Source organism: Aythya fuligula, chromosome 10 (genome assembly GCF_009819795.1).
Source record: "Aythya fuligula isolate bAytFul2 chromosome 10, bAytFul2.pri, whole genome shotgun sequence".
NCBI lineage: Eukaryota > Metazoa > Chordata > Aves > Anseriformes > Anatidae > Aythya > Aythya fuligula.
In genome coordinates this window covers 4,567,086-4,841,973 of record NC_045568.1, presented here as the reverse complement: position 1 = coordinate 4,841,973, position 274,888 = coordinate 4,567,086, and the positions used below count along the sequence as shown (strand labels likewise).

The window sequence follows — 274,888 nt, the reverse complement described above, 5'->3', positions numbered from 1 at the left end:
TGTAGTTTGCTGTAGTACAGTAAAGTTCCTCCAACACACTTTGTACCAATTTGAATTCAAGTATGTTTAACTAACTTATTATTACTACTATACTAATATTTTGAATCTGTTTATAAGTAAGGCCGTTGTAGTTTCAATACAGGAGATTATTTATTAGCCTAATAACTGTAGCCAGTCCAAGTTGCACATTCTCATTATCATCTATTGCTAAAGCAGCATTGAAATTCTGTGCACTAGAAAAAGTTGAAAGGATCATTAAGCTGAATAAACAGCAAGTGACACTGAAAAATACATTACAGTGATATTTTAAGCTAATGCTTGTGTGGGCTGCGTGAAAGCACAACGAGCTCATCTCCCACAATCCTTTTTGCAATTCTGTCACTAAACAAGTAGTTTACTGCTGCTTTCCTTTACCTGGCCAGGCAAGTTAAGCGATGAGGGAAGAAAGCAAAGTGCCAGATGTGCAAAAGGGGATAAAAATGGGTGAAGGTGTAGACCTAGACAATGACTGCCACACAGTTAATGATTTTCAAAATGTCATTTTAAAGCAACTTATTTTGTTTTTTACAAATAGTTTTCCCTTAATCAAGAAGATTCTTTTGTCCTTCATAATCTTGATTACAGCACTTTTTCCTTTCTGGGTTCTAATCCAAATGAGGCTCTAGATTTTAATTTATTGTTTCTGAGAACACTCACTTGTATTATAGATTATATAGCATGGTTTGGGTTGGACAGGACCTAAAGCCCATGCAGTTGCCCCTGAGGTGAAATTTAGTTTACTTTTAGTTCTTAAACCTCCATTTTGTATTACTATAATACTGTGCTCCAAGGGCTGACAACTACATGATGAAATGTAGTAAAAAAAACAGTGAATTGTGGATAAGTGATTCATTTCAAATGCTAAATAAAAGGTTATTCTCTCTTTTTTTTTTTTTTTTTTTTTTTTTTTTTTTCTTAGCTTTTGAGCTTGATCATTTGAATTTGAGAAATGTTTGCATTTGGACATGCTGACCTACTTGCCCTGGTGCTTAGGATTAGCAGGAGACTATATTTCTACTTGTTTTCAAAGGATCAAAAATTGAAAACTATGTGTGAAGGGTCAGGATGCATATCACTCAGCTCTATTTGGATCTACATAAAACCACTTTCTAACATTTTTAATAATCCTGTGTATAAGTAAGTATTACAGAAAAACTTATATTTTTTAAAAAAGAATAGAGCGGATTACTTCGGCTTATTTTAATGTCCTAAAAATATTGGGTTATACTTTGTTTGTACTCTGTTTTTCTTCTGATTATGATGACTATTATTAGCTAACAAATAATAATTTAGAAGCAAATTGTTCCCAAGACTATTAGGCACTTTTTCCTACTGAAGAGGTACTTTGCTTCACTTTACAAGTTACTAGGAAAAAATATTTAATTCTCTACTTCTAATGGTTCTCTGGTTTAACTACATATCTGAGTATCTGAAAACTATTCAGCAAGTTGGTATGTTCTTCTCATTCCCTTCTTTTATTCACTAATAAAAAATGTACAAAAAGTATGATACCCTTCTACCAAACTCACTTGTTTTCGGCAATGAGAAAGGTTAGCTTACTTGTAGTATATTTAGATTCCTCCAAAATTTTCTTCTTGTTGGAGATTTTTAGCTGTTGCCTAAGAGTGTAGGTAGACGTAAAACAAGAGAAATCAGAAGAGTAACTTACTACTAGCATATGAATCTTGTGTCCAGGAAATACCTTGTAAATATTGAGATCGTATTTCAGTTTAATCTGAAGTAACAACAGTATTGAAGTGTGGTATGATGCACAGACCAAAAAGTTCTGTTCTTTCTGACTTAGTAGTGTTCTAGAAAATTTCTGTACCTTTTAGATTTACTTCTTGAACTATTGTTTTTCATTTTCTGTTTTGTCAAAGCCGAAGGAAAGTCTTTTACCAGAAGCCTAAAAGAAAAAAAAAAAAAAAAAACGAAAAAAAAAAAAAGGAAAATTTTTGATTAAATAAATAAAAATCATTTGCATTGATAAACCTTGAATACAGATCAGAATAGCTGTTTCTCAGCTACTAAAAATTACTGATTTCTGAGTATATTAACTTTTGGACACGTTCTGTTCACTGAATTCTTGAATGACCTCAGCAATTTGTTTTCAGGAGAAGAAAATTTTTTAACTCCGTTATCCATCTTATTTTGGAAAAAATAGTTCTTGTACGTGACTGTTCATGGCAAAGCATACACTGAAAGCACTTGTGTTAGTCACTGCTTCTAAGTTAGCACAGAAGGTTCTGAAGTTGGATCAGGAAGATGTCAGCTGCATGTCTGGGTATTTTTAGTGCCTTTCTTAGGTTCTAATTAGCAGTGTCTTAAAACACAGTTAAAATTCAGATGATTCCTGGACTAGTTGTTTATCTTATGTCTTTGTAGTAAATGAGAATAACAAATGTTTCTAAGTAGAAAAAATCAAGCATTTCACTTCCATATTAGACTTTTGTAAAGCTAAAAAGGTTTGTGGAGGCAGCTCTAGAAAGGGTTGCTGTGTGCAGTAATAATGTCAGGATTTAAATGTGTATTGATTGTTGAGGAAACTGAGGCTTAGGCAGGGTTGTACAGCTCTGCTAACTCTTTACCAAAGAAATCGATTGTATGGGGCTTCATTAACGCTGTGTGAACTAATTATTCTATGCATACATGGGTCAGAAATCTTTGATATGTTATTTTGAGATCTTCCTACAGTAAGTTGCTGTTAACCCTTTTTCAGTGTAAGTCATGATATAGGTCGTGAAAGCCCAAATTTGATGTGTTACTCTGATAGTCTTGAATATTGGAGAGTATTTTTTTAAAGATTTGGGCAGCACTATATTCATTTGTATATATTTATATATTTTAGGTTTTTTACGTGGTAAGTACTCTAAGGTTTCCATTTCAATATGCTGCTAAGAGGTCAAAAGTGACTACCTACAGGCAGACTTATTTATGTATTACTAAGGAGAAAAATATTCCTGTATCAAGTGAAAGATGGCTTTAATCTCTGTAGAGGTACCCTGTATTTAAATGTAGAATCCTGTACATATAGATATATATATACTGGATCATTATTGCTTGGGGACAAGATTAAAGTCCATCTGTGTTTGGACCAAGCTTGGCTATGTGAAATCTGTCCATCTTATAACTAGGTTTTAGTGCGCGCTTTTGTGTGTGTATGTGTGTGTGTTATATATATCTCTCCACAGAAATGGCATTCCTATAAAATGTGTACATTTTTACTGTTAAAAGCAATCTGAATAGTTAACTGTCTGATAACAAAGCATCTTGTGAGTTTTTCAAGGTAAAATGTTCCCTGGCAGAAGTGCAGAAGCAGTTAGCACAGCTCCTTCGTGCGTTCTGCTGCTGGTCTCTGGCCATGTAGGAGGATCACTTCTCAGATCTATCTTTCTGCTGTCTTCCAAGAGAATTGAAATGCCAGCACTCAAAATTCATGTTTTCAGAACAAAATGCACAGTCTCCCAAAATACTGTATTGACTGAGTAGTTCACCCACTTTAAGCCAAATTTGTGAAGAATTCAAGCCAATTAAGCTAGCTTAGATCTCGCTTCTTTAGGACTGCTCCATTCCAGAGCTAGAATCAATGTCAAGTGTTTCTATTGACATCCTGGGAACTATATTTAAAATTAAAAAAGAAAAGAAAAGAAACTTCCTTCATTAATAGCATAGCCAATATTTATGAATATCTTAGGGTTGGACTTTAAAACCCTCTATGACTTGCAGACATATAATTCTCAGGTTTAAAAAACAGGTTTCTAGTTTAAGTAATCAAATAATGAAAGTCAGTGGCAATGTGGGATACTCCACAGCTTGGCACCGAGCACTTTTTTTTACATGGTGACATGTGCAAAGATCTCAGACAAAAATGAATCATGAAGCAAACGTTCTTTTTCATCTACAAAGAGCACTGGGGGAAAAAACAGAGCTACAAAATACCAAAAGATGTTTTCCACAGAACAAACAGAGGAAAATATATTGGAGTCATCTTCAGCAGAAGACTCTTACTGTGTTATAAAACTTTCTGCCGGCCTACAGCACAGCTTCTTCTGAGGTCTGATCCGAGCGGATGCATGCCATCAGTTCCGTGAGTTTGTTTTGCCTGTAGTAACGCCTGCTGTGGAGCAGAGTGTAAGAGTTGGTGTTTATCTGGCCTCTGGCTATGCAAAAAAAAAAAACATTTTTTTTTCTGCTGGCTACAGTAATACTGTGAGCAAAGGCTCTTTCTCAATGTAGTCATATCCTTAATACAGCTCAAGGATGAAGAATATTAAAATAAAGTGTAAGAAAGAATAATTGTGCTATCCTGAAGGGAAGGTGAGCTAGCGAAAACGCCAGAGAAGATCCTGACTTTCTGCAGCATAGCCATAATTTAAAATGCAGTCACAGATTCACTTTCTATTCAGGCATCGAAAATTCAGGTCTTGTGTATTCTGCAGGTAGCAAAAACTGATTTGAGATTCAGACAGACATAAACACCGCTCCCATCTAAAATTTACCCACAGAGGAATGTCCATCTTTAATTCAATCAAATGTCCAAAATTGTTCATGTATATATCTTTCTTGGGGGTACTTTTCATACTGTAAGTGTGCCAGCAATTATTTCATCACTTTACTTTACATTTTTCCCCCTTTCTTTCTCATCCACTTCCCTCACCCACCCCCCTTCATTTCTCCAACTCACTGCATGCTTCTGTTTTTTCCTTCAGAATAAAACAGCCCATATTATTATTATTATTATTTTTCCATTTTATCCAAGCTCTGATAAATCCAGCCTGACCTCCAGCTCCCACATCTTGCACTGTAGATTTTGGCAATGTTCACCTTGAGCTGCTCCTGTTGCCTGCAGGTCTTGTGCACCCAGAGATTCCATGGAGAACGTGGACAGGTAAGTCTGGCTTTCCCCAGAAAGAAGCATCACTGCTCTGTCTGTCAGCCCCATGCTTTCTTGGTCCTGTCCCCACTCATCAGTTTGTTAATGCAGAAGGGAAGGCCTGTGTTATATTACAGAAACATAGCTTTCTTATTTATGGGTGCTGTTTTTATTTCAGTAACAGGCTTTAGTCTTGATTTTGTAGGTCTTGTCCATGAAACAATGTCTATAATATTTAGTGTCACAAAACTTCAGAAAGTGATTTGCTCATGGACTGTGAAGTCTTCCATCAAATTCCAAATTGCTGTAATTTTCTGGCCATGGAATAATGAGTGTTTTTTATTATACTTGAACAGTAACAGAAAATTTGTAGTGATCAAACATACTGAGCATTAAAAAACTGTAAGAGATGAACATTCGACTGGCCTACATTTATACAAGTCCTAGCCTTAAAAAAAAAAGTTCAAATTCAGAATCTGATGTTTTTCTCAATCTTTTTTTTTTTTAATTATTATTATTTATTCAGAAACAAATTGTATAACTTCATTAAAATTTTCTTTCCCTGCCTCTGAATATATTCTCCACTGATATGTGTAACCCGTATTGAAGTGGTTTTATGGGTTCAGTGTGAGTTAATGATGGGATCTGTGGTGCTGTGCTTACACTGCAAGAAACCTTCATGACTTAAATACATACATTCATTTCACTGTATCTTGGCTGACAGGAAAACAGGCTGTTTCTTCTGCTTATGTATTGTATATTACTGAAACATTGTGACTTTTTCTTCAAGTGCAAAATAGAACCTTGTTCTGTAAGGCTCTTTTCTAGTGAGAAATCACTTCAGAAATGGTAGTATACTGAGTAACAAGGAGATTTCAATAGCCAGTGAGTGTATTACATGGTTTATTTAAAGATATTATTTCAGATGCCCATTGAATTTGTATTCAGACAGCTGCCAAATGTCTGGCTGATTCATTTCTCTTAAAACTTGGTCTGCTCAAAAATGAACTTGAAAAGAGTAATCAGTTTTGCAGTTGTTGATTTGTGCATTTACTCAATTTCTCTGTTTGAGAGAGCTGTGTAAGTGAAATAAGCTGTTCCTATAGCAACATGTACAGTCTAGAAGAGTTTCCATGGTGTACAGATTGTTGTATCCTTAAAATCAAACAGAACAAATTAAAAAAAGGAACTCTCTCTCTCCCCCCCCCCCCCCCCAAAGCTTACCTCTTTGTTGTTTTTTTTTTTGAAAGTGATGTGAAGACAGACAGCTCATGTATAAGTGATAAGAGGATGCATCTCCTGTTAGGTGCCCTTGCTTGATTTTCTTGGCAAAAGTCCAGAATCGCAGAACCTGCCTCACCTCGCTGCAGAGTTTGCCAAGCAGACGAGGTTATGGCAGTGTGTCTGACTCAGCAAGGCTGCAGGATGCACCATGTACCTAAATATGTCCTCCTGCCAGCACTTTGTTATAGAGAATTAGAAGAAGACTGCTTTTCTTCCAATAGGTCAGACTTGTCCTTTCCATTTATTTGCTGGAGACTGAGCGTGGAAGTCCAAAGGAAGACCAAGGTGGTTGTTTTTTGATTTCTGTTTATACTCATGCTTTTTTTTTTTTTTTTTTTTTTTTTTTTTTAAATGAGAGAGAAAACTAGTCTTTGTTGAAAGATGAACTAGATGAACTCTAGCATGCTTACTAGAGTAGTAAGTAGTAGACTTTTCTGGCAGCAGAAAAAAAGTTTTGTGTCTGCCAGTGTTGTAAAACAAGCCATGGAAGGAAAATCTTGGTTCTTTCTCATGTGCGATGTGGTAGAACAGCATCAATGGGGAATGAACCTGATGAAGTCAAAAGGCTTATTTGAAAAGAGCACCAAGTCAGAACTTCAAATACAAATAATAAAATTAGAAATGCAGACATTTCAGATTAAAACAAAGGAAATCTTTCTTCATTTATACTGTTTCCAAATTTTAATGTAAATGCTGCAGTACAGTTGAGAGTTACTAGCTTCTGTTGAAAATCTATATTAAGAACTTCAGAAGTACAGAACATGTAAGAAGGGAAACATAATGTGTGGCTAACTCTTCAACAACTGGGAACAGACAAGGCTTTTAGAATTTTTTAATCTCCATTTTGATACATATTATGTATTTTTGCGTATAAGCCTTATAGGCAAATATCAGGCCATATTTAAATGATATGAGTTTCAACAGTTTGTAAGTGGAAAAAGTAGAACTTTAATATTAAACAAGGTTGTAACTTCATGGACTTGCACTGGATTGACAGTTCTGGTACCAAAGCAGAAAGGTCTCGCACTTTGCTCATTCCTGTTCATTCCTCGCCATCATCCCGAGTCTCCCTTCACCCTCTCTGGACAGAAGGCTCTGGCCATTGCCTGCAGGCAAAGTAGGCTGAGGCAGTTCAATCACCTGGAAAACGCTGTGATCTGAATTCAGCTGTCAAGGCTCCCATCAGCAGACAAGCACCAGATGGGCCTCAGGCAAGCAATGGTTGAACGTGTTTGGGAGTTAGAGAAGCAACAGAGATCAAAAAGAAAATCAAGGTCCTCCTCTTTCACAGCAGCAAGTAGTTTTTTGGCTTGCTCTAGAAGAGAATTTCAGCTCAGTCTGGCATTTCATTTATGTCTGTAACAATCTTGATTTTAACAAGATGCTGATGGGTGGTTTATAAATAAATGTATAGATAACTTATTTATAGCTTTGACAAGGAAATGTATAAATTAGTATAACTAGATAAAAATGTGCTATTTTTTTGTTGAGCTCTTGCATAGTTGTATAATAGTCTTAAGTCTTTAACTTGCCATATAGAAACTCAGAATTTCTGATACACGTTCCTGACTGCTTTTGACATGGTCTTGACAGTTAAAATCTTTGCTTGTAATATATGATTTTATAAGGGCCATAATTTAAGACTGCCTGCAGTAGCTGAATAACAGGTTAATGCTAAAACTGACTTTATTTTGACTCTCCTTGCCATTTATGAGTGTTGAGGGTAAAGTGCGTTAGTACAATAGAAGTACAAAATCCTATTTGTTATAGTACTTCTTATTCTTGTCTCAAATTTTCTGTTACCCTGTACATCTTGCTTACCTGTGCAGAGAGACTGAATATTTCTATGTGAAATAGCTGCACTTTTTTATGTGCAAAATGTCTTGTACTTGACTGCTTGCGTGTGCATTTAGTGTTGAGGAATTAAAGTGTGTTGTAGAACTTCTGAAGAAAACTTGTAATTAAACAGTTTAATTTTAAAACACAGTGTGCTGGGCATAGTAACCAGCACTCATTATTTCTGTGTGTTTAAAAACACACAGTATAAGACAAAGCCAAGTATTTTGAATGCTTCTTTTAGTATTGAATCACCTGATTTGGAGAACTGAAGAAGTATTGGCTTTTGCCTTTATGACTGATCTGTGCTAGAGACATGGCTTTAAACATTTGCAGCCCTGTAGCTATGTCCTGTAGCAACACACAGCATGCTGCAGAACAGCCAAACTAGCAGTTTCTTCTAACAGCTCTTTATTGAAGGAGATTTGAAAGAAATCGGTGTATCTTTATGCCCAAGTGGTGGATGTAACCGGGTCAAGAAGCAGAGGAAGAGGCAATCAATATGATCATAAAAAGTTATGCTTTTTTGCTACACTTTCCAAAGAAAATGAAGTAGGAGTAATGCTATGAGTTAGTTGTCTGGGGTACAAATAGAAGTACTAAATAGCAAAATAAATAAATAAATCTTGGTCTAGATATTTAAGATCAATTTATCAAAAAAGTAGTGGTGGAGGGCTGGCTGGACTTCTTGTCTATCTTTGCCTGACCAGCATATTCTGTAGGTTAGTACCCAAACCTCAGTGCTCATTCAATGAACAGTAAACATGAGCTTCATTTGCTCTTAGTAGATCCTTCCTGTACAAATCCCTTTTGCTTACTTACTGGGCTATTCAGGGACACTGTTAACATCGAGCCAGTGAGAAGCATCTGATTCAGTAGATATGACCCAAATATCCCTGTGTTTTCAGAGACAGCCCTAATACCTGGCTGCGTGCTACTACTTTTTTTTTTTTTTCCTTCAGGACATAAATTGATTACTGCTGAAATCAGAAAGGAGTGTTCTCTTCTGAATCTCTGCCCACTGCTGTACGGAAATGAGCTGGACAGATATAATATGGCAGACGAATTCCCTATTCTAATTTTGCTGTTAATGTAAAGTTTGTTCTGAATGTAATTACAAATTGACAAGTACGCATTCATTCTAATTGCATTTCATGAGACTACTTAATCTTCATGAAGACACTAAGTCTGCACAATGTCTTTGTGTCATAAGCCGTGACTCATCAGAAGGAGCAAAATACAGAACTCTGTGTCTTTCTAGTGCTCTGTGAAAAAGTAAATGGGTCTAATGGTGTTGGATCTTTGATTTTACACTTGGTCACATTTGGAGGCTACTTTAAAAACATGCTGCTTCATTCTGGCATTAGATTTGAAAATAATTAATGATAACATATATCAAAGTATATGGAAAGCTTTTGTTGTTTGATAGCTGAACATCACTTTTATTTCCAGCAGTCCTACAGTATTGCTTGCTTTTCCTACAACTAAAGATATTTTAGAGAGAAAAGGATGTGTGTGTAAGGGGCGAAGAATAAAGGATTTAGTGCAGCTAACATAGCAGGGTTTATAACAAAGCAGTTTTTACTGTTTCATTGTTACTTCTGAAGGGGTTTCTTTCCACTAAGATGCCACAACAGAAATTTCATTCTGATTGAAAATGATCTTCTGATATTCATGGAGCAATCACGTATTAGCTCTGATAAGATAAAAGGATTTTGAAACGATATTGTAGATTCTAAGAAAGAAAATGCAGCTGTGTGAAGTGGTGAAGTGGATAACTTGCTAAAGCTCTGTTGAAGGTAGTAATACCACGGGCAGTGGAAAGAGGCGATGTGCAGTGCTAAGCCAGCATTCCCATGGCTGCTTCCTGGGAAGTTCTTTGCATCCTGCAGGTATCCTGCCTGGGGGCAACTAGTCCAGTCACCTCAGGGAGCAGGGTAATGAACAGGAGCAAGAAAGCTGAGAAAACTGTAAAAAAAAAAAAAAAAAAAAAAAAAAAAAAAAAAATAAAAAATACTTCCAAACATGCTTGTAACTGGTTCCGTTGAGTCTGCTTGTTATGCGAACTTGCTACGAGCCTTTTTATTCTTCTGGACCTGACTTTTAAGGATGTGCTTATCAGCTGCTAGCACCTGGAGCAGGAACAGTGAAAGGTGCACACTCACATGCTGAACCAGAGGACATATACTCCTTTTCACCAAAAGTGTATGGGCCCTTTAGACGAAAAATAATTTGACCCACTCTGTGATGAATTAATACAGCATTTTTCATAAGCCCTTAGTCCACAAACTGATGTTTTCTAACCAAGAATAAGGAAAACAAGCATGCTTTACAAGAGGGACTCTCTTTAAAAAAGGCAATTCCTAAAATGTTAGAATGATTGAGGAGCTCTACTGCCTGGCCAGATGGTAATTAGAGGCTTTAAGGAAAATATTTCATTGAGCTAACTTGCACTGGCCCAACCTTCCCACACAAAGCCTAAGAAATATTCCCCCAGTAGCTGTGTTTCCCCCTCTGGACTGGCAGAAGGCAGGGCTGTTGCTCACCTGAGTTTAGAAAAGCTTGCTGTCTTGGGCTTGGCCTGATGCAAAGCCCGATTTCACAGCTTCTGCCAACTTGAGTGCAGGCAGAGGTCACCACTTAGCCATAATGCTAAGGTATTTGGGCAAAAGATTAAACTGGAGTCAGAAAGGTAGGCTTTCCTACTCCACAATGCCCATGAGTAGTGCAGGAATGACAAAGTGGTGTGTTAAGTCACAGCTCTTCTCCAAATCTGTAACAGTGAAAAAATCTGAAATGTTCCCATAGGGTGCTTCTGGAAAGTGCTGGATAAACACAGTGAATCACAAGGCTGTGTGACATTTTCCAGAAATCACAGCAGTTCAAATCAGAGCAGTTAAATTTAAAAAATCCTTTTAAATATTAAAATTCTATAATGGAAGTGCTAACACTAATTCATTAGGCATAACTTTTTTTTTTTTTTTCTTTTTTCTGTAACTCCACTTAAAAAGACAAACAAACAAAAAACCTTGGGTTTGTAAATTGTAACCCTACTTCTTGATGATTTATTTCTGAAATTAGGAAGATTCTCACTTGGAACCTGAGTCACTAGCCTGACTTCACCAAGGTAATGATTTGTCTGAAATATATGGAAGATTCTGTTCATAGTACATATTCAGCACTCATCTGTTCTGTGATTTGAATAATCTTCTATCCATCAATCATCTGCAGTACTTGCACAGTTTAGTTCCAGTTTACAGGCGCAAGAAGTAACTCTAGAACATTTTTTTCCCAAACTGCTCTATTAAGGAATATGATGGAAAGCTAAATGGCAGCCTTTTGCAAGGGACTGGGTGAGATGGGATAGAGACAATATTCTCACCTTCATCTGACAAGGCGCATGATGGACAGTTCCAAAAGCTGACTCTGAAGACCAAGCCAATACTACCTGTGGGGCTGAGATGTTTGCATTAGTTTTGCAGAATTGTTCACAACTGTTAAACCTTAGAAGACAAATCCCTGTTGGTTTTGATTTGAAGGAATCATCCATGTTCCTGAAAGAAGTATTACAATTTATTTTTGCCAAGTTCTGATGTAGATGTGCTGACTTTCTGCAAAGTTTGTAGGCATACAGAGAAATCATGTATTTGGATTCTAAGTATTTAAGACACTAGAATCAAGCAAACAATTAACTTTTCACCCGCTGGATATAATCAAATTAAATGATGTCAAAATTTCAAGCAAAACAAACTAGCGTGGCATAAGCAGCTATGACTCTGTATGCCATGTTTTGAAATGTGCTTGGAGACGGGGCTGTGAGAAAATGCAGGAGGAGTATTTTGCTTGCAAAGTGCTACAATTTTTTTTCCTTTGTGTATTTCCTTTCCCAATTAGAATGTCAGCACACAGTTCTGATCTTTGAACACAGAAAGCAGCACTTAACACTGGGGATTTAAGATCTTAATTCAGCTCCCTGTTGTGTATACTTGGGAATGCAGTCTGCAGTGATCATGTTTGCTTTCCCTTGTGCTCGTGCTCTTCCCCTTTCCTCCTCCTCCTGCTTTCTCCAGGATGCCTCCACCTCGCTGGCAGCACAGACAGCTTGGGCAGGATGAGTCAGAGCTATTCAGTAAACAAACACAGACTATTCAATTCCCCCTTCCTATGCTTAAAAATAAATAAATAAAAATGGTAGCACCTATGTCTAAGCGGACACCTTTTGGAATTTGTGAAAATGGTTTTCAAAAGGATCTTTAGCCTGTTATATTAGACCAGTTACTGGAAAATACTGAGAGCTTAAAAAAATGACTGCCCGGAGAGCCTGATTAAAAACATTAGTAAAATGGTGAGTCATACAGGCAATTAATTAAAAAAAATAAAATAAGAAAGATGAGAATACTAAGACACAATTGTCTTTGGATAGAAAAAACAAGTCAGGCTAAAATTAGTTTAAAATGTAGTGACTGAAGTGAACAGTGACAGGGAGAAAAGCACCTTTTTAATATCATAGGTGTTTTGATTTAAAATGAGATGAAAATATTTGTTTAGCTTAATCTAAACACGTAGATGACATGTTTATCTTGAAAAATGCCTGAGTCTTTTTGGCATGCCTTTACAGTGGCATATGGAGTGATAAATGTGCCACAGTTTCTCAATTCTGCCCTTTACTTTCTAATTAAAGGAGAAGAAACCCACTTATCTGACTGTTTTCCAGAAGGAGGGATGATGAAGTTTGTGATGGTTTGTGAGTTGGAGCCTTCTCCCACTTCCCCTGCACAAGACCTCAGAGAACAGAATCTATTTCATAACTATCTGGTAGGGGTAGGAATCTTTACATGAGAAAATCTTGACAGAAAAACATCACAGTTTACTTCTTATCCTAAGGCAGGGCAAACAATGACAGATCTCGTACATTCCCTAGTAATGGTGACATTTTGGAGGAGCAAAAACCAGAATTTTTCTCACATGGGGCTCATTTGACACCTGGGTAGTCATTCTAATTGAAATAAAGTTAACTGTCCAGTTTTGTTAAAGATTTCTGTATATAAGTAAAATATTTTAAAGCAAAATACTCCCAAAAGAATTTCTTTATATATCCATATATATCTTGAATATATATGGATATATATATATATCCATATATATCTTCAGTTTATCATAGTCACAGCATCTCAGAGTGGAAGTGATCTCTTGGTGTTTCCATTGTAATGCTTTTGCTATCTAGTAACTGTAATGTGATTACAGTTTAAATGTCTGTAGCCTCCATTCTAAGTGGTGTTTTTTTTATATGAACTTTAGGTAAATACAAAAACCTTAGGTACAGCAGAGTGCACAGATCCCTAAACTAGCATTAAATAAAATATAGTACCAGAACTAAAAGCAGTGTGGCAGCTCTCAACCTTCTCCCTAGAGAAAGGGACTGACACAAGGAAATTCAAACCAAACTTAATTTGTTGAAAGGTAGATAGATTTTAATTTCATTATTATTAAACCCCTCCCCAACACCTCCGGTTAAAAAAGAACATGAGAACACCCACCAAATCTTTTCAAAAATGCTCTGTTTCAGAAAAAGACCTAGTCTTTGCCTAGACTTTCACTACAGCAGGAAAAGGATATTTCTAGAGTGAATCCTCCCCAAAATGTTGGTTGGAAGGGTTTTCTGAAGATCACCCATCGGTGCAAAGCATGAGCATTCCTGTTGATACTGTGCTGCTGAGCCAGGGGTGGAGACCCCAGAGAGCCTGTCACCCTTCTGGGTGCCTGTTCCACTGCTGCACTAGTGAAGGCATTTCTGTTGAGATTCAAGATAGAGGTCCCAAGCCTGAAGTTGTGGCTACTGCCCCTTGTTTTGTTTCCTTCCAGGTTTTGGCCCTCTGTGGTTTTCATGGCTCAACGGGTAGTTGTAAGCCTGTATCAGATGCTACCTTAGCCTGCCACTTGCCAGGCAAATCAGTGTTCCAGTGGCTTAGTTTCTATTAAGGCATTTAATTAAAAACAACAAAAAAAGGTTTTAAACTCTATCTTCCACAACAAGTAGTTCCTTCTTGGTTTTGAATGTAACTTTTTTTCTTGCTTTATGAACCTCTTTAAAGCTTCCCATCCCTCACCACTGCTGGTCCTGGTTGAAGAATCTCTGGCTTCTCAGTATGACCCACACAAGTTTTCTGTATTCCCCTTTTTTGCCCTTCCCTTTATCATTTCCAGTCCAGTTTGTGGTGAGACAGTGGAAAGCTGCAGTTCCACAAAGGCCTCATGATGTGCTGTGCTATAACATCTTCACAGTTTCTTCCCTGTTCTTTCTGTAATACTTCCATACATTTGTATTCCCTTTTCATGTTGACCTTGCATTCTTAGAGAACTATCAGAATATCTTCCATGTGTTACCTTAGAGGTAACACCTAATTTTAAAGATGCAATTAGATCAGGAAAGTCATTTTTTCCTGGGCATGTATTGCTTTGCACTTGTTGACATTGTCTTCCATTTCATTCTCCAGCCACACAAGGAGATTCTTGAGGTCTGCTTGAGACCTTATAAACACTGAAAAACTTGCAGTGATTTCAATCCTATCCCAGAATATTTCTGCAAGCATTGAACAGTACTAGTTCCACAAAGCATGCTTGGTGACCTCATTATTATTATTCCTTCTTTATGATAAATGTCTGCCAACCCTTTACTTTTTTATTTATTCATTATGCTAGTTTGTTAGAAGACTTCTTTGTGTTGATTTTTTTCTTAATGCACCTAGGTGAGGCATGAGAGGTTTGAAAAATCCTGTTGATTTCTGTATGTAAGTAAAAACATTTTAAAGTAAAATATTCCTCAAAGAAATTCTCTACATATCACTTTGTAATATAAGGGCTTTGTTAATTTTCTTTAAGAAAGGCGATGATCAATTTCTTTAAAGAACTCTAGAAAATTTTACTTAGCTTTTCTCCAATGACTGCATCTTCCCTGAGTAAATAAAAGGAGTGTGAGAATATTTAAATTTACCAATTGTGTTAATACTTGTGTAAGTAGCCCAGCTATTTCTTTGCATCCTGAACAACTGTATTACTCAGGAGCTTTCTGCTTTAACTTAGTAATGTGTTCCAGAGAGCTTTGTGCTCTCCTGAGGTGTGTGTCCTTATCTGTTTTTTGCTTGCTTTGGGTCTTGTGTACCTACTGGTGTGGCCTAGATTGTATGAATAAAATAGGAAATGCACAGGATGAGCAAAATGGTTGAAATGAAAGACTTGTAACTGTAGTTTTTGAAGAAAAATGAATTAAAATTTTAAGCTCCCCAAACAGTTCTTAAATTAATACAGAAAGTGAAGTGCTGATGAAAGGAACAGAATTACATATGTACATATGTAATCTTACATACGTGGTAGTGATTTTTCCTAGTTGCATCTGTTCTCTTGTAGCTGCTTGCTATTACTCAGATTGAGTTTTAACTGTTGGAAGACATTGTTACATAACCAAGTTTGTCACTGGAAGGATGGGGTTTTTGTGCAAGGGCAATGAAAGGGCAGTCACTGTGCAGAGTGTTCCCATCTTGTTTCAAGTGCATTGTGTTCTCAGCCAGCTGTCCCAAAGGTATTGCCTTGCCATTTGTTGGAGGGACAATCGTGACTGCAGGTTTGCTACAGCTGGAGCTGTGAAAATGAAAATATATCTCTTTAGTGGCTGCCAGGAGGAAAGACCTGAATCCCTGAGTTGGGGAGAAACACAAATACCTGTATATGAAGGAGAGTGGGAACTACGAAATGAAGGACATTATTTCGAGTTTTAACCTCCTGTTTGTTTTTTTTTTTTTTTTCCTCAAAACTGGAGAGATGAGGATTGGGTTTCCCATGACAAATCCAGCATTTGCCTGACCATTTTAAATAACCACAGTCGTGGAGGTAGGCGTTTCTGCCAAGCATTGACTTTTACTTACAAACAATTACAATTCTCAAAACACTGACCAATACAGAAAAATATCATTGCTGTCCAATTTCACATACAAAATCTCTGATTTTATTTTTTTCTCCAAAAACATTAAATACTGTGCAGTAGAAATGTGTATTACAAGGGGAAATGTAATAAACGGTGGATGTGAAGGGCAAGAGAGAACTCACGCTGGTAACCCAGGCACACAGGGAGGCAAGCTGTTGTACTGCACAGCAGATGTTTGTTTCCAGCAGTAATGCAGGACTGTACATCCCAGTCAATGCAGTGTTTTTAAAACTGAAGAAAAACCTCTTCACTAAACATAGATGCTGTAATTGTGACTGTACATAATCACTTTTTTATTATTTTATTTTCAAGTGCATATTTTTAAATAAAAGATTTGGATAAACAGCCTCTAAATTAGCAATCCCTGATGGATTTAACAGATGTAGGCAGCAGAAATCTGATTTATAAATAGGTAGCACTTCTAATGCATAATCTCTCTAACTAAAAGGTTCCTAAATATTGTTTTTACTAGGCTTTGTTCTTACAAATCACCATCTCTTCAAGTGGCATGCAGCGTGGGAGGGAAGCTAGCAGTGTAATGTGAATCAGAATGTGACTGATGGCAAAATATTCCAAAAACATTAATATCAGTGGAGTCCTATAGATTTCAGATTTCTGCCATGATGTTTCTCACCTTTTGCAGTAGAGCTACATGCTATTCTTTAAGTTATTCTTTAAGTTAAAAAAAAAAAAAAAAAAAAAAAAAAGGAAAAAAGTCTAGTACTCATATTTATCAAGAAAAGCTTAGAAATGAAAACAGTTAACTAAGGCTGTCTTCATGGCAACAGGTTACGTTTTGAAAAATAGGCAGTATGTATAAAGTAATGAGATGATGCATTACATTGGAGCATGTGGAGCTTTTAATCTTAAAATATAACTAAACCTCTAGCTAACCTGCTTTTTCCACAGTTTGAAGTAAGCATCCCTTTTATCCTACCTGCAAATCCTCTCCCCAGTTATTTATACCTTAGCCAAAGTGACTCAGATCATTTACACTGCTAGCATGGTATAGCCATTGATCTCTTAATTGTTCTAAAATTCAGGGTCTGTTCCTTTCTTTGAATACCAGCAATCCCAATTCAATTCCAGCTTATAGTTCCATGAAGATATAGGGCTTGCTGATGTTGTTCCAGAGGTTAGAAAGTCAGTCTTCATACACCTGAAAAGCCCTCTGCAAAGTGATGTGCTGTACCAGTTTTCAGTCTCTGCCCTGGAGGGTATTTGGCAGATATGTGAAAAGAGCCCTTGTTCTAGGAGGAATTGCAGAATCTGACTTTGCCTCATCTTTGCTAGGCTGAATGAATTCAGCTTCTCAGCCAGCCCTTGGGGACCCCTGGGTCCCCAGCCATGTCGGTTGCCCTGCACCAGCCTCTCAACATCCTCTTACTTGAGACAATTTTCAAGTAAGGTACAGGGCTCATGGTAGTCTCACCGTGTTCTCAGCAGTGCTGAGTATTGGTGATGATAATTTCTCTTGATCTGCTGGACCCACTTCTCCTAAGGAACTGTAGCACGCTCTTGCTCAGGTAACAAAATGGCTTCCGTTCCACTGTACTTGTTTCTGTTTGGTTTTAGTCACAAGAGAGTACAGGTTTGTTCTGTGGATTTTTTATTTTATTTTATTTTATTTTATTTTATTTTATTTTATTTTATTTTATTTTATTTTATTTTATTTTATTTTATTTTATTTTATTTTATTTTATTTTATTTTATTTTATTTTATTTTATTTTATTTTAATTTTTTAGCATGCGTTATTTTCCTGTAGAATCAGCCTGAAAAGGTAACTGTCTACAAGGTTGGTTCTGTCTCCCATTAATATCTATGCAGTACTGTTACGTAGGTGCTCTACATGACAGCAGTTATGTACAAGGCATGGACATACTGGAAAGAGGCCATGAATATGATCAAAGGGCTGTAACACCTTTGGAAAGCACCTCTGGAAAGGAGGGGAGGCTGAGAGCTGGGACTGTTCAACCTGGGGAAGAGGAGGCTCTAGGGGGTCTCACCGGTGTCTATAAGTACCTGAAGGGAGAGGCCAAGGAGGATGGAGCCAGGCTCTCGTCAGTGGTGCCCAGTGCCAGGGCAGGAGGCAGTGGGCACAAACTGGAGGCTCTATTGAAATGTCAGGAAGCACTTCTTCACTCCATTGGTGACAGAGCACTGGCACAGGTTGCCCAGATGTGGTGGAGTCTGCTCAGAAGCTGCCTGGATATGGGCCTGGGCCAGCAGCTCTGGGTGGCCCTGTTTCAGCAGGGGATTGGAGTCTCTTCCTACCTCAGCCATTTTGTGATTCTGTGAAATTGGTTTGCAGGCTGGTATATAACTTCCATTAGGAAGGTTTAAGAGGAGTTTAGGTTTGATTTTTTTTAGAAAACAAAGCCAAAAATATCCCAAAGCAAAATTAATAGAGCCATAGATACAGATACAGCCATAGAAGATTCCGAACTTGTCACTGGAAAAAATCTGAAACTGATGAGTATTGATTTTGGTTGAATGCCAATTTTTTCAAACCAAGCCACCTCTTAAAAGACTGAGTAGTTTCTCCTAAATATAAAGAAAAATTATATTTTCAGTTGCCTTTTTGCCCATGCTCCCCCTGATGTCCTCCTGCCATCCTTCTGTCCCACAACTCTCCCCTGGTTCCTCCTGTTGGAGGTGCTGTGACTGGGCCCATCTAAAACCTCTTTTTTTTTTTTTTTTCTTTTTCAAACCCTTGTTTTACAGCCAAAATGAGGTAGTTCACGGGGGGTTATTAGTGACAGCCCTTCACACAGATAGGTGGTAATGCGAGCCCACTCAGGTCACAACATCCTGGAAACGCTGGCTTTTCGCTGTGCAGTGCATCTTGTCAGAAAATGTCCCCCCTTTTTTATTTATTTTTTTTTTTATTTTTTCCATGCTGTATTGGGTTTATTGTTGCTGTACTGTTGTACTGGGTCTGCAGATTGCTGTATCTTTCTGGTCAGCAAATTGCAAATGGAGATGTGTTGGCCTTTGCCATGTGAATTGTCCCTCGTTATGGCTCTTTAATATTAGAAATGTTGTCCTTCAGATCTTGTGAATGTTTTTATGTTTTTGTCTGAGGAATTGAATAGAGTGTTTAAACAAAAGCACAAGCTGCTGCCTTTCCTTACCTAACCAAGAAAGTTAAAAATACTTTTTAAATGTCAGATCCAGGCTAAAATACAAAATTGCATCTTGAGATTCATATGTAGAAAAGCTCAGATGTTTTTGTTGCTGTGTTTGTGCATTGTAAAGCGAAAGCAGGACGTGAAAGACAACAAATCCCAGTAGTCTAAAATTACCCAGACACTCTGCTTGCATGGTCTGGCTTCTGTACCTCAGGTTATGGACAAAACACAGAGCAGCTGAAACACCTGCTGATCTCTTCCATGTTTACCATCTCTGAAATGAGCCTAATTGAAGAATAAGTGAGTTTCCATAGCATTTAGCTAAATACTGGGTTTCTCTTGGCTAGCATTTCTGTGTATGTGGTACTGAAATAGCTCCAACTCTGTAAAATAAGTAGTGGTAGCTGCATGATGCTTTAATAAGAACTGAATCAGTATCCAAGTTTTGTTGTATCTTGCTGTGTGCCTAATTTCAGTTGGGAAGAAAGAATATATTTCTCCTTTTTTTTTTTTTTTAAAAAAAAAAAAAAAAAAAAAGGAAGCAGTCTTCGTTTTTAATTTCATCTATTTTATTTTGCATCAAAAGTGAACTACTTTGTTCAAAACTGTTTTTGTTTGAAAATGCTTTAAGTGCTAAGATTTTTATTTTTTTTGTCCTCAGTGACATTGTGTCAGAGAAGGTGGAATCGGTAGGTCTGGCCTTTTGCAAATCAAGCTGTCTTTCAGTTAAGGTTTTGCTGGGGAAGAAACTGTTCTACACACACGCCTGGTATTGGCATCAATTTACAAGATCTCATTGAGTATATGCTACATTAATTTGGCTAATATGCAGTTTGGCATCTAGATGGCAGTCTGCAATTATGGTGGTTAAATAAACAAGAAAATGTGCCATCTAGCTAGCAGAAGACCGTGGAGAGAATTAGAGGAATGGTTGGTACAAATAGGCATGGCTGGTACAAACAGTCTCCTTTGCTATGTGGTATGCATATAAGTAAGTACATGTGAAATGTCCCAGGGCATGTGGAGCATATGAATATCTGATGGGGCTTTTATTTTATTTTATTTTATATTATTTTATTTTATTTTATTTTATTTTATTTTATTTTATTTTATTTTATTTTATTTTGCTTTGGTCTGCTCACAACAGAATGTCATGCATGGCTTGAATGCACAATCTGATAAATGCTCTCAGTTTCAGGGACTATCAGATATGTGAATCCTATAGCCTCATTTTCTTGGTGTAGGAAACAAGTAAGCTAGTTACTTAAAAAGAACCTGTAGGTAACTTAAAAAGAACCTGTTAATGTATACACTTCTCATGGACTTCAGTTTTTCTCACTGACCCACTTTTGCTGCCCTTCACAAATTATGCAATTCGTTTCATGTTCAACTACAACAATGAAAGTAAATTTGTAGAATGTTTTATGGTAAATGATGTTATATGTCCCTTTTCTTCAAAAATAAATTAAAAATAAAATCCTTCTATAAAATCTGTTACTAAATGCATAATTTCTGTCATCTTTCTCCAGTTTTCACTGACATCAAGAGCTATAAACTGTGGTTTAAGGACTTAACCTGCTGAGATAAACTATTAAATGTAGCCCCTAAACTTTTAGGAAAACATGCAAAATATTTTCCTAGATTTTTAAAATTTCATTGGATTTGTTATTGTAGTATTTGTTAACTAGATTAGTTATTTGTGAAAGTTCTTCCAGTGTGATCTCTGGACTGAATATTTAATTTCCAAGCATAATTTTGAGGATATTATTACTGCAAACGTAGCCCTATAATGCTTTTGGAACCTGTGTAATGCAGAGAGTACGAAATAGAAAGTGATTAACTTTGTTCCTCTTTCTTTCAGACAGTTCCTTGAAACATATTTATGCAATGTGCATATTATTATCCCTGTAGCCCAAATTGTATAGAGCACCCTAGCTGCGAACAACCAGTCCTCATTCCGTCGTCTTCTATTTTGTGGTGACCATGGTACCCATGCAGTCTTATGCCAAAGCAGTGTTTGTATGCTTGGGTTTCAGAGAAAAGCAAACACAAATATATTTTTACAGTATAGATTTGAGCTAAAATATTGTTTGCAAGAGTCTATAAGTTTTGAAAGCAATTTATGTAGCATTTGATTTTTTAAATAATCTACTAATTCACTGCTAGTCAGTAGGAGATGCTTTCTGTAGCAAAGCATTTCTGATCATGAATAAGTCTAAAATAATTTTCTATATCAGTTAAAAAAAAAAAAAAAGGAAAAAAAAAAAAAAGGAACACATTTCATTGCTAGTTTCTTAGAGGGGCAGGAAATCTTGTTATCGAACTACCTGGAATTCTGAAAGTCCGTTCAATAATGACTGCCCCTGCAAAATTCATTTGCTGCTTATTCTTTCCCTTCTTATTCAAAAAGGAAAGTACTGACTTTTTTCTCTACCTTTTAACCATCTGATTGCAGGTCAGAACATTATTTTGTTTTTAATTCTGTTTTGGACTATGCCTAGTACTTAGTTCCAGCTGAACTCAATACGCACAGTACAAGCAATCCATTTTAAAAGACCTGCTTATTCAATTGGCAGTTCTTGAGACAGGAATTGATATACAGTCTTTTTGCAGTTGTCATTAGGAACAGACATACCGATATGGATCTGGAGACTCTCCTTTGCTAATTTGGGCAGTAGATTAGAGTTGCAAGTGCTGTCAGGCTTGCAGTGGTAGGGAGAGCAGACAGTATAGTGCGTAAAGTTGGACTTCGTTACTGTTCATAGAATCACAGAGTGGTTTGGGTTGGAAGGGACCCCAAAGCCCACCCAGTCCCAACCCCCTGCCTTGAACAGGGACACTTCCCACCAGCCCAGGCTGCCCCCAGCCCCATCCAGCCTGGCCTTGGGCACTGCCAGGGATGGGGCACCCACAGCTTCTCTGGGCAGCCTGGGCCAGTGCCTCACTGCCCTCAGAGTAAAGAATTTCTTCCTTGTTCAACTACAAATGTTACAGGTGTCCAGAAACATTCTCTTTGATTTAGAGGCACCAGCTGACAGATCACAGAATCATAGAATGGCTTGGGTTGGAAGGGACCTCAAAGATCCCTTAGTTCCAACTCCCTGCCCTAGGCAGGGACGCCACCCACTAGACCAGGTTGCTCAGGGCCTCATCTAACCTGATCTTCATCACCTCCAGGGATGGGAAGTAATAGTCCTCTTCCTATTGCCTTGCTTTCAGGTTTTGGTGTATCTAGTTTAGCACTATTCTGCACAGCAATAGATGTTCTGAGATAACTCGTGTTGCTTTAAATCCTGGTGTTGCTTGTCTTTCACTAGTTTTCATCATGGGAAGAATTCTTCTTGTTAAGATCAAGCTATTTATCTTTTGCTTATCAGATTCTGTAGTTTTTCACTGAGTTATTCAACTTAGATCTATTCTGGCATTATAGGGGAGAATGAAAAGAACAACTTTAATATACTTAATTAAATACATATTTCTCTATAACATTATCAGTAATATTTACGTGGAACTTCTCAAAACAGAAAAGGTCAAATATTTAGGATATTCAGTCTGAGATTCTTAGCCTGTGTTTTTTGAAATGAGTTCCATTACATCGGCTGTTTGGATGACCATATGGGATTAATCTATAGAAAGTAAAATTTGCCACTTGTGATATTTTATTTTATTTTATTTTTAACAAAATTTTCCCTGCAAAACATTGTATCTTTTCCACACTTATTTAAGTGTTCTACTTGGAGACCATAAAGAATTCCTGTAAAAAGATTATTACAAACACTATAACCTTCTGCTTTGTGTATGAGGTACAACTCTTCCACGTATTTGTGCCTCATATGAGCACATAGCAGTGTTATCACTCAGCAGTTTTAAGTCTGCTGTACTGCATGTTATGTGATTGTGGATAGAAGATGAGAGAGGTTAATTGCACTGTTTAATACAGACACTTGAGGGTGTTTAAATATATTTTACTTCCTTCCTCACTGAACTATTGAAAATAAAGCAAAACAATGAGGAGATGGGTTTGGATGAATAAATCTCACTGGTATTATTTAAACAGTGTCCATCTTCTAGTTTTGTAGCATTGACAAAAAATTAAAGGTTATTCTATTTCCTACTCCTATCATTGTTTAGAGTTTCCTGTAATGATAGAGTGCTTATTCTCACCCAGCACTGATAAACTGGCATATCCTTCATCTTTTTAGAGACTTATTGTTGCAGTGTAATCTGGGGTGAGAACCCCAGGATGACAGGGTAATAGGCACTGTGGGCAAAAATGAAAGTGATACCATGTAACAGAGGCATTTTTATGACTATTGAAATTAAATGAATTATATGTATGTATTACATGTATGAATAGTTTTTGGACATATCTGATTTTATAGGTTCACATTCAGAGTAAAAGGTGCCAGCTACCAAGGTACCAGCATTGTTTATAGTTTGGATTCTCTAATTTTACTGGCTAAACTCCAGATATTCTAGAGTTTTTTTTCCTGCTGAGTAAAAGAAATGCACCTGCACAACATGCTTCATACTAGTGTTTAATGGCTGTTACACTCTTCTGAGCTTCTTTGTAAATCCTGTCATGACTCAGTCTTTCTAATTCCATACAAAGCAATATTCTGCTTGGTCATCTTTTACTAATGAATGTGAGAAATATTCAAATTAATAAATGTAGTCTGTGATTGTTAAAGTGAAATACTAAACTGAATGAGACATAGCAAATGGCAATGAGCAGTGGGCACAGATCATGCCTACAAGGGAAAACAGAACAGCATTAGTGAGATTTTTGCTTGGTACACCACCTACTAAAGTCAAATTATGCCTGGTTTACAGAAAATGCAAGTACAACTATTAGCCTTCAAGAAATGCTAGGACACTGTGTGCTGTTCCTTTTGAGAAATTTGCTTCCTGTCTGACACGCATATTAAGAACTAAGAGTAAATATTCAGATACCGTAATCATCTTGCCATCTTGGATTTGGGCTGCTTTACTATGCTGTGCTTGTTTTTCCATCCTAGGAAGCCATATGCGAAAGGCTCACAGAATCAGTCAGACAGAACGTCTGTTTTTTCTTCCTAGAAATGAAATAGCATTCACTTCTTAGAATCTAGATTGACCAGAAGGGTGATTCTTATGTGGTTAGCCTTTGATAATACCGTTACTGTGCAGCATTAATTAGTGGTACTCAGAGCATTTATTTATAGCTAGGTAAATATGTGCCTCTTAAAGAGGTTCATCTACCCTTCGAGAATAGGTTAAAATTAGAAGGCACTGGTAGAGAGCTCATATTTAAAAACAAAATTAATCTGCTTTTGTATTTCACAAATTCCATTTGTGTTAATAATGACATATTTAATATAGTAAAGTTTAAAACAACAACAAATGACAATAACAGCAAAAACAATTAAAGCTCCCACAGAAAACATGAAGCAGGTTGCAAAGTAACAAAAAGGAAATCTGGAAAACAATGTGCACAGATTAGTAAACTGAATACCTAGGCAGAGAGTTGAATCCTAGCAAAAGCCAGTAAGCAAGTTTCACTTCTGATAATTTGACATCTTTTGAGTGAAAGATTCATTTTATATATATATATATATATGACACATCATATTTTAGAGATGTCCTACATAGGTAAAAAAATAAAAGAGAATGGTGTAATAAAGAGTTACAGAGAGTCTTTCCTTGGTGATTCCTAAATGATTTCTGCATCTCTGAGCCTTCCTTACCCTGCTGTATCTGAACTTTCACTTTATCTGCTGTCATACAGCCTTTCAAGACAAAAATAAAATAAAAATCTCTAAGCCTATGTTAAGACTCACTCATATGGTATTCCATTGAGAAGCTACTAATTTCTGAAAATTTCACTAATGAGCTGAAAAAGCTGTCAATTTAAAAGAACTATTACGAATAAAAAAATATGGTGTTCGTGTTTTACAGATTTCATTTGATATAGTTCCTAAAATTAGCTGGATTTTTACTTTTATTTTGATTGAACTTTATTTTACTTGTAGCAAAATACAGTAAATCTTCCTTTATATAGGAACCAATGTCTCAGACTTCAGAAGAAAGCTACCAACTGGAATATAATACCCTCTGTAATTTTATGACACTATTCAGGCTGAATGTATGTTCAACTTGGAATATGTAGTATCTCCAAAATTAGGATTGTAATGAATCTCAAGAGGTCATGTGGGCAAGTAAAATCCTCTTCACTTCTTGTTTTTAAAAGCTACAGATTCTACTTGAATGAAAAATATTTTATGGTATTCCATCATGGCGATGTTACATATAGCAGAACAACCTTTTTTGGTCCTTGTTAGCCCTTTGTTTCTTCTTCAAAGACAGGAATTTTAAAAAGATGATGCTCAAGGTAAAAGAGAAAAAGTAAACGAGATGACACTATAAAGGTATTCCAAACAGGTTTTATGTTGGTCTGGAATTATATTGGTATCTAGCAGGAAGAATACCAAATTTCTAAATCAGTTCATTGGTCCTTGCCATTATCTTCCCTCAATACCCATGTGATTCCTTGCATTTAATGATAAAGATATAAAACAGATGTCTGGTTTGTGTACAGAACTTCTAAATTTATAATTAAGCAGCCATTTAGTTTTCAGTATGATTGACTTGGGTTACCAGGAAAGACAAAGTGGGAGACTTGATTGTTAATGACACACCTCTGTGTTTTTGTTTTGCTTTTCTTGTTTTATTTTCTTAATAGCCAACAAAGTTTCTGAGAGGAAATTGCTCCTGGTTCCTTTGGGATCAGATACACCTAACTCTTTGCATTTTAATCTATTTTATGTTTACTGAAGGGACCAAAGAATTTTCTGAGGTTTCGTAGTCTTTTCTATTGCTAGCATGTTTTGTTGTACCATTTACATCTAGAACGTTTTCAGACCATCTGGAGCAAAGCTGTGTGCAAAAGAAAGTCATAACAAAATTCACATTCTTTATGTAAATCTATTCACTGAGCCCCTCCTATCACTAAGGCAAGTTTTTATCGTGTTCCCTCCCCCCCCTTCCCCCCCCAGGATGGATGTGATACTGCTGCTTATATAACAATGCAATAAGTTTCTCTGTTGGAGGAAAAAGTAAGGTAACCAAGCAACAAAAATCATTCTTGCCCTTAATGAAATTGCTTTCCCATAGTTAGGATACTAACACCAATGCTTTTAAGAATTGAACAGTGAAAGCTTCAGTGTGAATAAGTGTGTTTTAGCCTTCTCATTCTTCTTACATGTTTTTTAGTAATGCTCAAAATGTTTTGAAACCCCCTATTTGTAAAGAGAAGCTATGGTGCAGTGCTGTACTCAAACCCATGTGACTACAGCAAAATGCAGTTTTCTTCATCAGGATCCTGCCTTGGTATGCTTATTTGCACATGTAGATTGGAATACAGGATCAAGGCACTTTATTCTCTGATTCAGTAGATTTTTTTCATTAATTCAGATTTGACTATAATATAGAAGTGCTCGCATTTAAGAACTTAATGTGAAGTTTAACATGGTGTTTGCTGATACCTCAATTAAATTAGAAGATGTTTAAGCTAGTGATTATCCCTACTCTTTCTTTGTACACAGTGTTGTACTCAACACAATGTGACCTTCATTTTTGGTTGAGGCCATTAGGTTCTAATGCAATAGAAATAATTGTGCATCTTATAATTTATAAACACTCAAATATTAGTAATACAATTAGATCACACAAACTTGGAAAAGTATCTTTGCAGACAAGAATACTCATGTCTGAGTACATAGTCTGAAGTTTTCAAGTCACCAAATCATGTTGGTACAGATTTATTGTACATATAAATGCCTTATTTTGTTCTGAGAATTCAGTACTAGAATATTTTTGGTGAATGTCACTTTTTTGAGCAACATTTTATATAAGAACATATGTTATTGGGTTTTGAAACATCTGGGCTTGGGAATGTTTTAGTCTGTATCAAACTCAACAGAACCTCCAGTGCACTGTTTTTTTTTTCAGGGATCCATGTGTTATTTGAGAATCTCAATTCAATGAATTAAGAAAGAGACATATCCACAGCTATGGTCAAGTCAGTGCTTGTTAGGTAAGATACTAATTTATTTTGTGTGTTCAGGGGGCCATATAAAATGCCTGAGATTCAATTACCTCAGCCTGCTGTGTTTTTTTTTTTTGTTCCTCCCCCCAAGTAGCAGGAAGCAAAGTCTGGAATACGGCTTTCTGAGAAAGAGAAGAGTAAAAATAGGCACCTGTATTTGTGGAGATGGATTGCAAACTGCACGGAGCTGAAATGACATTAAGAAATGGGGTTTCTACCTATGTTGATGAAATTAACTTGAGAAGATATATTTTAGAAATATATGGATGGCGCCACCAGCCAGGCTGACTTGCAGGCTTTCCGCAGCTCCCCAGCACTCAAGAGCAGTGGCACCACCATGGTCATTGAAAAACAAGCAAGTGTTTGGTGGTTGGATTTTGAATTACAGGCATGTTAGGGGATGTGAATGGTGAAAGGGTCTTTATCAACTGTGGAGGATGAAAATTTTTCAGTGTTACTTTAATACAGATTTCTTGAGTTCATTCATTAATTCATTTCAATTTCTGTTCATGTACTTCAGATGAAAAAGACACAAAATTCTGTTTCATAGAGGTTTGGGGAATAAGCTTAAGGGGATGGTTGAACGTGGCAAGAAAATTAAGTACTAGATTTCAGATTAGGACCTAGTTAGTTTGACTGCAAGAGAGATTTAGGTTCAAATGCCCTAACCCTTCCTGTTTCTGACCCCACTTGTATGTAGGATTGTTGCTGAGAATGGGCAATGGTAAATACTAGCACAAAAGCCATATACGAAGGAGGAGGTAACCAGTAACATTTGGAAAATGTTGTACAACATATTTAGTATTATGTAGTGAGAGGTAGGATTAACAGCATAAAAGTGGAAGGAAGCATTGTCATGTGCCATCTCCTTAAAGAATCTAGATGAGAAGAATGTTTTATGAGGCAATGTGTGGTGCAGGACGCAGATGTGTGGTTTAAATAGGAGGGAGGACTAATATGCTCATAGAAAGGCAGTGGCAGGTTGAACAGAAAGCAAGCAAGTTCATGATGAATTTTGATATAGCCTTGTTTTCTCTGGGGACTAGGAGCATGGATGCAAAATTTGGCAATGTGTTGGTTTCTGTGCTTCAGAATGTGCACTTTCAGGTGTGGGTTGTCCTACTTTTTTGCATGTTTGAGTATCGCAGGGTGAGGAAAAGATGTTGAGAATATGGCTGTACACCCCTTTTGAAAGGACAGGGTGAAATAGCTGTATGATTTGTAATGGAGGGAAGTTTGTCAAATAGGTAGACACTAATTGTTCTGGAAATCACCACTGAAGAAATCAAACAATATTATGAATGGATGAGAGGATGACCAAAGAAAACCAAACTGCATGAGGATATGTTTAACAAAGAATAACATGGCAGATAGCTGGAGAAACATCGGGTTTAAAAGAAATAATTAAAAATGAGTAGAGCAATGGGATGCAGAGGTAACCATTAATATGAAACGAGAGTTTTTCACAGTGTCTTGGGGATTGGGATGGAGAAGTTGAACAGCAAATGACAAATGAGGAAAATACTAGATGCAAGGAACAGGAGGAGGTCTGTCACATTAACACAAGTGAGTGGTGAGCTGCATCATGGACTGAAGAGAGTATGTTTTGTGTGTTTGTTAAACAAGCATAATAGGATTTGCAGAAATTTTGCATAAGATGATATCGCAACCAAAATAGTTGTGACTGTGCCATTTACTGTGTTGCACTGCACCACACTGCCATGTTGCTAGCAGGGGAAAAGGAGGAAGGAGCATTTTAGTGCAGTGAAGAAAACAGTGTCTGGGACACTGAGCAAGGGTCTGAGAGCAGAGAATGGGGGTAGGGCAATTTGTAGTCTCAAATCAGTGGAGACTTGAAAGACAAAGGAAGTTGTAATCCCAAATAATGGGAAATTATGAGGAGAAAAAGCAGAATGAGGGAGTGACCAGAAGGGAACCACCTCACTGTAACAACATCTATACCCCTTCTTTCTCCCCAACATCTCTAATCTTCTGATCCCAAAGATGCAGGCCCAGCAGAGCTAAGTTAGGCCAGTCAGAACAACAAACCAGAGGCAGTCAAGGGAATAGTTCTGCAAGCAGCCATCTGTAAATGACCGCGCTTCTAATTGAGAGAGTGTGAGTGCTCTGTGATTTATTGCCAAGCACCTCATTTTGGGCAGAATTAAAATCGAGACCTTTCTGTGGATTCTGGCTCTGTACTTTGTGGCTAGGTGAACCAGGCATGATCCTGTTCCTTATTAGGGATAACAAATGGACAACAGACACTGAGTTGTATGTAAAAGAGAAAGAGGTTAACTGAATTAACCTGATCTCTCCTGTTAAATCTAATAGCATTGTGATTTTATAGCTTCCTTCAAAATCTTGGCAAAACTGGAAGGAAGCTTTATCAAATGCTCTCTCTTTCAAGAAGCTGTATGAGAAAAGTACTTAAAAAGGTAACATGATGTGGGATACAATCTTGGGAAAATGGATAAGAAATTGAATTTGACAGATGATGGAAGAAAATAGTTAAATTTAGCTGCATTACTACGTCAATAATCCACTGCATTTGTAGTGCACTGTTTTAAAATTAGTCTCTATCAATGTTGAACAAGTCTGTGCAAAGCCATCAGTGGTTATTTACATACAATTTCCCAGACTACCAGGAAGACAGAAAAATAACAATCCAGAGTATAATCACGCTTTAACCTCTTGGTGCTTCAGTGAAATGGATATCAATTTCTTCTCCCAAGGATGTTGTATTGCTTAATTAATACTTGAAGCCCTGAGTGATTTGGGTAGAATGCTTGTTATGCAATTATAAAAGTATGAATTTATTATTAATGTTGGCCATGGAATTTTAATACTAGTTCATTTTTTTTACCACTCTTTAACTATACTCTGCACTACACACTGATTTTCCTAGTTAAGCTGTAGTTTTCTATGTTGTGCAACTGAAGAACTAGTCAAGCTCTTTTTCTTTTCACTGAGATATCAGTCGTTTTACTGAGACTTACTTAAAAACATACTTTCTAGTAAGTTAACATTTCATAGCTGTCAAATCTGAGAATTTTTGAGAGGAAAGGCAATATTTATTGTTTCCCTCTGACAGAAATTCCATAGTTCTTCTTCAATTTCACAAGTCATTATGTAAGGGTGTTAGGGAATGGCACAGAAGAACATTTAACACAGCTCTCAAGTACTTTCCATCTTCCTCTCAGGAAAAAAACAAACAAACAAAACACATGCACACACAAGAATATTCTTGAGGGCTTCCTTTCGCATGCAGAGAGCTCATTATTATAGTTCGCGTTTTCTAAGAGGATTGATTTACTTTTAATTGTAGTGTGTTGTAAATATGGCAAAGCTGTCACCTCAAGGCACCCAGAGGAGGCAGGGCCCTGCGGCAGCAGGCGTGGGGAGGTGCTGTGCCCCTGTTCTGGTAGCAGCCCGCACCTGCATTTACTCATCTGTCAGAGCAGAAACAGAAAAGTGCAACAACTTCCAAGAGCCTGGAAGTGTTTTATGGCTTTTCTGTTACTTCCTGAATAATCACCTTTTGGTGTCTCTTTCCCTCTCCAACCTGCCCAGCCCTTCCAGCCCTCCCAGCTGAGGTGTGCTCTGCTGAGCGCTCCAGGCCGCATGAGGCCTGGCCGCCTGCACCCAGAGCACTGCCTTTGGAAATGAGGGAGACACAGCTGGTATTTCTAAATTCCTGCAGAGTCATGTTTTCTTTGACTGTCCCTAAACAAATATGAAGTACAATGAATATGAATACGAGTTAGAACTGGGGTAGGACTCCTTTGATTTGTTAATGCTTTTGTTGCTTCCAGTCTTCCCCAGGCCATGTATTAATGTGCAAATTCCCCTTGTTCAGCTTCTCCTTTGGCTCTTCAGTCGATCATTGTTTTTGCAGCTGTCCAGGACAGAGGCCAACTCACCTCTCCATGCACCCTTCCTGAGTTATACCAGTCCGCTGTATTTTTTAGAGTATTTTCTTTCTCCATCTTTCTACTTAAAAACAACAACAAAAACCAGCAACAAAGAAAATACCACAAACAAAACAACAACAAACAGAAACACTTTAAATGTTAAACACTTGAGAAGAAAACTGTTACAAAATACATTGGGAGTGAAACTGGTAGGTACTGAATAGAATTTAATGGAAATGAAATATTTACAGAGTAGGGACTCAAAAGCGGTACAGGATTTTTTATGGAGAGAAACCATATTCTAGATGGCCTTGATCCAGCAAAGTGCTTAAGGCCCAGGGCAGTTTCATTGAGTTAATTGGGAATATGTATGTGTGTTTAAGTGCTTTGCTGGACCTCAGCCTTGGAAACACTAGGCTTCCGTTTGAATTCCATTTTTAGTTTTTATTTTTACGTGAGGGTACAAATCTCAGCTGGTTCATTACCTCATTATTGTGACACCAGCAAGAGGCAATATCAATCTGTACAAACTGAAATCAAGGGTGATTTAAAAAAAATGAGTATTTAATAATTATCCTTAAGAAGCACTAAATCTGTCCCGTTTGCAGTAAATGACTTTAAAAATCAAATTTACTTTTGAACTGAAGTGAACTAATATGTTTTGTTCTGTGATGATCAGCTTTAGGAAGAAAACATTTTATAAAATTTTCTTCAGTTCCTTTCAACTATTTAAATTCATAGATCTGTTTCATGGAGAAAATATTTCTGAGATTTCTATTTTATTTAAATGAATCTGCTTAGAAGAAAAAGGGTACAGGATATGAAATAAGGATGTATATATCATTCACTGTTGAAGATGATAATTCAGTGTTTCGAAATACTGATTAAAATGAAGTCATTCCCTGTTCAAATCTGATTGGATCAACATAATCAACATAATTATCCTTAGTAAAAGTGTCATTAACTTTTGATTTATATTATACGACCAAAATATAAATGATTAATTTATGCAATTGAAAGCTGAAAATGTTAATTTGATATGAAACCATGAGTAAGAAAATCAATGTTTTACAAAAGACTCAGTTAGCATGAGATCGTGAGAGTGTTCAGAAGGGTAACATTTACAGACATAAAATCTTGATGATAATGATTAATAATGTAAAAAGTCCATTTGGTGAGACTCAACACATGCCTGTCAATAAGTGGCTGTTTCCATGTTCCTGAGCTAAACTTGCATAAAATTGTTTTTAACTTAAAAGGGGAAAAAAAAACAAAACACAACAGTGGAATCAATCCAGAATGATTTTGCCTTGCAGACGGCATTTGGTATTTCACAACTGGTGTTCTGTCAAGAATAACTTGTCTGTTACAATTGTTCAAATTTAAGTATTTATTTTTACAACATGATTATTATGGGGAGTATTGTATGACAGTCTAGCAAGAAAACCCCAGTGGCACCTGCTGACATTAAGATTTTCCTGAGCTGCTTGTGTGCTGAATATAGGATGTTTCAATTTTCAGTGGTTTTAGAGAAATATAACTTGCCCTTCACAATATATTTCCTAGGCAATATTTTTGTTATGCTATATAATTCATCTGCAGACTCTGATAAGTATTGTCATTTGGAGAAAGAGTGGTGGTTTGTTTGTATATTTATTTTTGATTTTATTTTCCGTGAGGCAGGACAGACTTCTCATTATACAAGACTTATTGGATCACCATCATATTGGAAAACAACCTGTCCGGAATATATTAGTATTATTAAATATAAACTGAAGGCATTGCTCTTCCTCCAGGCAGATGTCTTTTCTGAAGTGCAGAACTTGAAGCTCCTTCCTATGTTAGGAATAAAATCTGAACAGTTGTTCTGAACAATTTCAACTTGGTTACATGCCCCTAAATTCCTTTTATTTATTTATTTATTTAAATTTAACTGCATATACTTATTACATTTATTTTTCAATGCTATATAGTACCCATCTTTGAGGAAAGTGTTCAAGTGTATTTTTAAATATTTTCTTACATGCATCTGTTACAAGGTCCTGTTTTTGCATATTCCTAACACTGAACAATGTAAATGTCAGTAACCACCCTAGGCTTTTCTGCCCTGGTAGTCCCCCTGTCTTATGAGGAATAAGGATGCTGACAAACAAAACTTTTCAAACTGTTTAAGTTTTGCTTTAATTCTACAGATCCTCAATGGAGCAAAACCTTTCTTCATTTCTGAATAAATGTCCTAAATAAATCTTTTACCCCTTCTTTAGACCACCTATGTCAAAATCAGTTTGTTTAATGAAGCAGTCATATTAAGAGTTCTGGCAGAAAAGTCATAAAAAGAAAGTGGAATAATGTAATTGGACTAGAATCTCCCTTAGGGGAGTTATAAGAATTCATGGAAAGACAGAATTAATCCATTTTTGGGAGTAAACTGACCAGGGAAAAAAAAAAAAAGTGTGACTACTGAGGTCACAATTTTTTTATGCTTCAGTGGATAGCATGATGCTATATCCCAGGTTTATTAAAGAGGTGGCAGATAATACAATCTGCTGAACCACTGAGTACAGAGACATAGCATCAAGTGGTATCTGTATGATATCAACTCTTAATGTCTTTCTTCCTCTTTGTCTGGAAATAAATTAGGGCTTGGATTTTTTTCTTTTATGGCTGTTTGAGGATATATCTTATGTGCCTGCTTTTCATAAATATTAGTATTCAGTTTGTGTAAGAAAGACATTATGACTATTTTTCAGCAGAACCTATTAATCTCGATACTCAGACTCTTGTTTGCTTGTTTTAAAGTTTGCTTGTTTTAATGGTTAAGCTGTTTTGTTTTTGTTTTTGTTTTTGTTTTTTCCCTTTCCTTTGCATTACCTGTGTAGTATGAGGAGTTCTATTTCAGAATTAGAGAGCTTATTGCTTTATGTAGCAACTTTCACAATCACATCTTGGGTTTCCCTTCAGTCATCTAGTCTGCCTTCTCAGTAAGGTGACCGTATTTTGCTTTCTCTTTCACTGAAATAAGTATCCTGAAACCTCCTCACTATCCAGTTTTATTTGTGTCTAAATATCAGACTGACATGGAATTTCACATTTTGTCTGTGCAATGATATATGAGTATTAAATGCATTATGATGTGCGGTTGAGCTTAAGTAACATGTAGGCTATAACTTCATGGCACACAGTTTTCTGACTTATGGGTTGTTTATACCAATCTATTTTGACAAGCAAACAAATCAGGCAGCAGCATGCAAATTGTGCAGATCTTGTTCAATGGGCTTAAGCTTGCTGATGTACCAACAATCTTGAAAGAATAAGGTTAAAAGTACATCTGCACAGACTTCCAGCAAAAGCCAGGGGTTGGTAGGTTTATTTTACAGCTACAGATGTTTCATGAATAAAAGTAGTTTAACATTTTTCTGGTTCTTAATCCTTTGTTCTTTATTTTATTTTATGGCTCTTGTTATCAGGGTTTCTTACTGAAAATAGACCATATACAGCTTCTTGGTACACTCACTACTTTTGATTCATACAGCCTTTGGAATAATAACCCAGTAGCATCAGCTGACAATTATGAACCTGCAGCTGTGGCCTTCTTAAAAAAAAATCATTCATAATCACAAGAGAACTGTTATCACACACATTTCTGATAAATGTTGTAGCAGCTGTAAAGAAGGGTATGAAAGATAACTAAACAAAGCCACTGACTCTTTCAGAATTTCTTTGACCTAAGCACAAAAAATTTAGGATGAATCATATCCAGTGTTGTGTCAGGTGAAATCGCTTCAGTATTTTCTCTGAAAAATATTTTGCCTCTATGTGCCAATTAAAGGCATTAGAAGACAAATTTTTAACCCCAAAACGTGCAGACTTTATATGTAAGCGTGCAGAAATAGTATTTTTAATACAGAAATATACAAAGTAACACAGAAAATATAAAGTAATATGGAAATGCAGTGTGCTATATGGAGACATTTGGAGACTGGAGACATTTGTAGGTGATTTTATTTGTTTTTTCTTAATCTTTCTGGCTATCCTATATTCACATAAGCATGCTACTGGAAACTTAAGGGAGTCTAAATGTGTAGGAGGGCAGGAACTGAACTGCACTTGCCTCAGCATTTATCATGGCACCAGCTCTGTCTGTGAGCGAGGGGCAGACTTACACATCAGTAACCAGGTAGCACAAATACTGTGTACCTATTCCTCCTCCAGCACATGGCACAATTCTACACATTGTAAAAGTCTTGCAATTTTCTGATCTTGTACGTTGTTTAGAAAAGTTAAATCATCATATTAACTAAGTAGTCAAATACAACTGAAACACTTTATTCTTTGGGGGAACAGGTGTAATTCCATTGACCTCATGAAAGTATTGTTTAATTTACTCTCATGTTCAGAAGCACTCCGGTTCTGCTAAATAAAATGAGTATGTTGTGATGGCAAGCATTGGGAATACCCTGAGCACATCTGTAGGCTCTCTTACCTTGCCTGAATGCCAGAGGGCAGGAAAAAGGCTTTTAGAAATCACTGACTAAAAAGCAACTGCAATGCATTAGGAACCTCAACAGCATGCAGTTCCTGCTGCCTATATAAAAGTGTGTGTATGTGGATGTATATGTACAGACTGTCTTAGGAGATGTTTCTCTCATGGATACTTTTCCTGTGCTGTGGATAGTATGGCAAGGCACACAGGCCAAGCAGATGTTTTGTTCATTTCTTTATATTTCAATGTCTAAGGATTGCTGGAATTTTTGTTTGTTTGTTTGTTTGTCTGAAAAGGCATAGATCTCAGCAAGAATTTCTTTTGCAAAAATTGGAGATTTACTTTTTTTACTCCTATGTTTATGAAATTAAATGTCCCTGGAAAGCAAGCAGATGCTTGTTTGCCAGAATACTGTTTTAAATGGAAATATTTCAACAAATCAAAGCTAACAGTCAACCATGAAAGCAAATGACTGAATGTGGATCCCAAAAGCTTAGCTAAAACACTTTTTCTCTCTGAGTTGCTACATGGATGTTGTAAAGGACAAATGTCTGCTTGGTTTGGGAGCTTTAAGTCCAAGCACATGTGGGGCTGCCTTGTTCACTAAATGCAGCAATCTTCACTTTATGTAAGTGTTAAAGCAGGTGCTGAGTTTTTTAAATTATTATTTTAAATTGCATTTACCTAAGGTATGCACCCTTAAACAAGGAGGTTTTGGGCAGGAGGGAGGCACAACTTCTGTAGGGAAAAGAACAAGGGGGAGCTTTAGCAAAACTCTCCCTGTCCCTTGCAACTTCTCCCACATCTCTGTGTCTTTCTGGACCCTGCAGTAACTGATGTCTGCTTTAAAGCAAGCAAGAATGAAATAAAAAGGGAGCTTTGTTTCTGTCAACCTTTAATTGCATACAGCTTCTGAGAAAATTGGACTCTTGAGTCTCTTGTTCATACCTTGGCAGTATCACACAGTGAGAAACTGTAAGTAGTATTCTCTCCCCTGGTCCCCTGACACTAATTTATTATGTCTTGGTGGCAGATTTTACTCTTGGTCTTTCACTGTGATCAGTGTAGGTATAATGTTTTGCGGACAGTGAATACCATACTTCTCTGGAGCAATCAGCATTGTTTAACACGCTTGTGCTTTCAAATATAAATAACCCCCTCCCTCCAATTAATCACAAAACAAGAAAGAAGTGATGCATAGATGTAATTAAAACCAATTTCTTAGTGGACGCATACAAAATACATTCACCGAATATTCCTTGGTTACTGGGTCTCTCTCTCTCTCTCTCTCTTTTTTTTTTTTTTTTTTCTTAAAATAGACCTACATTCTAGCATAAACTTTAGCCTTTCTACATGCAAAACAGGAATTCTTAGATTTTTGCTTGTACATCACTTTTTAATCTTTGAGATGTTAAAATAAAGCTAGATTTATTTATAGTAATATTTAATCTTGCTACATATAGAATCAATTCATCGAAAACAAAATCAGATCTCAATTTCTTTTACAATCTTATGAAAATACTTGAGACGTGCCCAACTACCTGGCCTGCTAAGTCAAATCCTACATATTCAAGGATCTGCATTGGCCAGTAAAGTATCAAGACATGTCTACTGACAGAAACAAATATATGTATATGTATATTTTATTTAGCTCACAGGAAAGTAAAACATGGATCTGCTTTTCTCATTGAAGGCCCAGGAACCTGAAGCTGTCTGGGGAAACATGAAGGCCCTATTTATGGCAACATAGGTAGAGGACCGGTTCTTTTGATACTTTGGTGAAACCACCATAGAGTTCCTCCTTTTATCACTTTTTTGGAAAAGCATTGCTGTTAGTGGATAGAGTGGCAATTCTGAAAGAAGTGCTATGATTGAGATGCTGTGTACACAGCTCACTTCGTTTGATCTTTTGGAACAAGAAATGTCCCCAGTGATTCTCAGGAAAGACTTTTTATGCAACACTAATGCGGTCTACATGCTTTTTCAGTGTGTTCCTGCACTGCCTCTGATAGCATCATTCTCATCCAGTTCCAACCTAATAATAATTAAAAAGAAATAAACCAGAGGAAATTATTTTTTGCAGTCTTGATAGTAATATATACTGTCAAAGTTGCAATTTGATCTCTGGGTTCTGTGCACTAATTTTTGTTATTGTTGTTTGATCATGTTAGTGCCATTTAATTAAGTAATGCCAGAAACAAACAATTTATTTTTACACATGTAGAAGAAAGCCAGCAAATATTCCAGATTTGGGACTGCTTGTGTATTTTATAAAACTTTTAATAATACTGTTTTGTAAAAGTATATTGTACCTGATTTAAATCTTCATAACATGATTAGCGATTGCTGAGTTGAGGAAACATTAGAATATCTCATACTGCCATTTGTGCTTTGGAAATGTGTAGCCAAAATGTACAATACTTTTACACTTATTTCAAGATTGTGCATTGATTTACAGCAAGAATTAGGTAAGAATTAAGAATTAATTTGTTGGAATGTCATCACCTGTACTGGAATTTTTTCAGTATTGTCTATATACTTGCCAATGTTCATGTAACAGTCTGTTTATAGAGATTAATTTGTCTTCATAGCAGTTGCTAATTAAGATTGTTACATCAAGAGATTTTTAGATAAGAGTACTGAAGCTCATTTTGAAGCAAAGCTCAAGTAGAAAAAAAAAAAGAAGCTGACTGTAAGACCATAAGAACAGAATGTCAGCCTGAATTGTTTATTGCTTTAAATGAAGTTGTTGTCTCAAGTTTTCTAATTCAATTCTGTGTTCTTTTAATTTCTTCCTATAGTAGCAGAGTTTCATGTTTTAGAGAGATGTAATTTTACCTCATTTGTCTTGATGGCAGGGAAAGGACATGACCAGAGTTAGCACGCAGGTTTCCTCAGTTGCTATCACAAAAGTTTCAGTTTGTCACTAGAGTTTAATAGGTTGCTTTAAACAATCCTCAGGTAAGCGTCAATCCTCAGGGGTGTCGAGAGGCAGGAGACCTTTTCTCCATTAACACTAGTGACAGGACCCGCGGGAACGGGGTTAAGCTGAGGCAGGGGAAATTTAGGCTGGACGTCAGGAGGGGGTTCTTCACAGAGAGGGTGGTTGCACGCTGGAACAGGCTCCCCAGGGAAGTGGTCACTGCACCGAGCCTGTCTGAATTTAAGAAGAGATTGGACTGTGAACTTAGGCACATGGTCTGAACTTTTGGGTAGACCTGTGCGGTGTCAAGAGTTGGACTTGATGATCCTTAAGGGTCCCTTCCAACTCAGGATATTCTATGATTCTATGATTCTAAGTGACTCTGGTGACTGTGGTATATAGCTGAGTTTCTGCCTTAAGAATGGGTTACTTTCATTATGCTTGCAATTAAAATTGATGGCACTTTATTGATTGATTGATTGGCAGAGATAATTTCTATAGCCATAAAATATTTTAAATAGAGATGGGAAAAATGTAACACAAATAAACAGGATAGATATTACAGTGTTAGTTGATAACATTTCAGAACTCTATTTATTTGTGATAATAAGAAAAAATCAGAAAGATAAACTCTGAAAGGATAGAATTAATTTACTTGACATGGAGGAATACAGGGGCATACGAGAATTAAAACAATGCTTCCTGAATGATCAAATGAAATAAATGAAAATGAGCTTGCAACTGTTTCCCGATATTAGAAACCTCTGTTTACCTGAAGACAATTTCCATGACCTTTTTTTTTTTACAAAGATCACATAACAAAAGTGAATGTTAACTTACAGCATGTATCCTTAGTTGATTATGCCTCATTTCTTTCAGTGACTTTTTTGTTTGTTTGTTTGTTTGTTTCAGAGTAGGATATATCCATCAGAAATAGGACTGTTTCGTTGTCTTGTACCTGTTGTGGAAGATGGTGAATGGAATGGCTGAAGTGATGGGGCAAAGAGAAGGCCCCATTTTCTTATGACCTGCTGGGAAGTTTATTGCAGAGCTGTTTTTTCCTCCTTTTCAACCACTTTGAGATTGTGTTTGCCTGCGATGTGTACAATATCCACAGCTTAAAATTAAATGGATGAGGTTTCAAGACTGCCTCTGACACAAACATTTTCAGCAGGAATTCTTTTCATTGTGTTCATTTTTTAACTGCTGTGCAATGCAAATTATGCCTCTTACCTATCTCATTATCTTGTAAATAATGCATAGACTTAATTACATGCCTATACAAACCCATCGTTTTCTAAAAGGTTTTCCCATATAGGAGCTGATACAAAATTCTGCAAGAACTGAAAACGAGACAGAAAGTAGATTTTCCAGGATTTTTACTGTGTAGCTCTTTCAGTCTTTCAGAGAATAAACAGACTAGGTGATGACCACACAGCTAAAAATTCAGCTGAGAGAGAAAGTACCGTTCTCCTATTGCCTCACTGGAGCAGGCGTACTTTGAGCATGTTGCAGCTTTTAGCAGTGTTGCTGGGATGCTGTTCCTTTATTTCAGCTAGTGACTCATACTGCAGTGCAACCAGAGGCATCACATTCACATCACCTATCAGCTTATTATTCAGGGCAAAGTAATTGTTGATAGCACATTAAAATCTTCTGCTGAATACTTCATTTATGAAAGATTAGAATTTTCCTTTTAACCAAATCTCTTCAACATAAGCCAGCTTAATATTTCTATGATCTTCCCCCTCTCCCCCCCACCCCAGCTCTCTCACTAGTATGTTATTTCTAATAATACCTTTTTTGTTCTGTTTTTGTAACAGCTAACAGTGTGTGTTTGCAATCACAAATTTTATCTCAAGCCCTTCTACAAAGTCTGAAGATAAACACCTTTGAAATGTTGCATAACTTCTCAGTCTGAAGGCAGACTGAGACTTGCTAATGGGAGATATTGCTGGAAGAAGAAAAAGGTTTTCAGTGAGGGCTAGGAGGTTAAAAACAGAAGCTAAGATATTTGCACCAAGTATAACAGGGAGTTTCATAGGAAAACCCAAAGTGCCATTTTTCCGTCTTGATTAGTATTTGTGTAAAAATCATTATTTATATTTAAATTGAAGTGTTTTTGTTGTTGTTGTTGTTGTTGTTTCTATTTTCCCTTGAAAACCAAGTTTCTGGGATCTTCTGGACTCCACAAGTACTGAAATATAATTCTCTTACATGTATTTATTTATTTATTTATATTGGCTTATTTTAATTAATTAATTTATTTTTATTTTTAAGGGTTAGTGTAACTATACCAATAGGCTGATGATTTTTATTATGCTAGTATCTGTAGGCTATAAAGGGATTTCAAAACTAATCGTTTTCCTAAGTATTTTGCTTCCCTAAAGATAACCTGTAACAGGAGAGCAAGGCAAGCAAACAGAAGCAAGTAAGATACAGAGCAGACACAGCAGCAAATCTCATGATATGTTCACACAAATGGTAATGTCCAGCATGTTTATACATTTCAGAAATGTTCTCCTTTCAAATATTCATCAATATTCATCAGTACCCAATTAAGTTAAATCCATCTCTCAGGACATGCTACTGTTTTGCAGGTATTCCTTTTTAATAATATGCAGCTTAATTACAGTAAGATTATGCTGCAAAACTGAGGTATCTTTATTTTTTTTCATTAACTGCCACTAAACCACTGTGACTGGCCTAATAAGATTCTGCCAGTCTGCATGTTTCTACCAAGCACATTTTATTTCATTATCTCTTAAATCCTCTTTAATTCTTATGGAACTATTGCCACAGGACCCGTTCATGCTTTCATTTTAATGAAGTAAATTGGAGCAGGTTTTAATGTCTGTCTTCCATAAATTAAGCTCTGTGGCTAGGGAGACATGTAAAGGCTTCAGTTTAAATTCAGTAAGCTAGCTTGTTTAACATGTCAGTAGCAGTGAAAAAAAAAATCAGGAAAAATCAGGAAAAACTTTTTCATGCTCTTTTTTGGACTTGGCCTCTTCATGCACAAGATGTGTAGGTGAGAAGCTTGATTTAACTGTGAATGAAGGACGAGAGGTTTTTCTGTGAATCGCCTTCCCACATTCATTAACTTTAAGAAACGAACTTGGAACAAGGCAAAATTATGATTTAAATGAAAGCTTCCATTAAATTGTATTGATGTTTCTGGCGTTTTAGGCTTGAGACATCTGTGAAAGCATTCTGAAGCAGAAGAAGAGTTTTCAGTTCTCCAAGAAAGGACAGAACAAGCAGAGAGAATGGAGTAGTAGGATTTGTGTATTCTTTGCAAGTGTTGAATGTTTTGTTTTTCCCCATCTTTCTCCTTCAACTTTATAATAGCCTTTTAATTCAGCAATGCATGACTTAGAGCAATTTTATTCTTTTAGCTTTTAATATGCTTATTTTATTAAAGCAGTTTAAGAGACAGTATTCTCCTACATTCTGTCTTGAATGAATTGTTTCCTCTACTTGACTTAGTTTAACTGCTGCCATTAAAAAAGCCTGCAGAAGTAAACTGGAAGTTAGATACAGTTCTTCAAGGAGGGGGCTGGGGGGTTGGGGGTTGGGGGTTGAGGGATGGAGGAGGATGGACGACTGTCTTGGCTGTGTATTCATCAGCTCAGTTAATAAGAAGTCAGTTTTTTTCAGCATGAAGATTTGAGCTACAAATTTAGAAATTAAACCCAACTTTTTGAGTGCAAAGTGAAAAAGAGGTGGCAGGTGTTTCTTTTAGGTTACAGACAATCACCAAGAAATGGTCTCTTACTACTTAAGAACAAGAGTACTTCTGGAAAGGAGGGCACAATTTTGGCGGTGGTTGTTGTTAGGATTTGCATTTTTGAACAGAACTAAAATGACTGAAGTCATTCTCTTGCTTCCAAGTGTACAGCTCACACTTTAATGGTCACTTTATAATGACCATTAGTTCTGTTCAGAAATCTGTTCAGAAACTAGAGAAGTCTTTACTTCCTTTTTTTTTTTTTTTTTTTTTTTTTTTTTTTTTACCCAAAGGTATCGGAGTGTAATCCAAAAATAGTAAGGATTAATATTCACATTTTATGTATGTAGATGCAAAGCCACATGACCACCAGGGAAGCAGTGACAGAGTGAGCAAGAGAGCCCATCCCCTCTCTGATAACTCCATTACTCTGGATTTTCTTTGAGAGTGCCAGTAATATTACTTTTCTGTTTTTTCTGGTGATTGTCATCCTCCTTTTTCCCTCACCCCCCAAACAAAATGCAATAAATCTTTGCAAAGCTTTGATTCAAGCACAATTGGAAATATATTTGCTTATTTATTGAGCATGTGCAGTAGCATACCAATGTGGTGCTAACCCAGACTGATGCACACATGTGATGTCTGTCAGTATAACAGGCAGCAAAGAAAATAAAAAAAATAATAAATTTTCTATCTAGATACCTTTCTCCCCAAAGGCCCTACACAACCTGACCTTCTTAACACTTTTAGATAACTGCCTAAAATTTTTATTCTCTTCACTGGTGTTTATTGTGTAGCTCTGAAAACATAACCCCGAAAATGAAATTCAGGGAAACCCAGCTTTTAGTGGCATGAGTAAAGGAAAAACACTTCACTGTAGGATGACTCAGGACATGATCTGTTTCTCCTACCAATCTACCAGAGAAAAATTTGCTAAAATTCTGAAACTGTGAACATTGTTTAAGAGGCACTTTTGTGAATTTGTCATCCATTTACTATAATAGAGAGCTACTTGACTGGGAGATATTGCAGGTGTTATGTATTATATTGCATTCAAAGCACTTCCTACATGTTGCAGCTGATACACAAAAAATCATTTCAGCCTTACAAATGATGCAGTACTACAGTAATGTGACCGTCTAAATGCATGTGAAAAGACAATAAATTGTCAGAGATCCAATTCTCTGCTACAAAATGTGAAGAAAGCATCGAAAAGCAGCTGCTAAAGACAACAAATACAGTTTAGTACCACTAGTGAGTGGTATTCCTGTAATAGCCACATATTTAAAATCTTAGACTGTATGCTGCAAGACACTGTCACTCAAAACAGGCAACTCAAGACCAAGTTCATTCTATTTTCATTTCAATTTTTTTCCCTCTAAGGACCAAAATCTGAGTTATTTTGTGAGCTGTCAGCCTCATTACTGGACAAAATACAAGGCTGTGCTGTTTCATTAATGAACTGAGGACTATGAAGAATATCCTAGTAAAGGATTCCTAGAGGTAGAGACATCAAATTTAATGGTTAATTTACTGTATAAACACGGCATTGACTGAAACCCTTACACTGTGCAGTAAACTGTTTAGCCTATTTTTGTGACTTAACCTTTACTGATTTGCATCTGTTAATCAGCTCTGCTTTTATGCAGTTTCTATTTATGTTTATAATGATATAACCGTATGTCCTTGGTACTAACGATGCAAGATCTTTGGATTCTGTTTTTAACCGTATCCCTTGATGACGATGTCTTCATCTCTTGGATAAGGCCAGCTAATTTATTTGCTTCCTACTAAGAGAGGTCTGACTGTTGCTGCAATACAGTGACTCAGCTAATCTAAATTGTTGTCTGTTCAGCCTGAGTTTGAATCTTTTCCCTGTATATGGAACCAAAATGTAAGACTTTCTGTGAAAATGCGCAGTTTCAAGAGAAAATTCATATTGATTACGTATAAAAATAGGTAATTGATTTCAATTACGTTGTCAGAATCTGTGATAAAGCTAAATTTCTTGCAAAATGTAAGCATCTGACTTTTTCTGGTGCTTTCAATGCTTTATATTTAACATTAATATTTATGCCTGGATTTTGGTTTGTGAAAAAGAAGCTTACAGAAAGCATTATGAGTCCTTGGCAGAAAGTTAAAATTACTGTGCCAATAGGACAACTACTAGATACTAAATATTTTTTCTATAAATTAAACGGTACACATTGAAATTAGAACCTCCCTAGTAGCTGGCAAAAATGGTACTGTCTTGGAACTAATTATCATTTCCTACTGTAGAGGAGCCCACCCATGTTTGCACAGCAAGTTTGCTTGTATGCTATAGAGCAAAACAGCTGTTGTGGGTGGAGGCAGTTCCCATACTGTGATGTTCACTTGGAAAATGTCCTGCCAGCTGTCAAAATTACTTATTTACTTATTTATTGGGGGAGGGAAGTGAGTATAACTTGGGGTTTTCTCCTTGTCATAACAGATGGCACAGAAAGGGGTACACCCTTGGAGTGATGCCTACATTTCTAGATTTGAGCGAACAATGGTGAAGTAAGTCAAGCCAAATGTGTTTTGAAAAGGACCTAACATCTTGTTTTAAGGGGAAGGTTTCTCTAGGAATTCTTAATCTGAGCTCTAGCTTCCCACCTGTCACACTTTTCTTCCATGCTGTTTGGATTTTCACTCACAGGCTGAAGTAATATCCTGCTAAGGGTTGGAGGTTCTGTGTTTTTCATCCCAGACCATTGCTTATTGTTCAAATCAATGACAAAATGCTTATTGTTCAAATCTAAATGCAAGGCATTAAAGCCTTATCCAACCAAGCAAAGGTCAGTGGCTGATTCTGTAGCTTCATGTTATATAAGGTGTAGGGAGCTCTGTAATCTCTTATATTACTAAAAGAACACCCTCTAATATCATCCCTGTTAAGCAGAGAAATATTATGTAAGCACAAACAATATAACTCAGGTTTTGTAGTTTATACAGAAATAAAATTATTTTAGCATAGCGATTTAGTGAGGGATAGGAAAAGGGATTCTTACATAACTTCTCATTGTTAAGTCTTGTAGCATCTCTGAGTGTCAAACATCACAGATTACAGAACTGAAACAGAGGTGGAGATAAATGAGACAAAACTAATCTCTCAAATAACCCTGCAGTCGTTCTAAGAAATCAAATGCTTAAAGCACAATTACCTTTAGAGTGATTTAAAGCATACGATTAGTGTAATGCAACTGCATCACAGAATAGCTATTAAGAATCAAAACTTAGAAACTCTTCCTGATTTGTTAAGACATTCACATTCTGTTAGTGACCTAAATCTGTTGTTCTGCCTTCTGCCTTTCTCTCTTAGTTCTATTCATTGCAAAGAGCATACTGGAAAGTTTTCTTTCACTGTTTCACTTGTTTGTGGTCTCTGGAAAGAGTATTGCTCTTAATGAAACATCTGCATTTAAAAATTGATGTGGTAGTTTTAAAAGCATTTATAGTGCATTTACAACCATTACCTCATACGTTTAATTCACAATGTGACATAAACCTTGTCACTGCGATGCACTACCCTTCTTGACAGTAATATATATATATATATTATATATAGGTAGGCAGGTTGGGACTCATATTTTGTGTAGCTGTTTTCAGATATTCTTAATTATGGATATCATAAAGGTTTATTTTTAGAAAGTATTCAGACATCCATTTGAAGTCCAATTGATTCTTGGTGGGTTGTGCCTCCAAGACCAGAGTAGAACATATGTTTAAGATTGGTAATAGGTTCAGCAAATAGGACCAGAACACAGGTCTTTTTCAACTGTCTTGGGAAATTACGGACCTCTGTAATCATCTGTGGGTTTTCAGCAGTGGACAACTAAAGCAGCTGCATTTCTTTAAATGGTCAAATTATGTATAGTGATGTATACCATGAGAATATTTCAGGGCATAAATGATCATTATGTAAATGATGAAAGAGTGTTTCCTTCAATACATCAGGGTTTTGCAGTATTGAATTTCCCTAGCTAGTCCTAAAATTACTCTGGTTAAATGTAAAATCAAAATTAGCTGATAACAGCAAAAGCATTGGACCACTGTTTATTGTACACTATATTGGGTGGATATAATCAAGAATTTAGCACAAAGTTATCTGCAGACACAGAGTCAATTTCAGTGCAAGAGATGTATCCTTGTTCACTCAGCCTTCTTCTGTGGTTATGTTTAGGCTTTTAAATCTGCTGTAAAGGAGAACTGAAGTTTTATATATTTCTAGGAAGAGAAGAGGATCCTTTTTTCGTTATTCATTGTACAATAATTTGTCCAAGTCATACAATTTTAAAAAGCAACAAGGCAAACTGTTTCACAGTCCAATACATTATAGTAAACAGTTATTCTTTGGATTCTTCAGGTCACTTGCTCTCTTTAGTTATTACTAGGTTAAAAGCTCTAAGGTTGACTATTCATTACACAATAAGTGGATGATATTAAATTCAGTACAAACAACAAAATGGAAGTAACTTTCTCAGGAACATCATTAACAGAGACATGACAAAACTTATTGTTGAAGATAAAACTACAAAGACTGAAATACAAATGTTTGTCTTCCTGTATTAGTCTTACCAAAACCCTTGAATTATCCTCTGAATACAGTTATCTACAGACTGTTTCTTTCTTTAAGGTTAGAATTAATAGGTTTGTATTTCCACACTTTTTCTATGAAGGGGAAAAAAAAATCACAACTCTGATTCTGAGTAACTCTGAGTTAAAGCCCTATTTTTACCATGTATTGTCAGTAAATTATATTTTGTCCTTTTGTACTACACAGAAATTTACCCTTCATGTTTTAAAAAATAATTTTTAAAATAGGCAAGTGCAAGTTGATGACAAGTGAATAATAATATTATGAATATATGAATAAAGTTTTCTTTATAGAAGATAGAGAATTCATATTCCTCAATTTCATAATTAAAAAGTTTTTAATGATAGTGATAAAACTTCATAGGAGAAATGAGCCTGAAAACATCCTGAAGTTGCTTGTAGTAATTTAAATTTGCTTATAGATAGTACAGTGTGAATGCAGCCCATTGTGATAATTCCTTCTAATCCACATATAATAGAATTCCATCAAATAACTTTCTCGTCGACACCGTAAATTCTGTTTTGAATTTAAAATACCTTCTTGGAAGATATTTTATTTTGATGTAAAAGCTTCTGCTGACAGAAAATCATCCATATCCATAGTTACTTTTTTCTGGTAGACCTTACTTCTGGACCACCTTTGACTACCTCTGAGATAAAGGCATAACATGTTACTATACTACTACCAGATTTTTTTCTTCTATTATGGATTTTCTATACTGTGACTTGCACTTTTTTCACATGATACTATGACTGTTTAATTTCTTTTCTTTCACAAGAAACTGTAGCATTATAAACACTGTGAGAGGAAGCCCAATCTGAGAGAGTTAATAATGACATTTATCAAAAGTATTAATTTCTTTTGGTGATGAAGATATAGTGAAAGGGGTGGCTATATGGAATATTTAGAGAAAATTTTGCTAAGTAGTGTTTGAAGAAGCATTTTTCCAAAGGCTGTTTTCCTATTAGATAGCTTTCTGCTTGGATTTTTAGTGTTCTTTTTATTTGCTAGTGCATGACTTGATGACTTGAGACCAAGAATGTTTACGTTCTGAAATATTTTTAAAGTGCTAGCTGAGCAGAAAAGGTGGCTGCATTCTTGATGCTCTGGGCTTTCAGCAGGCTTCCACTCTGCCAAAGGAGGGTTGATTGGATTTTGCCAGCAAAATATAGCCAACTGATTTCTCATCACAAGTTCCATATAAAAGTGAAAAGTACTGAAGGGTTTGTGAACCTCTCTCTCTCTCTCTCTCACACACACACACACTCACATATTATTTGACAGATGTTTCAGCCTTAGCTTTTAGGACATGGCTATCTGAAGGATGCTGGATGCATGCATTTGCATAGGACTGCATGATGAATTTTACATCTTCACTTGAACTTTATTAGAGAACTGAATTATATGGTCTTGTATTCAGTTTGTCAGGAAATGTTTGGGAAAGGCCAGTTGGAAGGCAGGGTTTAAGTAACTTGGTAACCTTGCCTGATTTTACTGCTTACTGGACTGAAGCATAGGGCTTTGATGTTGCAGTATAGAAAACTATACAGTGTAGTCAAACTTCTAAACTAATGAATGCTGCTTTTGAAATGGTTGAAGATGTGCTTGTTTGCAAATGGTTGCTTAACTGTTATTTTCTGCTAGTATAAAAGAGGTCTGTTAAGAGTATCTTTGAACTTTGTTGCATGAGCAACATAGTAGAGAAGATGAATTGCAAGCAAAACCAAAAGACAAATCAAGCTTTCTCAAGGACCTTGTTAAATTCATAGTCTAATCAAAGCATAGCACTCCTATGGAGTGAAACTACTTCAGGTTTTGGTACTAAGGAACTAGCTTCTGAGAAAATAAAAGGTATTAAATTTTAATGAGACCATAGAATAAACAGTGTACTATTGCCCTCAGCCAATCATGGACACTGTACATAGGATTAAAGTTGTAAAACAGAAATGACTGGCCAAAAAACATCTTAGATAACTGTCTTAAAAAGAAAAAAAAATATTTTTAGAAAAGGATATAAGATATATTGCAGGTTGTGTATTTCAGCCTGTATATCCCTTCCCTGTGTTTAGCTAATTATCTCGAAGAAAGCATTGGGAATATGTGTAATTATATCTAGACATCTGTAATATCATACATGTGTATGCATACATGTGTCTAAAAATATATGATTTCAATATAATATAACTCATCTTTCACCTATGAAGCTGTTCTTTTAATTCTTTATTTTAAAACAGACATGTTAATGTTTTACTTTATAGAATAGATCTGCATTCATTGACAATGGTGAGATGAAAGGTAATTTTTGAATGTCATGCATGTTGCATAATATTTGCTTTGAATTCATCTGAGAAAAAAAAATCAATAACAAAACATAATTATATTGTTTAGCTTGCGTGTTGCCATCCTTTCAATTTTTGGCTCATCTTGCATGCTGCACGTTAATGGCTTATCAGGTTTTCACATACATGGTATTCAAAATGAATTTGTGGTGACTAAAGCAGCCAATTAGTTAAATGCACATTCATCTTAATCATTTTGTAAGTCATGTAAAAAGAAAAATACAGTTTTATTGTGAAGGCCAGGTTGGATGTAAGTGCGACATAGTTTCTGTTTGCTGTATTTCATCTAACATTGTGGTTTACAGTTTTTATTAATAGCCAGTCCTGTGTTTATTTTTCACTGTATCACTGTGTTTCAGTTGACCTCAAATTTACATATTCAATCAAACAGAATATATGCACCAAGTAAGGGTAACAAATTTTCACACTAATTTTCATAACTCATAAATTTCATTTAAAAATATTTAAAAAAATAAATCCTTAAAACACAGGATACAGTGAGCAAAAATCAGGTAACCTATTTATTATTAGGAAATGAAAAGATATGACTTACTACCATTATAGATTCAGATTTTGAAATAAATCATGAGACAAACTATTTTAACAGATGTTATCTTCTGTAGTCAGTTATTTCTCTTATAGTTATTATCACTCATATAGACTGCAGCCTGCCTTTTTCTATTACAGGTTATTCTCGCATCAGAGTTTTTTGAGATCCCTCTTACATCTCAGCATTATTCATGAGACTACAAAGCTCTTGTCTGCCATGTGCATTCATTCATGTTCAAAGCTTGCTAAGGTAAAAATATGACTCTAATAAATCATGATTTATAAAACAAATAGTCATGGGTTTTCCTACATAGAATTTACTGCACTGCAGAGCACAGTGAGTGTATACTACAGTACATATATAGAGATACAGATGTATATTTTATATATATATATATATATATATATATATATATATATATATATATATATATATATATATATATATATATATTTTTTTTTTCCCCCAGGAATGCTACTTGGTTTCATGTTCAAGAAAATACTACTGTAGGATCATTTGCTTTTTGTACTGACAAAGAGACAAAACGTACCCTGTGACATCAGGTCAGTTCAGTCGTTGGAGCTCTTGGAGATTACAGCATCTTCTTCCATGCTCTTGGTGCCCTCCCTTTGGAGTTGCTATGAGTGGGGAACAACCTACTGTTTTGGGAGCACAGAGGCTGAGAGGTTCTTAACTGCTCTCTCAATTATTAATTGGCTCTCTTGCCAATGTAGAACTCCGTTTAAATTGGTGTGTTTATAAAATATGAGATTACTTTAGGCCAGGTAAATATTTACTAAGCTGACATAAATAAATAAATAAAAACACTCTGTATAATTTATCCTCTCTGCTGCTGTTAATAAGTCAAAGCGTAAGAGCTGAGAAATGAATATGAAGTTGATTTTGTGTCCTTTCTAAAGCAATAACTGAGAAAGTTACTCATGCTGTGCCTATTTTTGTCACATCTTCATATGGCTCAACTGTACTTCTGCCACCTTGGACAACAAAATACAAGGAAGATCAGAAATAGAAAACTGACATGTTTTTGCTTCAGGGGCCTCATAGCAGCAGGTGTTCTGGGAGAATTCAGTGAATCTGTTTAATGAAACTAAGTGAAATTGGGACTGCTGGATTAGGAGGTCAGACATGTCTGGTGAGCGAAGTTGCCATGATGCATTTGGAAAACTGGGTATATGTTTGATGGAAATAATACAGGTGTTAGAATATAAAAAAAAAAATAATGGTCCAGCTTCTTAACAAATGCATCACAGGTGAAAAAAATGTAATTTGAAATTTGAGCTTAAAATGAGTAATATTTCAAATTCGGCAAATCCATTCTCATACAAACAGTGCTCTCATACTAACAATCAGCATCGACACAAGTGACTCAATTTGTGCTCATGAATAATACTGTATAACTATCCTGCTAGTTGGTACATGCTTTTAAGAGAGAAAAATATTTAAAGACAAATCGGTTATAAATAAAATATTGGAAAGGATATAGAATAGCACTATCAACATTTTTTAACAACTCAGATATGTAACTAGACATTGGGATCCTGTATGTCACATTTTTGCACAGCATAACAACCTTGGCATACAGTGTATATCCACTTCAGCCCATATTTTCCGTTGTATTTTCTTTACATGCATGTTTGTATGTTGCAGCTGTCATATTTGTATGGAGGTGGGAAGAAAATTTTTGTTTTGTTGGCATGAGTTTAAGAGGGTTTCAAAAAGCTTCATAATCCTGATCTCTGTGAGGATTGGCAGGATATGCTACAGTCCAGAGGAATACATACCTTGGGTGCCTTATTTTCAACACAGTTTCTGTTTAACATTTATCATGAAAATGGGCCTGCTATGCCAGAGTTAGCTGCACTGGCAGCTACCAGCAATGTTCCTTTACCTCAGCTGTGGCTTGTTCCTGCTTTGGGCAGGTGAGGGGTTGGAAAATGTCACTTCCCTAATGCAAGTGGACCCATGCTGACAGTAGCCCTGATGCCCCCACTGGTACAGGCAGCCCTCATCTTTCCCTCTTTGTACGGGCTGAACTCTATCTGCACACCTGGACACAACATTCAACTGAAAGCATGCCATAAATTGGTACACAGGAAACACAATTCACTCCAATAGGGTAATGTTTTTTTTTCCTAACGATGCAGTGCACAGAAGTCCACATGGCACAGAACTTGTATTAGCAAATAACCGTAAAAAAAAAAAAAAAAGCTTCCCTGGATTCCTTACATTCCTGTTTTCCATTACCATATGCATAGTGTAATGTACAGAGTAGTGGTTAAGATTAGTCATTTTTCTCCATTAAATGTAATTATAATTCAGTAGACTTGCATATTTTTATAGAAGAATAACTGGTAACATGAGGTGTTAAGTAGTTTTCGTTTAAAACGTATTTAAATTCAATCTGCTCAAGTGGTAAGAATCCCTGATTTCTGGTATGTATGACTTGACTGACTCTTTCATTTCCACTACATACAGTTACCTGAAAGTCACTTCTCCCTAAAATGCTAATAAAATTTTAGGCTTTTGAGCAACCTAGAGTTTAGTTTTGCATTATATTAGCAAAAGAATATGAAATCACATCATACTGGCCCTAACCTGCCTGTACTTTTTTTTTTTTTTTACTACTCTTCTGTAAAACATGAACTTGTAAAAGTTATTTCTGTATTAATACTTGTGTTATAGATGTGATAAGTCATTATAAAATGTACTAGTTGGGGTGTTTTTGGGGTGTTTTGCCAACTCAATCCCGAGTCATTAGATTTTTATTTTCTTTTTTACATTGCGATGTCCATGTTAGGAAACAAGACTGGATCAAAAATTTTCTATTGTACTGTCTGCTTTGATATCAACTCAATTTGTGATATTTGTTGTTCAACAAACCTGCAATTCAATATTCTCACTTCTTAATAGACATAAATAATAGTGAAATGTCTCACAATGTGAGGTGATGAAGTATATAACGGTAGGTTGGGCAAAAGGTATTGGTACTAATTCTTTTGGGCACAGTTTTGCCTAATATATTTATCAAGCTCTCTGTCATCCTTCAGATATTCTTTGAACATTTTTTTCCTCTTGTAGTTACAGTAATGCTACAGGAAAAACTCTTTTTGTTTTGTCCTGCCCTAGGGACCATGCTCTTTGAGATTTTGACTGAGTGCAGTTACCAGTTACCCTTGTGCAGTTTTGTGTTTATCAGGTCATTGCAATACTCTGAGGGGTGGTCTAAATGGCAATATGCTAAGGGATGTTTTTTTAGAAACAAACAAAACTCTGAAGTCTAGCATTGGAAAATGCTTCTAAATTTTTAACATTTTAGTCATCATAGTGGTAATGTAAGGAAGTAAAAAAATATGCATCCTAATTTCTGAAGAGATGCTTATAGAGTAGAGATAGTGCATTCAGAGTGAATTACATAAACTATGAACTATCTAGTGCACAGGGTGTGAGCAAGGCTTCTGCTGCTTATCTCGACATCTGGTGCAACCATGAAGGGCAACCCTATCAGAGACTGCTGGCCATGATTACAATTAGGGTCAGGCTGTGTAATCTTAAAGTAATTACTTTGCTGGACTGATAATATACAGGAAAGTACTGCAGATGAGAATCAGATTTTATCAATTAGAAAACAAGTTTTCCACGCAAATGTTAATAAGGATGGATCTTCCATCACACAAATTGTGCTGCCTAACCACTTGATGTTTAATCATTTGTTATTTCATTTTACAGTAATGGATCCTGACATTTAAATTGCTCCTTATCATTTCCACTTGGTACATGTATCTTGCCTTCATACAAAAGAGTATGGCTGACACTAAAGATGGATTTTTGCCCTGTAACAGAGCCCTGCTTAATACTTTTGTTAATGTGCAAAGTGGAGTGGACTGCAGTTCATTCTGCTGTACTTAATTTGGCTCTGCAAGATGTCTGATTGTTGTCAGTAAAATAAGCAGCTTCTGAGTTTCCATAGGAAGCCGTCTGTCCAAAGGGGCTGTTTTATACAGTCACTCTTCAATGTAGAACAGTAATTTCAAAAATATCTAAGTACCATTTTTCAGGATCAGACTGATTTAAAATTTTTCAGAAATACCTTCACGGGGCAGTGAAACTGCTCATACTTTATAAAAAGTCTCTTGAAAAGTACATGTATAAGCAGACCCTCTTTTCTTTACTTATGCCTCCAGCTTTTCAGAAGAGAAGGCAGGGGGATTGCTGCAACTGTTGCAGCAAGGATGAATGAAACAATTCTTAAGTCTTGTGGTTTTATCAGCTTTGCAGATGTGATACCAGTGGAAATGAGACATGCACTTGCCACAGCAAAGCGCAGCATCCCACCTCTGTCTGCAGACAACTTGCTTCTGTGTCGCACTGTAGGTGAGTCAGCTTGCATAACTGGGTTTACATACACAGTTTTCAGAAGCACAAATGGCCCCAAGATATCAAAATGCTATGGAGAGTAACAGATTCTCTGAAGATCACACTAGCTGTCCATGGCTTTAGGTACAGGAGTAGCTCCATGGCTCCTTTAGAAGCACGAGCCACAGCTGAGGGAAATGCCGGGAGCACTCAAACTGCAGCAGTAGCCTCAGCTTGTTCCACTTGTTAAACTTTTGTGCCCTTAAAAGCTGTAACATGGCCTGTGTTGTGGCTCAGCAGCACGAATCCCCCACTCCCTCCCCCAGTTTCTGTGGTGTTTAAAAGGTATTTTTAATAGCCTTGATACTGTATTTTGTTATCAACGTTCCTAAATTCAATGATTATTGAAAGAATCCCAGGCTGTTATACTTTTGAACACATAAACTTTAAACTGTGAAAGTGTTACTGGGAAAGCTTTATCAAATGTCTGACCTGAATAGACCTTTACTGCATGAATTTGCTGTGTATAGTGCTGGAGCACCTGTTACATTCAGTAGGGCACCTAAAGATCAGTTGCAAAATATTTTGCAGTTATGTACCTGGGATAAAGGTGTATGTTACACTGAAGGCGTCTGTCAGCCTTTTGCGTTTAAATGCATGACTGAGGTGAAACAGACTTTAGAGTAGGCAAGGCCCAGCCTGCACCTTCAGGCTGTGACCATGCCCGTCCTTCTCCCTGACAACGCAGCATTGCCTCGCACACGCACTGCGTCGCCTTCCTTTAACTTTTTTCCTTCAAGTATCATCACGAGGCCCGGCGTGAAGGAGGCGGAGTGCCGCCCGGGGCTGCGGCGGCCGCTCCCGGGGCCGGAGCGTTTCGGAGACGTGTCGGGAGCGGCTGCAGCGCCCGGCCTTGCGCTGTCTCCATCCCCGCAGCGCGACCCTCCCGCAGCCGCTGTGCCCGGCGCTGAGGCGGCCGCGCGGCCCCGCTCCTCTCGCGGCTGCCGCCTGGAGGCGGGCGGGAGCGGCGGGCGCGCGCCAGCCGCTGCAGCCGTCGGCCGCGGCGCTGTGGTGAGGGAAGGGACGGGAAGGGAAGGGAAGGGACGCGAAGGCAGCGCCGCCCCCGCCCTGGCCGGCAGTGAGGCTGCGACCGAGCCCGGCTGCGGATCGCACAGCCCCGCCGCGGCGCCCGGCTGCCAGCCAGCCCGCCCGCCCTCGCTCCCTCCCTCCCTCCAGCTCCTCGCTCCTCGCCGCAGCTTCGCCCTCTCTGTCTCCCGGCCAGATGATGAACTTTCTGCGGCGCAGGCTCTCGGACAGCAGCTTCATCGCCAACCTGCCCAATGGCTACATGACCGACCTGCAGCGGCCCGAGCCGCAGCAGCCGCCGCCGCCGCCGCCTCCCTCGGCCTCCTCGGCCCCTGCCTCGGGCTCCCCGGCCGCGGAGCGCCGGCAGCCGCCGCAGTCGGCGCCCCCCCAGCAGCAGCAGCCGCCGCCGCAGCAGCAGTCGGCGGGCAGCAGCTTCTTCAGCTCGCTCTCCAACGCCGTGAAGCAGACGGCGGCCTCGGCCGGGCTGGTGGACCCGTCCTCCGCCGGCTCCTCGGCCGCCGGCAGAAAGTTCAAGCTGCTGCTGGTCATCGACGAGCCGCACACGGACTGGTAGGTGCCCCCCCCCCTCCCCGCTGCGGCCCCTGCCCCTCACAGCCCAGCCCCGTCCGCGGGGGCTGCGGGACCCCCGGGGGGCGCCAGGTGCGGCGCGGACCCCGCCGGGGCAGCCGAGCGTGGAGGCTCCTTCTCCGACAGCAGCCTCGGTAAAACGCGTGCACCGCGCTGCCTAGCGAGATAAACAGCTCGTGTCAGCAGCGGAGGGGGGTCGGGGTCTCTCTGTCGGGGGTTCTGTGCGGATTCACGCTGCTGAGCGGGCTTGTTTTGGTGCGCAGCGCACCGCTGCTGCTGCGGCTCCCGAAATGCGTCTCGGGGTGAAGGTCCTTCGGGAGGCTGCCGACGAGCCCTCAGCCTGTGAATGTCTGCGGCGGGGTTAATTAACTCCGCGGGTTTGGTGCGGGGTGGGTGTTTTGCTTCCACTACAGTCACACGATACGTGCCATTTACAACGCCAGAACTTGTATGTCAACTCATCCCTTCCCGTGCCTGAGTGCTACCAGCAAGAGAGGCTATAGCTTTTCCAGACCCGCTGGTCACGTATGACATCCCTGAACGCTGTGGTTATAGGAAGGGTGCACGTTTAGTAATCATACGCTATCTTATTTCCCGATAACCAGTGTTTACACATCAAGCTGTGAATCATCCTGTTCGGGGTTGCCAATTACAGTATATCGTGTCTTAAAGGTGCCTAAAAATAATACTGAGTAAAACAAGTATGTTGTTACAGCACTGACATCATCCGTAATGGATTGTGGGTCTCTGATTTTATTGTCAGCTTCACAAATTTGTAACCTTACTGTCTAGGCGGACTTAAGCATCTCTGATTTTATACAATTTGCTTTAAAATGGCACTTCAATAAAATACTTGAAACAGAAATTAAAGCCTAATAAAAACAGTATTGCCTATAGCAAATGTTATTGTTAGCAATGTTACCTGTTATGTTTCTTGTTTGTTTTGGGGTTTTTGTTTGTTTTTGGAGAAGAAAAACAAAAACATACAAGGTTGTTGTATCTGCCAGACTAAAGAAAGCCTCTGTACCTACGTCATGGAGATGCATCCATGGACACTGCTCACTGCCTTGCAGATACATTTATTTAATATTCTACAGTGAAAATGTTTTTGCTTGGTAAATTAAATAACTCTGTATGTTTGTAACGTCTGTTTCTGGTAACATCTTTCTATAAATACTGAAGCCAGCCTGTGTATTATAATCGTGGCATGTTCTACGTACCTCATAAATGCATCTGATATAAACACTATTTATCAGCAATAGCAAAGCTTTTAAAGGTCTGTTTTGTGAATGTCACCAACTGCACTTCAGAAAGGAGACTAGATGCATTCACAAATATATACAAGGTTACTCCTTGTCCCTGTTTCTTCATTTTTATTTTTTTCCTTTTTCTTAGTATGTGATGTGGATATGTAGTAGTTCTAGAAAGAACAGTTTATTGTTATTGTGCTGGTACTGGCTCTTTCCCCTCCAAAAAGCTAATCACTTTTTAATGGGGGATTTTAAAATCAGTATTGTAATATAGATGTATGTACTCTAGAAATATATGCAGAAAAGTTTATTCCATATCTTTGGAATTAGGGACATCCAGATTGACGTGTACTGAACTGCAGTAGATTTTGTCTATATCATATTTATGAGCAGGCTTGGAAAGTGATTATTAGTGACAATTTGAAAAAAAATATTGAAAAATTGGAACTGGCAATAGATAAACTACAATGATCAGATGGCTATCACACCAGCTACCCTGCCTGGCATGATGCATTGACGTACGGTTTAGCAAGATGAGGTATAGAGATCTGCTGTCATGTGATACACTAAAAAAATCCCGTAAATAACAACAACAACAGCAAAAATTACCAAGTACTCTGGAGTCAAGGTAGATTCATGAGAAACGACTGCAGCTGCTTTGCATTAATCCTGAGAAGAGGATTATATGGTGGGAGTTTTGAGCTGTGTTGTGTTTGTCTTCAATTCAAAATGTCCTTTTGGGCAATTGCCTTTGGGTTGCAGTTTAGATAGAAAGAAGAGAATTTCAATCTGGATCGTAATGAAATCCTACTAATTCAGTATCCTCTTTTTAGCAAGCTCCAGAGGATGTATTATGCACCTTATTTTGTGAGCAAAGGATATAACCCCTTACTTCTAGCATCAAAAGTGCATTTTGCTTCTAGTATATTTTAATTTCTATTAGAGACTCATGCTTGAGGTCTGAGTTTTAATAACCTTTCTAATATCGTTGTTGTTGCTATTGGATGCATATGGGATATTTTACAAATAAATAAATATCTGGTTGTTGCTTGCATTTTTTAATCTTGATCTAGGTGACTTCTTTTATAATTTTCTTGTCTTAACAAGTTTGTCCTTTCACAGGTTTTGAAATTCTCCTTTTTCAGTTTCTTTACTTTTATGGTATAGGATGGGGAAAAAATTGGAAACGTATATGGTACTAATTTGCATGTTTTTACCACACTAGATTGTCTTACTCTTTAAGGAAAGAGAGCAAATGCAGTCATCCTGTCAAACCATTCTCTTTTCTCCAGTGGCACTCAATCAATGGCATGTGAGAGCTGTGAAAAAAGCTTATTTTCTTACAGGTTCTTTGGAAACTTGCAGCTACGTAGATGAGAAAGACCGTTATGGACTTCTAATAAAGACAGCACTGCAAAATAAGCTAAAAGTCTTTGTATCTTTTAGTACCACTACACCTGCCTCAATGACAAGTGAAGGGGAAAAAATGAAAACAGGCTAAAGCTTTCAGTCAACTACCAGAGACAAATCCAAGACAAGCTATCTTCATTGGTTCTGGTTCTCATGGAGTACTTTTTTCTAGTCCCCTTCTACAATAAATGATCCTTTGGTCCAAAGGTGAAAGAAAAAACCAATCAATTCCATCAATTATCTCTGAAGTTTTCTCTCATTCTAGACTATCACCATGAAGAAGGGGTGACTTGTAATGCCAACGCTCCTTCAAATGAAACAGCACTATTCATTCATATGAATGCATTGGAAAGCTCATCTTATTTTGTGGCCCGTTCTTATGCATTTTAATGTCACGTTCTTTTCATCTGCAGCTGTGTATTGAACAGACATTTTTAATACCTTCATTGATGTCCAGAACCCATTCCTGAGTTACCACATCTAGTTGAGAACCTTGCAAAGTAATTAAAATGTAGAAGTAAGTCATTTTGATGGAAAAAACGTATGATTCACAAGCACTCAATGGATCTCTTGGGGAAGGGAAAGCTTCAAGAACCAATTTGATGTTTAATAATCATTTTATATAATAGACTTCAACCTGATCATTTTATAGATTTAGGTATGTGTTGATATTTTTATAAATGGAAGAGACTGAGAAGTAAAATCATTTGCTCAAGGTCATCCAAGAGCCTAGTGACAGAGCTGATACAAAATTTCGGTATTTTGCTTAGCCTGTTCTTTTAATTCTTCTTTTCTAGCTGTTGGTCTGCAGTAAGTGCCCCAAGCTCCCAGCTAGCTACATTTATTTAAAAATGCGTATAATTTTCTCAGGAGATAACCATTTTGTTCTGTATACGAAATGTACTGAATATTTAGTGCTGTACAAGCAATTGATTAGCGGGTGTACATCAGTGGCGAGGTGCCAAAATGTGCACATAGAGTATTCTCCTTATTGAAAGCTTATGTGTAATATTTAGAAAGCTGTTTCAATATTGAAAAGAAAGTACTGGTTGGTTGCTCTCATGCTTTAAAGATTAAATGTAAGACTCATTGGCTGTTAACGATGAAACTATAAAAAGAATCAGATGGAAAAAATGTGTTCCTATTTTTTTAAGCACAAATCTCATTGGAAGTATCAGTACTGCCACCCCTGATAATTGTGCATTTCCTATAATGTTTACTGCTTTCGTAGTTACTTATCTTTAGATAGGTGCAGAAGATCATTTCCAAATGGCTGGTACAAATCTTGTGTGAACAGAAAGCTTTCTATTTTAAAACTACTGAATTATTTATGGGCAAACATTGCTCATCATAATGTTTTTAGTTTGAAAGCATTGTCTTAGTGCAGAAAGTCACTTGTTTATGGTACAAAAATTTACTCAAGTGAGTAGAATGAGGTTTTTGTTTGTTTGTTTTTCCTATTTTCCAGGCAACTAGAAGGAGGAAAATAGTTGTACTCAATTATATGTACAGAGTTGTTGTGTAAAAGGGTAATTGCCAAATAACTTACATGCTACAATGAAGTTTTATTTATTTATTTAATTCCTGTGGGGTTGGTTCAATTGTGCATAACCAATTAGGTTATGAATATTTCCTGAATGAACTTGAACTAGAATTAGAATTCATTTTACTTGGTAGTAACATGTTGATTTAGTAACTGCACTATTTCTTGCATTCAGTGCAAGTCTTCTGTTAGCAAGTTTTCTAGTTTGGGAAGGTGTCACTTAGATTTTAGCAACAAGGGCAACTGCTTTGCCAGAGGTCTAGGTTATCTTCTGGGTAGCAGCAGGATGATACTCTGTAGAAGGAGCTTTTGCTAGCCTCCTGGCATTGCAAGGCACAGTGCTACTCGTATAACATATAAAGACACCATATGAAGTGGGGAGGAAAGCCCGGGACATGGACAAACTGTGTAAGCAGTAGTGATTACGCAGAGGGAGAGTCTCTTAAAACTCATCTAGGGGCTGAAGGTGAGAAGCTTTTGAAAGCTGGCCAAGGAAGGGACTACTGTGTTGCAGAGGTATAGGGAGACTGATTTTTAGAAAGGTGTGAGAATCGCTAAATGTAGATATGTGCCTTCGGGCAATGAGTATACAGTGAAGGTAATCTTACCAGTATATGTATTTTATATAGGAAGAAAGACAATAGAATAGAAGTTACTTTTATTACTTTAAAATATTAATTAAGAACTGCTGTGCTTTTTGCAACAAGAAACTCTTAATACTAAAGGAAAAGCAACTTTTCTTTGACGTAGTGCTCTAACTGTCTTGCAAGGAGGAAACAGGTTCCTTCATCCCCTGAAATTTAGCAACATTGATAAAGATTTTACCTTTTGTTTTTCTCTTTAATTGTTGCTTCATATGACTTTGTGTTTTGAAGTGATCTTTGTGAGGAGGTTCATCTGAATCTTAAAAAGTTGGTCATGTGGCAATCTAATTACAGTTATGGCCTTTGGACTAAATTCCTAGTCCTCTAAAAAGGGGATGGCAACCAGATGTTAAGTGAAGTCAATACGTGCTTAGGCAGCTTTCTACAACCGGGTAATAAGACCAGTACTACTTCCCACTACATTCTGAAGTTTTTAGGTTGGATATTAGGAAAACTTCTTTACTGAAAGGGTTGTTAGGCATTGGAAGGGGCTGCCCAGGGAAGTGCTTGAGTCACCATCCCTGGAGGTCTTTAAAGATGTTTAGATGTAGAACTTAGTGATATGGTTTAGTGGAGGACTTGTAAGTGTTAGGTCAGAGGTTGGACTCGGTGATCTTGGAGGTCTCTTCCAACTAGACAATTCTGTGATTTTTAACTCTACATTAAGGCTCTGCATTTTGCAATCAAAATAGCATCATTAATAACAAAAAGATGGAGGCATAAGCAAGGGTTACTGTGAGCACAAGCAGCACACCTCTGCTGGCTGGGAGGACAGATGGGCACAGATTATACAACTTAAGTTGTTTCAAAAAATTTTATTTTGAACTCTCTCTCCTCATTAGATGTGAACAACTGAATCTGTTCGTCTGTTTGTTTTTACCGAAGGGGTAAAAGTATAGCCCAATGAGCATTGTTAATTGGTCTTTGTCCTCCCCCCACTCCCCTATATATATATATAGGGGAGTTATATATTTATTATATATATATATATATATATATATATATATATATATATAATATATATAATGTGTGCTGGGCAAGAACATGAGAACAAGGATATGCACCTGCACTAACTGAAGTGCATCATGTAATATGTTAACAAATCTGAATTTGTAGTATACAGCAATCCCATGCAAGTTGTATTTCAGCTCTATACTCTGAAATGGCCACTGATACCATTCTCCACCAGACAACGTGTGTACTAGTATTTGAAGATAATGTAAGAAAAGATTCCAGAGGGTTTTCAGTTTATCTACAGTTCTGTCATGTGTAATACTTGGATGCTTTGCTTTAGTATAAATAGTAAAACACAGTACATAATGGAGATTGCCTTGTTGACAAGATATTAAAAAAAAAAAAAAAAAAAAAGACCAAAAAAACCCCAAAACAAAGCTCTTACTGGGAAATGCTTTTGTCTTCCAAAATGTGTGTTTCTCTGTCTAAACAAGCTCTTTAATGTTGTAATGTTATTTCTTAATGTGCATGAGATGCTGATTAGAAATTTAGACATTTTTCTCCCTATGTGCTCAGAATCTTAGTGAACCTATTTTTAGTCTCTAAAGAGACCACCAAACATTTCTGAAACTTAATGAAACCTACAATGATGTGTTTAGCTCCATAAGTGATTTTCAAAAAAAAAAATCTATTTGCTGATGTTTCCTTCTAACGTTTCTGTTAATGGAAAAGAAATGGAAAAACTGGCAAGTAAGTAACTAATTGTTTTCAGGTAGGTATAATTCAAAGCTACAAGATTGAAGTGGGAGATAATAGCTTTTAGGACTTTACACTTAAGTCAAATAATAAATTCTGCTATGATTCAGAACTTTAAAATTTACCAGTGGCAAATAAAGATCATTTATTGAAACAGGAACAGCATGAAAGAAAAATTATTCAAAAACATTATTAGATTTCTTACTGATCCTCTTGAAAAGTGAAATGTGTCTAGAGGACTCTATATTTTGAGTTGTTTCTGTTTTAAACAAATATTATTCTGTAAACAATGTAGGACACCATGACTGTACACATTTTTGTTGAAATCATGTTTCTCCAAAAGACTGATGCTAAATATTCTAATTATCAATATATTCTTCATGTAATTACTTCAGTGTCTGCATTTTTAGTACTCAATTCTTAATAGGACAATGAGACAGTTACTTACAGATCAGTTACTCTGATCATCCTCTTCAAGTTTATCAACTTTAGTTCTTCAGCCAGCCTGCCCACTGTGAATGCTCTAAACTACAGAAATGGGTTTTTAATATAATTTAAGTAGATGATTTAGATTTTTATGTTTGTATATAAGATATACCACAACCTGAATTAAAAAAAAAAAAAAAAAAGGAAAAAAAAAAGGTAAGACTTTAGTGAAAAGTTGTGTTTGAGTACAAAGTTGTGCCTGAAGAGGAAAACTACAAATATAGAAGGTTGTATTTGGTTACAGAACCTCTGAAGAAGTTTTCTAGACTTGGCTGGATGAAAACTGCTGGATGAAAGGGTAAATACAAGTAGGTAAAGTAGTTATAAAGAACTGAAAATAGTAAAATGGCAAGGAGAACCATATTGTAGATTTCAAAAAGAGAGGTAATAAATTATGAAGTAAATATTACCTGAAATAATGATATTGCTTCCAACGATGAGAGGCTGTGATATGACTTTACAAATGTTGTAAGCTGGAGGTCAACGTTATAGCATGGTCTAGAATGTAAAATATTTGCTTGATAGCACTGCTTCATTTGCTAATTAAGCAGCTTTATCTGCGCTGAGTCAAACTCACTTCTCAGAAGAAAGCAGTGCACTTTTAGACAGCCAGCTGGAGCAGAGGGAGGGTGGGTATTCATGATAACATGAACTGTAGACTAATTTGAGATTTTGCAAAAAATGGAAAGACTGTTTTCTTTTCTCTATTTTACAATACCCACTTTCACCACAAGTGTGTCCCTGCCTGGCTGACACAGAAATATTCATAAGCTGTGTTGATGAATTCTCTGATTCCTAACAAAAAATTGGTGACTAATGTCACTGGTGTTCATATATTTGCAAGCAAAAGCTATATGAATGATAATTCAGAAGATGCAGTCTTATAAAGAACCTTCTTATTCAGAAGATGCAGTCTTATAAAGAACAAGACGAAGCTGGTGAGGGGCCTGAAGAACAAGGCTTACGAGGAGCGGCTGAGGGAGCTGGGCTTGTTCAGCCTGCAGAAAAGGAGGCTCAGGGGTGACCTTATTGCTCTCTACAGGTACCTTAAAGGAGGCTGTAGCGAGTGGGGGTTGGTCTGTTCTCCCATGTGCCTGGTGACAGGACGAGGGGGAATGGGCTAAAGTTGTGCCAGGGGAGTTTTAGGTTGGATCTTAGGAAGAACATCTTTACCAAAAGGGTTGTTAGACATTGGAAGAGGCTGCCCAGGGAAGTGGTGGAGTCACCATCCCTGGAAGTCTTTAAAAGACGTTTAGATGTAGAGCTTAGGGATATGGTTTAGTGGGGACTGCTAGCGTTAGGTCAGAGGTTGGGCTTGATGATCTTGAGGTCTCTTGCAACCTAGAAATTCTGTGATTCTGTGAAATTTAAAGTGGGTCTTCCTGGTTTTCCTACAGACCAACCTGGGACCTTTTTCATCTGATTTTACTGCTGCTAGAGCATGTTTTGTAAAGATAGGAGTATTAGATTTGCTAACTTGTTGCTTTTAGTAATGAGCTACTGCTTTTACAAATCTGCTACTGTTAGCTCCTTTGAACACTTTTGGTAATTTTGCAGCAGTGGAACTTGCAGCAGTTCCATTTGATATTGCTCTGGGGGGGTCTCTTTAATGTGCACAGGAGGATCTTGGAAGAGGGTGCTGATTTTCAGGGCAGAACAACATCTGAAGCAGAACAGGATTGGCCCTCAAGCTGTACCTAAGGCTGGGTATTTTGGTGTGAGCAGTGTCAGGCAGTAATGTGAGATATCCAGGGCTTGCGTTGTGATTGTGGTTGCCTGTCAGCAAGGGGGCTGGCAGGGCGGGTTAGCTGATCAAGGCTATCAGAGGGTATCTGCTTACTCTATTCCTTCTTGAATTAAAAACATTGGCAGAAGTGGGATTCATTTTATGGAAGGATCCAGTGGATAGCGCTGAAGAAGATGGAACTTCCATTTTTGAAGACTGTTCCTTTGCCCCCCCCCCAAATTGTCTTCATCTTTCTTCCAGTGTGCCAGTGACTGAAGAAGATGATCCATGGGGTGTCACTTAAATTGCTTAAGGTTGTTACTTAAGTGCAGCTGGGAATGGGTGAGAATGATGTTCTCTTTACTATTTTCACCTCTGAACATGTGCATTTGGACTCAGCTCTTTTTTTTTTTTTTTTTTTTTTTTGTAAATTGCTGCATTCTCCTGCTGCTATGAGAGTGGCAGAATTCAGGCTCTTTCTTCCCTCTGTGGACATTAGGACTTAGTCCCAGCCTGTGCAGAGAGAGGTGTAAGCATACTTTCCCTGTTTTCGTAAAACAAACAAATACTGTGTAGTGCTTGATGCCTAATGGGGTGTGATCACCCCTTTTTCACCTCTAATGAAATAGATAGGAAGAATAAAAATGTTGTGTGCCACCATCAGCCAGTCTGGTGCCAGAAATTGCAACAAAAGACAGTTTGGGTACAGTCCCTGCAATGCACCAACCCCCCCCACTATCGATCCTCAGAACATGACTTTTTTTTTGAGGTGTGAAGAGATTCTGTCCTGGAAGGAAGTGGATTTTTATGTTCTCCTTCTCGTTGCAGGAACACACTGGCAAGTTCAATGGGTCCCATTTCTTCTCCGAAATCTCAAGAATGTAGACTCCTGCATTCGTGTTTTCTTATTTTTGTTTTTCTTACCAGTCATATTTCAGTCTTATAATTGACTCAGTGTTTTGAAAGGCATAGTTTATGTTTGTACATTGCACTCCTCACCCCTCACCTCCCTCCTATGTAATGTGTCGGGAAATCTTTTTTTTTTTTTTTTTTTTTTTTTTTTGTGTGTGTGTATGTGTTATGTATCTGTTCTAAGGGAGGGAAGAAGATGGTCTAACCATTAAAATGAATTTCTGAAATGACTGTTCCATTTTGATGCTGCCTGAGTTACCATTAGATCTATGATCTTATATCCCAACTGGATTGATTGATAAAAGGAGTTAAAAAAAAATAATAATAATAAAATAAATAAATAAATTTGAAAGTGCACACACTACTTTGAATTTTTATAAGGTGATGAAAGTAATTTTAAAAATATTTTAATCTGTACTTCAGATGAAGTGTTTTAAATAGCTTAATTTTGTTCTAAAGGATCCACATGCAATGATTTGAAATAAAATAATAGATTTTTAAATTAAGTATGCCAATTTACAGATTCTGGTCCTTAAAAACAAGTTTTAAGATCTTGCCTTTACAGAAATGGAGCAAATGTAAGTAAGCAAGCATTAGGGAATCTGTCAGTGAACAGATATGATTTTTTTTTTTCTTTAAAATAGGTACAGTTTCCTAATGAGTACTTAAAACTGTAATAGGAAGTTGTTTCCACTGCTCGTAGTGAAGAAAACTCATTACATCCATTAAGAACTGTAGTAACAAAATGTTGTGTAATGCATTTTTAAAAAGTGAATCGACATGATCTGAACAGCAACAGAACAGGGACACAGTAAAGGCTAAGTAGAGACTTGGTTTTATTTTATTAGGCATGGCAGTAGTCGTCCTTTATAGCTGATTTATGCTTTGTTTTCAGAGTGGGGCACTCACTTTCTGACAGGCTACTGATAAATCTTTATTGCTAGACTAACCTTTAGGCTTCTGGATTTCTGAGTTAAGCCAATTTGTCTCATTTTGTATGCAGCTCTTGTTTATTTGTTAAATAGGCATGATTAGAATAGGGGAGCATGCTTTTATGTAATTTCAAATTGAATATAAACAATCATTAAGTAAATATCAGCAATGTGCGCTGTTTCTTGGAAAACTGTTGCAGATAATTAGTTTAGTTTTTGCTGAGAGTGTGAGTGCAGAAAAGACATGAGTAAAACTTGTGGCACAGGTAGTAATAAAATCCAAGTTACACTTGCGTGTAGATGTGTCCAGGAACCAAAGTGTTTGTATCCCTGTAACTTTCTGAGTAGGTGTTTGAGAATGGAGCACAAGTTGAGATGCTCTTTCACAGAATCACAGAATTTCTAGGTTGGAAGAGACCTCAAGATCATCAAGTCCAACTTCTGACCTAACGCTAACAGTCCCCACTAAACCATATCCCTAAGCTCTACATCTAAACATCTTTTGAAGACTTCCAGGGATGGTGACTCCACCACTTCCCTGGGCAGCCTGTTCCAATGCCTAACAACCCTTTCAGTAAAGAAGTTCTTCCTAACATCTAACCTAAAACTCCCCTGCGATAAGGTCGCCCCTGAGCCTCCTCTTCTCCAGGCTGAACAAGCCCAGCTCCCTCAGCCGCTCCTCGTAGGACTTGTTCTCCAGGCCCCTCACCAGCTTCGTCGCCCTTCTCTGCACCCGCTCAAGCACCTCGATGTCCTTCTTGTAGCGAGGGGCCCAAAACTGAACACAGTACTCGAGGTGCGGCCTCACCAGAGCCAAGTACAGGGGGACGATCACCTCCCTAGCCGTGCTGGTCACACTGTTCCTGATACAAGCCAGGATGCCGTTGGCCTTCTTGGCCACCTGAGCACACTGCTGGCTCATATTCAGCCGACTATCCACCATCACTCCCAGGTCCTTCTCTGCCTGGCAGCTCTCCAACCATTCCTCTCCCAGCCTGTAGCTCTGCTTGGGGTTATTGCGCCCCAGGTGCAGGACCTGGCACTTGGCCTTGTTGAACTTCATGCAGTTGACCTCAGCCCATCGGTGCAGCCTATCCAGATCCTCCTGCAGAGCTTTCCTACCCTCAAGCAGATCGACACACGCACCTAACTTGATGTCATCTGCGAACTTACTGAGGGTGCACTCGATGCCCTCGTCCAGATCATCGATGAAGATATTAAAGAGGACCGGCCCCAGCACCGAGCCCTGGGGGACGCCACTAGTGACTGGCCTCCAACTGGACTTGGCTCCATTCACCACGACTCTTTGGGCCCGGCTATCCAGCCAGTTTCTAACCCAACGAAGCGTGCGCCAGTCCAAGCCAAGAGCAGCCAGTTTCTTGAGGAGAATGCTGTGGGAGACGGTGTCAAAAGCCTTGCTGAAGTCAAGGTAGACCACATCCACAGCCTTTCCTTCGTCCACCCAGTGCGTCACTTTGTCATAGAAGGAGATCAGGTTTGTCAAGCAGGATCTGCCTTTCATAAACCCATGCTGACTGGGCCTGATCGCCTGCTTGCCCTGCAAGTGCTGCGTGATGACTCTCAGGAGGATCTGCTCCATGAGCTTCCCTGGCAGTGAGGTCAAACTGACAGGCCTGTAGTTTCCCGGGTCTGCCCTCCGGCCCTTCTTGTAGATGGGCGTCACATCTTTCCATGCACATCTGAAAATACAGCGGTTCCCTGGTCCAAGAAGTGCCCTGTCATTCTTTCTGTGTTATGGCTTCCAATTAAGGTGATTATAAGTCATCAAAATTGCTTTAAGAGTATTGTGCGAGCATTATGAAGTGTGTGTGTGCACAAATAGATATGTGTATAGATAGGTATGCACACTTCAAAAAAAAAAAATTAATTTTCACTAGCAGATAGTATTTCTGTAGTCATAATTCTGTCATTCTGGTACTATTGGGGTGCACTGGAATAAATAGAGGCTCTTCCATTATGCAACTGGTTAGAAAGGTTATCTGCGAAATCTCTTCTATTGGTTGTAATGATAGAAAGCATGAGTATTAGAGATTTGGTATTTTGTGTGAGGTTACACTCTACTTAAATTCTTTCAGTTGATCCCTATTCTAGAATTTCCATGCTGGCTTGTTTCCCTACTAAGGAAGATATGTCCAAGTATAAACTACCAACAGCTCAACATACAAGAGGGTCAGATTAGTATTCTTGGCAGTAGTAATATTTTAGAGAAGTTTAGAGCAAGACTAATATTAATTACAATTAATGTATATTGAGATTTACATTATCTTTGTTAAAATAAATTCCACTAGGTTGGTCTTTGTTCTTGAAATGGGTAGGTAGGAGGACAGACTGCAGGTCTGTTCTTGGATTGGTGAGGATCTTACAACTGTCTTTTTCAACATAAGTCCTATGGTGCTTGTCTAGGCTTTTTTGTTAGAAGTCCTTTCCAGAAAGTTAGGCAGCTTATTAAAGTGGTTGATTTTTTGTTGTTGTTGTTTGTTTGCACTTTTTTTTTTTTTCTCTTCAGAGTAGCACGACCCATTAGAAAGTACACATTTGAAGTCTCCAAATCCTTGGCTGTTAGGTGGCATATTGAATACATATCAGGTACCAAGTAGCTTTCAGAGTAAAATGCTACTACAGAGCAAAATGGGATATTCCTGTGTGATTGATTTTGAAGCTGAGTTGTCCAAGTCCCTTGGTTGTAGTGCCCATATATTTCAATTACAGTAGCCTGGAAGGCTGATGATATAGAATAAACACATTAGAGACTGTTATTCTGAAATGCAGGCGGTGTGTAATTTTATGTTGTAATTACAGTTAAATCTCTGTTTTCTGGTATGCCATCTTTGAGGTGGGTTGATAATCAGGAGGCTTATTCTAGAGCTTTTGTTAGGCATTTCTCATTTGGATGATTTAGAACAATACACTTACGATGTTTTCTGTGGAGTAGAATTCCAGTATTGGTTTCAGACTTTGAAAAAAACATATGGCAAACTGCTGTCTGTCAGTCAAGATGGCATGAAGACTTCATGCATATAGCTGCTTAACAAACACCAGTGTGAAATTTAAAGCATATCACTTCATTTAAATGCTCCTTTACAGTTTCTTAATTTTGAAATGAAATTTGAAGGGAAGTGAATCTGATTTGTACTGAGAAAATATTTTCAAAGAACAGAACAATAATTCTAAAAGACACAATCATAACTTTTCAAATAAGTTACCAGGACTGTTTGCACCTAGACCTCCTATCTCAGGCAACAGTGTTTATAAGTGTTATGTAAAACTTTACATTGCTTTGACTGGCCTTTTTTTCCCCCTAATTCTTTGATAAAAGACTTGAAATAATTCTAAGAATCTTAGCGATAATGTATTTGTCATGTTCTTAGTGCTAGGGTTTTTGTTCAGAATAGCTGAGATAATCTAACATCATATATTAGGTCATCTGCAGTATCCAATTTTTGTGAACACAAAATTATTTTTATAATTAATAAGTATATTTATTTGCATAAAATGTTATGTAAATATGTATGTCCATGCATGAGGAGTCATAAAGTGGTCTTATTGCAGAGAGTAATAAATGTAGAGCCACCTCTCAGGAAGTGAGAGGTACTCACTGTCACCTTGTTTGGCAGTTTGTCTAGATGTTAAATTGACAACCAATACTTGAATCCTGTTCAGTGGCATAGAAAAGATCTGCGTTGGTGTTTTGTTTGTTTGTATGTTTTTTAGGTATGTCATCGTAGCACTTTTGCAAATACATAAATAGTGGAATCCTTATATAGAATTTTATCATATTATTAAAACAAGTAAACATTTACTAACTTTTCATGCTGTGTCATTGATAAGACTGTTGGTTTTTAAAATCTGGAGCTTGGACAGTCAGTGAATTAGATACTGTCATCATCCTATTAATATAACTGGCGGTATTAGAATGTATGATGGCAACAGAAAATTATTTAAAAAAAAATATAGAAGCAAAAACGAAAATTTGAGTAAGCAAAAGAGATCTTTAAAAGAGTCAGTATTCTTACCACGTGTTAGAATATGTGCGCTGCAGAATTTTTGATTTATTAATAAGCTCTCTATTTTGACAAAGTATTATGATAGAATGCATATTTTTGTGTTTCTTGAATTAATATGTTTTTTTTTCAAATAGTTTGTTAATAAATGATTTGGAAGTTATTAAACTCTAGACACCCTACTTCTAGAAGAGAAAATTTTCAGTTTGAGAACTTTAGCAAGTAACTTTCATGGTGGAAAATAGGATTATGTGCAATAGATACATCAAAGTAAAAGATGTTAATCAGCAAAACCAATTTGTTTTAATGTCTAACTGTTTAAAGTTAACATCTTTGCTGCATCTGCATTTAGATGTTGTAACAGATAATAAAGTTATCTATAAAGTGGATTTCATTTTATTTACCACGAAGAGAGGGCTTAAAGTGCACCCATGTAAACATGTACATATGTATGTCTCTTTCTGCAGTAAATCAGGGTTAATTTTTCTGAAAGAGCTGTCCAGGTTATAAAACTGTTCTTCATTTCAAGGACAAAGTCTTTTGATTTGTCTGAAATGTACCCTGAAAACTCAGGGTAAATATCCATGCATGTGAAACTAGTAGCAGTTCAAGTATGCAAATGGGAAAAAAGATTAGAAAGAGCTTGGATCAGATGGTTAAAATTATAAAAATGCATCCATCATCCATATACTTTAAGAAAAAAAAAAAAAAAAGGTACCAATAGCCAGGACCAGCCCATATAGATCTTTTTATTCTACTCAAATGGAACAGTGTGTTTTGTTTTGTTGTTTCCATTCACACTCAAATTAAACCAAGTTAGTGATGCACATTTGCTGTCTTTTACAATCCTCTTTGTCAGCTGTCTCCATTAATAATGCTAAATATATTTTGAGGTCATTGTGTAGTTGGTTAGCTTAACTATGTTGAGAAAAATTACAGCAAACTTCTAGAACTATTTAAAATCTGAAAATGTTATTTAATAATGTGTTGGAGTTTGCTTTGGTTTCACTTGAACGCTATTGAAATTGTTTAGAAAGGGTGAAGAGGAAAACTCAAGGTACCTGTATATTTCATGTTGTCTTTTTTTATTAACCAGTTCTTATTTGACCTTTGTGTTGAAACCTAAATGGAACATTTAGCATAAAATTACCGTGGAGGTTTGCAACTGACAATGAAAGGTATAAATTACTAATTAGGTATGGAACAACATAACAAATCCTATGTTTATTTGTTCTTGTAATTTTTCCATGTGAGCAGCTAAGTATCTGCAAATGTCACCAATGACAATGGCTTTTTGGAAAAATAGTATGAGTAGTCATAAAATTTTTACTAGTTGCTACTACTCAAAAGTTCTATTTCAAAGCACTTCTTAGGGATCAGTTGATTTTTCTGGAAAGCTCATGACTTTAATTTGTCTTTTTTTTTTTTAATTTTTTAATAGGAGAATTTAATGACATGTTTGTTATAAATTTCTACATTAAATGAAGATGAAGGTAAATGTGCAAAAAATATAAATAAATTCAGATATCTTTCAAGAAAAAATAAATATTTACTAGACTAAATTTATAGAAGTCAATATTGTGGTGTTGCATGTTCAGTGTACCTCTGTGGCTAAGGAGAGCTCTGTTCAGATGATTATGTTGACATTTAATCAATCAATTCAAGCAATCAACTGTGGTGTCTTATGTTGCAAAACATTACATTTTTTTTTCCTTGAGTTCTCAGATGGAAAATTTAGAAGTTAGTGTAAATTTCTATATGAATATTTCATGTCAGAATGTACAGTGACACAATTCTTAGTGTACATTTAAAATAGTTACCTACAAATAAAATATTTGCCATTATTCAAACATATTTTCTCAGAAGTACCTTTCTGATGCCTAAATAAAGCATCCATATAGCTAATGTAGGTATTGCTTAGTTTTTTTTTTTTTGTTGTTGGTTTTTTTTTGAACTCTTCTCTCCATTATTTTGGTGGGGTAAATATGTGTTTGACTTGTGCCTTTTTCTCTTTGAGAAGTTGTACATCTCTATATATAGTAGTAACAACAAAAAAAAAGGGAAAATGTATATGCATCAGATGTATATTGTTGCATATGTACATCAAATGATGGAGACTTCCAATCTGATTGTTCCTTAGCCATTGATAGATGGTTTCTTTGCCAGAATTTCTCTCTACTAGAATAATGGTCATTACATTTTCTTAATTTTTGTTGTCTGCTAAAAGCTTATTATGAATAGCATTATAAATATGATGGTTAGACCAAAAAAATCAAATAAAATGGAAATTAAAAACTATTTGAACAGCTGTAAGCTGTTTCCTCTGCTTACTTGTGGTTCTCCCATTTATTTTGATACGCACACTTATGACAAAGCAAAGTTTGCCCCATTACACATTTCTTGAGGGCTTATTTTTACTTCCTCCACTCCCAGTCTTATATGGAGTGTTTGGTTTTGATCAATCAACTCTTAGTTATTAGATGTACTCAGCTTGTTGAAAAGGCATATAGCTAACTTGCTTCATGAAATAGAATTAATTGTCCTTTGTCCATTTGTAATAACTGATTTAAAAATTCTCAGAACTGCCTGCTGATGTACTCTGTATTATTGACATGTTGAAATAAGTTCGGTACCGGAGTAATTTATTTTTTTGACATATATTTAAACTACAATATCGCTTGCATTTAGGTTGTCATAATGCAGAGTGCTTGCTGTTTGTGTGAAATTACTTTTTCCTTGCTTAAGAAATGTTATCAAAGCAAGTTAGAAGTACTAGAGCTTTTACTTCATTAGAATATTCATTCATAAGAATGTATTTTTAACTCACAGTTGGGTTTCCCTCTATCCCAGCATCCAATACCACTGTAAGGCTGAAATTACTTGCTAGATTTCCTATGATCTTCTTAGTGTTTAAAAAAATAATAATTTTATTTGTGTATTATTTGCATGTGAAGCAAAGTTTAAATTAAGTACTAAGAAGCATCTTATAGTTTCGGTAATAAAGAAGACCTTTAGTGCTCTAATTGCTAATGTAGGAGCAAACTACTGTAGGAGCAAACATTCTACATTCTGATCAACTGACTTACAAATGCAGTTTGAAGGATATTGGAACCATACTTTCATAACAACTCTTTATACATTTTATACCCTTTTTATCTGTACATTTTTAGCATCTCAGCATTTTACATAGAATAAGCAAGTACTAATTTTTTAAAGTGTACTGCAGGATACTCATGAAGAAGTAACATAAATCAGTTGTCTCAAATTCTTCATCTGACTCCTGATTTTGTTTAAAGACAGAATAATATGCAAGATGTAATTACACTCGTATAAGTTGCTTATTATATTTTGCAACTAAGAACATGAATTAGAGCAGAAGCTCTGCTGGCAGACAGGGAAGAATGTATTGTACACGCTATTCACCTTTGAAAAATTTTTATTTTTATTTTTTTTTAAATCAAAAAAAAACAGTTGTTACTGGAGTTTGATTTGTAAGACAGTGTTAGAAATTACAAAACAATTCAGGAACAGGATGAATTTATCAGCTTTGAGGTAAGGCTTCCCTACTACAAGGATGAGCAGAATAGAGATATGGTAATTATTGCCATTGATCATGCATTGGCCTAGAAAATGGCTGAAAAATAGCTGCAGTGTTTCAAATAGTTACAGAAGCTGCAGGTAACCCCATATTCTCCTTTTTATTTTCTTACAAGTCAGGAATGCTTGTGGTGATTAGATGTAGAAAACTCTGAAATTTCAGAATTCTTAAAATTTTGTAGTAAAGAAATACCCTGCTCGGGCAAGAAAATTAATCAAATGAAGCATGTGGACTTAAATCCAAGTCAGAACTACCTGCATCATTGAGCCATGTTGCCCAAGAAGTACATACAGAATGAAGAATAGCACAGATAACCATATGTATGCTAAACATATTATATATGTAAAATAAGCATAGGTATGCAATTTTGCTAATGAAAATAAAAGCCATAGTGAATTACCAAGACTGGAAATTAGAAACTGGAACATAGACCACAGTAAAGATGAGTCCTTTTTGCAAACCTGCGCTGAATTCTGCTCAGTTGTTGCCTGGCCAGATATAAAGCCAGCGTGTGTGTACTTCCCTGTGCCGTAATGGCATTTTATTTTTGCGTGTGTGTGTTCTGGGGCTCTGTCTTTTATAATAGTCTATTGTAGGTCATGTACAATAGGCTGTTTGAGGGAAAGAAGGCTGGTAAATTTCACTCAGTAATAAAGTAGAAAAAAATGCAGTCTACTTTAAAACACAGTAATACCTGGGAATGTAAGAAAATGAAGAAATTGCAGTCTACATTCATTCAAAAACTCTCAGTGGAATTCTGTTTATTCCAAGAACTAGGTATACGTGTTTTATATTTCATTGTGAAAATAAAGTAGCGAGTATTTTTTAAATGCTTCTTTAACTTCCTGTTTATGTACTTAGGTTGATTTTTAGTAGATTATTTTTCATAAATTAAATATTTGTGGAATAAAGCGGCCCAATACAAAACAGAGGAACTTAAAATGAACCAAAAAATTCAGTTTCTGCATTGAATTATTGTTTACCATTATTTCTTTACTGCTTTTCAAACACTTCTATAACGAGTAGTAAAGCATATTTATCCCAATGGGAGTCTTGCAAACTTAGAATTAAATTCGTAAATACTAACAGAGTTTTCAGCTAAGCAATGAGGTTTGTCTGGCATTCCGCATGCTGACTGTCTTGAAATATTGAGAGTCTTTGGGTAACAGAGTATACTTTACTAATTTGATTTTTTTCTTTAAATAATATTGCCCTTTTTTTTTTTTTTTTTTTTGGTAATAATGATATAATATATGCTGTTCTGAACCTGCCTTTGGAGTTTTTTCATTCAATTTCATTGTCATTTGACAGTGGTTGCAGGAAAGGTGACACTGACCTTCTGCCAGCTGATGGACAGCAAAGACTAAAAATTTTCATTTGTATCAAATAAATGGATCAAATTTCCTACATTTCTGAAGTACATACTACTGCAAGCAATTATGTCATAAGAAATTTGGTGTTTGAATCTCTCTTCTGAATTTCCAGGACTGCTTAAGACTTTGATGTAATATATATATATGTGTGTGTGTATGTATATATATATATATTTATGTATTATATACAATATATATTATGTATATTATATATACATATAATATTGTGCATATTTGTACCTTATCAAAAACTAACTTGAGTACAATAGAAATGGCTTATATTTTTAAAAATATATGTAATTTTTTGTATGAAATTAATGGACCTCGAAGTTTCCACCAAATTTTAATGGAGGCGTATTTTGTTTCACCTTAAGATTTCAGTGAAATTTTTACTAGATATTGGGAGGAAAAGGGGAGCATAGCACTAACCCTTCAAATGAGAATAAGGATATGTTTTTATTAATTCCTTGAGTAGACATTGAAATGCTGGAAATTCAGCCCTCTGAATATGAAAATTAATCGTGACTGAAAAGTATCTCAGCTTAGAGAAAATCCCTCTTCTGGGCAGAAGTCAGCACCATGACTCAGCTGCTGCTCTTTTCTGATAAAATGTATGTGGGTGGTTACGCTGCAGTAATCTCTGTAGCCTTCCCTTCTGTTAGTGCCTACAGACATTTTTCTTACACCCACTCATGTTCTCTGGTTCCATACAGCAGATTAATAGTACCTTTATGACACTAGAAAGATGTATATAGCAGATTCTCTTCTGTATGTGTACAAGAGATGTAAACTTGTTGTTTTAAAGAAAGCACATTTCTTGAGTAAAACAGATTTAGTCAGAAATGTAGGAAAATGTTTAAATAAAAGATAAATCTTAAATGTGAACACTGGGATATCTCTATTCTCTGTAAACATTAGGAATTTATGATATTTCCAGGGTGAAGTGTATCTGTATTTTTCAACAGAGATTTTTTTTTCTATTCATAAGAAATCAGTGAACAAAAATTACACAATTTTTCATGCTAAAATACATCTTACAATACCTTAAAAAGCTATTAGACATTTTGCTGAAATTATTTTTCTCTAAAAAAGCCAAAGGTATTGGACAACTGTCAGAATCTTTAGCATGTGGAAGTGGAGAACTTAGAAAGATCAGGATTGCTTGTGTTATTGGGAAGACGAGACATATTCTCTGGAAGCCACTATCCACATTCTGTGTTGCTGTGTCATTCCAAAAGAAAGGAAGAGAAAAAATGTGTGTTACTTGTATTACATCGTATGGCACCTATTAGCTTTTGTTGAATTGTTTCATGGTTTTCTTTTCTAATGTTTTTTTGAAAATTTAGAACTAAATTATATCACATACCATATATAGATAAGATGACAAAAATTGAAATTATTTACTAACTTATAGAACTGTTTAGAAATCACTGAGGATGTGTGTTCATGCATTCATTCTCATTCATTCAGAGTATTCTGGGGGGTTCTATTACCATTGTACACATATTTCAGCTTTACCTTACAAGTCTAAACTTGCCAATCTTGTATTTTTATCAATATATTTTATCAGGTAGAACTGAACATTGTGGAAGAAAATCATAAATCAAGTGCCACTGACCAAATATGTACTTTAGAAAGGATCAATCTGGAAAAGTGATGTACAGCCAAAGTCCCAATGTTCTGTTTTATTTTTATGCAGTATGTTAGGTAGCTATAGATCAAGTTGTCTCGATGCTCCTGCCTGAAGCTATATCCATGCTTAGCAGATTACATTGAGACCTTTTTGATTTACAAGTTGTCTAATACCTGATCAAATGTTACTTTTATAAAAATTCCCCACCTGGTTACATTCACTTCACCATTTTGTGCCTTTTTTTAAAACAAACAAACAAACAACAACAACAACAAAAAACTTAAAACTTCATTGAATTCCAGTGAATTATGGGAATAATGATAACGGTTTGAAGATATCTTGGTGTTATTTTTATGATAAACAATGTTCTGTAGACATCAGCAATGATGCAGGCCTGCAGCATAGATCTTCATTTTCAAAAATATTGCTAATCTGGTGGCCTTTATTTAAGAAAAAAATAAAAAAATTGTGTCAGTTGGCAAGATGTTTTGGGTTGCCTAGAATGAGATCCTGAAAGACTTAGAGGCTCACAGCTTTCATTTGTTTTCTTTACAAGTGTTTAAATGTTATTTAGCAGATTATTCAAGACTGTTTTTATAAGCTTCCCAGACAAAACAATTTTTTTCATGCTTCATATCCTTTTCTAATTTAAGTAATTAATCAATTGGATCTGAGATGGTTGTAAAATACAGTTGATTATTGTTAGAAAATCTTTTCATACATTAAGATGTAACTATGAAATAATTGACCACTGTATAAAATATAAAATAAATTTAATTTCAGAATTTATTCAGACAGTGCTCCTGATTGGTAAATTGATGCTTTGTATTTCTAAATCCATTTTAGATAGAGGAGTGGCAGTAGAGATTTTTAGAGTATATTATTTTTGCAATTAATAGCATTTTAGATTTAGGTATTACCATTAACAATGGTAATATTAAAGTACGGGTTTTAGAGAGTAAGTTTGGGTTGAATAACCACAGATTTAATTAGTTTTATTTTACAAATGCAAGCATTAAAGATTTCCCATTGGTTTACTGATAGAGTCTTGTATCATGACTTATAGTTTCACATTTTGACTTTCTATGAATTTTCTTCAGATTTAGTAATTTTATGGATTTTTACTTTTCCAAGTGACTTTTTTTTTTTTTTTTTTTTTTTTTTTTTGCAAGATTTGGCAAGAAACAGTTTTCTGTTTTTTTGTTTTTGTTTTTGTTTTTTTTTTTTTTTTCTTGGAACTTTACATTTCAAATGCAAATTTAAAATTTTAGTATTTAGTTTTATGCTTTCCAAAATGAGCATCGAGAGAAGTTAAGTTACCATCACGTGGTATCCACTAGATTGCATCTTGTAACAGTATTTCAAAGTCTATACTGGTATTGAAAGTATGTAATTGAGCTAATTTATTTTATTTTGAAAAATTATCTTCATATTTTATATATAAATATATATATATATACATACACATATATTCTGTACCACAGTCTTAAATTACAGGCTATATTATCTGCATCAAACATAATTTTGAAAAATAATTCCAGTACCTAAAGTGTTTTATAGGAAGAAAGTATAAGAAACTGACTGAAAAATGGAAGAATCTTCACTGTTGTTCTTATGACTTCTTTTTGGAGGTGGTGACATAAGGATGATCCTTTATGTCTGTGTGGGAGATGTGACTGATGGAATTTTTAAACTTAAATAAAATAAAAAAATACTTTTTCAGTAGTTATCCGCTGACCTTTGCTCACTGTAGCATCTCTAATGTCAAAAGAAAATTCTGTTACCAAAGTAAAATTTACAATATTGCTAATACTAAAGTTTAATTGAATTATGGGTTTCCCTTAAATCCTTCACTAAATGGAATATCTTTAAAAGACATAACATTTTATTTATGTTTTAAATTGCCCATTAAACGGGCAATGAAAATCTTTAGGCAGAAGTACTCATCTATAAATGAGACAAAATCTGATGTACTGGTGGAAATCTCATTAAAGCTCAAGTAATTATGAAAACTTGTTGAATGTTCTGTTTTGATTAATTTGTCTCTGTCCCTGTAAAGAAACTATCTACCTCCACAGACCATATCTTTCAACATTGCAGATTCTGTATGGTAGGGGAAAATGACATTTCCACCATTTGTACCATTTACACTAGGAAAGGTGTCCCACCCCTTGGCTCTAAGACTTCAAACAGTATTTGGTGACTCAATATGGGGCTCTCCATGGTGTGATGCTTCTTTGTTGTTGTTTAACTCTGCAGTTACAAGTAGTACAATTTAGTGTCTGTCAGGAAGTGAGGTGGTTTGTTGTTATTGTTTGGTTGGCTGTTTTGTTATTATGTTTTAGTTATTTAATGTCTACTGTTCAGTTAAAAAGGTTGTGTGTTTGTGTGTGTCTGTGAGATAGGGCTGTATTTGAGATAGAGTTGTGCTCTTTTGGGGCTGCTGTTGTTCTGAAGGTTCTGAAAAACAGGAAAGCTAGAATCCTGTATGGGCCACAATTGTAAGGAAAAGGAAATATAGAAAGAAGTGTGAATATATATATATATATATATTTTTTTTTTTTTTGCATGGATTAAAAAACTGAAAGTAGTAAAGCAACATTTTTTTTTCCCTCTCAGAACAAATATGTTGTGCATACCTCTATCAGTCTACTCAAAACTATTTATTTCAAAGAACACGTTTTTCTCTTTTTTTTTTTTTAAGGAGGAGAAAATGATATCACAGACACTGGAAGTATAATAGTTTACATATAGATATAACAGCAATTATAAGAATAAATGAATAAGCAATGTATAAAGTGTTCTTACTGTTTTCTGTAACCTGTATCAGTGACTCTGAGTGACTTCAGTCTCTTTAAATAAGTAAGATTTTGCAGTACTGAATGGAAAATACTACTTTATGTGTGCATACAGGAAACTTCTTCAAATAGAGTATGTTATGTGTAAGATCATTATTAGAAACGTAACTAAATAATGAAAGGTTGTGACGAATTTATTGAAAACCAGAACTAGAAGAAACAATTCAGTTTTATTTATTTATTTATTTATTTATTTATTTATTTTAAGCTCTGTCCATTTAGACAACTCAAATGATTGGGAAATGGGAAAATTTTCATGATTATCTCATACAAACAGAATGTCATCAGCACAAAATACCAAAGATGGACTGCTTGCTTGTGTGCACATACATAATCCCAGCTGATCAGCTGAGGTTGTGTTATGAAGAGATTGAAACTGTTTTTACTGGGGGAGCTCACTTCTGTGTAGAGAAGCTAGTGTTTCTTCCTGTACTTTAAAATAAGGCTGGAGAGATGTTACTTCTTGTTTCCCCTAGGAAACTACTACTTCACAAAAACTGACTGAAACTAAATTTTCATCTCATAACTCTGTTCCAGTCTTTCAATTATGGATAAAAAAATATTTTAACAATACGGTTTGCAAAATACATCTCAAATTTTATTTTAAAATTAAAGCTTCCAGTTATGTTTTTGTTCAGGTAGATTTACAGAAAATAGATATCTTTTTAAACCATTTACAAACAACTTTCATGACAATACCTTAACTGACTGAAGATAGGTTTCTAAAATGCTAATCATTGTCGAGAGGCACTAAAATGCTGGTAATTTGACTGAATAAACCTTTTTTTTTTTTTTCTTTTTTTTTTTTTTTTTTTCCCACTATTCATAACGTAACGTACTGTAGAAAGTGTTGCTTCAGACTCTGAAGACAATATATTCACACTGTATATACTTCCCTCAACTCTGATTATGTCTTGGTTTGTCTAAGTAACTCATACTTCAGGCTCTATAAAAGCCAATGTAAAGGTTATCTAAAATAAGCAAGCTTCATGTGTTGACCTACATAACACATACACGACTCTCACCAGCCTTGTAGGCAGTTTGTTTAGGACTTACTGTCTGGATGAAATTTACGTTGTCTGCTTTTAGTGACATGCTTAATTCTAAGTTGCTTTTTACAGTGTTAGAATGTATGAAATAAAAGATTACTAAATATGTAGGGGAAATTATTAAGTAAAAGACAGTGTAAAACGAAGAAATACTCCTAAATGGTTTTGATTTTAAGTCTAAAATCAGAAAAGAGTTTCTTCTGGTAAAAGTAATGTTATTCCAGAACAGGTGTGCAAAGAAAGAAAGGAGGCATAATTACATTCACTTTGAAACAAGCTATGATACAGCTTCATGTATAGTAGGAACACATCCCTAAACACTAGCAATAGCCATGAGAAGATCATAATAAGCTGTTTGAAATGAGTGTTTGAGAAAGAAAAATAACTGTGTTTTTTTTTTTTTCTTTTTTTTTTTTTTTTCCCCTGGCCTCTAGTAGACTAGCTTGTTTCTGCATTAGCCAGGACACTAGTACATTACTTGTTTGTTTTTTTTCAGAAGATGGTTTTTGATGGCAAATTTTTGCTTCCAGTGTCAGAGGGCTGTACTTGCCTTTTTTCACTCCTTGTTCTTCTAACTAAAATCAATATTTGATTGAGAATGTATTTATATTTATTGATAAACAATTCATTTATTTTGCTTCCTAAGTATAATTGCCTAATTGTGTGTTCTATTTAGGTATTTTCCTCCCTATCACACTCTTTCAGTACATTTATGTTGACAAGGTTTATGTACATGCTTTCTGGAAAACATATAAATAATTACCACAAAGTGTTATTTTCTAGAATGCTGATAAGATAGCATAAGTTCTGAAAGCTTGCTATGATAAATAACAACAGAACAACATTGGTGATGCAAAACATTTCATGAGAACCAGACTTGCATAATTTGCCTTTACAGGAAATACATGGAGTGTTGTCCATTTCTTGAAGTGTTGTGATTTATCAGGTCTAATTTGGCATGATATGGCATCTTAACTTGATCAGATTTCAGTTCCCAGAGCAATATGAACACTATCTAGGAACCTTAATGTTCCAAACTGACTGGAATTAGTTCTCCAATCCTGCAATATGCTTTTGATTTATTTTTTATGATAATTATTTAACACTTGGGTACTCTAAAGAAATGTAAACTCTGCTCTCTCTACTAATTGTGGGACCAGAATCATGTTCCTTACAGTGCTTGGCCAAACAGTCCTATGTTTTCTGTAGGTTTACGATTAAACATAGTTAATTTGACCTGAAATGATATTACATGAATGTGGCTATCTGAGTACATTGTGTGGTTTGGGTTGGTTCCTCTACCAGTAAAATCCAGGGAAAGTTGAGGATGATTAAGCATATTGGTTGAGAATTTCTTGAGTAAGACTGTTAGATGGTTTATCTCTGGTATGCTGCTACTAAAGCCACAAATTGACTGAGCATGTTTTGAAGAAGATGACTTACATGTAGTGCATGAACACATGGAAGGCTACATACAATTCTAGTCTTTACTGTTGTTAGTGATACATGCAATCCTATTTGTACTTTGTTGTTATTGCTGCATTTCCAGACACAGTGTTGTATTGTTCTTCTGTCCAAAGTCATAGGAAGTTTAATACATTGTCTGATTCTTCATAAGCTAGTAACTTAAAAAAATGTAAGATTTTACATATCCATACAGAAGGGAAGGAGTTACCTAAGAAGAAACTGGCCTCTGATCAGCTCTCTTCCCCCACTGCTATTTGCTATAATTAATGGCTGTGGAATTCAAGGAGTCGTTTTAATAATGTGAGCAATAGTTGGAAATAAGGAGCTTTGTCAGTGTTTGTACTTGATAACAGGCTTGGACAAAACAAAAATGAATCTCCAGCTATGACAATTATGTCAATGTTGATAAAGTTGTCTCTCTTTTATGCAAGGGCTATACTTTGCTACAATATAATCACCCTACAACAGTTTTTTTTTTGTTTTTTTTTTTTTTTTTTTTTTTTTTTTTTTTGCTTTGTGTTGGATTTATCTGGCACAGCTAAATCTGCTCTACATCATCTGTAGTATTTTTCATCTTTTCACTTACTTTCCTAATAAAATGGGACATGGACAGCAACCTTCAGTACTGTCAAATAAAGATTAATTCTGTATGATGCAAAATAGGTAGGATTTAGGCAATTATAAATCATGCAGATACTTCCAATCCTATAAGATAGTAGAAATTATTACTATAAAATAGTAGAAATTATTCATCTTTGGAGAATGAGCTGTATGTCAACCAGTACCTGATAGTCTGTATCATGATTTCCTTTTGTTGTATAGCAAAATGTTGTGATACTGACACAATATGACTTTGATAACTACTTTGGTCATATCATTTCCCAAATGTCTCTTATCAGTAAAATGCAAGGACACTTAGATTGGAAAATCAGCAAATTCAGATGTGTTTTAGTGCATATACAAGAATAAGAATATTATGTTTTAGATGATTACAAATGATGCAAAAATTCTTCTACTAGTCATGATTCTGAAATCAGGAAATACAGATCAGTTTAATGTGTATCATGTGTACTCGATACATTTATTTATGCACTTAGATTCTTTAGGCTGTGTCTTTCAGTTTTGAAAGTCATTTGAGGTATGTGATTTTCAAGCTATACAAACCTTACTTGCAGTCAACCAACACTGATTTTAAGCATCATTTATTCACCTCAGACTCAGGGAAGCATCAATAGTAAAAATTTGGCATTCAGCACTCCACATCAGCAAGCTCTGTTGGACTTTTGTCAATAATAAGCTTATACTTCTCCTGCTGAGGATTTTCAAAATCAGAAGATAAAACACAACTATAACAGTGGTGCTATAGTTTCCATGTTTGCAGGTGTAAGTGCTTTTAGAAATAGTATTTAGATACCAATGTTTAAAGCATTGTAGAATGGGAAATAAAGCTATTGTAGAAAGGAAAATATGAGAGATTTTTGGTTTTCTACCTCTGTAATTTTCATCTTATATTGCTATTTATTAGGGACTAACACTGTCTAAGAGGCAGTCCTCTGCAATAGAATTAGTTCTGTTTAGTAGTTGTGGAAAGCAAGAAGGAAGTAAAACAAAAAGGGACTTGCGAAAGTTGGTGTTACTAGGGGGGGAGAAAGCACCTGTAGGACTGAGAGAAAACAACTGCAGGCAGGGACAAAAAATGTTAAAGGAGGTTGCTTTTTTTTTTTTTTTAAAGTGAGGAATGATTTTACGTTTATTTATTTATTTATTTATTTTTATTTTTTGCAATTTTTTTTGTTTTTAACCAGAATGTTTGTAAAATTCTGGCTAGTTTCATAAATGTTTCAGAATTGTTTTGTTCTTAAATGCTTCAAAGCTGTTTCATGTTTTTAAGACAGTGGTTTTATAGCAGTTCTGGTAAAGCGACTACTAGCTTTATTCACCATGCCTATTGCTCAAAGAGGAGGGAATGTGCTTTCTGACCTCATTCATAAATATGAACTTTAAATTGCCTTACTAAATGTCAGGTGAAATGCAATAAAGCTTTACTCTTCCATGACAGTCATAAGGGACAGATAATGTGAAAATAATGCCATAGATAACTGTTTGGATTGCTTTTCTGTTGTACATGGGCTATTTCAATAGTCTCTGCTATTGACGTATGTTATTGTAGAGGCAAGCTCTTCAGTTCTCTGCTGTGTTTATCACGCATAGCTTCATCTTTGAGTGCTTAGCCTAAGCTTATCTTGAAGACAGATACACTGTTTTTATGTTTTATCATGTTTAAACATACACAGGGTTTGCATACATAATTTAACTATGTACATAATTTAAAATAGTTTTAATATTGATTTTATTGATATTGCAGAGAAACTGTAAATTTCTGGTCATATTAAAATAAGTAGTCTCAACTCCAATATCTTAATGTGTTATATCCTAAAATAACATAATATGTGGTGATACTATGATGTGTATGATACTAGTCTATCGGGAAAAATAGATTCAATATCAATTCAGTTATTTATGTTAGTTTATCCCACTAATCATATATATTTAGAAATTTCTCAGATATTTCTCAAGTTGCAGTGAATAAAGAAAAATAAATTGCCTTTTTAGTATGCACTGTCCACCAGTTCAGGGTGGGGGGAAAAAATCAAATGAGGAAGCAGCAGACCTGCTAATAAACTTGGATGATTTCAGCATAAGCTCTATGTTACAGGAGCTGTATGCATGCATAAATAGAAAAGCAGGAAACCAATGTCTGAATGATGACTTTAACATGTCTAAGCCTTGTTTAAGCAGAACCTAATATGCTGGTGGTTGGATCTGCCATTTAAAAATCTAAAAGAAATATTGGTCCAGATAGTGCAAAGATAAACCATAGTAGTGACAAAGGGCATGTTATTAAACTATAGGACAGGAACACATGAAAGAAATGAAAGTTAGAGCTCTCGGAGAATCTGTGCAAGTACACCAAATGAAATACAGTGACTTCTATTTACAAGTCTGTTGATAAGAACTGAGGTCAGGAAGGGAAACAAATTCTCCATACCAGTTACTGTCCACCTGCTTAAAGCATTTTCTTTTTTTCTGCATGTACAAATTGCTTGTTCTGTTACCTCTGACTGAGTAGAATGGGGATTGAGCTTTCTCAGATATACAGGAAATTGCATTTGGAGGAAGAGGATTTGCTAAGGATATGCTAGGTATGTTTCTGCTTCTCCTTGTTGAAAAATGGGTTCATAGCAAGAATGTTTACTATGCTATCAACAACTTATTTCTTGAAACTACAGTACGTAAAAGAAGAAATTCAAAAAAAAAAAAAAAAAAAAGAAATTCAAAGTAAATACATTCTCTTCAAAAAGAGGATTTTAATTTATGCATTAATTTATAGAAATCATTAGTGTGGGTATGACTCCAGCATGTAGTTGCAGTGAAACACATTTTGTATTTTTGGCTGTGCTATATCTACATAAATTAATTGGTTTGATTAACAAAAAGTGATTAAAATAGCAGCAAGTTTGTGTCAGAATGGTCTGATACTAACAGGAGATTTAAAACTGTTTGACACTATAGAAAGGGGTCTGCTTACACTCAAGCACTTCATTCACTCTGCCAGACTCCTTACTGCTCTGAGGCCTTTTGATAGAGATGATAATAATGTTGTGCTCTTAGTGTTCTTTTTCTGTTGTGACTGGTTTGTACTATAGTTATATGTAAGAGGTTTATTTTTGGACCAGAAACGTGTGGTGTGTGCTAGATGCTATAAAAACATGGAATAAATGGTCTTTACCCTCACAAAGGGAACACTGATTTCAAAATGCATCGTCATATCAGTAGACAGAGGTGATTTAAGGAATATTTTAAACTAATTGTTAGCCAAATAGTCATCTGTCACGTGCAAAACAGCATCATACATGCTTAATGAAACTTTATATTTGCCCTTTCATTGGGCTGCACTGAGGAAAAGTCTAACTCTGTCTTCTCTATTGCCTCCCATCAGGTGTTTATATACATGGATAAGATGCCCCTGAACCTTCTCTTCTCCAGGCTGAACAGTCCCAGCTCTCTCACTCTCTCATTGTATGTCAGATGCTCTTGTCCTTTAATCATCTTTATGCCTCTTCATTGGACTCACTCCAATAAGTCCATGTACTTCTCCCTTCCCCTGCCTCCAAAGAAGTTATTCCCGGGTTTTGTAACAGTAACAAAAAAGGCTGACAGCAGTAAAAAATATAGTGAAACTTTTTAATAGTATGTCCTGAAATAGTTGTGGGTTTTCTCTTGAGGACTCCTTGATTTTTCTAATATATATGATGATTTGTACTAAAAAAAAACAAACAAACACAACAATAAATGTCTCCTTAGCACTATGTTGCAAATTATTTTAAGATTGTTAAACATAAATGATGGGGAAAAAATCTGGAACTTTATTACTTGAGATTTTCAAAATCACATTTCTTTGTTACAGCGCGTGGTTAGACTGGCAGGCACTTTTCATTTACTGAACTTTATTCCCTATAGTGTAAATAAAACTTACACTGGATGTTGCTTCCAAGTTAATTAAATCAATATCTTGAATGCTCTTGTTCCTTTCCAGTATAAATGATGTTGGCTGACATTATTAAATAAGTCAGAGTCCCCAAAATAAAACATAAATATTTCCTGTTAATCTTGTTTGCTTGGAGAAGGGAGACAGGACTACTTAAAAATAAGCGTTCTAAATAGGAAAATGTGTTTTACTTCTACTCTCCAATTCCCTTTCCTGATTTCTTTGTCTGTTGAAAGCAGGTGTTTCTGACAAGGCTTAGATAATCATCATGTAGTTAAGTGACAATTATTTCTTTCAGATGTGAGATGTGATAACACTGGCATATATTCAAGTACACAATTACTTGTTGTGGTACAAATCATACCAATATAGCCCTAGGATGTTACTTGCAGAATCTTTATGGAGTTGTTACATTGGTTTATAGACAGTGGGATCGAGTGCGCCCTCAGCAAATTTGCAGATGGCACCAAGCTGAGTGATGGAGTTGTTACAATAGAAAGAAGGGAGGCCATCCAAAGGGACCTGGACAGGCTGGAGAAGCGGGCCCACATGAACCTAATGAGGTTCAACGAGTCCAAGTGCAGGGTGCTGCACCTGGGCTGGAGCAAGTACAAGCTCAACATGAGTACAGACTGGGTGAAGAACTCATTGAGAGCAGCCCTGCAGAGGACTTGAGGGTTCTGATGGGTGAAAAGCTCGACTTAATCCACAGCCAGAGTTCTAGGTTGAAAACGGGTCCACCTTGAATGGCAGCCAACTTTTTGGCAAAGGACTTCCCATTGAATAAATCAACTCTGAGATCCAATTACTTTGTTATGACAGGCATGCATTAGAAGGGGGCCTATCATGTTTGTTTTTTCTTAAAAAAAAAAAAAAAAAAAAAGGAATCTAACAGTCACTGTGCTCAAAATGGAACTTGATGTCTGATCTAGGTGCTTTTAGAGTCTTAACTGTCAAACAGTGATCATATATTATACACAAATGGATTTCCCAGGTGGGCATATACAGATGACATTTAAATTAGTTTCACTCATACAATATACTGTGTCTTCTGACATGCAGATTGTGTCTAAGCTTGAAGAGATAATAGACTTACTCGTGTCTTATCTACATAATCTTTCGGACAGAATTTCTAATACTGAGTTTGTTTAATGTAAAAAAAGGGGGGGGGGGAGGGGGCTGGGGAGAGAGGTGCTCTTTTGGAAAGCAAATGGAAAGATTAAGGGAAATGGAGGAGAACAGATCTGCAAACTTGACCCTAGATTTTACCTAAAGGCTTCATGTAAGCCATGTAAAGAAAATTAAAACTAAAATCATATCTTTTTAATGAATGATATGATTTGCAAAGAAATATTGGGCCGTCCCAACTGGTGGAAAGTTTCAGCTTCTGAATTTCTCAGTTGTGGTGACAGGATAAATGTCACTTTTATAGATGACAGGGACATAACCCAACAGGTATGTGTTAATAGTCTATCAAATTTGCAAACATCTATTATCAGGATTCATAAATGCTGTTGAAAGTGCATTGTTTAATCAATCATATACCTAGAATACCTTCTTTATGAGTAATGATCAGTTGTTTCAATACTGTATGAAAGCTAGAACGTTTGTGTGGAAAGTCAGTATATAAACAGCCTTGATATGCCAACAGTTTTATTAGACTTGTTTTCTTGCATGCTTTGTGTATTCCATTGTAAAATTCCTAAACAGCATTGTTTTTACTTAGTCAAGTTTCATTACAGATTTTTTTTTCATATACATCTGAAGAATTCTGGAATAATAGGGAGTATTATGAATAAACATTAGAGAAATTTATATTTTACTTAAAAATGCTTACATCCTCAGATAAAATAGTAGTGCTTGAGTGTCTGATAATTACTTACGATTAGAAGAGGGAAGTCTAGAAAGTATATCTGCATAGGGATGAGGAAGGGAGCTCAGAATGAAACCCTGGAAAGCAGAGCTATCTTGTTGGGGACAGGTCTGACTGCAGGGCTGATGTAGAGTACATGGCCTTGGCTTTTCACCATGACAATTCATATCTGAAAATGATGGTTCTGCTGAACAGTTAGAGGCAGAAAAATCTCATCAAAATGCTATTTAACTCTACTGGTGAAGCAAAGTGTAGAACTTTATGTTGTGGGGTTTTGATTTTGTTTGTTTTAAGGCCAGATAAGGCACCGTCTTCCTCCAATTATTTGGTTTACATAGCATGTGTTTGCAAATACTTATGGACTGATAAAATTACTTCATCTATCTAGAGGGGATACAATTCTGTCCAATGCATGGGCTGTTTCTTTGCAGTTATATACACTCTGTAAATAGAATTTACTAATTCCGTATATCTGTAACCAAGGAGCATGAGTCTTGAAACAGGCTGGAAAGTATTCTAAAGGAAAGGTTTTAAAGAGGTTTTTAAACCCCGGTTGTCTCAGTGGTCATTCCTTCAGCAGAAAAAGATTTTAATGTTAATAAAGCTCAGGAAGAGATCTGAAATAGTGGGTTACATCTGTTGATGAATCAGAACAAAACTAAAAGTGACAGGGAGCTTTACAAAATTGTAAAGATTGCAAGTGCCAGGATGGATAAATCCTGACAGAATGAAAAGAGGGTCTGCTTAGAAACATGGCTTCCATTGTACTTTTCTAAACCTAATGCATGCTGTTGATTATCTTACTATAGTGAATAAATACTTTATTATATACTAACTTGTTTGCTTTTTTGAAGGATGATTACATTGCAAACTCAAGTTAGAGGAACAGATTAAAAATCATGTAGTTTTTTTCTTTTTAATTTGATTAAGGATAAATTTATCAAAACTCACTGATATTATCTAGATGTGATGTAGGAAGGTAAATGTTTAATTTCTATTCTATGTGACTCCTAAATATCTTTTAGTAAATGCCTTTCCTGGATTCTGTAGCACAATTTATTCCATGGGCTGGAAATCTAGTTTCAATAATGGGCAGTTGAGTGCTTACAGGTACCTTCCAATATAGGAAGGACAATTTGATATTTGATTTTCTTCAGCATATGGTTTTACTTGGAGCAGGATATTGCTAATACTAGGTAGTCCAATAATGCTCTATTCATTTATTTCAAATGAGAATGTGTAATTAGGTCAGCTGGAATTTACATGCGTTATGCTCAACTTGTAAGACATTTTTCCACCTACTGTGTGGAAGTTCAAGTCCTACGTTACCTTCAAATGAGAGGAGGTTTTTGCATCTGGCCGCTAGGCAACAACACCTGTAACTGAGAAGGGAGTATGAAGTGTTCCAGTTTCTAGTAATTTCTATCTTTGTTGTATTCCTCAAGCACAGAAAAGTGGCTCAGAAGCATAAATAAAAGGGCCTACTAATTCTAGCTTTAAATCTGGTAATTGCATCAATACTAAGAATTGGATTTACTGATGTTTCCATGAAAAAAAAAAATATTTCAGACAAGTTTATTGCAGGATCTACTTTTGCTGCACAAAATATATTTGCATATATTTTCCACATACAACATATGGCAATTATTCAGATTGCAACAGCCAAGTGTTAGCAGCTTATGTGTTACTTATGTCCAAGTATATCTCAAATATAGATTGCTGTTCCAATCAGATTTATAAAGGTTTTCATTTTGTCATGCCTCAACATTCGTTATTCAAAATCTTGCCCATTTCAGTTTTGGAAAGTTGAGTCCTTCAGTTGCACTTAATCTGTATGGTTCCAGTTAGTGCCTACATACTAAAAAAAAAGCACAAAAAAAATACCAGGAAATTGCATCGTATCTGTACATTGCTAAATGAATCTGTATTGCTAAGATGTAGCAGTAGGATGTTTGTTTTTAGATCTTCAATTATACTATACTTTTATTTACATTTTTTTTTTTTTTGAAACGCTATACTTTGTCAAAGTGCTTAAAATAACTACTTAAAACTTTGAGAGCTGACTTAACAAAGTAAAATAATTTATAATTCTTCTATTTCTAGAAATGGAATGGTATATAAAAATGGAACTTCACAACCACATTACAAATTAATGAAATATTTTATTGTGGTAGTCTATGGAGTTTAAAAAGTCTGAGTCAACATTCAGCTACTAACTTCAAAGAAAGAATATTCAATTTAAATTTAAATAGAGTGTATGAGTCAGCTCACCAGCTTTCTGTAGTTTGCTTTTTATCAAGGGAGAGCAATGTTGAAGTTTAGGATATTTTTCAAAATATAGATAGTATGGATAAATTAACTATGAACAAATTAAGGCCATGTTAGAGTCTACATTTTTTTTTAGGGTAATGCAGATTTTCAGTTTCCTGTGGTGATGGATTGTTAAAATCTTAGACTTATAACAAAAACTTTTATCCAGTTTGTTTAAAACCAATTAACTGAATAAGTTAGAGTCCTGTGAAGAAAGTTTGCAGGCATTGAGAGAAATTATTGTGTATGTAACAGAGAAAGATAGCTATTTCATGGTAACAAACTCAATCTACATGTGGACATACTAAGTCAAAGTTACATGCAGTATGAATAACAGAATCTTTAGGATTCATTTTGCTTGTCAAGAAGTATTTCATACCTAATTAATGTTAAACACTTATTATCAAACTAGATTTACATTTGAAGATAATCATTATAGTACTCACAACAAAATATTCCTGAAAAGACTTCAGGCATCTAATGCCTGTTTAAAAAAAATGTTAAAATCAAAAGATTTTAATATAATATTTATAAATGTGCAGTACTTTGGGAGCAAGTAAAACTTTGACAGCAGAGGTGGTTTGAATTTAGTGTAGTTCATCTGTTCTTCCTTGACAACGGCACATATGAGTTTCAAGACATTTATCATTTGTTTCTTCATATTTCTGGTTTTCCATTTTCTTATTTTTTATTTTTCAAGCATCTGTGTCTTTAATTTGTGCATAAAGCTAAGAGATAAGATATGAAATAAAAAAATGTGCTACATGGAATTTTACTTGTCTGTGTTGTTATGCAACTCTAGAGCAGAAAAGGAGAAAGGATGAAAAATGTCAACTATGAACTGTCCAACATGCTAAATGGGATTGTTTTAAAATGCTTCATTTGTTTGCAAATTTTAAGTAACCTGTTTAGAAGCTTTATTAGGTAGAAATTCTAGTATTTTTTTCAGAGCAGTTTTGACTGGAAATCTTAATTCTTTTCAACAAATCTCTGAGCCAAGCATATGCTTAAGAACCTTTGCAAGGATGCTTGAATACAATAAGCTTTAGTTAGGCAGTTAAAATATTTTCTCATTTTTCTTCTGTTGGGTCAGTAGAAAGCAATGCATAAGGGAAACCATTTCTAATGAACAATGTTAAAATCATAGCTGAAATTGCACATAGGAAAACTATGATAACAGATGTGAAAAAGGGATTTTGCAAGCAGAGATCAATTTATTCCTTAGAATAGATCCAGACTTTATTTCACATAAACAAAAAGTACTAGTTCAAAAAAGCCTTATCCAGACTTGTAGAAAGACTAGTGATCTTTTCCCCATGTACTTAGAGACTCTGGTTCATTCTACATCGGTTCATATACTGTATCGCTATGCAGAGATGGATCCTCCTCCTGTTTGGAGGATCCTGCTAGAAAGTTTTCACTTTGAATATAACCACAGCCAGCTCATACTAGCAATTTAGACCAGTAAAATGTTATCTAGAGTTTCTTATAATGAATGTTTAAATATGGCTAAATCTGCCTTATTCCTTTATATGCCATTGAGAGTTGCTTATTCAAAGTAAAATTATTTTTTTTTCCTGATTAAAATATAAATGGTTACAAAAATACTTGGTCACAACAGAGGAATGAAGTTAACTATTGTTCAGAAGCATTTGTAGCTTTAGTTTATTTTTTTTCAGAAGTAAGTAAGGTTTTCAGAGAAAAGCAAGTAAAAATATGACTAAATATGACGTAATTTTTTTGCCGTAAAATGTCTCCTAAGGATGGTTCAATACAATTTTTGCAGTAATTCCTTTCCCATCACGTATTTTTGCACTCTTTTCTGGTAATGTCCTGTCTTATAACTCTGCCTTTCCATAGCTAAAATGTAAAGCTGAAAAACTTGCATACTTTCCGGAGGAGAAAACAACAACAACTTTGCTGCCTGCTTCATTTCTCTTCTACCAAATAATTTTGTTTTCTCTTTCCCTGCATAATTTTTATTAGTCATGCATTCCTTAATAGTCCACCTGATAGAATTTATTATAGGAGAAGGAAAAAGAAGACAATACAAAAATTGTTATAATGAAAATAGCTAAGTATAGTCTATTTTAACAGGGTAAATGTACATTCTAGAGAGGAGTTCAAAAAAAAAAAAAAAAGAAAAAGTTTCATATGTTTCCCTTTTACACTCAAACCATTTTCCTGTGGAATACATGTGTATACAGAGCTTGTGGTAGTGTTCTTTTGTCCTGTCCTGTCCTGTACTATCCTATGTTGGTGCTTTGGGAATAGAGCCTGTTGTATCTAGCAGGAGCTGTTTCTGTGTATGATTTCTTGGTGTCACATAATGTGAAGTTGACTAAAGATGTGATGCAGAATAATTTTAATCTGTGAAGTAGTTTAATACAGCACAGCTGACTGACTACACTGTACTAATTTATTTAGATCAGATAATTTCAGAAGTACCTGTGAAAAGTTTGCCATAATTTCCATTTTTATTAGAAACTTGCAAATTTTAAGAAGCAATGCAAAGATTGCACATTCTTCAACAGGTTATGCCTGCATACCCGTCAGTATTTTTTCAGCAGGATGGTGTGTCAGATGATACACTAACTTCATGAGTAGAGTGAATCACATCTGTCATGTCTCTGTGCTGAAAAAACACGAATTTCTAAAAGTCACAGATTAATATCTGAAAAAAAAAAATTATTTGTTTTATGCCGTAATAAAATCTTTGTTAAACATTAGTGGCTATATGTTGCAGATACTTTCAATTTAAGGTTTAATTGTCAGCAATGTGAAGAGTTCCAAAATACTGCTGATGTTTATGTCTGTCTTTACCTGTTTCAAAATAATCCTCTGAAAGCAATATATTCTGTTAAAATACAAGATCAACATAATATCTTAGAAAATATAGTTAGCAAATGTAGCTAGCTTACTTAGTGAAAAATAAAAATAGTAAATATTTTTTCTGAGAGACAGATCATGCTATGGGTGTGGGCTATAGGATAGAAATCATATTCTCAAGTGTTGACTAAGTGTGAAAGGTATTGTTTTGACATACCGTTTTGGTGCTGCAGATGATCAAATGTTTTCAGTTATGATTTTGGATTATTGATGTCATGTGTACTCTGGAGCATCATCTACAAAGTTGCTTTTTATTTTTTCATAACAGTTAATGATGATTACACTTATTTTAAAGAAAGATACTGCTTGTACATGACAGGCCTCTTAAATTTATCTGCTCAAGTCAGGCAAATTTAGGACTTTTGCTGGAAAATACACATTTATCTTTTTTTTCCTAAATAAATTCCTTATAGAATACTTGTTCAGTTTTCTTCAAAAATCTTTTTTTTTTTTTTTTTTTTTTTTTCCAATAATAAACATACTTCCGTAATAGAAAAGGACTGTTTGAATTTGGATATAACAGCAGATTTTACAGGTTGGGCTAATAATTTCTTTTTGTTAGTGCTAAAAATGGCGTTGGAGTGTTAAACACAAACTACAAGGCACAGCCAGTTTTCAGATATATTCAGAATGTTCTGTTACAAATGACGTGGCTTGCTAATTGCTTTTAAATTAGGGTATTTGTGCCTATGATGATAATTGCAAAGCATCATTAGCATCTAATAACTGGAGTAGTGTCCTAATTGGGATTTGATTTTTCAAAAAGTACTTGAGAATTTGGGGCTGTGGATTTGTAGTCATATTTTATAATATCCAAACATCCTTGTCAAATGTACATCACTGTGCCATCCTCCCAGCAGTTATTAAGTAGTGGATGACTACAATGCATAAAATAAGTAAGGTCAGTGTTGGAGGGAATGGTTAAGTAATTTCTTAATCTGCCCTTTTCTATTATCATTTCTGAGACTCTGCTTTAAGACTTTTGTAAATTTTTGCTTAGCCATTTAATAATTTGCCTTTGGGTTCAGCCTTAACAGTTAAATTTCAAAAAGGCAAAATAGTGATACAAATAAATAAATAAATAAATTGATTTGCAAGCAGGCCTTTCATGCAATCTAAGGAGTATTCAAACTGGGGAGGAAAAAAAAAAAGAGAGAGAAAGATGAGAGAGTACATATTCTATTTCTGTACATCAGAAAACTATTATTACCCCCAAAGATTTTATCATCTCTAAAAATTCAGAAAAAGTATTGATAATTAGGTATAATTTATTGGTGAGCTGTGTATCTAAGGCATCCATTTCAGACTAAAAATGCTGTACTACATTTGTATACCTTAAAAGTAGTAAGTGTACTGATACAGGTGCTAGTGTGTGCAAATAGATGGCATTTAGTATCACATTCAGATGCACTTATATACTTTTTTAATTCAGCATGCTTTTCTATGCTTAGGTAATTTTCAGCAATAATCTACATATATACATATATAAGAACCTGTAGCATAATCCCACTGTGTTTTCATCCCTTGAAGAAATCTTGTAGCTATAAAAACAAATCTTCTAATATTAGTACTTTCTCCATTTATTTTTTTCCTATACTATACATCCAGTAATGCCTCTGTGTTACCACAGTCAGAACTGGTTCAAAGCTTACCAAAGTCATGTAAGAATATTAGAATATTGTGCCTGTATTTGTGATGTAATTTGTGCTTCCCTGTCATGTAACTTTAGTTACACCTCCCTTGGCTCCCTTGTGCATCTTCATCTTTTTCCCTTGAGTTGTCACAAGCTTCTGGTGGCCATCCAGGCCTGAGCCCCCAGCTGGAAAACAGAAGCCAAAATAATTGAATGAATATAGTTGCTGAGAAAGTAGGTATTTGTGTGGGGGAAACAAACAAAATTTAATTTACAATTCAATTTACAAATAATTTAACAGTGGAGGAGAGGAGGAGTCATTTTCCGACTTATATTTGCCCAGAAATAAAAATCTGGATAGGGAGCTATGAAATATGTTAATCGACACAGATCCTCTTGAACATCTGCAGCTGGTAGGTGAGGTAGTTTTTTTCTTTTGTGTGTGTTTTTCATTATCTGCTGATTACATGCGCAGTTTCTTTCCCTGGGGGTGGAACTACTTGCTATTTTGAATTTGAACAGAGTGGCTATATGTAACTTTTTACAAGCCATAATATAAATTAGTCAAATTAACACTGTGTATGGAGATGACTGGCATCTCTTTGTATTTTCATCCCAATATTGCTGCCATTAAGATTACAGAATCACAGAATTTCTAGGTTGGGAGAGACCTCAAGATCATCGAGTCCAACCTTTGACCTAACACTAACAAGTCTTCTGCTAAACCATATCCCTAAGCTCTACATCTAAATGTCTTTTAAAGACCTCCAGGGATGGTGACTCCACCACTTCCCTGGGCAGCCTGTTCCAATGCCTCACAACCCTCTCAGTAAAGAAGTTCTTCCTAACATCCAACCTAAAACTCCCCTGGTGCAACTTCAGACCATTCCCCCTCGTCCTGTCACCAGGCACATGGGAGAACAGACCAACCCCCACTCCCTACAGCCTCCTTTGAGGTACCTATAGAGAGCGATTAGGCTGCCCCTGAGCCTCCTCTTCTCCAGGCTGAACAAGCCCAGCTCTCTCAGCCGCTCCTCGTAGGACTTGTTCTCCAGGCCCCTCACCAGCTTCGTCGCCCTTCTCTGCACCCGCTCAAGCACCTTGATGTCCTTCTTGTAGTGAGGGGCCCAAAACTGAACACAGTACTCGAGGTACGGCCTCACCAGAGCCAAGTACAGGGGGACGATCACTTCCCTAGCCCTGCTGGCCACACTGCTTCTTATACAAGCCAGGATGCCGTTGGCCTTCTTGGCCACCTGAGCACACTGCTGGCTCATATTCAGCCGACTATCAATGTCATCCAACAATGTCATAGCCGACTATCAAATGTAAGCTTAAGAAAGCTTACATTTTAACTTTCTGTCCTAGATAATACTGATTGTTTATTTAGTCCAGGAGCATCAAATACTGCTGAAATAAAACATGTCAGAAGCTTATTTGCAAAAGATGAAAAGGGGCAAATCTTCCTGCTTCCTTTTTGTATAAGCTACAATACATTCTCCTTGCGAGGTTGATCAGAGCCCTGACTTTAAAATTTAATGTTGCTTGTATTATCAGTTGCTGTAAATTATATAAGCTTTGGATGTTTTTAATATGTATGTTTAATCTCTTTTTAATTTTGTTAAGATCTTGACACATCCTGTGGCAATGAGATCTGCTATTTAATAATGTTCTACTGATTCTGACGTTTTGCCCCTTCAATTTGGATTAATTTGGGGTTGTTAAAGTACCACTTGTACTTTTGTTATGCACTTGGAAGGAAGAAAGAGGCTCGGGTTGGAAATTAGGAGAAATTTCTTAGAAAGAGTGGTCAGACATCGGAACAGGTTGCCCAGGGAGGTGGTGGAGTCATTGTCCCCGAAAGTGTTTAAGAAAAGGTTGGACCTGGTGCTTAAGGACATGGTTTAGTGGAGCATAGGGTGGTGTGGGTGGGTGGGGACCAGATGAACTTGGAGGGCTTTTCCAACCATGATGATTCTATGTTTCTATGATTGTAATCTGAATGTCACAAACAGGAGAGCACAAGTTTTAAGGTTGATAGAGGACAATCACATAAACAGTTGGTGTCTCATGGCTTCTTGGTCCATGGATGAATTTAAAGGAGTCTGTGGAAGGTGACTAAGAAAGCCAAGTTCATGTAAATTGTACCTCTGAAAGGTGTGAACTTTCTAAATGGCTGGAAAATTAAGACATCTTAGGAGGTGGACAACTGCCTTTCAATGAGATGTACCACTCACAGAGTTTTTCTTTACACCAGCCATCATTGCATACTTCTCTGGCTGTTGCTGTGCAGCAGCATTCTACAAAGACCAGTTGGTAAACTGTTAAATGTTTCTCCACTGAACAACCTAGCATGTGATGTAGTAGGATGTAACATTGCCAGCAGCAGTGGGACTGCAGGGCAGCAGGTGCGCACAGCTGAACACTTGGACAGAAGATGGGAACGGCTCAGCATGTAGCTGGCAGAAGGACTTTAGGATGTACCATATGTGTGCAGAGATGCTAGCAAGGAAATAGCAGAGCAAATTTGGATTCACACCACACCAAATATATGTTTGTTTGACTGTCCTGTGCTTGGTGGATGAGGGAAAGGCTGTGGATGTGGTCTACCTTGACTTCAGCAAGGCTTTTGACACTATTCCCCACAGCATTCTCCTCAAGAATGTGGCTGCTCATGGCTTGGACTGGCATACACTTTGTTGGGTTAAAAACTGGCTGGGTAGCCAGGCCCAAAGAGTCGTGGTGAATGGAGTCAAATCCAGCTGGAGGCCGGTCACTAATGACGTCCCCCAGGGCTTGGCACTGGGGCCAGTTCTCTTTAATATCTTCATCGATGATCTGGATGAGGGCATTGAGTGCACCCTCAGTAAGTTCGCAGATGACACCAAGTTAGGTGCGTGTGTCGATCTGCTCGAGGGTAGGAAGGCTCTGCAGGAGGGTCTGGATAGGCTGCACCGATGGGCTGAGGCCAACTGCATGAGGTTCAACAAGGCCAAGTGCCAGGTCCTGCACCTGGGGCACAACAACCCCAAGCAGAGCTACAGGCTGGGAGATGAATGGTTGGAAAGCTACCTGGCAGAGAAGGACCTGGGAGTATTGGTGGATAGTCAGCTGAATATGAGCCAGCAGTGTGCTCAGGTGGCCAAGAAGGCCAACGGCATCCTGGCTTGTATAAGAAGCAGTGTGACCAGCAGGGCTAGGGAGGTGATCGTCCCCCTGTACTTGGCTCTGGTGAGGCTGCACCTCGAGTACTGTGTTCAGTTTTGGGCCCCTCGCTACAAGAAGGACATCGAGGTGCTTGAGCGGGTGCAGAGAAGGGCGACGAAGCTGGTGAGGGGTCTGGAGAACAAGTCCTACGAGGAGCGGCTGAGGGAGCTGGGCTTGTTCAGCCTGGAGAAGAGGAGGCTCAGGGGCGACCTAATCGCTCTCTATGGGTACCTCAAAGGAGGCTGTAGGGAGTGGGGGTTGGTCTGTTCTCCCATGTGCCTGGTGACAGTACAAGGGGGAATGGGCTAAAGTTGTGCCAGGGGAGGTTTAGGTTGGATGTTAAGAAGAACATTATGGAAAGTGTTGTGAGGCATTGGAACAGGCTGCCCAGGGAAGTGGTGGAGTCACCATCCCTGGAGGTCTTTAAAAGACGTTTAGATGTAGAACTTAGGGATATGGCTTAGTAGAGGGCTTGTTAGTGTTAGGTCAGAGGTTGGACTCGATGATCTTGGAGGTCTCTTCCAACCTAGATGATTCTGTAATACTGTCAATTGCTGTTCAATAGGAAGTAAAGAACCAACTGGACTCCATCCAAACACAATGTGTCTTCATGAAGAAATGTAGGGACTTCTGTACAGAATCATTTTTGTCTCTTAAAACACTTCAAGATAAACATACAAACATGAAGAATTTAAAGTATCCGAAGTGTTACAGAAAAAGCTTAACATGGTTGAAAAATGTTTGGATGAAATAACCAGTATGTGTTTCCCTTTGAAAAAACACTGTTCCTAAGTAATATTCTGTGGGGTTTTTGTTGTCGTTTATTTGTTTGTTTATTTATTTATTTATTTTTACTTATTATTATTTTCATTAGGCTAAATGGATTGTAAGATTCCATTTATCCTTCAAATTGGATTGGAATTGCCCAGGAGGTTCAAAGTTTGCTAAGTGTACAGGATGACAGCATAAGCATTGCTTTACTGGGAAGATGAACTGTTTTCCAGTAAAAACTATATGTAGTTGTATGAGACTCATTGGACTAATTTTATCTGTCATTTGTAATCTCATGTGATATTTGGTTTTATATCATTAAGAAAAGCATATGACTAGTAGTTTTGGGGGCACAGAATAGGTATTGTCATGTATTAGGTGCCTGATGTAATTAATGATACTGGGACATGATCACTTTAACAACCGTTAACAAATGGCTTCACATTTTGTCATGCAACAGTTTTGATTCTGTGAACTAGGTGAAACATACTAATAGGGCTGTTGCCTTACTTTAACAAAATAAGTCACCATTGTTTCTACATACCAGTGTGAGCATATGTGTAAGATATTTTCAACTATTTATGATGAATATCACTCAGTGGTGCTCCTTATACATCTTTTGATAGCTTTCCTTGACTTTAATAGCATTAGCTGCTAATAGACAAATGGTGTTTTGTGAACAGGTGAACGGGTGCTGGCAATAGCTATTAACACAATTCTGAGCAGGTGTTATCAACATAACCCATCAGGTGGGGCTGACTTTTGATGTAAAAGTCTGTTGTGTGAAGTACTAAACAACATGTCCAAAAGCATTAATATCAATTTTGGAAATTCTGTTCAACTCAGTAGCCACTAAGTTTCAAAAAGAAATGTAGGAGCAAAATTCTCTCAGTTGCAATCTACATGTTTGTCTTCTCATAAGTGAAATTTTAGTTAGTTCATGAATATAGGATTTTGATTATTTAGGTTTAATTTTGCTGTTATGATTTCTTATTTGTTGTGTTGGCTTTTTTTTTTTTATCAACTATTTATGTTTTTGCAATAATCAAATTCACCAGTACACATTTTGCCCGATCATACTCTTGCTGATCTGAGGAAGACTGAAGTGAGGTAACTTGAGTACCACAAGCAGGTGGAAAGATTTGATTCTGCTCTACTAAGCATAATTTAAATGTGAAGCTTGATTGTCTAAGCTGCTAAATTCTGCTGCTAATGGAAATACTTGCTTTGTGTTTAAGCACTTCTATTCCTAAGTGCCTTAAATCATGGAAATTCAGGCATGATTGCAGTGGAAATTCTGCTGTAAAACTGAAGTACAGCTTCAAGGAGAGAGCAAAAACACTGCAACTCTTTACTAAATACGTGCAGCATAGAAAAAGCACACATAACAACCTTTTAGTGATTGATAGCTTATACTATATTTAAAATAGAATTAAGTATTTGTATTGATATTCAATATACCTGCTTGATGAATCAGCTGAATCTGATTACATCACTGACCATCTGTCCTTGTCCTTCAGGTGAGAATTGGAATCTTGAAGATCAAGGTGTCCCTGTCTCTTCTAGCTGAGATTTATATTCTGCAGGTTTCTTGGCATGTGTCACTGATCCCTGTAGTTTTCCAATCATTATTGCTACTTCACTTTTTGTACCAGCCAGGCTTGATGTTTTTGTGCGTGAAGCTATACAGTATTCAATTATGTAAGCATTATTTCAGATATACATGATAAAAAGTTAATGTCTGTGATAACATTACTTATAACATTGGGTGGTGTTGCACCATGCTGGAATAATGCTGTGAAGCAGTGGAGCACTTGCACTCTTTTCAGCAATTTGACTCAGATCATAACAGTGTAATGAGGAGAGCATGCATGCAATTACTCTTTGCTGTGCTGTGATACTTTTCTGGTTACTACACCAGTAACCAGCATGGGTCTTGTGACTTATTTTGCTTGGATGAACGGTCACAGGGCCTTGGCAGCAATATTTATGTGTAGCTAAACTGTGACAGTTGTGAGGTACAGCAATGCTACTTTGATCAGTTATTTTCTGAAGCAGTCATACTTTTGAATGTGGATGATAGATTTATGATTCCAGTTTTCAGACATAAGTTGTTTGCAGAAAAAAAATACGTTATAAAATCTTTGTTTTTGGTGTGATGTTTGAGCAAAAAGAATCTTAATCAGGTGCCAGCATCTTGAGTCAGCTGGACACCAGGAAAGTCCATTCTTCTGTTAGCTGGTTGCTAGAGGGAAATTCCATGGTTGGTGATAGTCACTTTGCCATCTGTTATAAAATGAGCCTGAGTGAGAGGTAATAAAGTTGACGTGCTTTTTATATTGAACTCAGTCCAGAGAGTCTTATGATGACAATCATAGGGGAGTATTTTGAATATAAATTCATAATCTGTGTCTGAATGCAATGTATATTTAGTTATGATCCTTCCTTTTCATGTAAGAATGCACAGCTAGGACTGCTCCTCTAGGGAGGATTTAATTTCTTAGTAACTTATGAGTCAGTCTGTTCACAGATAACTGATGTTAGATCTCCCTGCCTCTACCATGTAGGAATTTTGGGAGAAGACTAAGTGGGATAAAACGCTTTTCATCTTCATATGCATCTCCATATAAAGTGTGTGTATGCATAGGCTGTCTGTTTAAGTGCGTGTCTGAAATAATCCATCCCCAGAAGAACTTAAGTTGGTTTTGTCAATTTGTAACTGTGGCTAGATGGCTTCCAGTTGGCTCAGAGTATATTAGAGTGAGTTCATTACTGCTGCTAGAAGAACATACATTTCTAGAATGTGTATGTATTTATACCAGCAACTGAAAGAAATATTATCTTGTAGTGCTTCCAAAAGTACAAGAAAGAAATGTAATTTTACTCCTTAGATTAATAATGTTAGTATTAGTATATTCTAATTAACAGATGAAAGAAAATAACCAATCAGTTCTGTGCAAATCATGTAGGAAGGACATGTATGTATTTTTTTACTTAATATGCACATGTGCTGTAAAGTGCTAGTTTTGGAAATACTGAAAAAACATGGCTTTTTTTTTTTTTGAGTAGCCTACAGCAGATTTATTTTTTTTTTCATAGTGCTTCTTAAAAAATAATAACAATTTTACATTGATTGAACAAAGCTTTTGAAGAAATTGCAGCATTTGTTTTAAATGGAAGGTTTCTAAATAACAATGCATCTCGAGTTGCAGTATTTGTAAGTATTTTGTGTAATTATAGATTCACAAAACTGACTGGCACTCATGCAAAGAATGCTTTGGTGGTATTACAAAATATTTAAGTCAAGAATCCGAAAAGCAATAAAGCTTTTTTTTTTAAAAAAAAGTCTAGAAATTAAGTGTGGAGCACTACAATGAGAGGAAGGAAAGAGAAGGGATACAAAGTGCAAGCACAAAAATCCTATTTATAATTCAGTTATATAACAGTGTGGAAAATTTCATAATTTGGTATCAGCAATTATTTCAGGTATTGCTGAATTCAAGCTAAAAATATTGTAAATTACTTGTAAACCCCCGTACCACCAGATGTTAGTTTATTAAACCACATCTTAGTGGTTTAATTCTTCTGTGATTTCTAATATGAACCTTTTGTTACATAACAGGCAGTAGTGGATTCTGAATATGTTTATGGGTTTTTATTTTTATTTTATTTTTTTCCTGTGGAAAGCCCAATGTCACCAGATTCTTAAATGTAAAAATTTACAAATTAATTCCTTCAGCTGTGCTCAACATAGACACTGGTAAGTAAAAATGCTTGGAGAGAAAGGATAAAGTATACCAATCATTTTCAGATAAAATTCTGGCAATACACATATGTTAGTGTAATTAATAATATCAAGTGTATCAGTATGTGAACTTCAAGCCATCTTTTTGATAAATGATGAGTATTCTACTATATAAAGTCCCTCTTCTAAAAAGTTCCAAAACATCTACAGTGGAGATCTGCCATATCATTAGGTTGGAACATATGACCATACACTGTGTACTGGGCAATGTGTTTGCATGTGTCTTACTTATGCATTAGCCATATTTTTTGTCAGTCCTACTGTCTTGCTAACAAATAAATAATATATTGCAGCTATTAGAAAATATAAACAGATCCTGTTTGGAAACAGGAAAGCCATTATTTAGCAACCTTTTTCTATATATTTTTCTAACAGCCTTTGAAAATATCTCGTAATATGTAACAATTCTTTGGTTTAGAAAGTTCATTCCTCTGCTACAAAGAACAGTTAAAGATATTTTAAAGATTTATTGGCATAAATGAAGTTTTCTGAAAGGTAAGATTCTTTCTTGTAATTCTGTATGTGAAATATCTTTATTAAGATTGGCTGTAAAAGAAACAAAAGTGGTGTCACATGCAATTGGATTATTTATGTTCACAGAGGAAAGAAAAACAGTTATTCTTTCTCAAAATGCAATAAATGTCTTACTTCAAGCACAGCAGCAAGATACTGTGGGAAAAAAAAAAAAAAAAGCCCTCAGTTTTTAGTGCTGTTGTAAAAAAAAAAAAAAAAAAAAAAAAAAATTTGATGTGTTTCATTGCAGTAGACCTTTGAGTATGTCCTTGCTTTTATCAGGTTTCTTAATTTCTTAATCAACTTGTACTATATTCATCATAAGAGTAACAGGAATGTTAAAATGTAGCAACAATAATAAAAATGAACAAAGGTTGAGAAGCATCACAAGGGATAGAACAGAAAGAGAGAAGGTATGAGTCATCCCATTTTGCAGAATCACTGACAATCTTTTATGTTTATATTCTAAATGAATTGGCACTGTCCTGAACTCCTTTCATTAGTCTCTCTTTTAACTCCCCTTTCAATACAATGCACTTTGTCACTCAATTCACGTTTTTCTCTATTTTTTTTTTATATTCCTTTGAGCTTTTTTCTCTGCAGGCTTTCTTATAGTGCTACCTGTACTGACTTGTTCCTAATTAACTGTCAAATTTAGGTATGACCATGAGCATTAAATGACATACAAATGGATTTATCTAAAAACAAGGAGACCTTTGTAATTGAGTGGATTTTGGAAGCTTTTAAATTGTTATGAATGTCTTGCTATGAAATTTTATAGAGCAGAGGAGATTTTGCTACTGATAATTTTCACGTCAAACATTCTTCAGGGACTTCTTCATGTTTTCAAACACACTAAGACACTTTTGTATTTGTGAAAGAAGATTGAGTAATAATACTTCTATATTTAAAAGTAATCCAAGAGCTGATGAAATTTAGAAAAAGAAATATTGCACTCATATTTCTTTAGAAAAGAAATATGCACTCTGGCATTAGAGCAGAATGAGAAATGATAGCTAAATGCTCATTTAATAATCTAGTTTTAAGGCCAGTTGGTATCTAAAGTACACTTGCAATTTGCAAGGAATAAACTATGGTTATATTCCGTTTGTTTGTTTGTTTTGTTTTGATTTTTAGTGAGCATGCTTTTAAGAAAGGAACCAGCCTCCTCTCACACAAAATGAATGATATAAAATCAGTGTGACAGATAAGAATAGCATCTGTGGTTATATGGGATAGAGGAGGAATAATTAGCTCCCTGTCTACTACTCTTTTAGGGTAGAATAATATACAAATGCATGTGTGCTCTTTGGGACAGAGTTTTTGTTTTTCGCTGAGAAAGGCTGGAAGCCATATGTAGGCAGATAAGGAAGTCAGCACATTTTTAGTAACTGTGGAGGAAGGGATAGACATCTGCTGATTTGCCTTCAGCTGTAGAATCTCTATAACGAGTCTGTCTTTGAAGCCATAATAGAAATTTTGGTGGGGAAAACAAGTAGAACGATATGGCCTATTTAATGTGGTAGTTCTTTCTATTCTTGTGAAGATAACAACCTCCTAAGAGTAATAAAAATAATAAGAAAATATAGGTATTGTTATGTTTCTAAATCAGCAGTGGAAAACCAGCAGCATTGCCAATTCTAAGTGTTCATATAATAAATTCTCACTCCCAAAAATACTACTTCATCAAAGCATTTGAGGCTTTAAAATATGTTAGTTTTGAGAAAGAAAGCAGATGAAGCCTTTTTTTTTTTTCATTTTCTTCTGTTTTCAATTTTCTTCTCGAAATGCTCAAGTACAATAATTTTTTCTTTCCTATTTTCATCCAGTGCAAATTAGATTCTCATCTAATAATAAATATTATATTGAGATTTAATATTGTCAAAGCCCATATAATTAACTAGGAAGTCTGTTAAAAGCATTAATGAGTCCATAGGTAAATTAACAATATCCAGTTTGGTACCTGATTTTCATGGATCATTATGCCCAGATCATCTTGAGCCATAAGGCATATATTTTGTATGGAAAACATACCAGCTTTGTTAACGTTTTTCCAGTTATTTTGAAGTTACATGTAATTTGTTTTTGAGGAAAGAACTTACAAATCTTTTACCTGGACTGACATTTTGCATTTGCTTATTAAATCTGCCAAGCGTAAGCTGGTGCTTGATATGTAAGTATTTATACCTTGCTCTTACGAAACTGGCTAAGCAAATTGCACAGATAAAAGGTACAGCAGACAAAAATGAACAATGCTTACAGTGCCCATACGTTTTTCTTTTATGTATGGGTCATAATCCATGGGAGCTCTGAGAGCTTTTTGTCTTCAGCTGAAGTACAAAATCTTCCTCTAATCAACGTCATCAGTACTGAAACTGACTGTGCTGTTGGTCCATAGAAAAAAAGAACCTACCCTCTAAAATGTTTCTATGATCTGAACTCCTTTGGTATAATGGGAGTTCAGAAATCAGTGACCTCAGAAGACACAGGTCGATAGCCTACAAATACTAAGTAGAATTTCTGAAATATTTGTAGGGGAGGAGTCCGTATGTCTGTCTCATTATTCAGAATAGCACATAAGTGTATTCCATTCAAATTAATGGAGCATTAACATTTGTTAGAAAATGGCATATTCGTGAGCTGCCATAAATTATTCTGTACTCAAATGTTTGAGTACAGATACTCAAATACTCAAATGTTTGTTGGAACTGGGTAGTAGTGATCTACTATGTATTTTAAAACTCTGAATAATTTATCTTTGTGGAATGCATCCTTCTTTAAGGTACAGGTAGTGTGCCAGTGACTCAGGGAAGTGGTATTAACTTTTGCAGTGAGTCACGAAATGAAATGAGTAGAATAATTTTGTTTTAGGATTTTACATAATCAAAACCTTGCATTGATTTTTTTTTTTTTTTCATTTGAGAAATCCTTTCTGAAATAATTTCATCTTTTTGAGAGAGAGATTTTATGTAGAGGAAAGTAAATTGTTTTGCCTACTGTGTGTTAGGGAGTTATTCTTTCAGTTTTCTTACATGCATCATATTCTTCTGTGCCTATAAAACTGTGACTTTTTTTCTTTGTTCTATTAATTGACCTGTATTTTTGCAATGATTCTCTTGCCCTTTGTAGTTTTAATCCATGAATTCATATTACAATAAGTGCAAAAAATTAAATGAGAAAATGTTAGCATATGTTTTCTGTAGTCTAATATTTTTCAAAGAAAGAAGCATGTATATCATGTAATGACAGGTTATGTAGTTGTTCTTTTATCTGCCCTAAGAATTGACTTACTTGGAGGAAATTCCTTGAAGACATAAAAGTCTCAGTTGTTTCCATGAGCTTCTTAAAGACTTTACCAATGCAAATGAAGAACGCTATAATGATTCTCCTCATCTGTTTTCAGCAGATAACAGGTTTATTTAAACTGGTCTATATAACTGTATTGGGGATTTCATATTGCCAAAGTTTACATGGCAACAATGCTACTGATAATTCAGAACTGGTCCTCATCCTTCTTACCTTATGGCATTTAAAAAAATGTAGTGACGTCATTCTGCCCTCCAATGAGATTTATTGAGCTTTTCTTTTCCAGTTTTGTTTGAGTCTCTTATCACCACATTGGAAAAACTGACTAGGCATTGAAATTCAGGTGATAAAGATCTTAAGAGAGTTGGTGAGTCATACTCTAGGGAGAATACTGGATTCAACTGGCCTAGCAAAAATTTTATTCTAAGAAATGGTTTTCCAATAATATATATATGTGTGTATATATATATATATATATATATATATATATACACAATTGCATGTAATAACTAATATTGAGTTTGGTTAATATAATTAAATTCTCAGTAAAAGAAGGCACTTGTAAAAAGCCATTCTGACTGTTTGCTATAGGTGTCTTTTATACAGCAAGTTAATGAAATCAGTTTCCCTCAGTTCCTTAAACAATAAAAATAGTAATTGTTAGGTGTTAACAACTCTACCTATAGAGCCGTGCGAGTTCTTGAGGACTGCAGATTGCATGAAGTTTAATTTTGTGGATCCATGTCTTTTGATCCTTTAACATCATCTGCTTTTGCTGTCCCCCCCCCCCCCCTCCAACCAGACCCATTCCCCTCCTGCTGTTTCACTGTCAGTACAAATGTTCTTAGGACAACAAAAATAATCACTAGCATTCAGCCAAGCCTTCCTCACCTGGTTGACTGTGCAGGTATGTGAGTGCTAGACCAGGATGGCAAGTGGCTCTGCAGCCCCAGGGAGGGTTAAGAAAAATTGATTTTTACAGCACTGGGCTCAAGTCAGCTTTAAGTGGTTGTGAAGCTTTTCTGTCTCTCTGGACTGCTCCTCTGGGGCTTCTTTCTCCTCTTCCACATGAAGAGTGGCTGAAGGAACTGGGGCTTTTTTAGTCCAGTGAAAAAGGAGGCTGAGTGGAGACCTCATCACTTTCTACAACTACCTAATAGGAGGTTGCAGCAAGGAGGGCGTCAATCTCTTCTCAGGTGACAAGTGATAGGACATGAGGAAATGGCCTCAAGTTGCTCCGGGGAGGTTTGGGTTGGATATCAGGAAGAATGTCTTCATGGAGAATGTTCTTAGGAATTAGAATGGGCTGCCAGTGGAGTCCCCATCCCTGAAGATATTTAAGAGATGTATGGATGTGGCATTAAGGATGGATGACATGTGACATGGATGAGCAGTGGACTTGGCACTTTGAGGTTGATGGTTGGTCTTGATGATCTTAAGGGACTCTTCCAACCTAGATGATTCTATGATTCTTCCAAGTCAGCTTTTCCAGTACTGTTTCCCTTTGTCTCCTTTCTTTGAAGAAGGGTTATATTGATGTGAATTCATTGGTGGTTTGATTTGGGGAATAGGCTCTGTTGCTAAACTGGTATTTTCATTCTAAACTCACTTTCTCAGCTTACTATAGATGTACCTACATCTTCATTTTCATACCTGTCACTATCAAAATCATGGGCTTCCACTTCATATGTATGTGAACAGTGCAACAATTTTTCACTGACTGCCTTGGCAGCACATGCCTGTGCATTCTGGGCTGAATTTGACTGTGTGTATAATGGCAGAAATGTGCAGCCCAGGAAAAATACAATTAAGCTTTGTGCAGAAAGCCATAAATCATTGGCACTGTCTGTTTAGGGGGAAAAAAAAAAAAAAAAAGAAAAAAAAAAAAGAGAGAAGAAAAAAAAAGCTTGGTTATATTGAGCATATTTTTTTGCTGTGCCTTCATTAAGAGGTTAGGCAACAGATGACAGGATGGTTGTTAATGCAGATTTCACTCTGTAAATTTACCTTCTGTCATCTTGGTGATGGTTTGCAAAATACCACATAATTAGTGATTCTTGACTCTGGTACATACTTGCACTCTTGAGAAGAAAGCCACGGTTTTATAGAATTAATAAAGGAAATGTGACATGCTGGTGTTCTGGAGACCTCTAAACACATGTGTATGTATGTATATACATATACATGTGTATGTATATATGTACATGTAGGCATACACAAACATAACATCCATGGCTTCAAATTTAGACTAGACATCTCTTGTCAAAACAGTTTAATATGAAAGAGAAGTGCTACAAATAAAGTTGAAATTCCACAAATCTATCACAAAATTGCTGACAATTTTTTTTTTTTAATTGATATAAAGTATAGTTCTGCCCATGAGTCCCTCCAATCAACTTGAAAAAATAAAGCAGGGGAAAGGGGAGAAGGGAGAGGAAACAGAAAAAGAAGCTGCTAATGACTTTACTGACATACTGTTAAATTATGGCCTGCGGAGAAGGGTGGAAAACCTATTCTTAAGTAACTAGGAAGACAACAGAAAGCATGTAGGAAACCCTGTTTTAGTCAGTCTGTATTTCACATTATTAAGAAATGCTTAGCTATTCATCTGGAGGGTGAAATTAAAGAAATAGTGGTACAACTTCTGTACAGAATTGCTGATTTTGTCATTAGGAGGCTCATCTCTTCAGTACCACTCTTAGCAAATCATTCTAAATGGTTGTCTCTCCTGAGGAAAAAAGAGATACCCATTCAAAGAATAGCAATGATAGATTTTTACCTTTCTTGCTGGTTTTGTGAATTTCATGTCTTTCTTAGTTTTCAAAATGTAACTACTAACTTTCAATTCATCAGATAATTTTGTCACTCAAAGCTGCTTACTTCTTCAAGTCTGAAGATGGAAGCAAACATTCCCAAATTGTAGAGGAGACTTAACAGTTAATGAATGTAACCATGCGTTCTTTGGGTCTGGTTTGCATCCTTGGTGTTTTTAAATGAGGTAGCACTGAGATTTAATTAGAGCCGAACAGTAGTCCTGGCATAGCACCTGTTCAAGTCACAGCCAAGTCCGTCTGACAATTGCTTTTCCACACCTTCAGAGAAACCAACACAGTTTGCTAACTGTCCTAATATTTTGAGCAATCATAAATTTCTTCTGAGCATTTTCTTTTTTTAATCTTTTTTATTTAAAACAAACAGAAAAAAAAGTTATAGCTTTTGCAATTTAGTAAGAATCTCAGCTATATTTACAAATAAATAAAAAGGTTGCACTTCATTCAAAGGGAATCAAGAGAAAACAAAACAAAATCATAGAGCAAATGAAAAAAAAAAAAAAGTGTATGCTTTTAAAGATACACGTTTCTCTTAAAATGTAGAGTTCTCTAATTCCAGTCTTGTGATTTTATCAGGCCTGTGACTCAGAGATTTATTTATTTATTTATTCATATTCTAAGTTCTCGTACTGACAGATTTTGCCTTCCCACAGACTACCTCCCATCTGTTCAGGGTAATGGGTTTTCTGCCTATACTCAGAAAGGAGCATATTGTGGGATTTGAGTGAGAAATTTTACCCAAAGAAACCATTAGTTCTTGGAGTCTACTTAAACTTGGTTGCCAGGACTACTCCATGCTAGGTAAACAGGATAAAAATTTTTATGTCCTCATGTAGAAAATTGAGAACTATCGCCTGCCTACAGAAAGAGAAGAAAACGTGTATGATAATGAAATATAAACTTTGTATAAACACTGTGTTTGTGAAATGTTCAGGCTCTCTAGTTTTAAATATGTGGGTGGAAAGAAGGAAAAAGGAATAACAAAAGGGAGTGAATCTAGGAAAGAAACAAAAAGTTATATTACATTTTCTAGGGGATACTACAAAAGTAAAAGACTCAGAAAAGTCTAAATCAAGCGATGTGTACAATATTATCTCATAATAGAATGGACAATTTGTCAAAATACTGTAAATTTATGTGATTTTGGATTAAGCCCTTAAAAAGTACTTTCTTCACACTGACAAATCTGATAAAGATGCTCAAAACACAATGACTTGCATGTATATCAAAAGCATTGTTTTAAGACATGATCATTACTTTTGAAAACTTTAAATAAAAAAAAAAAGAAAGTAGTTTAGTAGCATTCATCCTTGCTGTTTCTGTTGCTACTTTAATCCTTCTCATTATCTATGTAGCACTCAGTGCTTGCTGTTTTCCGACTAGGAAATTAAGATTCAGAGGTTAGCAGGTGGTCCTTTCAGTCTCTCTGTGGTATCTTGAATGGTGCTGGTCTGTGCACTGATGAGAATGTTACACTAAACCATGTTCCTTCAAGATTTTAAGATTTCTGGGAATAGGTGCATAGCAGGGCTCTGCTATTCAGTGTTTCTGTTCTTTTGCCTTTAGTTATTGAAATAGTATCTCTTTGGCTTGTGTTTTAGTAAACATGCTATATTTACTAGTGAGGAGGAAAGTGAAATGTGTTCTGTGACAGGGAAGGGGAAATGAGTGCACTGTGTCTTACCCCGAAGCATTAATTCTGTAGAAGTTATGCACTGTACTTACAGATGAGCTGCAGTACCTTGCAAGTGTAAGTATAAGTACAGCCTTGTATGGAATATCTCCGAGGGAAAGAACAGTATTAACCCCTACCAATCAAAAGCATCTTCAACAGAAAAGTGCAAAATAGAGTCTAATTTGGACAAAACTGTGGAATAGTTTTCAATACTTCTCTATTGTGTGTTTGAATGCACAATAATAAACTTTTGTACAATTTTCCCTTCTTCTGTACATGGCATAAATTTAATCATGAGGTTTTCCATACTGGGAGAGAGAATCTAATTTTGGGGAATCTAATCTAGTTGTTATTCTTTTCATACTTTTCATAAATAAATATGCTTTTTTTTTTTTTTTTTTTTTTTTTAAGTTTTCATTTTTTCTGCCTCTCAGACTTAGGTAAACTGTAAAACCAAAGTGAGCTGGGACTTTTTTCCAGCACTTTAGTCTTGTTTCTGTTTAATTTGTGAAAAACTGCACTGTGGCCTGGGCTGTGATAGGTTCATTTTTTTATTTTATTTTTTTAGTCTAATGTACTTTTTCCCCTGAAGTTGTTTTTTTTTCTGGTTTCATCAGTTCACAGAGAAGTCTACCCAGCAGATGGCAGTGTTTAACCAACATGTCGGTGGAAACCTGCTCTGGATTTGTTCTGTATAGATAGCAGTTTGTGCAGAAGCTCAGGTTCATTTACAGAAATTCGTTATTATACAAACATAGGCATTGTAGAAATTCGTTTTGGTTTGTTATGCTTTCCTTTTCCAGAAAAGTAGTGAAATTGGGCATACCATTACATTTAATGAAATTACCGAAGATACAAAATAATGTAAAGTGCAGAATTTCTGACTGAAGTAATTCTTCTTGAGTGGACAGATTTTGCAAGGCATTTGGAAGAAACATCCATAATCATTACAGCCTTTATGAAAAGTTTTTAATAATGTTTTTGGTTGCTCTTAAATCTTGATGAAAGCATCTGTCCTTATTCACTGCATACCATTAGTGCATATTATGCCAGTGTATATTAAAAAAAAATAATCCACTAATAAGTCTTTACCAAAAATAACATGCAGTATTCTGTTCATAACTCAACAGTCTGAATGAATTTCTTTTGAATTTACTTCTGGGCAATGGAACGTAGTGAGCAGTGTGTGAGAAAGGAGAAACTCAGGCTACAGGAGCTTAAAATGGAATTTCTGAGCATAATGCTCATCAGGTTTGTTGCTGATTGTTACAGAAAACAGCTGTTGAAGATACAAATGGGCTTCTGAAGTGGCATATACAGGAAAAAAAGATAGAAAATGCTGACCTTAAAAGTAGTCACTTTTTTTTTTTTCTTTTTTTTTTTTTTTTTCTGATTTTCTTCTAAAGTGCTAATTGCCATATCTGCAAATCCCGGTGACTTTGTTTTCACTGAGCCATTAGGAATTTAGTGATTGCTTGCTCACTTTGTTCCTTTTTGTTTGTTTTGTTTTCCTATTTCATAACTAGAAAAAAGAAGGATTTTAGGAAAAAGAGTGGCAGTCTGCCATTATGTGTGAGTTTAATATGAGAACTGTCTCAAAGCAATCAGTGATATAACTACAGACTAATTTGTTTTGATATGGTAGCAAACTAGAATGAGTGTAGCAGCATTTCTTTCTTTAGCTAACTTAACTTTCAGTATGAATATAGCGGGTCGCAGAGTCTGAAAGGTTTTCAACACATCCTGATTTTTTGTCCCAACAGACCTTATTGTAGAATAACCAAGAAAACATTCATACTCTGAGTAGTGTTATTTGTTCATGTTTTGTTTACTCACCGGGATGATCATCCCTGCCCAGAGTCATAAATTCACTAGCAAAAATATTTACCAGTAACTAGTTGCAGATTTTGGATATTACGTAACAAGGACTTGCACATGCCTGCTATTTAGCTCTTTGCCAAATGGCAGTATCTTCATGGGAAAAGTACTCCTGTCTTTTTCTCTAACGACTCCCCATCCAAATGAATCAGTGCCATGGACTGCAGACTTGTGGTTGCCCAAGGATCTATTAGTGGAGAGGTGACTAGTAGCATAAGTGAGCCACTTCCCATTAGGGACTGAAGTGGGTGGGTGTAGCCCACAAAATGATGTAGGGCTGGATTCAGTTCATCTCTTGGGCATCCTTGACTAATGTGCTCTACGTTGCCAACTACATTTAGAGTGCTCTTTCCACAGTACGGCTCCTAGAGGGAAGATCTCTTCAAATCTCCGAGAACTTGGAACAACCTTTGCTATTGTGTGCAAAAGAGAGCAGGTCCTGTTCTCACCCCTATAGACCCTGGAGGAATTAATCCCATCGATGCGAATTGTTCAGTTGTGAAATTATTACAATAATGCTATGTTTTAATATATGTCAAAAGAGAATGCTTATTTGTGTCCTAGTTATTTCAAGTCTGCCAAAAAATGGCAGTGACCCTCACAATTACATGATAATTAACAGCATTTAGTTGTGAAGAAAAAAAAAAAAAAAAAAAAGAAAGAAAAAAAGAAAAAAAGAGATGAACAGTATTCAGCTGTGAAGGGGAAGAGAAGTTGGAATACAGTTCTGTGTTCAGCAGATGCTTCTGCTCCTCGCAGCTGTAATGTACTGCCAGTCAGCTAGGCTCTGGACTGCAGGGGGGCTTGCAACGGAGCCTCATCAGATTTCTGCTCAAGAGGTTGGCACACTGCTGAATTTCAAAATCTGAAATTTGAGGTTCAGCATGCTATTGTGTATGGCTCCACTTTCAGAGCTGAATACAGCCTGGGTGCAGTACAGACCGTGCTCAGAGTAGCCTGTGCAGCTGTACAGCACACATTGCAGCAGTGTAGGACTTGCCTGATTCCAGTCTTCATTAAGCACTGAAAATTCAGATCAGTTTTGTTTTGCAAATAAATGAGGAGGGTGTGAACAATTGTGGGATTTAGTATTAAAGCAATGTGCAATATGACCAAAATTAATATATCACTCAGGAATATTTTTTATTTATTAATCAATTTGGCTTCTAATTAGATATACTGTAAGCAAATGGGTTCACACAGCTGCTTACAAAACCCCCAACATGTCAGAGAATACTTTCATGAAACTTATTATCATATATTTTGGTTATGCTTCTCATCTTTAATAGCTTCCCCTTTGTCACAACATCCTTGAGGCTTGTGGTATGTTTTGTGTTACAGATTGCACTAGACTTTACCTGTCTTTTAGTTTTTCAGACTGTTCCTGGACGGGAATTGTTAAAGCCCATACTTCCAAGGCTGCCTTCATTTAGGGAAGGGGTGGATGATGTTTTCAGGCTAGTGTACTAGCTGTGGTGCTAATTTATTGTAGAGAACAGATTCATTCACTAACTTCGGCAGTGCTTTCTCTGCGTTTCTCAGCAGACAAAATTCTATTATTCTCTAATCTATAGTGGAAAACTGAGAGTCCTAAGGAACACAGGCTCTTAATTATTTGACTTCCTTGATGATTTTAATATCAGTAAAACAGATGTTGATATTTTAAGTACAGGCAAAATTATGTGTGATTATACTTGTAAATACACCATTAAAATTAGTTTAGTTTTATAGCATACTTGGAAAGCTTAATTCTGAGCAGAAGAGACAGTTCCTTTTAATGAAAGGGTTGGAATATTGCTAAAATGTATTCCTTGCTGTATTTTCAGAACAACTCATTTGTGAATATTATGTAGGAGTTAATTAAAAAGTGTTATTCTTTCAGGTCTTACTAATGTTATAGTATCCAGTTTGGAACTTTTTCTAGTGGTCATTCGTTAGGAAAAAAAAGTCCTAGTGTGTTTAAAACTATGACCAAAGAATATAGGAAGGTACATGAAACTGGCAAATAAATAAAAAATATCATCCACCTAGTTATTGGCTCAGTCAGAATAGTATATATTCTGTATTACACAGCATTGCATTACCATCTCCAACCAGCAGGGACTTTTGCCTCATTTTTCCATCCCAGATGCTGCACGTAGAGCAATAGAGCCAACGATAAGAGGGGTTCTGGTAACCTGCTGCACCGTTCTGTGTATTTCCCTGCAGAATCAGGCATAAAATGTGATTTAGAAACAAATAAAAAAAAATAAAAAATAATAAAAAAAAACGGAAACTGATACTGGCAAAATTTTCTATTTTCGTGGTAACCCTTATTGTCCTGAGAATTTTCAGTAGAATGTGTTTCTGATGGCTACTGGAGCTTCAATATCCTGAAGTAATTGTTTTTTCATGGAAACATGCTGGACCTTCCTCCATAGCTAGTGGGTATATAAAATGTGTGTTTCATTCTTCCATAATAACTGGTAAATTAATAGTTTTGTTCTATTGAGCACAGTGCATGAAATTCTTTTCTTTGTGGGGGGCGATTGGACTGGAGTGTACCACCCAGCTTCTAGTGCACTGGGAATCTTAGCTTCACTTAGAAGAGACTCTCAGGAAGCCAGTGGAGACTCAGTGTGTGTATTCTCCCTCACGGACATGCATGTGCAAAAAGTACCTTAATGTTATTCACTAATTCAAATGAATAACAAGGGAGGAAAATAGAAAGCATCAACAGTTACTAGTAATTTAATCCATTTAGACATCAGTGATAATTTATTTCCTTTTTTTTTTTTTTTGCTAACCCTGTGTTAAATACATAGAGACTGTTCATATTGTTGCTGTTAATATGCTTTCTTTAGCAGATCTAAAACTAAGTACAGGTAAGCTTTATACTATCTATCATGCATAACATCCATAATTCAGCACAAATATCTATGTAACTGTAATGATAATGAAGCATTTCCTGTGTTCTCAGCTCCTGCCTTTGACTCCTACCTGGCTTGGTTGATACCACAGTAGAAACCTTAAAAGACACAAAAACAATGAGATGACCATGGTTCTATATTTTTCCTTGATTGGTAACACTTTTTTTTTTTCACCAATCTGATATATATTTATTTCTACAGAAGAGGGCAGCAAAAGCCATATACTTTCTTTACTGCATCAATGACTATGAGCTGTAAAGACTAGGGTTTCTAACTGATCTGTTTGAAGAAACAGGGCAGCGCACAGCTGTCTTAAATCTAAAGATAAGTTATGCTTACATTAAAAAAAAAAAAAAAAAAAAAAAGATTAAAAAATCGAAGACATTTCCACTGACTGTTTGGAATCTTGATGTAAAGTATTCCTGTAACATCAACTAAATAATAGAATTGTAATGTCCAGCTCTACATGATGGAAGTGAAAGGATCTCTGAGCCAATGATTAAAGCAGCTGCCAGTCTGTGAAAAATCATTTAATCTGTTGCTCATTTAAATCCAATTCAGAGCTGGTGAGGCCACAACATTGTTGAATGGGTATTAAATGCTTGTTGATGTCCAGCTGGAAAAAAAAAACACAAACTGTCTTGCCTGTACCATCACTGTCATTCTCTGCAGAGGCCACGTTGTGATTGTGTTGTGAGTGTTTGTGTGTGTGTGTATTGTGTGTGTGTGTATAAGTACATGTATATCTGCAACAGGATATTCTGGCTCTTATCTCTTCTCCTCCCATTGCCCACTGCTTCCCCTGAGTCTTGTCCCTGCGTGTAGGGCTGAAGATTTAAGGTATGATGTTACGGTTGAAGGTTTGATGTTGCAGTTAATCTCGTTTAACTACGAGCTGTGGCTGAAAGGTGTGCATCTCTTTATCAGTTTCTCTCCAGACATATACGTATCTTGCATGCTTTCCTCTCTCTCTCACCTCATGTTGACTTAAAAATAAATAAATAAATAAATAAATAAATAAACCCACTCAGAATCTCATCTATGGGTTGAGCACAGGAGCGAAACTAGCTGGAGAGGTTTTTAAGGTACATATTCTGTACTAAGTGCAGGATTCCCGAAGATGAAATTTCAAACATGATAGCCCAGCATGTTATATATGACTATCACTTGGTAATGTCTGCAAGCATAAAAGATTCATATATTCTCATATCACATACAGTCATGCATCTTGCTGAGAGGCATTTAAAACTTAGAGCCTTAGAGATTTCAGTGTAAATAGAAAATAATGAAAGGCAGATAAATTTCTGCTGAAGATTTTATCAGTAGTATGGATTCAGTCTCAAAAATTCTTTCACTCCAGACTGTTTTTTATGGCATTTCAAATATTGTCAGGAATTACTTTCTATTAGTGTATCAGTTTACTTTCTTTACTTCAATGGGAAAGAGCAAAGAAAAGTATCACTAGATGTTATTTCTATTTTTTCTTCTATGGAACAATCAACTGTGGCTTCCTTGTGTGACATTTTTGCCATTTATTCAAGACAGAATGCATTACCTTCTGAATAGTAAAGTTGTTTGTTATCTGTTTGTCCTCATTTATCTTTGTTGTCAGCAGAGTGAGAAGTTGGAAAGAGTGGACTTTTAGTTGTTAGGCAAATCTAACTTTATTGGCAAATCTAACTTTATTAGTCTAGCCTGCAATATTTTCATACTGACTTACATTTACATAGATAAGTTTAAGGAACTTATCATAACTGCTGCAGATATGCAGTTTGTCTTATAGTCCTAGGAACCATTAAAACATCCAGCAGTATTTAGAACAATAATAATTTGTAGAGCTTAGGGATATAGTTTAGTGGGGACTGTTAGCATTAGGTCAGAGGTTGGACTTGATGATCTTGAGGTCTCTTCCAACCTAGAAATTCTGTGATTCTGTGATAATATTTCTTAATATGGCTAATGATGGTTTTCTATATGAACGTTTGGACTTTTTCTTCAGAATACAAAGTATTCTTATGAATCTATACTTGGGAATGTGTAGTAATTGTTTGTTCCAATGAGTCTAACAGATTTGGAAAAGCTTATATGTTGCATCAAGTATGAGGTCTTCTAGTGATTATTCTTTAAAGTATTTAAAAATACTTTCATTTGTCATCTAATTTACAAAATAAACCCACAGAAATTACATCGTGACTATAAATCTTCCACAGTATAGGGCTAATGGTAAGTATTACATAATCTGAGGTGTGGGATTTTGAGACAAACAGAAAGGCAGTCTAGCATTTGGTCATGAAAAAGTACTTGTTTAACCTTGAGTGGGCAGAAAATTAGGCATTTTCAGTAAAGCATGCTGTTCTGAAAAACCAGCAAATTTAAGCTCAAATTAGAGATTCAAGAGTAGGAGGTATGTTCTTCTTGATTAGAGTTCTAGCAAAATACTGTATTCAGGCACAGAACAGAGTGACAAATAGAAGGGCTCCTGTTTAAAGCAACAGAGAGGTGGTTCTTGGGCTTGTAGGTCTGCACTGTGAAAGAAGAAAAATAGTTCTGTTTTGTTTATATCATCAGAGTAAAAAAGATGAATATTCTGATATATGACAAGGAGATAGGATAATTTGTTTAAAAAAAGAAAAAGAAACAAAGACTAGTAATAAATTATGAGGGGAAAAAAAAACAAACAAACACACACAACCAACTGAAAACAAACAAACAAAAACACACCACTTTCCAGCAAGGGGGATACACAGCACAGGAAGGGAAGTGGAATATTTGCCACTTAATAGGCTTGGATTCTATATTTCTATATATATATATATTTTTTTTAACACTTTTAGAGTTGAATTTCTTTGGGCAGCTTCTCTATTGTTTGGGCAGGAAAATCCTCTGCTGAAAAATTCCTTTTCATGAGCTTTGCCATCACTCATAAAGGGAATGAGGAATGGTATGACAGTTGAGTGCCTCTGCATGGAGGAGTGAGGAGATCTGGTTTTTAGGATATATTTAACAGAAAGTTCTTTGGTTCAAATTACAGAAGTCAAGGAAGGAAAGTCCTGCACCAGAGCAGGATTGTTTCCTACAGATGTTTTGTACTACCCTGTTAAGTTTGAATTGCGCAAGTAACTGTGCTTCCATGCTCCCCAGTAACTGGGCAGATCAGCAATGAAGAATCCTATTAGCTTGACAGAACTACCTATGTGAAATATTCTAACATTGCTAGGCCATCTGAGATGACTTCATCATGTCCTAATATACAGTAGGACCACAAGTGCTTGGCTTTATTTCTAGTAATTCTCTTTTCAGGTATTTTGATTGACTAGGGTGGCAAAAATCTTTGTTGCTAACCAGACTTGAACTTGAAGACTGGGTTTGTTTTCCCTTCAGTATTTTCTATTCCGTGTCTGAGGCTAGTGATCCAGACGCTAAGTTCTTGGAAATCTGTCTGCTTTTGTCACAGTCTGCCAAAATCTTTACATGCATTTGTTAATTCCAGTGAACCAGTTATTTGAGACTGCGGTGTATGTATGCGTAAGTTACCGTGCTCAAAGTTAATTAAGCTGTTTATGCACATTGACAGTCTGCAATTTCTGTACTCTAGAGGGTGCTACTGTTCTAATTGGTGAATAAACTTTTGCCCAGTTGTAGTAAGCTGGCAATATTAATTGTTTTTTGAGCATACAAAGCTCTTATCGATGGGAACAGAAATTAGTTCCCACTGTTCAGGCATGCCCAGAAATCAGTGCTTAAGCTGATCTGAATCCTGTGTACATTGTACAGAAATTAGACTACCAGCACTGTGCTAATTGTCTAGAAGGGCAAATTGCTGTGTTTAGGAATATGCAGAGCTGTGTAAATAAGAGATTTACATACATGAGCAGTAGTCTGTAGGACTGGAACCCATTCTTTTGCCGGATGCATGCTTTTGACTTTAATAAGGCTGTTGCTGGTGAACTCTATTGTGGTATTTAAGAATGCAAACTAAATTGGTCTAAATCTATTGCATGTTAGCAAATGATTTTCCTGTTGATTTTGTTGCCAGCTGATGTAGCACCTGTGTTAATGCTTTGTTCATTTACGTCATTGGTTTCATGGCACAGTAAGATATTGTGGAAATTTATGTAGATGCTGCGTAGTTTGAGAGAAACGTTTCAGGCCTTTTTTAATATGTTTGAAACATTTTTATTGCTCACTACTTTATTCATTGTCCTTGCCAAAGTTAAGTAGCATCAGTTCATATATTTATGTACTTATGTATTTATGGTAACTATATATTCTATAGTTGGTTAATTTTAAATGTTCAAGATTTTATCCAGAAAATGAATTGTGAAGCAATAAATATATAAATATTTCACTTATTTTGAAAAGATCCTGACTGCAAGAGTTCATGCTAATACCTCTAGTAAGGAGCATTCATAGTAGTACCTGGTCGTTTTCTTTACATGTAGGCTTTGGAAAGCAACTGTTTACACAGGGACTTCCATATGAATAACAGTACTGCTTTCTTCCCTTCTCTTCCTTACAAACAATTCACAAATCATCAGCAACGGGCAGCCAAATGTTACTTGACTTGGGGCACATTTGTTATATTATCTTTACTCATACTGACAGCTAACCTTGTACTCTTCTCAAACACCTTGACTAGAGATTCTGAGCATGAAAGCATTATGTTCTTTCTACTGAGGTGCTCCCAGGGTTGATACACAGGCATTCCATGCTTGATACTGAGAGTAATAATGTTTAACTGGAATTTCAAACTATGTTTAAGTGATTTTTTTTTTTTTTGGTAAAAGAATAATGCCATATCATTTTGTTTCCCATCTTCTCTTAAAAAAGTAAGGTAATTAATAAGGTAATAAATGTCTTTCTGATAAGACTATAAATAGGAAAAAAACTCAAGCAGGGTATGACTATATTTCCTAAGCACCGTAAGTAAAATGCAAACTAGGTTCTATTTCACAGCACACTCCTACTAAGAATATCTCGGAGTTTCTTCTGAAATTAGATGCATGACTTTTTATTGTAATGTATTTTTAGAGAGATCTAGATAAATTCTTGCAGTTTGCGGCTCAACATTTGGAGAATATTATTGAATATTACACATTTTTATCAAATGTGGGTTAATGCTCATTTGAAATTAGGTCTCTCTGAATGTTTAAATGTCACATTTGTTTTCAAGCCCCAGATGGCATAACTTCAGTACTTACTATTGCTGTTTATTTTCAAAGCTGAAGTCATTTGTTGAAATGTGAATCATGCCAGAATTTAGTTTTTTTAAAGGTTGTTTCATCTCTAAAGGATGTTGAAGTAGGAAAAGTGAATTTAAAGGGATAACATTTCACTTTAACTAATGTTTGGAGCATATTCCAATAAATGCTTAGTGCTAAAGAACAGAGGAGCCTCTCTTTGGCTCTTTGTGGTTTCTCAGTTCCATTTCCTGTCATGAAGAAGAAATTAATTGCTGATATTTGTTAGGGTAAGCACTGTAGGAGGTTTAGTCTCTCTATATGGTCAAATTACCATTCAGAACAAACTGGGAAAAAAAAAATGAATACTATTTCTTTAAGTTAGACTTGTTATACAGTGTATTTAACTTCTACTTTTTTTTTTTTTACAGGCAAAAATATGTGATAATGTTATCCTCAGTAGGCACCTTCTGTAATAAAACAGTGGATTTAAAACTTAGTATCTCATCTGTATTAATTAAAAGAAAACAGTATAAACCAATAATGCAAATATTTTCTTCATTTTTATCTTAGCAATTGCATATACATACAGAATTAATTGCTGAACAATATTTCTGTATGCCATTTCATTATAAACAATTTCTTTGTTTTTTACCATCAGTTATCCAAAATATATAAAATATCGTTAAGAAATATGTTGCCTAAGGCAGTGTTTTCTGTTGATTATCATGGAATTTAGTTCCTCCAGTGCTGAAACCAATGGTGAAACTCTTCTCAATCTCAGTGGGAAAAGGATTTTTGAAAAGTAACAGTGATTTTTTTTATTATAGAGTATATGCTACTTTCACTGATGAGGTAGATTTAATTGAATATAATATATAAATAAAATAAAATTGAATATAAATATATAAAATAAAGTTGAATAAATAGCATTTTGTCAAATGTTGAAATGGACAAAATAGGTTTTTGTTTTGTTTTTTTTTTTTGTTTTTTTTTTTAAGTACTTGCAGATGTTCTGTTTTGTTTTATTTTGTAGAGTAGAGTATTATGTAGAGTAGATTTTTGCTTGTTATTAATAAAAGTGGGAAAGGTACTTTAAACTTTGGCTTGAATAAAGAAGTTACAGAGACTGATACCCTTTTCCAGCTTCAGAGTGTTAGAGTAATTCCCTTTTATCAACAGGTTTTTATTTCATTTCTGTTTTCTCCAAAACAAATAAATGCTAGATAAGACATAAAACACAAAATACATTGCTTGTGAGGCCTGAGGTTTGGACCATTTAATTCAGTTCTGTTTTATCAAAGCAATCACAGTGCTTAACAGTTGGTAATCTCTCTTTCAGGTTAATTACACTGCCACAAGTTACAATCTAGAAAAAGCAAAACTATTTAGTAAATTGATCACTTGCAAATTTAGTGACAACAGTCTCCAGTACCTATGATACTTCCTTTAAAAACAGTTGAAAATTTTTAGGCATAATGTTTCCAATAAACCATTTTTTCTAAATAAATTAAGTGAACAAAGATTAGTGTGAGTGGTGTTGCTTAGGATCTTGTTCACACTGAAGTGAATTTCCATTGATGTTGTCGGTTTTAACGCAAGCAGGATTGCATCTTGTTAATGGTACTCATATTAGTAACTGTGAAATATGTATTTAGGTACACCTTAGTATGTACTTCATATTGGGTGATTGCAGGAATCACAAAATAGTTTGTAACAGGATATTAAGGACAAAAGGATGATAAAGGGGATAAAATGTGTATTCTTTTAGTATATACGTGTATTTTCAAGACACAGAAGGCCATAAAGGAAGCTTTATGCAGCTATTGATTACGGATATACATATCCTTGATTTTCTGTCTTTCTTCTTTCTTGCAGGGCCAAGGCTTTCCGTGGAAAAAAGGTTCAGGGAGAATATGACATAAAGGTTGAACAGGTAATTAAATGACTTAATCTGAATGTTATTTTTATGTGCTCGTGTGTATATATACACGTACATGCATATATGCATAAATAGGTATGTAGTCCTTTGTAATTCAGTAAAAAAGAAAAAAAAATTCAAATTGGGTAGAAAACTAAAAGGTTGAATTTTATTTGGAATTTCAAGGAGTGAGGCAAAAATATCACTGGCACTGTGGATCCAGCTTATCTAAATCACTTTAATGCTGTACTATCTAGCTCTGCACTGTTCTCAACTTGGAACTGCTTTGCAGGGATTTTCAGGAGTATTGAGAGAGGGGAAGAAGGAGGCAAGCTATTTTGTTCCAAAATACCACTCACATCTAAATCAGAATGTGCAGTTGACATCACATACACTTTAATGCTAGCACTGTGTAAGCCTAGAGTTTCCTTCATAAGGTCTTTGTAGGACCAAAACCACCTTTAATCAGCAATAGATTGAAGGCTTCTGAACCCTATTAAACACTTTGTAAAGCATTGACACCTTTACTGTTTGTGTACAAATAATTTGAGTTAGTAACTTCAGTGTTCTTTTCCTAATACTGAAGGGCATTATTTTGTTTGTATACTGCTTACAGCAACCTACCTATAATCTATAATATTTTCTATCACATATTAAGTTTTTAAAGTATGAAATCTATACTGTGAATCCGTGTAATTTTTTAATGTAATAAATGAATGGGAGAGACTAGTTGTCAATCTTAATTTTTAAATGATTTATTAATGTTTTGTCAGCATTTATACAAATATTTTAATCTCTCATCATTTGCACTGATTTTACAAAGTCTTAAATCTGCTCTTTGTGTTTAAAACATTGATCCAAGAAAGTATATAAATGTATAAGATTTAATGAAGAATCATCCATGCTTGAAATCAAGCACATACTTAAACTGTTGAGTTGGAATGGTGGATAGAGGAGTCAACACTTGCCTTAAATGAACACTAATTCTGAAAGCCTTACACAGATTTTACTTAGGAAGGCCTTCAGTGACACCATTTTTCAAGAGGAGACTAATGAGAATTCTGACAGTCTCTACTCTGTACTAGTGTCTAGGATAGCAAAGACACTTTTATTTATCCACTAGAAGACAGTTGGCTGCATTTCAATTATTCTGCTGTGTAATGTTATTGTAAAGTGCTTTGAGAGTCTAAGCTGATGAAAGACTGTGGATAAATGAAAAACATCCTGTTCTTTTATTTCAAATAACTGTAGATTCAGAGTATGGAATTGGTTCCTTGTAAATGCCACATTTCCAGTGTGAGAAGATACTTTGAAAAAATCCTTTATTTGTGAATTTTGCATGTCAATTGTTTAGGAGCAACTGATCTTTTAGGAAGAAGACTAAATGCACATAAAATAAATAGAAAGGAGTAAAATATGTGAAGGAAAGGGAAGAAAAAACAAAACATACTAAGTGTGATAAGAAAATATTCTGTTTCTCATATTTACCTTAACACTGCTTTTGTGCTATTTGCTTCAGCATGTTTGGTAAATGTTTGTTGTGCCTTGATTAATTTCTATAGCACACCATACAAAGGAAATAAGTCTCTACCACCCCACAGTCTTTGTTTATGCATTTTTTTTTCTTTCTTTATATTTTCTAATTTGTTCGATTGCTTCATATATGATGCATGCCATTGGATTAAGATCCAATTAAGAAGATCCTCTTAGTGCACATTGTGGTCCAATTATATATTGTCAGCTGTTCAGATATTAATACTTAACAGAAGGGATTTAGGAAAATAAAGGTAAAATAAAACAGACCGACTAATGCGAGTCCTCTTTTCACAGGCAGAATTTTCAGAAATCAACTTGATAGCCCATGCTGATGGCAATTATGCGGTGGATATCCAAGTATTTCGGAATGGCACTAAAGTCGTCAGGTAAGAAAACTAAATACAATAAGAGCAAGAAGCAATAGGTTTTGCATGTAATTTTACATGCATAATGTAAATGTACATGTAAAATATACTGAATGTTGTTTTTGTTTTTTTGTTTTTTTTTTTTTTTTTTTTTTTTTGTATACGGTAATAGGGATTTTTGCCATGAAAAGTATCTGATCAGTGGAGTAAGTCATGTGACAAGGCCTCCCATGGGCAGCAGCTCTTCATGTGGGTCCATACCATGGGTTCCATCTGTCAGGAGCAAACTGCTCCAATGCAGGTCCCTCACAGGTGGCAGCTCCCCCCACACCACCCGCTCCTGCGTGGGCTCTTCTCCATGGGCTGCAGCTCCCACCCAGGGCCTGCTGTTTTCTATTGACATGGACCAAGTCATATGAATTCTTTCCGGATAGTTACTGTAATATCACAGTTTAGATAATTTCCTATTAGGTTATTTTGTCCATAAAAGAATTATTCCAATGGAAGTCAGGGGTCTTTTCACCATTTTATTTATTTATTTATTTATTTTCCTCCAGAGAGAACATGTTCAGCTTTGTAAATGTAGGGAGGGAAACAGGAGTAAATCAGGGCAAAGTAAAAGCTTAATTTACATTAGGAAAATTATTTCAGACAGTTCTATAACTGGGGAATTACTCTGATTTTGGTCAGTGCAGTTAATGGCTTAAGTGTAACAGTTTGGCTGAATGCATATAGAAAGGTAGATCACACTGCTGACAGTGATCTGGTGGTTTCCTACTTAGGTTTATCTCCAGGAAAGAGTTCAGGGAGCTGGACTGCATATAGCATGTCTAGTAACTTTGTGTTTTTGCTCAACATCTGTCCAAATAAAAGACTTGAAGATTTTTACTTTTTCATGTTAAAAAAAAAAAATCAAGAAGAAAAATATTGAAAATAAGCATACTTTATGCTTTAAAACTCATAGCTGTTTAATTTCTTATGTGCTTTAAAAATACTGCAGCTTAATGTAACAACCACTTATGCCAAATCCACAAGATTATTTCCTTAGAAGAGTAACAGATCTGATTTCCCCCTCTCCCCCTGCCCCCCCCCCCCAATGAATGAAGTTTGGAGCCAAGAAATCTTGCTCCTTAATGGCTTTGCTGTAGAGAATTTTCCAAACAGAACATAAGTATCGATGCCCAGTTAGGATCTCAATATGTCAATATTTAACGAGAGCTGGGAACCTCAAGGAAACAGCATCTGAAATGATGTATATTTGTTTAAGAGAGAGAGAGAAAAATAAAAAATAAAACTTCTGTTTAAAATTACTGCTGTTAAAAAAACAGAGAAATCTTACCACGTCATCAGGCAACTCTAATAGTGAGGTAATGCAGGATTTTATAGTATTATCACTTTTATTTATAATCAAATTTATTTAACCAAATAGAGCTACCTGAAGTTGATATTGCACTCATCTTTGTGTGGGATATTTGCATATATGTGTGTGCTTTCTGGTGTAAGAGGGGTAAGCCGGCATGATGGGAGCGGTTCTACATTTGCATGACAAATAACTTTTCTGGAGATACAGAACATGTTGGGGGGGGGGGGGAGTTTTTTCATAAAAGTTCTAAGTTCTGTTTCTTCAGGTATCTGCAAGTCTTTACCTTGCGTTAAGCCTTGTTGGTTTGGGAAATTTGTTGCCTGAAGCTTGTTGTATGGTTCTTGTGTTTCTAAGGAATGCAGAGATACTGAAGGATATTCAGTTAAGGAAGTTCTTTGAGAGTCAACATTAACTATGGGTCAGCCAATAGCATATACAGCACATTCCTTTTTTTCTGTCTCAATTGTCAAGAGAAATAGGAGAAATTTCTGGTCCCACTCGTGTGAAAATTTATATTGAGTACAGACTGTAAACATATTACTAAAAAGGTTTATCTGAATACTGTGATTAAAATTCTTATGTTCTATTGATATGATGTCCAAAATGACTTTCTATATGAGCAAAATATTAGTTAATTAAATCATAGAAATTCCTGTGACAGAATTTTGCTGAATGGGATTAAGAGGAAAAAAAAAAAAAAAGTGACAGGCACTTGCTCCACAGTTATACTTTTTCAAGACATTGATATCTTTAAGCTAGTTAGTGTTTTTTCCACCTATAAAATCTGAATACAGAGGAGAATCTTTCAAGTTCAAGTTTGAGTGAATTCCACCTGTTGTGTTATGTCTTCTATTTTCTGTAACCTTTTTAAACTAGATGTCAATTCTTAAACTGGATGTCAGATGTCATCTTACTTAAACTAGATGTCAGAGTTTAAGTAAGGTGAAGGTGGTGCCAGACTATTTTCAAAGGTGCATAGTCAGAGGACAAGAATTAATGAATTTTGCAACACAAGAAAAAATGATTAAATCTCAGATGGGGGGTGGTATCTTGATCAAAAGTTGAACTCTGATTATCTCCAATTCTGATGATTTCTTTTGCAGGCATTAGGATTGATCAATCTCTTTCTTATTGTCCTTAAAACACTGACAATAGCTGTGAAAGTAAAAATATTCCCTAAAAGGAAAGCATTAGAACTTGCTTAAGCTTCTGGCAGAGGTGTTTGCCTGCTTTATCTTTTTCATTGCTCAGGAATCAGTATACATAGAAATAAACTAAGAAATACTAAGAAATACTTAGAAATAAACTAAGAAATAAACTAAGAAACTGGCTGCTCTTGGCTTGGACTGGCGCACGCTTTGTTGGGTTGGAAACTGGCTGGATAGCCGGGCCCAAAGAGTTGTGGTGAATGGAGCCAAGTCCAGTTGGAGGCCAGTCACTAGTGGCGTCCCCCAGGGCTCGGTGCTGGGGCCGGTCCTCTTTAATATCTTCATTGATGATCTGGACAAGGGCATTGAGTGCACCCTCAGTAAGTTTGCAGATGACACCAAGCTATGCGCATGTGTCCATCTGCTCAAGGGTAGGAAAGCTCTGCAGGAGGATCTTGATAGGCTGCACCGATGGGCTGAGGCCAACTGCATGAAGTTCAACAAGGCCAAGTACCGGGTCCTGCACCTGGGGCGCAATAACCCCAAGCAGAGCTACAGGCTGGGAGATGAGTGGTTGGAGAGCTGCCAGGCAGAGAAGGACCTGGGAGTATTGGTGGATAGTCAGCTGAATATGAGCCAGCAGTGTGCTCAGGTGGCCAAGAAGGCCAACGGCATCCTGGCTTGTATCAGAAACAGTGTGACCAGCAGGGCTAGGGAGGTGATCGTCCCCCTGTACTTGGCTCTGGTGAGGCCGCACCTCGAGTACTGTGTTCAGTTTTGGGCCCCTCGCTACAAGAAGGACATCGAGGTGCTTGAGCGGGTGCAGAGAAGGGCGACAAAGCTGATGAGGGGCCTGGAGAACAAGTCCTACGAGGAGCGGCTGAGGGAGCTGGGCTTGTTCAGCCTGGAGAAGAGGAGGCTCAGGGGCGACCTTATCGCTCTCTACAGATACCTTAAAGGAGGCTGTAGCGAGGTGGGGGTTGGTCTGTTCTCCCACGTGCCTGGTGACAGGACGAGGGGGAATGGGCTAAAGTTGCGCCAGGGGAGTTTTAGGTTGGATGTTAGGAAGAACTTCTTTACCGAAAGGGTTGTTAGACACTGGAACAGGCTGCCCAGGGAAGTGGTGGAGTCACCATCCCTGGAAGTCTTTAAAAGATGTTTAGACGTAGAGCTTAGGGATATGGTTTAGTGGGGATTGTTAGTGTTAGGTCAGAGGTTGGACTTGATGATCTTGAGGTCTCTTCCAACCTAGAAATTCTGTGATTCTGTGATACTCAGAATTGATGTTTCTTTCGGTGGCAGAACAACCTGAAAAGCCATGTTAATTTGTCTCTCTACTTACTGGAGTCACAGTATTTATTAGATGCTGTTTTCAGAAACAATTTGGGTATTAATTATTATCAATTTTCCTTGCTAGGTCATTCAGACCTGATTTTGTCCTTGTTCGACAACATTCATTCAGTATGGCAGAAAATGAAGATTTCCGAAACTTGATCATTGGGCTGCAGTATGCAGGCATCCCTAGCGTCAACTCCCTGGAATCCATCTATAACTTCTGTGATAAACCATGGGTGGTAAGTCTTGTACTGAAAAGTTCTGGTGCAGGCTTAGTGACTTCTGTTATTTGCTTGTTTAATTCATGCTTGTGTGACAAAATGCAAAGTCACAGAACAGTGAAACAATAGTGAAAGAAATAAAAAGGAAACTAATGTATTTTATTTTATTTATTTATTTATTTATTTTCCAAAGAGGCAGTGTTGGCAGTGTGGAGATGGAGAGAAAAATATGCACAGTACAAATAATGAAATAAGCGAGGAAACTAACGGAAAGCCTATTCGTTGCTAACATCCTTCCTCAAGTGATGAACATGTATTTATTCATAATTTGTGTGGGAAAAGCAAGCTGAGAATATTTTTCATATTTGTGGCTTTGAACATAATTTAAACAGACTTTTAGCCAGTATTTTCCTCCTGCCTGTGAAATTTTTGGGGATATGCTTCAGCAAGGAAATCTGAAGCTATTAGTTTCCTCATCTGAAAGCTCTTTTCATAACCTTGTGCATATGAGGTAGAAGTTAGTCTTTTTTCAGTTACACATAGAGTAACGAGGCACATTTGAGAATCACTGATATTTGCCACTTTTAGTGTAGATGCTATTTCAGCTTTTCAGTACATACTTTGTAGTGATGAAAGTAGAATTTGATGATCTTTTTAATTCATACTGGACTAGAGCTTAGTAGCAACAAGTTAAAATGCAGTGCTGTGAAAGATGATTATGGATGGTGCAATCACTTTGTTTAATAGATGTATTCAGTTGCCCAAGAGCTAATGAAACTTTAAAGAATACCACTTGTTATAAATAGCCAGTGATTCATAATTTTTTTCTTTTGATGTTTGGGTAAGAAAATAAGACTTTTCAGTATTTTTCACACCAAAATAAACTTTTACTATAATGATTTAATACTTTTTATTGCCTTGAAGATGTTTATTTTCTCAGATTAAATTTGAAAACCCGTATTAAAAAATTGTCAGCAGGTTTTCATATATATCTCTTGCAGCTAATTTTATCACATTTTTATGTTTCAGTAATGTACAGTGGGGAATAAATAATTAATAAAGCATTTATAAGTTTTCAGAATACATATTGTACATTGCTGAATCCATTATATTAGTACGTCATATTTTATATGCTGTGTGGCATTTCTTAATGCTTTGATTCATTGCATGCAGTAAAGTTGGGCAATGAAACAGTAACAGTAGCATATATATGCAATAACGATGCAGTAGAGAGAAACTGAATAATTTTTAATAGTCTTCTGGTAGCATTAGCGTCATAGCTGTTCTTTCACCAAACCAATATATGTTTCTTACAAATGGTCTCATTTCACAGAAAATCACTGTGCTGATTTTTTAGACCAGTAATAACTGGGATTGATTGGGTGTTATTGAAATATTTGCTATAATAATTGCTACAACTGCTTATCTTTGATTTTTTTTCAAATATTTTCTTTCTGTGCTTAAATTTCTGTACTTTAGCCAAGCCTCAATATGAATGACATTAAACTATTTTTTCAGCTAAGCTTATTTTATTCAAACATACAGAAGAATGATATTTTTTCCATTGAGATTTTCCTACCTTGCTGTTTCTGCATCTGACAGCCAAAATTTTTCATTTGAAATAGATTTTGCAGTCTCAGCAAAAGTCCATTTCACATCTCTTGGATACTTCCTCCCTAATAACTATCCTAGAGAAATTTTAAAGTATCAGACAGGTGACATGCTTCAAACTAGCGTTTCATGTTTTAATTTACTGCAACAGTTCCCTTCACAGAAGTTGTTTAATTTAAGGTATGTAATACAAAGAGGGCCTTAATTCCACGTTTTAACTACATGTAATGATAAGGTAAGCATGCAATCATGCAAGTGATTCCTATTACAAATTTATATCAGAATTATACATCAACTGGATCCTACTTTAAAAGAATGCAGACTTTTGATTTTGAGGACAAAAATAGTTTCTGTACAAACACAAGGTGGCTTGTTTAGGCTTTTAACTTGGACTTTACTGACTTCTGTTCTCACTGGTATAGACACCAGTATGTACGGGCATATTAATCCTAGACTATTGTGAAACCTTTATCAGGTTTGGGGATGGTAACCAATGCAAGAAGTCATGTAAACAGGTTTCAATTCATGTTCGGAGTAAATAGCTAATGGTTAAAAATCTGTTGATCCTTTGATTCAGCCAGTTTTGCTAATGTTCAAATAATGCAGCATAACGCAGGGACTGTTAGTTTTGCTAGTATTATCTTCTAGCTTGTTAGATTACATCCAACTCAAACATGCTACCTTGCCTATGTAAAATCCCTGCAGCAAACTGTAGTCTAGTTTTAGATGCTTTTCATCTCAGTGTGTGCTCCTCAATCATGCATAATGCTGACATTATGCATAAAAACCACTGATGCCTATAGCATGCTTCTAGATGTACTTCAGGCAGGTAGATCAATAAGTGTTCCGTAGTGTTAAAATGGCATGTATTTAAGCTGAACTAGAAAACATAGTTAAATTGTAACTAGAGGGGAAAAAACAAAGCAAACCAAAAACTAGCAGAATTATTCTGTTATTTCCTTGCTCAGAAGTGAGTTCAACATATGCAGCACTGTTTAAAGCTTTTGAACCACCTACTATTCTAATATCTTATTATACACCGAACTTCATGCTTGGGTGAAACTGAATTTGTACGTTTGCAGATAAATACGTTTTCTTATTTAAATCCTTGTCTTACTCATCATGGTTTAAATATCAGAATAGATAGTGATTCTGATTGCATTTTATGTTACTCAGTCTTAACATTGATATGAAAAGAAAAGTAGTTTCCACTTCATACATATATGTACTTTTTGTAAAGTACATCCTACTGTCAGAAAGTATTTCAGAAAGCATATTCAGCAGTCATGAGTGTCCATGTCAATTTTGCAGTAGTGTGAATAAGCAAACGAGCTTAGACTGACCATAGATTAGGCCCATCCTCTTCATACCACATAAAGGATGCCTTTCTGGATGATTCCCTTGTTAGAAAGGTTGATTTGTTGTTTTTATGAAAGGTATTTCTATAAAAATATAGAAATAAAAATTCAAAAATGTTAAAAAGAAAAGTAGAACTCTAGATAAAGCCATAAATCACCATCTTTATTAATTGATGAGAACTACATTAACCCTCCAAGTAAAATTTCAGTGGCAGAAGTAAATCACAATTTCTATAATAGCAGAAAGAGACAGGGCAACGGTGTCCGATGCAATGGGACTTTAAAGGTAGATTTTTTTTTTTTTTTTTTGAATTAGCCAGGGCCACCAATTGCACATATTTAAATAAGTGTAAAATGAGGAGTAGTATAGAATTGGTGGAAGGGAAAGTCAGTATGGGTAGGCTACAATTATAAAAGGACTGTGGGATAAAATAAGGGTTAGAATCCAAAATACAATATCTTGTTTGTTTTTTTTTTTTTTTTTTCCTTAATTTGCTGTACTTCACAGTATCAGGTCTTTGCTTTTATTAGAACCTATAGCACAGCATTTTTTTTCTACTCTGAGGACAGATTCACAACCTACATTAAAAACTGAAGCACCTGCCCAAAATTTTTAGGTAGAACTCTTTTCACATTGTGTCTGCAGACATAGTTTTCTATGTCATTGCCAGTAGGCAGGCAGTATTTAATCTAAGATATATTATCAAAAGATGGGGATGTGAGAAGGTTGCTAGAAACATGGTAAAAATATTTTTAAAATAAAGTCTTAAAGCCCGTGTTTTCTAGTGTTGGGACATATATTATTCCTTCAAATGCAAGTCAAAAGTTCAAAGCACCATATAACTCTCTAAAAATTTAGGATGCTAGCAACTGTGGCAAAGAAAATATTGAATTGAATGTTTGTGGTGAAATGTTTGCATACTGAAATATGTTAATGATTTGGAATTATCACAGTACTCCTGTTATATCACTTCTGTTATAATACTTACCACCTACCTCATGAAAAAATCATGATCCTGGCTTTTGAGATGTATTCTACTTAAATGTTAGTAAGAATTTCAGAAAGATACTTACCTAGTATGGAAGCAAGGCTTTTATAAATAGACACTATTGGTTGCTACTAAGCAAATGCAGAGCTGTGGAAGAAATTTTTAAAGGTCTTTATCTACTTCATTGGAATGTTTCCTTGCATTGTCATGTTGCAAAATCATAGTCATCCCATACTTATGATTAGTGCTGGGGAAATGTTATTTTAAAAAATAGATCCAGTGTATTGGGTTGATTTTTTAAAAAATACTTTTCTTCTGTCCTGCATGCATCCTTTTGCATGTTTCCTGTTAGGATTTCTGTGAAGTATTCTTGCTTAAATGTTTGCATTAAGCGAACCCTGCTCTTGGTTTTTACTTTCAATTGTAAGTATTGGTAGGAGTATAGTAATTCCACAAATTCACTCATACTGTAAAAAATTGGCCAATAAATGGGCTCATACAGTGAGATGGAATTAACTGGTGACGTCAGTAAAGACTCTAACTCTGACATTCTTGTCAGGGACTGTAAGGTTCAATGTCCATATCTGCTATAAAGAGAACATTTTATTACAGTTCAACCTTGACTATGATATACTAATTATGTGCATTACAGTAGCTGGATTGCTGTCTATAGGTTCAGATAGTGGTAAGTGTTTTAACAGTGCAGAGATAACAGAATTGCAGCAATTCTACCGACCACAGTTATATGTTCCAAGTCCAATCTCATTATAGCAGTTCTGTTTCCTTTGCTGCAGAGGAAAAATGTAGTATCATTTGTGGCTGGCTGCAAATCTGTTCTTTTGTTAGCATGCCTTGGGAGGCTACTTAGAAACTGTTGGTTTAGACAGCTTCCAGGATCCACTGATATGTTAATTACTCACTTCTGGTGAAGGAGATGGTACAACCTACAACTTGATAATGGGTCTACAATAAGCTCATTTGTGAGCTTCATGACCTTAGCTTGCTGCCAGGTTGGTGGAAGTCTGTGTTTAACTTGAAATGCTGACTTGATATAATCACAGAGGGGATGTAGAAGCTCACGTTAGCATGCCAAGCTACTGTGTAGTCATAACAGCTTGTGAAGAGAGATCTGTCACTTCATGGATGAGAAACCTGGGTGTTGAGCAGGTTTAGCCTCTAAAGAAGAAAACTTCGTCACATAGTGACAAAGTGCTACATCATTCTCTGGTTCAGCAATGTAGGACATAAAGAAAAACAAAAAAAGTGTTTTTTGGTCAATAGCTGGCAGAGTAGAATTAAGACTCAGAAGACAGACTTGTCTGTATTTTAAAGATATCTGAAAGATTCTGGCATTTTTTATGTAGAGTTCCAGATGTGAACCCATCTTGTACTGAAACACCTTCAAAAGATCACTGGGACTTTGCTTCATTGTAGGAATTTTTTGCTATTAAGGATTTCAAATGCCAGAGAAGTATGATAGAACACTCTGTTATGCCAAAAGTGATTTCCTCACTCATCTGCACTCAGTCTGAGGGAAGGCTGATCATGGCTTTTCCACTTATAAAGATCACAATTCTTTTCCACTATTATAAAGATCACAATTCTTCTGTGTGTCTTTTCCTACAGTTTGTGAGTGGATATCTAAGTAGGTTTTTTGCAAGTTAGTTGATTTTTTTTTTTTATCATGCTCCATTTGCCAAGCTTACGTAATGCTGTGCCTACATGTATTGTGTTTTACTTTGTTTCTTTTGCAGATGATTTTCCCCTTATCTGTCTTCCTCTTTCTTGTATTGAACACTTTCTCTGTCCTCACCTTCCTATTTTTTTTTTTTGTTTGTTGGAAGGTCTGTTTTGACTGTCCTTTGCTGCTTTCTGATGGTATTATAGCGTGCTAACTTGCCAACTCCCCTAACTTGTTTTCTCCTTCATGTGTTCTGTAAGAAGTTGTCCCCTTGTGCCTTTCCAGCCTTCGAGATATACTTTTATAATCTGAGCAACAGACTGGGGCACTGGCAGGAAAGTTGTAGACACTCTGCAGGGAGGAGCATATAAAAGAAATGAGCTCTGTTCATTCCAGCTTCCTGTTGACAGAAATTATTGAAACTATGCCAATAGGCAGACACAGCCACATAGATGAGTTTCAATATTGTGTCAAAGTATCTTCTGGAGAACGAATAACAGATAAAAATGAATGTGCATAAGAATAAAAGCCTTGAATATCTATTTACTGTAAATCTACTTCTATGAGTGACCCTTAAGTGCTATTTTACATCTGTTTTAGTGAAAGAACATAAAAATTTCCCCAAAAATTGTTGCACTGTAAGAAAATTCTGTGCTCACTAACAAGAGTAAGATATGTACAGTAATGCTGAACAATGGTTTAGAATCTGGTTGTTGTATTTCTCTATATCCCAGAGGGATTTTTTAATTGAAGGTCAGAGCTAAAAAATGTGTCCCTAAAATTGGGTTCAACACAAATTTGGGAAGAAGTTTAGGGATATTAAAATTTAATATCTCTTATACATTATAAATCTTAGAAATGTTCAGACCTGTGCTATACTTAATTTTATATATTTCATGAAATGAAACCCGGAACCAGCACTAAACTTTCTTGTTTCAACCATTCTGGCAAGATTGATCTACCTGATAGAAAATGTTGGGGACAGTGGACAGCCAGAATATGGAAATACGTAGATCCCACCCACACTTTTCCTACCTTTACACTTTAGGAAGCTAATACAGCAAAAAAAAACCAGCTCCTTTCTTTCACTTCAGGACTGCAAGTCAGGTGCTGCCCTTCTCTTTCCCAGGCATTGAAGAATTGTTTTTTCAGGCACTAGGCACAATCGTATGACTGGCAAAGTCTGAAGAGCTTCATGTCATAATGTGTGACATCTCCTCAGCAAATTCAATTTACCTATTTGCAAACATTTACACAAAGGGAGGAGGTGTTTTAAAACCATTTTCTGTGTCTCTTATTCATATAAAGGGTATTCCATAGGACAGCCAGAGAACAAACTGTCCACATGTGGTATTCTTCCAGCCCTGATCCAAGCAGAACATTAAATGTAAAAACTGTAGTTTAATTCTCCGTCAGCCAATGAAGATTTTGGCCTCTTTGCTCAGTCTGCCAGTTAAAGCAAAACATGTTGATGGATTTGTAGTGCAAGAGCTGAAAGTAAATTCACAAAACTGTGTCAGAAGGAAAGTAAAAGCATTTTAAACTCTTTGGTCAAAAGTAATTTACTAGCAACTTTGAACACTACATTGAAGCAAAGTACATAATTATTTATTTAAATATGTAACAGAAATCTACATACATACACAACAGTGTGATTTCCTCTAGGTACCTACTTATAGAGATATTTAAGTTTATTCCTGCAATAAAAATGGAATATTATGGTCTTGCTTAATTTTGCTTTCCTAAAATAAGTAAGCTCCCTTGAAATTCCTTGAAAACAGCAGAGACCCTTAAATAATGAATATAGTAAAGTGTAGTGGTGATTTGACTTCTGTTCCAAACAGCACGTAACTCTTACAGTTCTGTATTCATCGATCCTTGCCTGAACTATGAAGTACTTTATATATAAACTGAGTATATACTTTTCCCTTTGAGAAGCATTTACTCTCATGAAGTACTATTTTAATGCAGGAGTAGGTTCAGATTTTTTACTTCATTGCTGAATTTTTATGGTAGGTTGTTGTCACTTTGCCCTGCTCTTCTCTGCACTAAAGAGCAGCAGTGGGAGGTCTTGACATCCATTGCAGACTTTCATTGCCTTGAACATTTCCAGTGGCAGAAAATTGAAACAGACTTTTAATCATTTCTTAGCTTATTCTGAAAGAAGCTATGTTTAAATAAAGGTTTTAAAATTAATCTGAAAACCAGGACTGTGAAGCTGGTGTTTGTATCCCTTGTATATCTGCTGTTCCTTGTATAGAGTTGAAATTCAAAAACCCGCTTTTGTTCTTGCTTAAGTCAAATACCAATAATTGAAGACCAGTCTTAATATTTATTTGAAAAGCAAACCTGTGTGATATATTCCCAATTAAAGTACCTTAGATGATAAACTAGCCAAAAACTAGGCAGAGATTATATCTGTTTTTCATATATGGACATGGTCACTCAGGCATGGGGAAAATCTGGGGGCTAGAAGCCCGTTCTTGCAAGGAATTTGTGAGCCATCTGGGAAACTCCCTTCCATTGTGCTGCCTCCCTTGCCACAATCCCCACTCCTTCCTGTTCCCTCCCTCCCTCTACACAAGCATAACTGTCCCACATTATCTTCAAATATTCCACCAGTGCTACTATTGCTATCTGATTTCCTCGTGGTCATTCCTTTATGTTGAGTTTCTATTCTTAGCTCCAGTTCACATCTGAAAGGGATGCAAAGTGGACTTGTTCTCATTGGTTTTACAAAGTCTAGTAACTATGAAACTATTTATAAATTTTTGTGAAGTCTAGAAACTATGAAATAGTTTCTTCTCTAGTTTACTGTTCAAACTGCAACAGAGCATAGCATAGTTTGGATGCTGGCCACCTCAGAGAAGTCCTGTGACTTTATGTGCTGTACTTGAAAGAGATCATGTTTGCCAGTCCTGCCTGGGGGATGGCATTCTATCATTGAGCTTTGTCAAGGGATAATTTGAAAAAAAAGTTTATTGATTTTCCTCATCTTGCTGAGATGCAACAGGAAGCATCTCAGGTCAGGAAAGTCCATGTAAGAAGCCCAATTTGACTGAGTTTGAATTCTGTAAACAAAGTTGTATAACACATGCTTGTGTTTCTCATCTTGAGAAAGAGAAGAAAAAAAAAAAAAAAGTAATTTATATATTTAGGCAGTTTTAAAATGAGGTTTACTTTTTCAACAGTTGCACACATAAATAATGCATTATTTCTGAAAATATCTTCATATCAAGACACCTGAAGACCTGCACAAAATTTAACTACATGAATCCTTATCAATGACATGGGAAAGCTATATATGCAAAACTGAGTTTGCATTACAGAATAGATTTCTTCATATTCTACTGTGAAGTTTCAGTGAATTCAATATTTTATTTTTTTTTTTAAAGTAACTATTTTAACTGGAAAATCTCAGGATCTTAGCATCTTAGGGAAGAAAAACAATCATCATCAACAAAAAAACAACCATACTACACAATAAAACCTTTATTGTAGCAAGACTCAACCCCTTCTGAAAAGTGTTTAAGCATACGCCCAAGTCCTATTAAAATAAACAGGTGCACAAATGTTTCCTTGAACAGGACACTGAACTCGATGTTCCCATTATAGTGGAATCTACTACACATTCTTATTGCTGCCAAGTGCACCCAAGAAAGAGTTCTCATAGCTTTTATTTGAATGACTTAGTTCAATAAAATCTTGTTTATCTCTGTAAATTTTCATTTTAAAATAAAAAGTTCCAGAATGGCTCTTGATCTAGACCTTATGGTATGACTTTTTGCTAATTCTTTTCTAACAAACATGCCTAGATCTGTTTCTGTTTTATGCTCATAGCTATTATTCTTTCTTTTTAATCCTCAAGTCTCCTTTAATTCTCACTTTCCTCACTGTTTACACATTTTGTCACCTCTTCTTTCATCAGCCAAGGTGGTTCTTATTGCCAGATGCCTTGCTACCCAACTTTGCAAGCCAAGATGAAATATTTTTCTGTCTGTCAGTGATCCTTTTTCTTTTTTTCTTTCCTTTTTTTTTTTTTTTTTTTTTTTTTTGGTAACATCCTGCTTTTCTAATCGTTGGATAATTTATTTTTTTTCGTCTCGTGGGTGCACTGATAGTTCGTACGTGAGAGCTCTGAAGTTTTTCTAAGGGTGTGAGTTTCTTGTGTGTGTGTCTTGTAGAAATTCCTAATAACTTGTACATCTTGTCAGATGTGAAACTATTCCTGCAGTTATTTGCAGCCATGATTACAACTGGAGAGATGTACTGCTCAGAAGAGAGGTACTCAAACTGTAGAAGAGGTGCAGAAGCCAAATAAATGCCTTCAGAAATTCTGGGTAATGTAGAGTGGAGACACCCAAATGTTTCAGGGAAGGGTCAACACAAACCACGCAGCCTTAACAGCTTCATCTCAGTAGATGCAGACAGACACCCCAGAGGGTAAGGAGGGAGCTGGAGATAAAGGAGCTGAGGAAGTATCAGCTACAGTCAAGGGGGGAGGGAAGGAAGGAAGGAAGTGATACCATTAGTCCCAGAGTGATGGGTCAAGCACCAGGACTCGAAGACAAGATAGTGGGGGAGGGCACCTCAACTTGGTGAGGCAGAGATCATCACCAATGTTTACATGTGAGGCTCGGCTACAAAAGGGTTGGGAAACAACTCATCTGTGTTATAAAATTACTGCTTGAATTGTGATGCGGGTTCCCTATAACTTATCTTTCCATTCATAGTCCAACTGTATTCTTTGGCTTTGAATAGTAATAATGGAAAACTACTGGAGGAACATCAAGTTCTTTTGTCAGTTCCCATCTTTTATGTATTCTGTTAATATGCCCAAACTGATTTGTAGGCAATGTTTCATTGTTACGTTGCCATGTCAAACTTTGAATTCACTTTGAAAGTTTGAATACTTTCATTAAGTTGTCTGTCAGATCCTGCTGACAGAAAGAAGTACTTAAGTTACCGTCAGCAGACTCTTCTCCTTGATTCTTATGTTAAGTATCAAATAGCAAATCAAATGTGGATATACCCGGCCTTCTGGAAAAGTATTCAATGTTTGCTAAATCATAATAGAAGAAATGTTGGCCAGTCATAACAAAGAACCAATATTATGAAGAGCATAAAGAAACGCAGATACTACTTAGGTAATAATTTAAAAAATCAGTACAAGAAAGTATCAACACGAAACTGTAAAAATAAAGCATGGTGAAAAATCTTTGTTAAATTCACTCCCACAGAGTGCATGTGTCAGATATACCCTTCCAGGCACTTCCACACAGTTACTTAATTTATTTTCCCTCTGAAGTGTTTACAAGTGTTTGTTTCTCAGTCTGCTGGCCAACAAGGACCCTGATATGTTTGTACTAGTGATGCTGAGCCTTTTAACTTTTGAATGTCTCTTATGAGGCAATATTTTTTTCCTGGAATGACCAGCCATGTTTCTAAGCCTCAGCCTAAAAATGGTTTTAGAACATTTTTCAAAGTGCTGTGTGAAGGAGGATTAAAAAACAAAGAAAAACCTTCCATGTGTCATTTTCTCTAATAACTTCCTCTAATAGAAATGTAATGTAAATCAGCCTATAATGTAAACCAGCTTGTATTCAAGATTCAAACCCCGCAAGAGATATCTGCATGTCATTATAGGGAAAATGGAGCTTTTCTGTACTGAAAGGGAAAATCCAATTGCAGCAGTCCCATCCATGCTCACATGTAGTGGTGTGTATGTTCAGGCATCGCTTACTCAGGTGTGCAGTTCATAGAGAAATACTAGCAACCTCTACAGCATTTCCTTGGGAAGCTATTTTTCATCAATGCTTAGTCTTACAACAGAATGAGTTAAGATTTTTTGCTCAGGTGGCCAAGAAGGCCAACAGTATCCTGGCTTATAACAGAAATAGTGTGGGAGGGAACTGATTCTCCCTCTGTACTCAGCTCTGGTGAAGATGTTGCTCAAATACTGTGTTAAGTTTTGAGGCACTCACTACAAGAAGGACACTAAAGTGCCACTGGAGAGTGTCCAAAGAACACTGGAAGCTGGAGAAGGGTCTAGAGAACAAATCTTATAAGGGGCAGCCAAGGAACCTGTTTTCTTTTAGCCTTGAGAAAAGAAGGCTTGGGGAGACTTTAACAAGCTCTGTGATTACCTTAAAGGAGGCTATAGCAATGTGGGGATCAGGCTTTTCTCCCAAGCACCAAGGAGGAAATGTCCTTAAGTTGCACCAGGGGAGGTTTAGGTTGGTTATTAGGAAAAACTTCTTCACTGAAAGGGTTGTGAAGTATTGGAACAGGCTGCCCAGGGAAATAGTTGAGTCACCAGCTCTGGAGGTATTCAAAAACGTGTAGATGTAGAGCTTAGTGACATGGCTTAATGGTGGACTTGGCAGTACTAGGGTACAGGTTGGACTAGATGATCTTAGAGGTCTTTTCCAACCTAAACGATTCTATGATTCTAAGTATACAGTAGCATGAAAATTTTATTGTGTCTTAACATTTGATCAACATAGCAACCCAATCTTCAAACTGTCCTGCATCATCTACTTTTAGGTAATACATGCTCACAGAAAACTGGCAGCAATAATGACTATTAATATCATATTAGAAACTTTGAAATTTTATTTTAGTAACTTCACCCACAGGCATTGATATATTTAGTATCATGTTTAATATATTAGGTAAAAGGTAAATTTATCATGAGAATACAGAAGTGTTTACATCTCAGCAAAGTTAAATCTCAAGTAAAAGGATGATTTTTTACAACAGAGGGATTCAAAAAGAGTTCACATAGAAGTTTTCCTGTTTCTCTACTGCTAGAGAATCCCAACTCATCTGGACTTGTGAGTCCAGGGAATTTTGTGATCACTTAAGTGATCATGCAGTATTAGATGGCGGGTTGGAGTTCTTCCACTGTTAGTAGAAATAAGCCTTGTAAAAGGCACAGATAGTGAATACTCGCAATGAAGGAAAATCTCTGACAGAAAAGGTCTTATAATACGTAGCCAAGGGTTACTTCCCTACTAGGCAACAACTGTACAGGCCAATGTGAAGTAGTTTGTTGCATCAATATTTTATTCAGCGTACCAGGAACTGGGACGGACAATGCTATATATCCTTCAATCTGGCAAGAGAGACTAGAAAATTTCTGGAATTAAAAGTAACAAAAAGCACCATCTGGAATAACCTGTTGTAAATATATCTAATTATTTTTAAGGGAAGAGTTTCGCCAGTTTGTTCAGGAAAAAATATGAGCATTTCAGGGATGACATGCTTGCAATTAGGTACATTTTAAACTCATCTAAAGTGATAATTGAAGTAATTACTCAATCTTTAGGAAGTTAACAGAGTGGGTTTTTTATAAGTGTTCACTGATTTGGTACAGTACAATATATGCAGTCAAAGGTATAGTGTTCCATTCTTAGTGTAATGAAACCCCATAAAGCTTTTATATGAAGTCAAAAAGACTAAGCGTTTCACTTCGTTAAAAAGTCACTAAGTCACTAACCATGTTTTTGACTAATTATTTCTTCTTATCTATACCATGCTTAATTGAGAGAAAAAGTGCAGCTGTTCCTATCCTATCCTTTTTTGGAGGCACAATATGCAGGCCAATATGAAAACTTTTAAAATAAGGAGAGTTGAAATTACAAGGAATGCTACAAAATCCAAGTATTATCCTTTAAAAAAAATCTGAAAAGCATAACTATATGTACCTGAGAATCACCCTCCTAGAGATGAAAATAACAAAGTTATTAAATTTGAAAATGAAAAAATATTTCTTTTTATTTTTCCCATAGATGTTGAAAAGTCTCCTGCTGAAACATTAGGCACTATGAAATTGTATTGTTATATAATTGGTAAAAACAACAACAACATCAACAACAAACAGGGTTCTTGGCATACATATGAAATACTTTACTTAGATATTGTGTAGCTCTGCCAGTGTTTTCTATTTCATAAACATCCTGTATCTGAAAACATTCAGCATAGGATTAGATAATAATTCAGTAGCTTATCATCTGAAAAGTTCTTGCTCAGGTAAGGATTTGATGAATCTTACTGTGATTTAAAGGCATAACTTAAAGATAGATTAGTTAGTGCAGTAAAATGATCTTCAAAACATAATAAAAGCAGAACATTAATTTGGTTAACTTAATGTATTCTATACTTTTTCTTTTCTTCTTCTTGGAGAAGGTCTTTAAAAAGTCATATCAGACTTGTTAGTGTAGTTTTCAGCAGACCTTTAAAACCTAGTCTGGATAGAAAAGCAGAAAAGGCGGAGGGTGGTATTCCATTTCCACATATTTGTAAGGCCTGTGTAGCTCCTGAACCGTCCATACAGAGCAGAATTTTCAGAAGTGGTCTTTTGCTTCTGTCTGTGTAACTAATGATTTTTTTTTGGTTCTCTCCTTTACCTCAGGAAATTTAAACCTACTTTTCCAATGTGCAATTTCATAGCTTAATTACTGGATTATAGGGTACTTCAGGCAATATGTTACAGGTGGGTGGTACTATTTTAAGTAAATAGACATTCAGCGGTATTGATCTGAAATAGAGCTTTCTTACCTCTTCAGCAAATGTCATAATCCCCACAGAGTGTCACTTTCTCACTCTTTTGTTTGCTTTCAGTGAAAATGGAAAAAGATCAGGAAAGAATCACAGGAGATTCCATGAATTTTTTAAAGTATTTTAAAGATAGATTTACTACTGAATAGATCTATTTTAACAAGATAGTTTGGTAAAAATCACATATTTCATAGGCAGTATTTCCTTTTGAAATTTTAAATTTGGATCTTGGATAAGAACAGGAGTAAGTTGTCAGGAATTCTGTTCGCAAACCACCTTATTTTGGTAGCTGTGATAATATTTCCTTTCCTTGAGGTCTGTTTTGTACGGTACACTGTCCAGCTAGAAGTTCTTAGGTTTCTGGTGAAAACTACTCATCATTAAGGTATTTTCCACTGGCCTTCAAAATTTAAATATGTGTTTTACCAAACCTAAGTAAACACCACTAAATTAAATAAAATCTCTATGCCAGCTGGATATGCAATGCAAAGCTTTCATCATTTATTTATTTATTTATTTTTTCCGTTTAAATGCTTCTTGCTAGCCCTGTACTCTCAATTACATTAACAGAGTAGGTATTGGATCAAACCATATCATGGACAGAGTTGTATTGTTCTTTGCTTTTTTCCTGTTTGTAACCAGCAAATCCCACTGTTCAAACTGTTGTGCTAATTTGTTTATGTCTCATGTTGGCATAATGACAATTAAACACATCATGGGCATGTACAAGCCAGAGCTTTGGAGTCTTGAAACAATAGTGGTCTTCTGACTGCCAGTAGTCTTGCTCCCTAGAAAAATCATTTGCTAAGCTGTGATTTCAAGTGTGACTTGGTTTTTAAACTGCTATAACAGAAGAGTTGATCAGTTCACTAAAGAGGACAGCCCTTGAATACATTCCTATTTTAAAAAAGATTGTGTCTTTGTGTTTAGATGTTGCTTTGCTTTCTGTGTTTTTACTACTTTCTACATTATAGATAGCGAGGATATGTGTTGGGGAAAAAGACCAGAAAGATGAAATGTTAATAAAATGTTAGTAAAACTGCCAATAACCTAACTATTTAAATTATTAACATTGTTGACTGGAGGCAGTGATAGAATGGTTATGTGGCTATGGCACGTGGCTGGAGCCTCAGAAATCAAGTCTTGATTTCTCTTCATCTTGTCTGTTTCCCAATTTTGCAAAATAGCATTTCAATGTCGGTAAGATGCCAGAGGCTAAATTAATGTGGAATATATCTTATCTTAAGATTGAAGATGGTAGAAATGCAGTGTTATAATGGTTTTATCACAAAATCAGCTTAAAATATGGAAAATATGATGTATCTGAAAATCAGTATTCCGATTTATTGTATTTTCTGTCAGTGTGAGGATTGACTCTTAGAAGTATTGCTGTTTGTTTTTTTATATGTCGTAGCTTGGGTGAATTAAAAAGATGTGTATGAGAGAGAGAGGGAGAGAGAAGTGTACAATGTTTAAGTGTATTTTATGCTAATTATTGAACATGGAAAAGAAGCAACACAACAGCATGAGAACATTTCAGTAGAATGTGATTTCTCTCCTAAGATTTTGTTTTGTTTTCCCTTGTTTTACAGTTTGCCCAGCTGGTGTCTGTCTACAAATCTCTAGGTCCAGAGAAGTTCCCTTTAATTGAGCAAACGTTCTATCCAAATCATAAGGAAATGGTACGTGCAAATACCAATACTAAATTAACTTAATGTCTCTGTAAAATAGGAACTGTAAACACACATGACCTATTTCTTCCCTTTACTGTGCATTAAAAATAAATAAATAAATGTTGGAAGCTTTTAGAGGGGTGAGACTTGGTGACCACTTGAAAACATTTTGGTGGTTAACTGGAAGATTTTCCTATTTGAAGGTAGTCATTTTCAGCTAATCAGCTTCAGATAAATATTAAAGAGATTAAATGGTTATAAAGACACACAACAACTGTTAACGTGCAAGGGGAACTTTTATGGTTTGTTTCAAACCAATTCTTTATGTTATGTTTCAAGTGTCTATTATCTGTGTTGATGATGTACCTGTAACTGAGGAACTTCATCTAAAATCAGGGTGTTTATGATTTGTATCTTCTTCATATACCTGAGCTGACATAATTTGATTCGCAGTCTTTTATACATATAAATGTAGTCATGAAAGTGGCACTCATAATCCTCACTTACTTTATTTTTTCTTAGAACAAAATTATTCTAGAGATTTTAGGTCTAAGTGAACACCTTTATCCTCAATAGTTTTTGAAGACACATAGGAATAGGGTGCATCACTGTCACTGTTTTCCCAGAACTGTTCCTGAGCGTGTAAATAACATAGTTTTCTACTTATAGATGAACATACAACTGTGATTATATCTGTGCCTGCGTATGCAGGATATACATGAACCAAAAAAGACATCATTTCTTACACTGCACACGTTTTTTTCTTTCTTATGCTTTCTAAACAGAAATTCTTTCCTGAGTATATATTTTTTTCAAAGGGAAATATTTTCAGCACTGAGAAACTAGAAGGAGTTTATTTGCTGATTAAATAAACAAGTATAAAGACATCAATTATTTTTAGTGGATAATCCTGATCTTGCCATTCCACATCTATCACACAGCTGTGATTAAAGTGCATCAATTACTATTGCAACATCATGATAAAATACATTATTTGTTTATTTAAGGTCCCCAAGGTGTAATTGCTGTGTGTCTGTCTTGAGACTGACTAACACTTCATTGTTGTAGGTGCATCTAAGGCTTTCCAAGTTCTCTTCCTTGTTCCCTTTAGACTATAAACTCACAGAATTTACTCTCCTTTTGTCACATATGACACTTAGGAAAAGAGCTATCACCACAGGTACATATTTAGAACGTTTGCTACATAGACATTTTGGAGAGCCAAAGGAGAATGGTTATTTATCTGGAGCAGCAGAGCTAAGTATTGGATAACCAATACTTTGGGAAGATGTTTTTGTTAATGGATTTGTCAGGAAAATATACAACTTTATAAAATTTATATTTTTCTAATGCAAAAGAAGAATTTTATGCCTTGGGGATTCTTTGGAACAGGTGGAGCAGAATTACAACTTTTGTTTTTCAATACGTTTTTTCTAAATAATAGTGAGTTTTATATCTGTTTTCCTGAGAATGGCCAAGATTAAAGCTGTTTCATATTTTTCTGCACAAAATATATTGTTTTTCATTATTTTATCAGCTACTAGTCACTATTTTATTGAAAAAGTGGGCTTTTTAATGCATTTCTAAATTGTAATACATAGAACAAGGAAAATTTCCTATAATTTGGACCAAGAATTTCTGTTTGAGATTGAAATTTTTATGTAGTATCATCATTTCTAGAGAAAAGTTCTTTCAAGATCTACCTGTTAAATTGCAAACTACTGTCTTGAACAACTCGTTGAACAGAAATTCAGTAATAGAACACAAACAAGAAAATGTCTGTATGAGTTTATATGGCACATTTTGCTTGTTAACATAATATAAGAAATATTTGAGTGTTTTTCCCCCTCCTCCCTTATTTTTTTTTTTTGTTGTTCTACATTGCTTATTAATGTCTGAACTGATTTGTCTTTTGTTTGAACTTTTGAATGCTAGTATTCTCCATGTCTGAGATAAAGATGTATATATATTTGCATATTTCTACTCAGTGAATGTTACATCTAGAGAAACTAATCCCTATGTCAGTATTGCATTGCCATACATTGTTCAAAGGTGCTGTAACATCTGATTGTGTTGAAGCTCATTCATATGATTTTTCCTTCTGATGAAATTCTCAGGGAACTTTATGACTTGAAAAATAATCAGGCAGCTTGGTATCAGATAGCATTTTAATTGAATTTCCAGAATGGGTGGTAAGATTATTTCAATATCAGTTTTATTAGTTGATGAATTGAAATAATATACTACTTAAGTTTAATTTATTTTTTTTTTTAACACCATTGACTAGCCTCTTTTGCATTTACTCTTACAGAATTTGTTTTTTACCTTTTAATTTTTTGTAGTTCCTCTTGTGCTCATACATTCATGTATTTTCCCCCAAATTGTAACCTATGTAACTCTCCCTTTCATCCAGTGCAAACCACTTGGGGGCAGGGGAGAAAGCAGGGAAAAACTGCAAATCTCTGTGAACTGAGTTTTCACCAAGCATGCCAGTGGTTCTTCTACTTCTTTTGCTTCTTTCATACTCTGGTGATCATTTGTACTGAGTCTTTAGAAGGCAATAAAAGGTAAATAAACAAAGATGCCATTCTTTTGTGTAAAACTGTAGCTGCTTTAATGAAACACTTTTTGAAACAGAAACATTCATCTCAGACTGATTCAAACTATATAAAATGGTGTAAGGCTTTTGAACTCATTGCTGGTTGAGTCATATTACAGCTTTTCCCTCAGTAATTTCCCTTTATTTCACTACATTCCCACCTCCTATGTTCTTTCATGAAAGAAAATATATATTTTTTTCAATAAAATTGTCGGGCAATATTAATTAAAATTTAACTGGAACATGTAAGGAAAAAACCAGCAATATTAAAGCATTTTATTTTTTTTTCCATTCACCTGTACAGTCTCCATTCTCCAATCCTTTTCTCTACTCTTATCATAAGTCACTATTTTCATATTAAAATCAAGGGTTGTACCAGGCCGTATTTCTTCTCTGACCTCACATACAGTTTCAGGAAGTAGAAATAAAATGTTAAAGTAACCTGCTGTTACTAATGTATTGGTGCCACTGCAGTAAAAAATCTTGATAGGAAAAAAAAAAGAAAACATAATCAGAAAGCTGCAATCTATTTCATAATCCTTAGCAGTGCTGAATCTCAGGGAAAATAAAAAGTCATTCTGAGGGTTTATTTTTTTAACGCTTTTCTTGCCATATTTATTGTTAAGAAAAACAAAAAAAAAACACATCTTTTTACCATCTGTTATGGGGAGTTTGGCCAGATTTTTGTTCAGACAGAAGTCAAACTGGACAGCCAATAATTCTGAAACACCTCATATTGGATACTTTATGGCAGGTCAAATATAAAATGTTTAAAAAACTAATTATAGCATATAATTCATATTACAGTTTTAAATAATTAAGAAAACATTTATTTTTACAATGTATATAAAGAAGGCAATGAGATTTGGTTTAGTTATGTTTAAGGTCTATTCACTATAAAACAGAAATAGAAACATCTATGTTGAGTTGAAAACCAGAAAATATCTGTTTGCTGCAGAGTGCTATTCAAACTGCACCATTACATCAAAATGGAATTGGAAACACATGCTACACTGTACATGTAATGAATATTAATTAGCCATGTGCTTAATTCAGACCTTGTATGGTTATTAGGCTCTTGCAGGCTCATCTAGGAATTGTTTTGGTTTCACATGAGGAAATTGTCTGGTTTTTAAATATATTTATAAGCTGGTAATATAAATGCACAGCCCTTAGGACTAGTAATTAGCACTGCCAATATTGTCTTTGTGATATGAATTCCTTTTTGGAAGAAAAGTCGCCTACATATTTCATATAGGAACAAGTAATTGTATGTGTATATATATTTTATGTTGATGGCCAAAATTGGCCTTTGGTAATTTTTTATTTCTCTCCAGCAAATCAGAAAACTAATTTGACTTTATATTTGGCAGCACAAATATATGATGTCTTAATTTAGGATTGTAAATTAAAACACCCAAACTGTTTTACAGTAAAATAAAAAGTGAAACGTTGGCTATTAAGGGAAATAGGCAACTCTTCCTCAAAGGAATAATGCTGTGCATTCCTGTTGGTGTTGCAACATTTGTGCTTCCATCAAAGTGGACTTTGATAGTATTTTACTTATTGGTAAATAGATAAGGGGATAGATAACAAAGATATCTTTGTTGATTTGTAATAATTACAGTATGCCGCATTCTGTTTCCCTGGAAAGCCAAAGCAAAATAAAAAAAAAAAATAATAATTAAAAAAAAAAATCATAAGAGATTATAAAGATCATAAAGACTAGTTTGAAACCCTGTTCTTGTCCAGGAAAATATGGTGTCAGTCAGTACTCTCCAGCTTTCCAGAATATATGCAGCATGGTTCTTCAGGTTTAACTCCTTCTATGTTAATGCTAGATAATATCTTTTCAGTAGGGTGAAGTGAAACATGATAGGGTTTCAACATTTTTTTCTATTTATTTAGTTTTACAGTCAAACAAAATATAAAAGCCCTTGTGTAAGTACCATTTACAATCTCCAGCAAAATAGATTTTTACTTTGTTGCTTTTCTGTAAGTATTAATTTAGCCACAAGAAAAGTAAATAATATTCATTCTCACAATTGTCTTCTCAAAGTTGCCATTGTCTGTCATTTAAATATGGATTAATGCAATTTCCAAAATAACAGAAACACTAGAACAGAGTATGTCACAAAAATCGTTTATACAGTCTTTTGCAAGTATACATTTTATATCCAATGACATATCTTAGTAAGACAATTATATAGGACATGCTGAATTTGAATAGAATTAGAAATGCCCATTCACTTAAATAAATGAATATGTTCTTCGCAATTTTAGGTCTTGATGATTTTTAAAGTTCTCAATGACAAATAGACTAAAGGCACTATGTGGAAAACTGGACCCTTGAGCCATCAGGCAATAACAGCTCTAACTCTTCATGAATCCATAGGCTAGAAATGTCACAGTATTTGTGTTAAACTTTCAAATGGATCTGATCTATCCACATGAGAACAGAACTGTCTAAATATTTTTCTCTGCCCATTGTTCTAAATTCCTATATGAGGAACAAATGAGAGTAATCTTTAGGCAAAATTGGAATGACGTTAAAGAAATCCAATAGGGAAAGTTAGAGAGAGTAAAATATAGGTTGGAAATGGCAGCTGTTACAGATCCATAACCTGTGTGATGGTTCTCATCCAATTTCTAGAGCACAAGCAGTTTGTCAACTACCTAAACTTTGGCATTTACCAAAATAATTTCTTCAGTTTTACCACTGTGAATTGAGTTACTTTTGTAAACTTAAATATGTGTGAGATTAGCTATTAACTACGGTAATCAAATTGTAAAAGTTTAGACTCTAAGAAGCTAAAAGATAAACTATGTTGCAACACTTCATTAGGGTAAGTTGTAACACTTCTCTAGGATAAGTCAGAGTTTAAAAATTTGTCATGACAGATGTCAATGGGCATTCATGAATGAGAAGTCATTAAGGCAAATTTAATGTATTATTAAATATGAACAAGTATTTGAGAGCTTTTCAGGAATCACTTGCACTGTAAGTTATTAAATATCTACTGCATATATTTTTACATGAGCTTCTAAAGCCAAGGCTTTAACAGTCCTGAAGTAAAATGACCTAGTCACACATTTAGAGAGGTGATATCAAGTACTACAGCTGCAGTGATGATGGACATGTAAATTTCTGTAAATATAAACAGTTTTCTTTGTCATTATTTATGTTGGTTCTATAAAATGCTGAAGCATTAGAACATCTGCCTTCACGGTCTGCAAGGTATAGCTAGTTCACAGGAATACTGAATTGGATAAGGGGATTTTGATTATCAAGGCTGTGTTATAACTTAATTATCTATGAAAGTTATGACTCTGTAAATAAAGAAACCTGTGACATAAGTAACATACAAAATATGGAGCACAGATTGGTTTAATCACTAAAGTGTTTAACTTGTTTTGACAGGTAAGGAAAAAAACACAAATTTTTGAATCTTTTATAGCAAATTGTTATAATACTTTGCATATACACTGTACAATAATTCTTTTGTATCAGAAGATTTTCATACAGAAAAAAAATAATAAAACATTCCTTAGTTCATCAGAAAGGTTTGGAATAAAACATGAAGCTCTTTTAATTTGTAGGTTGACAAAAATAGGGAATGAAATTCTGACCATTCTTATTTTCTTGTACATTCATATTGGTTAAAAAAAAAAAAAAAAAAAAAGTTGTTATGCCTTAGAGAATACAGAGAAGCATTCTCAGCATGAGCATCTCTGTATAAGCTTAACTTTACAGAGTAGCTACCTCCAGGAGATTTGTTCCTCTTCTTGCCTGAGTGCCAATTCCACAGACTCATACTTTAGCTGTACAGGACAATTTGTTTTTGTTTCTAAGCAACAGATACATTAGGTGATAGCAGTTCAAAGCTGTGAGCGTGCAATGTTTGATGGAATTATACTCCAAGGCTTTTCAGGAAGTCATCACATTAAGGTTCGCTGATATCAATAAACTCTTTCTCTGGAGGAGGGCCACCTCGGTACCAGCTGCAAGTGCCATCACTTCTTTTGATACAGGCATAATGCTTGGCTTGGTGCCCATATAGCTTTCTTTCTATCAGCCAGTCTGTCCAGAGGCACTCATTTGGTGCAGTGATCGAGCAGGGCACCATGTAGCAGGTAGTAATCTAAATGTGAAATAGTACATTAATTCAGTATATTTGTGGTTTCTCAAGAAAATATAAATTATATGGTATATAAGAGTACAGTTTCCAACAGTGAAAAATTATATTGGCTGTAAGGTGGGCTCCACTAATAAAGAGTATTTTGTGCTATACTTACTTTACAGCCACAGCCCATTTGATATCTCTGATTAAGACTCTTCTTTTGAGACAAGGATAAATCATCCCATGGTTCAATGTAGTTGCACAAATGGATGAAGACTTTACCATCATTTAAAATTTGGCCTACAGCATGAAAAAAATAAGAAAAAAATAAGGCAAGCAAAGAAAACAGTTTTCTGAATGCTGAAATAAATTGAAAAGATGTCCAAAGTTTTTAACTAATTGCACCAAATTAGTCTTAGACTTTTTTCCATGGATGTTATTAAAACTGTTAGAACTATTCTGATGAATAAATGGTAAAGATTTAGCAAGGATATTTCTCACAAGATGCTGATAAACTGCCAGGAAGGGATGGATGCAAATTTGGGTAGTATGTTAAACCAGGTTACAGGACTCCATAGAAAAATCTGTAGTTACTTACACCACCAAATCTGCGTATGCATAGGTATGTGTTGTCTTGTTAAACATGTTTGTATTCATGGGAAAATCAGTAGGTTTGGTTTAAAAAGAACAATAATGGCATAGTTTTTATTTACTAACTATATAGTTACTGACTTTGACTTCCTCTGAAACTGTTTTAAGATCTTCCAGTGAAGGATGGAAAGCATGCAATATTACAATGTAATTACGGCTTAACACAATTTGTACATTTCATTCTGTTTGTATTATTTAGACAGTACATAAATATATTTTTACAAGAGCATATTTTTGCAAAGTCAATCAAATTGTACATTGAGCAGTTACTTTTGTTCTTATAGGTACATTGTTTTTTTTGACTCTTACCTGTCAAAAGATATTGTTTTTTGTTGTTAGCTTCTAGTTTCACTCCACAGAGTGATGAATCAAAAGGAGTATAGACGTACTGGACATCCTTGAGCTTTTCAAATCCTTTAAACATCTGAAAATTATCAGAAAGTAAAAGTCAGTAATGGAAAACAAATATGAAAAAACAGTTGCAAGCAACAAGTGGAAATACATGGGGCATCTCTTGAAAAATGTCTCTTGAAGTCTCAACTTTGATGAGAAAATACCAACAATTAGACCCCATCTCTACATCATATGAAATGTCCATTGTTTTCAGAAGGAAATTAGGTCCTTTTTAAATTTAGTTATAGTTTTGAAATCTACTTTTTCAGTATTTTTAATGGATCTTTAAAGCTTTCTCTTCAAATTCTATTCTACAGACATCTTTGTCTACACACATCTACTTCTTTAAGAAATAACCCACACCATTCATTTTAAGCAAAGTTCTGCAGTGTTGAATCTTTGAAGATGCAAAAAATTTTCTTTACATGTTTACATGGGAAATCTTATCTTGATCAGTGTAATGGTATATAACTTCAAGAACATGAAACATGTTAAGGAATGGAGCATTATTCTTATATTCTGTCATTAAAACATGTTGTTTTTCCATATCTAATTGATAATTTTCCTAATGCAACCTTCTCAAGTAACTGTTGGAAACTGGGATCTATTTAGGATTTATGGCCTTCAGCACCAAAGTGAATAAGCTCAGAATCAAAGCCCATGCAGTGCTCAGATTATCTGCTCCTTTACTAGCATTTCCAACTTTGAAAATAATGCTTAAAGTAACCATTAGAAGATTAATAACAAATATAGTTATATCCAAATCAGAGAGGGAACCGTAAGATGCTAATCAACTTCAGAATGCTTGTCATCACCAAATATGACATAACTGAAACCCCAGCACTCCAGGGGCCCTGTTTGGCTACATCATGCTGTGTGTTGACAGCTGTGGACGATTGCAAGCTTCACAGCTCCCAGGGGCAAACTCTCCCAATAGCAGCTGGCGTCTCTGGAAAATATGCTCACATTACCCAAGTTCTCTTGGGAGATTTAAATATTAAAGGGCACTTCAAAATACACAGTAACATGTTAGGGTTTTTTTTAAGCCTTAATTTACAAAATTAAAAAAAAAAAAAAAGTCAAAGGTGTTGTTATTGGTCTTCCCATCCAAAATTATTAGATGGTAACTTGAAATACTTAGTAGAAGTAAACATCCTCCAAAGCAAACAAACAAACAAAAACACAACTGTAGCCTGTACAGCAGTGAAAATATTAGAAAATGTATATAATGTTGATGGACAATGTATTTAATTTCATTGGATAAATGTAGTCTGGTATGTCAGCCAAATGTAAAAGATCACAAAAAGCTGGCCAGATGAGGAAGCAAGAGCAGGACAGGTATGTTGCACAGTATCAGTCTCATTGCTAACACAAGCTTCAGGCAGACCTTCCTCACTCCCATTGAAAGCCATTTTTATACCTGCCATCTTAGGAAATGGAATCCCTAGCTTCTGCTACACTTGCACCCACGTTATTCACGGTATGTGTGCTAGACAGCTGTGTCTAGTACAAAGTAACTGCATAAACTATGCAAGCATCCTCTAAATTGAGTTCTCTTCATGTTCAGAATCTTTTGATTGTGCTATACTGTGTAGTAGAGCACAATTTTTATTTGAATAACTCACCACCTAATAGAAATTAACTTAAGTGGCATTATGTGGACAACGCAAATTGATTCAACAGTAATATATACGTATATATTTATATATGTGTCCATAGCAACTAATACTGGAGGTCTGGTCAATATTGAAATGTGCATTTTGAGTTTCATTGGAGCTGCAGTTTGGTGTTAGTTTAATAAAAATATATAATAAATGAGGAGCTCCCTGCAGGCCTCATCAGGTTCGGGTTTTTGGGGTTTTTGTTTGTATTGTTTTGTGAAATTCCAGATCTGATCAGTCTCTGGTTTTGAGATAGATATAGGTTAGACCATTTCTTAAATTTTTAACCTTCTTTTTAATTTGGTAAATCGTATTTGATCTTCTCTGTCGTATTCACTCAACTCCTAGAAGTGTGGAGTCTTCTGTAAAGGGTTAGAATAGGATGTCTTGACTCAATTCTACACTGTGGTATGATCCATTTACATCTGATGTTCTGGTAGGATTTATTGAAGGAAAATACAGGGAGGAGTCAGGAGAATTTACGGGCAAATATGAGAAATTATTTTGTAAGCAATCAAGAAAAGGAACTCTATAATAAATATATATGTATTAATATTTGACATATGCTGTTTAGATTGTTTCAAATGTTATCATCTGAGAGAAAAGATAAGAAATAGTGTGATAAGGTTATTGCTGTGATCAGAAAAGTTTTAAGTTATTCAGGAAACTGCAACGATACACAGTGTCACTGATCCATGTAGGTCAGACTTTGAAGACAGCTGACAAGATATCCTTGTGATGTTATTAGCACTTGCAAATTAAGCTTGAATCAGATTCTCAGAAAAAATCTTACGTCAGTCTCTGAATAGTCCCACTCCACTGAAGTAGCCAAATGTGGCCCATGGTGTACATCTACATTATTTTAGTTTATTCCTTTCCACTTATCAAATGTTTACAAGCATGAACTTCTATAAATTCCTCACTCTTTTTACTTTTTGTAGCTCAGTGCAAACTTTACAGTGTTATCCATAACGCTTTTCTGTTAAACTTGTTTATTTAAAAGTGAATATTTCTTGATAATTTTTCAGTATACCCGGTCCTGTTTAATTTTCACTGGTATGCCAACTGAGTTATAAGCTCAGAACATAACTGATTATGTAACTTTTTGTCAGTTCTTGTAAGATATACAAAGTACAGACAAAGTTGCCTCTACATTTATATTTTTAAGTGACACGTTGAGTTTTCTAGCCATACCACCAAAGAATTGAAGTGTACAGAATCTCCTGTTGGCTCAACCACTTTGTATTGCAGAGATTTAAAAACCAAATCATTTTATTGTGCTTGTTAGACAGTGAACAAGGAGCTGGATCCCAACTCAGCTGAGCAGCCTGAGTGTGCCAGGATGGAAGCCTCAGCTCCTCCTTCTTCTTAGCTGTCCTAGACAGAAGTAGGAATTTGAAGGGTGGGACCATTGTGACCCCCCTTGTCTTTAGTCTATGGTTGTGTGATAAAGAACATCTTTTATTAGATAATAAACCTCCCTGATACGTCCAGTCCTAGCTGACTTGCCTTCTGAAGCTCAGTGGAGTTAAATCAAGATCTCTTACTGATGCATGACTTTACTGATGACCAGGTCTTCACTTATGAAATTTTGGGAGAAATTCCAAAGCAGCTCCAACAGTATGTGAATGGATTGAATAAATTTCAGTGTGCTATTATTGAAGAACAGGTTTACAGGCTGGAAATAATAATCACACAAACTAGACTTCTCATTCTTCTTCTTTGTTTTTTTTTTTTTTTTTTTTTTTTTTTTTTCCTGTGCTGAAGTATAAGATTTGTGTTTCTATAAAGTTACTCACTTAAGAGTTGCAGGGTAGCAACATAAAATTAAAGTTCTAGTGGGGGAAAGAGAACTGGTATTTATACAATTATTTCTATGAAGAAACATTTGGAAATATTCTTAATAGCTGAAGAAGACAATATCGCAGATGGTAGAGTTTTTTGCTTTTATTTTAACAAGGCTAAATTATCTTTAATTAGCATGTTGAAATTGCTATAAAACCTTAACAGACATCATGTATGATACTATGCTTGTGAATATTTTGAGATATTCTAGTTTACTTGAACTGATATACTAGTACAAGCTGAGGAATTGGATTTTTTTAATTATTATTTTATGAAAGCACATATCAATTCACAGTGATCTGCTGAAGTGTTCCAAGTAAATCACAGAAAGGTTAAGGTTGGAAGGGTTATACAAAATATTCCATGAAAAATTAGAGATGAGACTACCTGGAGAACTGGAAACAGAAGAAAGAAAGAGAAAAACAAAACAAAACAAACAAAAAAGCAACAGCAGCAACAGAAAACACACCATTGTAATACATCGTTTTAATTGAGAGATACTCTTTACGTATTCCAGAAACAGGTAGGTCATGACCTTTTAACATAATTGAAAGACTGATAAAGACTGATGGTAACTTCAATGGTACCAAGAAGTATCTTCTTAAAGAACATTAATGAATGTATCTTCTTGTTGGAACTTAACAAATAATGGAAAAATCTTGTGAGATTCTGAATCACTTTATTATTTTGTGTACTCCCACTTTGTGTTTGCTTTCCTAGCTTATATTCATACAATTGGATTTTTGTTTGCATGAATATCAGGGAAGGACTCCTGTTTCTGCAAATATTCCTGTCCACTTGTGAATGATCCTTGCTATTTCAGCTAGAAATGCTTTCCTCTGTTCAAAAAAAGTTTGTATCATCCAGTCAGAGTTGCAACACTGTAATGCTACATATGTGATCACGTTCTCACCAGAAACAAAAAATAAGTAAATATAGTGAATACCTTTCCATAGACTTGTTTTCATACAATCTTAATAAAGCAATTGTCAATAACAAAAGTATTATAAAAATACACTTATTTAGCAAGTAGCTGTTTTGACCTTCATGAGTTTTCCTTTTTTTCTCCTTTCCCCCCCCCCCTTTTTTTTTTTTAATACTTCTATTCTAATTCTGTGTTGTTCACCTACTCTAACCTTGGAGGCAGATGGATCCTTTTGCAGCTTAAACCATTTGGGGTTTAATTGTATTTATATGCAGAGGTTATTGTTGAACTTCAAATTAGCTGAGTGATTCCATGTACCTTTATTTGTTTGATTTCATACCGGATCATTTTGTGGGTATCAAGAGGATCATCACTGGCAGGAACCACCTTTTCACTGGATATTTTTGCTCGAATCACTGTAATAAAGGAAAAAAAAAAAAATGTAAATAGACATACACCTGATTTTACAAGCAATAGCTAAAATTACATTTATCTTAATTTTTTCTTTTTTGATAGATTTTAGCTTTTTTTTTTTTAGAACTAGATTTTAAGGCTTGTCATTAGGGTGTGTTAAGAGCAGAAAATAACAAATGGGCTACCTATGATACAAGTACTTATTTTTGACAGAGGTATGTTCTATTGCTTACATATTTCCTGACATTTACATCCAAATTTTCAAAATCCTTAGTGCTACCCTTGAGTTAAAATATCCGTAACTAAATTAGAGCAAGGCTAACTGTTGAGGTTCATGCTAATTATGGTTATGGCTGCTATGATTATGGACATTTGAAATAAGTTACCACTGAGTTTTGCTAAAGTAGTCCTTCAAAATCTTTGAAAGACCTGCATACCATAACTTTTGATAAAACACTATGATCAGGCAGCAAGAGAAAAGGAAACTCCCATTGAAGACATTTATCAGTTTATCAGTTTATCAGTTAAATAGACTTGAAATTGACACTCAGAAAGACCAGGCTAGGCAAGATTAATGCATCAATTTTACTCACAAAATAAGAAGACAAGCATACTTTCACTCACTTTCCTAAGACCATATATTTTGGCATTTTATTAGTGTCCTTAGTTGTGTTAACCTGTATAAATGAATTACTCCCTCTCTTGACACATTCCATTTATTTCCTATCCTTTAAGCAAGGAAAGTAAGAAATTTTGTGATGGAGGAAATGATTTTTTCTCCTGTCTGTGTTTGTTTTAGGCATCTCTCATGTATATTGTTTAAAATATACCAGCAGTATTTGTCGCAGAGAATAACGGCATTCTAAGAATATAGCATGTTACATTGAGGCCAGAATTTCTCGATGTACTTCTACACCTCCCAGAAACAGTATGGAATCCAATTTTTGCTTGGTTCTGGATGGCTGCTATTGCAGCTTCTCTGCAGACATCCTACTTGTCAGAACAATCTGTATCTCCATGGAGGGATAACGGCAAGGGCCTTAGTAGTCAACAGTCCAATCTCACTTCAACTGTAAATCCAATTCATAATTGTGCAGAGAGAGATCTGTCCAAGGACATCCACATTTTTAAAGGGAACGGTTGGATTCATTCTCTCTGTCATAGGTATGCCACTTTTTGCAGATATGACAGCGACTAGAAATTATTTCTCAGCATGGAAGCAGTTCACTGCCTCCCTGAGCCCCTGTTCCAGGATTTGACTATTCTTATAATGAAATCCTCATACTTTTTGTTACCTTCAAGCTGAAGCAGCTTTATTATTATTATTATTTTTTTGGCATAAAAATCCTGCTTCTTCCTCCCCTCCCCCCAAAATATGTATGCAATACATTAACCTCCAACCATCAAATAAAAACAATAAGAAACTCAAACTGTAATTTTTCTTACAGCCAAATGGAGGTTAGTCTCATATAAGAATGGGCAATTCTCATTTCCTCTCTTATTAGCAGAGCAACCTAGATGTCATAATCAACATGATGCAGGTATCTGCAGCTTCAAAGCTTGAGTCCTCCATCTTTTGGCACAGTGCTCCCTTCTCCCAAGCCATTCAAACTCTTAAAGCATTTTAGACTTATGTGTTGGATTGAAAGGAAAGAGTTCTTTTAAGTATGAAGAGCAAATTCCTCTTTTCAAATGGTAAGTAGCAGCATCTCTTTAATCATCTGCAGATGTGTAATGTTCCCACAAATTAACAGTACTTCTTAGGTGCTTTGATCTAATTCCAGATAAAAAGTGTTGTGGATTGTTTGTACTATACTACTGGAAAGGTCAAACTAGAATCATGTTTTGTTTTCCTTTGCAGCATTTCTTCCTAAGGAAAAGTATTCTCACAAAAGAGTTGATTCAATGTAGATGGGGCGAGACAACAGTTAGGAGCTAGCTCCATAATTTTCTTTGTACCATAATGTGTTTTATATGCAGGAAATATTTTCCTGTGTACTCAATGCAAACCTATGTAGAATAATTAAAACTACTTTTCCTACTGTATTTAATATTGAAATATTGCTAGTTTTCATATTTTTATTAAATTCTGTTCATTATGGTCTGACAGGAACATTACAGATAATCTGTAATAGCTCAAAGAGTCTCCATGGAATTACATAAGGCAGAAAGGATAATATTTTGGGTTTTGTCATTACGAGATCTTTTTGTGGGCATGTAGAAAAAAATGAAAACTATTTTTATATTGTGTGTATTTCACTTACTTGTTTGTTTAAGAGAAAGCTTCCAGATGGTGGAGGAATACCAAACTAAGATTTATTTATTTTTAATGACAAGAAAGTTTTATTGTTAAAAGATGTCTAAATCTTTAGTTATTGGGGTTTTACTTTTTCTGTTCTCCTGAAATCAGATTCAAATGTATGTATATCTTTATGTGCCTTTCAAGTCTTATTTTTTTACTTTTTTTTTCTGTACTTTGAATTTTTTTTTTCAATCATTCGTCTAGCTGTCTCCTAAAGCCTCTGATTCATGTGGTTGCTTCTGTTTTTAACCACAAGCATTTCCTGATTTAGCATTCTTGGGCCTAGCCATCTCCTCCTCACTTGTGGTTCAGAGGGTGGTTATAACTTAGGATTTCTCCTAGTCTGCACTTTCTTTCAAGAAGTGATATCAACTATATTATTGTTGGATTTGCTTCTCTATTTGGCTGAGAAGAGCCTCCGGTTGTTTAGGGTAATAATGCCATTTATCTATCAGACAGTTATTCATTCTTTGTGAGGAATTTGCATATATAAAATACATATGCATAGCTCTTATATTCTAATGTCAATAATTCAGTCTGCCTCAAATTTGTTCCGCATTTAAAATCTATGACATATTTCAAAAGACATTCGCTCTTATATTTCAGTAGTAGGATGTAGCATTTCTGCAGTCATGTTTTGTAACTCATGGTACTTGTAAAAAATACAAACCTTTATCCCTACTTTGCAGCTGAAAGTGGTATCAGGTATCTGAAATAAGAGTTAATGTGATCAAAGCTACATAAGGGGGGTCAATTAGAACCTTAGAATAAAAATCATACAGTTGTAGCAGTTATTGGCTCCCACTAATATGCTGTGTCCATAGTGTCAGGTTGCTGCCCCTCTGAGCAATCACTGCTTTTATTAGTAGTGTCATAGAATGTTGCAGTATAAGAAGGACAATGTTCTATATAGTATATCAGCTTGGTTATTGCACATTTATAATTAGATATAAACCAACTTGGTTACTGTGCATTTGTTATTAGATATCCGTTAAGAATATTTTTAATCCTTCTTTCCTGAATTAAGTAATTTTGAACTGCATAAAGATGGACAGATAGGGAAGCAGATGCCTGAAGCTTCGAAAATCTCTTTTGTCAGCTGATTGGACTCTAAAAACACTCAAGATGAAATTCCTGAACAAAGTTGTGTTAAGATCACAGTAACATGAGAAACAGAGACACGTATTGAGTTGTTTTATTTAGATTGGGTTCAGTATTTTTATTTCTGAGATATGATTTCTAAAAGTCTGTGAAGTACTTTTCTTCTGATAAAAAACACATTTATAAAGCCAATTGAAATAGCAGTGAACATACTTTCTTTAATGATAAGAAGAGTCACTTAATGAGAGAATATGTAGCTGTACCCTTCTCAGATGCGATAGGACAAGAAACAACTGACACAAGTTGCAACTAGAAAAAATGTGACTTGGTAGTAAGGTAAAAAATGAGTTGCAGGAAGGGTTGTTGAGTTAAGCTGACATACACAAATACTCATTGCTGATGGCCTATATTGTCACCTACAACAAAAGTTAATTTTGAAGGTAAACAAAAGGAGAGAAATGGGTGTAGAGGGGTGGAAAGAAAGAAAAGTGAGAGAGAAGAAAAGTAACAGTCCCCTGTGGTCTGCCAAGAAGGGGAAGTAAGACAAATGTTTCTGATATGAATGTCCTCTCCAGGCACAGAGGTCCCTCCTGTAATATTTTTCCCTTAGTAAACATATGGTTTTCATCAGGACCTGATTATACTCCTTCCTGCTTGATACTATTAATGATAGTGATATAATAATAGCACTAACTGAACCCTGCATTGATCGGGGCAGGTGTTACACACCAACTAGTTTAAGCTTTGTGCATGCATATTATTGTATAATACTTCTGTGAATGACTGTTACTTACTTTGTTATTCACTGTTATGTTCTAAGCTAAATTGTACAATATAAAGGGTAAGAAAAAAGTGTGAGTCTTTTGCTCATGACAGTGCCTTCCATAAGAAGCTGTCAAACCAAGAGTATCAGGGTTTGTAAGTGGAAGGCCTAAAGAATTATAGCATTAGCCAAGAATGACAGCATGAGAATGGGAAAATGCCACAGCAGCTTAGATGAAAGTGCAGATGGAAGTCAGACTGCAGGATTGCAAATGTAAGGTATTTTAGAGGTTGAGGGTCTTAAGGCGTGATGTAGCAGAAGGTAATCAATCACCGGAACATGTTGCCCTGCGAGACTGTAAACTCACCATCCTTAGAGGTACTCCAAATTCAACTGGACAAGGCCACAAGCAGTTTGATTCAATTGAACCTGCTTTGAACAGAATGGACTAGACAACCTCTACAGGTCCCTCCCAAACTAAATTATTTTATTGATTAGAAGTGCTGGTAAGCTAAGACTGCAACACTAAGAATGCTCTTGTGCCTGAGATAGTAAAGACTGTTCTAACTAGTGCTGAACGTTTTATTTGTTTCTTAGAATTTAAAGAGTTACAGATCATTGTCATGATGGATGAATATTAAATATTAGCTGCGCTGGAATTTTCATGCTATCAGTAATAAACTGATTAAATGCCCACAATTCATATATTCAAAACTCCAGTTAACGCAATCTAGTCCTTCAGCGATTAGGTAAGTTAACGAGTAGAAGGACAAAAATTTCTAGGCTGGGATGCCTCAACTGATTTTTGTATAAAGAAGAGTTAAATCCTGTCCTTTTGGCTTGTAATGGATTCTGAGGTCATCAACAAAGTGTGATTCTGGATGCAGAGGAAACCATATTGCCCCTGGATTTATCTCCATTCATGTTCTTGTAAGTCCACTTGCAAATTTTAGAAACAGCGCCTCAGTCTTTTGAGCAATTATTTCTACCTGTCTCTTTAACGTCTGACACTTCAGTCAAGCTGTTGCCAGATTCTATTGCTCATGTATTCTTGTAAGGCTGTTATATTTGTTGCCTTGCAGGGACAACGAAAAAGTGGCACAGGGAGAGGTATCTCAATGAATGTATTGTTCTGTGGATGGGTTGAGGATGGCATCCTAGATACATATGGGAACAGACAGAAGAAAGCATTTGAAAGTGCAGAAAGAGAAAACAGAAGGTTTTGTTGTGGTTTTGTTGTTGTTTTGTTTTTTCCTGAAATTACATAGCAGTTTGCATTTTCTATAAACATAACTATAGACACACAATATATGTGGAGTACATAAATTTGAAAGGCCTTACATTCAAATGAACCCTTATATGTTAAAATGTCCTTTCACCCAAATGAGAACATTCGCATATAAAATAATGCATCTGTTTCTGCTCACCCTTCTACTACAATATTAGTTAAAATTTTGTAGTTGAACTAGATAATCTTTGAAGGTCCTTTCCAACTCAACTAGTCTATTCTATTGTATCTATACCCAGAACTTAAACTTTTTACCTCTTTGAGGTGTAGTAGTTTAAAATACAACTTGCTAAAAATATGGTTGGAATATTACAGTGTCTGTACCAGATAGATTTATACACATACTGAAAACATTCATCAAACAAACAGTCAGGAATACAGAGTCCACATAATTTGTTTGCAACTGTAAATGTTAAGTTCCCAGGTCCAGAGATCTAAAATAATTGCAGAATAAACCAGGAAACAACTGAAATGAGATCATATAGGTTTGCTATGCAAAATGGCTTTTTCTGTTGTATGTTTGTATTACCCAGGAGTACACTTTTTCCTCCTTTCTGAGGTTTCCATTCCTCATTACAGAGGATGGAAGGATAAGGGTTTTTCATGAAACATTAGTAAAACTCTTTTTGTAACCACCATCGTGAAATGGGGTTATCTGCCTGTTTGGGTGTATCAAAATAGAAATTCATGATAAATCAGTTTACCTGGTAGTAATTCTTATAGGTGCTAATACAAATTTACAGTATCTGATAAAGATATGCCTGTTTTTAATTTAAATTAGGAGTGTATATTCTTAACTGTAGAAGGCTTTCTTTGTTTTATATGCCTTTGTTTATTGTGTGGTATCATAGGGGAAACTTCCAGAACTGATGCATTAACTGATCAATGACATAATCCCGATGATAACTAGAGGTTGCAGTACAGTGTTGGTAGTGCCACAGATTATATTAGAGCAAGAGCTAATCTGGTCTATTCACCCACATACCTGGTGACAGGATGAGGGGGAATGGGCTAAAGTTGTGCCAGGGAAGGTTTACGTGGGATGTTAGGAAAACTTCTTTACCAAAAGGGAAAGGGCATTGGAATGGGCTGCCCAGGGAAGTGGGCAGCCTATCCCTGGAGGTCTTTAAAAGACATTTAGATGTAGAGCTTAGGGATATGGTTTAGTGGAGGACTGGTTAGTGTTAGGACAGAGGTTGGACTAGATGAGCTTGGAGGTCTCTTCCAACCTAGATGATTCTGTGATTCTGTAAGCCAAGAGTTGTCAACAAACATGTGCAGCCAAAACATAGGTTTCTCTTTGGGGTGTTTACCTATAGAATTAAGAACAAAAAAAAAGTTTTAATAAAACCCTGTCACTCTTTCTTTATGTGTAATCATCACAGTCCAGGATCACCCCCCTCTTTGTAGTATGTAAGTGCTTAAATACTTCATATTCTGTAGAAGAACACAGGCAAATCTGGTAATGAGATTTTCAACAGTGCTTGTCTTCTGTTTTGGGGGTGGGTAAATTAATTCGGCAGAATAAATGTAAGAGATTGAACAGGAGAAGAAGCTCGAGATCAGAGAAGGGGCAGTAATTTGTTCCTTCTTATAGCTAAAGAGCTGCTCCAGGTAGAATTTCTATGTGCAGAGTAGTCTGGCCAGCATACACAATCACTAGTCAGATTTGCTTCCAGTTTAAATCAGACATGAATCTTTAACTGTCCAAGAATTTAAATGCAAGCTAACTAAAAGACTGTGAGTAGAACTGGCTTCATCTACCATAGTCACCTGAACTCAAGTTAGAGCTAAACGATCTTAGGAGTCCAAGATAAATGCCATGAAGTCCAAATCCAGGGCATAGACACAATTTTTAATTTACCTTCTCTGTGTCCAGGTGCCATTGATATTATACCCAGTATATTTTGGTCCAATCCTACAAACTTTGGTTTAAAGAATACTGGCAAGTAAAGCTATCAGAGCTGCCAGAGGAATTCAAGAACACTGTTTTGAATAGTTGGGTTCCATGAGTACATAGACATGACAAAAACAATTACATTTATTCTTTACATTGGAAACTAGGCATTTGATATTGCTTAACCTCTCTTGCACAGAGGAGAGACTCAGAAGGCAAGGAGAATAATCTTAACCGCAAAAAGGAAGAGGAAATCTGCACAGAATTTGTCACAACAGATGAAAATGAATGAACCCACTTTAAAACAATACAATATATGCTTGGATAGAAAAGATAGTTTATACAAGATGTTGTAGAAGTCTTACTTCACACTTCAAAGCAAATTCTCATCTGTACAACATTCCCACTTTCTTAATGCAACTCTGCTATATTCTTAACTAAACATGCAGAACTGTTCAGTTATATAATAGACTTGCCACATTTTCTTATTGTAAAGCTTTGAGTTTCACCATTGAAGAAGGCAAGTGAACTTCCTTAAGTATTCATATATCTTTATATAGAAAAGATTGTAATTTATCTAAATACATATAAAAAGAAAAAAAAATTAAGTATTATCAATACATAAGGAGCATCATAACTTTGTTTTAAACTCGCAGGCATTCCTAATACTGACAAAAGAAGGCATTTCATTTGGAAGAAGACAAAGGTTATTGATGTTAACATATTTTAAAATAAGTAACTAAATATCTAACACACAGTTTTGCAGATACTCTTATTTTTAAAGCAGATTATTTTAGAGATATATAAATAATTTTAAGGAGATTTAAGATTTTTATTTCCTTAGATTCGGTATTCAATTTGCATGTGTAGTTTCCACAAGAAAGCAGTAATGCTTTCTCAATCATTAAATTCAGTAGATGCATCTGTACATGCATCTGTATAGAGGCACTTGAGCATTCACATACTCATATAATAACAGAATGTATGTATCCATTGATATGGTAAGAAGTTGTGGAAGACTGTATTATAAACATTACTTGGAGCAGGGATCATGTCTGCTACTTTTTAATGAATCAAAGTAATGATTATATCAATACATACATGTATATGATCAATATAATGTTGCAAATACAATCTCATAAAAATGCCATTATTTTTATCCAGTTCTCATTTATAATTTTCTTCATTTATTTCTCCTATAGGTCCAAGAAAGGCTCTACTGTTACTGACTTCATTTCACATATTTTTAGTTGAGATGGCCTGTACTATATGCAAAGAAGCCTGTACTCTATTATCAAAAACTACTCCATGTTTTATCACTTCCTTTATTTTTTTATTTATCTTTGAGGCACGTGAATCCTTAAGTCTATTTGCAATAAATTCAAAGGCACCTTGCACGTTTGCAAATTAACTTAAATTTCTGATCTCTGGTAGTTACAAATTTACTAGAACACTGAAACTTCTTCATCTTCTGTTCATATGCTATTTTTGAGTTTCTTTAAGGAATCTGTCAATCCTGTGGATGAGGTTCTGTCTTTTAAATGTAAAATATATCTATTTCACTGTGTTTTTCTGATTTCTTTTTAATATATATATTCCACGGTTTACACTTGCCATAATTTCCTCTATGTCAAGCACTTCCAATGAGCTATACCACTTCACAGAATCACAGAATTTTCTAGATTGGAAGAGACCTCAAGGTCATCGAGTCCAACCTCCAACCTAACGCTAACAGCCCTCCACTAAACCATATCCCTAAGCTCTTCTGTCATAGTTGTACAAATACCTCTGAATATCCCTTAAACAAAAAAACAACAACAACAACAACAAAACAAAAACAAACAAAAAAAAAAACCCCACACACACTATTATCACGTTTGCAAAATATTTTCATAGTATTCATTTTTTTTTTTTTCTTCCTGTGCTGAAGAGTCTATGTCTCGGGTTGGAGTGAATGGAATTTGACCCTAGGTACAGAGTGAAGACTGATCCTTTTATCAAAATGATTCATGCAGTGTTCATGGGACATCAAGATGACTTCAAGATTCCCACAGTAAAGCTACCAAATTATTGATTATAATGCCAATTTGGCAATGAGATATAACAATAGCCACTTGGAAAATAAATCTAACAAATCCGATGATGTCTAATATTGTCACAGCCATATGGTATATCTTCCAAGAATCATAAGCCAAAACAACTTAGAACGTAAAGGAGATTGGAACCATTCTTCTGCACCTTTGATTTCTGAATTATTGTGCAAGCTTTAATTGTTCCAGACTTCATTAGAGAGATAGAAAGTTACCTCAGGATATCTGCTGAGATACTAAGATCACTCATTCTTTTGAGATTGGAAATCTAGCAGTAAACATCTATACTTTCTGTTGTCTTTTGAGATCCAAGCAAGATGCTCTTGAACGATCTTTAAAAAGTTGGGGAAAACAAACAAACAAACACTGCTAAACATTTGGTCTATCTATCAGTTTAGATTTCAACAAGACAGAGTAGTAAGCAGCACTTTCATTTCCAAACTGTAACATAGCTCAGATGTCTGAAGCTGGTTTATTAGTTCAGCTCTAGAGATAAATAGTGATGCAGCAGCAAAACTGGTCCAATACTGAGTGAATCTGAAAAAAATCTTTCCCTCTGTGTTTGAGGGATGGATTTCTTAAACATAAGTCTACATTGTTAATATTCACTTTTTCTGCACAATTCCTAGAATGAAGGCCAAATAATCTGTAGTTCAAAATGTGTATGCTAGTTAGAAGGGGAAGGCAGTGTTTTCCTGCTTTGTATCTCAGTTTTCTGATATTCCATGAATAAATGTTCATAGCCATCTGTAAAATAACTAAATCAATGGCAAAGTAACCAGTGAAACCACACATTTTGAACATCACAAAAAAAAAAGTGGAACTTGGTGGACTGTTTGGACAGAAAGGCTTTGGATCTCTATCCACATATCTGGAAGAATATAACTATAGCAGATATTTTTTTTTTTATGGAAAGCAACATCTGAAAGAGCATTGCCTAGTCTTGATGATGTTTCCAGCTGCATGAGAAGGTAAGTGTGGTGACATAACAGTCTTATCTGTAACTTTAAAAACAAGTTCTGAAACTGTAGTGTTATCACTCAGTCTGAAAGAACTCAAGGGAGTTTTTTAAAAGGAAAGACTAACTTGAAACACAAGCATCGGGCCAAATCCAAGTCTATTAGCATAAAAATAGACAATAAGGAGAAAAATATGTTGCAGAAACATACACTTTACCCACTGAAGGAAAACATCACAAATGCATTTGTAAAGGTTTCATATGTTAATCCCTATGAGTTATTCTAATCAATTGATATCGCCATTGTGCAAATGATTTGGTTACAAAGGGCAGCAGTGCAGCACTTTCTTCTTTAGATGATGAATTATGATTTATAAGATATAATTGGTTGTTTTTCATGGTGTTTTTTATTCAAAAAAAATATTACTACATTCCAAGACTCATCTACTTGGAAAAAAACAAACCACCAAAATTCTGAATTCTATAAAGCAGGTATGAAAGATTGTTTTATTGCTCTTTCATATGGATGTCAATTTATACTGTTTATCAACCTTTTTTTAACATACATGATTTGCAGACCTTGATTATTCTTTTGTGGTTTATTAATAGTTGTGTTTGTCTGCATCTGAAATACACTTCCATGTGAGGTTTTCAAACTGTAGGAGGCCTATCTTTTTCAAGCACATTAGGACTTTCTGGTAGGTCAGGATTTTGTGAGGCTCTGTTTTTGGCTTGGGATGCAAAAATTCCTTGTGTTGAAGGGAAGAGTCAATTTAGTTTGGCTGCCTTGTTAAACCAGATTTTTCAGTCTCTTATTGTTATTAGAAGAATACATTAAATTTATAAGAGAGGTTTTTAAATCTAGTTTTTATAAACTTTCAAATGGAAGAGGTGATTTTTTTAAACAGATGTGCGGTATTCTTTTAACTAAATATTACATTAAAAATAGCATGATTTCCTAATGTTGTTCAAGGTCAGTTTTATTTTTCTGCACTGTTTTTACAGCTGCTACTCATGTTACCAGAAATATTTCTCTCTACTTCACAAGCCTCAAATACCACATCATTTGACTAGTAATCAACATCTGCCTAATTTCAGCTGAAGAATAACACTTTCTTTATACTCTGAAGTCTGTAGAACAACATACATAATGTTATTGTAGATTTCCATTCATAGCAGCATACCTCTTCTTCCATGCGGAAGAAACACGGTATTGTTGAAATACTTTTTAATGAGAAAGTTAGGGATTAAACTTGGTAGATTAATAGGATTAAGAGTTTGGCAGTCTTTCCTGTTCTCTTTTATATTATTTAATCTTTGTTCCTAAGCTTGCATTTTGTTTTCCACACTGTATGCAGCATGTTTTTGAAATCATGGGTGTTAGATTCTTACCCCTATAACGCATGCTTTTATTTAAAAGTAACACAGTTGCTGAATTATCTTATCTTGCATTTATAACATTCAGCAGTGAGATAGTATTTCTGAGTTACTTCTAAATCAGTGAACTACCATAATACTGAGATTTAGTTATACTACAAAATATTCAGTTAGCTTTTGGTTCTTTTACCTAATACTTCTTGCAAGAAACATGTTCAGGTGCTGTACTTTTCCTGTTGTTTTTATGTGCATTTTCTCAGGGAGGAAGGGAGAACTAGAATAGAAAAAAATCCTGCATGTTATTTCTGTAATCGAATTCACAGTTCCTGGAATAGAAATTCAGCCTTCATTTTGGCTTGAGATCCCTGAGAAATGGTAGCTGCATAATCCTTTCCTGTTAATGACAAGTTACTCTAGAAATATACATGTACCTATGCATTAATGTCACTGATTTCTACTCTAATAGCAGGACATCTTTATGAAGCAGAGTAAAGTCTGCCTCCATTTGGCAGGAAAATAATATAAATGCAAGTCATATTACAAGTACTATATTATTTTCCATGCTATACAGAAATCTAAAAGTCTTTAGGCAATTCCATGATGCAATCTGTGTGAAGCCCATGTCTGTCACTGAGATGCCAGGATCCAGCCATGGTCATGCAGCAAGGCTATGTTGCCCATTTTCCTCCAGCAATGGTTTCAACAGTTGGGATTTTTATGGAACTCTATTGCATCCCTGTCTTTAATGGTCTTTTGTTACATGATACAGTTATTACTTTTTGTATGACACTAGTCATAAACAAAAATTACATAGCCACTTAATCACGGTGTGACCACTGCTTGGTCACACTACTCAGAGCAAATAGGCTCTATAAGATTAAGAATATAGTGGATGCATATAACATAATACAGTATGAATAAAATATAAAGTCTACTTCAATTTTGCTTTGTACCTTTTTTCCCCTTAACTTGGAAGGGGTACTGTCAACATTTATAGTACCCTTTCCAAACCTGATTCTCCCCATCAAACAAAGTTACTTCCCACTCTAACAAATTAATCTACTCCAGTACAAAGCTAAAAGTTATATTGCAGTGAGACAAAATTGTGGGGCGCTGAGCCATGAACACTTTAATATTACAGTATGCTATTTCTATATTATTGAGTTTCATATTATACCAGAGGAACTGAAAAATTAATTCTGGTATATTTAAATAAACATTTTATAGTTATTTTTAAACATGATTAAAATTTAATATATCAGGCATTGTAAAGATATGCCAAATGATCTTGGTGATCATATGAGATTTTAACAGGCTGAAAAGACTGCCAAGCTTCAGCTGTAAAGTTTCCATTGTGTTTTGAGATGTGCCGCTCCTCTCTAAAGCTATACAATTCTCAGAAGCTATTTTATGTATTTATTTGTACTTAAGATCTGTTAGTCATTTCTATTCCAATCCCATACCCAATATACAGTAAGAAGATTGTTTTAATTTTTAAGAAAAAGCAACAAATGTAGGAATTGAAATCAGAAAGAAGTCTACTTTAAAATAGGGTACTAGTGTAACTTATCTTAGAAATGCAAAGTATTTACATGTTAGTCCTATTGTCCAAAAAACCTTGCTTTTGCCTAAAAAAAGGAAAAACAGCTTGAATTAAAAGTGATAGACTTTAGAAAATAGTTATTCCTCTCAATGTATACAATTTCTCTGCTGGCTATATAATTTGATGTGAACACTGGTTTGGAATTGAGTCCAAGAGTGACTGAAGTCAGCGGCAAAAGCAAAATATGTCATCTTGACCATCTGATAAACTCAGTTTTATCCATGGTTTTTCTAAAAAAAATTCAGAGGACACTTCTATCGTCTTGAAACTGGGGTGCCTCACTACTGAATTGGAATGGTTAAAACAGCACATCCTCATTGTGTTTCATTTCCATACAGAGAAAGCCTCCTGGATTCTTTGGTGTGGATACTCAGCACCTGCAATCACTATGCAGTACATGGAACTGCTGTTTAATAAAGCTCCCATCTCCATTTCAGATGGAAATCCTTTTGACAAGTATAGGTGTTCACTGAGGTTTGAAGGCATTCTGCACATTATATTATATATATATATATATTATATATACATATATATATAATATAGGATTTCAGCACCATTTAGAAGAACACAAAAGAAATGTATCTATTTTCTACTAAAAGGAGCATATCTTCATGGTGCTAGGCACTTCATACTGATGAGGATTTACTTCTCTTTGAACTGAAAATTAAAACTACTGAGAAGTTCATGAGAGCTACCCAAATCTGTACAAAAATCACACCTTTTTAAAGCTAAGCTAAGCAGGAAAATTAATAAACCCAAGGTCACATAAATGGCAGAACCAACATAATAGTCATGATTTCCTATCATATCTACTACCTCATCATTACTGTTCTTCCTGTGGCATACAGCCATGTCACACATGCAATGCTCTTCACTCATCTGTTGTTTTTGTTTTAGCTACCACCTTGTCAAGACCAGAAACACTCTCTTGCTCTAGGTCTGTAAGAAACTTGACAGAAATAACAGGCTTTCTTAGGTTGTGTGGTAGCTGTTGAGTATTTATGAACAATGTAAAAGCACAAAAGCCTCCTGTCAAGAAAAGAAAAAATAGCACAGTAATAATCAGATAACAGATGTGAAAGTGAGAAGAGCTTGTCCTAGACTTAATTTCTTTGATTATGTTTTTTTTCTTGTGTATCTTACATAAATGCTAAGGTTCCTGAGTGGCGTTACACATTCTACTGGCTGAAGTAATGTCTATAGATTCAACCTCTTCCACCTCCGTTTTCACTCCATCTAAATCCCAAGTGATCCTAAAGGAAATATGAAAACTTACAGATAGATAGCAAAACTGAGAAATAATGCAGTAACTGAAGTACATATAATGGCTATGAGCAAGACTGAGACTATCTCACGTTTTACTTAACATGGAACTTAGAGGCATGGCATGGTTTCTTGGTTTTAATAAAATGTGATGGATTTTTATTCTGCAAGGGTATACTTGAACGTGTTTGTGAGTACAGAGATGTATGAACTATTCAACCTTTTGCAGTTAGTCTTAGTAAAAAACTGGATTAGCATTTAACTACTATGGATTTTGGTAGCTGAAGAGCTGGCCTCTTTGTTTATCAATATTTTCTAAATATGAATATGTTGAAATTAAGGTACACATCTTCAGTTTGAGCTTTAATCTTCTTGTATCTTAAAAAGTATGTATATTTGTATATGTATATAAGTCTGAAGTAATCTACTACACGGGACACTTAATAGCATGGCCCAGTTTACGCATCCCCTCTTAAGAGCCAAGTAGCATGAAAGATACAGGTGTGGCTTCAGACCTGCCTTGCTTCAAAGGAAGCAGCATTGCAGAGGCATAGCCCTAATTCCTGTGGGGATTGTGCTGTGTGGCAGGACTCCAGTCTTGTGCTCCCCAGGACAGTCCCAGCCCTGGCATCAGGGATGGAGGAGCTGCCTTTGCCAAAGTGGTTTGCACAGGTTTCTCTTACACAGGGCAAACACTCCACTGGTGTTCTCCAGCTCCTTTAAAGTCATTTTGCTCTGCTTATTTGAGGCATTGTGTCCAGAATAAAGCAATTAATTCATCCATGAAGGCTTAGAGCAGTATGTACATATAAGCAAATGTATATATATGCATATCTAAAGGTATATGTACACATATTTCTGTGAATGAATATCAGTACCTCTCTATCATATTAGAATGTATATAAATGCTATTTTAAAATGATAAATAATGAACAAAGGGATTCAAGATGTAAACATACCTTAGGTGAAAGGTGCAATTTACTTAAACAGGAGCGTCTGTGTGAGTCAGAGCCTGAGCACCAAGTCCAAATATAATGTAGTTGTATTTTACATAAATGTAAGGTACATTATGTTTTATTTAAACATATATTAAAAGTAGCATATACCTACCCTTTTAAAAATGTTTCTATGGGAATTTGCCTTAATATGAATGGCCAGAATGGTTTCCCTAAAGAGTATAGCTTGTAATGAGTATTTCCTCTGTACTGTAAAATTGTTTATTTAGATAAATCTCTAAATAAGTTTCTTGAAAATTGTTACTTCATTAAATCTAGGAATGCAGCAGATTAATGCTGTTAAATGTATACATACATAGTTAAGCTCCTGGAAGTATAACTTCTATTTTCTTTCACACCTGCACTCCAAGTTTGTAACGCCTGGTGTAGGTAATTTAATGAAAAAGATTGCTTAACACAACCAGATTAAAAAACAGTTTAACTGATGGCCACAAATAGAGCTTAGAGTTTGTCATGGCTACAAAGATTTTCTGTCAGGGTATAAAAGCAATTAATCAGTATGCAGAAGGTATTGCCTGCCCCATAGAGATGCTAATTTTGTGACACTTTGGAAACTCATGTTCTACATTTACTGTTCACACTAGATGGAAGCTAACCAGCCTCAGCTTGAGCTAATGAAATCAAAAGACTGCAAAATGTCACATTTTCTTATCCCCATGCAGTCTAATTTTGAGATCTTTAGTTTCTTTCTATAAGTCATTTGACAAGCATGGTGTTGATTGAATATCATGAAATAAAACTGTCCTAAAGACTGGAGAGTCGTATTTATGCAGAAGTCCTGTAGACAGCTTATCTGCATAAAATAAAGGGCATATCAGTTTTGTCCTCAAGTACTTTTTGGAAAGCAACAACAACAACAGCAAAATAAGATATTGTAGTATAGCAGAACAAAGATCGAGTGTTTCAAGATGTTGTCATCACGGACTTTTATTTTTGTTTATTTTCTTTTGTTTTTCCAGAGTGCCATAACATCTATATGCATAATATGCATATTTAGATAGAATAGTCTATTATAGATACTGTGAACAGTAGACATTTAGAAGTATTATTCCCTGCTTACTCTAAGTTAGGAGCTAATACACAAGTTGTTTTTACTAAGAAGGAAAAAAAAAGACTAAATAATATATTAATTTCAACAATTTGTAACCACAAAATATTCTGGAAAAAAACAAACAAACAAAAAACCAGAACAGTTACTACCACATTTTTCCCCCATAGCCATATTTTTAAAGGGGATGTCTGCAATCATTTTGTTTTAAAATCCTAACTGCAGACTAAGCCAACTGGTTAAAATATTCCCCTACAGCAGTACAAAAAATAAAATAAGAACAATTAAAAAAAAAAAATGCAGCAGTTGGACTAGCTTCCTTTGATTTCCTACCATCAAACTTAGAAGCATATAGTAGTTGTGACTCACCTAAAGCAGAATCGCAGATGAGCTGCTGCGGGTGAGCAGGGGCACAGCTGCACGCCTCCACCAGCTCCTGAATTCTGTGGGTCAGCAGCAGAAGCACTGAAAACAACAAGGTACTAAGTACAGGATTCATGCTGCCTTAAGCACGGCTAATCGGTCAGCCAAGAGAAAATGCTTTCTTACTGTTGATTTTATATCTAAACTTCCTAATAACTATCTGATTACTTCACTGTTCAGTTTCAACAGCGTTGGTTTAGAAAAGCCCTCTAATGCTCAGTCTCAGTATACGGTTATGTTAACTGACTTCTAATTTCCCTGACATAGGACCCTCTTATTTATGGCCCTGACACTAACTTGTAACTCCGCCTTCCTTTAAGGAAAAAGCACATCATTGGTGAAAATCATTGTACCAGCAGTGAGGTTACCTTAGTATGTATTGCAACGTTGCTCTTATGAGTCAGTATAACTGTTAGTAATCAAAAAGCTTTACAAAAACATCTTTTAGAAGTATCTGAAGCTGGTTTTGTGATCTTTAGCAAAACAAAGATTTTTTTTTTTTTCTAGTAAATTTCCTTCCAAAACTAAAAAAAAAAAAGAAAAAGAAAAAAAAAAAAAAAAAGAACAGTTCTGCTACCTTCTCTATTTTGGTCAAGTAAACAAAGCTGTCCTTTTTTAAGCTCTGTTTTCCTTTGCAGTCCCTGATCTTCCCTGCACTTCTGTGCATTTTCTTGAGATGACGTCCCTGCTTGCAGGCTGGACAGAACTTCATTCATGAAAAGGAAATGTTTCAATGCTTATTTGTAAGACTAGAACAATTGGTAGTTACAAGGAAAAATGATTTAAAAAGAAAAGCTGCAATAAAGGGCATTTTTTATTATTTTATCACAGATTTACTTTACATTTAATGTATACTGGAGGCACAACTCTTTCTCTGCATTCCTTTTTAATGTACGTGTATGTCCTGATCAGCATAGATCTGTATCTGCATTTTCTGGCTCATGCTATACATGGAACACACATAAATTCAAAAGTTGGGAAATCTTTTTCAACTGCAGATCTTCTGTTGCTATAACAGTCTGGATATGTGTTACATGTTGTTTGTTACATGTGTTAAAGTTGTTTCATGGGGGAGTTAGGAGATAAGATTTGATTAGAGAGTAATAAAATATATAGACTGACATGGACGATAGAACTTAAATAATTGCTTTTTTTTTTTTTTTTTTTTTGTCACAATTCAAGCTTGAGAATTGAAAATTCATTAATGCAATTTGACCATTTCAGTGGAGACTCATGAAAATCTTTGTTGTGATTTAGGTGTACACAAAATAGTTTGTTACATATACATAGATGTGTACATGTTTCACAGCAGCAGATTTATTTTTTTTTTTTAAACAGTAAGTTAGTTTTACCACTAATAGATGCTCAGACTCTTCTTTTTATCTCATTCTCCTCAGAGACACAGTCAATTAAAAAATATATAAATAAAATTATTTGAATTAGGTCTTATTTTCAGATTTTAGATCGAGGTTCAAAATTGAGCTGGGAATGTTTTACATGATATTGTGATTTAGTGATTTAGTTCAAGCATTCATGCTTTGATTTTTTTTTATTTTATTTTATTTTTTTGTCTTAAGTTTTGGCTTCAATCATAAGGTTAGATCCAGGTCCAGGTCTAACACCTGAAAATAATTTAGACTTGTTAACATCTCTGTTCTTACTTGGAGGAAATTTACCTTTTTTCAGGAAGCTTTTTATGTGAGTATAAAGATGTGAAACCTTATTCATGTTTTTCTATTTTCAGGAATAAGGTTTTTGTATTTTCTGATAAATCTTAATTATGAAAAAATAAGATTTGTCAAGTATCTTTAAATTCCAAAACTAATGCAAGATAGCTGAGAAGTATCCTTAATTCTTTTCTGTCTGATGCATAACATGGGTGGTGAAGAATCCTTGAAGCCAATGCACAATTCACTTTGTCCATGGAGGTAACTTTAAAAGCAACCTTCTATAGGTAAGCTGTTTCATGGTGAAATCCATGCATGGCTTCTGCCAGCCAGTACAGGTGAAAATAGTTGCCAAAACTATTTATTATATAGTCTGCAGAGAGTAGCAGACATGCATTCCAAATACAAGGCTCTCATGGGTAACCACAATCATGGGTATTTTCAATTAATATCTAAACAATGACTTTATGACTAATGAGATGAAAAATGCAATTATTTTAGGCAAAACATTTGAACTGATATGACTGGAAAAAAAAAAAAGAAAAGTTACAGAGAAGTTATATTCCAGTAAAAATTCTTAAACCCTTAGGGTATCATTACTTGAGAGAGGGACCCATCTCCTGAGTTCATGCCATTGCACAGTAGTCTATAACTTTACAGAAACAGGAGTTAGAGAGGCAAAAAGGGGGCAACTTGAAAGAACATTCTCATCAAATTGCAATTGTTTCCAGTCTTTCAAAAACTATAGCTTTTTGACCAGTGATGCTAGGCCTATATTCCTCCACTTTTATGTAGTTCAGAGAAAATGGTATATTCCTCAGACGATTTATTTTCCTATAGCTGATATACCAGGTGTGTGTAAAGGAATTGAATTGTGACTAAAGTAATGGTACTTCTAGTGGCAGCAATATTATCATTTTACCATTTATTACACTATGGCTGTTGCTCGGGTGTCACTATTGGCTATCTAATGTGCCTTAAGTCAGAATGACATTTGCAAAAAGAAAAAAGTGATTGAGAGTTTTTCTAATCTGAATTTAGAAATATTTATATCATAACATTAGAAAAGGATTTTACTAAGTCTGAAAATCTCTGTACTTGGGAACATGCTCTCATAAAAATGCATTTTTAGTCTGTTTATCACAGGAACCAAATATCTGTAGCTTTTGTATCGGTGCAGTGTTTGAGTACCTATGGCCACAGTATCAGTATCAGTAAACATTAGGTCTTAGCTTGAAGCTGCACTGTTTTTTCATATTATAGTTCATATTTTTAATTGAATGAATAAAATTTTAGATCTAACTTCATTAGTTATATTTTGACCCTGTAAAATACAGAGATTACTTCCAAAAACATTCCTTGGTCAATATGGAAGTAAAAATACTCTTTTGTCTATGGTAATAGTAAAGAAAAGGTAGACAACATTTCATAAACACAAGCAGACTAAAGCAAATGAAACACTCGGTCTTCTTCATTTTGTATAAAAGGACTAACAATACATTTTCACTACACTGTTATGTTATAATGTTGATTTTCCTTTAGTTTGATAAATAAGCCATGATATCATAGCAAATTATGTCAAAACACTAATGAAGTATGAAGAGTTGCAGGATTAAATAGTGCCCACTCCCTGGTTATGTTCTGATATAACTAACACTAATAAGAAACAGAAAACTCCCTGTATCAAGGGACATAGTTACACCGACTCCTTCAATTCATTATTGGCACAGTAGAAAAAACACTTGGCACTTTCTCATTTCTGTCCAGCTAAATAAGACCAGTGTAGGACAATTCATTTCTATTTTCTAGTAAAATGCAAGAAAATAACAAGGATTGGGATTAATTCACTATATTTGTTGATGTGTACAGTACAGAAAGAAGGCAGAACACCTAGCAACAGTCAAATCAGCTTCATCATTCCATTCTCAATGGATACTGTAAAAATGTGTATTCTTATAATTTTGGAGGGGCTTTATGGACTGTGGGTTGTCATGTTCCTTATTATTTTTACTACCTAGCATTGTCATCCATCAACAGCATTCTGGAAAATCTTGAAGGTCATTAATTGCCAACTTTGTTTCTTTTTCATCTAATGGTCCCCAGAGACCCATATTAAGAACACTCAGTCTCCCTTTGTTTTGATACTATGATTTTATGATACTCTCATCTCTTCCCCAAGAAGACATCTCTTAACTGTTTCCCCTCTATAGTTTTTTTGCTTGTTTGTTTGTTTGTTTTTAAGAGGCAGCGCTATGAGTTCAGTTTATAGTTTCCTGGATACTGATCAAGAGTATTTCTGCGGGCCACCTTGAATTGGGTACTTTGACTTATGTCAAGTTGCTCTGAACTGTGTTGCATAGGGATTGTCCATACAGCTTCTTTAAAGGCTATTTAATTATGATGGGATATACAACAGAAAGGTTGCTTTCCATTCCAGCTGTCAAGCAGTTTGAATCTACATGGTGTTTTTTGGTTGGACTGCTTGCTCAGCACATTAGCTCCTGACTGTCTACAGAGTATATATTTTTTATCTATATCTATCCTATCCTCTTTCTACTGTGGAAAATTAATCTTATTTTAGAATGATTGCAGGCAGGAATCTCCACAGTAATAGTTTATCTGTTGCCTTTTTGATGCTTTGCTGGAGTTCTATATTCCCTAATTTTCATTTGGTGTTGCATTTATTTTTCCTATAAATAACCTGGAATAATCACAACACACATCCCATCCAAAACCTGTATAATTATATTATAATTATATTTTTTTTATAAAATCAAAATTAGAATAGTATTTTGCAAAAGAGAAAAGCTTTCATGGATTTTAAACTCCAGTATCTCCATATGTACTATAGCCCACTTCAAAAGGGATGGTACTTAATGCTGTCACTTCCTAAATACTCTAGTTAAAAAATGCACTCAGTTTATGGTCACAACAGTTAGGGTCATTTTTTTTGTAAGGTGGTGAAATGTTATTTTGTTTTAGAGGAAGGAGATTGCAAAATAGTTGATAGAATGATTGGAATGGAATGAGACACTGACGTTCCAAAATTAAAATATAATTAGTCTCTGCCAAGATTTTGTCTTCTCCAGATTTTCTATTAGAAACCTGTGAGAACTGCTCTTTTTGATTCACTGACATTATAGTTAATGTTTTTCTTGTTCATGAAAATATCTGTTTTTATGCTGTACTGACATTAAAAGTGTAAGATTTTTCTACCAGAAGGTCACTTGTGTATTGATTTAGATAACTTCTTTTTTTAATTGAACAAAGTATGTTGTGACAAAGGTATTTTGGATTGATTTCCTGGTTCAGACTTACTTGCCAGTGTCCCTTTATGCACTAAGGTCATGTAAAAACATGTATTGATTTCTGTGAGTACAAAGAGAGTTGGCTTCATAAGATCCAGTCTTATGAGGTGATGTTAATGGCAGCTGAAGGAACTGTGTATGAGAGGTACTCAGAGAACCCAATTTGGCATCAGCTCCCATATTGCACTCAGTCTATAAGCCATTTTAACCCTCTGTTTGGAATGAAAAAATCACAATTAAGCTGCATTTGCCTTTCTGATGGCCTTGCACACTGATCAATTAATGCTCTACTCTTTTCATTCACTCAAGCTTTTAGATTTCTTTAACACTCATGTTTCTGAAAAGATAATACAAAGTGTTTAAATTCCCCTTGGCTTGCTACCAGTGTAAAGGGACTATAAAATATTCCTGCATACAGATTTTTACAACTAGTTATTTTCTGTCAAGGTACAAGACAGTGGAAAATCTGGCTCAATATCTTTGAATTGTTCTTTGTTGAGAATAACAGCTGCTTAAGCATGAGGTTTCTGCTTTTCTTAATCGTGAGAGGAATATGTTGAGCTACCCCTGCTGGTGAGAGAGAGAGCTTCTGCATGTCTGACCCAAACTTTTATCTTGGGATTGTTTTTTTTAAACCAAATAGACCAGAGAAAGTCCTGCTTGTTTATTGATTTAGGACTCTTCCTGCCTGTTTCTGGGAAAGAAAAAAATGAATAAAAAGCCACCTTCATTATTTCATTTTTAATTTCCTCTCTCCAAAGTAAGCAGAGCAAAATTAGATTTAGTCTGTTGCATATTCCACAAATAAATTACATGGAACTAGAGTGGTTAAATGAACTTTGCTTGGGGATTATTGGAAAGATAAATATTTAAACACTGAACTTGAGGTAAATTATGTTTATGAAGTATCTATTTTTTTGTGTTGCAACTTTTTTCTTTCTTTCTTTCTTTTTTTTTTTTTCCCTTTTTCTCCTTCTAGTCAACTCAACCATGAGGACATTAAAGTCAGGATGAATGCCCCTTCAAAAAACTGTTTCCTGCACTGTTGCCAGCAGAGCACTTTTTTTTTTTTTTTTTTTTTTTTTTTAATTAGATGATATATGCCTAGTTGTGTTTTTATATACAGCAATGAATGTATTTTACATTATATCTTGGTTAAATAATAAAAAGTAAATTTACAAGAATTCAAATTATTTCTTGAAAATAAAATATATTATGTAACTGTAAGCATTGTTTAAAAATACATAAATTGCAGAAGCACTTACAACCCTTTGAGCAATTCAGTGTATGAAGCTTAACTTTTAAGAATTTATATTAAATTGATAGACTTACAGTGATGCAATCACAGGATGAGACTAGGAAGCCTGGCTCATAAACTTCAGAAAATTTCTGAAAGAGGAAACGATATGTGTTATTCCCATTACATACAGGAAAATACAAAAAATAACACAGATGAAGACTCTACTGGTTAGTTAAATAACCACCTACCAGTTAACAAAGCAATATCATCAGTAATATAGAAGATAATAACAGTGCCTTTTGGTATTAGATATCAAACTAGAATACTTATTTCTACAGTAGAAAGTATGATAAACACATTTATGAAATCTTTAAGTGCCCAGATATTAAAAAATAGTTAAAATGTAGATAGATAAACGTTGCTTATCTTTGTAAAGTCAATACAAATAACCTTCAGTTTTAAAACTGATGCAGATGAAATTGCTTCTGAGTGCAAGTCAGTTTTATTGTTACTGGATAACTTCCATGAATGTAATTTATAGTCTCTAGTGTATTTTAATGAGAAGTTAAAGTATCTATAATGGTCAGAGTTTACTAAATGGTATTACATTTTCAAATTTATCCTAATTAAGAGCATAGGAACTTCATAGCTATCTAAAATTAAATATTTTTTTAATTTATTACAAAATGGAAACATATTTTGTAGCTAGTTGTGGTGTTTTATGTAGAGACCTCTGTGCAGTGTAACTGTGTAGAAAAATGTCCTGCAGTGCCAGTAACCAACAGGCTTCCAAGCAGTAGAAATGGGGATGTGGTGCATTTTGGCCATTGAACCTAAACAGGACCAGGCGTACACAGCTCTGTGAGTTCAAAGTCAATGCTTAATTGGACAATTCCTTCAAATTTTATGATGGTAAAATCATGTCACACTCTTCAACTAATTCGAATTCCATTCAGGGAAAATAAATAAATAAGTAGGATTTCTGACTAAGAGCTTTAGGCTTGGCTCAGGTTTAGAAGAGAATAAACTGACAAAGCAGAAATACATTGTAAGAAAGGGATGTCAAATCTCTGATCTCTGCATAGATCCTAAAAAATGAACCTACATTCACCAGACTAATAGTGCTGCCAGCTGCCTCTAGTTACAACGTATGTTTTGTTTCTTTTTAAAACACAAGTTAAGTTTATTTTGTCAGGTTCACTGGAAGGACATGGCTCTTGTTGAGACATTCAAGTAACAGGAATTTTTATCCTGGTGCTGCTGCTGCTGCTACAGTGGAACTGCAAGCACAGGACAAAAATTTCAGTTTAAAGGAAATCACAGTCATGAATTCAAGAATAGAAGCACTAAGTACACCTTAGTAAGAAGTACTCTGGCAGATCATTTTTTATTTTTCAGCATAGTGCATTGAAAATACAGGCAGCAGTATAGTGTAAACTGGAGGTCTTTAAAAGACATTTAGATGTAGAGCTTAGTGATATAGTTTAGTGGAAGACTTGTTAGTGTTAGGTCAGAGGTTGGACTAGATGATCTTAGAGGTCTCTTCCAACCTAGATGATTCTGAGCACAACATTAATCAGATAAGTGTTCATGAGCTTATCTGTTAATTACCTGTTAATCTTGTTAATTAACTGCTCAGAGGTCACAGTTGTAGCGCCTGTTTCAATACCTTCCTTTCTACAGAGCAGTTTTCATATTCTTTACTCTTCCCAGGTTTTCTCTGACCCTGTAGCCATTGTTACTGCTTTCTACCAAATTCATTTACAAAACTGTGACGTTTATTGAATGTTGTAATTTTCTGCTTCTTTTCACACTTCATGCCTGATGGTGTCTTCTTGTTCTGCACCTATTACATGGTAGTTCCAAAAGGGTGATCTCAACAAAACAAGCATCCCAGGCTTGGTGACTGTTTCCTCCACTCCCCCATATTGCGGACTAATGGATATACCCACATGTTTTGAATTATGCTAATGAATACTTTTACAAATATTCTCTGTGTGGATAATGTTATAAATGGCCATTTATAACAGATAACAAACTAAATCTTCTAGGATATGGATTATTTCCTTTTTCTTAACCAGAAAAATAAATAAATAAATAAATAAATAAATATTATATATATCCTTTGCCAAGTTTGGTGAGAAGATGAAAGGGGAAACTGTGTTTAATCTTTAACTATCTTTTCTTCATATTTGGCTGGCAGGGTATTCTTACTTTTCGAAGTGAAATACAGTCTGTACACAGATAGTTCCCTATTTGCATATGTGCATCTGCAGATCTGAGGCCAGGAGCTTTCACATCTTTTTGTGCTCATGAGTTTACCTGGAACTCATGGTTTTAATGGTCGTCTGATGTCTCAACAGCTGTTCTGTCAGTACTTATCCTTTCTGAGTACCTGTACCATTTGACTGGTGTCCTTTTAACCGCTTTAATTTGGCAATTTTTTTCTCATATTCTAGCAATGTCAAAGGCTAATTACAGAATTTTCTGAAATGGAGCATTCAGTATTTCACTGTTCTTTCACTGTAATTATTAATAAATGAGATCCGAGAAAAAGTTATGCCAGCCCCAAATCTTTTATACAAACAATATATGTGACTTCCTGGAAATATCTTGACATTTCAGAAGAGCGGTATGGTATTATTTTGCAGCTTTTAGGCATTTTAAATACATTCTGACCAGTGACTACTGAATCTTTAAACTTAATTTGTGTTTGAAGTCTGTTCAGTAATTATCCTAGCAATATTGAAAAGGGGTGTTTGATATAATAACTTACATCAGCAGAAGAATAAAAATCCAAAGCATTTCACTGCTCTCAACATCAACAGTTGCCAAAAGCTTTGTGGTCTCAAGCTAGCTAATCCAGCAGATGTCATGACATGATTCTGAAAGACTTGATATTAGAAACATCTTTCTGTGATACATTTCAAAACTATTTGTTGTGAATGCATGTTTGCCTTAATTATTGTTTGTTCAGCAATTTGAGAATATTGGGTTAAATTTCTCCTTGGATTTAGTAGTTCTGCCAGTATAACTTATTCTTGAGATAATTCTTTGTCTATTATATATCTAAATAGTGTAATTACAACGAGAATTTGCATTGTATTTTCTCCCCCTTTCCCTTTCAGGAGGGGGAGTGAGAGAGCAGCTGTGGTGGAGCACAGTTGCCCACCCAAGTAAAACCACCACAATGTCAAGCATGAATGAACTCCCAGTATGAAGGAGCTCTGTATTAGCAACCATAAGATTTTTTCCGTTTTTTAAGTATGTAAATTCTCGCTATTAGTATATGATGGAAAATCCTAAAAGCTTTCATTTCAGAAAAGCAAATTCAATGCTAAATATTTTTCATTTTGAAATTTAGGAATCTAGCGTTCTCTTGCCCAGATTTTAAAGCCATTCTCCTTCAGATGTTTTACTACTTCCTTTCATCTGTAAAACATGATAGACTTTTGCTCTATAGATAAAAGGAGCACCTACTCCTAGTAGTACCTTATCGTAGTCAGCATCTTGAGCCATGCAACTTATTCCAAGCTATTCTAAGTTGTTCTGCAGAAATGAAATTTCATATTAATTATAAAATAACAATGTGAGAAGTTAAAACCACAGAAATGAAAACATATAGACCGAAACAGTCTTTTTTAATTTTTAGTAGGTGATAAAACATTTTAATACTCAATGTCATTATTTTGATTAATTACACTGTATTAGCAAACATAAGTAATGTATCTCAACTGTTTTTTATGTAGGTTCCAACAAAGAGCTATGACAGGTTTTCCAGTTGCTGCATTTATTTATTAGCAATCCAAACATAGTTATATCTATCTTTGGAAAATTCTATCGCATGTTTGACACATTTATTCTCCTTTCTCACTAATTAATAATAATACATTATAGTTTATCGTATTGTTATTTAAGTTACAGTGGAACTGTTTATACAAAAAAAAAAAAAAAAAAAAGTAAAGAAAAAGAAATTTAGATACATTTCAGGTATGTTTTATGTATATGTCAGAAATCGTGTGGTATAGACCACTTCCATCTCTCATACATATGAACCTGCCAAATATATCAATGCAATTTCTGTTGCTGGTCTTCCAATTTTGAATTCTGATTTTTTCCATTTTTAATTGTCACAGCAGAATTTATACTTAACCAAATTAAAGAAAACCTTTAGCAATATTTTCATATTGCTGGGAGGCCTTTCCCTCCCAGCAATAGAATTGAAAGAAAACGGAAAACATGCAAATGACTCACATGCACCAGGGGAGCTTTAGGTTAGAAATGAGGAGACATTTCTTCTCAGAAAGAGCAGTCAGGCATTGGAACTGGTTGCCCAGGGAGGTGAGGTGTTCAAGAAAAGTTTGGACCTGGTGCTTAGGGACATGGTATAATGGGTGACATTGGTAGTAGGGGGGTGGTTGGACCAGATGATCTGGGAGGTCTTTTCCAACTTTAGTAATTCTCTGATTCTATGATTAGTACCAGCTCTATTTAAAACTGATTCATTCATACTTGCTAGACCTTCTTTCAAGGTAACTTACTGCCAAGTAACTATACTGCAAATTAAAATGAAACCCATGACATTTTCAGTGTCAGTTTCGTTCACCCAAATGTATGAGAAGTCTTCAGATTGCCTGCTCTGCTAAGATGAAGTAACAGAAAAGAACAGATTGGGAAGAGGTGAGAGGAGGACTCAAACTGAGTTTTCTGCAATTTCAATAAGAAATTTCAGTTTTCATGATAGTTTGATAGAACAATACCACACACAATTGGAAACTAGTTAGTATTAGCAAAGTGACTGTATGAAGGCACACGTGTAGAGCCTCCATATGCAATGGGAGAACTGTGGTAATTACAGTAATAGCAGGAATAAAGAAACACTGCTAAAAAAGCAAAATAACTACAACTTCATCATCTCTGGATTTGTGGGCCTGTCACAGTGATAGATATGAACAAGAAAAGCACTGGGATAACTTAATATTTCACCTTCTATGCTAGGTTTTTGTCTGTCTGATTTTGCAGAGCAATATTCAGTGTTTTTTTCCCTGCAACAACTTATTCTCTTTGTCTATATTGGGATGTGGTATACCACATGAAATCTTGATATTGGACTCCAGAGCAAAAAGAACAGTATTACCTTAAATGTTGTTAGCACATTTTTCTAAGGGAGAAAGCAGAGGTTTTGTTTTGTTTTGTTTTGTTTTTTAAGTTAGTGTTTGTTCCTGTGGTCAATAAAGGATTCCACAGCTATGGAATCACGGGAAAATACATGGTCCTCTTAATTACAGGAGTGCCATTTTTATTGCTATACTTAGAGGTCTGCCAGCGTTTCCATTACAAAGCCTGTTTCAGTGGTTTATAGTTCAATCATAAAAATGTGCTTCTGCCATTATGAATCTTGAGTCAGGCAATGATTTGTTCCCACCTCCTCAAAATTGAAAAAATAAATTAAGAAAAGAAAAAAAAAAAGTATTTATAAAAAAAGTATCTGGTTTTAAAATATGAAAGCAATAAATAACTAGATGTTGACTATATAGGACTTTGAATTTCTACAGTTTAAAAAGAATTTTATTTTGAAACTAATCGTGTTTTTTAATGCTTACATGATTATAAATGCCTTTAACTTAAATTGGTTACATTGGAACAGCTCTAGAAAAGTAACCAAAACAGCTAAAAGTATTCTGCATTCAATGCTTCTTGAACCTCCGTACACAGTAATAAAATAGAATGTGTCAGTATCACAAAGTACTCTTTCATGTACAGCTCATTTACATCCTATGTTCTTTGCTTCAGGATAACTGAGAGCATTGAACTGACTATGTAAGTGAAGACGTGTAAAATGCCATTAATTAAATATATTAATTTATTATATTAAGTATAATCCTTTTGTACCTACTTTAATTTTACTCTTAAGTTAAATTATCCTTTGATATAATATACCTTTTTCCTGTTTTGTACTATATCCAAGAGATAAATACAAGTATTTTAGTATAACAAATTTTGGAAATAAACAGCATGCAAGCACTCTCCTAGTAATTTATTGGATGAATTACGCAGGGAACTCTAGTCCATTACTTTATATATGAAGTTTGCTCTGTTCATGCTCACAAATTGAAATCTCAGCTGCAGCTGGGTCATACAGAAACAAAAATATTTTTCCAAAAAGAACTATTAGGAAGTTATCTTCTCTTATGTCAGAGTACCTTACCAGTGAATTTATAAGTTTATTCTTAGCAAAGGATGTTCAGCATTACAAAAGAAATCTCAAGCTTCTCTTGTAGAGCCCTCAGTTCATAGTCACTTTCAGTTATGACAATCAGTATAATTTTGGAGAGGGTGAGGAAATATAAAAAAGCAAGCTCCATTATATATTTTCCTAGTAAAACAGCTGTAGACTCTAATTTAAGAAATGTCCTTATATTTCTTAATATAGAAGAAGGGGAGGGGAAGGAATAGGTCAAACTGATGCCAGTGGCACATCCTGTTGAGCAACAGTGAAGTGAGTGGGAACTGGGAAGTCAGGAGATAACAGCCATCCGCTGTGTCTGTTAGAAAAGCTTCCATGCTAGATGTAGGAAATTACAAATGGGCTACAGTGATGGGTGTCAAAAGTTCCAGCTACACCAGAAATGTCAGTGAAATTCTAAGTGGATCTTCCTTAACTTTTTTGTCATCTTTGGCTGGATGGTCTTTAAGGAGATTAGAAGATGGGGTCTTTTTTCTTTTCCTTTCTTCCACTAAAACTGTATAAAGCATTCACAGCAGGATAAAATTACCCCCTGGAATAAGAGCACTAAAATCTGGGAGAGGAATCTATGAAACTTGAATTAGTGTATCTGACACTGAAGAGCTGCCATGCTGTAAGTAAACACCAATCTTGAAACTTAAAACTGCCAAGAAACAGAAAAACAGCAGGCAGTGAAGTCTGAAGTGTCTAGTGCTTCTCCAAATCAAAAGCTATCTAAAAAGTTGCAAATATTTTTATGATAGTTCACAGAGGGGGATTTTTCCCTGAACCCTAACCTAACTTTAACGATACAGTGCTCCCATTGTGCATATAGCTGCTTCAGAGGACTTTTTCCTAAAATGACTTTACAATAAGCAAAATCAACTGCCTCTCAAACTTCTTCCAATAAATACTTACATTTCCCTGAAACTAACCCTAAAATAACCAACATCACTTGTGATTTTGTGATCAGCTGATAGATGGTAAGCAGAGCAAGATTTAACATATCCCAGTTCAATATAGATTAACACTTATGGTTAAATGAAATATCAGAACAATCTGTAGATGCCTGTTCAAATAACCATGTGGCAAAAACAGATTTGGCTACATTACGGTTGTTTAAATAATTTTCATAAATAATTTAGCTTAATCATTTAACTCTTAGTTGATTCCTCTAACATTTCTTCTTTGTTTTCCCTCTTAGCTAACAATGCCAACATTTCCCGTTGTTGTGAAGATTGGACATGCTCATTCAGGCATGGGAAAGGTGCAGATGCTACTTACTGCATGTTAGGAGGCTGGGTGTTTGTCTAAAATAAATGCATGTTACATTGTTTCCTGGATATTTTAATTTTCACTGTCCAAATTCTGTCTCTGATCCTTGCTCCTGCAAATCTCTACTTGTCTGTTATTCAAGAAAGCACCTCTCTTTAGGAAAATACTTGCATAATATACAATATATTTTCACATTAACATGTAGTCAGGCAGTTGTCCTTTGTAGGACAGTTTTGGAAACATGCTGAGATGCTTTCCTGAACCTGAACCTTGTTTATTAATGTAGTTGACTGTGGTGAAACTATTGAAGAGTCAAGGTCTGTCTGTACAATCCAAATTTTTGGACCTGGGAATCTAGGAAGATTTTGCCTTGGTTCTCTGCTAGTTTCAACTTGATACAGATTTCTTCATTTCCTGTCTTAATGTATTCTCTGTGATTGTTTCATACCACTATATAACTGCTGCTTTCTTTCTCCAAAGTAATTGCATTCAGTGGTGAGTACAGTTGTTTTGATATCACTTATCTCACAATGATGGTTCAAGGGATATGATTTAAATCCCACTTTCATTGATGTCAATGAAAATTTCTAGTCATTACCAATTAACCACCTTCTCTCACTGAAAACACTTTAATGCTGTAAGTGTTTTAGATTTAAAATCATCAGAGAATAGTTACATTTATCATCTTGAATCTCCAGAAGCTCCATAACATAATATTTGGCACTAGCAATAGAAATAGAAAGATGATTTATTTGTATTTTATTCAGTAATTATGCAGCTTGTATATTATATTCAATGCCTATGACTGCTTTATTTAGTACTTAGTAAGTCAGTGGAACTCTGGCAGCCAGCTTAATTGAGAGCAGAATTAACTATTAATTACTTAAACTGTGGTTTCTGTGGATGGCATACATGAAGTATTATGATGTTTATACTGTATTTTCAATATTCACCTCCTGTTTATAGAAAAAAGGAGATATTCGACAAAAATATTCAGCATATCAAATGTCTACAAATAAAAAGAAATTTAGGTGTTGGTGGTTTTTTTTTTTTGTTTGTTTGTTTGTTTGTTTGTTTGTTTGTTTAGCTATAAAGTATTTTAAGTCTTTAAAGATTAAATGCCGGTCTTTTGTAGTGAAAAGTTTACTGTCAGCCCAAATAAAGGTTCTTCTCATACCCTAGTCCTCCCTAGAGGGACACTACTAGGAGTAGTGTTTCCATTTGTCATAATTAGACTCACATAAGCTATTAAGCTTTCAGAAACTGAGTTGAGACCACTGTATCTGGTTCTGTGGCTCTCAAACAAATTACTCTGTATTGTTCTTAATCTGAATTGAGAGCAAATACTTAGGCCTTATGGCTTGTTTTGGCTTCACAAGATACCATTTAATATGCAAGTCCTATCTCACAGCTGTGACCACTGTTGCCTACAGGTCCCATTTTAAGTATCAGGTGACAGTGGAAGCAAATAAGATGCTGGACTTGCCAGAATGTGCAAACTCTCCTAATATTAGATAGCATGGTACATACTAATCTCTATTTCCTTTCCTCACCTTTCGGAAATATACTTTGGGTTAATGTCTTGTTGGAGACATAGTTTCCCCCTCATAGTTTCTACCAGCCCTAAGACTTCTCTTCTGAGTCACTTTTTCTCCCCATTTCAACCAGCTTCCTTTGAACTCAATGGTAGATATGTGCCCTCGCTGTCCAAAAGTAATACCCCTGCCTGCCATCTGTCCTCTAAAGTCTCCTTCTCCCTCTCCACTGAATTAATATTCCACAATTTTCCACCTCCCTCTTACTTCAAGATGTTATAATTGGTGGTATTAATACCCATCACCATCTTATCGTAGTGTTCAATATCTAGGAAATCCTACTCCTAGAAAGCCTGACTCCTTGCAGAGAAATAGGACAACTGATTCTGCTGTGTTGAGCCAGCCCTCTGTGTTCCATGTGAATATACCTTCATCAGAATGTCTTTACGCCCTCATTTCCTCTCTCATGGGAGATAAGTGACACAGATGCGATAGTTCATGATGGGCTCCATCTACAATCATTTACGTGAGCAGTTTAGAAAAACAATTGCATATAAATTAGTGTCACGCATTATCACACCTTTGAAAATTCTCCTAAAAGCCGCAGATCCAAAAATTATCAATCAACACTACAAATAATAATAATAATAATTAAAAAAAAAAAAAAAAGAAAATTGGAAAGAAAAATAAAATCTACTGTTTGCAAGTTGCTTTCTGCAGATGAACTGGTAACATTTTGCCTAGGAAAGCAAATACCTTAATGCAGGAATGTTACAGAATCTAGAAATCAGATAAAATATCCAATACTTTTTTATGAACTCATGCTATTAAAAAACATATTTCTCATGAATGCCATTTACAACTGAAGTCTACATTTTATTCCTAATTGCTGTTTTTTTCTTTTGTATATGCTGTTTATTTGTGGTATGATGACTACAGATCAAGGTAGACAACCACTACGATTTTCAGGACATAGCCAGCGTGGTAGCACTTACTCAGACCTACGCCACTACTGAACCCTTCATAGACTCCAAATATGACATCAGGATCCAAAAGATAGGCAGTAACTACAAAGCATACATGTGAGCCAAAAACTTTTCTTCTTTCATCATTTATCTCAAAACTAATAAGCACCAATAAGAATAAGACTGTTGGATGAGCTTCTGAGTTGAAATGTGGGGACTCTATGCCTTCATTGTCATATTCTTCAGAAATATAGTATGTTAGACTTTCTGTATATATCAAGACTTTCTTCTTTAAGTTGATTGTCACTGAGAGGAGGAGAGTAACACAAAAGGTGAGCCTGCCAGAGTGGTTTTCCTGCTGATCTTTAATTATTTTTTCATTTAAAGAAATGGAAGGGGATTTGTTTTCTATAGAGGACTTGTTTTTGTCAAATTTTCTCTCCCTCTAAGAATATTTAGATGGCATTAATTCACACAAACCTGAACAATAAAATTTAATGGAAGGAAGTGCTCTTCTTTTAACATAGCAAATGTAAGAAAATCTTACAATGGCTTTCACGTATGTGGGTAAAAATCTCTTCTAATTTGAGAAGAGCTCTTGGAGGATCCAGATATGTTTAAAGATTATGACTATAGGGAGGTTAAAGTGGTGTTTCAGTTTTAGACACATTAAGCAAGAATAGCAAAACAGATTATGAGGTATTAGTTGAGTATGGTAACTGTCTTTATGCTTTTTTTTTTTTTTTACTGTGTTGACTATTGATTATCATTTCATTCATGTTTTTAAGACAAGTTAGATTATCTCATATTTGTTCCCTCATGCTTACAGTTTTGAAGCAGGAAAAAAAAACACGGATAAAAATACACATGCGTATCTAGATACACATACAAAGACATGATGCTAACTATTCCTGCAACATTGGAGAAATAAAAGACTTCTTGTATATTGATATTTGAAATAAAAATAAATTAAAAAAAAAAACAAAAACAGTAAGGGGCAGTCAATTTTTAGTAGTAAAATTGTTTGAACTTTAAGCAACCTACAAATGTGAGAAGCAAAAGTTGGAGCTTGGTTAAAGAAAATGTGTGAAATATTTTTTAATGTTAAAGATAGACTTAGCATTAGGTCTCAAGTAATTTAGAAACAACCAACAAGCTCTATCAGAAATGCAAAACCTTCTGCCCAGGATTGGGGCAAAGATCAAAATGTATCTCCTTGGGTTGGTATTGAAGGGCCATGTACTGTGACTACCCCCCTGTGACATTACTCTCACAAGATCAAGACTGTATGAGCAACTGCTGGCCTCTCCTGACACCAGAATTGAAGGGGTATTTGAGAATGACTTAATAGTCCATCTGCCTCTCGCTGTGCATCTGAGCAGAAGAAAGAACAACACAGAGTAGGGTGGACATACTGTCCCCAAAGGTCAGATCCATCCAACAGTATAGACTGTTGGATGTTCTTCTGCTCTATTTTGAACACAGAACTATAAATTTTACAAAAAATGTGTTGGAAATTTGAGCTGGGAAATTTGAGTTGTGTGCCATAACCAAGGCAGAATCTTCAAATAAATTGCAAGATTTGGGTGGTTTCTGTAATCCTTGATCCAAAATTCCTGATTTTGAGTGGTAGCAAGGCAATCCAGAAACTTTATATCTCAAGCTCCCTACAGAATTTCAGACGTGTTGGGCCTACCCCAATACACAGCCTCTCCCTATAAGCTTAAGAATCAAAACCAAATGCTTTTGAATGATACACCTTTTAGTCCCTGGTTTCTCCAGGAAAGTCAATTGCAGTTCTGCTCATTTGTCTGACATTGATGTTCCAGACTGTTGACTTTTCCTGGCTTTAGCCCCATAATTTGAGGTATCCATCCTACTTTTAGGAAAAGTAGCACCATACTCCTACACCCCAAAGTCTTCTATATCTGTTCAAACAGTATCTTGGTCCAGATTCACCTTTTCCCAGACTTCTAACTTGCCTCTTCTTATCTCTTATGCCTTCATTTATTATTGCCCCAGATTCTTCCCTGCTCCTTTTATTCTACTCAGTGACATTCAACAGCTGTGCTCTCCCCCTACTTCCAGTCAACAGTCAGCCTCCTTTCTCTGCCTTAGACCTTGTCATGCAATTATTTCAGCCTCTTCAAGGGTAGGTTAGTGCTTGATAGGTTTGATAGGTAGATTTCTTGTACTCTGCTAGCCATCTCTCCCCTCCTCTCTTGTATATAATAAGCAGAGTTGATTTGTCTCTATCTTACAGCTCCCAAGTGGCACAGTCTTAGCACTAAAGCCCAGCTGTTAACAGTTATTGACATACCTCCAGATACCAGCAGTCAGACGCAATATTAGTAACTTGATGGTTCATTCTCTGTGGTAGAGACTGGACCACTACATTTCACAGGAGAGAGCCCTACATTTTTTTCCTTGACTTGAAATTAAAATTTGGTTTAGTCTCTGGAATAATTTTTGTAATAGTTAGCCACACAATGTTTATCATTTTTAAACACAAATGTTTCTTCTTCACAGAAGAAGCAGTTGGCCTAGGGGACAGAAAAAAAAAAAAAAAAAAAAAAAAAGTATAAAATGACAGTCTGTTCCTGCTACCTTTTATTTATTCTTATGTTTCTGTTCCCTCAGAAACTGAGTTCATCCAGATGCTAAAAGCCTAGCAATATTTTTTTCTCTAGATTCTTTCATAGAGTTAAATCAAAAAAATTAAATACTGATCCATTGTTAGAAAGCATCATGAAAGGAGAAGATTTACCAAATGTCTGTAAAATTCTTCATATGCATACATACACATTATGTCAGTGGTATATTGTTTTACAGCTGGTTCTCATTTTGTTCTGTGACACAGGAACAGAGTACTTAAAGAGCCACCACAAAAAATACCAGCTGAGCATTTGTTTGTGTAATTTAAAGAGAGTTATTAAGAGCTTCGGTTTTATAATTCTGTGGGAAATTGTGGTATAAGTGGATCCATGACTCACAAAACACTGGTGCTTATCATCTGTCAGTAGAGATTATAGCCAAAATGCAACATTGGATCCCTCTAAATACCACAGCTCCTCAAAACTTTTTGTGACGCATACTTAACTACACTTGGTACCATTACAGAATCCAACTGACTTAAAGGAAATAGAGTTTAAAGGGTCAAACACAGTGAAGAAAAACAGATAATGATAAAAACACATAATGATGTGAAAAACCCTTAGCAATTATCAGAACAGAAGTGAAGAAGGGAAAACTTACGTATTTCAGTAGTGGAAATCATACATGACTTTTATGAAATCATAACTAAGGTTTATCATACTAGATAGTCAGGTAAAGGCACTTTTGCATCACTTAGCCATGGTCAAATGGACCAGCCCCATTGTTTTGGAGTCTCTTGCATCAGTGGCTCCAGTCCACAAGCTGTCAAGATTACATCAGTTAGGGCGATGTCCATAGCATTCCTCTCAGTCTTCATCTGGTCCCTATGGCATCATTACAGCCATCCATACATCCCGTCTTGATTCTGCTTCAAGTTCGATAGGGGATGTTTCAGGTTGCGGAGTAAAAATACGGCTTAAAACATCTTTTCCTCGTTACTCAGCAGTGCTTCTTCACTACTCAACAGTGCTGAGGTTACATCAGTGCAGCTGAGCATCAGGAACTAAATACTTACTAAAAGTTTTCAGGACTTTTTTACTCTTTTTTTTTTTTTTTCTTTCTGAATTTGTCACACTTGTCTTCCTAAAAGACACCTTATATAGTACATGTTAAGGAATGCCTTTGAGAAGTCTGCAATAGAGTTCAGATGTGGTTTGTGAGAATTATAATCTCTCTTCAGAAAGCGTGTGGAGAAATAGTGAACTTAAACATTTCAATTGTTCCGTAAGTGCACACATACAAATAAATGTCACAAAATAACCTTATTACCAGGAAATACCTTACACATAGCATGTCATGTGGACCTTCCCTTTTCAATATATTCTCCCACAACAAAGAATAAGAACTTTACGCTTTAAAATTCAGCTACCTTTATGAGACTTCTGTAGAAAGGTTGACATTCCCCCACAATTGCTACTGACCCTTGTAATTAGGTTAATGGAAAATGGAGACAAAACTATTGCTTCTACCTAGTATACTTTTAATATATTACAGATGTTTCGGTTATTTTATTAACTGGAAACACTTCATGATTTGTATCCTTAGCCTATTCTCAAAACAACATTTAGGTTTCAGAATAAAGCTATCTTCTCAATCCTGGTAACAGTCCTAGGGTCTGAGGAGGAGAAAATATATATATATATTTCTTACAGATAAAATAAAAGATGGTATACTTGAGCCCGAACTATGCTGCTTAGATTATATTAGTAAACTTGCAAAGAGTGAAAACTGGAGGAGAAAGAGAAGTCCAGCTCTATAAGAGATCAGAGATGTAGAAATCTTGACTTTAAAGTAATAGGACCTAAATCTGTAATGGTGTGGATTTGAAACGAGAAGCTGAAGCCTCACTTCCTTGACATTTGCACTAATAATATGTTACAGGCTATTCAATCCATTTATCACTGACAACAGTTTATTCCTAACACTTGCACTTAATCATAGTTTTAAAAATTTTCTTAAATGACTAAATGGGAAACAAAAATTTCACAGTATTGTCATACTTCATAATATTGTGATGCCTGTTAAAATTCTTCATGTTTTAGATGCTCTACTATAAGCTGTCAGACATGAAAACAATGTAAAAACTGCATTAAATATTAATGTTAGGATCAGAGTAAATTAAGAGATAAGGAAGATATAAAACCACTGGCTGTTTTTGTAATATTTCCCCATTTTCAGGAGGACTTCCATATCCGGAAACTGGAAGACAAACACGGGCTCTGCAATGTTGGAACAAATTGCTATGTCAGATAAGTAAGTCCAGTCTCATGTAAAAGGTAATTAAAAATACATATATTATTATTATTATTATTATTATTATTATTATTTAATCACATTGGTGACATGCAATTCACAGTAAATGAAGATTCCCCATTCATTTTGGAAAAAAACCTTGGAATTAGATGAAAGAACATGAGCCAAGAGTTTCCAGAGGAGTTGTCTAGAATTAAGTATCCAAATTAAGTACTTAATGGTCTTACCCCATGTCACAGTGTTTTAAATTTTTCTCCTACATCATCGATTGTAACCAAGCAATCTGGTCTAAACACTGTCTCTTTAAATTGTATTTCTCTTTTCTATTAATTGTTTGTCATTTCTGAAACGTCTTTTCAACTGCACTGTCTTTTTGCCCAGATGCTGAGATATTCCAAAGCTTATTTCCTTCATATCATCATTCCAGCTCTGTACTTTGGTATACTATACTTCTCTTTTCTCTCTCATCCTTGTGCTGGTTACCTCTTAGTAATTCTGTCTATTACAGTATCCATGCAGTACCATTTTCAAGCTCCAGTCTCTTCAATAGTGCCCATTAGCTCCAATAACAACATATAGGCCTCTTTTATATGCAAAGTGAAGCTGTGAATTTTATTTTGTCCAGCTTCTCCAAAGTTTGCTACCAGTGGAAGCAAAACAATCTGTACAGTAAAAACATAATCTAAAAAATTCTAAAATTCAAGAGTATTTATTTTTCTGGTTTTGTTTGTTTGTTTGTTGTTGTTTTACTTTGATTTTTTTGTTTGGCTGGTTGGTTGGTTTTAAGTCTGGAACCTACACTAACTTGTTCCCTCTTATGAGCTGAGAGAGAGACAGGAGTTGAACCATTGCCTGCCCTAAGAAAGGTGCAAATAAATAAGATGGGAATTACAACTCCCTGCTGTCCAACCCCTGTCTAGACTGTGTCCTCACTGATCTCCCCTCTGGGAATGGAGTGGAGCCACATTATTTTCTCTTTCTCATTCTCCTCCCACCTTCCTTTAGAAAGTGAGGTTATACATTCACTGAGAGGGAAAAGAAAGTGCTTTAGTGAGCATAATTACAGTCCATGAACTACTTCTCTGTAAAAACGCAGGCACGTAAAAACGTTTGGCCATAAGGAAAACTAAACAGTAAGCATAGGCAATGAGTATAAAATGCTAACCTTGCCTAGCCACCTCACTGTAAATGCTCTATGTTGCTTTGCTGCTGCTTCCACTTTTGAATATAACACAATTAAAATATAGCAGGTATTTTCCCATTAAAAAAAAAAAAAATAGCCAACAAAACAGAACTTCTTTTATGCTGATGAAGACAAAAGCATAGAAAAAAATGTATGTGTCCTTGTAACAGAAAGGGGTATGTATCTCATGCCATGCTTTTAGTTTGATTACACACAAAGCAGATAAAGGAAGAAAAGAGAAATTTGAAACTTTCTGAAGAGTTGAAGTACTTTAAAGGCATACCAAAAGCAATCAAATCTAATGAATGTGCATTTCAGGGCACTTATAATACATCTCATGATTTAGAAAAAAGTGTTTTGAAAGTGCTGCCTGAGTCAACATTGTTGACTGAATACAAATGTTAGTCTAGAAATTTGGAAAAGAAAATGGAATGTGGAGCAGTAAGGGATGATGATGAGGCACAAAATGAGAAAATTTCAGTGATACGTATTCATATTGACCCCTCCATTTCAGAGGCATTGCTCCCCAGATAGGACCAGAACAATATTTACTTATTGCACACACCTCATATTTCATGTCAGACACCCGAGGAACAGTACTTTGTTTTCTATCAGTTCTGAGGATGCTGCACTTTTTACTGGTTCTGGGAAAACAGAACCATGGCCTCTGGTCAAACCTACTGTACAAGCCTTGGGTTTACAACACTAGAGGAGAGTCCACTCAAGACCTCTCTTCCCAAACGTACCTGTATTTCTCCAGGTGTGCTTGTTGGCAGAGTATAGACTACTAGAAATTCTCTTAATTAAATCTGATTAATTTTTAAGTCTTTTAAATAAAATATAGTGGTTTTTTTTGTTGTTTGTTTTTTAATAGAAAGCTCAGATAGTTATTGTTAAAGACAAGTTTTGCTGTCCTCATGTCTTCCTAAGATACACATGGGTATTTTACAGAAAAAAAAAGAAAAAAAAAATGTTTGTAAGCAAGTGCGCTCAAGCAGTCCAGTCAGTCAGTGCACCTACAAATGTTGGAATTGTCAGGCATCCAAAAAAAACTCTCATTTTGGACAAAAATGTTTTTCTCACAGGAAAAAAAAAAAAAAAAAAGTTGCTGAAATACTACCATCAGGGTTTTTTCAAACATTTGTATCATTTTTTTATTTTTTTATTTTTGTATTCTGCTTAACAGAACATTTTTTTTCCATTGCACAAAAAAACTATAAAGGATGTGACCTAATAAGTTTACTTGGAAAGGATGCCATTACCAAAGATATTTTTATATGAATAAGACTCGGCAATGAGTTTCCTTTGATCCTACAGTGAAGTCAAATGCTAGTTTTATAACATCATTTTTTTGCAATGGAAACACTATGATGTGGCATATTTATCATTATGTCTTAAAGACTGGATCAGGGAGGGAGGATCTATAAAAGGAAATAGTTCTCATTTATACCCAAATACTAGCCAATGAAAGAGAAAAAAAAAATATGATAAATAACTGCTTTAAAACAGTGTTTTGTTTTGTTTTGTTTTGTTTTGTTTTGTTTTTTGAGGAAAACATCCTTCAATTGGTGGCATAACAGTGTCTGCCTTAATAACCCTTCAAGATCATATCATCACTTACTGGTGCTCAGGCACTACTGTGTTATTAGTTAATTAAAGTTCTCAATGCTATTTTGTGTCTATACATGTAAGTCAATCCTTGCCATTTAGCACACATACACAACTTACGTCACCTCAGAATGCTCTCAATGAAGTATTACAGCTCCCTATATATGTCACTAACAGTTCTGTGCTTGATCACAGGAATTGCCTCACTCTTCTTCTAGAATGTCCCACTTCATTTCCTTGTTAGTCAGATAATCTCTCTATTCATAGGATGGATAAAGGTCTTCGTGCAAGAAAAATAGATCACATTACCGCATGTAGAATGGGTAAACTGTCCATTCCTCAGTTCATATTTCTTACCATGAGGTTAGCAATGAAATGCAGGAGTTCAGTGTTTTATGAAGCACTCACTTTGTTGTAGGAGCTGTAACCATTCTTCAGAGTTCTTTAAATTTCTGTTAAATTTTACTGTAGTGGCCTATAAACCTACATGAAGCATATTACAGTTTTCTGCATGCTACCTAACTTTTACTTAGTGTCATGTGACTGTTTCTTTTTCATCTTATCTTGTCTGTTTTGTCTTGGTTTTTCTTTTGCCCTGTTCAGTAAAGTTTATATAAAGCTCATTGCTACTTTGAAATACAGTTTAGTCAGTAATTTAAGACAGAGACTCTCATTTTAGTTTTCCTGATAAAAGAATAAAACCCATACATAATTAAATACACTATCAAGTGTGGTAGGCAAGAGGATTGTCACACTTGAATCAGTGCACAGATGTGCCAGTTTGAATTTCACAGGAAACAGAACCCCCACCCCCTACTGTCTAAAACTCCTTGGCATCACTGTAGCTATAAAAACTGGTCAGAAGATAAATCCCCCTTCTAGGGAGTTCTCCCATAGTGCACAGCCACAACTAGCAAGCTGTGCTAGCATAAGGTGGTAGAAGTGGGATACCACTAAATGGTATTTGCGTTCCAGCATATCTTCAGGTTACTCACAGTTTAGAGCAGAGACATGTTTGGACCAATGTAAGCTGGGAGACAGCCAGCATAACACTAGCGAACGACACAGAGCCACAGCTTTTTTTTGAATTCTGCTGGGAAAAGCAGAGTAATCTACTCAGAGTCTCTATGCTACTATTCTGGAAAAAACAAATTCAGTAAAACTGACAATATAGTGAAAATTCTGAGTTTCAAGCAACCCTTATATAAAGTGTAGTACTGGATTAAGCCTGTAAAAACAAAAGCATGATGAGATACTCACAGAAAAACTGTTTTTGTAAAACAGGTACAAGCTTTGGGTTGACACCTGTTCTGAAATATTTGGTGGTTTGGACATCTGTGCTGTTAAAGCTGTACATGGAAAGGATGGAAAAGATTATATTTTTGAGGTAAGCTATCCCACACTTTTCAATATATGCTTTATATATTACAAATATGAAAATAAAGAACATTTGTGATAGTTAGGCATTGGCCTATTTGTGTTTCAGGAAAGACTGTATTTTTGAGCAATGTTTAAATCATAATACAAAGCCACATGTCCAAGTTAGTGGCAACACTTGCTGGAAAATGTAACCATATCATATGGTAATGTTTTTTAGTGTTTCAGGAAATGTACACAAACTGCAAAACAAAACCAAATGTAGATGTCATATTTTCCTAGCCCTTATGATTTCTTTCCTAAGCAGGCTTACCAGTTTTTCCTGGAAGGCTTATAGATAGCATTATCCCAAGGGAAAAATTATATCTTTACATGGAAAGGGAAATTAAGAACAAAGTGTAAACAATTTTTATTTTTATTTTTTTTTGCTAGCCTAAATGTTACCTTTAGGATCTGATTCCTCATGAACTACCAATACTAGAAGATGTTGCTGTGGATCATTTTGAAAAGTTTTTTCATTTACCTTAAATTTATTATGGATAAATGTAAACTTTGTCTACCCATAAAACAAGCTACCATCAGTTGCCTATCACACAATTTGGAGGTTTATGTTTGCTAAAGCAAAAATAAGAACATTTTTTCTAAACCATGACAGTAATCTGGTATCCAGAAGGAGGTTATAGATGGATTTCCTTCTTCAGTTATTTATATCCATTTATAACAGAAAAGCTCTGCAAAAATAAAAATATTTGTTTTGCCACAGTGTTAAACTTTTGTAATTTCACAAATTCATTTCTCATTATTGTAAGTGCTAAGAATTCCCAAAGCAATCAATAACACTTTAAAAGGCTGAGCAGCTTGTAGAATTACAAGCAAATCAAACATAATTAGTCACTACCTCCTGATATACCAAGGAAGATTTCAAGAAATCCTGTATCATTAGCCTGTCCAGCCAAGCCAGAACTTATTGTGTCTTACTGAATCTTAACTCGCTGTAATATAAAATGTAGGATTCCACACTAAACCTCCTCTTTTGTTCCTTTGTATAGTGCAGTCCATCCCACCAAAAGGTCCTGTTAAGTCTGTAATGGTTGCCCCAGTGAAACCTGACTGAGATTTGAAAAAGTGGAAAAAATATATTCTTCTCTTTCTGAGAACAGACTGCCCTGACTTCTGGTGAGACAAAATAGAGGAAATTCCTGAACATAAAATTTGTCAGGTGTTCCGCTTCACTCTTTGGCTGTAGGCACAGGTGTATCTCAGACATAGTCTGCTTACTGGGAAGGTATTGATTTCTGCTTACAATTAAAATCCTCTCCAGTACTTGGACTTTGACAGCTTCCCATATGCCATTCAAAGCTTTATAGGATACTCCGCAGTTCTTATGGCCCCTAAAAGTCTCAGAGGATCCCAATTTAGACACTTCCCAATATGACTAAATTCATTACATTGGGGGTAGCTCATACTGATTTGGCTGGCTTTAAGCCACTACATTTTTATACTACAACTTTAACTATAAAATAAATAATAAAAAAAAAATAATAATAATAATTAAAAAAAAAAAAAAAGATTATTTTAAGACGTAAGATCCTAGTTACCTCATAGGGTAACACTTAAAAACTGAAAGATCACTGGCAAAAAGATACAAAGCTAGATTAGGAGACCATTCAACAAGTATATCCTTGTAAGAACAAGAGTAAAAAAAATCTTTCTTATTTCCTACAGACTGTAGCTAAATCTAATCTGAAAAATGTCTGGCTTCAACCCACTCTACTTAGTATCTCCAAATGATCTCTTTTACACCCTGCTCCCATTTCTTCCTGCTGTTTTCTGCTCCCAGTGGAAGTTAAGGATGCATTTTTTATTTTATTATTTGACATTTCTCTTGTATTCCTCATTTAGCAAATTCCTACCAGACTAAACACACCACTTCTATTAACTGAACTCCAGTTTCAACATTTTTGATACTGCATTGTTTTGAAATTTGAGAGGAAATCCAACCATTGCCATCGACTTCCACTGGTCAGTGTACACAAAGTAACCAAACTTGGTTGCTCTTTTGGGTAGAAGGAGAAGGGGGAGTAGTTTTTCCACAATGAAATAGCCAATGAAAATTATAGAATGGAACAACAGAGAACTTCAATTCCTGCTGCTGAACAAATGCTGTAGTTTTTCATGCCAGATACATTCATACTAAAACATAAAATAATTTAAAAAAAGAGAGAGAGTTCTGACTGCAGGACACATCATGAACTGTGTTTGTAGAGCATTTTTAGTACTGTACATAATAGATGTACAGTAAAAAAAATAAAAAAATAAATGAGTGGATAGAAGCATGATAATTCTTGCTGTCTTATAGAATCATCTGAATTGTTTGGAAGATGGTAATGCTTATCAGCAGGAATATTTAGAATCTCTATAACCCATTGAAGTGTAGAATTGTTTGCAAAGTTCACATCCAATAGAACATCTGTAAAACTTATGATCATTTGCTACTAAAAAAAAACAGCTTACATCAACAGTTGTTGCACTATAATTGTAACGGTTATTGCACTATAATTCTGTTATAGAATGAAGAGCAGAAAAACATCTGTCCCCATACAGGAAAAATTTCTATTTTTTTGTGTACTTTCAACATGGGAAGATAAATGTGTCATTAAAGCTAGCTTGTACATGCTGCAATCAAAAACCAGTAGCTGAACAGGACAATTGGTCTGTAAATGCTATGGTTACTCCCCAGTTGCAGTACCACACTGAAACCCCTGCTCTCAAATTTTCCTGGTGACTGGTACATCTATTACAAAACTAAAGCTTTCTGTGTTACTTACACTTTCATTCTGGACATGTGATCAGACAGGAAACATACAAACTTACTAATGTATGAAATAATGTATACAGATATGATCATTTTAAACCAGTGTAGCCACCAGCAGGAAAGCATACATAGGTGTTGACCAGATTCAGAATGAATGTGAATTAAGGTACAACAATGCTAAAATATCTTTCACATGTTCAGCGTTCTAGACAGAAAATACGGAAGGATTCTCTGTAATGAATTTGGGAGAACAGCATTTTACAGGAATGAGTACTTAATGCATATTTATGTTTTGACAAAGGTGTTCAACAAGAGCTTTGGAACATGCATAATTCAAGACAATAGTTTTAAAATTCCTACAGTACTTAAATATTACATGTAACACAACGTATGCATACAAAAATCCATTCTTAACTAATGTCATGTATAGGATATGAACTTTATATGTCTATGTTTGGAAAGCTATTAATTAACTTCTTATTTTCATTTACATTCAAATCCTATATCAATAATTTTATTATTTTGGTAATGTTGCCATTCAGCTGCTTTGTGATGGTCATGTTGTCATTCCTTGTTTTAACATTCTGTTTTCTTTCATTCCCCAAAACATGGAGGAACAAATTGCACCAGTGGCTGATATTACAGAATCAGAACGACACTGTGTCTCATGAATTTAATATTCTAGCTGTACTTCTTAAAAAAACAGTATATGAAAGTGATTTTTTAATCTATGATCTAGTACAATATGCTTACATTGCAGGTAAGAATGTATTGGTTCTTAATGCTAGATCCAGTCATCGTTCCCCACCTCTTCAAGACGGTTAATTTATTTTTTTTTCTTTTTTAGTTTCTCTTCCATATATATTTTGTTAAAATAATATTTTTTACATAAGTTATTGTAAAGCTTCATGGCTGTTCAAGTTACAGAAAGTGTGCTTGCTGTAAGTAGAGTTCCTGCCTGCTCAGGAACAATGTGGAAGGATTAGAGAGCTAAAAGAAAAAAAAATGAAGGTTATTTAGTGACACTGAAATACAGTTCCAGACATTTAATTTCTACGTACATAAATGTTGTTAGGAAATAGAGAAATACACAGATCCAAATTACTATGAGCTTCTTGTAGATGCCTCCCTCGTGTGATGTGCATGTTCCTTTGACCTGGTAGTTCTCCATGTAATAAACAATAAGAATAAACTGCAGTGTAAGTACACCTTCTCATATTTTTAGCTTTTGGGCGCATTTTATAGATCTGAGTCTGTTGTCTGGTGCTACTTTGTACATTGGTATCTTTTTACTTTTTTTTACACCCTAGAGGTTTCTAGTCATTTGAAAGAGCTCAGGCCAATACTATTATTTTTTCCCCTAATAATGACAAAAAAGATACATTTTCAGTGTGCCATTCATCTTTCCACACAGCTGTAAATGCTACTACATGGGAATTTTGAAGGATGTCCATTTGTGCAATCTTGTTATTAAGTTGAGGGATAAGATATGCATCCCTGGGATAAAAATCCAGACCAGTTTTTCAGAAGACGGGAAGAATGAAATACTGAAGTTCAAACATAATAAACAAACATTCAAACATAATACAGCCTCTGTTTTTCTGAGAAGCCAGAAGTTCTCTACAGTTTTTCTTAGAGGAGGGCTGTAAGAAGTAACTTTGCCTTTTAAATGAACTAACTTTGCCTTTGTCGTGGTTCCGCTCAAGTGGGCAGCCGAGCTCCACCACAGCCGCTCTCTCACTCCCCCTCCTCAAAGAGGAATGGGGAGAAAATATGTGAAAAGGGCTCAAGGGTTGAGATAAGGACGAGAAAATCACACAATAATTATTGTAACGGGCAAAACAGACTCAGCATAAGAAGATAGTAAGATTTATTGCTCATTACTAACAAGCTAGAGAAGTGAGAAACGAAGGAAAGAAACCAAAAGCACCTTCCCCCCCCCCATCCACCCTCTTCCACCTCCTCTCCCCGAGCGGTGCGGGGGAATGGGGATTATGGTCAGTCTACAGCACTTCTTCTCTGCCGCTCCTTCTCGGTCACTCTCGTCCCCTGTGCTGTGGGGTCCCACCCACGGGATGCAGTCCTTGATGAACTGATCCAGCGTGGGCTTCCCACAGGCAGCAGCTCTTCCAGAACTGCTCCAGATATGGGTCCATACCACGGGGTCCATCCCTCAGGAGAAAACTGCTCCAACCTGGGTCCCCCATGGGCAGCAGCTCCTGACAGGTCACCTGCTCCTGAGTGGGCTCCTCTCCACGGGCTACAGGTCTGGCCCGGAATCTGCTCTGGCAGGGGTCTTCCACAGGCGGCAGCCTCCGTCGGTGCAGGGCCACCTGCTCCACCGTGGTCTCCTCCACGGGCTGCAGCGTGGAACCCTGCTCCACCGTGGTACTCCATGGGCTGCAGGGGGACATCCTGCTTCACCATGGTCCTCACCACAGGCTGCAGGGAACTTCTGCTCCGGCGCCTGGAGCACCTCTCCCCCTTCTTCTACACTGACCTTGGCACCTGCAAAGCTGTTTCTCACTCCCTTCACTCTCCCGGCTGCTGTGTGGCGCAGCGTTTTTTTCCCTGTCAAATATGCTCTCACAGAGGCGCAAAACAACATCGCTTATTGGCTCAGCTCTGGAAAACAATGGGGCCCTTCCCAAACATGGGGCAGCTTCTAGATCTTTCTCACAGAAACCACCCCTATGGCCCCCTGCTACCAAAACCTTGCCACGTAAACCCACTACAGCCTTTTAGAAGAACCAAAAGGTGTTCCCAAGAAAAAAATCTTTCTCTAGAGGAACCCTGTGGAATTTTTTGTTTTGTTTTGTTTTGTTTGTTTTGTTTTGTTTTGCCTTTTACTTTTGTCCTCCAAAGAACCATCTCCAAAACCCTACAAGGGAGAAATTAATTAAAGAATCACTTAGCTTAAAAGGAAGAATTGCCAGGTTGCTCAAGAGGAAGTTCATGTCATGGCTGTGTCTAATGAGCTTAGCTATTCATATAGTTTCTATTCTTTCACCTCAGTTTGAATACTCATCTGCCAAACATCATCACACCAGAGACAAACTGTAAAAACAAGGATTTTATGAACACATCATTTCAACATACACTGTTGTAACTGCCTTACCAATTCTTGCTAATACAACATCAAATTAAGGTCCATTAAGCTTTAACATCTTAAATGTGAGAAAGACTTTTAATCTTTTACTTTTTAAATTAATACTTCTGTAGTTTTTATACCAGAAGGAATACTTGAGCATTTCATGTTTCTGACTGCACTGAATATCTCTCATGATTCATTCTTGGAAAACCAAACCTCTGGGAAACAAAACAAAAAGCTCACATCATGATGATGAATGCAGTAAAAGAGAAGAAATGTAACAGAATCCTTTAAGGCGGCCTCACAGGCAGTTACCAAATTTTGCTCAGAATTGAATGGGTGGGTGGCTACTGCAGGTGTCTTATTTCTGCTTGCTTATTTTCAACCCAAGCTATATTAAAGTTAGTTTCCAAGTAATTTATAATGTAGCAAGATGGAAACCATTTGGATTTCCTAGGCAGTATTTTCAGTAACTGAAAGACAATATAAGAAATTAAGAAACAGAATTTATTTATTTTATTTTATTTTGTTTGTTTTTTTTAGGTCTTACTGTAATAGTCACCATTTCTGAAGGTGCTACAATTTATCAAACTACTACAGAGGGATATTCTGGTTTTCTTTTCATTCCAGATTGAAATGCAACCATAGAAGTTTGTCTTCAAACTTTGAGTCCTTCATCTAGGGATGTCTGATTCACTTTCCCAGTTGTTCTTACTTTTTTTCTGCAAATGTTGTTATTCACCCACTGCAAGAGGAACTGTAAAATTTTCCAAGCAGTCACCACTGATTTCCTCCTGTACTATCCCTGCCAACTTCTCAGGTGTGGTTACATTTCCAATTACAAATCTTTCCTGCATCTGCTGTAAAGACCTCTGGGAAAGCCCCATGATTAGTTCATATCCAGTCACTCCCTTACTTCTCAGAAATCACACCATCTTTCCTTACATCCCACTCAATCTTAAATGACATCCTTTAACTATTACATTTTTTTTAATGTCAATTACTTTCCCCATAGTTAGAATTCTTCAATTAAAATCTATATCAGCTTCTGTCTTTACAGTCAAAATTTTCACCACAATTGCTTACATCCAGGTCCCACAAAAACAATACAGAAGAGTAACACATTCATAACATAGCAATAATACAATCTAGCTTCTCTTATTCATCAAAAGTAAAGACCAAGACCAAAGTAAATGTTTTTTTTTGTTTTCTTTTGTTTGTTTGTTTGTTTGTTTGTTTTGTTTTTTCCCCAGGCCTCATACTCTCAAGCATGAACTTCCAAAATTCCTCTGATTTGCAATGAAATTAATTACTCTTCACTTGCAGATCATCATATCTTCTCCAGAAATTCCCAGTTTGTGGGTTTGTTTGTTGTTTTGTTTGTTTGTTTTGTTTTGTTTTTTTCTCATACAAAGTTCTTGTATCATTATCTTGTTAGAATCCTTGGGCATTTCTGACTTGTATTCTGTCCATTCCCTCCTGTATTTTAACATCCTGACACCTTCTTTTCTCACTGTGTCACACAGAATTCTTTAACTTTCCCCTCCTTTAATCTCCACAGCTCTGTCTTTCCCAGCAGCATTTGAGCTAGGTCTTCCTAAAGCTCTAGGTAAGAAATCTTTCATAACCCTTTGGTGGTAAACATATTATGTAATGGAGAAGTATGCCTGGACAATGACAATTAGTGTAGTTTCTCCTTCAAACAGGGTGATCCCTTTGCAGTTACTGATGTCTTATAATTACAATGGATCCCTTATTAATCCCACCCCATTTCCTTTGGTGGTCATCAGAGTTAAACAGCATTTCTCTTCTCTTTCTTTCCAGTCCCAGTCTGGCAGCCCAAATCTTAAATACTTGTCTTATCTACACTAGCAATAAAGGGCACAGACTAATTTACTGAAGCATCATATCATTGAAAGGTCAGTTTTTTATAAAAGTATTTCGTTTACTCAATCAAGATTCAGTAGTTTTTGTTATCACTTCTAATATATATACTTGGGCTCTTCTAGGTTAACATAAAGATGTATTAAATGCATTTCAGTGTATGTTTTGTGGGTGATAAGAGAAGTTCATCCTATGGAATTGGTTATTGAAATGCATATAAATTACAATCAAAAGCAATATGAATTAAGTGATCATAATTTGTAGTTGCCAATGTTTTTACTGCCATCTCCAAAAGTAGCACATTTGACTTGATAAATTACAGATGACTTTCTTCTATGAACCTACTTAGTTGGAAACTCCAACATTTTAAATAGTTAAACTAGGTACTGAAAACAGACCTGGGTAACTGTATAAATGATATTTTAAAATTAGTACAGGCTGTAAATAGACTGTTTATAAACAGGATGCCTTGTGTGTGTTTAAACTTTGTAAAGCCCTCAAAAGTGGGGGCAATGCCATCATGGCATTCCTGTTAGTCATTCACAAGTTTTAAAACCTTTTTTAGTGTTACCCAAAATATTTTTAATTCTTAAGATACAGTTAAATAAAACATTAGTGATTTTTGATAACTGTCATTAGCTGTTTTACTAGGAAGGAAATTAGATTGCATTGTCATAAAGAAAAACTATATAAATAAAAAAAAAAAAAAAAACCAACCTTATAAAGACTTTACTCAATCGTGCTGCTGTAGTTTCTATTATTACTGCTAATATATACACTCAGGCTCTACTAGGTTAACATAAAGATGTATTAAATGCATTTCAGGATATGTTTTATGGGTGATAAGAGAAATTCATCCTATAGAATTCTTGATTGAAATACATATAAATTAATGACAAAAGCATTAATTAAGTGACCATAATTTGAATACCTATGAAAATTTACCTTGATTTTATCTACTTCACCAAGAATACTGGAAGTGCTCACTTACTTTACCTTCTGCCCTTGAGAACCACAGCAACAGCAACATAGAGAAGGAAGCTAAACCTCTTAGCAGCCACATGCAATACTGGGTAAAAATGGTATGTTTTGGGCACTCTAGCCATTCCCTCTCAGCACCTTGAGTTATTACACTGAACAATGTCATGCAGTTGAACCACTTTTAAGACTTGGTAATCTTTTACTTAGCTATTAGCAACATTTACTCTGCTCTGGTGAGGCCACACCTTGAGTACTGTGTTCAGTTTTGGGCCCCTCACTACAAGAAGGTTATCGAGGCCCTGGAATGTGTCCAGAGAAGAGCTACGAAGCTGGTGAAGGGCCTGGGACACAAGTCTTGTGAGGAGCAGCTGAGGGAACTTGGGTCATTTAGTCTGGTGAAAAGGATGCTCAGGAAGGAAGCTGTGGGGAGCTGGGGGTTGGCCTCTTCTCACAGGTGATAGGACTAGAGGGAATGGTCTCAAGTTGCACCAGGGGATGTTTAGGTTGGAAATTAGGAGACATTTATTCTCAGAAAGAGCAGTCAGGCATTGGAACGGGTTGCCCAGGGAGATTGTGGAGTCACCATCCCTGGGGGTGTTTAAGGAAAGGTTGGACATGGTACTTAGGGACATGGTTAAATGGGTGACAGTAAGTAGGGTGATGGTAGGACCAGATTATCTTGGAGGTCTTTTTCAACCTTAATGATTCTATGATTTCACTTTATGATCAGTAGTTTTCTTGATAATCCGATGCATTACTTTCTCTTTTTACCACTTTGTTTACCAGCTTTGTACTTCACCAAAGCAGCAGAACAGATCTTAGCTTAACATCTCTGAATACTTGGCATCTGGCTCAGTACTTGTTCAGTGTTAGGTTCAGCATACCTTTGACCAGCAATATTAATTCAATTAAGGCAGCCAACAAGAGGGTTTTTAACAACATCAAAACCTGTCCAAGTGAAAAATGGTTGTTTTTTATGTCATGAATATTTGAATCTGCCTCAATATGTGAACATGACAGCTATGCTTGAAAATACTGTCTTCAAGAAGTGCAAGATTTAGTTTAAAATATATCTGAGGGCATTCAACAGAGGCTCCTCTGGATCTGAGGAAAGATCTGCCAGAACATTTCCAAATATTAAGTCCTTCAATATCAAATCCAAGTCACTTAAGCATTACTGAATGCCAGGACTATGAGCTAGTGCTGGCCAAGTTGATGCATGTCTACTAACCATTCTGTGAAGCCCAGCAGGGCACATTCACTAATTAAGCAGCCTGGACCATTGCCATTGAGTCTGAAAGCTCCATGGATTGTGAGTACTCAAGTAGTTTAAGTTGTGGTTCTAAGTTCCAGGGCATTGATTGAACTGCCATGCTTCTGCCTAGGACACAAAAGCACTATCAGGGGTGTCTAAATTCCATTAAAATGTCATTGCTGGAACTCTGATGTACATTATCTCTGTTTAGAGGTGTCCTAATTTTGCACTTGTGTTTTTAGATACATGAGGTGACAAATTACACTGATTTACCCTACCCTGCTTCTGGCAGATGTCACAAGCTAGCAGTCTAACAATGGTAACTCTTAACTTAATATTCTTCTGTTAAATCATATATCTGTCATAGGTGAAAGTCGAACAATAACCTGACATCTATTCTATTTTAATTTAGAATGTGTACAGTTATTTTTCATTCCAATATTTAATCTCTTCAGACTCAAAGCTTATATTCCTTTGCTACATTAATGCAAAGTTTAAAGCAATTCTGCCTAATAACCAATTTTTTGTATGAAACTGTGTTCCATCCAAGCAGATGAGAGTTATTTTACAACTGGCATTAAGCCATTCAAATCTCAGAAGTATAGACGTTATCTTATTTTTAAAACATTCAAACAGAGCTGAGATGGGTTTATAGATTTACTGAAGTGTTTGTGGTGTTTAGAGCAACACCTCAAAGCTTCTTTTATCCTTAGCCATAGAATTAAATTTTTCTTACATGCGGTACACAACACAGCAGTATCTCCTAAGGAAAGTTATATGTGAACTTGCAGTCATAGAAGTATTTAGAAATTCAGAGTCAAAACTCAGTCCTCTGGATCTTAATCCTGTCTGATCGTTTAGCAAGATCTTGTTTTAGGCAACTCATTTCACAGTCATTCCAAATACAATTTTTTTTTAATTATTTTTTTTTTAATGTAAGTGGATATTAAACAAGGTGAGGTTTTCTTTCCACACTTGTGAAAGAGGGATAACTGTTGCTTCTACATACATTCATTCAATTCTTAAGAAACATTTGTTCTGGATCTCAATTATTATTTCTTTGTTTACAGTTAGTTTATTTTAAAGTCTCTTTGCTGTGATGAAGCTTAGAGGAGACATCTAAATCTGAAAATCCCAGAAAATGTGTTGCCAACATATTGCTTGCTAGTGTGCAATGTTAGTGTCTCTTATAAATGAACAAATGGAAAAATAATGCAAAAGCTTTTGGACTTCAGGCTAATCTCATTATTAAAACGAGGTAGTCTTTTTCAGTCGCAGTGAGAATTTCTTTAGAACTTATTTTGAAAATCCTCAAGCTTAGATAACATCCTTTACAGTGCAGCTTATTCTCAACAACAGTGCAAGAAATATTAGTCCAGTGTTAGAATGAACCTACACATTCTTTTAAATCCAAATGCCAAATCAGACACCCAGTATAAGTGACTAATTCCTAGATGCATTTGAATACATAAAGAAGGAAGGTAGAACTTGCTCTTGTCTATAAAGGAGATAGTGTGCAGTGTAGGCTGATGGACTAAGAGTTTTGTTCCTACTATATCCTTTCCACCCCATGCAAAGCAGATGCACTAGCTTTATGCTCTTCAGTCTGACTGTTGTGTCACCCCTACAGATAACAACGTTCTTCCACTTTAAATATTTTCACAATCCGGTCTTTCTATAAAATTTCTATATCTTCCCTTCAACTACACAAGCTGAATAACTAGCAAACAAACAAACAAACAAAAAGCTCCATGCAACAACCTACAGCAGAGCGCCTACCTGAAGAGATGGGAATCAGCAACTCCAGCCAAAATAGCCCTGCCTCCCTTCAGCAGAGCCCTCTTTCCTATTTAGTCCTTTTGCCAGAGGTTGGATGAGAACGAGGGAAGTTTAAGATGTTTCTCTGACCCTAAGCACCTGCAATTGCCTGTGGCAGAAAAAGTCCACCAGCACTCTTTTGACTCTTTTGAACCTTTTCAATCTTCTTCCATTTACCTGCAATAGAGAAGGAACCACAGAAGCCAAAGATACACAGGAAAGTGCACTTCTGGAAGCTCTAAAGCACCCCCGTAAAATTCACTGATTCTTCGGCATTGAAACCCATGAGGATTCTTTCCTTCTTCATCTCTCTTACCAGCACAGATTACTATTGCATTTACTGCAAGATTTACCTACACTACTGAGACACTCCAAGACTTTTCAGGTGGACAGCTTTTCACAGACTGAAAATTAGATGGCAACAACTCAGTTTGTACAATCTAACTGGATCAGATATAATGACATCTATAGAGTATATTACTGCTAATGTAGTCTAACTGCTTTGTGCCTCACTGCATTTTATTAGTTACTATTATTTTATTAGTTACTATTGCTTGTATTGTAGGCCTGAATCACTTGTGATCCATTGCTATTGGAAACACCAGAATGCAGGGCTGCAGGTGATATGCTGTCACCTTTTTCTGAATAGCATTGACACAAACTGAAAAAAGGATTGCAGCTTCTCAAAAGAGAATTAAATCCTTTGTTATTATCGAAATAAGAATGGGCAGTGCTGTTGTGATTACTAGTTGGGGTCATTACCTTATCCTTATATTTTCTCTTTCAGGGTAAATAGAGATACACCAAAAATAGGTACACTGTGGAAATCACAAATACTTCTGTAGAAATAAGAAATCATCAGAACCCACTGAAGTTAACTGAATTCAATATCAGTTTTATCCACCCAAATAGCATAATGAAATAATTGCTGAAATATATTAACCAGTCACATGTAGAATGGAAATAAACACTTTTTTATTTGTCTGTCTGATATTCTGCTTTCATTATGTTTGTTTGTTTGTTTGTTTGGCTTTTCAAATAGCTAAGAAGCTTTATTTGAAGTTTGAAGTTTTGTCATTTCCATGTTCTATTTCAGCTGATGATCATGGTATGAGCTACAAAAACACCTACAAGAAAAAAAAAAATCTTCAGAAATGTAGCTTAGACAGCAGCTCAGAAAAGTACTTTCGGTACAGAAAAGTACTTTCAGTACAGAAAAGTTTTCAGCAGTCAACATTATAGTCTAAAAAAACTCACATCCCTTATCTTCTATATCTATGTGCTTCCTACAGGAATCACATTCTATTTTCTATTATTGAAAAAAAAAAAAAAAAAAAAAAAAAAAGTCATGTGAAATAAGTTTATGTTGATGTATTGTTTTATTTTACAGGTAATGGACTGTGCAATGCCTCTGATTGGTGAGCATCAGACTGAAGACAGGCAACATATAACTGAACTAGTCGTAAGCAAAATGAACCAAATGTTGTCCAAAACTCCTATTCCATCTCCTCAGAGACCCACTGCCACTCAGCAGCCTCAGGTAGGAAACCTTTGCTTTTAAAATAGAGCATCTTTTTCCATAATTTTACACTCAAAATTTTCCTCTAAGAATTTGGCTGGACGACTACACAGACATACCCTCAACTACAAGGATTCAAGAGCTTATCAACACATTTAATAGGTTTGTCATATTTAAATGAGATTATCTCTAGAAATAATTGTGTAGTGCAGGCAATATTTTGTTTTGTTGATATGGTTCTACTAGTAAACTGATAACTCTGGTTTCAGTGAACTACCAGGTTTTGTATTGTTTCCTTTCAGCTACAGCTGTATAAAATGTCATGGCAGATCATGACATCCTTGAGGATGTCAATAAGAATGCTGAAACAATATTTCTTATGCATTTGTGAGAAGTGACTACTTCATGACTATATGATCATCTTTTTGCTACCAGTTGTCTTTCAGACTTTGTAAATCATCTTTGTGTTTCAATTTCCACGCTTACAAAACACAAAATCTCTTTTATTGATCCTTCAGGTAACTTATGAGGCTGTAGTTTATTTGTACAAGGCTCTAAGAGTGTAAAAGGGGTATGTAAATGCTAACCAGCTTGTTGTATCAGTTCATAGGCCTAGACAGCAGGTCTGGTCAAGAGCAGCATTATTAGCTACAATTTTCATGTACTTCTTTTAACATACTGAGGGAATAAACCATGACAGTACATTCTGACATAGACTATTAAGGACTGTACTGCTACTCTATAACAGTGCAGCTCCATGGTGATCATTGAAACAGCAGAGTAAGCCAAACAGTAATACAGGAATTACCAAGCCTAAATCGAGAATCTATTTTTATTCCTAGTAGGCTCCACACCAGGTAAACAATTTGAAAACAATTTTGTGGCATACCTCAGACAGACTAGTTCTTGAGGTAGAATGACTAATATGTTCTTCAAATATATCATCATGTTTTAAGTTATAAAAATACATCATCCCACATAAAAAAGTGCTGTGGTTTCTATTTTTATTACAGCCACTCAAAACTAAGCACAAAATTGTTTCAACCACAGAACCACATACAATGGAGAAGTTTCCATTCAACATGACTCAAGCCTATTGTAAAGAGAACTGAAAAAGAGGGACACAGAGGAGAAAAAATAAGTCACCTAATGCCAAAATACCATTTCTTTTAGGATGAGTAGTTTACCCATATACTAAAATGAAGCAAAGTATATAATCCAGAGATGCCTGGAGCATACCACTCAACATAAGACAAAATTTGTAGCATTAATAGACAGATTCCCAGTTTAGTTATAAAAATTAGTGGAAATAAAAAAAAATAATAATAATAGAAAAATTAGATAGATTTAGTGTACGAGATTTCACATTCTGGAGAGAAAAAAAAATAACCTAAGGTCTGGATAGGCATGCTATGCTTCCCTGGATTTCCAAGAAGACAAGGATGGACAAATGTTTGTACATATTGGTATCTTCTAAAGAAACTGGTTATCTGTTGTATGTAAATAGAGTTTTCATATGTTTCTAAAGAACACTGCCTATGTAAGACAAGGTCTAGAATGAAAATAGGATAAGCAACATTTTTAGAAAGTTTCTAAATTCCTCAGTCATTGCTGTCACCTATCACGTCCATGAAAAGTTTGTGTGTTTTTTTGTTCTTCCCTCTTAGGCCAAAAATCTTTGAATGAATCAAAAGATAATATTTGCTGCGTAGCTGTTGAATTTCTGTTATATTTCTGCTTACTTACTTTAGGTTACTGAAGAATTCAGCCTTTGCTAATGGCAACAGGATGTTATTTAATGTTAACCTTATTTTCATTATCATACCCTTTAATTATGAGTTGCAGTTAATCAAAATCAGAAATATCTCTTCAGAATATTTGCAATATTTGTTGATCAGACTCTGGTTCCTTAAAATTTGCCTTGTCATATTATCCACCAGCTTAGGACAGACAAAAATGACCAGAAGTTCTACAGAAGATGCCATTTGAAAATACCCATTAATCTTCCCAGATTTAAGTAATGATTATGAATGATCTATAGTATTTAAAACAGGTATCTCCTCACACAACACTTATTTTTAACTATTTTTTTTTTCCTAAGAATAAAGTTAGTCTGTTAAAACAAACTGTCCCTTGCATCTTTGAACAGTTTTCTTCTTTTCTAATCTGAGACATTATTTTCTATTCTTCAAAAATACAGCCTGTTCGTTGGCAGGGGTAAGGGGAGATACTGCATATTTCTGAATGTCATATAAAATGGAAAGCCAGTAATTTATCCCAAATAAAGTATATGCATATGTATTTGTGGTTTTAGAGACCAAAGTAATACAGATATCACAGTTAAATGAACAGTTTGCAGCCAGTGGTACAGCTATAGATGAGCCGCATTTTGAATTCCCTTATTATCTGCATAGCATTTTTTAAAATTAGGTATAATGTGTTCACTACTGTGGCATTGAGGGCATCCTGCATAAAAGAGTGCTTCAATTTATAAATGCCCACAATGGTCACTACTGTTCCAGTTAACTAGTAATCCATCAGAAAACAAATCAATGATTAGGAAAACAAGTCTTTGTTTAGAGCTATGCAGCCAAATCTTGATGGAAACGATTGGCCTTGTAATATGTTCTGAAGGCCAACAAAGTTCTCTCTGTCAGAGTGCCAGAAGGAGCAAATTCCAAAGGTAAGGCCCTCAGATAACTGTGTTGCTTATGTTGAAATCTCACTGGCATAGATCCTTTGATTCTTAATCTGAAATATCAGTTACATAGACTTTCAAAATATATATTTTGTATATTATTTATTTACCCATTTGTTTATTTATAAACACTTGGGCAGGCCCTATAACAAGTTACACTAGTACACTGAAAGGCAGAGAATTAATCTGTGAGTGAGAAAAGCTGTTCTTTCTGTTGCACCTCACCCCCCTGATTCTGGCTGTTGCCAGCAAACTGTGTGTCATGCTTTTGAGGTCCCAGGCTACTGCATAACTTTGACAGCATGATCGAACCATACCGGGATAGAAAGTATTACAAAAAGAAAGTAATTACAAGATTCAAAGCTTGCCAGTTTTGCTCTTATCAATGACTTTGGGAGTCTTCCCACTACAAAGAAAAGCAAGAATCCCTGGGCAGTTATGTCTGTCTGATATAGTTGTATACAGTCAAAAACTCTTTCAAATATTAACTTATTTCTATTTATTTTAAAAGCATGGAAGCTTGTTTTACCAACAACCATGATGAAAATATATAGTAGAACTCTAGCTAGGAATATGACATTTATGGATGTTTTTCCATGAAAGACCAAAATCCAGGTGCTCTACTTGTGGGCAATAAATGAAATCTAAATTTCTTCCTTTTGTAGCCTCTTTTAACACCTTTGACAAGCCAGCTGAGGAGCCTCTGTCAAATCTTCCTTAAAGCAACAACCAGTACATTAAACTACCCAGTGAAGTGTTCTAGGTAGTGGAATCACCTACCTGTCTCCATCTGTTGGTAGGAAAGATCACCAATTAAAATTCTGCTCTCTGAATTTGCAAAACTACAGGTGGTTGTTCAGTAGAGGGTATTTTAAACTTGTTTCTGTGGCAGCACTTGTATATAAAACAATAATAGTAAAACATAGTCAAAGCTGCATATCAATTCATGATACTAGTTGTGATGGAGTAAATTCTGTGTAGAATATTACATTATGCAAGAACATTACCATAAAATGCAAATGACTACAGTAAAGTTAGCAGTTGAAGCTAAGGAACATCATAGTAGAAAGTGTTTTTTCAATACAACTCTGTTGAGACCATGCTGCATTATCCACAAAAGATCAAGGAATTTTGTATCCTTAATGGAAGGAAGAAATGCATGCACCAGAGGCACAAAATCCATAACCACACAACATGACAAAGAGCATAGCATTACCAACTATATCTTGGTTCTGGTCCATTTAAAAGAAAGGAGTAGCACACCAGTTACAGAGCAATAAATAATGTAGAAGCAAAGAGGATGGTCCTTTGATAGTTTTGAGACTAGAACAGCAGAACCTGGCATCTTTCATTTCTTAACTTTCTCTTCTGCAAATCTGAAAGGCAGCATTAATCTGCTTGTTAGGTGAAGTAAACTTCTCTGCTAAAGTCCAGGTGTGGGCTTCATTTCTAAATGATGTTCTGCTTTATAGTCTCATAGTTGATCTAATTTCTTGAAGAGGAACAGGGCCATGACTTGTAGGTTTGCTACAGCTTTGTGGCATCCTTAAGCTGCCTAATACTAAACGTACTCACATTAGCCCGGCTGTATTCATATGACTGACTAGCACCACCACCAAGAATTCTCCTGTCACTGTCCCTTGGCACTTATTTGGAGGCACATATTTTTCTTCTCTGTTTTTGGAAGGAAAGACTGCCTAACAAATAAATGATATGAGATCACACTACATCTTTTTCTATGAAAGAAGGTAAACATACAGTTTGAGTATTAGTATTTGAGAATCCTACTGCAAAACAAATCACTTCCTGGTGTGATTAAATCCATACTAACAGACAGGAGGTGTAATTTATGAATAGCTTGCATTAAGGAAGTTGCTACATTTTCTGATGACCCCTAAAACCATATGTACTATATTTCTTTTTCTTAGGAGGACTTTTAAATAGGGGATAAATGGCTGCTCTGACATCATATAACCATAAAACAGATGTACATAGATTTGTGAAGCAGCATCTTATGGAAACCTGGATCCTTAATATACCTAAGAGATAGCCTGACTTTCTCTCTGCACAGGGCAAGGCAGCACAGAGAACCTGGAAAAAGTCTGGACAAGGTTTTACTGTTATGTCTCTTTAATTGTTTACTTTTCCAAATTCCTAATCATATTACTCTGTATAAACAAAGCAATATGTATAAACAGTCAATAAACAAGTGGTATATCTATGTAGCTGTTAATTGAGCATCTTCTGTAGTCTGCATTAGCATTTAATATGTATACTCTGTTGATAACCTCAGAAAGTTTGTATGCTCTTTGACAGGCACTAGTAAATACAAAGAAAATCTTACTAATTCTTTACTTCTTGCTATGTGCATCTAGAAGCCCTTTTAAATCACAGCACATTTAAAAGCACATTACTTTTTATGTTAAAATGTTAGTTGACTTACCATTGTGACTTTAAGAAAAAATCAGGCAGCACCAAGTTGGCTATATTGCCAGAAAATTTAAGACATTGTCATCAAGACTTACCAGAGACAATAAAAAATATTGCTGGTGCATATATACGCCATAGAACACTAAAAACTACATTTCAGTGGTTATATAAGTCAAAAGTCATTCTTAAAACTGGCATGTTAAACTGATTTTTACAAGTTATTTTTGAAATTGGATTTTCACTCCAGAGCTAGGATCTGTTTTACGTTTTGGTTCTTTGAATCCCAGCGACATCTTGTGGCCTCTTCTCTTTCTAATAACTGATTTTTAGAGCTGTCTTATTTATTACTACAACTTAGTGCATCGTATTACAGAAAGTATATCACCTTAAACAACAAATTGGATATATATTTTGCCAATATAAAATGTTTCCTTTTCAACCATTTTGCATAACACTATTATAAAGAAAAACAGTTGGTACCATTTTAGATCCTAAATGTATGGAATTAAGAAAAGCAGAAGAAAATAGAAATATAAAGGAACTTGAGCTCACCCCTTCCTGGTGAAAGGTGCAGGTACACTTCACTCCAGTTAAATTTACACCAGTCAAGTTTAATTATCACAAGCATATAATGGTAGCATACATTTTACTACACCAAGGATATTTTGTGCATCATTCAATTAGACATCTATTTGAGGCAGATCCTACAAGAACGTAGAAGTGATAGAGATCACAATGGAGGTGGAGATTCAGACTTAACTGCTGGATTAAAGATGTTTTTAAGAGCCTGGATGAGGTATTTAAAGCAGTCACTATTTCATTACACAAAGTTTGATTTATTTTAAGCATTTGAACTTGATATTCATGTAGTGTAATATTAAAAACAAAGTTCATGCAGGAAAATAAATCCTAATATTTTTAATATTGACAACAGTTAAAAAGTAGTGGAACACAACATACAGATGTTGAGAAGAGATTTTACTAAAAAATTGGTTCTAAAATTTAAGATAACCTATTTTAAAATGGCTATTAGAATCCCATACCAGTAGGTGGAGTAATTACTAAGGAGGTAAGTATATTTGGTCAGTTCTTTGCTTATTTAGTATTGTCTCTGTAGAGCAGGAACAGGTAAATAGCTTGCTGGATATCTGCTAGTGATGTCTACATAAATGTTTTTGGTGGTTAGCTGGGAATATATCAATTAAATGAAAACAAGTAAAACAAAACACTAATAAGTGCTTATATTTCCTAGTTTGTTTTGAAATAGTGTGCAACAACTAAACAAGTATGCCTTACAATGCCCTTTTTCAAAGGCTCTGGTGACATTTAGATAATAAAACATACTAAGGGGCATATATTAAAGATTTAGGATTTAGGATTTAGGATTTAGGATTTAGGATCTGCTAACACCAACAGAAATTTGTACAAATAAAATAAAAGTTTTCAGTACGTTGCCTGATTTTTTTTATTATTATTTATTTATTTATTTATTTTTATTCTGACTACTCTCTATTGAATTCTTGTTGCCAGCAGAGTACCTGGAAGAATACATGACTCCTGCAGATAAGCTGAACAGATAAGCTGAACAAAGCTTGATAACAGAAAGAGTTGCTCACAAAAATACTCAATAGAAGAGAAAACCAAAGAAAAAAGTCCCAGTGGCAACCTGACAGAGTCAAGCATCAGGTCCAGGATGATCAGGATAACTTAAATTTTCTGTAGGGTATAAGGCAGTAGCCTTAGTGATAATCATTTTCATATTATGGAAGACAACAAAATGATAGCTAAATGGAAAAACATAACAAGTATTACAAGTTAATACTTTTTTCATGCTTATTTTAATCAATATAACAGTACTGTTAAAAAAAAAAAAAAAAAAAAAAAAAACTCTCTTTTTCTCTTCACTATGCAATAAAATAATTCTTTTGTTAACTTTTTGATCATCTTCAGCCAGATGATTTTCTGATCATCTACCAAACTACCAATTGTGTTGGCAGAAGCAGACACTCTCTCTGAGAACTCTGAAACTTGATGGTGTCTACCCTCAAGGATAATTTAAACATTTAATTCTTAAGTAATCATGAGCCTACCACTACAGAGTATTGTATACGTTCTTAGTAGACTTCTGTGAGGAACAGCTTTCTTGTCCCACAGATATTTTTTGGAGACTTCAAAAACAAATATCTTCATTCCATTATAGGGCAAAATGTAGTCTTTTCAAAATAAGAACAAGGAAAACATTGATCCTGTCACCATGAAACAGGCAATACGGAGAGTCTAAGTTAGTCTCTCATTGTTTGGTCTTAGTGCTATACTTACTATCATATAAAATCCTTTTGATTTTTTATTTTTCCATATTGTTCATCTATTTTTACTATCTGAATTTTTTTTTATCTAACCTGAATGTGATAGAAATACCTTTTTTGGGGAGGAGGTTTTCCTTGGCCTCCTTTCTTTTCCCCACTGTGGTGGGTGTTTGCCTTTTTTGTTATCATTCTCTGTCTCCACTTGACTTTTTTTATTTGATTTCTCTGACCTTTAAATCATAACCTGTTAAGCCAAACCATTTGGCTTTACTCTGTGTTTAACTTTCAAGGATTCTGTCCATCTCCCCAGCAGTCATCACCACAGTTTATTTTGAATAAGGACCATGTGCTAAGTAAGCACTGTGATTTTTAAACAAGGATAAGCACAAAGAGAAATCAAGGCAAAATCCAAAACAGAGCAGCTCATTTTCAAATATTCTTGACTTGTCCATAGGAAAACATAAGCATCCTCCTTTTCCCCTCACCACTTCAGTCACTAATCTAGTGTCCGATCAGTGCTCCATCTGGATAGTTGCCAGTAGAGCAAGTTTGTCCTCAGCTGCCCATAGATCATTCCCCAGTGTCTCCCTGCTCCTAGGAGAGACTCAGGAAGGTTTTCAGAGTTCAGATCAACCACTACTGATGCTTCATCTTTGTGGCTGTGTACTTGTGCTGTACCAAGAGAAGCAAGGAAAGAAGCACATGCAACCGCTGACAGACAAGTCTTATGTTCTGTTCAGATTCTGAACTTTGCTTTTATTTGTGGTAGAGCTCAAGTGTTTCACTCTGTGACTACTTCTTTCCCAAACCACCTCCTGCTCCACTATTCTGTAACATTGATACAATCATATTAAAATATACCATGGTTTATAACACTGGCCCTGAGTTAGCTCCATCTTTTTTCCTACTCTGTTTTGAAGCACAAACTTTAGTTCTAAATTGATCCAGCAATGATGGATCTTTGGATCTCCAGAGGAAGTTCTGCAGATCTTAACCTCTTCCTGTTCATGAAAGGATCACTTGTCACAAAAAATAATAATAATAATAATAATAATAACAATAATATAATTAATAATAATAAAAATAAAAATCTGGTTTTGGTTTTGTTTAAAGACTGGAGGAGCAGATAGAGCATAGCATCAAACAAGGTTAAAATCTCTAGCTTCCTTACAATTTCAAAAAACAACATAGCATTTTGACACTATCAAGCCCCGAGCAGTACTTTACCCTCTATGTATCCAGAGGTGTCTATGTACACTGAGAAAGGAAGTTTAACTTTCCTGTAACTGGACAGTCTTCAAGATATGTGGTACCTCTTTCATTTGCCTGGCCATCTATCTCTTTCTCTGGTACAAACGTTCACACACACATTTCAGTCTCAGCTGCTTTAGCACACAGGGGGAGCTCTCTCCTATCACATAGCCCACATTCCTACCTTGTCTGTGGGGAGCAATTTTTCTACTGGGAAGAACTGCCTGAAAGCTGCTGTGCAACTGCATACTTTTAGTGTTCCCTTTTCAAAAACAGAAGTTGAAATCTGGCTTCATTAAGCAAGAGTTGCAATCATATCAGATTGCATCCTTGTCCATTAGAAATACTGACTGTTTCTGGGAGGGGACCACTTAGCTTCTACAAGTGCTGCTACTTCTTCAGAAACTCTTTTTTTTTTTTTTTTTTTTTTTTTTTTTTTTTTTTTTTTTTGTGCTGAATTGTCATCCCAATTTTTCTCTAGATACATCATCTTTTTAGGATTTTTTTTTTTTTTTTCCCCAGCAAAACAATAGAACATAGGACTGCCATAGACAATGAGAGGCTACCTGTTTCAGTGTCTCAAGGAAAATACTGGAGGCAGAAAATACTGCCCTTTAACAGCAGTGAGTTCATAATATGATACTCATTCTTATGGCTGCGTAAAAATATTCTAGAAGAAATCTCCTCTGTAGGAAGTAATTAGTTATCTAACAATAGAAAGCAGTATACAAAATATAAGCTAGAATAGTTTTTTATGCTTACAAAAAAAGCTTTTTCAGGGCATATTGTAAATATTAATCCAAGTAAAATTAAGCTGTATAGCTTGTTTTCTCCTCTTAGCAGTCATTTCCCGTTCCATTCAGAGGAAGATTTTACAGGTTTTGCATAGGTAGTTTGGAAAGCTGGTTGAGCAACAATAAAAGTTGGTCTAAACTTTTTAATTCTTTATCACAGATTCAACATGAAGAAATTTTAGGCTGGCATCAGTTTTGCTGAGTATATTTTCCATATAGAGTTCCTTAGTGGAGAAGGGCAACACTGGACACTGATACCCCCAAAAAATGTACAAAGCAGGAGCCAACTCTCCTATAGCTGGCCACTTTGTACTAGACAATGTGAAAGTGGCTTCTTTTTAAGGTGAGCCTTAGGGCATCTCTCCATCATCACTGTAAGTAGGCCTGTTTCACTGCCCATCTCAGTCTACAGGGAATAAATAGCAAAAACTTTGTAGTCCTGTTCAGCACCACTAGCAACACAAGGAAGCATTTATAAGTCACCTATGCCAGATTCGCCCTGTACAGGATGAGGTCTGTACCAGCAACTGGTGAGAATCTCTGCCATGCTCACTGCACACTGAAGGTATGAAACAGTGAACGGTTAGGCACTAAGGAGTTTCTTATTTTTGGATTCTCCACATCATAATGTCACTTCAACATCTCATTGTTTTGCTAAGTAACACACTATGTGCTTATTTCCTGCCCATTTTTATTGGTTCACATTATGCTTTAGTTGAGCTTGTTTCCACTTCTTTACCACTACAACATATTCGCAAAAAGCAACCATACTGCCTTCGAGCCTCTATTTTGCTAAACTAAGCAAGACACAATCTTCCAAATATTGTGGGTATGGACTCTTCCTTCATCTGGTAAGTTTACATTCATTCCCTTGAACAGGCGTAACGTTCCTCTCTTGTGAGGAAAGAGTGTCTAGATCTCTGTCACTTTTTAAGCATTCATTTACTGTTGACACCCTGCTTAAATGATCTAAATTACCTCTCTGCTTTGCAGTAACGCTTCGTCTTAGTACTCCTGCTTTGTTTTACTGTTATTCTTGTTTCCTATATAAGATCAAACTCAGCCTCCATTTTGGCAATTCTCAATTGACCCCTCTATTTCCTGACCTGAACAATATGACTTTCCCTTCAAATATTGAAATATCTTAGAAAAGCTTCTAGTATTACATTATAAAGAAAACCAAATGAAACCCAGAAACAACTATATATGCTCCAACTATAATTCACAAAATCTTCAAACTCAGCCAAATCAACATCAATTTTTGCTGGGACTCAGTTTAGCATCTCTCATGCCCAAGGGCTATTTCCCTGACAAGTTGCTGCTTTTGCTCCCACCCATTTCAGCATTTTTCAGATTATTCGAAATTCAAATATATTTGAATCCAATCTGCATTTATATAAATATAAAAGACAGAAAAAGAAGTAGTACCACTGATCAAACTTTAATATATCATGCTTGGAAAAACAGTCTTTTTCTGCAGTTCTACTCCCAAAAATTCTAAGGAGACCATTTCAGGTGAATGTTGAAAGGAAGGAAGTGCTACAGAGACACCAACAGACACTTATCTTCTAGATAAGTAGCTGGGTTTCTGCTCTGGCTATAATTAATTTAGCCAATATTCTAAACACCACTATACAACCAAAGCATTGTTATACGCAGAGCAGAAAAATCACTACAGTGTATTTGTAGTATTCATGTGGCTTAGAGGCTTCCACAAATAAAGCTGTATTTTTTGTAATAGCTATGTAAACAGTAAATCCCCTTTGAAGAGGAGAGATTCTATAAGCAGCTCTAGATAATGTTACTATCAACAACAGCAATCCTGTCTTTTTTTGGGGGAATTTGGATGTGATGTGAAAGCTGTACTCCATAAAATGAAAACCAAAACGGCTCCTTGCCCCAGCAGTTACCACACCTCACTTAGGTAGTCCTAAACCATACTGAAAACTGTAGTTTAGTTTCTGTACTATGAATTACTGTACCATACTGTACTAGTAACTACTAAGCCCTGAGCATCCAAATAATAATCTGTCCAGGGCTATCTTCCATGACATATTCTGCATTCTAATCCTTGATTCCTGTAAGGTTTGAATTAAGCAGTAAGCAAGTTTGTAGATCAGAACTGCAGTGCAGGAAAACATGTTCATACTAAAAGAAACTGGTAGGAGGGTGAGCTTCTAGGCTGGGCAACAAAGGAAAAAAAAATAACAGAAGGGGTGAAAACATCTGCAGGACAGGTCTAGTCCAGCATCTGTGTTCAGAGAGATTGTGTTGCCTATGAGGAGTTAGCAGCTCTTACAATTACATTGGCACACCACCTTGGAGAGGTGAGAAGTAACACTGTAGTCAATTTGCCAACAACTGGTGTTTTAGAAGAAGTCTGGATTTTATTAAAGGCCTTGGCTCAGGACAGCAAACAAGACTCTGGTTCAAAGCTTGTATTTAATATCAAGTATCAAGGTTTCTGACTGTCTGGAGAAAAAAAAAAAAAAAAAAAAAAAAACAGTCTTGAAAAGGACTGGATTACTACAGACCATTGAAAAACCATGAGTAAGATTTCTCAATTAGGAATGTAATGCTAATTAGTCTTTTTGGGTCAGCCTGGGTGGGTTGGCTAATTAGCAAAAGTAATATACCCATGTGATTGGCCTGGAGTGTGGGTGAGGTTCCTGGAAGCACCAGGTGATATCTGGTGAAAAAAGGATGTGTGGGTGGTAAGATCAGGACAGCTGCAGTCAATGACTAGAGTGGGGGAAATACATCTTCAACAGAAAATGCACAAAAGCTCTGAGCTTTCAGAACAGTTGAGGTAAGGATTAGCAAGCTTCTGTAAGGTTTATTGAAAGCCTAATTTAGGATAAAATAATTTCATGGTAAGATGGAGAGATATGCAGATTGCATAAATACTGATGTTGTCAAGTCAGTTAAGTGGTGTGTGTGATAAAAGCTGAGACCATTCTGGTGCAAGAACAAATAGTAGACTTGCTTCAGCCTCAAGGCACAGAGGAGACAGGGGCCCTACAGATGTTGTTTTAATATTCAAATAGGTGTGAGTTTTAATCACCAGCCTTTGTTCTCAGTTTCTAAATAAAATATGAGTTTTACCTATATAATCTTTTATTTTTGTTTTAGTAGAAAAATAGCCACATTCATATCCTCCCTAGTTTATGTCTGCCACTGCACAGAACTATGCAGATTGTTTTATGGACCTCTGTAAGGCTAGGAAATCTATCACATGGTAATAGTAATAATGTTCTTTGTAAAATACTATATGTGCTTTCTAACAAAAGTCACATGATCGGTTCAGTCCTCCAGAAGACTCCTTCTGGAAGTCCTTAAGCCCCAGTACTCACATTTTCACTTTAAGGGCACACTCCATGTGTCATACTTCAACACCAAAGGAAACAGAAGCTGTCTGTGATAGAGAACACCCAAATGCCCTAAGGTATATAGGGGAAGGTGCCAGGTGCATCTGAACAATAGTACTAGAATATGAAAGGAGTTAGCTCCTCTAGGGCAGCTTTTCAAGGTTTCCACTCTCTGTGCTAATTTCCCCAGTATCCAGGGAGTTACTGGTGTATGTATGTATTGTTTAAATGAGCTCCAGTGCATCATACAGAGCAGGTATCACAAATACTTAAGGTGTCATGAAAAATGCATTGGATAAAAAGTGAACTTTTATATATGGTTCAGAAATTTAGAGAAAGGAGACAAACAAAACAAAGAAGACTTTACCCCACACTAAAACATTTCAGATTATCTGCTGGCAGTGTCTTTCCTTATGAAATTCTCTTTTTACATATCCTCATCCTTACATTGATGGTTACCAAGAGCTATGTAACTGGATCAGTTAATATGAGAATCAGATTTCGCCTCATTCATTTTATACATATGATTTTTACCCTTCATTTGGCCTTGTAAAGGTTGGTAACTCTGAATAATTAGAGTTTTGGACGTGTCCTATTTCCTTTTATTTATGTATCTAAACAGACGAAGCAATTTGGAACAGCTGCATACAATAGAGTGTTGTTGTCTTGTAACATTTAGAAAGTATAATTTCTAGATTGCTGTGCTGAAATTTGCATCACTATGAGTAAGATTTATTTCTATGGTTCTGAGATCAAATACAAATCTATTAGAAAAATAAAAAAAAAACAGTAAGTTAAAAAAAAAAAAAAACATGCTTAATTAATTTTACATTTATTATTTAATACATTCTGGGTTTTTCCCTCAACAGATGGCAATTTAATCTCTGAATCCTTAAAAAAAAAAAAAAAAAAAAAAAAAAAAATCTAAGCTATTACATCCAATGATTTAACATGTTTCATTTTTTAAAAAATATTAGAGATGGGCCCAAGACAAAGCTTGGATTCAAATCCTAATGTTCCCAGAGGGTGTTCTGCTCCAAGGTTTTGGTTCAGGCCCATCTTTTCCTCTGGACAAGTATACATTTGAAAATGATACTGCCAAATAAATCTTCTGTTTTGAAAAGTTAAGTATTACATGTGTTTCTAATAACATGTCAGATGGAGTAGCATGAAGTAATTTTAATTATTTTCATTATTTGTCTGTGGTTTTTGCTTCCTTCTTTAATTTTGCTTAGTGAAACAGCTAACCCAGAGTAGTCCATCTTTCTTCCCATTTACAGCCGGAGAATCAAAGTGAAACTAGCACTGCTGTGCTACCACTTCCAGAAACAAAAAAATGTAATTAAAAATACATTATTTCTTGAATTACACAAACATATCTGTTGAAGTCCCCTTTCTATTCAGTCTATCCTAAAAAAAAAAGCAGAAGTGATGAGATACAAAAAAGTGTTTCAAGGTGCTAGGAACTGAAGGAGAAAGACCATACACAAATAGCAGTAAGATTTGAGAAGGCACTCCTTACATCATGATCACATGCTGCAAAGGGAAAACATTTTTATTTTTTTTCAGAACTCAGCTTTGAATTAGTCCAAGATTCATATGTCATGGTAGGCAGCAACTAAATTAGAAAATGTTATCTGGAATAAATTAAAATTAGATGTTCAGCCCCCAAACATTAAAGAGATTTCTAATGAAAATAAGGACAAATTAGTGGAAAATTGGAACTAAGCTACTCTAATTTTTTTCTCTTCTGTTTTCAAATATATTTTCCAGAGTGGATCACTAAAGGAGCCAGAACCAAACAAAATCCCACCTCAGCGACCACCACCTCAAGGTTGTTTACAGTACATTCTCGACTGTAATGGCGTTGCAGTAGGACCAAAACAAGTCCAGGCTACTTAGATAATTGAGACTAAAAGCAAGGGTTAAAATAAAAATTATTAAAAAAAAAAAAAAAAAAAAAGGAAACAAAAACACAATCTTAAAAGCAAACATACCAGTTTTGTTCAATTTTACATTGTTCAATGCTGACCTGGACTGTGTTTTTTCTATGCAGTGTCAACTATACCGTCTGGTTGTTTACTTGTTCATGTCTGTGCGTGTAATGCTTACCTACTTTTCTCTGTAAAATTTGTGATTTCAGGGCTGTTGTCAACAGTGTACAAAGAATGTGCCTCTTTAGAGCCCAGTGCAACTGTATGGATGGTTAGACAGTATTTTTTGAGTATTATATATCGTTCAGTAAAATACCACCGAGGTTCAAATATAAATACTTTTGCTTACTCTGTGAGTGTGTGCACAGTATACTCATCGCCTTTATTTTTTTGTGTGTGTGCGTGCATGAGTATTAGATAGGTGATCCAGATATATTTTTTAAAGTCTAGATTAGAATTTGCTGGTGAGGCTTTCTATTTATAATTTTATAAAGTTTGTTAACATTTAAGTTTTACTTATAACCAAGTGGAAGTCTAATATTTCAGAGACTCGATAAGTACGATACAGTTCTTCCCAAGGAATATTTAAAATATCTTCTATTTTACATACTGGTATTCATATTTTTAGTATTTCTGCATTAAATTATTAGCTATAAAGCTATGTAAATGGGCCACCTATGTGCAATATCTCAGTGAAAGTGTGAGTATTTAATGTATCTTATTTCAATGAAGTAGTTCCTTTTGTTGTCATTCCGAATTAGTAGTATCTATGGAGATTTTTAAATAAAACAGTAATGCAAATACTTTCAAAATCTTATACTCACCTAAGAGTTAAAGCCCAGGTTATTTGGTGAGAAGTACCTCAAGGACTGTTAAACTTCCTGTAAGAGCTCATTTTTTTTCCAAATACTGAGATGTTGAGAGATGGTAGACCAAGGTACCTTTAACCATCTAGAGATCTTGCCCTTTGATTGGAATGCAATGTTGGTGGTTTTCTTTACTAACTCAGGTCTATGATTTTAAACCTAGAAATATCAAGATAGCTATAAAGAAAATTCAGTCCCAGCATTATCCACTTAAATAGGGTTTATAACAATTGCTTAAAATCAAATGTGCAAAAAGACTTGAGATGCCTGACAACTGCTGTATTTTCTATAGGAAGATTATTTATGATTTTTGCATAAGCAGTTTATAGTGTAATATTACAAGAAATGTACAGGTGGGCAGTTAATCTGTTATGAGAAATCTAGCCTACAGTCACAAGCTACACAATGCTAGCATACCATAAAACTTAGTCGCGAGTGAGCCACAAAACTATAATCTGAATTTAGAATATGTACAAAGATGAGTAGTGGCCATTAGTTTAGTGCAAACAGTTTTGTTTAAAGGGAAAACAGCTTTATGTTCTACTTCTGTTTTCCCTACAAACATTGGAAAAAAAATTATCAGTGAGAATCATCGTTCTTAGCATTTCTTTTCTTTGTACATGCTGGCTGGTAAGATGAGAATTAAGGTATGCATTATTAGCTATTTAAATGTTTGTGGTAAGTGCTACTGTTTACTACCTATCAGTAACTTACATGAATATTTTGCTTTAGTGATCAGCATTTGTCTGGGTCAGTAATCATTCCAATGATGGCATTGGATATTTTGTTCTGTATTAAGGAAGTACCACTTAGAATCAGGTTCACAAATCCTTACCTCCAGATACCATAAAAGTGAATAAACAATACTGCCCTGGGGTGAAGAAATGAATCTGATGATTGATTTTATTTAAAGCAGTTGGTATTTTTTGCATGTAGTAGTACAAGTATTCACAAGTGCTTTTCACACGACATTTGTGAGCTGTGTGTGCAAAGAAAAGATGGGTGTTTCAGACAGGATTTCAGCTTGTTGACTGTAAAGGATTTACAAGGGCACACATTATTGCTACATACCACAGACAAGAAGCAAGCCAAAATGTCTCTCTGCATGTAAGCATGCTTAGGTGCAATATTGTGGGTAACAGGGAACAGATGTTTTACAGTGTAGGCTTAATGTTCAGTTTTGTTGAGTTATTTTTGGTAAAAGTTTCTTTCATGATTGTTGCCTTTTGTACAACCCAGCTGCAAGAAAGTGAGCAAATGCTGGAAGTGTGACAGCAGTATATCTTTTATGTGAAATATCTTGTACAGCTTAATGTGCAATAAAAGAAAGTTATATCTGTCTTCAGTGTAAAGTTTCTGGCATTCAAGCCTGTATATACAAGTGGGGGAAAAGAAGCCTTTCTGTTTTTCAGTATTGAGTGAAGGGAGACTAATAAGCAAATGATCCTTATTAAGATGTTGCAAGACCATGTTATCACCTTCAAATATTTCCTACAAAAGTGGTTAAAATTAATAAACGATGAAGGCACATTCCTTAACATACAGTACGTGCTATTTATCTTTCTGCACCACAACACACTGCTACAACTGTATTAAAACTTCTTGAAGAATTAGTACGTGCTGTTCTCAGACACATACGCTGGAATCTCCTATAGTAAGTGGAAAAGTATCTATAATAACAATTAAAAAATATATATATTGCAACTGTATTTCCAGATATGAACATTTTCTTTTAGAGACCCACGCAAGTCTTTTACTAGCACTGAATATCTGTGTAAGACTAAAAATTCCCAAATATTCAAAACATCTAGATCAGTTGTCTTGTATAATATTTACTGTTCAGCAAAGCTCACTTCCTTACTGAAGCATTATACAAACAAATCTCTCAGAATTTCATCCTGTCCCTTCATCTGCTTAACTCAGATGTCCTGTGTGCTTTGTCACATGGAAGAATAAAGATTGTTTTAACAAATATCATCCAAGGAAACCACATTCGGACATCTGATGTGAGATAAGAGCAGCATGGCCACTGATATCTGATGCAGCACTATTTCAGTCAGAAAGAGGAAAGAAAAAAAAAACCTCGGTGATGATGTAGCATCTTTCAGCCATGGATTTCACAATCAAGTCTCTACTACACATGTTAGTTACACACTTGCTACCATATTTTTTTCACTGTCATTCCTTCACAGTGGGAAGATCTCCTTGGTAAAGAGTTAATAATGATTTTCTTTTGTTTCTTGTAATGTTCTTGATGTATTTCACCAAGATGTTAGATTAGTTATCAAAAGACTTTAAATTAGCCAGAAAATTTTCAATATAAAGTTGTTTTATTGCTATAAGAATTAATCTAAGAGGAATATTACAAAAATAACTTCTAAACTTTGGGGGAGCAAAATTGTAATAACTACACAGAAAATAGTAGCTGTATTGCTGAATTAGATATTTTTGATATATTCAATTCTCTCACAGCCTCTCCTTTAGCTGGGCCAAAATTATACCAGGTGTAACTCCACTAATCTAATTTGAAGTCAGTGGAGTTACTGCTGGGATAAATTTGGGGTTTAGCATTTTTATGGATGAATCAGATGGCTCCAAGCAAGTTACTAATGTACCAACTGTGATTAGTAGTATTGACTACATTAAGCTGCAGTCCACATCAGTAGAATTTTGCCTCAAAAGTAAAATTAATCACATTCGAGGATTATTTTAAAGTGTTGGATATGAATCTAGTAAGAGCTCTTTGATACTATAACATTATGAAGTTTTTCTTGTACTGAACCTAGGGGGCCCAGTGCAACCCCAAGGAATGCAATCACAAAGCCAGGAGCCATTGCAGCCACAGCGCATGTACCCCCCTGGGCAGGCAGCAAAGCCCTCAGCTTCTCAGCCACAGCGTCCGCCTGGACCTACAACCCAGCAACCGCGTGCCCAGGCTCAAGGTCCCTCCAGCACCCGATTAGCAAAGGAAGCAGAGCCACAGCCTGCGCCACAGCCACAGCCCGCGCCACAGCCACAGCCTGCACCACAGCCACAGCCTGCACCACAACAGAAGCCTCAGTCTCATCCCCAACTTAAGTAAGATTTGCTTTATCAATTTTCTTGTCTCCTCATGATACGCTTAGATTTATTGTTGCAGTTGTAACTTGGGAGATGGTCTAACATTCATGAAAGGATATACATTTGTTCCCAAGTCTAGAATGATATTAAAAAGTTTCAGAAAGCTTATTATCTGTTTACCATTAGGAAGAGAATAGCAGTAGTTATGTCCTGTGCTACACAAAATTTCATATATTTGTTGTGCAATTTCTGCCCCAGCTAGGTCTGATGTAAAAACTCTTCATCTTACTCTTTTTTTTTTTTTTTTTTTTCTTTTTATGTCACTGACTCATGATCTGGGTGTGCTGTAAGCTTGCACAGAAAAGAGGAAGTCTTATCTGTTTCAACTTTTAACCTCGCAGTCACTCAAGGAACAGATTCCAGTTTCAAAAGGCCTATCTCAGAAACAATGCAAATGAACACGCTGCCAAGCCGTGCTTCTTACAGTCACACTCTGGTCATGGTTATACATTGCCACTGACTGTACGGCACAAGTAACTCAGGCAGGCCCTCTCCGAAGGAGAGGCAGGACTCGCACAGACAGCTGCCTGCCGTTACCTCACTGCTGGAAGGTTCTGCTGGGCACAGCGCACCGGCAGTGCTCTATCTGGGCAGCTGCATGCAGCAGCACAGAATGTGAGAAGGATGTGTAGCTACATATCCCCTCGCAGCTTTAACCCAGTAAGCAGAAAACCCGGAGAAGGTGTTAGCAATGATTTGCTGGTTTTCAGCATAGTGATCCTGATACACACTACTTCCAATGAAGTTGAAGATGCATTCTACTTATTTTGACAAGTAAAAATACTTGCATGTAGTTGTCATTTTATCCAGTAACGCAGATCCCCCTTTTTCATCCGCTCATTTGCTAATGCTAGTGTGAACCAATTCCGAGTCCTTGCCTGAGTACAAGTCAGGGGAACAGACTTGTTAGGTGACAAGATGCAAAGATAAACAATAGTCAAAAAAGGTCAAGTATAGTTGCTAATGAAGGAAAGATTTTCCTTGCTTTCCTAGGACAATGTATTTCTTTAGTTTTATAATCATTAAACTTGGATTAATTCATCCACTACTTAAGTATACCTACAAAATAGGGAAGTCAATTTTCTTAAGCAAGATGGAAGACTCTAAACTACTTTAAAACTTAATGTGTGCATTTCTGACATTTAAGAAAAATGGTGAAAAACAGGTATGGAAAAACTGTACTGTATATACTTTCCCATCTTTCTCCCTTTCCTTAAGTCAATTCTTCAAATGGAGATTCATTTTTCTCTTCCTTGAGTGGAATAGTCTCTAAAACAAAAACAAAAACAAACAAACAAAAAGAAATTACAGATTTTAAACTGCTAGCCATATTAAGAGGAGTTTTTCTAACTTTCAAGAAGCAGTTTTAGGTCCACACCAAGACTCAAATCTCCTGCCTGTAGGATTAACTCTATTTGCATGTGCATGCTTTGTATTCACCCACATGCTGTTGCCTAACCTGTATGTACATGTTATTAATCTGTGAATAAATATTTAATTAGGCTACTTATTGTGTTACTAATCAAGTCAAGTGCTGCTTCCCACCCTCCCTCTTTCAGTGAGTACAAACAAACATTTATCAGTCTATTCTCATTAACACAACTATAATTTATGAAAAACCTAAAACGCCTGTAGCACTGTTTGCTGTACATTATTAGTTCAGAGGCAGAGAAGTTGCAAGCCATGGATAGTATAAAACAACCTGAATAAGGAAAGTGTTTCAGTTTTACTGTAGCCAAAACTGAAATCCTATTATTGTACTGAGATAAAAATGAAATCAGTTAACTAGTTTTACTAATGCATGGATGTCTTCATAAAAAGATTATAACTCATTAATGTTTTCTATTTAAATTCAAGCCTACCTTTTAAATGTTATTTTACCTGAGTTAGTTTTAAACTTCAGACATTTCCCTTCTTGTACATTACTTTATTCATGCTTACAGAGACTTAAACCATGATTACATAATAGCACTAAAAACAGAATAGGATTACTAGACTAAATGCTTACAGGCAAGCAAAATGATACCCAATTTGGGGAATTTTTTGAAATAGGAATAGTGTCATTATATTTCCACTGAGGATGAAATATATCTAACACAGCAGTGGAGTACATTACAACTTTAGGATTCATTCTTCAAAGTCTTGTTGATATACCTGATTTTTCTGTATGCATATATTTTTTTGCAGACTTCAGGAACACAATTATTCATCATCCTGTGTTGGGTAGTGATTTGGATTAAGACAGGCCCAGTTTTTCCTTAAGTTCTGATTTCTTTCATCCAATTTACTAGACCTGTTTCAGATCTGTAAAAAGGCAGTGTATCTTCTAACAAAAAGATTATCCTACTTTGCAAATCAAACTACAGAAAGAACATGCTGTATTGCAGCAGCTCTGTATGCTACATCTAACTTTATTAGTTGTGTTGAATATCCATTTTGTTCACATGGAAACTGTCTACATCTCATGGACATTTTTCCTTTTCTCATAATTTATATGCATTATTTGTGGATGGAAGTTGATAGACAATATGACCATACAAAACTTGTTATATTTTTGTCTTGCAGCAAGTCGCAGTCTTTGACAAATGCCTTCAGTTTCACAGAATCGTCCTTCTTCCGATCATCTGTGAATGAAGACGAAGCAAAAGCTGAAACCATTCGAAACTTGAGGAAATCTTTTGCTAGTCTTTTTTCTGATTAGCCTGCTGCATCTAAATGCACATAGCATATAGTCTAAAAACTCCGTGAATGTTACATAGGTTTTGTTTTCCCTGTGACAGTATCCTTATCTCCTGTGCTAACTGTTGTATTAAGCAATATGTTAAACTTACACAAAACCAGAAGGACTTTGTTGAGATTCCATTCAGGAACATGTATAGAGGTAAAGAAAGAAGAGTTCTATTACTAACACAGAATGCCAAATTCTGTGGTCCTTATCCATTGTAATATTGTGGCCTTACTGTGACTGAACTATATAATCCTATTTGAGACTCCTTTGTAGAACTGTGTTAATAAAGCATTGAGTTATGGGTTTCTTCTTGCTTTACCCATTTCCAATGCATTGCAATGCATGTGTATTTTGTGCGTAAATGTTTTGTACTGCAGGAGTATAGTCTTGGTTTGTTCTTGCCTCTCAAATTTAGGAGGCAATTCACACTGACGTTCTTGTCAAGCTGCATAAATAGTGTGAGAAGGTGAAGCAGTTTCTTCTTCCTTATACAATCTTTCCATCAGCTGATTGTAGACTTCTGATGTATTGCTGACAGTTATCAGTACACAAATTAATGTCCTAAGTAGAGTGTATATGTACTACTGTATCTCTGTGTCTATTTAAATTTATTTCCAAATTGTAACCATAACTGGTTTTAGTTGCAAAGAATATGCATGATGTTACCCTTATTTTTGTGAACACCTTCTAATAAATGTAAAGTCCCAGCCTGATTTAAAAAAAATGTCTTTGACAAAGCTTGTTTCAACACCAGTATGTATTGTTTATTTTAACTGATATCAAAAGGGTACCTTTGTGATTATAAAATATTGGACATAAGACACAACTGGAGACAATAGACTATCAGAAATAATTCCCTTTTAGATAGGCATCAAAAATATACCTTTTAGGAAACACGTTTATATTTTCTAATAAGTCATGTATTTTATAAATAACTTGTGAAAACAGAATTGATCTCAGACTTTGGGGTAATAGCAGCATATATTTTTTATTATCTAAATGAAAGTGAAGTTGATGAGTAATCTCTAGACTATCCCTTTTCAAATGAAAACCATGCCATTCTGCCTATCATGAATTATATGCAGCAGTATTCCTTGCTAGGAAAGAGTGCTAGCAGGAGAAACAAGAGAAAGTAAGTGCTATATTAGCATATTCAAGGGAGAAAGTGAGCAGCACAAGTTTACATTTAAACCCTATGGAATTTGTAGTGGGTTTGTAGAAAGTCATCTATTTGTCTCAGACATTGTACTTTCTGTACTAACAAGTGTTAGTTTATGAAGTATAGGTAAATCACAATAACCCTTTGAAGGCATACGTCCTTTCAGCAGTTTTGGATTCCTTTGGATGAAGAGTCTGGCTTAGGCCAAGAGGTTGGCAATGAAGCATGGAAAATTTCACCTCCAGTGATGTCAGAATTAAATTCATACATTAGTATCTGATAACTCTCTGTCAACACGGTCTAAGTTGATGATCTTAGCATATATATTTCCTGAAAAGCAGGCATGTCTAAATCACAGGCAACACAACTGATATGCTTTTTGGATTGATAGTGAGGACTGACTCAATATTGCAGTTGCCCAGAATAATGCTTTCCTCCAGGTTAAGACTAAAATGAATCTAGGGTCAAGACTGCAGCACAACATTACAGACTATAAATACATAGCACTGCTCTCTGTAGGATGGAATCTCAGTCTCTGTGTTTGGCACATAACCCCCAAATTTGTGGAACGGCCCTCAGAGAAGCCCCCTTACAAAATTAAAGACAATTCTTTCTCTCTCTCTCTCTCTCTTTTTTTTTTTTTTTTTTTTTTTCCCTGGAAAAAATGCACCGTGTACACAAGTCTATAGTTTAGACCATGAATTCTGTGGCAAAAGAGTACACCAGACCTATTAGCAGTTTCTATTAATTGATAAATTCATACAAGCAAATGGATTTGTTTTTAGTTTTGTCCCCTTCCTGCCCCCCACTGCATTGAAACACCCTTCACTGGGCTGCAGTAACAACCCTGAGTAGTTATATAGCCTTTCATGTCTGAGAAGCACTTTACTTTTAGATTAGAAAGATTAATCAAAGTTGCTAACGCAAATTAATTACTGCTACAGAGAAGGCATAGTAATTATGCATAGTTTGGCATGGTTCATGATTAGTACATGCCTAGTTTCAGCAGTATTTAGTACAATATGAATTACGGGTAGTTCATTAGTCCAGGCCCCAGATTTCGACTTGAGGCAAAGTTTCTTGCTCATATAAAATTCCCTCCCACCTCTTCCTGGGAGAAAACGGGTTTCACTACAGTCTTTGTTTTACCATCTGGAACAAAAAAAAGAAAGAAAAGAAAATAAAAGAAAAGAAAAAAGAGAGCAAGATGATGCAATCAAATCTGCATGGTGTATCCTCCCACACAATGTACATAACACATTGCCTCTCCACAATGCCAAAACTTCTTTATACCTCCAAGCGTGCTAAAGCGTGTCACATTCAAGCTGATGCATGCTTGTGTTTCTTATGCACTGTTTCATGGTTAAGACATTTTTAAGCAATCTATAGAACATCTCCAAAATACCCATCAGAAAAAGAACTTTTATGAAAAGTCTATTCAAATATTTATTGTCCGTTTTGTCTGACTTCATTAAATAAATTGTACTTTAAATTCATGTGCAAGCTCTAAATACCCAGTCATCCAATACAATGCTATCTAGGTTTGCATAAGTGGTTACACAGAAATAATCGGAGTGTCTGTGGTTCAGCTTTCTGAACATTAGCCTAGGTACCTGAGGTCTGTACTTCATATGCACCTTTTCTATGGAGATACAGATTATGATGCTATAGGTCACTATGCACAGTACTCCATCCTTTTATTCATCTTTCACTTACAAATCGATATAATATGAATTCTATAGAGATATTTATCAAGCTTAGTCTTAAGATTGAGATGGAGTCATTTTTTGACCATTAGGTCTGCAGCCAATTCAAAGCATTGAAGCAGATTTCAGGAGATTGTAATTATGGATGAAGAGACTAAACTAGGTTTGAAACCACCACTAACTCTCCAATAAAAATAGTCAAATAGTACTACTGTACTTTGTAAATATTGCATGTTCTCTGTATACTTCCTCCTCTGCAAGAACAAAGTCACTTCGCTGAGCCAATGTTGTCTCAATGAACAGATCACATACAATGAAACTGCTATTTACAAAACTGAAAAAGTCATTGTATATTGTCTATGCGTTGACATGGTTGTTGCCAGTATTTTGCTGAATACTATAAATAAATATCCCAGCAAGTTGTCCATCAACAACAGCTTCCAGTGAGGTTGGGTAAGATGCTGAATATATCCAACAGAGCTACCTAATGCCTTTTCAGACTGCCAGTCATGATGCCTATTTAGTAACTGAGATAGCCACGTAGGGGCTGGATATGATACAGATATGATACAGGATCTGTGGGACACCTGGGCTATTCTAAAATGGCACTTGGAGGCCAGGCAGGATATATAGTTTGATTTAAAATGGCACTATTTGCCTGTGTTTGGGACAGAGATTCCCCTTAAATCTGGCTACTCAGCTATCTCACGCTGTGTAATCATTCAGGTGTGGAGTAAGAGCCACCTTAACTGAGCTCTGCCTTTCTTCTCCCCTGACTAAACAAAGCCGTCTAGCAAGCCAGTGCTGTAATCATTTGAAAAATTTGATCACTAATAGAGTTTATCTTTCCATACCAAAAATAACTAGAAGTGAATGACTCAGAGGAGTTTAAGAAAGATTATCTAAATTGTCACGAATGCCAGCACAAATGAAATTAAGTTCAGAGTGAGAATACGTCTCCAATATGGAAATGCTTTTTATTAGACATGTATTTCTAAACAAACTTTTTTTTTTTTTTTTCTTCCTAGATGATTTTAAAATCCTGTGTGAGATGTTTCAAAATAGGTAGCTAAAATTAGTTTTCCAAATGCACGGTCAGTTCTGCAAATAAGCAACCAAATTTGCAAAATCACGTTTTCCTCATTTCCTCTAGTTCCTCCTCATTTTCTAAGGAAGCATGTTGCACCTCAAGATATTAGTTTATATTAATGTTTGTGAAGCATTGATTGGGACATCTGTAGTTACATTCTTGCACCTCAAAAATTAATTTAAGAACAAATGCAAATAAAATTAAGAAAAACATAAAAAAATAAAATAATGTCTAGTGCATCAAGTGAGCTCTTTAAACTTAAAACGAGACAAGAAGAACAACAGAAAGACTTTCCCCCTGTTAAACTTTAAGATAGGCCAGGAGTAAAAAAGACACGTTTGTTTGTTTGTTTCATTGTTTGTTTTTTGTTTGTTTGTTTGTTTGTTTTTTTCCCACAGTTCGTGTTACTAAGAGTTAGAAAACAATCCAATTAAAAAAAAAAAATCTCTCTCTCTTTTTTTTTCTCTCTCCTTTTTTTTTTGTGTGTTTTTTTTTTTTTGTTTGTTTGTTTGTTTTTTTTTGTTTTTGTTTTTGTTTTCACTAGGACTGGAGTTTTGACTTATGTTAGTAGTGGCAATACTCAAAACATCCAAGGGTGGATGTGGTATTTAAAAAATAATGTACTTTATGTTACATGACAGATAAGTTTTCCTGTACAAGATATGCACTGTACTGGGAGAAGATACCTGGCTTTATGGCTAAATCTGTGCTTTGTACAAGTGATGGTAACAGAAAATAAGTAAAATGCAATATCAATCGACAAGACTGAGAAGGGATTAATTGGAAGCTTAACTCCTCACATGTGGTATTTGTTAGCATTTACTCTTCCTCCTAACCATTCCTATTTCATTCACATATGCCTGTTCTTCTCACAATTGCAATCAGCCAAATTTACTATAAGGATTTATAAGCTCTGTAGAGTATCTGAATTTTTAAGGGCAAATCTTTGAATTGTTTTCATCTTTTGCTGCTGCTCTATGCTTCCTAACACTGTGAAGATAGATGGAGAAAGTAATAGAAGATGGAAAGCTGACTGTTCTTCATTTACTTTCTTAACTAAGAGAGAAGCTCTGATAAAAGGTAATGTAGATTTTAAAAGTATGTGGACAGGCAGTACAAAAGAACTTTTTTCTATCCAGATGGGAGACAAGAAAAAACAAACAAACAAAACCAGTGCGTACAGGCAAGCAGCTAGCCATTTTCTAATTTGGGAGCTACTTATCAAAAGTCTGTTACAAATATTTGAGTAACGAGCATTTTTTCCAGAGATAATCTAGTACAGGGTCTTAAAATTATACAGATAAATCTCTTCCATTAGTTACAGGATTACTGAAGTTATGAAGAAACATTAGACAGTACGTTAGACACATGAAACTAAAATTAATGAGAGCTGTACTTCATTAGTATGCCATGTTCCCTTCTGAGGCTGTAGCAAAACCTAAAGTGTGTTTTTGATTTTCCTGTAATTCATAACAGTGAAGATGATCACCAAAAGAATAAACATGGTCTGTGGAGTCAGACTTTCAGTAGTTCTACTCCTAAGGAAATCTAATGCTATTTTTCCCTCACCCATCAGGTACTTCACATAATTCTGCCACCTAACTCTCCTGACGCTTTGTTTGCGGGAACTGGAGCTATTGGGCAAATGCTTCTCAGTTAATCAGAAGGAGATATCAATGCAATTATATATTTATCTCATTCCTACCCACTGTAATAAAATAGGAGCATCTCGCATCTTCACATAATGTGCTGCTCCCCTTAAAGTTATGAGGAGCTTTAGCAAAAAGGGAATGCATCCTTTCACTAAGTATTTGCAGAATGCCATACACTAACACCTCACTTGATAAGTGTGCTCTAACTGGGGATACCGTGTACGAGTCTCAAACTGATGATTATGCAAATCTTACAGATAGGCCCTTTAACGAGTAGATTACTATCCCGACTACATTTGCTATCACTGAGTCCTTCATAGTTCTGGCTAGTTCAAGCCAAACTCCTATTATCTTTGCTGTTTTGCAAATTTTTCTTTCTTTGCAATAATAATAGTGTTCTGAGAATGAATATATCTCTAGGCATGTTTATCCGCACGCGTTTTTTCTGTCATGCAGAGCTTGGGACTACATATTCCACTGGCTTCGTGTGAAATGCGGCGTGCTACTTAAGAGACTGCCAATAGAACCAGGCCACAGATTAATTCTACTGCCAAGGTGCCGTATCAGTTTACTCTCCATGTAAGATCTGTCCTGCATGGTAGATCCACCAAACATTTGTAAGTGTGAGACATTATAGCTTAAAAAGTAGGAAATTCTTCTTTCCTCCAGTCTCCTCATGGGGAAAAGGAGATTAGTTGCCTCCATCCACCAGCTGAACCAGACCTAATTGCTACATAGAAATGACAGTAAATCAGACTGTAAATCAGTGCTGAACTGCATTAGTTGGCTGTTTGTCTTGGTGACAATTTAAATATATTAATTAGCCATGTGTGCTGTATGATTCATCTTAAGACTCCTAGGAAACTGGTAGTGTTTCCATATAGAACAGAGTCCACCTCAGACACTTACTACAGAATCCCAACCAACTATTTATCTTTTAGCGATCTTGAAAATGGGTGTTGCTAGCCACATCCACTGCTATTTACTGTAAAGAAGTCTTTTCTCATTGCTTGATGGAATTGTAACAAATTTGGGTATATGGAAGAGGCCTGTAATTTAAAGGCCTCTGCCCCACCTGTTATGGGAATGTCTCTGAACTGGGATCAAGGAAGCATTCTTTTTCTTATTTAGATGTTTTTTTTTCTGTTTGCAAGTCATGACTTAATCTATTGAAAACTGAAATGATTGTTTTAAAATTACAATGTATCAATCTCTTCTACCCTTAAATTCTAGTTCACTGAGAGGTGATTACCACTCTATAATATATATTCATTTACTCAGCTTTGTTCTACAGTACATTTTTAAAGACATTAGCATTTTTCACACCTTTTTTTTTTTTTTTTTTTTTTTCTCTTTTTACTAGAAAGGGAAAGCATGTGCATTGACTCTGAGCCATACAGAGCTGATGTAATTTCATGGCAAGAAGACTCCTGCTGCCCTTAAGAATGTTAGTACAAGTTCTGAACTGACTTACCCTCCTCTGGAATAATTATGCATTCCACACTGGCACATTTTATCATGCAATTCTCCTGCTTTGTAGATTACATGTCTTGAGGAGGTACAAAAGGGAAGAGCAAAGACTGTTTTATTTCTATACATGCATCTAACAATTATATATATACACACATACACACCTCAAATAGTACTTTTAAATGTAAAATTATGTGAGAATTTACTTTACAGACTTATTTAATATGTACATTAAATACAGGTATCCTTTCATGCATCAAGGAGATGCAAGCATCTCTTGGGAGGAACACACAAAGTATGGGGAAAATACATTGTTAAATTATAATTGAACAAGCTGGAACTTGTTCACGTTAAACAGCCCACCCTCAAACTGCAAAAAGCCAAATTACGCCCTCAGCGACTTCTGAAAAGCAAACTGCCTTCAGTGGATTTCTGCAAATTTAACTGTCTAGAGCCTATAGCCACATCAGAATAAGTCTCACTGATCTCAGAGATTAAGCAGTCCCCAGCCTAGTAAGTATTTGGATATGAGACCACTTGGCAATTCCACATAGTATTAGATGTTAGCACAGGATGCATTTATAATTGAGAGCTTGGGTGTGAGGGGGTGTTCACAACATCAGACTTACAGATATCATAAATGAACCTTCCAAAGAGGCATTAGGAGGAATTTAATAGCTTACATCTCTCTGACTACAGCAAAAGCCTAAAATAGGTTAAAAACAAACAAACAAAAATTTGGAGGCTTATCTTAAGTGGTGTGAGTTCTCTTTGCTAATAGCAGATAGTAAAATCAGAATGAATGAAAAGACTGAATTCATTTATCTGTTCTGAAAAATGGAGAATAAAGTATGGTTATGTTCAAGAAAGACTACAGACCGGATCACTTTTTAGACTGAAAGATGTAAATACATATGTTACCAGAGTCAGCAGAAGCATACTGGGAAATAGATATGCTGCATAACGCTACTAGGGCCCTTGTTCTTCAGGATAAAGCCAGAAAGAGGAGACTTTACCATCCTTACAGTCACTCTTTCAGATATTACAGTGTATTTCCTTGAGGTTTGTGTTTCAAATCAGCATTTCTTTTTGGCTTTCAGGATGTCACACGTGAAACTTTGAAGAGGTTCAAGTGCTAGGAACTCTCTTTATGCAGTGTTCCATAAGAGATCATATTTCATCCCCTGAAACTCTAATTAGGTTATTAAAAATATCTACCTTGTTGAACAAAGCAGATAATTTTCCTTACTAAGAATTTATCTGGACTGATTGGTCAGTAATATTGATTTGGAAAGTCTGCGTTTCTAGTGGATATGGAATATATATAAATATATGTAACTAAAAAGTTTAAAAAAAGACCCACCAGTATTTTCAGTTCTCATCTAATTCAGAACTTCAGGAACACTAACAAGACAGAATAGTAGCAGAATGGAGTAACTAAGACTGCTGGACCTATCTATATATATGAACTATACCTAAAACTTACAATCCTTTCTACAGTCTGCACACAAGTCTTCCTTTTTGGAAGTTGCCAGCTTCATGTTCAAACCAAAAGCAAATTTTCTACAAATGGATCAGATTTGTGATGTGGGGTAGGGGGGAAAATACACAGGGCATCACAGAGGCCACATAGACAAAATGCAGTTATTCTTTATTTTTACGCCTATTCTCCCCACTACCAAACTGAAGCCTGTGTTATATTTTTTTCACTTTTTTTAAAGTCAAATTTTCCATTAAACTGAAAAATAATGTGTGAAGTTGTTAAATGATACTGATGCTTTTTGTTCTCCCTCACACATATGGCTAGCTGAGAATACATAGCAAGTCCAAGCTTGAAATGAATTTTTTTAAGCAACCAGTATATAACACTAAACATGATTTAATAATGGAAGGACTGGCACAACCTTAAAGGAATATCATCAAGTAGGCAAGGTATGCTTGTGACTTATTATAAAACAGTTAAATCAAGTAGGAAGCATAATCCAGATTCTTTACATAATTATGGCAGAAGGGTGTGGAAGAAGGAATATCAATTATTTCTTAAAGTGGAGATATAACAGCAAAATAAGCTATACATTGATCTCCCGTTTCTCTCAACTGTCTTGAAAATGCCTGTAATACTTCAGTTAATGCTATCGGCAGCTTAATGTTTTGGGAACACTGGGCTTACTCTGTTGTTGCAGAAGTTAGTAAAAAAATTTATTGCAATTGTTACCAGGTAAAGCTTAACATCCCTAGGATAGTATTGTCTCTCCTTAATCAAACTGATCACAGAAAAAATGAAACAGAACTGGTAGTCCTTGTTTTAACTTTAAATTAGTCACAAAGAGAAATTGCTTGGTAATAATAGTGGAAAGATACTATTCAAAGTTATGTATGGCATTGCAGAAGTGATTCAAAACACTGAAGACAATTTTATTTATGAAGAATTTATTTTATAGGGTTTGCATTTACACTCAGTTAAAGCTCATATAATTTCTGCTACAATTAAAAACAGATTCTGTGTCAAATGGCACACAACGAAGACTTTTGACTAGTATTGAGAATGAGATACACATACACATAAAAACATGTTAATAATATTCTGCATTTTAAAAGTACTTTCTTTCTGGATCTCCTTGTGTAAGTCACCTTGCAATTCCATGGTAAAAAACTGAAATTTCCTTAGAATTTTGTCCTTTAAAGGCTCTCAAGTTTTACGACATTATTCTTAGAGATTGAGACTAGAAAACAGAAATGTGATTTGTACACACTGGGTTAGGTCTGAGGAATCAACAGTCCTTTACTAAAGCTATTGAAATCAGAGGTGTGTCTGTGATTACCAAAGAGATCTTCCGGTGATAAAAGAAGAATTGCATCAGCTTTTGGCTCAGCGTGTCAGAATGACTCAGCATCTCAGAAGAATGTGTTTCCATTTTCTTTCCGGTTGGAAGATGGTGAGCCTTCGTTAATACTTTCTCTTAAAATGCCATGAAACAGGCAACAGGAGGATGTTAGATTTCTCAGTGGACTAACTTGACAGCCTTTATTCAGAATAGTATAAAACCCATACAGAATTCACTAATACCTTTCTAGCATATATCCTTTCTTTGCAGTAGTAGAAGGAAAAGGTTTGTTTCAACAGCTCTGCAGCTCTCCCATAGTAAGTTACCAGATCATTTCTGCAAGTTTGTACAACTCATAGCACAGGAAATTCTAATTTGGAATTAAAAGTTAATTGTGTGAGCAAACATTCCTGGTAATTCTGGTGATTAATTAGTCCTTTCTTCTATGATTTTAGCCCTCAATCCATAATTTTGTCCTTTCTATAGAAATTCAAAGGAAAAAATAGAACATCTCAAGAAATTCTCATTAACCATTGCTCTATATTTTGGGTATTATATCAAAGTACCATGATCATCAAAATGCAATTAACCATATAGTATAGCATTTTCTTATTATCCTTCATACTGCCAACAGTCAGAGATTAAATAGTGAACTATATAGCTGTTGGTTTGACTCAGCAGGATGTTTCTTGTGCTCTTTTCTTCCCTGTAAGCAATGAGTTTGCATGAAATTAAGGCAGCCCAAGTTAAAGTTAATTTGGCAGGAGTTTCTTCTGAAAACAGAATTATAACTGTGCAAGCCAACAAAGTCAAAAATTGCCAGCAAGACTTGTGAATGCTGAGTAAATTTACCTGGATATTTGATTTTAGTCTGCACTGAATCAGTCAGTCTCAGTTAGAACCAGGCAACTCTATAGCTGTTCCTGGAGAATACTGCTGATTATTTTGAGTACTTCTAATGCTATCACTGAGGACTAGAGTTAACATCCAATTGCAGGCAGTTTACGCTTGTATATAGCCTTTTATCTACACTTCTGCTCTGCTCATACAACTGCAGCACCCTCTGACAAGCTCAGACCACCACACCTTACTTTCTATTCTGTCCCTGCTCTCTAATATTCAAATCACTTCCTTGACCACTGGCAGGAAGCAATTACAATCTCTGCATACTTTAACAAGATGTTTAAACAAGATATCATGAGACCTAAACTAACTAAATTTCATCATCAGACAATGACAGACCCAACACTTCCTTTAGGCTCTACTGCGCCTAAAAAGTGGTCTCAAAGAACTGGAAAAATCTAAAAGCTACATCTCCAGTTAGCCTTATTCTTAGAAAAGGAGCCTGAAAAGATCCCTAACAATTACAAACATGTGGGGATAAAATAGACACAGTCAAGAAAAAGAACATGTATTTAAATCAATCAATCATTGTCAAATATTATACAGTGTTCCAGAAAGTCTGTTTTTTCTCCTGATATAAGACTATGCATTTTCTAGGTTATATTCATGAAGTTTGAAAGGAAGTTTAAAAAACATTTTTTGAAGTCTGCCATTTCCTCTGCATCAAGTTTAATAAGTCTGAAATAGGCGATGAAATAATGATGAAGTCAAGACTAACTTTTGTGTACAGTTTGCACAATACAGTTCTAAAATACAATCCATCATCTAATCTAGAAAAGCATCTCAATGCCAACTGTGGTTTTCAGCAACATGCCCTTTTGAATCAGCATTGAAAGTAATTTAACAGTGTGACTGATCAACCCCCCCAATTACTTAGTTCCTGACACACAAAGAAGGCTAAGGGATTTTCTGCTTATTTAGTTGATCTTGCTGCAACAGTGCTGAAAGTTGTTTTACAATAATTAAATTAATTTATGTCATTTTTGTAGGAGTTGGTCATTTCTTGGAACAGACTGAGCTTTGAGAAGACTGGTTTTCTATGTGAAATATTGGCACCCAGTCTGCTGCTACAGTAAGCATCCTCTGTTCACAAAACCCACAACAAAAAGAGTCGACATTTACAGGCCAACTACGTTTATTTTTAGCCTTGGTTGATAAGCAAGTCAGGTGTGTACTATCAGAAGGACTGAAGCCAGAGAAGGCCATAAAGTTGCAAAATTGCTGCCTAGCACAAGGACATTTCCATTTTAAACAAATGGAAGCATGGGTGGTGTTTTGTTTTGTTTTGTTTTTTGTTTTGTGTGTATCAGCATTTCACAGGGTATATTCTTAATGGAAGAAATATTTTACTGGTGAAGATACCAGTAAAAATTTCAAAGCTCAGGAGGAGGAAAACATGTTGATTCAAAAATTAGAAGCCTCCTTTCTGCCCAAAGCACCAGTCACCTTCTCAGAGTTATTCTACCAAAAAATCCTGAAAAGCAGGTAACTGCCAGCTGTGACCAATTATGCTGCCTTACAAGAAAAGTGGCGATGAAATGAGCAGCATACCAGAACACTAATACATGTGTTCCATTGTGAAAGATAAGACACAGGGACCAAACATTGGTTGATAGGAATCAAGAGGCTAGGACCCCTCTGAGCGAAACACTGAAAATCAATAGCTGAGCTGTTCCATGCCCCTAGATGCCACCTGCAGTGACAGACGCCCAGATGGGTATGTGAGTGTGCTTACACTGGATCCCTGTGTGCCACCTTCCAGCGAGCAGAACAGCATTAGCCTTAAGTCTTAGCAAGTCTTTCATGCTTCTGGGTGAGGAAGAGGAGATTCCCAAAAGGAACCACCAACATCAGTAAGAGGTACTTTCTAATCAGGGAAATTTTTTGCAGTCTTATGTACATAGATGTTTAATAGTTTCATGCATCTTACCCCAACGTCCTGCTTTTCAGTTACCAAGAGAAAAGAGTTCACATCAGTGTCTTGCTTCACAATGCACACAGGACATGTAATCCATATGTGACTCAGTGACCTGTATTCTCTCTCACTCTCACAACGTAAGTTTTTGTAACAGTGTACTAAAAATATATATCAAAGACTCACTTCAATGCAAAAGGCCTATTTTCTCTCTTCTGTTAAGCAGATTTGGATAGAATGAACCTTCCAAGTCTATTGCCACCTTCTCTATAGAGATGTAACTGTTCTTTGGTTGTTGTCTCCTTGATACGATTATAAAAAAATCTCACAATGAAAATTTCTGTACTAGAAAACTTCTGTTAAGATACTGGGTCACCTACAATATTATCAAAACAAAAGCAAAAAGAAGGAAAATTAGTAGGATATATTAATTCACCTAAGTTTTCTGCTATCTTATTCCTTCTGCAATACACAAATATCCTGAAAGTAATACTGTCTATGTGTGGAATTAGTGGTTCGTCACTCATTGACCATTCCAATCATTACACCATTGCCTAAATTGCTGCTAAGACAATGTTCATGTGTTTTAAGTTCCTTGCTTTTACATTAATCACTAGAAACGAAGGCATTGCACCAGTTCAGCAACTGCTACCACACCCGGTTCCACCAATGTCAAACAAACATCTGATAGAATTTCTGCCTGATGCAAACACATACGAGATCAATCTTATTGATTTTGTGAGATGGCTGCTAACTATTCTCAGTTTATTTGTAACTGTTCCTGGAAGAGTCTTACACCTTTACACCCGTGTTTTGGATTTGAACTTATCTGAAAGAATGTAATTGAATGACTTCTTATTATTACATTAAAAATTAAAGACCAAATAAATTATATTTGGAAGATCAATCTGGATAATCGAAACAAATCTGGATAAGGCAGCTTTCAGTTCTATTTTGGTTTTGAAATAAAGATTCTGTTGTCTTAATAACACAAAAAGTTTAGAGAAATTGATATTCAATTTCTTTATTAAGTTCAGTTTCAGTGTTGAAAACTGCAGTGACAGACTTTAAAAGACAGATTTTAAAAGACAGATTTTTAAAATTTTACAAAAAAAACACTAATATATTAAAAAAATAAAAAAAGTATTTCACGTGCTTTCCAGCAGGGGGCAATACCATATGGAGCTGCTTAACCACATGCCATGAACCCTGTACTCCACAGCAAACAGGGGAGTAACCCCCAATCGAGTAGTGGAGTTGTCCACTTCTTGATCAGACAAGTTCTCCTGCCCATAGCCATCAGGAAATTTCAGGTTATAAACGGGGTGTATCAACAAACTTGTATTAGCTTTTCTTCCAAAATACTTGCACAGAAATTAAGAGCCCCAATGCCATTAAAACTGAAAGCATGGTAAAATTCAAATACATTTATTATTTCCTCATTTCTACTTTTTTGTTTAACTCAGCTTGGGCTACATTAGCTTGGAAACTTCTGCCTTCAGACAATGAGAAATTATATGAAAAGGTCTTGCAAAAAGAGGAAATAATACAACTAACAGAGAGACAGTGGGCTACAAATAACTGAATGACCTACGGAAATACAGCCAAATCATGTCCTATATTTTACCCATGATGGCAAGATTGTTTTCAAAATAAATGCATGGTTTTAAATAATACATCTATTTTATATTTTTAAATAAATTAAATTTTATTAATTTTAAATAATATAATATGAAAAATAAAGCGTGCTGTAAAAGAAAACCTTAGATAGCACTCTAAAAATAACACCAAACCAAACCAAAAAAAAAAAAAAAAAAAAAAAAAATCCATCCCTACAATTAAGATTTTCCTGTCAAGTTCTTTGGCTGAGTATATGCAGGCACTAAATTTCACTTTCTTGTTTATAACAGCTGCAGGAAGGAGGCTTTTGGGGTTGTTCCTCTGGCCTCAACCCAAGTGCATGCACACACAACCACATTGCCAAATTCCCCCAGTTGACAATAGGGAGATGGGAGGGAAAGGAGGGAGCAGAAAAAGAAGAGAAATAAGTCCTATTTTTCCCGCCCCTGGGCTCTGACACAGGTCTTGGCTGCACTACCTATAGGAAAGATACAATTGCAATTAAGCTCGTAACAGTGTAGCATCCCAGTTAAACACCCACATTTTTATCATTTTTATCCTTCTGCATCTTTGCACATAGACTCTGTAAGTCTTACTTTAAAAGGGTAAATTGCTCCAATGCTGAGCCATGTGTTAGCAGAATAACTTGCCTTTACCATGCAAGACAATTCAGACAAAATATGTCAGATCAGTCCTGGGATTACCTCCCACAGGTGCACCCAGACACCCACCCACTCCCAAAATCCTGCCAGCAGTGTCACACTATGCTGATCAAATGCCAGTACGCTCCTGTTCATAAGGGACTGGGCTTATAATGAGAATACCCCAGTACTGCATATCTCCAGACTTGGGTTCTTCACAGTATCTAGAGCTTAAATGTCACAATGTGCTTTCCTTCCCCTTTCATAACAGATAACTGGATACATCTACTTTCATCTCCCATGTCTTAAACAGAACAGTATAAACCAGCAAATTGTTCACTGACATAGAAAGTATTAAGCAAAAATTGTTTCACCTTGTCCTGAAGTAAAACGCTTTTCTGCTGTGCTTCAATGGACACTGGGTTGCCAGAAACCTCATATACATTTTATAATATGAAACAGTAACTGCATTTAAAGTCACAAATGCTTACTGCCATTCATGAGTAAATTAAAAATAGCAGAATTTGTTCCTGATATTTTACCTAAGTGCATACAAATATATATATATATAAATATACAAATTCTGATATTCCTTCCCTTCATCCTCCAAACGGTTAGGAGTAGAAGTGATCATCAGAAGCTGAAAAGCATTTTGATCTTTGTTACATTGGGACTATGGAATCTAAGCAACTATTTTACAAGGCATTGTAATTGTTTGTACTTGCAAAACTGGATTAAGAAATCACTGCTATTCTTAAAACACATTTATCACATACATACAAAAGTCAGCATATTTCTGCTTCGAGCTGAGCCTTCAGCCAACCAGAGTGAATTCCCGTGCACCGCCCACGCTCATTCTCGCATCCTCCCCTTCCCCAGAGCAATCACTGCATCTGGCCAGTAAAACACAAAAAAGTCTCCAACATGCCCTACCAGGGTACACCTGCCCTATGGATGACCCATGTATATCTCACCTATACTCTATTGATGTTGTCACTATTTCCAGCAATTTCAGTGTAATTACTGAAACACGGGCATTAGAAGTACTGAATAAAGAAGGTGAGATTGTGTGAAAAGCTTTCGTTTAATGTAGAAGCCCAATTTTATTTCAAAGGAACTGAGAATTAAAGCAGTGGCATTAGTCCTTCACAGTAAAGCAGGGAGAAGAAAATGAGGTAGCCACAGAAAGCAAGGTTTCATCAGACCTCTAGAATTTATAAATACAGGGCTTTTCTGCACTTTTGAAAGTTCTATGAAATATTTTTTCCTGTAGCTTACATCCATTTGTTCTTTGGTAGAAGCTTAATTTAAAAAACATGTCTTTTGAGTTGAGTGGAAGTCTGACTAATTCTGTTGTAAATGCTTTTAAAGATGAACAAAACTAACACTCTAATTGAAAAAAGGCTCACGCATATACAACAGCCACAATCAGGCTAGTGCCTGAGTTATGAGACTACAGCTCTCACTTTTATTAGCCAAATGAAAATCAACATCCATACTGCTAAAGTTTGTAATAGTCCATAAGGAAATCTTCACAATTAGGGATTCAGAAGCCAGAGTTTTACCAACCTATTTTCTCTGCCCATTTCTTCCTTTTTGAAATGTCTGTCTCTTCTGTTACAGCCCCAACACCACACCCCCAAAAATACTCTCATTTAGATTTTATCCTTCCATCTCTTTAGTGATGCACTCTCCTTTGTAGTATAAACTGAACAGCATTCACAGCCCTTTAGCACCATTATCTCTGCCATGTTTCTTCTAAAAGGAAGTATGGTTGGTCTCCAGCCCCTGCCTCAGTGGCAGGTCTGCTACTCTTGTCTCCACTCTCCACACTTCACAGAAGATGAGAAAAAAAGCAGCAGGGATATCCTCCTCCTTTCCTACCTCACCTCCTCTCTCCCTCTCCTGCCCATGAAAAAATTCAGACCTCTTGGAAACTAGATGAAGCATCAGTTTACCTGATGAAAAGTAGTGGTTCTGTTCATTATGGTTCGTTCTTTATCTGCTCCTATACTTCCAGAAACCTCTCGAGTCTTCATGATATCACTACTTTTCATATTAGAATTTCTCTTAATGATATTAAGTACTTGTAACACAGTGCCTATAAACAAGATATCCTAATATTTTTCATAGGTACCAATCTCATCCTTTATTTTAAATTACATTTCCTGCTATGATCTATACTAGGTTGCAAATTATGAGATGTCCAGTTTCCTTTCTACTTAAATACTTGAATACATCTTCCTTCCCTCCATCCTCTATATGCAATCGTCTTTAAAAAGAAAAGTCATTCTAAACTCCTAAGAAAAAAAAAAAACAGTTGCTCAAAGGAAACTTGATTTGAGTTATTGGAGTCAAAATATATTGTTATGCCCTTCTTGCTGGCTAAGAATGCTGCTTTAGCCTTACCTATATTCTACCACTGCCAAAGAAGGAAGTCTATTTTTTTTTTCCTCTTGGCAACTCTTTTGGAGGTACACTATTGTGTTCCCAGAGTACTCGTTCTCAAAGGCTATTGTGAAAACTGTAGTAAACAGAACGCTCAGCATCAGGATGCAAGAAACAGGATCCAAGGCTGAAACTATTTGCCAAGAGTGGATGTGACCGCTGCCCCATTCAATCCTGGATGGTACAACAGTTCATCTCAGCTGCTAGATATAGCACATTCTGTAATGAGGAGGACAAAGGTGGCAATTACTGAGAAACCATGTTGTTGGAGAAAACAGCATCAGGATGTAAAAAAAATTTCCTTTCCATCAGGCAACTAAACAACGGATCTCAATTACAGATAGTAGGTTATAGTCTCAATTTGTATCGGCGTATTTCCACATACTGTTGAGGAGCTGCATGATTACGACAACTGAGTTGATGACAACTGAGAATTTGGCCTACAGATTGAAACTGAAATGCTCAGAGTATTTCAATTAGCTCCTCTGCTTTTTGGCAGAACATGTGATGTCAGACTTGCCAAATGGTTCACATTTGTATAAAACTAGAGAAGAACCAGAAAGTGGTAAATCTAAACATTTAGGAAGCTAAGATTAAATACAGAATTAAACTATAAAGCAGAAGTAGTATTACATAGGGAATAAAGTACTGTGAATAGCTATGGAGGCATTGATGTTCTTTCATTTAGAATATGGAAGGAATAATGAAATGTACAGGGAAAAAGAAAAAAAAAAAAAAAACATTAGATGATAAATCTGATGGTAAGAGGAATATTTAATGGATTTTACTAATAATTAAAATATTTACCATAGTGAATACTTTACATAGAGAAAGAAAGTATCAGAAAAACTCCAGTCAAAGGCAAATAATTGCTTGATACTACCAACCATTAAAATTCAGGCACATCAAGAAAGACTGTGGATGTTAAAGACAGAAAAGATTATTATCTGATTTGAACCCCTATAAACCATAGAAACTTCTACAGAAATTGCTCTATCAAACCTGTAGCTAATTCCTGGTAAATCAACCATATCTTCTAGAAATATATTCAAAGTCAGTTTGAAGGCTCTGGGTAATAATACGGAACTTTCCAGATTACTTGTTTCAATTATATTCTTAATCTGAATCTGTATAGTTGAAATCATAAGCATTACATCTTGTACCTCCTCCTCTAGTTTCCACTGCTAGAAGAACCCTCCCTACATAGATAGTTACTTAGTCAACTGACCTTTAACTTCTCTAGGTGGGCCCAAGACCCTGATGTTGACAAGTTGTAACAACACTAAGAACTGTTGTGCAGCAATCTTACTCTCTTCTAGTACAGCTTCCCACACACTATTATATTACACTTGAGTCATATCAACAGTCCTCCAATGATCTTTGCAATGTAGAAGCCCATTTAAATTGTGAAGCAATTAGGGAAACATTACTAATTTTTACTAACAATCCACCACTTCTAATCTTATTAGTAAGTGGATTCATTGGTGTTGTAGTAACCAAACATAAAGATGCTCTTTGCAGTGTCTGTACATCCTTGCTGGCACATACAGCCAAAAAGGATCACTACTATCCATCAAAAACTTTCTGTGCAGAAAGATGTCTTTTCTCAGTCTTAACACTTTATCATGAGCCACCAACAAAGTGGCCAAACGGAAGTACCTGGCACACAGTTCCTTAAAGAGGAAAAAGAGCACCTGTAACCGCAGAAGAGATTCAGGTAGGAGTTGTCCGTGAAAAGGACAAGTAGAGGGTCATCTGCAGGCACAAATTAATACTTGAGCAAAGCAGGTGTTCGTATAACATCTTAGAGAACTTAGTAACTTTATAGAAGCTAGTTTTCTCACCTTTGTCACTTAAGTCAAGTATGGGGTTTTTGTTTGTTTGTTTTTTAGGAGGAACAAATATTTCTGTTTGCTTAATAGCTTTCACCCACGCAGGAATCTGAAACAGTTTTTAAGAACTGGGAAACAAAGGTACAGGCAAGTAACTGTTTTATTCTACAGTTCACAAATGGCTGTTTTCCATAATGGACTGCAGAAAAGTAACCAAAACCAAAGAATTGGGACAAAGAACCCCCTCAGAAACTAGCCAAAATTATGAGGAAAGGAGCAAGAGATTATATTTTGTTTATTTTACCCTCAGGCATGTAAAAGTCTTGATTCCTGCAGTTATAGACACACACAAACAAATAACTACTACATTAAAGTAGTTCCATGGCAGTGACAGTAGATGTGTGTAAACATATGTGGCGTTGTGGTCTAAGTCTAAGCACTAGTACTACAGTGCTACTTTTTAAATCAACAAAGAATACACAAGATATTCGGTGACACACCAAATATCTTCCTCAACTTTTCTGTCATTCGAGGTACTGCTCAATCCTTCAGCTCCATACTTTAAGGAAGGTCATAAACAGACCAAATCACCTAACTGGTTTAAGCAGTGAAAATAACATTAAAAAGTAATAGCTTATGGAAACGTTTTTATTCACCAGGAACAATTTTGTAAAAAGAATTTCCCAAACTAAATTTTGACCAGTGAACAGTCTGGAAACTATCACTATAGTAATGCTTTAAAAATTACTCACAGCCTAATTAACATCTGCTTTAAGAGTTTAAGTTATTACAGGGTCATTTATCTACTCAAAGCATCTTCTACACAATTGAGCAAATTTTTAAGGTTTAACATTTCTACCCATAAACTACCAGTGAAAGACATTCACCTAAAAGAACGTGATAGGTAATTCAAGTCTATGTTTCCCATCAACGTCTCACCTAATGACGGTTTTTCTAATCACAAAATAGGTAACAAAACATATGTAAGAAACTTTTTTATTATTTTTTTTTTAGAAAGCTCAAAGCAGACAAAAAAATTTAGAATAAAAAGAGAAAATAACCAAATAACCAAAAAAAAAAAAAAAAAAAAAAAAAAGAATAAATAAATAATAAATAAATGATACAAATGAGAAATTCTATAGATGGAAAAGAAAATATTCTCCAGAAGTTCCAATGAGCATGATCTTAAACGCATGCTGTTATGAAATAAGCTTAGAAACATACACATCTTGGAAATGTCCTCTCTAAATTTTCCCCACCTGCAGTAAGTCTTTTCTGAAACACAGCTGACTAGAAGGTGATTAACCAAACTGCAGCTATTCTTCTTCCACCAAATGCTGTCCTAATCTTTTAGGGGAATTATTCCTCTGAATTTCATTTTCCACTGTTAGATTGGCCAGGGTCTTACTAGAACAAATGGGATGGACGTTGGGGAACATGTATCACAGGTTGCACTGTTCAGACAAGGAAGAAAGTTCAAGCACTCAAGATTCACTTTTCTCATCTCAGGCAAACTGCAGCTTGCAGCACACGCATAGGTGGGTTTCTCTTCTGTTCCTATGACTGAGAAAGTATAGGCTTTTGTAAGGGAAACTTGAAAGTTATGAAGAGTTCTGTGTTTAAATGCAAGTAGAAGGGAGACCTAGGAAGTCAACCCTTTCTAATCTCATTTTGTTTTTCCTTAATGTTTTGTATTATGTGAATCAATCTAAAGACTCTGGAAAGTCTTTTTGATCATCATTCTGACAGTTGTTTTACTTTTGGTTTGATGTTTGGAATTTTGTTGTTGTTATTGTTGTGCCCTACACAACAAGCATAAATTTCTAAATTAAGAAAGTATTTCTTTTAACTAGTTTGTGTTAATCTGTAATCTCTTTTAACAGCATTTGGCAAAAGCTGAGAATAGAAAACGTATCTAATTAAAACAGTAGGGAGAATCAGAAAATACAACTTTTTTGTTGTTGTTAATGGCATTTTTACTAAAAGATGAGTTCCAAAGCATACACCTGGAATCACTGCTGCAAAGTGCCCATGAGAGATCAAAAAAGCCCTCCTAGTTCCTTGCTTCCCCAAGCACAGAAAGAAAATCAAGGCAGTGTTTCAGTTAATGCAATAATGAGGTCAGAAGAACACAGAAAATCTGCTCCTTGTTATAAGAAACCTCAGAAAACCTTCTTTTCCTTTTGTCTGTGACCCCACCCCAACCATACACACAATTTATCAACTATGTTATTACGTTTCCTTGCTTTCCCTTTTCTCACTCTCCCATTACGAAGCCAACCCACTGAGGGCCCCAGCCAGACCCCGGGGACCCCAGCTGCGCACTTGCGGATCACGATGCACTCTTCCCTTTTTTGGACATTGGGTGAAGCTCTTTGCTGCTGCACAGCAAAAGGGGATGCTAATTCAGGCTGTGCATGCATTGGACCAAATTCTGATCTCAGACACCCACACAATTCCTGTTGCAAGTCACATGTGTGCACATTTCTGACAGCAGGATATGCCCACTTGCACTGTCTTAATGCATCAGCAAGAGTGGTGTGGCTGCCTTTTAACAGAATAAAAGCGTAAAGAAATTATTTTGTGAAACTTGGGGGCGTAGGCAGACTGATAATATTCCTCTAACTGAATTCCAATGGGTAAAAGAGGAAAAAAAAAAAAAAAAAAAAAAAAAAAAGGAAGCAAAGATACTATAACAATTTTCTCACTTAAAAGGGATTTTAAGAGAGACTGTCAAGCATCCAGGGCAACTCTCTACCTCTAATATGGGTTGAGCGACAAATTTCAATTTGAAATTAGTTAGGGAGATATTTTATAATTTATTCAAATGGTCATATGGAAGAGCTTCAGCATCAGCTCAATTGTTATTATTTAAGCTTAAGGAACCAGACTGTAATTATCTATATTGTCATTGGCAATTATCTATGATTGGCATATGGAAAAAGCAGTACAGTGTTACAACTGAAAGTGTAGCTGGAAGTCAACACTATTCAAAATGTTTAAAAGAAATAACTATTAAATCATTTTTCGGATGTGTGAAGGAATATACAAATATGTTCTCATAAATACCTTTTACCAGATCTTAGGGATACGTGATAATGAAATATTCTAACAATCATTCTTAAAAGACAGGAAGATAATGCAATCAGAAAGAGGTGAATTTAACCTCCACTAAATTGGTTTTGCTCTCATACCAACAGATCTCAGAGCAGGTTGGTTTACTTTGTTTTCCACATTCCTAATTTCACCTGGCTACTAGAACTCATCATCTGTTCTTCCCAGTTTAAGTGGTTTCAGAATGTTAGAAAAGTAAATTAACATAACTGGGAAATAAGATATATTGTCCTCTGTTTCAGAAAATACTGCCAGTAATAGAAATGCATATATACTTACATGAAGGTTTCTCAAAAATATAAAAATTAATTTAAAGAAAGGTTTGAGAGCACTTAAAAACTTAACCTGGTAAACAGATTAGGCTGTAAGAGATCACATCATGTAATTAAAAAACAGGAATCTTCTCTAAGAACAACAACAACAGACGTTGGAAAAAAAAACAAAACAAAACAAAACAGTACAAACGTAGAACGTAGCTGAGGTTTCTAACAAAATAAATAAAGAAATACATGTAAAAAGGTACACTCATGGATAAAGAACTCCAGACAAAAAGAGACTGGATCTGTGTGATGAGTAAACAGGAAACTGGGGACAGAAAAGTTAGAATGGAAGGAGTTTGCTGCCATATGTGAGAGCAGTTACCCTAAATCACTTCTTTGTTCTGAGCTAAGATTAGACATTTCAATAATATAATTCAAAGGAACAGGCTAAATTCTTAAAACCAATATTTTTTCCATTTTTAGTAGTCTTCTGGATATATACCTAAAGACAAAAATAATTCTTTTTTCTCCCAATAATTACAAAGTTAAAATCTTGCAATACTCTGCATCTAGCATTATAGTATGCAAAATCAAGTCTGAAATTTTGCTTTTCACATTTTAGGCATCTGTTGTTATGCTTTCACTCCATTCATTATACACTACTGTAACGTAGAGAAGTTGTTCTATCTTGCCTGCAAAAATGTCTTTGAAGGACAAAGTGGTCCAAGTCACAGTCTACAATGCAAGTTAAACAAGACTTTTATTTTTTCTTCCCAAAAGTGTTGCAACTTCTATATTCTCTCAGTAGTAAATCATCTATTTTTAGTCTTGTAAATTATCAGGGCTATGTCCCCAGTGAGTTGAAAGTTTTGTGGAGGACTTTGCTATAATTTTTTTTTTACCTCACATTTCACTCACATTTACTAGTGTTTTCCTCACACTGTACTCATTTGAATACAGTGTAAATGATTATTGAAAAAACAAATTATGGAAAAGCAGCTGTAACTGAAAAAGTGAGTTCAGTTGTGACCCAGTATGTACCATTATACTCTAAAAAGCGGAGCTATGGAAAAAACATACTTTGCAAATAAATATATTTGCTCTGTAATAAAAAATACAACATAATTTCAATCATAAATTCCCAATTTAATCAGATTTTCTGCCCTATCTACTCATATTTTTCATGCTCTGGTAAGCTAGTACTCCAAGTTCAACTGCTGGGCCAAAGAAAAATTCAGTAAAATGACAGGTCCACAAAGACAGATGAACGCATAACAGGATGCTCTGGCCCAAACAACAGAAGTTTTCAAATGAAAGTAAGGGAGTCCTCAAGGTGACTTTAGTTCGCTGTAACAACAGTAGGTCACCAAGTTATAGCCTACAGTGTACCAACCTGCTGTATTTTATCATTTATTCATATATATGGCTAAATACCAGAAATCAACATGTCATGTATATTCCCAAGATAACATTTTTTTTTGCTTATACAATGATACATGGAGTAAGAAAATATTAATAATTCGGTTCACAGAGTAAAATCTTGCATAAAGAAATTACTTTAATGGCATCTGATACATACATGTCACATTGAAGAGACACTTGTATATTAATTTATACTGATGCAAATACAAGTAAGCATACTGTACATGTCAACGTGCTACCAATAACATATTACCATTTGTTACATATACATGATGGACTCTTTAAACAGCATACTATTTTACTTTTGCTCTGCTAATACTGAGTACTCAAAGATTATTACAATACAAATAATAAAAATTTCATTCTGAAAAACAAGTCACAGGAAAGGTTATATATCAACTAACTTCAGTTGTAGTGAATGACAAGTTCCAGTAGTGTGGAAATAGTTTTAATTACTATTTGACACATATTAAAGCCACCAACCAACAACACTCCCTAAAACATTCCCTTTTTTAATCAATTAAATTTTGTAACAAAGAATTTTTAGCAGTGAGTATTTATATCCTAAATTAGAAATACAAGGTTTCTGGCTGCTTTGTGTTTTGTTCCTGACCCAATGTTATTTTTCCTCCATTTCTGATCCAACCAGCTATTTAAATTCACCAGGATGTTTGCACATGTTTCCTAACTCACATTACATGTTAACTAGTACATTCTTTTTTACTATTATTATTATTTTTTGGCATTCAACACTTAATATTAAAAAGCAAATTCTATACTACGAACGTCAAGTCATCAGTACTCAGTAAAAGGCCTGTAGCCTTCTATAAAATGACAAATAATCTTCACAGATGATACAGAATGTCATTCCATGACAGAGATTACAATATGACAAAACTGAGAAAGAACTTCTGTATTGATAATGAAGGGTTTCAAGAACACAGTGGGCAGAAGTCCTAACATACTTGAAAAATATTTAACTGAACAATAATGGAGCAATGCCAAATACTAAAAGTTACCAAAGATAATTTTAATTGTTGTAGATATAATAGTGTTCAATGACAGCTGTTTTGGAACAAAAAGGTTATTTCCTGCAAATTATTATAATATTTTTCTCCCAAAATAGCCCCTGATTCACTGCTAAAGTTACCTGGCATTCTCTAATGGTTAGCACAGACTAAAAACCAATTATTAATTTTATTTTTTAAAGATTCTTAAGATCTTAAATGAAAATAATGATTTATTAAAAAGCCTAATAGGAATCAACTCAGAAAAGCTGCTGACAAACCAATGGAACTATTTGCATGAGTGAAACATCAATGACCTTAATACAATAGCTATTTCAAAGATCAGTAAGAATTAAAGGTACTGCTTCTCTACCTAGCAAAATTTCATGAATGCTGGCAGCACATTTTTGGGTTGATTTGTGATTTAATCAGAGAGCAAGCAGATACAATTTATGTAGTAGAAACTAACTGTCATTTGAGGCCTTTGAGTTTACCATTTGTACACATTTACACAAAGTAGCATTATAAAAATATTATGCCCTAATACTACAAATATTTATGTACTTCTTCACTATGCTACTGTCAGGAGTCTCACAGTGATTGTGAATCCATGTGTAAAAGTTAGCAGTCAGAGTTGTGTGTGAGCTTATTTTGTTGGAGTATACCAAGGTGGTCACAACTTTCATGAAATAAGAAAAAAGCCCTTGCAATATATTTTGTGAGATGCAAGAAAAGTGTGATTACATTTTATTGGTTTGCTACTCCTTCTGGTGATTCTTTTAGAAATAACATTAATAAAGTTGTATAATTTTAGGATGCTTAGCACTATATTAATATATATTAACTAAAAAGACAAAATAACCCTGCTTTTTAGCCTTTGGTTTTGTTATTGGAAGATATGCAACCTATTACTGCAAAGACTAATGAAGATATTTAATTTAAGATAATTAACTCTCTATAATTGTCTGAACACCTAATTCTCTTTTAGACTTTATGATGTACATCTGCCTTATGTTTGTAAGTATGCAAGTATATAAACCTGATCTACCAGCCATTTGAAAAAGACAGATCATCTCAATTCTCCTCAATTTAAAATCCTCTAGAGTTTCTCTCAGTAATGGAAATCAAAGTTGTGGTAACATCACTGTGAGGTCTGTCCCACAGTGACTGAAATTCTGAGAAACTAATCCTTAAGGCTGGACAGTATACTGGGAGATGCTCTTGATTCAATGACTTTCACTGGGATTTGGCAGTTGCAGTGTATACTGTTTTCCTACAGAATCCTCATTTATTTGAGCGATAGTATTTCTGACATCTATCTGGAGCACCCTGGAGACTGGGGTAAAATATGTAAAAAGCAGGGATTTTAAAAATAGTATTTCAAATTAATTCCATCACAACAATGTATAAAAACTATAAAACAGGACAAAGGTCATAGGAAATGGAAGTGCCAAGCGATCTTCACACAATCCTCCAAAAGAAACAATAGGAGGGGGGGAGTTAATTCTTTTTTAACAATTATGAGGGAGTAAATATCACAAAAACTAACTTTCTCACACTCTTAAAGAGATTATTAAATTCTCTTCCTGAACAAATGTTCATTTTGAAGCTGGAAGCAATGTTCTCTAGATGCTTTAAGTTAAATTTTGGACTTAGGAGTTTTCAGTTGTCTTTACTGCAATCAATGAACTGCTGTGTGAGAAGACGTAGCAAACTACATGAACATTAGAAATATGGGGTTTGATCTGCTGAAACAGTTATATACCAAGTCCATTAATGAGCATAAACAATTGTATAAATACTAATGACTTACTTTAGTAATAAAAGTATTATTCACATTTTATATATGAGCAAAATGAGCCACAGCTAAGTGACTTAGCCAGTGACCCACAGGAAGTCAGTGACACAACCAGGAATAGAACATAGACCTCTCAGCAGCTAGTCCCATGCTTTAACCACAAGACCAGCCACCCTCTTCCCATCTTATATTAGCACAACTGTAAATCTTGGTTGCATCAGCTACTAATTTAAGATGTCTAAACAAGTTCAACTGTAGAAATCTCAGTTTTGAAAGTTTAATGACTTAGATTCATAAATCTCTCTTAACTTAATCACACAACAAATTAGGATAAAATGGTGTTTTTAATAGAAACTTAAAATGACCACAAACTTTTTGTTGCTTTAAAATGATTCCTTCAGAAATAAATTTCTGATGTATTAGAAGATCTGATGGATAGCAGTATACGCTTGAGCTCTTTATTACTACATTCTTTTGTCTGAAATCTGCGTGTGATACAAAATTTAGATCCACCTGATCAGAATGGACTATAACATGAAGACAATATCCTATTACAGAAGAACCAGACAATCCCAGAGAAAACTTATTCTCTTCAAGACAGAAAGAAATCGGAGAAGTTGAGAGTTGGGGAAAGACCAAAGATAATGAATAAACCATTATAATTAGAGGTAGGCAGCCTGGTGTGATCTTGGCTTTACAGAATTTAAAGCAGGCATGATTTGGATTTTGATCTCTTTTTATCTGAGCTTCAAGGTTCAGGAAAAGGAGGATCATTGTTAGTTAAAAGGGTTCTTGTTTTGACCCGCTCAATAGTTATCTACAAAAAATCTGCATTATGCCTAGTCCTATCACTTTTGCTGGATCCAAGGCACAGCATGCTAAAATGCAGTATAACAATACTGTAGGGTGATCTCCAAAGAGAGTCTGGAATCATACCAAGGGTCTTCCAGATGGTCTTCCACCATCACTTATTTCCATATAAAACTCCACTGATTGCAGTTTAAACTCCTGATTTCCTTCAAGTAAAACTGCATATAGAAAGAATGTGAAAATTGAAGATAGACATGTGACAGAATATTATGAAATACTTATTGCAAACATATCTTCCCAGAAGACCAAAAACTGCCAGTAAAGAGAGAATAAGATATGCTAATGCAAAATTCTTGTTATCAATAAATGAACAGCAGCTATGTAAATTGAAAAAATACATAACTCAAGATAAAGAAGACAGGGTAACTGTAAAAAATGCAGCAATACAATAGTTTCATAGCTTTCTTAAACCCCTTTACTTTAAAACAATGCAATTTACACAGCCAGAACTGTTCTGACTGCTAGATTTATAGTCACACTGCTGGAGTATGAGATTGCCCTCTAGATGTTACGCTTGGCTAGATAATTTTTCATTCTTTCCAGTATACCGAGATGGGACACACTGTGTGATTTGTGATTTTAAACTTCTGTAATGCACCTGGAGACCTAAAGCATAGACACAATGAAAACATCAAAATAATTAAGTAAATTTGAAACTAGTATATTTGCAGAGACAGGAAGGCGTATACATTTTTCACCTCCGTATCCTTAAAAGATTTCTACCCTTTTCAAGACCTACCTGGCATACCTTAGAATCAGTTGCACAAAAATTCCTTCATTAAGATTGGAAAGAAAAATAAAATTGTTTAAGACAGACTATTTGGGCCATACCCTTATCCATCCCAAGATTCCAAAAGTACTCTTTCTCATTTCAATGGGACTATTTTTGCTGTATAATTCAAGTCAATCTGCTTCAACTTTTCTTAATAATTAAAATGAATAAATAGTATACACACACCACAGGAATAAAATCTTTTTTTCAGATGCATCAAACTTCAAAAGATTTACCATTTCTTCCATGTAAAAAGAACTAATTAATCCTTTTAGAACCAGTAAGAAAAATAAAGTAAAATTGATCTTTTCTGAAGACAAGTTGTCATCTAACTTTAAAATCAGAACTGATGTTGAGGCCCTTTGCAACTTGCCTCTGAATTTAGGGAAGAATTGCCCGTGATTCAGGAAGGCCTGAGCCTGACATTTCATTCTTGTTTCATAATGCTTAAGGTCCCAGCCAAACCTGGGAATTCATTCAGATAGCAGGGCAGACAGTCGCCATAATCAAAAGCCTGCAGTCAAACGATGCAAACAAAAGCCGCATGAGAAATTGATAAAGAGATTTCTTTATTATTACCATTTCATTACTGAAAAAAGAAAATCTAGAATTAATTTTAGAAAAGATAATGTATTTGTAGCCTGCTTTCATCAGCAACACAAAAACAATTGGCTTTCTATCTTCCATGAGTGAAAAAAATGACCTTTGTTGATAAAAAAAAGCCAGATTAATTCAAATAATAAATAAGGTGTATTTTTGACTACGAAAGAAAATTTAAGAATTCTTCCCTTGAATCTTCAAATTAATATTAGCTGTCTTTCTAAAAGATACAGGGCACCAAACACTACATAAAAAGCTGTTAAGCAGGAAATCAGAGTAAGTAATTTATTTTTCCTTTCCTGTCTCAATCTGTTAAAATGCATATTTACAAAACCTAAGTAATTTGTACATAATAAGCCAATATTACATTTCTGCTTTATATCCTACAAATTCTTTTCAAAGGATGAACTTGTTAAAACAGCACAATGCTTATAACTTAAAGAAAATTGTATAGTATTTGTAACAATTCTCTGAAAGTTCGGTTTGGTTGATTTCTTTGGGCTGAGTTGGATATGTCTTTATTCCACACATGGAATTTAATTAAAAGTATTATTTATGTGTGCATGCAATTTTATTACAATTAAAAGTAAAATCTAAAGTATGTTTTTTTTTCCTGCTTTACTTATGACCTTATTAAAAGTCTAGCATCAAAGTCTGACTTTATATTCACAATCAGATGTTTATTAATACCTGCCATTTTCTGGAATGCTCCCAGTTTCATGGAGTTTTTTAAAATGTGCATTTTAAAGTCCTGAGTTTTTGAAGAGCTCCTCTGTTAATCAGACAAATTAAGGGGGTATATTCTCCAGTAGTTTGCACAGAGAACAGTGTTGTTTCTGTTCTCAGCAGAGCTAAATTTGAACTCTGTGGAGGTGTCCAGCTAAGATCCTTCTTTTAATATCCTATTGAAACTTTACATAAGATATTGTTGTAAAGTGGTTAGAAATAGTATTAAAATAGGTATTTAAACCTCTTTTATTGGTATATTATTTTTACCCACATTTGCCTGTTTATTCATCCATGGCATCTTGAGCTAATTCTGAGGTTTTGTTTTACTTGTTTTCAGTCCCTGGCTTCTAATTCTGAGTCAGCGTACTACTGAATAGGTATTACTGCAGTAAGCCTAATAAAAAAAAAAAAATAATAATAATAATAATAATGAAGAAAACAAACAAAAGATTTCCACTTTTCTAGAGCTAAAAAATTCCAGATGGAAGGAAAATAGAAAAAAAAAAATCCTTTATATGTCAAGGCAGAAGTAATGCTTGCTTCAAGCCCATACAAATAGATAATTCTCATAAAAATTAACATGAGGCTTCAAGCCTCTACAGAGATTGTTCTCATAAACAAAAAGCTGTAGGCAATGTTAGTATCTATAAGTCAACCAGGTATTTTGACGTATTCAACTCTAATCTATAAATTGCCTTCAGTATACAAATAATAAAGCAAACGGAGACTCTCTTTCAAAATGCCTGATGACTAAGAACCATAATGAGGCAAATTTAGGATCCTCTGAATCTTCTAATGATGTCCAATAGATCAAGGGTTTTTAAAGATAAACTGTTGTATCCTGGGGCATCTTGACTTACAAGATGACTCTCTGAAGAAAGTTGTTGATCTTATGACTTACTTTTAACATCTAACTTCTATTTAAAAGAATCTAAGGGTGAAATGGAAGGAGGTGACATGCTTGTTTGAACTTGCTCTGTCTTGAGACTTACTGAGCATAGTCTATACCGCTTCTCTCTGCATGCCTCAGAGGCAAGGGGAGGGGGGGGTCTGTAGCTAAAAAAAGTGGGGGAAAAAAGAATTTCATTTACCTCCGTTACTGCTAAGAATCTTTTCAGAAAAGCATTTACTCCTGCCACAGTAGGATGCAAACTGACGTGAGGTGACCAAAGCAACTACCCGCAGCGCAGAGAGGAGTTAGCTGGAGGAGAATGGGAATGCAAAAGAGAAAGCAGTTAGCAGCCGGAAAAACTAAATTTTCAGTTACAGGAGATTACAGGGAGCAGAGATCAAATTCCAGATCCACTCCAGGGCCCGCGGTCTGCCCTCACGCAAGGTACACGCTTGTGATTTGGCTTAACGGGCACGGACCCGGAGGGAACCGGCTCGGGTGAACGGACGGGGTCTGACGGGGAAGGGCAGGGGAAGGGGAAGGCGCGCCTCCTCCTCCTCCTCCTCACCCTCACTGACCCGTTCCCTCTCCGCGTCCACCACCTCTCCCGTCCCTCTGGGTGCTCGCCCGCCCCGGCGGCCGCAGCCGAGCCCCGCACCTCAGCCCCTGCCCCTCCCCGGAGCCCGCCACCGGCCGCGGCTCCAGCCCCGACCCGCGCAGCGCCCCGAGCCCCGGCCCGCGGCGTCGGCTCGCCCCTGGGCGACGGCCGGGTGGGCCGGCGGGGGGCGGCGCAGCGGCGGGGGAGGCGGCGCCTGGCCGGTAGGATGGGCCGGGCCGGGGAGTTTATCCCGCTGGAAGGGAACAGTGTCCCCGGCTGAGACTTGACAGCACCAGGTCAGTGCGGGCTACCGGGGGAGGGGAGGAACCTTCCCCTGAGGTGAGGGGGGCGCGGGGACAGCCGCGGGCTGAGGGGGGAGCCGCGGGCTCCTGAGGGGCGCCGCGGCTGGGGGCGAGGAGGGGCTGAGGGGAAGCGCCTGGGGCGGGAGCGGAGCAGCCCCGGCGTGGGGACAGGGCTCGGGCTCGGCCCCGGGGCGGGGGGAACCGAGCCGCCGGGGATGCTCGGGGACCGGGCGGGCTTCGAGGGCGAGCGGGCTCCCAGGGGTGCTCCCGGGGCTGAGGGGCGAGGAGGGGGAGTTCGGGAACGCGGGGCACGGTCCGGGGGGGGCGGGAGGGCTGCCGGGACACGGCTCCGCTGCCGGTGGGGGCCGCCTGAGGGGACGGCACGGGGCGGGCACGGGGAGCCCGGTGCGCCGGGGCTCCAGGTGCGCCTTGCCGGGCTCGGGGTCCGGGGGCTGGGGTTTGGGGTCCGGGGGCTGCCGCCCCCCCGGGGGGGACCCAGGGGCCATCCGCTGCCCGCCGGGATGGGGGCACCGCGGGCAGGGCGCAGCCCGGTGCTGCGAGAGGAGAGCGGGGCGGCCGGGGAGCTGCTGGCGCTCACCTGGCCCCGTTCGCGTAATGAATGAAGAGCGTTGGTTGGCGGTTTGGGTTTTTCTTCATTTTATTATTTATTTCTCAACCGCAGAAAGTCAGGGAGCCTTCCTGAGCCTGCAACAGCCGAGATGCTGTGTTGAAATGTGTTATGTCTTGATGGCATGCCTCAGGTTCGCAGGAGCATTTTGTAATCTTCCTGGTGTCATTTCTCTCCAGGGTATTCTACAACTGGAGAGTGCAAGTTCCTGTGGTGTTGTAACTTCACGGCACTGTGTACACATGACCATACAATGCTGACTTAACAGTGATGTATTTATTAATAATCAGTGACGTAAGACTGGTATTTGCTCTGATGGAAGGCTCAGGAAATTATCAATTTCTCCACGTGCTGTGGGCTCTGGGTTCCTTTAAATCAGAAGGATCGATTACAGCTCTCCCCGAAATACCTGAGGCCGTGGGCTAGCCTGGTAGTCGTGACCTGCTGCCCCATCTCTGAACAAGCTTTTGCTGTGGAACATGGTTGTAGCGTTCCACTTAAAAATGAGTAGCCAAAACAAAAATATATAAATATGTACATTGCTGGTAGCAACTATTCCATAATTTAATCAGTAATTTAGCTTTTAAAACGTTACTATAGTTTGTTACTAGTTAACTAAAATTTTCCAGTGTACACCATGTATGACATATGATACTCAGTGCTGTCCATGGGAGTGAACTTTCCTCTGTTGTGCTCCCATTAATATCAAAATTTATTGTGTGAAGTGGTGTTTGACATCATTATTCTTTTGGCTGTCACAAAAAATAGCTTCAAAAATTGTGTAGAGATTTAATTATAAGATTAAAAGAAATCTGTCTAAGCAGTGTGTTAAGGCATGTGGTGCAATATAAGCATGAACTTGTCAAGGGGAGAGAAAATTGAAAAAGTAATTGGCATGGAGTTTGAATGATAACCAATCATAAATGTAATTCAAAGGTTTTTTTTACACAGGCAGTACTTGAATTTAAATGTTCTTAGGCATCAGTTTTGTAAAATATCTCATTAACTAACTAAAGATAGTATGTGTTTCTTAGCAATGCCTCCGTGTCAGGTTCCTGGACATTACAACTTATTACACGTCAGCACTCAATGAAACTTCCATTACAATATGGTCATTACACAAATAATTTTTTCTCCTCCAAAATGCATTTATATTTCATATAGTGAAATATCACAAAAAAATGAAGGTGGCAAGATATTAGAAATTAGCTGATGAACATTGAAGCTATGCCTCTTTTAGCTTTCCCTATGATACTGATTAAAAACATCCAGTATCAATACTGTTTCTATGTCCGTCTCTTTTCTGTGAATTTTTGGAGACATCCATAAGTCCATTTCTAAATCAATAAAATAAATTTAGGTCCCACATCAATTACTAGCACTGTAATTTAGTACTTCTAGCAGTGGCTCATAAAATGAATTTTGAAGAAAGTTATATGGAAAAAACAGGAAAAAGTTTAAAAGTAGAAAGAAAACTGCCTTGTGAAATGATGGATTAAATAATGAAACGTATCTATCATAGGTTTTTTCCGTCTTGATTTCTGAGGCTTCCTTTTTGTTTTACATGTATGTTCTGTTCAGAGTGGCATCAAATATATTTACTAGCCAGTTATTGTAGCCTAAATGTGAATTGTTAGTTATGCATATTTGATATTTGGAATTTGAGGATTTTTACTTTTTTTTTTTTGTCACAAGAATTATCCCGATACTATCTTCTGGCATACAGTAAAACAGTTTCCAGTGCAGTTACTCAAGAGAAATTAAAATACAATTATAAGTTCTCTACACTGGGTACTTTTGAAGTCATGGACACAACACTCTCCATTAGTTGTTGTTATTAGTTTCATTTTTAAATCACTGGTAGACTTATTTAATAACAGACTCTGTCCCAACTTAGCATCATATTAGATGAGTGCTAATTACTCTGTAATGTGTTTCCATAATGATCTATATTTTTTAATGTTAGGGATCTATTTTTCATGTACTTTACAGCAAGTGTTCACTGTGTGTCAGTTAACTTTTTGTGGCCTGACAAAAGAAAAAGTTAGAAATAACACAAAGCAAGAGAGCATTGTTATACTCAAGTCCTGCGTACCCATGCCACAAACAGAAGCTGGGATTTCCCAGTAGCAGGTCAGTTCTTAAGGATTTAATTTAACTGCTATGGATCACTTGGAAAAAATCCCTACTGCCACCTCTTTTTTTGCCTGCAGAGGCTTTCCCAAGACTGAACAAAAATGAAAGAGCCGTAAGATTTGTCTTCAGATATTCAGATTCCCATGAGCATGAAACATAAATTGAATCCTACATTAAATGATAAACTTCTTGCCTTTCTCTCACCAGTTCCACACCACCACCTTGGCCCAGTGGTGTCGTTTTTTTTCTTCTTTTTTTTTTTAAATGAAATATAGTTTGTCTTTTTAAGTTGTTATTTTTCACTCCTCTCACACGACAAGACAAATATAAACCTAAATCTTTTGCTTTTTTTTTTTTTTTTTTAATTCAGGAGGGGAAAAAAAAAAAAAGGCAAGGCCTGATCTGTAGTCTGCATATCTCAAAGCTTTCACAGAACTTAAGACAACTTGATCACACTCAAACTTTCTTCCCCCTTTTGAACTCACCTTCCAGCATATTATTTGGTCTGTTTCTCCACTCCTGAACCACTCAGGAATTGAGTGCTTGAACTGAATTGAACTAAACAATTGCATCATTCTCCAATTAAGATTTGTGATATATGAACTACATAGATATTTTTAATTACCTGTATTGAAGTAATGCCTAGCAGCCCGGTCAAAGTTTGGGCCATTTGGTACTCAGTCAAACAAAAAGGTTTTCCCTGTCCTTAATACCATGTGATCTATGAAACGAGAATGCAAATAGTTACATATTTGCAATGGAGACACAATATAGTAGTGAGATTGATGCAAAAATTGTAATTTACACTTTCAGTGTTTCAATTTATGCTCATAACAGTAACAGATTCTTACATTGGTAACAGATTCTAAACTGTATAATTACAAATGGAAAAAACTAAGGTATATTTGTTACAACAAATGTGGTAACTTTCAGCAAAAGAAGATTTCCAAGCAGCACCTTACTATCTATTGCTGTTTCACTGGCCTTCACTGTAAATAGGCAAAAGAAATCCTACTTAGAAAGGAGGAAGATAGGTAACTACCTCAAAAACCAGGTTGTATGTTTCTGGAATCAACTACCAGATGATGCTTTGTGGACTTGCATAAGCCACCCCCTTCCCTCATGACTAAGCAGATCACCTTCATGCCATGCAGTCTGCACATTCAGGACAAAGTCTATGAATTCAAGTCTATGAATCCCAAAGTCTACTCTGCTGGTTGATAATTAGCAATTTAAAAAACACAAAGCTTACGTAGCTTTCTGTATGTATGTTCAGGCACAAGTGTGCTTGATGAATGCCGTGATGAATGTATATGTATTGTTGTGCACATACTTGGAGGGCATATGTGTGCGCAGGTAACGTATTAACCCTATGTTATGGAAAGACTTCCTGCTTATCTCAGTGATGTAGAAAATCTATATATAACATGAGATAACACACTGTGATAAATATTGGACAATATCCAAACGGAGAAATACAGAGAACATTCCACTGTATCAAAAAAAGGTCACGTCAGTTTATTGGAAGATGCATAGAGGCTAGAAAAGAAGTCCCGGCTTCGTTTAAGTCAGTGGAGGTTCTGATGTTTCAGTAGGGTCAGGTTTGCCATCTACGTGCAGTGTTTGAAATGTCCTGTATGCGGCTTGCTACAACTAGTGAAGTCAGTCGGTGGTTTTAGTATACAGAACATAGAGGGCCCAACTCTAAATGAGTTGCTGTTTTCCCAGTGAGACTAAAAGGCTGAAATGAAATAACCGTGAATATATATTACAGTAAAAACCCTAGGTTTTTGTTTGTTTGTTTGTTTTTAATGGTTTAAGAAATGTAAGTAAAACAGGAATGATATATTTCTCTTGCTTTTGTTCTAGAATTTGTATGATCACTTTCTTAAAGTATTTTAACTGTAAGTGAAATAGTGACATTTTGGTACAGACTTTACAGTTGGGATTAGTTTATTCCAGGCCCTCAAATTAGGCATGTGTCTGAGGTCTTGTAACAGCTATTAGGAGAGGAAAACATGAAACTTCATGCTGTTTTACGGATCGTTGGTGATGATAATTCCATGATCTCCATGGGGGAATTGTGTCTTTCCTCTTTATCACAAATTTGATTGTGACATATTTTAGACTCCCTTCTGCCAGAATCCTATTCCTTTTTTATAGGGAACTTCCGGCTACAATTCAACTGACTTTACCTGTGTGCGTTTCTATAGTTCTGAACATGAGATTTTGCGTACAGTTTTAGCTGTCCTGTAAGACTTATATAGAATAAGTGAGAGGGATGGAAATGTTCTTATTGAGTCTCGTGTTTTTCCACTGAGTTTAAGCACATTACTTTTCAGAGAATTTCATATTTGCACAAAGTAGCCCTGCCCAATTATGATCTGGTCTTAAACTTTTTACACAAGATGTGATTACAGTACATTGCATAAAACAGGATTTTATGTTATAATATTGCATTGTAAGTCCATAGTACTTGTGTGTTTGTTTAGATTTATTGAACAGAGGTGTTGTGTAACTGCTGTAACTATTCACAGTTGTGCAGCAGCAATTCTGAAGTTTGGGAGGCTTTCAGCTTAGGTTGCTATCTCTATACAAATAGAGTGATATATGTTCTTCATATTTATGCTAGGGGAATATTTTGATGTTTCTCAACCATGGTGGTTTGAAACATATGTCAGACTACCAAAAGAGTCAATCTGTTACACCAAAAAAAGGAACTATGAAAAGAAAAATGTTAATTACAGGCTTTAACACTCACACCAAGATCTTCTAGTAGGGGTGGTCAGAAAAACAGGTTTTACTACCTAGGCCTGGTGCTTTGTGGTGCTATCTAATGTGGGGGCTTGTGGAAAAATGCAGCCACTTCTATTTACTGCCTTTCATAACGCACATATTTCCTCATGGTAGGTTTAGGTTCTGACTTCTTTATGTCTACAGTAAATAACACTCAAGAGTTTATCCTTTCATCTTGAATATGTTTTACTTGGAGTTTCTGTTCATTCTTCCCTACAGTAGTATTTCAGCTACAAAATTTTATATGAAATCTCAGATTTTAAGCTTAGTAGAAGCTTGTTAGAGTGTGGTATCTTGCTAAATTGATTTCTAATCCTACCTAAGAATTTGAAAAATATAAAGCCAAATTTTATTTCTAGTTACACCCAGAGATACCTGTAGATAAGTAAGTACAGCAGTGCGGGAGGGCAAAAGGGTGCTTTGTTTGCACAGAATTTTATCTGTTTTCTCTAACCTTATTCAGGACCATATTTGATTGAATCATGAGAAAATTTGAAGAGGCTGAGTTGCTCGTTCCCTCCAGAACAATGAAAATGTCTGTTGTTTGCTTTCTAGCTTGTTGGATATGTGAACCAAAGTTATTTCACTGACCTAGGAATGTAGCTGTTCCTCAGAATCTGCTGAAGTTAACTACTGACAGTGGATGGAATTGCTTCTTGGAGAACTAAGTTCTGTTAGATTGCTACTGTGTTTCGTCTTTATCTCCTGGATGCCATCATTTGCATTTAAACTATGCGTATCTAACAAGCCTGATTTGTGCATTAAGACATGTTAATATGTATGATTTTTAAATGATTAGAAATATTATGAATAGCAGTCTAATACTTTATTTATTTTAAATATCCCATAGTAACAGTCAGCATAAAGTAGCTTGGCAAATGACTAACATATTGTAAAACTCATAAGAAAGTGTAGATTTTTGATGTTTTTGCCCAGAACATGATTAAAGAGGATGGAAACAAAAGTTCTGCAAATGTGCTTTCACTTTCAGAATTTCCAGCTGTTGCTGAAGATGTTTGAGATGATAAACAAGATGAAACTAGGCTATATTTAGAACAAAAGGATTTAGCATTAAATCAGTTCTCTGAATGAAATAATCACTATTTAAAAGTGGGGGTCATTTCTTTTCTGGATTTTTTTTTAATTTTTTTTTTTTCTATTTTTACATTCATTCCAGAGTTAGTGCCAGAATTGCTAAATTAGCCCGGAGTAGGTTATTTAGTAAGGATCTCAGCTAAGTATGAATTGTTGTGATTAACTGTAGAGTAAGTTTCATCATCAGTATTGCAAAAGGTTACTATCACAGGTACTGAAATTAAAATAGGGAATTTAAAAAGTGGCATTGAAAATTTACTTTGAAGGTTCCAGATTTTTGACAGTGGTTTTAAAGCATTTCTCATGGTTAAGACAATGCAAAATAACTTCCCCAAAAAACTATGGAAGCTTAGTTTTTGTTCCTAGATCACTTTTTTGTTATTGTGATGTGTGCACTTAAAAAATGCAAGCAAATTTTACCCTTGCTTCCCATGTTTATCTTTCCAGTTGATCTTGGTTCTAGTTTTCAAGCTTCTTGTAGTATTAGTTATGATAGGAGTTTGCCTCTTGTCTTGAAGTGGTTAATTGTTTTTGTGATGCAGAGAAGAACATCATGGCATGATGAATAAGAGACCCCAGAGGGTTCCTTGCACAGTTTCCTTTGGGTACTGCCCAAAGACTTGTTCTCTGGGTCTGCCTCATGTGATCAGGCTGGCTAACTTTACCCAGTTAAATTGGGTGCGGCGGATGTTAATTATGTTCACAATATCTCATTTAGTGTTTTGTTTTTTTTTTTTCAGTAGTCCAGCACCTTGTATAGAATACACATTTAAAATCATCGCATGGGTTCAGGTTATTACTCAGCCTAGATAGGATGAAACATCAAGTTATGGAAGTTACTTTCTGACGGATAATTAGATTCAAGGAAGGAATTTTCTTAGATCAGGATTACTGATTTCATAAGGAATAGTGATTATAGCATAATTGATGTAGGCAGGAATTCTTGACAATTCTTGAAGAAGTACTAGAAAACCCTTCTGTATCAAGATCTTATTTTTCCCCTGGTAAAGATATTTTCTTGTAGACACATCTTGAAAATTTTGGGATTGAAAGTCTTAATCCAAAAACACACTTTTCCCACAAACACATCTTTGTGTTTTAATTTATATATATATATATATATATATATATATATATATAACAATTAAGCATGCTGATGTCATACTGCATAGTAAGTGCCTC

At 35.7% G+C, this 274,888-nt stretch overlaps 2 protein-coding genes across 2 annotated transcripts; one reads left to right on the top strand and one right to left on the bottom strand.

Moving 5' to 3' along the window:
* Positions 1 to 55,237: 55,237 nt before the first annotated feature.
* SYN2 (synapsin II) lies at positions 55,238 to 236,150 on the top strand. The gene is made up of 13 exons (XM_032194140.1): positions 55,238 to 55,815; positions 123,654 to 123,711; positions 125,527 to 125,618; positions 129,526 to 129,682; positions 145,458 to 145,547; positions 188,922 to 188,984; positions 191,467 to 191,609; positions 196,326 to 196,400; positions 200,476 to 200,578; positions 213,803 to 213,952; positions 228,552 to 228,612; positions 232,365 to 232,656; positions 235,264 to 236,150. The coding sequence occupies exons 1-13, from the start codon at positions 55,442 to 55,444 to the stop codon at positions 235,397 to 235,399; spliced, it is 1,794 nt and encodes a 597-aa protein (XP_032050031.1). The 5' UTR covers positions 55,238 to 55,441; the 3' UTR covers positions 235,400 to 236,150.
* Positions 148,424 to 175,571, bottom strand: TIMP4 (TIMP metallopeptidase inhibitor 4). The gene is made up of 5 exons (XM_032194142.1): positions 175,223 to 175,571; positions 158,052 to 158,149; positions 153,219 to 153,333; positions 152,434 to 152,558; positions 148,424 to 152,279 (listed from the first exon to the last, which is right to left on the bottom strand). Exons 1-5 carry the CDS (start codon positions 175,350 to 175,352, stop codon positions 152,082 to 152,084), a joined length of 666 nt encoding a protein of 221 aa, XP_032050033.1. The 5' UTR covers positions 175,353 to 175,571; the 3' UTR covers positions 148,424 to 152,081.
* Positions 236,151 to 274,888: the final 38,738 nt, after the last annotated feature.

Excerpts from the sequence above, each read along its gene's own strand:
- SYN2 (XM_032194140.1), top strand. The coding sequence starts at position 55,442 with ATGATGAACTTTCTGCGGCGCAGGCTCTCGGACAGCAGCTTCATCGCC. Across the intron at positions 188,985-191,466 it reads CTCATTCAGGCATGGGAAAG|ATCAAGGTAGACAACCACTA; the intron begins GTGCAGATGCTA and ends TGATGACTACAG. Across the intron at positions 213,953-228,551 it reads CTGCCACTCAGCAGCCTCAG|AGTGGATCACTAAAGGAGCC; the intron begins GTAGGAAACCTT and ends TATATTTTCCAG.
- TIMP4 (XM_032194142.1), bottom strand. The coding sequence starts at position 175,352 with ATGAATCCTGTACTTAGTACCTTGTTGTTTTCAGTGCTTCTGCTGCTG. Across the intron at positions 152,559-153,218 it reads AAAACAATATCTTTTGACAG|GCCAAATTTTAAATGATGGT; the intron begins GTAAGAGTCAAA and ends TTCATGCTGTAG. Across the intron at positions 152,280-152,433 it reads AAATGGGCTGTGGCTGTAAA|ATTACTACCTGCTACATGGT; the intron begins GTAAGTATAGCA and ends TTTCACATTTAG.